The 211,242-nt window shown below is 37.5% G+C and overlaps 7 protein-coding genes, 1 long non-coding RNA gene and 1 pseudogene across 17 annotated transcripts; all 9 read left to right on the forward strand.

Annotated features, from left to right (window-relative positions):
* Nucleotides 1-16,196: 16,196 nt before the first annotated feature.
* LOC128610723 (carcinoembryonic antigen-related cell adhesion molecule 5-like) lies at nucleotides 16,197-28,744 on the forward strand. Its single transcript, XM_053630141.1, has 8 exons — nucleotides 16,197-16,628; nucleotides 16,804-17,138; nucleotides 18,869-18,962; nucleotides 23,668-23,934; nucleotides 24,991-25,254; nucleotides 26,032-26,304; nucleotides 26,938-27,204; nucleotides 28,464-28,744. The coding sequence occupies exons 1-8, from the start codon at nucleotides 16,202-16,204 to the stop codon at nucleotides 28,742-28,744; spliced, it is 2,208 nt and encodes a 735-aa protein (XP_053486116.1). The 5' UTR covers nucleotides 16,197-16,201.
* A 38-nt stretch (nucleotides 28,745-28,782) lies between these two features.
* On the forward strand, nucleotides 28,783-33,699 carry LOC128610353 (uncharacterized). Of its 5 annotated transcripts, none has more exons than XM_053629615.1 (9): nucleotides 28,783-28,920; nucleotides 29,045-29,098; nucleotides 29,190-29,231; nucleotides 29,334-29,402; nucleotides 30,389-30,466; nucleotides 30,720-30,779; nucleotides 32,400-32,477; nucleotides 32,731-32,790; nucleotides 33,484-33,699. In XM_053629615.1, exons 1-9 carry the CDS (start codon nucleotides 28,878-28,880, stop codon nucleotides 33,489-33,491), a joined length of 492 nt encoding a protein of 163 aa, XP_053485590.1. In that variant the 5' UTR covers nucleotides 28,783-28,877; the 3' UTR covers nucleotides 33,492-33,699. The 5 variants fall into 5 exon arrangements, 4 of the variants coding, with proteins under 4 accessions (XP_053485590.1, XP_053485591.1, XP_053485589.1 ...); XM_053629616.1 differs by having other exon boundaries at nucleotides 32,731-32,784; XR_008386340.1 differs by having other exon boundaries at nucleotides 32,400-32,784.
* A 9,604-nt stretch (nucleotides 33,700-43,303) lies between these two features.
* Nucleotides 43,304-57,258, forward strand: LOC128610724 (Fc receptor-like protein 5; the record flags this gene model as incomplete). Its single annotated transcript, XM_053630142.1, has 6 exons — nucleotides 43,304-43,400; nucleotides 49,842-50,114; nucleotides 54,498-54,773; nucleotides 54,879-55,217; nucleotides 55,841-56,107; nucleotides 56,999-57,258. Coding segments are annotated over 6 exons (1,512 nt in total), but the record flags the coding sequence as incomplete, so codon positions are not given.
* A 21,463-nt stretch (nucleotides 57,259-78,721) lies between these two features.
* On the forward strand, nucleotides 78,722-93,247 carry LOC128610725 (uncharacterized). The gene is made up of 6 exons (XM_053630143.1): nucleotides 78,722-79,063; nucleotides 81,219-81,299; nucleotides 83,458-83,532; nucleotides 85,685-85,759; nucleotides 91,565-91,828; nucleotides 93,129-93,247. Exons 1-6 carry the CDS (start codon nucleotides 78,934-78,936, stop codon nucleotides 93,245-93,247), a joined length of 744 nt encoding a protein of 247 aa, XP_053486118.1. The 5' UTR covers nucleotides 78,722-78,933.
* Nucleotides 93,248-96,324: 3,077 nt separating this feature from the next.
* Nucleotides 96,325-126,504, forward strand: LOC128610727 (Fc receptor-like protein 5). Its single transcript, XM_053630144.1, has 15 exons — nucleotides 96,325-96,460; nucleotides 100,683-100,770; nucleotides 100,906-100,955; nucleotides 102,068-102,331; nucleotides 103,753-104,025; nucleotides 115,432-115,701; nucleotides 117,986-118,267; nucleotides 119,813-120,088; nucleotides 120,193-120,531; nucleotides 121,040-121,306; nucleotides 122,364-122,612; nucleotides 123,100-123,372; nucleotides 124,191-124,463; nucleotides 125,831-125,938; nucleotides 126,034-126,504. Exons 1-15 carry the CDS (start codon nucleotides 96,325-96,327, stop codon nucleotides 126,090-126,092), a joined length of 3,207 nt encoding a protein of 1,068 aa, XP_053486119.1. The 3' UTR covers nucleotides 126,093-126,504.
* A 2,093-nt stretch (nucleotides 126,505-128,597) lies between these two features.
* On the forward strand, nucleotides 128,598-153,245 carry LOC128610728 (Fc receptor-like protein 5; annotated as a pseudogene).
* Nucleotides 153,246-153,305: 60 nt separating this feature from the next.
* LOC128610364 (uncharacterized) lies at nucleotides 153,306-156,739 on the forward strand. Of its 3 annotated transcripts, none has more exons than XR_008386341.1 (6): nucleotides 153,306-153,394; nucleotides 153,486-153,527; nucleotides 153,630-153,698; nucleotides 154,699-154,776; nucleotides 155,022-155,081; nucleotides 155,820-156,739. It is a non-coding gene; the product is annotated as an uncharacterized LOC128610364 (long non-coding RNA). The 3 variants fall into 3 exon arrangements; XR_008386343.1 differs by having other exon boundaries at nucleotides 156,051-156,739; XR_008386342.1 differs by lacking the exon at nucleotides 155,820-156,739 and adding an exon at nucleotides 155,204-155,312.
* Nucleotides 156,740-172,814: 16,075 nt separating this feature from the next.
* LOC128610346 (carcinoembryonic antigen-related cell adhesion molecule 5-like) lies at nucleotides 172,815-180,780 on the forward strand. Its single transcript, XM_053629604.1, has 4 exons — nucleotides 172,815-174,870; nucleotides 178,334-178,600; nucleotides 179,241-179,510; nucleotides 180,378-180,780. Exons 1-4 carry the CDS (start codon nucleotides 174,786-174,788, stop codon nucleotides 180,677-180,679), a joined length of 924 nt encoding a protein of 307 aa, XP_053485579.1. The 5' UTR covers nucleotides 172,815-174,785; the 3' UTR covers nucleotides 180,680-180,780.
* A 7,453-nt stretch (nucleotides 180,781-188,233) lies between these two features.
* On the forward strand, nucleotides 188,234-208,890 carry LOC128610339 (basement membrane-specific heparan sulfate proteoglycan core protein-like). Of its 4 annotated transcripts, none has more exons than XM_053629589.1 (19): nucleotides 188,234-188,697; nucleotides 190,184-190,266; nucleotides 192,682-192,794; nucleotides 193,877-193,909; nucleotides 194,133-194,399; nucleotides 197,606-197,875; nucleotides 198,046-198,315; nucleotides 198,752-199,030; nucleotides 202,206-202,481; nucleotides 202,601-202,939; nucleotides 203,486-203,752; nucleotides 204,896-205,144; nucleotides 205,245-205,352; nucleotides 205,487-205,540; nucleotides 205,632-205,673; nucleotides 205,776-205,844; nucleotides 206,845-206,922; nucleotides 207,168-207,227; nucleotides 207,350-208,890. In XM_053629589.1, exons 3-19 carry the CDS (start codon nucleotides 192,764-192,766, stop codon nucleotides 207,355-207,357), a joined length of 2,700 nt encoding a protein of 899 aa, XP_053485564.1. In that variant the 5' UTR covers nucleotides 188,234-188,697; nucleotides 190,184-190,266; nucleotides 192,682-192,763; the 3' UTR covers nucleotides 207,358-208,890. The 4 variants fall into 4 exon arrangements, with proteins under 4 accessions (XP_053485564.1, XP_053485565.1, XP_053485563.1 ...); XM_053629590.1 differs by having other exon boundaries at nucleotides 207,954-208,890; XM_053629588.1 differs by having other exon boundaries at nucleotides 208,187-208,890.
* Nucleotides 208,891-211,242: the final 2,352 nt, after the last annotated feature.

Below are 211,242 nucleotides of genomic sequence, written 5' to 3' on the forward strand. Positions count from 1 at the left end.
TAATGTGGCAGTGCAGTATTCCCATGGTTCCACAGACCCCCTCCAAAACCTTGGGCATCTCTGTGCTTTCCGGTTTTCAAATATGCTTCCGAATATACTCAAATTTCTGATTGGCTAGGAGAAGATAAGGATTCTAGGTATTGTAATATTCATAATTGCAGCATAGAAGATTATTATCATTCTCCACCAAACTTTACTTTTGGACAATACATTCTGGTAGGTTGCATTTTCCTGGCATTCACCAAACCCAAATTCATCCATCAGACTTGAATATAATGAAGCATGATTCATCACTCGGGAGAATATGTCCAGTGGCAGTGCTTTACACCACTCCAGCTGACACCTGGCACTGAGCACAGTGACTTTAAGCTTGTGCGCCACTGCTCAGCCATGAAAGCCCATTTTATGAAGCTCCTGATGCACAGTTCTTGTGCTGATGTTCCAGAGTCATCATAGAACTCTGTAGTGAGGGATGAAACAGAAGATAGGCAATTTTTACACTCTACACACTTCTGTGAATTTGTGTGGTCTACCGCTTCATAGCTGAAATGTTGTTGCTCCTATATGCTACTATTTTATAACAATACCACTTACAATTGACATTTCCACTGAGAAATTTCAGCTGACTTGTGGAAAAGGTGGCATCCTACGACAGTGCCATGTTTAAAGTCACTGAACTCTTCAGTATGAATGACATTGTTTGTCTATGGAGTTTGCATGTCTGTTAGCATCTGTCTGCACCTATTAGCAATGTGTGTGGCTAGAATTCCGAAACGCATTAATTAGAAGGGATATCCAAATACCTTTGGCTATAGTGTACATGCAGTTAATCGTGCAGGATTAATATTTATAAAACATTATGTGTAAAAACATGAATTTCATCATGAAATCACATGTTGCAAACAAACTGTGTAGGAAAAGGCATATAACTGTAGGTTATGCAATATGTGTTGAATGTAAATGCTTACTTAAACCCAAAGTTCACAGAATTTCTGTGTGATAGTTTCTAATAAAGGAGAGACAGAGTACTTCTGTATAGCACCCACAGGAAACCATGACTCAGAGTTCAGTGATCCAGACACAGTTACAGCAGGAGGTGTGTTATGCTTTCTACTTTTGCACTACATCTTTAAAGGTAAGAAATTTTGATGTTTAGACATACTACATATATATTGAGATAATCTGCATAAACATTTTTGTTATCTTTGTTAGTGAGACAAACATCTGCAGTGAATGGCGCACAGTCATCAAAATACTCACAGAATAATGATGCTGTTACACCGACTATAGCAGGTTAGTGTATTTTAATCACATGGTGTCTATTCCATTAACAGTTAAAAGTGTAGACATGTATTTTGACTTTGTGACAGTGGACTAAGCTTAATGGTGAAACACAGCAATGTCACTAGAGATTTATGAATGGGGAATTAAGCCTCTTTTAGTGGGGTCTGGGCATCCACCCCCAAATCTTATTAAGCCACCAAACATCTTTCTAGTGATGTATATTATAGAGTAACAATGGGTTTAAAATCTATAGAAATAAAGTTATCTTTGATCATGGTGTACCTGTCTCATAATTTGTGTTAGAGACTGATCTAATATGGCTTACTTAAATTATATCAAAATAAAGAAATTAAAATCCACTGTGTCCCCATCTATCCAACACCAACAAAAGGCAAGAATGGCTGTACTATGTATCCAAAATACTTTTTGGATTTTATTTATTTATTTGTTTGTTTGTTTGTTTGTTTGTTTGTTTGTTTATTTATTTATTTAGAGAGTGAGTGAGACGGCAATCAACACTATACTACTGCACAATGCTTTTCTTTCATATCAGTTTGTGTAGGGTTGAGATGCATGTTAAAATGAAGGCCCTAACATATATTTTTATTTTCATTGCAAGATTATCCTAGCAGAGGCCGGTAAAATTTGCAAATAAATAGCAATTTACCCTGTGTTTACTTTCTTTACTGATACAGACAAAAATGAAAAGACTGTGAGAGAAAAAAAAAAGAGAAGATGATCAAGATGAGAGAGGTAGAGCAGTTACTGCCCACTGTGCACAGGATATGATTAGCATTATGTTACTCTGCTGTTTAACAAAAATCTGACCTGAACTCATTCAAACAATGTAGGCCTAATAACCACAGAGATATATGTTCATAGGGAATTACAGTGAAGCTTATAGGTTTAATTTACTTTCATAAGTATAGTGTCATAATACAGTATAGTACTATAGATATCACTTTGCATAAAACACATTTTCCTACGTTAATGTACTGCTTGATTGACACATTTTTATAATTAAAATCCAAAATGATGCAAACTCAAACAGAAAGATTAAATACAGTGTTTTAATTTTACTAAATTATTTTTATTACACTTTGGCAGCAGACACAAATGAGGAGTCACAAAGAAAGGGACAGGCAGTGAATACAGAGGGAGAGAGAGAAGGAAGAGTAGCAGAGGATGGTGAGAGAAATGAACAGAAAGGTTGTAATGTTGAAGGCAGAGAGACAAGAAGAGATCAGAAACAGGGAGCAGGTTATGGGGAGCAGAGAGATACAGAAAAAGAGGCTGAGAGAAAGAGCGCAGGAGACACAAAAGGAAACGACTCAGACAGACCACACATGCAGAGCAATCGTGGAGTAGACCAGGCTGAGATGAGAGGTGATAGAGCTGATGTCAGTCGAAGAGACACATTTCTACACTGATATGCCCACTGACATGGTTTTAAAGCTATTATTACCCAACGTCTTAAAATGCACATTTGTCGACCAGGGAATTCAGTATTTTTTGCCCCCAACCCTTCTAGCAAACTTAGTTTTTGGACCTCTATATTTTTAAACCCTGTATACGGCCATGCTAACGACGTCCCTGATGAAACATTTCATTACCCCACATACACTAAACCATACACAATTTGGGAGTCTACGAGCTGACTTTTAACCCTGAGGGATGCTGGAATGTACCAAATTATAATGTGTGAATTTTATGTGAATAGACTTTTAGAAAGAAGTGATTCAATATTGAGTTTTAATAAACAATAATGTTATTACATTGTCATACTATTAATGTTAATTAATGTGGCATTGCTGAGGAAAAAACCTGATCAGGAAGTGTTGTTAAAACAATGTATTTGCACTTTTACTGAGAAACCGTCACTTACAACACAAAAACACACTGTGTGGGTAGAACTGCTAGAGCAGTGAACAATATATGAATATAAATATGAATATTTGCTAGTGATATGAGTCAGGGAGCAGGGCTTTGAGTAGTTAAGGTGTCTTTATGTGGAGTCTAACCTTGACCCCAGGGACGTCAGGTGTGGCTGTTGCAAACTTTTTAAAGGTTTTTGTAAATTATACTGGGAACACCTTTTTGAACACCAGCTCTAATGCTGTCAGTCAGCTCCACTCATAAGCACTGGCTACATGACCTAAACAGTCCAGGATTTTGCAGGTTTGTTTGTGATTGTTGCAGCCAAAAATGCTCATTTTTTTTACTACAGGTTTTTTTTTTTCTTTTCTTCAAAATTTATGATGCAATTTTGAGGTTTTTATGCTTTTATTTACTTGAATTGGTGAAATTGCAATTGCATGAAATTATTTTGTCTTTCACAGTGATGTTTGTTGGTAACAAACAAATCTGGTAAAATAACATATTGTAAGAAAGGAGTAAACCTTTTCTCTTGGTAACCTGATGCGATAGAGCTCTTTTTTAATAACTTTCTGAGACTGTAGATGTAATGCAGGACTCAGGGAGACAGAATAAGGGTCCATATGCACAAGGTTTATTAACACAAAACTTAGAGTCAGAACAGGCAGAATCATAAAAATAAAAAATAAAATACCACTAGAAATGCAGACAAATCCAAAATGATATTAGTTTAGTTTCAAGGCTAGGCAGTAGTGATGTCACCATTGATGCTGAAGTTCAGAAGCATGTGTCAAAAACATACAACCCTTTGTTCTGCCAAAAACATGTGATCAATGACATCCGGAGCCTTGCTTCGGCACCAAACCAAAATAGTGCGTTGGAAAGTGATTCAGAAGAAGCGCAAACCCTGGTACATGTTTCAAAAGTGATTAAAGGAAATCATTCATTCATTCATTCATTCATTCAGATACAGTTATGCAAACTGCAAAGAAACAAGGGCATTCTGAAGTTCAGGGAAAAAAATGAACTCATATCAACAAATATAGGTGTATCTTTGTTAAAAGTTGTATTAATAATGTAAGAGCTTATAAACAAAAAAGACCCCCCCTCATATACCCCATAAGGGATTTGTGTTTTGTTTATTAGGCCTAAATAATACACAGTATTACTTAATTTTACCAGTTGACTTCATTTTGTGAAAAACAAAAATAATAAATAAATAAATAAGTAAACAAATAATTTCAAAGTATTGAAAATCCCAGATCCCAGCGACTCCTCTGAAGTGGTCATGTCTTTGGATGCAGAAAAGGCAGTTGATAGGATAGAATGGGAATATCTTTTTATAGTGCTAAAGAGGTTCAGCTTTGGGGATGGACTGATATCATGGATCTGTTTATTATATGTGGAACCGCAAGCTTCCATATATACCAACGATGCTAAATCTGACTATTTTACTTTGTCACGGGGTACATAGCAGGGATGTCCTCTGTATCCCTTACTTTTTGCCATAGCGATTGAGCCTCTCTCGATAACGCTTAGAACTCTTCCTGTATTTCAGGGTATAATTCGCAAAGGAATTGAACATAAACTAGCCCTGTATGCTGACGATTACTACTTTATGTTACAGATCTGATTGCATCTATTCCAGAAATAATACGGGTATTAAATGACTTTGGGAAGTTTTCAGGGTATAAACTGAACCTACAAAAGAGTGAATGCTTACCCATAAACCAATCTGGCCAAAAGATAAAACAGACTGAAATACCTTCTCATTTGGAGGATTCAAAATTCAAATATCTCGGAGTTAATGTCACCCATTCTTATTCTGCATTAATGGCGGCGAATTTTACACCTTTAATTTCATACAAGAAGTCAGTCTTTCAAAGATGGGCAGCTCTACCATTATCCCCTCTTGATAGAATAAACACGGTAAAAATGAAAATTCTTCCAAAATTCCTCTACCTTTTCCAGTCCATCCTTTTGTTTTTACCCAAATCTTTCTTCAAGAATATAGACCAATTAATCTCCACTTTCATATGGGCAGGAAAAACTCCCAGGGTTTCCAAATTTTCACTTCAAAAGACTCGACTAAGTGGTGGCCTCTCCTTGCCCAATTTCGTGTATTATTATTGGGCGGCTAATATTCAGAAACTGGTGCTCTGGGTGCAGGCCCCCTCTCTTCCATGGTGCCACTTAGAAGCAAAGTCTTGTATTTCAACCTCCCTCCCTGCTATGTTGTTCTCCTCCCTTCCTATAGCCCTTTCACAACACATAGATGATCCAATAGTATGTACCTTTCTAAAAATGTTCTATTAGTTTCACCGTCATTTTAAATTTTAAATCTATCTCGGCCTCAACCATGACACCAATATGTAATAACCACCTCTTTCCCCCCTCCTTTATAGATTCCACATTCTCTTTGTGAGAAAAGAAGGGTCTGAAATGCTTTGAGGATCTTTTCATTAATAATGTGTTTGCAAACTTTTCTGAGTTGTCCTCGTCATTCAGCCTGCCTCTGTCTCACCTATTCCATTTCTTTCAAATTAGGCATTGTGTCTCCTCCCTATTCGCTGGTTTTCTCTCCTTACCTACAAAGTCTGCATGGGAAGAGGTGTTCAAGCTGAATCCTCATAAGGGTGGCATTATCTCACGGATATATGCAACGATCTGGTCACAGGATGATTTTTACAATATTAAAACCATTAGTGCTTGGGAAGAGGAATTGGGCCTGGAGCTTGAGGATGATTACTGGGGCAGAGCGTTAGTGTAATATATACATACCACCACGTCCTGTGCTAGACTTAGTTTCATACAATTTAAAGTGGTCCACAGAGCTCACCTGTCTAGGAGTAAACTGTCTAAAATTTATCCCAATGTTCCTGACATGTGTGAAAAATTAAAACTTTCGCCCTGTAACCTGAGTCATATATTTGCACTCTGTCCCAAACTGCAGAACTTTTGGAACTCTTTCTTCGAAACTATGTCAGACGTTCTTAAAATCAAATTGGATGTCTGTCCTTTAATTGCCATCTTTGGTGTTTCATCTCAGCGTCAGCCTCTGAACCATAAACAAGCTAGTGTTGTGGCCTTTGCATCGTTACTTGCTCGGCACAGAATATTGTTGTCTTGGACCTCTCCACAATCCCCCTCTATATCAGTCTGGCTTAAAGACTTAATGTTCTTTTTAAAACTTGAAAAAAAAAAAATCAAGTATAACATCAGAGGCAAGGGTGACTAATTTTTGGAAAAATGGCAACAATTTATTACCTACTTCAATGATGTACACACCCTGGAGGTGGATTGAGGAGAGATATATGGTAAACACTAATGATCTTACCTTTTTTTTTCTTTTTTTTTTTTCTTTTTTTCGTGTGTGTGTGTGTGTGTGTGTGTGTTTTCTTTGAATGTTTGTTTGTCATTGTCTTTTGTTTCCCCCTTTCTTTTGGTTTTGGCTGTGGTTGTTTTGTTGGGGTTGTTGGGTGTAGTGTTATAATGTGTAAAATTCAAATTTCCAATAAAAATTCTATGATCAAAAAAAGATAAAATCCCAGATTTGTTTTGCCGGAACCCCAAACCCTGCACTTCATGATTTCGGCCACCAGATGCCACTAGCGCACACTATGTTGAAAACTTCAAGCAAAGCACCTTTTTGATATATTTGGGAGGAAAGCTTTATTTTTCTATCATTACAAGGCAGGGTCAAAAATCAGATGTACATCAAAACAAAGGGGCGTGGCAAATGCAAAAAAAGGCTAAAAAACAAAAAAACAAAAGTAAGGCACGGTCATACACAAATAATGTAGCTAAGAAAGCAGAACAGCATTTTACAATTTAAATATATGTTAAATGACAGGAAGAGTTTGCCTTGCTTTTAATGGATTAAAAAAATACATATTCCACTTTCTTTTGTTATTTTGAATGATGTCCATGACTTTTCCATGAGCTGTAAGCCATAATCATCAAGAATATAAAAAATATATATAATAACAGATGTATAGGCCTAGTTATTGTTTAACAGAGGCACAGGTTTAAGGGTCAAAGGTACATACAAAGTAAAATAATAATAATAATAATAATAATAATAATAATAATAATAATAATAATAATAATAATAATTCTGCAACCTTCACCACGTTTTATTCAAGCTGGAGAGAGACCGTGTGTAAGACTTAGCAGGACTGGGGTGAGCTGAGACAAAAGACAAAGAGGCTTGATACTAGCCATGATTAGGTGAAATTAAAGTATGTACACCTCCTTTAACAAGCTGCTCAGAAGCTGTGAAAGGGGCTTGTGCATTTATCAGCAATGTCCCTTCCTGAGATGTTACATCACCTTAATACCCCTTGCTCTGCCATCCTGTACTTACCTCTTTTCCCACCTCACATCCAAGCACAGTTTCAAGAAAACATTTGTGGTCCTTTAAAACTTACCTCGATTACTGCTGTGAAATATTAATGAAAGACTTAAACTAAGAGCTATTTGTGTTATTAGTTTAGACAGAATGAGTGTATTATTATGATTTCAATAAAGATTTGAATAAAGATCTGATCACATTATATGAGAATCAAACTCATATAGAGTGGGATGGATATCAAACCATTTTGAAGTGGATAAAGGCTATTGATTTAGTGAGGATGTAGTACATACACTTTTTCAAACATTTATTTCTTGTATTATTCCCAAAACAATGGCCACAAATATTACTAAGATGAGAAAATGAGTAAAGGTATTATATACATCCGTTTTACTGATATATGATGTGTGCATTTCAGAGCACCCTTGTTCCTGAATGTTTGGCAAATATGAAATGGTGAGCAACCTTACTGTGGTCACAAACTCTTCTTCTTGCTGACCAACCTCACTAATACTCCTGTGATCCAAAATACAGTATAATATTGAATTCAAAGCGATCAAAACATTTTGTAAATGTATGCCCCCATGACTATTTAAGTTAATAGACAGTTGTAGGCTTTCCTGCTCTAGTGGCCAGTGTGCTATTCTTTACAGGCAACAATATGTTTATTTTAATTTATGATATAGAAGTAAACTTTAGTGTCCAGTATGTTCTGCCAGACAAAAGTTTTGAAAAGGTCAGAGGCCACATTTATAAAGAGTGCTTACACTCAAAAATGGGTCTGGAATTTGTGGTTGAGGAATACATAAGCTCCCCTGCAAAAATCCAGATTTATAATGAAATACTTGGCAGGAAATTGGGTGTATATTTATGGAAGCTTTGACTTATATGCAACAATTTAGAGACTGTGAGAACGGATGAGATTCTGTGGATATGTAGGGATATTACACAGCTAAATGTGCAAATCACAGCTCTCAGGCGTAACACTACATATCAAATGATGCAGCTCATTCATAACTGCATACAGGCTACTTGGTCATAAGAAGCATTAAATCCTAACAATATTTGTTTGTTTGTTTGTTTGTTTGTTTGTTTAGACTAGATAATTAGCTTGTGTAGTCTGATGAATCAGCCTGTTTCTATGTATTGACATTTATTGTTCCAAATAACTATTTGCAGCTTACCGTTTGTATAATCCCCTCCCTAAATAAAATAGTAACTCATTATTTACATTTATTTACATTTATTCATTTAGCAGAAGCTTTTATCCAAAGCGACTTACAAATAAGGAAATACAAGCAAAGTGACATATCAAGCAGAGAACAATACAAGTAGTGCTACCATACAAGATTTATTAATTAAGTTATAGAAAAGCAAAGTGCGCAGAGTCGAGGTGTAAGAGCCAGAGTAAGTTTTTTTAAATAAAGAAAGGATAATGTGGGGTTGGCGTTTTAGGTTACGTTTTAGTTACGTGTTCACAGAAGAGGTGGGTCTTTAGCTGTTTTTTGAAGATGGTGACAAATGCTGTGGTCCGGATTGAGATTAGAAGTTCATTCCACCACTGAAGGACAGTTAGTTTGAATGTTCTTGAAAGGGACCTTGAGTCACACTGAGTAGCTACTACTAAGCGTCTGTCGCTAATCGATCACAGACTGCATGAGGGAACGTAAACCTTCAGGAGAGTGCTGAGGTAGGAGGGTGCTGTTCCAGACGAGGTCTTGAATTTGATATGGGTGGCTACAGGAAGCCAGTTGAGGGAGATAAAGAGGGGTGTGGCATGGGTCCTTTTGGGCTGGTTGAAGACGAGACGTGCTGCTACATTCTGAATCATCGGAAGGGGTTTCATGGAGCTGGCTGGGAGGCCCGAGAGTAGTGCATTGCAGTAGTCCAGTTTTGAGATGACAAGAGCCTGGACTATTATTAATCGTGAGTAATTGCAGGCTGCAAACAGCTGTGAAGTAATTTCACACATTCACAGCTCCATAAATAGGCTACACTTAATGATGTGTTTGTTATACCAAAATGGTTTAGTTGCCATTATTGGAAGACCACAACATTCAACGAGATCCAAAAAAAGATGAGAAAAAAGATGAGTTTTTAAAGAACAAAAGAAGCTTTCCTTGCCAACAATGACTGACTAATGAGTTTATATAGATTTCTTAGAGCCATTTTATAAGTAATTTTAATTCCCTCACCCACACAGCACAGAGGAGGGATGCCACAGTGACTCTCTCATTTCAGTTATGGAGCACACCATTGGGCTTCTTAAACAGCAATGGTGTTGTGTGGATGTTTAACGTGGAAGATGTCTTCAGGTGGGAGACAGAAAAGGATTGTTAGGGCAGGTTCTACTGTACAACATGACACAGCTGAATGGACCCCCCTCCACCTATTAACCAATACACATCTCTACCCAACAAACTTCATGCTCTTTTGTTTCTTGTTTTTGTTTTCAGTAGTGGTTTCAATAATACTTTTGTCAATCTCCAACACAACTTCTGCTTCTCATTCTCCAAATTTCCTCTTTTTTGCCTTTCTCTCCACTTTTCTCAACACTACCTCATTCAAAAATGAATGGGACACCCATTCATTTTTAAATATGTATCAAGTAATTTGCATTGACCATTTATGGGCAGTAACCTGGCAAAAATGTTTTATTTATTATTTTTGTGTACACTGTTTCCTGTGTTTTTGTGAACATGCACACTTTCACTCTGGAATCCATGCAAAGTTTTATAAATGAAGCCTCAGGCCATCTTCAGTGAATCATTGGGTCAGCGAAAACTCTGGAAGAAAGCTCATGTGGTTCCTATTTCTAAAAAAAGACCAATGCAAAAGTACTGAATAATCATAGGCCAGTGCATAATTCTACACAGTAAACTACATTTTGAGGCTAACTTACAGTGCATCCGGAAAGTATTCACAGCGCTTCACTTTTTCCACATTTTGTGATGTTACAGCCTTATTCCAAAATGGATTAAATTCATCATTTTCCTCAAAATTCTACCAACAATACCCCATAATGACAACGTGAAAGAAGTTTGTTTGAAATCTTTGCAAATTTATTAAAAATAAAAAACAAAAATGGCACATGCACATAAGTATTCACAGCCTTTGCCATGCCACTCAAAATTGAGCTCCGGTGCATCCTGTTTCCACTGATCATCCGTGAGATGTTTCTACAACTTGACTGGAGTCCACCTGTGGTAAATTCAGTTGATTGGACATGATTTGTAAAGGCACACACCTGTCTATATAAGGTCCCACAGTTAACAATGCATGTCAGAGCACAATCCAAGCCATGAAGTCCAAGGAATTGTCTGGAGACCTCCGAGACCGGATTGTATCGAGGCACAGATCTGGGGAAAGGTACAGAAACATTTCTGCAGCATTGAAGGTCCCAATGAGCACAGTGGCCTCCATCATCCATAAATGGAAGAAGTTTGGAACCACCAGGACTCTTCCTAGAGCTGGCCGCCCGGCCAAACTGAGTGATCGGGGGAGAATGGCCTTAGTCAGGGAGGTGACCAAAAACCCGATGGTCACTCTGACAGAGCTCCAGCATGTCTCTGTAGAGAGAGGGGAACCTTCCAGAAGAACAACCGTCTCTGCAGCACTCCACCAATCAGGCCTGTATGGTAGAGTGGCCAGACAGAAGCCACTCCTCAGTAAAAGGCACATGACAGTCCGCCTGGAGTTTGCCAAAAGGCACCTGAAGGACTCTCAGACCAGAGATTGAACAAAGATTGAACTCTTTAACCTGAGTGGCAAGCGTCATGCTTGGAGGAAACCAGGCACTACTCATCACCTGGCCAATACCATCCCTACAGTGAAGCATGGTGGTGGCAGCATCATGCTGTGGGGATGTTTTTCAGCGGCAGGAACTGGGAGACTAGTCAGGATTGAGGGAAAGATGAATGCAGCAAAGTACAGAGACATCCTTGATGAAAACCTGCTCCAGACCACTTTGGACCTTAGACTTAGGCGAAGGTTCATCTTGCAACAGGACAACGACCCTAAGCACACAGCCAGGATAACAAAGGCATGGCTATAGGACAACTCTGTGAATGTCCTTGAGTGGCCCAGCCAGAGCCCAGACTTGAAGCCGATTGAACATCTCTGGAGAGATCTGAAAATGGCTGTGCACCGACGCTCCCCATCCAACCTGATGGAGCTTGAGAAGTCCTACAAAGAAGAGTGAGAGAAACTGCCCCAAAATAGGTGTGCCAAGCTTGTAGCATCATTCTCAAAAAGACTTGAGGCTGTAATTGGTGCCAAAGGTGCTTCAACAAAGTATCAAGCAAAGGCTGTGAATACTTATGTACGTGTGCTTTTTTGTTTTTTATTTTTAATAAATTTGCAAAGATTTCAAAACAAACTTCTTTCAAGTTGTCATTATGGGGTATTGTTTGTAGAATTTTGAGAAAAATAATGAATTTAATCCATTTTGGAATAAGGCTGTAACATAACAAAATGTAGAAAAAGTGAAGCGCTGTGAATACTTTCCGGATGCACTGTATAAAAAGCAAATAAACAAAAAAGCACAAATTCAACAAAGCATGTATGTTCTTGGAAAATGGGAGGTTAGGGTAATGATGACTTAGTGGTTAAAGGCGGTATAACTGACAGACATACAGTGATGAGTAAAGATGTGTATGTCCGAATTATTGTTTTCTAGCACCATGTTTTCTTCTTTTTATTAAGTATACCTGTTAAAACTGTGATTAAATTATACTCATTCAGTTATTTCTAGCATTATTGTGTATCTTTTACCTTTAGTTTCTTGTTCCCTTGCTGTCACTCAGTGTTCCTAAAGATGAATATTCAGGAAAACAGGACAGCAAACACACTGTAACTCAGACATGAATCAGTAGTGAAAAAGATCTAAATGATCAGAACAGTAACTTGATTAATTTTAGGTTTGAGTCAGTTTTCCTAACTGTGATCTACATTTACTTTTTTTTCAGTGAGCTACACTGTAACTGAGTCTCATTACAACAACTTTACAGCTTCCTTCTGTCTGTTTACTCTTAATTTTCACTTTTCTAGCTTAAAGCCTTGAATTCCCTTCATTACTGCTCAAGAGAGGAATCATCACAACTTATTACTCAGTCTGACTGGTGGAATATAATTTTGTCTTTGACTTTATTTTAAATTGTTAGGAAATAATTTATATCTATAAGAAAGATGTTCTTCACCTAATAGTCAAGCTGATGCTGCTGTCATGATTCTGCATGTTTGAAAAAAAATTGAAGGTTTCACTGTTGTGGCTTCACAGTAAAGATCTGTATGTTTAGTTGAGTGAAGAAGATTTTTAAATAGATACTGACGTGTGCAGTTGGTGATGCAGGATGTGTCTACACACTTTACCCCTTTTTTCTTTAACATGCACACACAAGAACTAGAACATCTCAGTCTAACACAGAGTCTCTGTAACACATCAGCTGTACCAAAGAGCACGACCTTCACTGTCTGGAGTAATTCAGCTATAAACATCAGCTTGTTAAAAATAACTAAAAATGTGCACTCTAGTAAGAAAATCACAAAGTCATATAATGATTTTCAATATTGACGACGTTATCAGATTTGTAAATATAATCGGATAAATGCAGGAATATTGGGACAGTTAAACCTATAATTATTTATTTTCTAGCTGATAAGTGAATGTATGTTACTGAGGCCTTGCAGTGGAAGTGCTTGATAGAAATTACATGACTTCATTCATGTGACATCATATAAGGGGGCGTGGTCTGATCCAAACGAGAGATTTCACTAATTTTTCCACTTAAACTTTATTCAATCAAATAAATCATCATTGAGAATAAAAATCTCTTTTTTTTTCAAGAGAGACATCGGCAAGAAGGCAGCATACAACGTTTCAACATACAAAAACATACAAGCAATTATACAGCAGAGTTAGCATAGCATCATAGCATCCGAAAAACTGTTGTCCTAAAAGTTTTTTGGGGTAGAAAACTGACACACATTGTATAGTTTTTTAAACAAGGTTCTAAAATTGTTATTAATGATGCATATAAACATGATAAACTGTAACAAAATTAGCATAGTGTTAGTGCAAATCATGTACAGATGCATACAATTTGATTATTTTCAAAGTTTTTAAACATGTGTAGGGATCTACAAGTATTTTTAAAGACTTTTATTTTGACACTGCATCTACATGTTCCTTAGCTAATCAGAGCAAACAAGTGTAGTTGGTGTGATATGAGAGGAAGCTAATCTAAATAAAAAGCTGAGTACTATGACCACATAGGGTTGTGATTAACTTATAAAAGTTAAGTCACACCTGAGGTCTACTCAAAAGTTACACTGTGTTACTGTGATTCAAAGTTGATGCTCTCCAGTATAGCCGGGACACTGATGTAATTCAGACATGAATAAATAGTGTAGGACATTATTTTTAAAGCTCACACAGCTGATGTGATTTTTCATAATCTCATACCGCTGCAACCCTACTCTATTCACCCATACAAATAAATTGATGTAGAGTAGAGGGAGATTAGAGACCTGCATCATCACACAGCAGTTATTTTCTGACCCTCACTTCAATCTCAGTGAAGCTTTACATTTAATATCCCTATTTTCATTCTCATCATTTTACTAACTGAAAACTGTAAAATAATTTGAAAGTAGTCGTAAGATGTTTAGTGACATCACAGAGAGAGTAATACTGTTTTACTGTAGAAGTGATTAGTGTAGTAAAGACTTCACATCCTGAACTTGTGTTTCATTTCTAACAGAAAAACCTAAACCTCAACTCACATCAGACCTTAAAGGAGCTGTACGGACAGGAAACTCAGTGACTCTGTACTGTACACTGAAGCCGCAGTCTGCTGGATGGAAGTTTTACTGGATCAAACCCACACAGAGCCCTGAGACTGAGACTGAAACACACCACTACACCATCAGTGCAGTTAGTGTCTCTGATGGAGGTCAGTACAGGTGCAGAGCTGGAAAAGGAAACCCAGTTTACTTCACAAAGTACAGTGATACACTCTGGGTAAAAGTTATTGGTGAGTAAGAGACTTTCTGTTAAGTGATTCTGCAGTGGAACAACACTAGTTTAGCTTTGGTAGAAAATGTCACCAAAACCTGTAAAACTCTTTTAACAAGCTGCTCAGAGGCTGTAAAAGGGGCTTCATAAAGTTCCTGCTTCAGAAACATCAACATGCTCGAGTGGAGACATGCCTGAGTGTGAATGAGTGAAGAGGACGAGGGTCGAACTTTTATACTGAACCACTGAGTGTAAGAGGCTGTAGAATCTGACAGAATGAGAGAGATTAGAGACTGAGTGTGTATGAGGAGTTATGAACTGATTACAGGTGTGTGTGTGTATGTGTGTGTGTGTGTGTGTGTGTGTGTGTGTGGTGATGAGTAAGGATGTCTATGGTAGAGTTATTGTTTTCAAATATAGATATTTTATAGTATATATATATTTTTAAATTTTCATTAAGTATACTTGTAAAAACAGGAGTCAAATCATTGCTAGCATACCAGTGTATCTTTTACCTTTAGTTTCTTGTTCCCTTGCTGACACTCAGCGTTCCTAAAGATCTTGTGAAAAAATAAACAGGATCCCCAACACACTGTAATTCAGACATGAATAAATAGTGTAGATGTTAATTGTCAGTACAGTGACCTGATTATTTTTAGGGCTGAGTCTGTATTTAAAATTGTGATCTACATTTACTTCATCAGTAGTGATTGTTGTCTGTCAGAGCTTAATCATTTACATGTGAGCAGATATACTGTATCTACACTCTAAAAATTTAATACAGAATGTAGGTAACTATTCAGAGTGTTAATACTTGTGTGAATAATAGTGATGGAAATGAATTAATTTATAGAAACAGTAGTGATTTTGTTTTTGTTTCATACAGAGAATCCTAAACCTGTGGTGATTATAAAGCCTAATACACAGGTGTTCAGAGGAGAGACAGTGACTTTCAGGTGTGACATACAGGGAGGAGACACTGGGTGGACATACGACTGGTATAGGGACGATAACACATTCTACACATACCACACAACACTGGAGATCATCATCAGTGATTATTACAGTGGTAAATACACCTGCAGAGGGAGGAGAAGTGACTCTCAGATCTCAAAGACGAGTGATCCTGTTACACTCACTGTATCAGGTGTGTGTGTGTGTGTGTGTGTGTGTGTGTGTGTGTGTGTGTGTGTGTGTGTGTGTGTGAATGTATGCTATTACTTATATATGTAAAAGTTATCACTAGTTTCAGATTTTGTTCCAGATTTTATCATATGAATAACACTGTCTCATTATAATGATTTTAAAGCTCCTTTTTCTGTTTACTTTTGATTTTCACTTTCTATTTTAAAGTAACTGATTCATTTGATTTGTAAAGAATCACTACAACTTATTAGCTATTCTGATTGGTGTGATATTTATCCTCGGTTGTTATTTAAATTGTTAGAAAATAATTGATATTTAAGGGAAACACATTCTTCTTCACCTAATAGTCAAGCTGATTCTACTGCCAAAGTTTCACTGCTGTGCTTTTACAGTAAAGAGTTATATGATTTAATGACATTAAAAAAGACACTAATGTGTGCAGCGTGGTTCATAATTTGAGAAACGATTTCTAAAGCATCATGTAGAAAAGCACAGGGGCAATATAGTGACCTTTAAACTTCAGATCAATGATTAATTTTCATTTTTGTAGAGAATGTACTGGATATAAACTCACTGTAAACTTTACAATAAACACTGTATATAATTGCTTAATTAGACACAAAGATAAAACTACTGCTTATGTTGTAAAGTTAAAAGTGGCTCTTCATCATTTCATATCAACAGAAAAACCCAAACCGACTGTGAGAGTAAATCCTCAGAGCTCCGTCTACACTGGAGACAGAGTTACTCTGACCTGTAATCTGCTGTCTACTGGATGGACTTTTCTCTGGTACAAAGATTATCAGGAATCAAATCCCCTGTCTCCTGGAACCAGAAACACCAACACACTCAGTGTAACAGTCACTAATGAAGGAGTAACACGGTACTACTGTAAAGCACGCAGGGGAAACTACGACTCAGCATACAGTGATCCAATCACAATTACAGTGAGAGGTACGTCATGTTTTCTACTTTTTCACTACAGACTTAAAGGAAGATGGTGAAAATGAAATTATTTTATTGTTTCAGTAATTGTTTAAATAAGTATTATAACTGTGTAATTATGTAACTATGTTATATGTTTAATTGATTCTGTATGTGTTTAAAATGTTGTGCTATGTTTCTATAGCGAGACCAAAGTTTGCAGTGAAAGTACAGCCAGCTGAGCGTGTGTTCATTGGGGAAACCGTCACTCTCACATGTGAGATACAGACTGGAGAATCCTGGCGTTACCTCTGGTATAGAAATAATGAAGAACTCAGTGATGCTGCAGGAAAGAAAACACACACAATCTCTCATATTAAAGCGTCTAATAAAGGTGATTATACATGTAAAGGAACACAGTCATCAGACCCTAAACACACACAGTCCAGTGATGCTGTAACACTGACTGTATCAGGTGAGTGTGTTTTATCTCACATATTGTTTATTCCATTAACAGTGAAAAGTGTAGAGGTGTATTTTGTATAGAACACAGTATGTTAGATGATCTAATGCTGTCAGTGAACTCACTTTAATAAACTCTGACTGCAAATCACAGTAACTTATTATAATAAAATTTATATTAAAAGATGCAGGAATTAAGTGTTTTTGGTTACTAAAAAAAGGACGTACAGAAAACGTTCTTAGAACGTTATTTGGTTCCCAAAATAAAACGGGAACCATATGCTAACGTGAGGGGAACGTTCTGTTTTGCTGAGTATAAGTTGGCAGCATGCGCTGAATATCCAGTTACATGATTTGTTGAGGAATTTATTCAGTAAATGTGTTCCATCGTAGTTTAAGTGCACGTTTTCTTATCAAATAAAAATATCATCCACCTCAATTGAGCACATAATTTTTTAAGGCACATTTTGGAGATTTTATTCGTATAAACATGGCTACTGACCCTGATCTGTGTGTGTGTGTGTGTGTGTGTGTGCGAGCGAGTGTGAGAGTGTGTGTGTGTATGTGTGTGTGTGTGTGTGTGTGAGTGTGTGTGTGTGTGTGTGTGTGTGTGTGTGTGTGTGTGTGTGTGTGTGTGTGTGTGTGTGTGAGCAGTCTGGCTGTGCTGTTACACACCTACAGTATATAAAAATAATCGTAGGACATTATTTTTAAAGCTCACACAGCTGATGATACATTTAATATCCCTATTTTCATTCTCATCATTTTACTAACTGAAAATTGTAAAATAATTTGAAAGTAGCCATAAGATGTTTAGTGTCATCACAGAGAGAGTAATACTGTTTCACTGTAGAAGTGATTAGGGTAGTAAAAACTTCACATCCTGAACTTGTTTCATTTTGGTAAAAGGATCATCCATTTTTAAACCAGTCTGACTGTCCATAAAAAAGTTTGTTGGTGTGTGTTGGGGCAGTGTGAACGTGACCGTCATGTTTCCCAACAATCTAAATCCAATGGCCGGCTTTTAAAAGATGGTGATTGTCGGTGTCTGTCTGTGCAGTGTGACCCACGCTTAAGAGGCTGTCGAATCTGAAAGAATGAGAGAGATTAATAACAGGTGTGTGTGTGTGTGTGTGTGTGCAGACATGCAGTGATGAGTAAGGATGTGTACATCAGAATTATTGTTTTCTAGCACTATTTGTTCTTCTTTTTATTAAATAGACCTGTTAAAACTGTGATTAAATTATACTCAGTCAGCTATTTCTAGCATTATTGTGTATCTTTTACCTTTAGTTTCTTGTTCCCTTGCTGTCACTCAGTGTTCCTAAAGATGAATATTCAGGAAAACAGGATAGAAAACACACTGTAACTCAGATATGAATCAGTAGTGAAAAAGATCTAAATCAGGGGTCTCAAACTAAATTGCCCTGGGGCCACTTTTGGTACTGTCATCTCATAGGTGGGCCACAAGAGCATTAAAGTACTCCAAGAAAGTGCAACATTCTCAAAATGTGCTTTTTTAAATTACCATTACCAACATATTTTATTAAACAAATTTAGTAGTCATAAACATAACCATAACAATACCATAACAATAACTTGGTACCAAATTAACATAAATGTAATAGTTCTCACACACACACACACAGATTTTTGTTTTGTTTTAATTCTTGCCAGATGCCTGACAGTGCTTCTTCTCACACAATTGAGATACATTCGCCCAGATTGTAGAGGTTGTAGTCGAAACCCTAAGTACAGCTTCAAGATGGGCATCAGTAATCCTGGACCTGTACTTGCATTTATTAAAGTTCATTGTTGAGAAACGTTTTTCACACAGATATGTGCTTCCAAAAAGGCACATTAACCGACTGAACATTTTTAACAGTTCTGGGAAGGATGGAGGTAAGTCTCTCAGAAATTGTCCAATGAGATCTGCTTTTCCCTGTGCCTCCCTGAATTTAGTTTTTAGTCCACTGTTACACTGCAAGTCAATAACTTCCATTCGCAAGACACTTGGGACACTCTCCACATCAACTGAGAACGGGTCTGCAAACATCTGGAATGTGTCACGGTGTGCCTTGAAATCAGCAAAGTGCTCATCGAATTCCTGCAGTAGGTTGTCAATAGCAGATGTATATTTATCACCAGGGAATGATGTGCCCTCCTCCACAAGAGATCTGCATGATGGGAAATGGCTAAGGTTTTTTGCAGAAACCTGACATTTCCACAATCTCAGTTTTATGGAGAAGGCTTTCACATTTTCATAAGCTGCTGTGATGAGCTGATCAGGGCCCTGGAGCTTCAGGTTAAGGATGTTTAGCTCATGTGTTATGTCCACTAGGAAGCCAAGATCCATCACCCATCTTGGATCATGAAATTCATGAACATCCATTCAGCCATCTTCCATGAATCTCTTCACCTCTGTTCTTAACTCAAAGAATCTCTTCAGGACATTTCCCCTGCTGAGCCAGCGCACCTCAGTAAAGTAAAGTACATCACCATATGCTGACTCAATTTCTTGCAAAAAGGCCCTGAACTGGCGGTGCTGCAGACCCCTGGATCTGATATAATTAATACATTTCAGGACAACAGACATGACATGTTCATATTTCAGGCACTTGCTGCACAGTGCCTGTTGGTGTATAATGCAGTGCAGAACAACTGCTGGACCTGCTTTTTCCTCTTCTAATTATCTTTGTACCAGCGCAACCAGTCTGTTTTTTTCTGCCTGTCATAGATGGGACTCCGTCAGTTGTAATGCCGACCAGTCGACTTCATGGTAAACGAGCACGCTCAAACACGTCGCACGGCTCCTGAAAAATATCTTCGGATGTGGTGCCTTGCATTAGACACAAACTTAGCAACTCTTCTGTCACTTCGAACTTCTCATTAATACCCCTTATGAAAATTACGAGCTGAGGATTGTCAGTTTCATCTGTGCTTTCATCAAGAGCCACAGAGTATGCAGAGAAAGCTTTAACTTTATCACATAAGTGATCATAAATGTCACTTGATAACTCGCTGATCTGCTCCGCCACCGTGTTAGCCGATAGCGCTATATTGTTGAACAAGCTCTTTATTTCTGGACATAAAATAACCGCAACTTTCATCATGCAGAACTTCAGAAACGGGCCTTCAGTGAAAGCTTTCCGGCTTTGGCGATTAATTCACTCACCACATAACTTGCCTCTACTGCAGTATCAGCTAGCTTTTTGGCTTTATGAAAAATACTTTGCTGAGATATAAATCCTCTCTGTAGCTGTGGCTCATGTTTCCTTCTCATCTCCCCCATACTTCTCGTACTGCTCTCCATGTTTAGTCCAACAATGACGCTTGATATTATATTCCTTTAAAACTGCAACTTTTTCGTTGCATATCAGGCAGGCAGCATTTCTATTACACTAAACAAAAAAAAATACTGGGTAGTCCATCTTTCTTGAAACAGTCTGTGTTCATCATCCACCTTATGTTTTGATTTTGACAGGAACATCTTTGTTCTTCAGCACCTTGCGTGCATTTTGGCCAATTTTGACCTTTACCATAACAAACGAAATGCATTTAAAAAGAAAAACAGAATTGTGTTTTTATTTTAATTATTTCAAAAGGGTAGCTTGAATTGGCATGGAAGCGCTATAAAATATCATTAGATTTGGCGGGCCAGATTATATTGAGGGGGAAGCGGGACTGAAGTGGCCCCCGGGCCAGGAGTCTGAGACCCCTGAAAATGATCAGAACAGTAACTCGATTAATTTTAGGTTTGAGTCAGTTTTCCTAACTGTGATCTACAGTTACTTCATTAGTAGTGATTGTTAAAATGACTTAGTCCACCTCTGACAGAACTTAATCATTTACATGTGAGCAGATATACTGTATTCCATTTTGAAATCTTACTCCTCATTGAAATAATGCTGTTGGGAATTAATTCATACATAAAGAAGTACTGATTTTCTTTCTCTTTTTTTTTTAACACAATGAGACCTAAACCTGTGGTGATTATTTCAAGGTCAGATATGTAAATAAAGTAAAGAGAAAAGCAATATGATCTAAAATACTTTTATTCATAACTTATTGTAGAGTTTAAAATCATGTCCAATGTTTGGATCTGTTTAAATTAAATTAAATTAAATAAATAAATAAATAAATAAATAAATAAAAGATCACTGTCCCTGATGCAGGTAACATTACATCACAAAAGTTAGGGTGACCATATTCTGGTTTTCTAAAAAGAGGACACCTTTTGTTTTAATTTTTTTACTACATTCTTTTGAATATCCATGGAATAAAATAAAATATTAGATGCCACGAGTGTACCTTCTGCCATTATTTACAAATTTTACTGGCCATGTATACGATATTGTAATGTTATGTAATATTTATGCAGAAATAGAAAATTCTAAATGGTTTACAAAAGTTCAAGCAGCACTGTAGGTACAAACATACCAGCTGACTAGGGCGTACAGAGGCTGAAAGCACTGTGTGGGGACTCGGGACTTCTACACTTGAAAATACAGGTTTGTTTCTTCCACCAGCGTCATCTGCAAATTTAACAAATATATATATTTATATTTTCTTAAAAAGGCAACTTAAGTAAGATTTAGATCAGAATTAGATGAACAATTAAATAAATAAATAAACTTTACTATACAGGCCTTTAATATCATGAAGTCTGTGCACGGCTGTGTCTAGTGATCTGATGTTACACACAACACCAAAAAAAATCTAAATCTTCTTAAAAATATAAATTAACATGAAAAGAAGACATGTATTGGATTTTAAAACTTATTTTGTGTATTTTGTCATAAATCTTCTTAATGAAAAATAAAATACACTTAATTGTCTGCAGTTTGGTTCTCAGATTAATTTATTCATTTTTAAAAATGTTTATATATTTATACTGAGCAACGAGACAAATTCACTGATTATAGCTCAAGTGCAGCGTCGTGATATGAAGTGATTTTGATAAAGTGACTCATCAAAAGATCGTCACTGATTAACGTTAGCACTTTGCTGTGTTCCGTTCATGTCAGTCTTGAAGTCTCTGTGCACTTCCTAGCTGCCACTTATACGGGACGCAGCATTAATTTTATTTACAACAGTTAATGACTGTGGCTGTGTGGCATGACCAAACATTACAGTTTTATTTGTCAGCCTCTATACTTTACTTCTCTGAACTGTGAACTAATCTGTGAAGCCTAACTAATTAGCCAGCTAGCTAGCTACCATCCAACATTGCTTAGCCTAGGTAACTATCTAATAAACTATCTAGTGTGTTGTTGTAGCTAACTAGCTTCCTAATGTTAGACAAAGAGAAGTTAAGTGACAGTGACACTAATGTCTTTGAGATGTTAGTTAAAGTGTTGAATAGGTATTTACCATCGAAGCTTAAGTGGACGAGGACGATAAACCGCACTGTCTATACACCTGCCATTAGGAGATGTAGCAGAAAGAAACGGTTACGCGAGTTGAATTTAAAACAAACCGACTCAGCTGATGGAGCGCTCTGACGTAGATCAGAGATGATTGACAGGATGGGGAACTTCAAGGGGCCAATCAGATTTCATCTGGGGCTGGCCAGTGCTCATCTGGCCCCACCCCTGGATCTGCCAGTGCTTGTAGGAAATGTCAATTATCTAAATTGATCTAAAAATAACAATTGGAGGATCTTCTGTGTAGGTTCTCTTTAGGTTGTTACAAAAAAACCTGCAACGTTCTGGGAAGGCTAGTTTTTGTTTACATAAAAAATAACCTACAGAAAATGTTCCTAGAACATTATTTGGTTTCCAAAAAATGGGAACCATATGCTAACGTGAGGGGAACGTTCTGTGTTTGCTGGGTATAAGCTGGAATATCCAATCACATCCAATCACATCAGCCAATTATTCAATCCCATGATATATTGAGAAAAAGTTACATGAATTTTTGATGCGCATCGAGGAATTTATTCGGTAAATGTATTTCCATCGTAGTTTATGCGCACGTTTTATCAAATAAAAATGTTATCTGCCTCAATTGAACACAATTTTTTTACTGCTCATTTTGGTGATTTTATTTCTATCTGGTGTTTCCATCCAGCATTTTTTATGAGATATCCCAAAATTTGTATAAAAATACGTTGATTGACATATGGTTACTGACTTTGATCTGTGTGTGTGTGTGTGTGTGTGTGTGTGTGTGAGAGAGAGAGAGAGAGAGAGAGAGAGAGAGAGAGCTGTCTGGCTGCACTGTAACACACCTACAGTATATGTTAATAATCATAGGACATAATTTTTAAAGCTCACACAGCTGATGTGATTTTTCATAATCTCATACCGCTGCAACCCTACTCTATTCACCCATAAAAATAAATTGATGTAGAGTAGAGAGAGATTTGACACCTGCATCATCACACAGCAGTTATTTTCTGACCCTCACTTCAATCCCAGTGAAGCTTTACATTTAATATCCCTATTTTCATTCTCAACATTTTACTAACTGAAAATTGTAAAATAATTTGAAAGTAGTCATAAGATGTTTAGTGACATCACAGAGAGAGTAATACTGTTTTACTGTAGAAGTGATTAGTGTAGTAAAGACTTCACATCCTGAACTTGTGTTTCATTTCTGACAGAAAAACCTAAACCTCAACTCACATCAGACCTTAAAGGAGCTGCACTGACAGGAAACTCAGTGACTCTGTCCTGTACACTGAAGCCACAGTCTGATGGATGGAAGTTTTACTGGAACAAACCCACACAGAGCACTGAGACTGAAACACACTCCTACACCATCAGATCAGTTAGTGTCTCTGATGGAGGTCAGTACTGGTGCAGAGCTGGAAGAGGAAACCCAGTCTACTACACAGACAACAGTAATGAACTCCAACTAAAAGTTACTGGTGAGTAAGAGACTTTCTGTTAAGTGATTCTGCACAACACTGAACATATAAACAACATGTGAGCAGAGTCACAATATAGCAACATTTACACAGCTACATACAGAGAACTCTTTCAGCTAAATCATGTTATTAAAGCTAGAGAGAGACAGTGTGAGCACGGCTGAGCAGGGCTGGTGTGAGGTGAGCTGGAAAGCAAGTGGAACAACACTAGTTTAGCTTTGGTAGAAAATGTCACCAAAACCTGTAAAACTCTTTTAAGAAGCTGCTCAGAGGCTGTAAAAGGGGCTTCATAAAGTTCCTGCTTCAGAAACAACAACATGCTCGAGTGGAGACCTGCCTGAGTGTGAATGAGTGAAGAGGACGAGGGTCGAACTTTTATACTGAACCACTGAGTGTAAGAGGCTGTAGAATCTGACAGAATGAGAGAGATTAGAGACTGAGTGTGTATGAGGAGTTATAAACTGATTACAGGTGTGTGTGTGTGTGTGTGTGTGTGTGTGTGTGTGTGTGTGTGTGTGTGTGTGTGTGTGTGTTTGTGGTGATGAGTAAGGATGTGTATGGCAGAGTTATTGTTATCTATCACTATGTGTGTGTGTGTGTATATTTATTTATTTATTTATTTATTTATTCATTACTTGTAAAATCAGGAATCAAATCATTGATATCATACCAGTGTATCTTTTACCTTTAGTTTCTTGTTCCCTTGCTGACACTCAGCGTTCCTAAAGATCTTATGAAAAGATAAACAGGATGGCCAACACACTTTAATTCAGACATGAATAAATAGTGTAGATGTTAATTGTCAGTACAGTGACCTGATTATTTTTAGGGCTGAGTCTGTATTTAAAATTGTGATCTACATTTACTTCATCAGTAGTGATTGTTGTCTGTCAGAGCTTAATCATTTACATGTGAGCAGATATACTGCATCTACACTCTAAAAATTTAATACAGAATGTAGGTAACTATTCAGAGTGTTAATACTTGTGTAAATAATAGTGATGGAAATTAATTCATTTCTAGAAAGAGTAGTGATTTTGTTTTTGTTTCTTACAGAGAGTCCTAAACCTGTGATGATTATAAAGCCTGATACACAGGTGTTCAGAGGAGAGAGAGTGACTTTCAGGTGTGACATACAGGGAGGAGACACTGAGTGGACATACGACTGGTATAGGGACGATAACACATTCTACACATACCACACAACACTGGAGATCATCATCAGTGATTATTACAGTGGTAAATACACCTGCAGAGGAAAGAGGAGAAGTGACTCTCAGATCTCAAAGACGAGTGATCCTGTTATACTCAGTGTATCAGGTGTGTGTGTGTGTGTGTGTGTGTGTGTGTGTGTGTGTCTGTGTGTGTGAATGTATGTTATTACGTATGTATATAAACGTTATCAATAGTTTCAGATTTTGTTCCAGATTTTATCATATGAATAACACAGTCTCATTATAATGATTTTAAAGCTCCTTTTTCTGTTTACTTTTGATTTTCACTTTCCTATTTTAAAGTAACTGATTCATTTGATTAGTAAAGAATCACTACAGTTTATTAGCTATTCTGATTGGTGTGAATTTTTCCTCAGCTATTATTTAAAATAATAGAACTGCTTTAAACATGTGTTTTATACACACATAATGTGGGTTTATAAATTTGTCTGATGAGCACACAGTATGTTAGAAACTCTAATAAACACTGGATACATGCGCTACAGACTCCGTTATTAACTCACTGTAATGAAACTTAACTTTGAACTTGGATCTTTGGAAGATGCAGGAATGAAGTGTTTATATAATTGATGAGTAAAAATGATCTGCAGGTAAACTGAAGTGATCTAAGATTGTAGAATAGAATTTTGCTAATATAAAGCATGAAATAAGAGTGAGAGATTATAATTATGACCTGAAATACTAAAATAATTGAACATGCTACACTAATAAAGTAATATGATAGTAGAAAAAGATACAGGCCTAGTTATTGTTTAGCTGAGACCAGTATCACAGAGACAGTAAAAGAGTTTTTCTCTCTGTAGAGGTGATTATTACAGAAAAGATTACATTACTCCTGAACTGTGTGTTTCTTCTCTAACAGAAAAACCTAAACCTGAACTCATATCAGACCTTAAAGGAGCTGCACTGACAGGAAACTCAGTGATTCTGTCCTGTACACTGAAGCTGCAGTCTGATGGATTGAAGTTTTACTGGATCAAACCCACACAAAGCACTGAGACTGAGACTAAAACACAGTACTACTTCATCAGATCAGTTAGTGTCTCTGATGGAGGTCAGTACAGGTGCAGAGCTGGAAGAGGAAACCCAGTCTATTACACAGACTACAGTGATGCACTCTGGGTAAATGTTACTGGTGAGTATGTGACTGCACTGGACAGAACATGTTAACAGTAGAGCTGGTAGTAAAACTCAGTAAGTTATATTTACACAGCTACGTACAGAGAACAGATCGCTTTTCCCAGTATCATGCTCGAGTGTGAACGAGTGAAAAGGAGGAGGTTTAGACTTTTATACTGAACCACTGAGTGTAAAAAAAAAACAAAAACCCTGCAGAGTGAGATTAGAAAGTGAGTGTGTGTGAGGTGTTATGAATTGATAATGGCTGTGTGTGTGTGTGTGTGTGTGTGTACATGTGTGTCTTTACCTATAAGAAAGAAAAGTAGTTTTTGTGATTTCACTTTTCAAACAGAAAGCTCCTTCTTTTGGAAAGAAATGCATGTCTGATTGTTTGTGATTTAAGGTGCAGCGCAGCACGTCATACAGAAAGCTTCTTTCTGCTAATTATTACTAACTCAGCTAATTATTGTCATTGCTAGCATCCTTTATGCTCTAAGCATAGTTTAATCCATTATCTTCCCTATTTCACACTGCAAACCTTTTTTTCATATCTTTTAATTTTCTTTTATTATTTTTCAACAAAAAAATATGAATATAATATTAAACATATAAATACACATAAATATATTAATATTAATATAATTAACAGGTGAATCTCCTCCAGTGTCTCTGATCATCAATCCCAGCAGAACTCAACACTTTACTGCTGACTCTCTCTCACTGAGCTGTGAGGACCAGAGTGACTCTACTGGATGGACAGTGAGAGGATACACACACAGTGAGACAGTGTCTGATTGTTCATCAGTTTCAGGATCTACGTGTAACATCAGCTCCCTCTCTACATCACACACTGGAGTTTACTGGTGTCAGTCTGAATCTGGAAGACGCAGTAATCCTGTCAACATCACAGTGCACAGTGAGTCTTCAATGTTCTCATCAGTAATACTTTAATATACATACCTGGACCTAACATTTACAAAAAAATCAATTCTAAAGTGTTGTAAAGAAATGAACTGATATTCTCTCTGCATCACTCTGCCTTGGTTAACATAACTGCATAGTTGTACATTTACATAATCTTAATACATGATGAAAACTTTAATGTATAAACTACGCTCATAGTTAGTTCTTAAGTTACTTCCATGTTCTTTAAGATTGATGATGTTACTTGTGTTGCAGGCAGGAGAGCACTATTAGCTGCAAAATTTAAACATGTTCTATATATCTAACTGGTTTAATGTGAATGTTACTATTCATAATATTCAATCTATAACTTAACTCCAGTTAATTTATGAATTCAGCATGAGCTTTGAGTGACTTATAATTGTAATAAATAAATAAATAAATAAAATAAGCACTGAACCACAAGTCAAGTAAACAAAAAGTTACATGGATTTGCCAACCATATAACAGGTGATTCCCTACAATGCAGGTTTTTTTTGTAGATTTCTAGGCTCTATTGATCTGTTTGTCACGTAAGCTCTTTCTTGTAGCTGCCATAATTATGACCAAAATTTATGATCCATACCAAGTCCCAGGGAAAATATATACAGATCTGGAGTCAGAACAGACGTTTCCACATCTACCATTCACAGACATTTACATATATATTTAACACACGGTCCATCTCTGTACACGGGCAAAAGTCTGAGGGATTTAGTGTACAGAAACCTAGCAGTATGAAGTAAACCGCAGTATCACTTTATCTAGCTTTATAAATAGAAATAAATGTTTGTGGTGACATTATTTGTGAGCTAAAGCTAGCCAGTGAACTGTGTATCCTAGGTAGATATGTAGATATGACCAGCAGATATTTATTTTTCATAAAACCAAAGAGTAAAGCAACAAACAACAACACTGAACATAAAACCTCTGCACAGCTGTCTCAGACAACTGCTCAGATATTTTATTTAGCTTAGCACATATTGCTACAGCCAACAACTTACCTGATATAAAGTGTTCATTACAGACAATGGAGTGTTTTGGAATGGAGTAAAATAAAATATTAATTTTTCATGCTATTGTCACATCTTCTACAATCTTTTGGTCATAAATATGGCAGTGTGGTCATACAGCAATGCCACATGAAACAGCTAGATAGAGGTCTGAATGTTAGAATTATACCTGTATTTTAGACACTGTGTGTTTTCAGTGTTGTCTTTCTCTTTCCTACAGATGGTGATGTGATCCTGGAGAGTCCTGTCCATCCTGTAACTGAGGGACGTCCTCTGACTTTACGCTGTTTACATCGCAACTCAAAGATCTCAGACTCTGGTGTTGATTTCTATAAAAATGATTCAGTTCTCCAGTCCCAGACTACAGGAGAGATGACCATCAGTACTGTCTCAATGTCAGATGAAGGTTTCTACCACTGTAAACACCCAGAGAGAGGAGAGTCACCGAAAAGCTGGATTTCAGTCAGAAGTGAGGAAACCATGTCTTCTTACTTGAATTAGAGTTGTAATAAGATAAAATTTCAGTATTCAGTGTTTAAATGAATATTTGGGTTCCCTTCTTTCTCTAGCTTCAGCTTCTGGATCTTCTGGTGTAATTATAGGACTGAGTTTGGCCTTCGTGTTTGTCATCTTAATGATCGTACTGATCCTGCTGCTGCACTTCAAGAAGAAAAAAGGTTTGATGATCAGCTCTTTATGTCCATAGAACAAGGAGGAAAAATTAATTTCATGTTTCACCAAATATACTTATGTGTAAGAGCAATGTTTTAACCTGTATCACTGCTTTACTCTGTTGAGAAGGTGTGGAATATCAGACTCCTTCTACAGTAAATCAGGACACCAATCAGCCTGCAGGTCCGTCTGCAGTAACAATAAACACACCAGATTTTGTTTTTGACATTAGTTAACCTTTTCCTCTAAAGTCTTTATTGTTTCTGTTTAAAAGATGGTGATAACATCTACGAAAATGCTGATATCAGGACCACAGGTAAAGTATATCTAAATTTTTGCTCCTAAATGTGAGATAGATTTGGCAACACAACATTGCAAGAGCTTCTGTTTCTGTAACGACTATTTTATTCTCTTCTAGATGATTCTGCAGCTGGAACCAGCAATATGATCCACTCACAGGATGTCCACAGAAACAAGACACAAAATGGTAAGATACTGCATGAAACTAATGTCAAATCTTTGCCTTTGGTGTTTGATGATAATGTAAAATAACTTCTGAATCATTTTCCTCAATAAATAAATGACCAAGTAGAATATTTATGTCTACATTTGTTTAATGGGGTTCTCTTTATCTATCTCTTATTTAGGACTTTTGTGAAAATCTGATGATATTTATGCAGAAACATAAAATGTTCTAAAGGTTTCACAAACTTTCAATCAACACAGTATATAAACCCTATTACTTTCAAAATAACAATGTCTTTCCCAAATCAGGGAAACGTTGTTTATAGTTGTAAATATTGTTATGTAGTTGAGGGTTAAGGGCCTTGCTCAAGGGCCCAACAGTGGCAGCTTGGCAGTGCTTGGGTTTGAACTCATAATCTTCTGATCAGTAGCCGAGTGAACCACTGAGCTGCCACTGCACTAATTGGTTATACATAGTTTATTAATGAGCAGTGCATTTGAAGATGAAAAGTAGAATAAACAATTAATGTATTGCCTCACAATCAGAATAAATCAACTGGAAGCAGATTTAGTTCATGTGTGTGCGTGTGTGTATGTTTGTGTGTGTTTGTGTGTGTGTGTGTGTGTGTGTGTGTGTGTTTTAAAAAAAGAAAATACAGTAACTAGTTTAACAATATTAGATAATCCAGTACCACCAGCATTAGGATTTCTGCAAGATACAATCTACTGGAATAGAAACCAGAGGTTATGCTTTGGTTATGTTTATTAACAAGCCTGCAAAGTTCTGGGAAAAATCTTATAAATAGATAGATTAAAGATTAACACAGAGTGCATCATAGTGAATCATAGAGGTAGTGCCATGGAGAACGCCTGTGTGGTAGCTAGTGGAATTGTATTTTTATTTTATTTTATTTGTTATACAGCATCATATATTTTAGAGTTTGCTTAGTGATTCTGATACAAACATAAAGAATGGGAAAATAAATCTGTGTTTATAATCTTTTATAGATGCTGCTGCTGGACTGAGTGATGTGACTTATGCTGATATTGAACTGAAAAACCAAAAGAAACCAAAGAGAAAACAAGGTGGGACTAAATTCTTTCAATGTATGTATGACCACTGTTTTAGATTTTATTTTACCCTTACACCCTTTAATTATTTGCCAGTTATTCATCTTAAAGCATCGTATTCAATAACTGCTACGAATCATTCAGTAACTAAAATGAAAATAAAAGAAGGTAATAGAGGTAAATGTAATGTAGTTATGGAAGTTTAAGGGGTTAATAGAATGTGTGTTTTATCTTAGCGGATGCTAAATCAGTGACTGTTTCCCATTAGGAAAGAGCAGTGAGGGAGCTGACACTGTTTATTCAGAACTGAAGCAGAACACAGATAAAGGTAAGATGAGCTTAAAGCGTATACACAATCTCTCCACATAACAGTACTGCTTCAGCAAACGAGATATTTCTACTACAGTTACACTCTTAAAATAAATCTAATAACTCTTAATGCTCTTGTAGAGATTTAGAAATGTGCAAACAGATGAAGGCACAGCAATACAAATCACCCAGAGAATAGGCAAGGATTAATAGCCTGGAGGTCAGAACTGGGACATAATTAAGACATTATTTGACAGTATTTCAATAATCTTTTCACTATTATCACCATTTTTGTATCACTCAAATCAAAGACTGTAGATATGCGTGGACATTGTAACAGGGGTTAAGCAACAGGTTGCAGCTAAATATTTAACCGTGGTGATTTTCCATTCACTGTACATTTTAGTTGCATCTCCATAAATTCATTTAGGGAATAGTGTTCTGTTCATTTTACAACTTCACTTGGCCTCGATATCGCCCCTGTATTTTTCCTTCACAATAAATGCGTTTTAATAAAATTTTATAAAGGGCATTGTTGATGAGGCCATGGACAGTTTCGGGATGAGCTGATCATCAGCTAGACTATAGCACAGAAAACTTCATCTGACATCTTTCAAAATTTGTACCAAAGATTCACTTTGTTGATAAATTTGACAGTTCTGTAGTAAAGCAATGTCTTCTTCTGTAACCTGTTCTAACAGTCCCTCTGGGTGATCTTTGTAGTTTTTCTGGTATGTGGCTCATTTTGATGCCTAAACTAGCTCATTAACTAGCTAGCTAGCTGCTTCATAACATTAGCAAACTGAAACACCTTGAAGGGGGGGATGATGAACAGTCTAGCTAAATTAGCTCACTAGTGAGATGTCGTAATAATCCAGTTCAGATATTAAAATTGCCAAGTCATGTCAGATTTAAATTATTAATTATTAATAGTATTATTATATTATTACATTTAGGTGGCTAGGTTAACCAGTCACTCCTCATATAGTGTGTGTGTGTGTATATATATATCTATATCTATATATATATATATATATATATATATATATATATATATATATATATATACAGGCAGTGCCATGGTGTGGGCCTGTGTGGTTGCTAGAAATGGATTTTTAATTTATTATACTTTGAAGAAATGGTAACAGCAGCATGATATACCAATATACTGCTAAGGCAACTATGGGGAGCTACAGGGCCAAGACGTGAAATGTCCTTAAATGACCAAACTAATTACCTAAAGTGAATCCCACACAGCTGCAATTCACTCCACGCAAAAATAAGCACTGACTTAAAATAGCAGCATTATGGGGATAATATATCTGTGTGACACAAGATTAAAGATTAGACTTGACTGATCTGCTAACTAAGTGTACTTGTTTGTATGCAAAGTTTTGTTTTTTTTTGTTTTTTTTTTCTGCATCATCCAGTGGATAATTTTGACCATTTAATCTTATGAATATAACATTTGTGGGAAACATTTGATTGTGTTATATTCAGAATCTGGGACAGTTGGACAGGTAACTGTAATTGGTTCAGGACTGTGTTGTAGCGTGTGATTTGTAGAAGTTTTCTACAGGACTGTGACACAAACATGAAAAGTGGGAAAACAAAGCTGTGTCTGTTGTCTGTTTTATAGATGCTGCTGCTGGACCAAGTGATGTGACTTATGCTAAAATTGAACTGAAAAACCAAAAGAAGCCAAAGAGAAAACAAGGTGGGACTAAATTCTTTCAATTTATGTATGGCCACTGTTTTAGATTTTATTTTACCTTTACACCCTTTAATTATTTGTCAGTTATTCAACCTAAAGCATCGTATTCAGTAACTGCTACGAATCATTCAGTAACTAAAATGAAAATAATGGAAGGTAATAGAGGTAAGTGTAATGTAGTTATGGAAGTTTAAGGGGTTAATAGAATGTGTGTTTTATCTTAGCGGATGCTAAATCAGTGACTGTTTCCCATTAGGAAAGAGCAGTGAGGGAGCTGACACTGTTTACTCAGAACTGAAGCAGAACACAGGTAAAGGTAAGATGAGCTTAAAGCATATACACAATCTCTCCAGATAACAGTATTGCTTCAGCAAACAGATATTTTTACACTGCTTTTACTACATTTACACTACATTAAGTAATATGGCAGATGTTCTTATAGAGATTTAGAAATGTGCAAACAGATGAAGGCACAGCAATACGAATCACCCAGAGAATAGGCAAGGATTAATAGCCTGAAAGTCAGAACTGGGACATAAGTACCATAACGACACGGATTTAAGAAATTACTTGGTAGTATTTCAATAATTCGATGACTGTATTTGGCTGGGCATCATAACAGGGGTTTCAAAATGAAGCGAAAAAGTCCTGTGAGGCCCTTTAGTGGCTGGTTGCAGTGCAATTTAGACCAGTTCTATATTTCTTTAACTTTCAGTTTAATTCTGGTCTAAAAAACTATTTTAGTTTTAAACACATAATCAAAATTGATTTACTGGGCTGGATTACAACCTTGCACTTGAATGTAGTTGGTAATTAATGGGGCAATTATCAACGTATGCACATGAGTACAAAGAAAATCAGTATTAATGAGAAAAATTGGCAGGAATTTTTAGTTCAGTTTGGCCTTCAGAAATATTTACACATAACTATAGTAAATGTCTGATAAATGGCACCCAATAATAGTTATATCATTAATAACTAAATGATATAAAATGTCCTTTGTGCGTAGGTCCATGAAGAAAGTCTAGAGTCTCCAATCAAGAATTGTTGAAACAGCTGAAGAACATATTTACATATTTATACACATATTTTAGGGGGCACATTGTAGTGTCTGGAAAGCTTGTTTTTTGCTTAATACAAAACTAAGCATTGTACCAACTCCTGATATGAATGTTAAAGGAGGAACAGGGAGCAATTTTAAAATTATATTTCCTTTTGTTCACAGTGGGTCAGAATTGGCTTTATCCAGGTTAAATTAAGCTTCCAGTTTTCAGTCACTGGATCAGAATAATTTATAAGCTGGCAGTGTGGATTACTAAGTGTTCACTCGTATATTGTAATACTGATCTTAATGACAAATAAAACATGAATAAAAAGTATATATTGTTTCACAGTAAAAACGAGATTTTTCTTACATATTTGTCAACATTTAATTTCTTAGATTGTATGTACATTATTTTATTGAAGTCAAGATTCATTCATGTATTTTTTGTTTATTTACTTATTTATGCTATTTACCTATTAGTGGATTGTAAACAAATTGCATTTGTCAGTTTAGGAATAATCAGATATTTTGTCTTCACTGCTTTAAACAGTCAATGATGCAGTATTGTCTTTGAGTGAGCGGTCCGTGGTCTTTTGGCACATGGACTGATATTGTGTCTAATTTTATACCTTTAATCTTTTTTAGTTTAGTGCCTCTATAATATGTAAATTAATATTTTTTTAAAATAATTATATAATACTATGTATATTTTATCCTAAAAAAAGTAAAGTAATAGATGTCATCATTTTGAGTAAGATAATGTACTTTCTTTTGTTTTTCTCTGGTTTATTGATTTCATCCAGCAGGATGTGTTAAGTGTTACAGGAACAAAAGAAATATAAGTCTGTATACATGCTGTGTGAAGAGCTTTGAATAAAAATTACTTTTAGCAAAATCATATTATGGAATTTTTATGATTGTGTTTTGCATCTTTCATTATTCTGTCCTCATGTATTATTATTATTATTATTATTATTATTATTAAGTATTATATTCCAAACTATATATTTAGTATATATTAGTGGTGAATATTATAATATTTTGTCTGGCCTCCATGATTTTTAAGAACAACACCAACTCTTCTGGACATGGAGTGAACAAGTTGGTGACATACTGCCACGTCTATCTTTCTCCATTCTTGGAGAATGAGCTCTTTCAGAGCCTGGATGCTGGACGGAGAATGATGCTCGACCTGTCTTTTCAGAACTCCTCATAGGTGTTCTATTGGGTTGAGGTCGGGGGACAAACTTGGCCACTGAATCACTTTCACCCTGTTCTTCCTCAGAAATGCAGCACTGGCCTTGGCTGTATGTTTTGGGTCATTATCATGTTGAAAGAGTGCATGGCGACCCAGAGTGCAGAGAGATGGTAGCATCTTCTTTTTCATTATTTTGCAGTACATCTGTGAATTCATGATGCCATCAATGAAGTGTAATTCCCGGACATCTGCAGCACTCATACAACCCCACAGAAGAACACTGCCACCGCCATGCTTTACATGCTTTTCCGCCATGCTTTAGGCAAATGCTAAATGGGCTTTTGTATGCATAGGCTTTAGCAGTGGTTTCCTTTGTGGACAACACCCTTGCATGCCACTCCTGTTCAGCATAAGTCGTATCGTTTCACATGAAACAGTCACCTCAGTTTGGCTTTCTACAGCTTTAGCTAACTGTGATGAACTTGCATGGTGATTTGCCTCAACTCTTCTTAGGACAAAACGCTCATCTCGAGGTGTTAATTTCCATGGATGGCCTGGAAGTCTCAGAATGCTTGCCACAAGTCCATATTTTTTAAATTTTTGAATAACTTTCACTACTGTATTCCAACTAATGAACAATGTTTTACTAATTTTATTGTAGCCCTGACCTTTTTTGTGTAAAGAAATTACTCCAGACTCATGACATTTCTCTTTCATGTGGTGCCATAATTGTCAGGTTTGAATGGGAGGAGATTTTATAGGTTAAATACCACCCTCAATTGTCAATTATCGTGCAGCCACCTGTGTAATGATTGATTTGACTCATCTGTTATTTCATTGGGGTGTACTTATTCTCGCACCATCTTCTTAAATCACTTTGTTAAAAAAATTCAGTTTTGTTTGTTTGTACTGACAAATCTCATTTACAACTAATAAACCAGAGTTGCTGGAATATTTTATTGTATAGAGTCCCATAGAAAGTATTAATTATAAAGAGAGACAGATGATTTTCTGAGACATCTGTTGGGGTGTACTTATTTATACAGAGCACTGTATGTGTGTATGAGGATAAAGCAGTAGCGCAGTCTCAAGTGTACACCTGAGGAAAAGGCTACCACCGGGTGTGTGTGTGTGTGTGTGTGTGCGCGCGCGCGTGGTATTATGTAGCTTTGCTGTCCCGGCCGGTGGCAGAGTGCTCTGTCACACTGAGGTTTAATCAGTGCTGGTTGGCTGTATGTAAAATGTCTGTTCACTTTAAATGATGGTCTGGAAGTCAAAAGGTCTGTTTTGTATCAAGTGGACATTTTACAAAATGTATACCCAATATCCCTGTCTTCAATAGCCAGGCAGAAATTCGGGTAAGCTTTGAAATGTTTGAAATGCAGAAAGCACAGAGATGGCCAATTATCGCCAAAGATTTTGGGACGGTCTCTGGAGCCAATGGAATACTGTGCTCTCACATAAATACAATACCCATGAGTCTTATCAAACAATCAGAAAAGCAGGAGTTTGTGCTAAACAAATCGAGTAATATATAAGTAGCTACCTAGTACACAAGTATAAGTATACTCCTAGGCTAAAGATATTCAGTCTCAGATTTTCACAACTCCACACTTTTCAAGGTAACACATTTTGTATAGTAACTTGAAACCTACAATGATTTTGCCCAGTCAATTATTGTATCTAATTCTGTTTACATGAGAGATAATTTTAAAACAACTGATTGAGGACAGATTTACTCCAGCTTTAATTCAACAATGAATTTGAGAAGCTTCTGTTTGGCCAGTTATTATAATTAGGGGTTAATGGAAATGTGCTTGTACCTTTAGAGCCAATGCTTTTTTGCCCTTGAAACCATGGAAAATACTGTATAACTCCAAAACCCCAGAAAAGAAACAGTGGACAAGTCTGGTTACAGACGTGTTACATCGTCATGACCTGAAAGGGTGTTGCACAAGGAAGAAACCCATACTCTAACACCGTCAGAAAAAGCCAGAGTGTATTTTTTTTATATAGCTGTTTAAGAAGTGTTCTCTGGTAAGATTAAACCAAAAAAATTTAAATGTTTGGCCATAATGATCAAATGTTATGCATGTAAAGCTTTTAATTCAAAGAACATCATCCCAAGTGTCAAGCATGGGGGTGGCAGCATCATGTTGTAGGAGTGTTTAGCTGGAAATGGGACTGGTGCACTTAGAAAATAGATGGCATCATGAGGAAGGAGAATTATCTAGATAAACTAAAGCAACACCCCTAGACATCATCAAAAATGTTAATGCTTGGTCATTTTCTAGCAGGACAATGATCCTAAGCAAACCTCCAAAGATTTAACAAAATGGCTTACAGACAACAAAGTGAAAGTAATGGAGTGACCATCACAAAGCCCTGACCTGAATTCCACAGAAAACGTGTGGACTGAACTGAAAAAGTGCATCCAAATGAGAAGACCCACAAACCTTTGTCTCTTATTTTGAAATGACCTCTTATAGAAATAGATGATGACCCTGGTTAACTTAATACAGGAAATGTATGGTAAAAAAACAAAAAAAAAATCTGTGAAGTTATTTTTGTAAAATGGAGGAAGAAAAGCTTGATGACAAAATAAGTGAACTCACACTGTAAGCCACACAGTAAGCCATCCTGACAACATTACTGTCACCTGTTTAGACTTACTGCTAACTTTGAAACTCTTCCTTTCATTACTTAGAAGATCCCTACGTTACTGGTAATGACTCAGATACGGACACACATCAGGAAATTAGACCTGTTTAGTTCAATCTGCTTCTGGAACAATGTTGATATTTTGCTTAGTTGTCTCACATCAGTCAATTTGGATCTCATTTACATAAAATAAAATACCCAGGAGTTCATATCTAGTAATGAATGTTGTGATTAATTACCATTATTGCACAAAGTGTTTACTCTTATTTGTTTTTCAGCAAATATGTGACTTTCACTTTAAATTAATAGCTGTTAAGACATGAAACATTATTGTGGTTTGGTTTCTATTCTAGTTGTGCTGTGTGGCCTTAACCAGTGAGAAATGAGGAAATGCTGCCATTCACATTCTCAGAAAAGCCAAAATTAAAATAGTCCCACATGCATGTTCTCACTACTGCTATTTTGTTGAAAATTGTTAACAGTAATCAAGACGCAAAAAGGAGGAAAATCCTGAGACTCAGTGAAGATTCAGTGCCACTGCAACCTTCAGCAGCACCAGGAATCTGTGGAACTGTCACAAATTCCCCCTCAGTGCACAGCGTGTGTCCTGCAGTGAGTGCTGCTGTGCTTTTGTTTATGATTTACTTTTGTTTTGTATTGTGCCTGCTTTTTTATTTGGATTATTATTATTATTATTATTATTATTATTATTATTATTATTATTATTATGGATCTGCTTACTGTGATGTTGCCTTCCTATATGTTGATCTCTGCTTGGAATTATAAAAATTTTATCCTTTAACAAAGGACACCCTGAGTTTAGTCTCTTGTGTCCTGTTTCATCAGAAACAGACAGATAACGCACACAGACAGCAACATTCCATCAGACTGTGACTGAAACAATATATTTGCTTCCTTAGAGAAGTGTAAAAATTCATATGTCAGCTCTAACAGTAAAACTGATGATCTACTCAAACCTTCGGCTAAAAATAAAAAACATAACAGCACACCAAGACTTTCCTGACTGCTTACAGTATGTTGATCAGTTGCTGTTATTCGTGTCAGCAAAATGAAGACATAAAGACTTTTTAGCCTCATTTACAGAAACAACATCATCTCTCTCTGTCTCTCTCTCTCTCTCTCTCTCTCACTCTCTCTCTCTGAAGTCTGATTGGTGTTTAAGAACACAGGGAGTGTCGAGGCTTTAACACAGACACTTCTCATTCAGTCAGTCATCAGTGTGACAGGATGGAGCTCCGTCCACTCTGTGTGTTTCTCTGTGAGTATTAGTCTGTAGTTAAGGTTTGATACTGAATTTAGCATGAACTGTGCATTCTGCTTTGTTGTGGTGTGTTTACATTCGACCCAATTTATTTTATGAGTAAAATATTAAATAGTCATTAAACAAACACTGTTTTTAGCAATTGCATGCTGGTGTCTCTCACGTGTGCAGAACATAAAAGCTGCTGTTATGCATTGGCAGTCGGTATTTGTTTAATATGTTACCTTTTAAATTTGTTTGGAGATAGTTTTTGCACTCTGTCATCTGCAAAAGTGAAGAATTTGCTCGTGTAGATATACCATAAAATGCTGCAGGGCGTAGCATTTAGCAGGAGACTGTGGCAAGCAGACAGGAAATTACTTGACAGTTTCTAAATGAGAGACATTTATATTAATAGAGACATGGCACTGTGTTCAACAACAGAACAGATGCTGCTTTGAATAAATCTATTTGTGGATTTAATATCATTATAACATATAGAGTGTGAAATTAATATAGGACAGGCACAGACTGATTTGAACTTTTTATAGCAATTCAGCTTTGCATGACACATTAATATGGCCTGTGTTTAACAGATAATAATTCATATTTACCACAGTGCGGTTAAATTCTTTATTCTGATTGGTTGGAAAAGTGGTTCTCAAACTTTTTCAGTGTGACGCCCCCCTTGTGTAGGGTGCATCCCTTTGTGGCAATTTAATTTTTTTCAAGTTAGGCTCTTCTGCGTTAACTTTCTCAGGTAATAGACTATGTCCTATATCTAAATACTTATCTATTTTAAATAGCCATAGGATTTATCAGTGTGTGGCTAACAGGACATTAGTATATCAACGGATGTCTCTGTTTGGTGTATGTCTTCATTTGCTGTGTATAATTTATTTAATTCATTAATATTTCTCATTTTTATGTACATCATAGTTCAAAGGTTGACAATCCGGACTTACATACAGGTAAAGTCAATTTAATAAATAATAATGTTCTAGAATTTCTATGCGGCTCCCCAAGGGATCACGGCCCCCAGTTTGAGAACCACAGTGTTAGAAGGTGTGGATACATTTTCTATAACAGAAGCTTGTATAACAGTGCAGGCTGCAAGGCAAAGCACACGTTTGTTATATATATTAATGTTCTCACACTTTATCTTTTCTGTAGTAACAGCTAGATTGTATGGTGGATTGTATGGTGGAGGAAATGGTGTTATTTCACAAAGAAGAATGCATAATGGTTGATATGTTGTTGTTTTCTGTGAAGAGACTTTATTTAACATGTATGAAAAGAGTCTCGAGTATCTGTGCTTTGTAATCATCAGTAGTTTTTCCTCCATTGCAAAGTTTTTATTCCACTAGATTTGGAAATGAGTGTATAAGTTTTTTGGCAACATGACAAAATTTTTTGCCTCTACATTTCTTGTAACTTTAAGTGTGAAAAAAAAAAAAACAGAAACTTGTAACGTTGAACAACTGTTTATAACAGCTATAACACAAGTACTAACAAGAACTAACTTGTGTTTTGCATCCTGTGTTTATCACACAGCACTGAACATGACTATAAATGGTTGATGAGTACAGAATATACAGTCTCCTCCCAAACTATTGGAACATAAAGGCCAATTCATTTGTTTGCGCTATAAAAAAAAAGACATTTGGGTTTGAGATCAAAAAAATGGATATGAGATGAGAGTTTAGGATTTCAGCTTTTATTTCAGGTATTTACAACTAGATGTCTTAAACACATAAAACAGAACCTTTTCTATCAGACCACTCAATATTTAGGTGAGCAAGAGTATGTACTCTTGCTCACCTATGAGTAAACACTAAATATTTGGTTGCATATCCCTTGCTTTCAATAACTGCATCAAGCCTGTGAGTCAGTGACATCAAATAGTTGGTTTCTTCTTTTGTGATTCTTTTGCAGGCTTTTACTACAGCTTCTTTCAATTGTTGTTTGTTTCGGAGGGTTTTCCCTTCAGTCTCCTCGTCAGGAGGTGAAATGTCTGGTGATTGACTTGGCCAGTATAAAACCTTCCACTTTCCCCCCGATAAAGTCCTTTGTTGAGTTGGCAGTGTGTTTTAGATCATTGTCTTGCTCATGATAAAGTTCTTCCTGAATAATTTGGATGTATTTCTCTGTAGATTGGAAGACAAAATGTTCCTGTAAACTTCCTGTAATTCATTTTGCTTCTACCATCATGAGTTCCATCATCAATAAAGATTAGTGAGCCTGCTCCAGAAGGAGCCATGAAAGCCCAAGCCATGACACTACCGCCACCATGTTCCACAGATGAGCATGTTTTGGATCATGAGCAGGTCCTTTCTTTCTCCACACTTCAGCCTTTCCATCAGTTTGGTAGAGGTTAATCTTGGTTCAAGAAATTTTGTGGCCCATCTCTGTATTTCTTTGCGAATTCCAATGTGGCTTTCTGATTCTTAATGTTCACGAGTGGTTTGCATCTTGTGGTATGGCCGCTATATTTCTGTCTTTGAAGTCTTCATCGAACAGTGGTTGTGATACTTTCACCCCTGCCCTGCGGAGGTTGTTGGTGATGTCCCTGACTCTTATATGAAGTCAGCATTCGAGTCAGCATTTTTATTTATATGATAGAATATTTTCTGTGAACACTGGAAACTATCCTTCCTCTTTTAGGTTATCCTAAAACATGGTCTCCCTCTGGGTTCTATTCTGGGTCCTATTCTGTTTTTGCTATACATGCATGCTTTTGCTCTATCTGCCATCATCATGGCATTTCTTATCACAGGCATGCAGATAATACACAGTTATATCTTTCTTTTTGGGAACAATCAGTCTCTAAAGTCCCTTATGCACTGTTTAGAAGATGTTAAAAATTGGCTGACTGACAGAGACATGCTGGAGCTCTGTCAGAGTGACCATCGGGTTTTTGGTCACCTCCCAGACTAAGGCCCTTCTCCCCTTATCGCTCAGTTTGGCCGGGCGGCCAGCTCTAGGAAGAGTCCTGCTTTCTTAAACTAAATGAAAGAAAGTCGGAGATTATTATATTTGGTCCACCAAAACACACAGAGAAGATAACCAGTATTCTTGCTCTTTTAGCAATAGCTGAGAAAGTGAGAAATATTGGTGTCATAATTGACTCAACCCTTAGCTTTGATAAACAGATCAGTTCTGTTGTTAAGGGCAGCTTTCTTCAGCTTAGGATGATTTCAAAGCTAAAACCTTTTCTTAGTTTTTAAAAATGTAGAGATAATTATGCATGATTTTATTACATCTAGATTGGACTACTGCAACTCACTCTATGCATGTCTCTGTCAGTGGAAACTGTCCTGCCTACAACTTCTGCAGAAATCTGCAGATAAATCTGGCAACAACAAAAAAAGGGAGCATATTTCTCCTGTGTTATCATCTCTTCACTGGCTGCCTTTTCAGTTCAGGATTGATTTTAAGATTTTATTATTTGTTTTGAAAGCAGTACATAACTTGGCTCTACATTATATTACATATCTCCAAATGCCCCTCAGTCTAAGCAAAAGTCAAAGGGCATTCTCTGTACTTGCTCCTAAATTATGGAATAATTACCCACTTTATATTCGCTTGGCCCGATCAGTGGAGATTTTTAAGTCTAAGCTGAAAACACATCTTTATTCTTTGGCATTTGAATTGGGGGAACTCTGAGTACTTGAGATATTTGTTCTGATATTGATCACACTTTGTATATGCAGTTCTTGTTGGAGTTTGTATTGCTGTTGTGTGTGTGTGTGTGTGTGTGTGTGTGTGTGTGTGTATGTGTGTGTGTTTGTGTTTGTCATTTTACTGTTTTTCAATTTCCTGGTTGTGAAGCACTTCGGTCAACTCTGTTGTTTTCAAATGTGCTATATAAATCAGTTGACTTGAGATGTTTTTTGGGTTTCTCACAATATTTCTATCAGCTGTTGTTTTTTTTGTTTTTTTTCCTTCTCTGACCCATTTGGTGTCTGTTGTTCAGTACACCAGGGGTTCTTTGTTTTCTATTCAATTTCATTTGTTCTATTGGCTATGCCCAATGTTTGTGCAATGCCTCTGATTGATTTTCCCTCTTTTCTCAGCGTCAAAATGGCTTGCATTTCTCCCATAGACAGCTCTCTGATCTTCATGATGGCCTATCCTTTTTAACAACAAATGCAGTCTTCACCGGTGAAATTGAAGGCTAAAACCATAGTAGATGTTCAGAGCTACAGGATTTATTGTTTAAACAATCACCCAAACAAGACACAACTGGGAAACAAGAAACACCTGTCAGTCACGTGTTCCAATATTTTTTTGCTTGCCTACAAATTAGGTGGCCTGATACAAAATGTGCTGTGTTCTATGTTGTTTTATAAATACCAGGAAATAAAAGCTGAAATTTTGAACACTCTTCTTATATTCCTCTTTTGATCTCAAACCCAAATGTCTTCAGTCTACAGCAAAAACAATTGAATTGGCCTTGCTGTTCCAATAGTTTCAGAGGGGAATGTAGTTCATTTATAAACTGAAACTTTGTAATTGGTGGTAAATTACTGTGGTATAAAAGGATTCAAACACTCCAGAACAGGAAGTAATTGGAAAATAATCTACTTTGGTATGGTAAGAGTAAACCTGCTTCTCACTGGGCCACATCACACCACCCTGTTGTTCATTAATTTCCTATAACAGCACACCCCCAAGTGTTTTATCTTTTAATTAACCTGTCATTTCTGTTTCCCTCTGAACCTTTAGTGCTGGCTGGACTCATCCACTGTACACAAACAGGTGATTTATGTACATTTCATTTATTGGAGTTTTTATTTGATTTTTTATTTGCTTTAATATGCATGTAAAAGGCACTCTGCTTATTTTATAGATGACTGAGTCAAGTGGTTGAAATTTGTAAATAAACCCTCCACCAAGAATGTCTTTCATACTTTCTCTTCATGCTTTCTACCTATGTCAAACTCTGTAATTAAAACAAAAATGCTCAGAAACATCAACATGCTCGAGTGGAGACCTGCCTGAGTGTGAATGAGTGAAGAGGACGAGGGTCGAACTTTTATACTGAACCACTGAGTGTAAAGCCCGGTTCACACTGCACAGACAGACGCCTGTGTGTTAACTCTGTCAGCAGTGGTGGCTCAACGATTAAGTCTCTGGGTTATTGATCAGAAGGTTTGGGGTTCAAGTCCCAGCATTGCAAAGCTGCTACTGTTGGGCCCTTGAACAAGCCCTTTAACCCTTTCTGCTCCAGGGGTGCCGTATCATGGTTGACCCTGCTAGCTGACCCCAACCTCCTAACAAGCTGGTGAAAAAATAATTTCACTGTGTTGTAATGTATATGTGACAAATAATGAGTTTGTCAGTTGTTTAAAGTCTGAGCATTCTGGAATGATTTTCCAACAAGCTCTGACGTAATCTGGCCTGGGCACGAACCATTGCCATGACGATACGGGAAGTGTCCCTGCAAACACCATAGAAACAAAAGCCTGCGTGATAGGTGCACATACTTCTAAATGAACTGTTTCCTTGCATTTGTTCTTGCATGTGAGAGTTAGTTGCTTAATTTTTTTTTAAAATTGGACAAAAAAGTTGGATTTATCATAAAATTTGCCTTGGATGTTATCACTGTTTGCAGGACTACCAGACTGATAAAGTATAAAACTGGCTATCTAACAGGAGACTAGGCTAGTTTGGTGTCATTAGCCAAGCTAAGCTAACTAAGCTATCAGTGTATGGGTTTAGCTGCTACAGTGCCGTGCAAAATATGTTATCTGTCCTTATGCTCTGCTCATATCATGTTCATGTAACTTGGAACTCATATAGACATTTACACACCTTGTTTTCCTGCTCAGCATCAGAGGATGTATTGGTGTATATCAATTTTTCCTCCTCACACTGACTGTGAGCTAATGTTTGGCAGAATTGAGAGCTGTCAGCCAATAAGACATGAGTATTTCCACATATTCTGGTTTTGTCCTCGTTCACTGAAGATAAAATCCAACACTCCCTTCACTGAAGATATAAAATTACAACACTGACGTCTTTTTTTTTTACTGACGTTCAGTTACGTAGTGACAAACTGCTCCAAGTGGAGAATTATTTGGGGCTAAAGAAAAAGTCTCTGGGTTTACAGCACTCCTGCACAAACTAAGCAAAATTTTGAAAGCTTTGCACATTCTCTGTCTGCTGTTCTCTGTATGAATGTGAATAAGCACCCTGTCTCTCACGTCACAACCACGTCTTCACCCACAATCTCTTTTATTTCACTCTTCATCTTTTCAGGTGAAAGAACAACACGTAAAGACATGAGAAATTGTAACATTTAGATTTTGGTAAAAGGATCATAGATTTTAAACCAGTCTGACTGTCCATAAAAAAGTTTGTTGGTGTGTGTTGGGGCAGTGTGAACATGACCGTCGTGTTTCCCAGCATTCTAAATCCAACAGCCGGCTTTTAAAAGATGGTGATTGTCGGCGTTTGTCTGTGCAGTGTGACCTGCGCTTAAGAGGCTGTAGAATCTGAAAGAATGAGAGAGATTAATAACAGGTGTGTGTGTGTGTGTGTGTGTGTGTGTGTGTAGACATGCAGTGATGAGTAAGAATGTGTAAGTCAGAAGTTTTCTAGCATTATTTTTTTCTTTTTTTTATTAAATAGACCTGTTAAAACTGTGATTAAATTATACTCAGTCAGTTATTTCTAACATTATTGTGTATCTTTTACCTTTAGTTTCTTGTTCACTTGCTGTCACTCAGTGTTCCTAAAGATGAATATTCAGGAAAACAGGACAGCAAACACACTGTAACTCAGACATGAATCAGTAGTGGAAAAGATCTAAATGATCAGAACAGTAACTTGATTAATTTTAGGTTTGAGTCAGTTTTCCTAACTGTGATCTACATTCATTAGTAGTGATTATTAAAATGACTCAGTCCACCTCTGACAGAACTTAATCATTTACATGTGGCAGATATACTGTATTCCTTTTTAAAATCTTACTACTCATTTAAATAATGCTGTTGGGAATTAATTCATACATTTAAAAAATCTTGTTGTTTTTTTTTTTCACAGTGAGGCCTAAACCTGTGGTGATTATAGAGCCTGATACACAGGTGTATATATATATATATATATATATATATATATATATATATATGTATGTATATATGTGAAGTATATCAATAATTTCTGCTTGTAGATTTGTTCCAGATTATTTTCAATGAACTACACTGTAACTGAGTCTCATTACAACAACTTTACAGCTTCCTTCTGTCTGTTTACTCTTCATTTTCAATTTTATATCTTAAAGACTACTGCACTTGATTACTGGTGAAGACAGAAATCATCACTTATTAGTCAGCCTGACTGGTTACTGTGTGCCGTATGAGGGTATGGGCTTCTACAGTATAGGGTTATATGTATAGGATTATACGTTACTGTGTGCCGTATGAGGGTACGGGCTTCTACAGTATAGGATTATATGTTACTGTGTGCCGTATGAGGGTATGGGCTTCTACAGTATAGGATTATACGTTATCGTATGCCGTATGAGGGTACGGGCTTCTACAGTGTAGGATTATACGTTGCTGTGTGCCGTATGAGGGTACGGGCTTCTACAGTATAGGATTATATGTTACTGTGTGCCGTATGAGGGTATGGGCTTCTACAGTATAGGATTATATGTTATCGTATGCCGTATGAGGATACGGGCTTCTACAGTGTAGGATTATACGTTACTGTGTGCCGTATGAGGTTACGGGCTTCTACGGCATAGGATTATACGTTATCGCATGCCGTATGAGGGTACGGGCTTCTACAGTATAGGATTATAAGATCATTAGTGATTTTACCCTTACTGAAGGTTGTTGCCTTGGTGATATTAGTGACAGCACTTTTTCAATCTGTACAACACACTGCAAAACAGAGCGTGCAATAACATATTTTATTATGAGTGTCCGATATAAAGAATTTTTGTCTTGAATATACAGCATGAAGCACAGATAGTTTTATACAGTATAGTTGTATAGTTTTATAAAATGTAACTTCTCAAGATTTCAGTAATGTGGTATACAATTACTGACTGCTACCAATATGTATCTCTGCACAATTTGCCCCCTTCTACTCCATCCATTAATGGACACATCATGTTCATCAGGAAACACGCATCAGTGTCACTGTCCTCTAACTGAGATCTGCTCAGTGGTGTTCCTGAAAAGAGATGTGATCCCTGAAGGTTTCACTCGCCTTCTAATCAGGATGTAAAGCCAGTTTTAGAAATCAGGTGATACACAGGGAGTTGATCATTTACATACAGCTCACTGTGAGGAGGAAAACACTCAAATATATACATATGAGCACAATGAGAGACGGATGCAAATGCGGAATTTTAAAGTTTTAATAAAGAAACAAACAAAATACAAAAGACACTATGACATAGAGGCAAAACACTGTGGCAAAGACTAACCCAAACCAAAGAACAAAACACGGCAGCAGAGACAAAGGTAAATAAAGACAAACATAAGACAAGGAATGCATTGCAAACAGTGGCTATATATATATATATATATATATATATATATATATATATATATATATATATATACATATATATATATATATATATATATATATATATATATATATATATATATATATATATATATATATATGAGTGCTCGTTAACAGAAACGTCATTTAGGTGCAGGTGGTCATGTGACTATGATGCAGTGGCTGATGGGACTTGTAGTTCAGAGTTCCTTCTCTGATACATGACAATGAGCACATTTATAATGACCTTGTAATGCAATATAAATATAGATATAATAATATAGTTATAATCAAAATGAATGTACTATTAAAAAGTGTGTAAGCATATAGTTAACTATTCTGAATGTAGACAACTAGTTATGATAATACCACTGGCATTGTATTAACATTAATAAGCCACAATAAATTAAATACAACTAAATAAATTATTTTATTCTGCTACATGTGGCTTTAGGTATAGGTATCAGTAACACGATCACGTTTAGCTAAGGGCTTATTCTCACTATCAGAGTGTCTAATGGAGTAAATGTGATCGCTATCGCTTTTAATGACTTCCGTTTACACTCTCCACCAAGACCCCCCACCCCCCACACTCACATGCACATGCACACACAGGCAGGCTGGGCTTCGTTTTGGTCAGAAACCACAGAATGTCTTTCATCCTTTCTCTTCATGTTTTCTACCTCTGTCAAACTCTATAGTTAAAACAAAAATGCTCATCTTAAAAATGAGCTTCACTGATTAACATTAGCGTTTTGCTGTGTTCCATTCAGGTCAGAGCTCTGCTTTGAAGTCTCTGTGCAGTTTCCAGCTGCCACTTATACGGGACACAGCATTAATTTAATTTACAACAGTTAATGACTGGGGCTGTGTGGCATGACCAAACATTATAGTTTTATTTGTCAGCCACTATACTTTACTTAGCTACCATCCAACATTGCTTAGCCTAGGTAACTATCTAATAAACTAACTAGTGTGCTGTTGTAGCTAACTAGCTTCCTAGCGTTAGACAAAAAGAAGTTAAGTGACAGTGACACTAATGTCTTTGAGATGTTAGTTAAAGTGTTGAATAGGTATTTACCATTGACGCTTAAGTGAACGAGGACGATAAACTGCACTGTCTATACACCTGCCATTAGGAGATGTAGCAGAAAGAAATGGTTACGTGAGTTGAATTTGAAACAAACCGACTCAGCTGATGGGGCGCTCTGACGTAGATCAGAGATGATTGACAGGATGGGGCCAATCATTGCCCATCTGGCCCCACCCCTGGATCTGCCAGTGCTTGAAGGATATGTCAATTATCTAAACTGATCTAAAAATAACAATTAGAGGATGTTCTGTATATGTTCTCTTTAGGTTGTTACAAAAAAACCCTGCAATGTTCTGGGAAGGCTAGTTTTAATTTACAAAAAAAAAGATCCTACAGAAAATGTTCCTAGAACGTTATTTGGTTTAAAAAAAAAAAAGTGGGAACCATATGCTAACGTGAGGGGACCGTTCTGTGTTTGCTGGGTGTAAACTGGCCACATGCGCTGAATATCCAGTCACATCCAATCACATCAACAAATTATACAATCATGATTTGAGGAATTTATTCAGTAAATGTGTTCCATCATAGTTTATGTGCATGTTTTCTTATCAAATAAAAATATTATCTGCCTCAATTGAGTGCATAAGTTTTTTAATGTGCATTTTGGAGATTTTATTCGTATCTGGTGTTTCTATCCAGCATTTTTTATGCGATATCCCAAAATTCACATAAAAATATGTTGATTGAAACAAGGTTACTGACACCAGTGAGTGTGTGTGTGTGTGTGTGTGTGTGTGTGTGGCTGCATTCGCTGCACTGTTACACACCTACAGTATATGTTAATAATAATATAATAGTATAATAATATAATATTAATAATCATAGAACATTATTTTAAAAGCTCACACAGCTGATGTTATTTTTCATTTAGTAGTTAATTTAACATGCTATGCTAACGTAAACAATAAGCTAATATTAAGTGACTTACATTTTAGACTCGATATTGTCTGTTTTTGCTCTACTTCACCAACGAAAATAGTTCCAAGTAAAGCCACAGCAGGTCCTGCTCCTTTTTTCCTCATAATTTCTCATTTATTTTATTTATTTTCGCAAGGAATTTGTTTTATTTATTTATTTATTTATTTTTTACCAAAAAAAAAAAAAAAAATCAAGTTTCAATTATAATAGTGTTTGTTCAAAAAAAAAATCTTCAGTTTTCATTCCTTTAAGGGTCACTGTAAATAATAATAATAATAATAATAATAATAATAATAATAATAATAGTGTAATACCGTGAAACAGTGATATTTTCTGAGATTTTTATTGTACCGTTCACATGTCATACCGCTGCAACCCTAATCTATTCACCCATAAAAATAAATTGATGTAGAGTAGAGAGAGATTAGAGACCTGCATCATCACACAGCAGTTATTTTCTGACCCTCACTTCAATCTCAGTAAAGCTTTACTTTTAATATCCCTATTTTCATTCTCATCATTTTACTAACTGAAAACTGTAAAATAATTTGAAAGTAGTCATAAGATGTTTAGTGACATCACAGAGAGAGTGATACTGTTTTACTGTAGAAGTGATTAGTGTAGTCAAGACTTCACATCCTGAACTTGTGTTTCATTTCTAACAGAAAAACCTAAACCTCAACTCACATCAAGCCTTAAAGGAGCTGCACTGACAGGAAACTCATTGACTCTGTACTGTACACTGACGCCGCAGTCTGATGGATGGAAGTTTTACTGGATCAAACCCACACAGAGCACTGAGACTGAGACTGAAACACAGTCCTACACCATCAGATCAGTTAGAGTCTCTGATGGAGGTCAGTACAAGTGCAGAGCTGGAAGAGGAAACCCAGTCTACTACACACACTACAGTGATGCACTCCGGGTAAATGTTATTGGTGAGTAAGATACTTTCTGTTAAGTGATTCTGCACAACACTGAACATATAAACAACATGTGAGCAGAGTCACAATATAGCAACATTTACACAGCTACATACAGAGAACTCTTTCAGCTAAATCATGTTATTAAAGTTAGAGAGAGACAGTGTGAGCACGGCTGAGCAGGGCTGGTGTGAGGTGAGCTGGAAAGCAAGTGGAACAACACTAGTTTAGCTTTGGTAGAAAATGTTCTGGGTGCTTGCTAGGGTGTTGCTAGGCGGTTGCTATGGTGTTCTGGGTGGTTGCTTGGGTGTTACTAGGCGGTTGCTAGGGTATTCTGGGTGGTTGCTAGGCGGTTACTAGTGTGTTCTTGGCGGTTGCTAGACGGTTGCTAGGGTGATGTTAGGCAGTTGCTAGGGTCTTCTAGGCGGTTGCAAGGGGGTCTGGGTTGTTGCTAGGTGGTTGCTAGGGTATTCTGGCTGGTTGCTAGGATGGTTACTAAGCGGTTGCTAGTGTGTTCTAGGCGGTTGCTAGGGTGTTCTGGGTGGTTGATAGGTGGGATGTTAGGGTGTTCTGGGTGGTTGCTAGATTGTTGCTCGGTGGTTGCTAAGGTGTTCAGGATGGTTGTTAGGCAGTTGTTAGGAGGTTGCTATGGAGCTCTGGGTGGTTGCTAGGGTGGTTGCTAGACGGTTGCTAGGGTGTTCTGGGTGGTTGCTATGGTCACTTAGCATGTTTAACACATGTTGATAGCATGTTTTAGCACATTTCTAACATGAATTAACATGTTCTAGTATGTTTTAGCACATCGCTAACATTAATTAGCATATTACTAGCAATAACTAGTATGATTTAGCATGTTGCTAGCATGTTTTAGCACACTGCTAGCATGAATTAGCACTTTGCTAGAATGGATTAGCATGTATCTAGCATTGATTTAGTATGTTGCTAGCATGTTTTAGCACACTGCAAGCATGAATTAGCATGTTGCTGATAGCATGAGTTAGCATGGTGCTAGCATGAATGAGCATATTTTAACACACTGTTAAAATGATTTAGCAGGTTGCTATCATGTTTTAGCAGGTTGCTATCATGTTTTAGCCCATTGCTAGCATAAATTAGCATGTTGCTAGCATGAATTAGCATGTTGTTAGCATGTTTCTAGCATGTTTCTAGCATGAATTAGCATGTTTCTAGTGTTAATTAGCTTGTTGCTAGCATGATTTATATACTGTTAGCAATTCAATTCAATTCAATTTTATTTGTTTAGCACTTTTTACAATAGACATTGTCTCAAAGCAGCTTTACAGAAATATCAACACGGTATATAGATATTAAAGGTGCGAATTTATCCCAACTGATCAAGCCACTGAGTGGAGACGGTGTCAAGGAAAAACTCCTTAAGATGTTAAGAGGAAGAAACCTTGAGAGGAACCAGACTCAGAAGGGAACTCATCCTCATCTGGGTAACAACAGATAGTGTGAAAAAGTTCATTATGGATTTATATGAAGTCTGTTTGGCCTTAGAAGCAGCCGTAGTCCCAGCAATCTGGAATTGGAGTAGATGAGAGCTCCATCCAGAGGTAGGACATCCGAAACAGATCAGGCAGGTCCGGAGAACAGAGAGGATCAGGATCTTTAGTATCTCCATAAAACCGTGTGCGGCTTGACAGAAGGAGAGAGGGAGAGAAAAGATTATCAGGACTGTGCTTAGCGTAACAGAAAGTCTAGTCATGGTAAGCTTGAGTAAACAAATACGTTTTAAGCCTAGACTTAAACACTGAGACTGTGTCTGAGTCCCGAACACTAATTGGAAGACTGTTCCATAACAGTGGGGCTCTATAAGAGAAAGCTCTTCCCCCTGCTGTAGCCTTCACTATTCGAGGTACCGTCAAATAGCCTGCGTCTTTAGATCTAAGTAGGCGTGGCGGATCATAGAAAACCAAAAAGTCGCTTAGATACTGTGGCGCGAGACCATTTAGTGCTTTATAAGTTAATAATAGTATTTTATAGTCAATGCGAGATTTCACTGGGAGGCAATGCAGTGTAGATAAGATCGGGGTGATGTGGTCATATCTTCTGGTTCTAGTTAGGACTCTAGCAGCTGCATTCTGGTCTAACTGGAGTTTGTTTATGCTCCTACTGGAACATCCAGACAGTAAGGCATTACAGTAATCTAGTCTAGAGGTGACGAATGCATGAACTAAAATTTCTGCATCATGTAGTGACAATATATTTCTCATCTTAGAAATATTTCTGAGATGAATGATGGCTATGCTAGTAATATTATCTACATGAGCATCAAATGATAGGCTGGAGTCAATAATCACACCAAGGTCTTTTACTGCTGTACATGATGAAACAGAAAGACCATCCAGAGTAACCATGTGATCAGAAAGCTTACTTGTAGCTACACGTGGTCCTAATACAAGTACTTCTGTCTTATCGGAATGAAGTAAAAGGAAGTTAGTTAGCATCCAACTTCTAATGTTCTTTACACAATCCTCAACTTTATTAAGCTGCTGTCTGTCCTCTGGCTTCGCTGAAACATACAACTGTATATCATCAGCATAACAGTGGAAGCTAATTCCATGTTTACGAATAATTTGACCTAGAGGTAGCATATACAGTATGAAGTAAAAAGCAGTGGGCCTAAAACAGAACCTTGTGGAACACCAAATTTAATCTCGGTATGCGTGGAGAAGTCTCCATTTACACCTACTAACTGATAACGATCGTCAATTAAGACCTGAGCCAGGAGAGGGCTGTTCCCTTAATGCCAACAACATTTTCTAATCTATCAAGGAGAATAGTATGATCTATAGTGTCAAAAGCTGCACTAAGGTCAAGTAACACAAGCAATGAGACACAACCACAACCCAGGCCAGTAGTAGGTCATTTACTACTTTAACTAACGGTGTCTCTGTGCTATGATGAGGTCTAAATCCTGACTGATACATTTCATGAATGTTGTTCCTATACAAGTATGAGCATAGTTGCTGTGCTACAACCTTTTCTAAGATCTTGGAGATGAAGGGGAGATTTGATATAGGTCTATAGCTGGACCTTTGAGAGGGGTCAAGGTCAGGTTTTTTAATCAGGGGTTTAATAACTGCTAATTTAAGTGATTTAGGTACATAGCCAGTGCTAAGGGAAGAATTGATTATATTTAAAAGTGATTCACATGAATCACATGAAAATGTATCACATGAAAATGAATCTCATGAAAATGAATCACATGTAAATGAATCATACGCAAATGAATCACATGAAAATGAATCACATGTAAATGAATCACATGTAAATGAACCATATGAAAATGAATAAATAAATTAAAGACAAAAAAAAAAAGTGGTTCAATTACTCCAGGACAAATCTGTTTAAAGAAACATGTAGGTACAGGATCTAGTATGCAAGTTGATGAATTTGCTGAAGAGATTAATGAAGCTAGTTCGGTCTCTCTAAGAAGAGTAGAACATTCTAAACATTGATCTGATATTGCTATATTATCGTCTATAGGGTTAGTTATAATACTGTCTGGTTTTAATTTAATAGCCTGAATTTCACATCTAATATTTTCAATCTTACCAATGAAAAATTTCATGAAATCTTCACTGCTATGTAATGATTGAGTGCTTCTTTCTGTAGTAGTTTTATTCCTAGTTAATTTTGCTACTGTGTTGAATAGAAATCTCAAATTGTTTTTGTTATCTCCTATTAAGGTGGAGAGATGTTTTATCATTCTGCTAGCATGAATTAGCATGTTGCTAGCATAGATGAGTAGAATGAACTAGCATTTTGCTAGCATGAATGAGCCTGTTGCTAGCATGTTAGCGTTCCAATACTTTTAGGCTTCAGGCCATGTGCACTCTTCGTTCTGACAGTTGGAGCCAGGCTCTGAACTTTCCCTCACTGTAAGTGAATGGGAGTTTTGGGGAATTAGGAAGATCATTTTTACTCTGTAAATTACTGTCACTGATAGCATATGACATTATCATTAATGTGCTACTTTTTGTTTAATCTATTTTGCTGACTTCACAATGAAAACTGTCACTTTAAAAAAAAAATAATTTTCATACTTATCAAAAATAAATATTATATTATTATTAACTTTTAGTTAATTTTAGTACTTTTAGTTCTGAATTTTGCAATTAATTTATTTCATTTTAAAAAAATAAATTTGAGTATTTTTGAAGGAATTGAATCAGTTTACTTGTGCATCATCATTTCAGATGTTCAGTTGTTATTAAATGATGATTCGATATAGCTTGATAATGTACGAATGATTTATGTGCACTGAATGTGGTTATCTTAAATCAGAATTCCATCTACAAATGTTGCTTCTGATTTAATAATAGTGCTGATATCTAATCTGTGTATTATATCAGTGTAATTTTCTTACAGAGAGTCCTAAAGCTGTGGTGACCATAAAGCCTGATAAACATGTGTTCAGTGGAGAGACTGTGACTCTCAGATGTGAAATACAGGGAGGAGGAGACACTGAGTGGAAATACAGCTGGTATAAGAAAGATTACACACTCTACCCATACCGCATAACACAGGAGTTCAGCTTCAGCTCAGTTTTAAATTATAACAGTGGTGAATACACCTGCAGAGGGTGGAGAAGCAGTGACTCTCAGAGCTCAGAGATCAGTGATGCTGTTCAACTCACTGTATCAGGTGAGTGTGTGAGTTTGTTTTATCTTATCATTAATTATATATAATAGGATTACCACTCTGTATGACTTTATTTGATTTTATTTCTTTACATTTGTTGTCCATCAGATGCAGCAGAGGCAGTAGTGAGTGTGTCTCCACTGCGCTGGCTGACTGAAGGAGACTCAGTGACTCTAAGCTGTGAGGTTAAACACTCCTCTACAGGCTGGACATTCAGCTGGTACACTGCTGTTCCCTACAGAAATGGCTTAATTGAAGTAACAGGCCATCGTGGCAATGTCTTGTATGGTTTAGAGCTTCTCTCAGACAGCAGCAGAGGATCTGGAGGCTCCTACACTCTCACTAATGTTACTGTGAATCACACAAGAGTTTATATGTGCAGAGCAGAGAGAAGAGAACCAGTTTTTCACACACGGGACAGCAACCTACAGCCACTGTGGATCACTGGTGAGGAAATAAATCAGCAACAATGGTGTGTGTGTGTGTGTGTGTGTGTGTGTGTGTGTGTGTAGGGGGGATGGAGGGACAGCAGATAAATAAATTGGTAGCACAAAAAGCAGAAACTTTTACAGTTGTGTAATCATTATTATTTGATAATGTTTCATGAGCATTTTATAAACTCCAGTAATGACCAGTGAATTACTAAAATCTAATTACTTGATGATTTATAAACACGTCTCAACATAATGTATATTGTTAATAAATAGTGAGCATTAACTCTTAAACTGACAGTTTATTATTCAGTTACTCATCCTACGCCGTATTCAGTAACTACCAGGAAAGGTGTGTAGTTACTAAATCTGAACTCACTGCTGTTTTCTCAGACTTTAAAGGATTAACACTCTATGACACTCGTGTATTTTTTTTTTTTAGACATTTTTTATTTGAAAATTTCAAAAGATAAGACAAGTACATACTATCTAAGTATTTTTTTTTATCATATTGCTTTATTTTACATGCTCAGTGATGACATTTTAATTGTTCATGATGTTTATCTATCTATCTATCATTAATTTTCCATGTGTAATCTGTTCTGTTCACAACCATAATATATAACGTGTGTGTTTCAGGTGAATCTCCTCCAGTGTCTCTGATCATCAATCCCAGCAGAACTCAACACTTTACTGCTGACTCTCTCTCACTGAGCTGTGAGGACCAGAGTGACTCTACTGGATGGACAGTGAGAGGATACACACACAGTGAGACAGTGTCTGATTGTTCATCAGTTTCAGGATCTACATGTAACATCAGCTTCCTCTCTACATCACACACTGGAGTTTACTGGTGTCAGTCTGAATCTGGAGGACGCAGTAATCCTGTCAACATCACAGTGCACAGTGAGTCTTCAATGTTCTCATCAGTAATATATTAATATACATACCTGGACCTAACATTTACAAAAAAATCAATTCTAAAGTGTTGTAAAGAAATGAAGTGATATTCTCTCTGCATCACTCTGCCTTGGTTAACATAACTGCATAGTTGTACATTTACATAATCTTAATACATGATGAAAACTTTAATGTATAAACTACGCTCATAGTTAGTTCTTAAGTTACTTCCATGTTCTTTAAGATTTATGATGTTACTTGTGTTGCAGGCAGGATAGCACTATTAGCTACAAAACCTAGACATGTTCTATATCCAAATTCCAAATCTACCATTCACATTTACATATATATCTAACACATGGTCCATCTCTGTACACGGGCAAGAGTCTGAGGGCTTTAGTTACAGAAACCTAGCAGTATGAAGTAAATGCAGTATCACTTTATGTAACTTTATAAATAGAAATAAAAGTTTGTGGTGACATTTTTTGTGAGCTAAAGCTAGCCAGTGAACTGTGTAGCCTAGGTAGATATGTAGATATGGCCAGCAGATACGTACAAGAAGATATTTATTATTCATAAAACCCATGAGTAAAACAACAAACAACAACATTAAACATACAACCCTCTGCTCATCAGATAATTAATTTAGCTCATACATAGCTATAGCCAACAACTTACCTGATATAAAGTGCTCCTTATAGAGAATGGAGTGTGTTAGAAATCGAATGCCATTATTTTTGCCTGCTATTGTCACATCTTCCACAATCATTTGGTCATAAATATGGCAGTGTGGTCATACAGTAATGCTACATGAAACAGATAGAGGTCTGAATGTTAGAATTATACTTGTATTTTAGACACTATGTGTTTTCAGTGTCTTCTTTCTCTTTTCCACAGATGGTGATGTGATCCTGGAGAGTCCTGTCCATCCTGTAACTGAGGGACATCCTCTGACTTTACGCTGTTTATATCGCAACACAAAAATATCAGACTCTGGTGTTGATTTTTATAAAGATGATTCAGTTCTCCAGTCCCAGACTACAGGAGAGATGACCATGAGTACTGTGTCAATGTCAGATGAAGGTTTCTACCACTGTAAACACCCAGAGAGAGGAGAGTCACCGAAAAGCTGGGTTTCAGTCAGAGGTGAGAAATAATTCATATATTACTTTAAATAAAATTTTTGCTGTGTTGGAGTCAGTTTTCCATTCTTAAAGCATTTTCACAATATTTATTATGTCCTATTGCTTCTTTACACTTTCTAAGCAACTCTATATTTATTACTGTTTCGAATTTATAGTGTAGAAATCTCATTAAACCTCCTTGAAATAACACCACTTTTACAGCATTTTCGAGTAAAATAAGAACAAGTTATGTTGTATTTGAAGTACTGTAGACCAGAGAAACCTTTGTTATTATCAAAGGCCGGCAGGTTAGACTCTGTGTTAATGTTTAGACAAGATACTTGCATTTCAAGCATTAACACTTTATTTATTAAAGCCCACTTTAGACACTTTACAGTCAACAAACCATCTATAGGCTGTGACTAACCTGCCAGGTGACTGTCATCAACCAGCCTCTCAGCTCATGCTCAACAATACAGCACTGTCCAAAATCCAGCCTGATTTTTATTTACATTTTGTCTTAGATGTTTATTTTATGTCTTTTACTTTATCAGTAGGAAAGAGCAAATATAACTGTCCTAATGTTCAATTAAATGTTCCAGAGAAATGCCTGTATGTTGTTAAATAAAGTAACATATTAAGACATCTGTTCAGATTTAATAGAGGAATATTAGACTCATATTTTAGCATGAAGCGTAAATGTATGACCAGTATATTAATGCTTTATATATGATTAATTATAGTTTATTATTTTGTAAATTATATTGTTATTATTTTATTATCCATGGTATTTTGCCCTCCTGTTCTATCAGATGGAAAAGCTCCACTGTCGGTACTGAAGCTCCTCAGCAGTGCAGTAGCGGCCTCTCCGTATGTGCTGGTGACCATCATTCTGGCAGTGAAATGTTACAGAGCTCGAAGTAAGAACTCACAGTGTTCTTCATTAGACATAAAATTAAACCCTAACATTTAATAAGAGGCTAATTTGAAGTGTTCATGATTGTGTATTTTACAGCTGACCCTGATGAGGACAACAGACCGTACAGAGTGATAGAAGCTGAAGCGTCTGTCTGAGTCTCAGGTTTTTACATTATTTTTATCATCTAGCTTTTAAATAACAGCAGCTCCCCGTGCAACAGAGAACACATTCGTGTATGTGCTCTGTCAGTAAGTACAGTTTTAGTGATGAGTGGCTGTGATGCTGTTTCGGTGATTTTGGTTGAAAGCTTTAATTCTCAACATGCAATTTATTATTATTTTTTTTAATGGAGTGATTTATTTTCCTGATGTATTTGTAATACTCATATGCATTTATATTTACTATTTAAGCTTTACTTTGTATTATTGTTGTTGTTGTTGTTTTAGCTATATGACTTATATATTACTTTGTTTAAACTGAATATTAATTTAAAAGATTTTTTAAATTAATTTCCCATTTACTTAATTTAGCATTTACTCAGGGATAAAAGTACATTATGGTTTGATACAGTGTAATATTTGTAATTAAATGGAGTAATTCTTATTTTGTAATATTTTATGAAGTAAATACCTGTGCAGATAAGTTTTGGAGTGAAGTCTGCTTTTGTTCTGATACGTTTTAATATTTTAATAAAAACAATAAGTCTGTGAAAAAAAAGATTTCAGTCTTTACTAAATATCCAGTGGGAATTATCTAGCAAAAGATCAGCAAACACTTACACATACTAACTCCCAGTTAGGCATTAAGGAAAACCCCTTTTTTACTTTGACTTTTTATTAAGGTTTTATCACTGTGACAATAGCTGAGAAAATCTCAAGATGTGTAGCTCATTTAATGCCTAGTCATCTTTCATAAGGCCTAATGACTTAAATTTTTTACCAACAATATTACATCAAAATATTACATCTCATGAGTCTTCAGATATAGTTTCAGAAGTCCTAAAGGCCTTACAGAAACATTTAATACTATTCTCGCATTCAGCTGTATTTACACACAGTCAACCACGTCACATTAATATACAGATTTTGTAACATTTTATAAATGAGTAAAACATGCTCAATCATCATGACATCATTGGCAGGATGTCAGATCAGCTTAGTTCAGAACTATTGGTACAGAACTACGTTTCCCATGAGCCTTAGTGAACATTTCCCACTCTGTTCATCACTGTGCTTTAAAATGGCTGTTGTGTTTTTGCTTTTCTCAGCAGTGTGAGTTAAACATTTAGAAAGAGAGAGGATGTGATAAACTGTTTTTGCACTGCTGATCACATTTCACATTCTCAGGCTGAAGGCTCAAAGATGCACATGCATGTATTGATGCTACTTAACACTTCTATGGGAGGTCCACATGACTTGTGTCACGTCTCGTGACGTAATTTTGATAGGACGGATGCAAGTGCAGTAGGAACAGTTTTATTTATGAGAGACACAGGCAGGTAAATCCAAAACGTGATCCAAAAACGTAATCCAAAACATGCAAGAGGTCAGGCAATCGGCAAACAGGCATACACGGGGCAAGGCAGGAATCATGGTCGCGGTCACGGAAAACAGGGTCGAGAATCAAAACAAGAAACATTCAATGACTAGGAACTGGGAGCGGAGAAACCAGCGTGAACTAAACAAATGAATCAAAACATGAAACATGGACTATGACATGACTAATCTAATATTCCGCCCCGTGTGCTGGGAGGCGCACGGTATATATACAAACATAATCAGTGTTGTAATGGCTGACGGCTGAGGGCATTTCAGACACACGTGAAGCAACAACCAATGACAGAACAGGGAGGAGACACAACAAACATAACAAATGCATGTGTCCAAATGTCACGATTGTCAACAACGAAAAAGCAGGTGCTCGCGCACCATGCTCGGCAGCGCGCTCACATGGTCCGCAGCACACTGCTTAAAGGGGAAATCGTGACAACCTGTACTGAATAATGAAATAAAAACAGAGAATATAATATTATTGTGAATGAAGCAGCTCCACACAGATATAAACCAGTCAAGTTCATTTCACCAAATACTGTAATAAATAAAAGGGTTAGATTTTGTGGCTTTAACCTTTGAGAAACAAGAAAATGTTGTCCTTCACATTCACAGTAAAGCCAAAATTAAAACAGGCACACATGCATGTTCCCACTACTGCTAGTTTCTGTGGCATGTGCCAGGGTTTTCAGCACAAACACTACCAGAACTCAATGAGATTTCGTCTAATAACGAAAGCTTTACTGAGTCATTTTAGTCTCTACAGCATCTTATCTTATGTCACATTACTTTGCACCACAGAAATGGATCTAATCACAGACAGCACAGAATAGAAATAACTTGAAATGTGTTCATATCATCCACAGGAAGTAAGTCGAATTAATCAGAAACTGAAGCCCAGTAAAATAAAAGCTTTGTATACAGTACTATGTTCACCTAAACTGGATATTTTATCTGCTAGTCTATTGAAAATTGTTAACAGTAATCAAGACGCAAAAAGGAGGAAAATCCTGAGACTCAGTGGAGTTTCAGTGCCACTGCGGCCTTCAGCAGCACCAGGAATCTGTGGAACTGTCACAAATTCCCCCTCAGTGCACAGCGTGTGTCCTGCAGTGAGTGCTGCTGTGCTTTTGTTTATGATTTACTTTTGTTTCAGTTTTTAGTTCAGTCTTTACACTTTTCTCATTGTTGGTCTTTTCCCTAATGTGCACATCTGTTCTAAGTTTATCCCATGATTTGTTTGTCTTTTTATACCCTGATGATTCTCACCTTCCTTGAAATCTTGTAGAGTTTACTAGTGCAGTAGTGAGCCTTAGTTTCCTGTTCCTGTATAAATCTGTTTGTCTTGTGCGTGCTTTTTTATTTGGATTATGGATCTGCTTCCTTTGACGTTGCCTTCCTGTACTTTGACCTCTGCTTGGAATTATGTTGAAGATTATTGGTTCTGCCTTAACAAAGAACACAGAGTTTACTCACTTGTATCCTGTCTCATCAGAAACAGACAGATAACACACACAAACAGCAACATTCACACCATCAGACTGTAATGGGAACAATATATTTGCTCCCTTAGAGAAAGTTTAAAATTCATGTGTCTCATTCCAGGCCTTTTATTAACAGCTCTAACAGTAAAACTGACTATCTGTCATGATGGAGTCCATGGATGGATACGAATGCAAATGGAGAACAGGAACAAAGACTCAGAGAAACAGACGTGAGGACAGAAAAAAACAGAATACAAGGACAACCAGAAACTAGGCAAATTATATAAACAAGGCTAGAAATACTTAAACTAGCAAAAAGACTATGCATAGTACAACCACCTTCAAATGAAAGTAAAGCAATAAACACAACGCTCCAGCAACAAAGGACCGAAAACAGGGAACTAAATAGGATAACTAATCAAGAAAAACAACAAACAGGTGAGCATGGTAAAACAGGAAATAAGGGAGACAACAGAAGAAGAAGTTCTGCACAGACAGTCAGGGTGCTCTCTAGTGGCCCTGGATGGAACTGCCCCTGCAGACCATGATATGATCTGCTTAAACCTTAAAAGACTTGTTACTGAAAAAAAAACAAAGCATGTGGAATATATTCACTCTCCATTGCATTCAAAACAGTCTCTTAGGCCAGCTGCTTGTGCATATGCACAAAACTGATGCCATTTTAAATATTTGTTAGATAGAATACAGTGATGAATTTAAAATGCACAACACATCTCCTTGTGTTTATGGCTCCCTATGATTAATAATGAAAATTTTCATTTCATTTCCCAGAAAAAGTGGCTTGTAGACTCTTGAGAATGTCAAAAAAAAAAAAAAAAAGATCTCATACAGGTGATTCCAACTTTCTCTGAAAGGAGCACATGTACACTGCTGCTTAGGTGATACTTTGAACTTTGATACTTTGAACTTTAATCCATTAGTCCCTTGTGTAAATATGGCAGTTCTACTGTGGAGTTGGAACTGCAGCCCAACATTGACTGATGAATCATTTATATGTGTTCATGAAGATTTTGTTGAGTGCATTTAAAATGTGCTTATTGACCAACATCACTTAAGCATTTTTTGGATGACATTTAATTTTACATTATCTTAAGATAACACCTTTTTCTCTCTCTTTTATGAGGTGATAGAGACGTCTAAAGCAAGATATATCCCTATAGTGATTGACACAGTAAGTCTCAAGTTCCAGCTGTTGAACAGATGGGATTTTCTTATTTCTTTTTCATTATTATTTTATTTATTTAATACGAGCAGGTAATACAACACAACCACACACACCTCTCTAGACTGGTCAGTTATTATAAGCAGATATTCTTCTGTTTATGGAGGAGATTAAATTTACCAGGGCTCATTAATACTCTCTCTTTTTTTCTTTCTCTCCCTGTACTGTAGGAGGTTGAATGCGTTTCTATGAAGACTACCCATTCAATAGTAATATAAAAAATCTTATCACTATTGACCAAACTTCATTCTTGGGTTAGACTGAGCAGTTGCTTGCATTCATTGATATTCACTTGTTATGAATGCTTCTGTGAATGTCTTAACTCTTAGAGTTCATCCTTATGGACATTTTTGGTTTTTTTTTTGTTTTTTTCATCATTCTGTCTGTGTTAATGCAAACAGCATAAATTTTGCAAAAGGTGTGTATTGTTATTAGAATTTTAATATTTCACCCTCATTTGCTTTTATAAATTTATTTTAAACTAGGTACACAAAATAGTTACACTCAGGACCTTAAGGATAAAAACGTCCCCATTGAAACCCATTCAAACTGCAATATTTAATCCTGTGAGGTTTAAGCATAAAATAATGCATTCTGTGTTAATAGGCTTTTGTTTTGGTTTCAAACATTGGATTTTTGTTTTGTTTTATTTTCTGAAATGTGTACTATTTTCTCAGCTTGCCTCTGGGGAAAATACATGCTTTTCCTTTTTTCTGATTCTACCGTATTATAGAGTACTGCAGACCAATTGAATAAATGATGCAGCCATAATTGTGTGTGTGTGTGTGTGTGTGTGTGTGTGTGTGTGTATGGATGTCAGAGTTATGGTTTGTATGTGTATACTGAAAATTTTATGTGTGAACCGTTTGAAAGAAAGAAATTATATTGTACTGGAAATCACAAATCCCACCCCGTGTATACAAGTCAAAGAAGGTTACTGAGCTTTGAATATTTTTGAATTATGTAAAGAAAACAGAGTTTAAAGGGTTACAATTCTAAAAATGAATGTATGTTTGGTAATTATGATCAGAACTCAAGCTGGTAAAAATGAAAGTCAGTGAAAGTGGGAAAAAAAAATTATATATAATATTTCTATGACAGTTTCATAATTAATGTTGTTGTTAATCATTGACATGGGTTAACATAAGATAACGTTAGCTTGTGAGTAATTATGTATTATAAATAGAAGCATGAAAAAAAATATTAATACATATGTACTGTAAATGTATTCTACGTTATGGGAGCATATCCCCCTTCTCTACAAAATTAAACACAGAAAAACTGATTAATGCTGTCGCTCCATCACTTCCCAGAAAATAAAGTGCTACTGTAAAAATACTCAATGTAGAAATCACTGCACATTTATGCTTTAATATTTACTGAAAATTGATACAAATATAGTCCCTGCTGCTGTCTGTCCCACTTAAACCCATTCAATTCAATTTTTTTATGGGATTTTGGTTAAAAGCCTGAAATAAGGCCCGTGGTGAACAAAATATTTTCATGTTTTATTCTATGACATAAATACACCAGTAGTACCACACTCAGGACTTTTTAAAAAAGATTTAACGTGTATTTAAAAAGGCGATTGCTAACAATTTGCTAAATGTGACTAAAGACATTGTCAGGGACATTAAACGTCATCACGCCGAACAGGAAAAAACTTTGCAGATAAACTAGTTCAGGTGTGCAGCGCACAATTCCCAAAAAATGTGGATGAAGATTCATCCACTGAATAAATCTGTATTATGGAAAATGTTTTTAAATCAAGTTTAGAAAAGTCGACGCAAGCTTGGTGGTGGTGACGTTGAAGTCAAGCGACCGTAGTGTAGTTAGTTTACAGCATATTGTTAGGTTTTTATTTCTGGCGATTGTATTAGGCTTCAAGCTTCATAAAACGTTGTTGTGTTGGTTTGTGAAAAGTATCTTGATGGACAAAACGTGTTAGTATTGTAAAGTTTTGTTGATCACAGAGCTTATTTTCTGTGATAATCCAAAAGCCTATGGGAAAATCCTATTGGGTTTTTGTCGAGGGAACAAGAGTGATGCTAACTTCCGGGTTCGAGTACGACATGACGTCATCCCAGCGCCACTCTATTGAACGCTACATGAACCACGTGACTGCGTGGCGGCGAGATCAAAGAGTGTCGCCACTCTCTTTTTCAACACACACACACAGAGAGAGAGAAAGAGAAAGCTCGGATTTTTTCTTCACGACTGGTAAATAAAGTGTCGTTGTCCATCTGCAATTATGAGTAATTCCTATTTTTTGCCGTTTCATGTGTTGTTTTTTTAGTGGAATCACATTGTTGCTGTATTTTGTTTAGTATATTTTCAGTGGTTTTGTTTGGATGTATGTTGCACTCGTGTGTTTTTCTCCCTGTAATAATTTGGATCGGACGAACCCGTACATTTCCGGTATGAAGGCAGATTTATGTGTGTTTTAGATGTTAGTGTAGTTCTGTTTAAATTGTAATTGTGTTTGTTTTTGGCGGACTGGGCCTCTATTATGTAGCGGTGCTCCTCGTCGTCATGGTTACGGCAGAATTCCTGCTTCCAGTTTCGTTTTGAGTTGTTCTGCGGTTTCCAGTTCTCTCTCCATCTTGTATTTCTCACAGACTGGGAGGTTTGGGTTGTTGGTGTTATTGTGTTGGTTTGTTAATAGTGTTTTTTATTATCATTATTTTATTATTATTAGTTTGACTGTCTTGTTTTATGAGTATTTCTGTTTATTTGTTTTTTTTCCTTCTGTTTAGTAACCATCATATGAACTGAAGTGACCTCGATGCAGTCTGTATTGGTTCTGGTTCTGTTGGCATTGTGTCCCATCTCTGAACCCCTGCATGACTTACATTTATTTTCTGTCTTTTGTAGGAGCTGAAGGTTGGGGATGGATCTATTGGTGCTGTTTTTGCCTTTCACTTGTGCTGTGTTGTGCTCTCAATATTGTATATTTTGTGTGTGTGTGTGTGTGTGTGTGTGTGTGTGTGTGTGTGTGTGTGTGTGAGGTGTAACTCCTTGCTTGGTGGGCAGATCGTGTCCATCCTTAACCTACTCCCTGTGGGTAAATCTCGGTTCCTCCATTAGGAAGTTTAATGATTATTTCTGATATTCAGATGACTTGGACCATACTGTATATTATAATTACACTTAATGTGTGACTATCAGTGACGCGTCTTCATGGTTTGTTTCACTGATCCATTTTTAAAAATGTATTTATCTTGTGGGTTGAAATAAATAAATCTTTATATTTTTGTATATCTAGGTCTCCTGCCTATCACTACCTGTGTTGCTCTTTTTGTGATCCTATTTAGATTTAGTAAATATTCCCAGGGTGGCGTATTTGTCGCTTTCTATTTAGCACTTGATCTATTCTCTTTGCCCCCGATGCCACACAATGAAAAACCCCCATCTCTTTTCATCTGTTACTGTCACTTATCTCATGACCATATTTGACATGGGTTTGTACAGTTTCACAAAATTAGGAAACGTCCAGGACAACCTTCTCAAATTGCAAAGAGTTTATTGACTGCTGAAGAGTCAACATGGGGAAACTCCTATTCCTTCCTGAAGTCCTTTTAAATGTAACAAGATCCATGTTCTTGTCTCTCTATCTTCAGATAAAGCCCATGAACACCCATGTTCATATCACTTGTTTCTCCTCTTATTCTTAAAAAGATATGGTAAAAATTAATGATTGTGTGTCGTTGTACTGGTGGTGCATCAACTGGCCTAAATCCTCAGTTAGAAAGAGCAGCAGCTGAACTCCAGATGACATTGAATCGCTTTATTTCTTATTCCAGTGTCAAATTAATTATTTAGTGTTGCACACTGAATAGTAATATTTGTGGTTTCCACAACAATGAAAATGACTTCCGGGGCGCCTCCAGACTGCAGACCCAGTGCTTCTCTGCTTGTGTTTGTCCAAGTTGTTTTCATTACGTCTAAGTTGCATATGTGCTTGATCACTTGATGGGACAGTGAAAATGAGAATGGAGTTCACTGGAAAATCTGTATTCACGTGCATTTTGATTTTCTCCTTAATTTTGGAAAACCTTTTGACACCTGGAGAGAAAGGTGTGGGCACACCTGTGAGGATTTACTCTCGGGAATTTTTACTGTCACTCAGTTCAGTGGTTAAGACGTTGGACTTCTGATCAGAAGGTCGTGAGTTCAAATCCCAGCACTGCCAAGCTGCCACTGTTGGGCCCTTGAGTAAGGCCTTTAACCCTCAACGGCTCAGTTGTATAAATGAGATAATTGTAAGGGCATCTGCCAAATAGATGCATGTTTAGCTCGTATTAATGTTAATACAGGCCCTGATGGCTTGAGAGGGAAGATTTTAAAAGCTTGTGGAAATCAACTCAAATGGTCCCTTACACAGTTATTTCAGATATTATTTAATGATCACAGAGTACCACATATGTGGAAAATATCTATGATCATACCTATCTCTAAAACATCAGGGGAAACACTACCTGAAAATTTTAGACCACTTGCATTGACTTCTGTCTTGGAAAAATGTATGGAAAGAATTTGTAAGTAAACATGTTATTTCTTCAGTGTGTAAGATTTTAGATCCATTGAAGTTTGCATATAGACCATACCGGGGGACAGAAGATGCCACAATTACTTTAATTGATTTTATTGTAAAGCATGTCCAGGACTCTAAACCTTATGCACCAGCATTTTTTACTGACTTCACCTCAGCCTTTAATACAATGCAGGTTCATTTGCTTCTATCATGTCTGTATAATGTGAATATAAATTCCGCTTTGGTACATTGGATCAAAGATTTCCTCACAGATAAACCACAGGGAGTTATTATGAATGGCATATTTTCAAATGAATTGGTTTTAAATACAGGGGCACCACAGGGTTGTGTGTTGTCACCACTCTTATTCTCCATATATACCAATGAGCTACAAACTAAGAGTAATACAGCTGGTCTGTTTAAGTATGCTGATGATATGGTTATGGTGCAACTTTGTTCTAAAAATCAATTAATGAGCGAGCAAACATATCTTAAAAATGTGATTGTTCTTGAAGACTGGTGTAAACTGAGTGCCTTGCACATAAATGTATGGAAAACAAAAGAGATGATTTTCAATTTTAATTCTGGTGAACAACATGTGTTAGGGAAACTAAAGTTAAAGGATCAGGTTGTTAAGATTGTGGAACGTTTTAATTATATGGGAACTTATTTGGATACAAGGTTTAGTTTTTGTGAGAATCTAGACAATATTTTAAGGAAAGCAAGTCAAAGGTTATTTCTTATCTGTAAACTTAAGAGTTTTGATGCTATTTTTTAAAAGAGTATTTTAATGTTTAATATTATAGGCTGGTGTGGTAACTTAGGAGTGAGGAATAAAAATAAGTTTCAGAGGATAGTGAGAATAGCAGGAAAAATAATAGGACGCCAGCAAACACAGCTTGATAAACTGTATTTGCTGCCAATACACAGAAGAGCAAAAAGGATTGTATTTGAGTCCACTCACCCACTTAACTCAGAATTTGTAATGCTTTCATCTGGGAGAAGGTATAAGGTCACAAAATATCTTAGAAATGTGTATAAACATTCCTTTATACCAGTGGCAATTAGAATATTAAATGAAGAGTAAGCACTTACTCTTACAAAAGAGTAAGCCACACAGACGCACCAGTGTTGCAGAAGCACATGAAAGCAGAGCCATGACTTTAGGCAAAAGTTTTTAAGATTCTAGTGATTTGTACATGTACTTTTGATCATGAACAGTGTGGGAATTCTCTAACTGTAGGAGGAAAGGTCTATTGCTGTGACTTGTGGTGTTAAAAATATATATATATATATTTAATATTAAACCCATTTTGTCTGTATAATAGCACATTGAACATCTAGAATGGCAGTAGACAGCTGTTTAGACAGGTCTCAAGATGATGTGTGTCAGATTTGGTGACTATTGGACAAAATTTGAAGTAGTAGCAAATATGGCACTTAGATGGAAGCATTTTTGGCATGTTATTGTAACGTTTGACCAGTAAGTGGTGCTGTCATGAAATTTGATGCATAGCATCAGGGCATGGGCCTGGAGATTTCTACCAAAATTGTGTCAGTGTGCAAGGCAGTTGCTGAGATACAGCCTCACTTTCTGCTTGGCAGCTTCAGTGTCAGATTTGCTGACACATTACTGGCAAACCATTTGGACTATCCACATTTGGACTATCTATAATGGCTGTTGTGTTTTTGCTTTCCTCAGCAGTGTGAGTTAAACAGAAAGAGAGAGGAGGTGCTAAACTGTTTTCACACTATTCTCAGGCTAAAAGGCTGAAAGATGCACATACATGTATTGCATGATGCTACTTAAAACATCCATGGAAGGTCCAGATGACTTGTAATGAATAATGAAATAAGAAAAAGAGAATATATTGTTATTGTGAATGAAGCTGATTCACACAGATATAAATCAGTCAAGTCTATGTCACCATATACTGTAATAAATAAAAAAAAGAGCTTATATCATTAGATAATATACATTTACCCTGACTTCATGAGTATACAGTGTATTAAATATAAAACATGACGATAACTATTCATATGTGAACCTCAGTACCTCAGTAAAGCAACATTCCTTGCTGCTATATAATGTTTTTTACTTGCAGTACCTTGTACAGCCAGTAGGTTCACACAACACAGCCGAGCTCCCTGTAAACAAAAACAGTTTATGTCCACAGCTCAGCTTCCTGCTACATTGTGTAGTCTTATCTGAAAACTGTAAACAACTGCAAATTAGCTCATGTCAGTCATTTCAGATCTGATTTACATTTTAAAATAACCATTCATATCTAGCAATGAATGTTCTGATTAATTGACATTATTACACAAAGAGTTTACTCTTCTTTGTTCTTCAGCAAATAAGTGAATTTCACTTTAAATGATGTAGCAGTTAAGACATGGAACATTATTGTGGTTTGGTTTCTAATCTAGTTCAGCTGTGTGGCTTTAGCCAGTGAGAAACGAGGAAATGCTGTCATTCACATTCTCAGTGAAGCCAAAATTAAAACATCCACACCTGCATGTTCTCACTGCTGCTGGTTTCTGTGGCATGTGCCATGGTTTTCAGCACAAACACTACCAACACTCAATGAGATGACCTAATAACGAAAGAAGAACATACAGTAGTGAGCTTTAGTTCCGTCTTCATGTGTAACTCGTTTTTTTTTTTTTTTGTCTTGTGCCTGCTTTTCAATTTGGATTATGGAACAGCTTACTGTGATGTTGCCTTCCTGTATTTTGACCTCTGCTTTGAATTATGACAAATATTATTGGTTGTCTCTTAACAAGGAACACTGAGTTTACTCACTTGTGTCCTGTCTCATCAGAAACAGACAGATAACACACACAGACAGCAACATTCAGACCATCAGATTGTGAATGAAACAATATATTTGCTTCCTTAGAGAAAGTGTAATTCATGTCAGTTTAATTTAAGTCAATTCATGTCTCATTTCAGGCCTTTTATTAACAGCTCTAATAGTAAAACTGACTCCTTAAATACTGATCAGTTGCTGTTATTAGTGTCCGCATCAGCAAGTTTCATGTACAGAAACCACAACAGCGCTTGCCCTCTCTGTACTTCCTCTTTCAACACATATTGTTTTTAGACTCCCACTATATTTGGCTATGTGGAGAGATATGTCTTAGACCATTGCTATTATATAGATAATGCACATTATGTGTGGTGAAAATATGTTGCATGTAATGAATACTAATAATCATCTAAAGCATGAATTTCCACCTGAATTCTCTCTCTCTCTCTCTCTCTCTCTCTCTCTCTCTCTCTCTCTCTATCTATCTGAAGTCTGATTGGTGTTTAAGAACACAGGAAGTGTCGAGGCTTTAACACAGACACTTCTCATTCAGTCAGTAATCAGTGTGATAGGATGGAGCTCCGTCCACTCTGTGTGTTTCTCTGTGAGTAAATGTTCTCTGTGTGTCTTCATTACAGTGATTGGTAGTGAATTAAGTTTTGAATTAACGGCTGAGAGTCCTGTAATCAGGTTCTGTGTGATTATTTGATTAGTCTGTAGTTAAGGTTTGATACTGAATTTAGCGTGAACTGTGCATTCTGCTTTGTTGTGGTGTGTTCACATTCAACCCAATTTATTTTATGAGTAAAATATTAAATAGTCATTAAACAAACACTGTTTTCAGCAATTGCATCCTGGTGTCTCTCACGTGTGCAGAACATTAAAGCTGATCATTTTAACTGCTGTTACACATTGGTAGTCCGTATTTGTTTAAGATATTACATTTTATTCTTTATTCTAAATTTGTTTGGAGATAGTTTCTGTACTCTATCATCTGTAAAGAAAGTGGAGAAAGTTGCTCGTGTAGATATATTATAAAATGCTGCAGGGCTTAACATTTAGCAGGAGACTGTGCCAAGCAGACAGGAAATCAAGTGACAGTTTCTAAATGAGAGACATTTATATTAATAGAGACATGGCACTGTGTTCAACAACAGAACAGATGCTGCTTTGAATAAATCTATTTGTGATTTTAAGATCATTATAGCATATAGAGTGTGAAATCATATACTAACAGGTACAGACTGATTAGAATTTTTATACAAATTCAGCTCTGAATGACACATTAGTGCAGGCTGTGAAACAAAGCAGAGGTTTATATTAAAGTTTCACACCCTTCAGTTTTTGTAACTTCAAGTGTGAAAAAAGCAGACACTGATAAAGGGGAGCAACTGGTTATATCTGCTATAAGTGATACGAATTAACTTGAAAAGTTTAAAAGTACAGCATGTAGTTCATTAATAAAATTATTTATTGCTTTTGTTGGTAAATTGTTGAGATATATTGTAAGAGTAATCAAACACGCCAGAACAGGAACTAATGGGAAAATAAACTATTTTGGTATGGTAAGAGTAAACCTGCTTCTCACTGGGCCACATCATACCACCCTGTTCTTCATTATTTTCCTCTAACAGCACACCCCCAAGTGTTTATCCCTGTTTTAAATTGTCCTTTCTGTTTCCCTCTGAACATTTAGTGATGACTGGACTCATCCACTGTACACAAACAGGTGATTAATGTACATTTCATTTATTCATTATTCATTTACCTTAGACTCTCAAGCATGTTAACAAGGTTTATTTAAATAGTTGTAATATAACTGGGTGTTTTTCAGTGAACACAGAATTACATTTTACTCGTGTAATACCATTAGTTGTGAAATATCTTACTGAGTAGGAACAGAAAATTACTTCAAAAGTCATAAATGCAGTGTTCATTAATGTCATTAAAAATGGTGTTGGGTTTGCCAAAAAGCTCTATTTTGCTTTCATCTGACCATAGAACCCGATCCCATTAGAAGTTCTAGTAGTGTCTGGCAAACTGAAGACGCTTGAGTATGTTTTTGGATGAGAGTAGAGGTTTTTTTTTTTTTTTCTTGAAACCCTTCCAAACAACTTGTGGTGATATAGGTGACTTCAGATTGTAGTTTTGGAGACTTTCTGACCCCAAGATGCAACTAACTTCTGCAATTCTCCAGCTGTGATCCTTGGAGATTTTTTGGCCACTTGAACCATCCTCTTCACAGTGCAATGAGACAATATAGACACACGTCCAATTCCAGTTTGATTCATAACATTTCCAGTTGACTGGAACTTCTTAATCATTGCCCTGATGGTGGAAATGGACATTTTCAATGCTTGTGCTATTTTGTTATAGCCATGTCCCATTTTGTGAAGCCCAACAACCTTTTGATACACATCTCAGCTATATTCCTTGGTCTTACCTATTGTTATGAATGACTAACGGTATTTGGCCTATGTGTTACCTCATATTTATACCCCTGTGAAACAAGAAGTCAGGGTTGAACTATTTCCTGTTCCTATACATATATTTCTTCCGTAAATGGAAGTGAGACCAATCAGACAGGGTTTAGAGGAAAATACGTGGAAACACTCATGTCATCCATTGACGTGCTCTAAAAATTCCTGAAAGAACTATGAGTTTCACTTTGTAGTATATTTTTGGTAGATTTGATAGGTTTTGAAAGTAGTGTGAAAGTAAAGTAATTAGTAATCTGATTACTTTTTGCATGCATTAATCAGTAATGTAATCAGATTACAATTTTAAAGTAGTAATTAGCAATCTGTAGTGGATTATTTTTTTGAGTAACTTACCCAACACTGTCCATGAGAGCAGAGTATTTTTGTGTTGTTTTTTTTTTTTTAAACAAAAGATTAAACAATAAATACAAATTTTCACAGCTTTCTTTGCTCATTTTTACCAAGGGTGCCAATATTAGTGGAGGGCTCTGCATGTATATGAACTGTAATGGGTCCAGGGTGTCAGGTAATGAAGAGGTGATGAAGCCTCTGACCAGCTTTCCAAAGCACTTAATCACAACTGAGGTCAGGGCTACTGGATGATAGTCGTCGAGGCAGGCAGGCTGGGGTTTCTTTGGGCAGGGACAATAATGGACTGTTTGAAGCATGTGGAGATTACCGACTGTGCCAGGGAGATGTTGAATATCTCCATGAACACTGGTGCTAGCTGGTCAGCACAGGCTCTAAGGACCTGACCTGAGATGCCGTCTGGTCCTGCTGCCTTCCTGGTGTTCACTCTACTGAATGAGTTCCTCATGTTGTGCTCTAAAACGATGGAAGTGTTTCCCTCTCTGACCCTCTCTGTATGCATGCTTCCATTCGTTCTCTTAGGCCTGTTTCACACTGGATGTGTAAGCAGAGCAGAATCAGCATGCATTTAATAGGTTAGAGCATTCACGCCGCAGGCCGAGGCGGTGCAGCAGCACATAGCAGGAACAAAGCAGAAGTGCTGCGTCTATTTTGCTGCACTGCTCACGCTGAATTAAAGTGACAGTGCATGCTTCCTCGTCAAAATAAATATGGGTTGACATGAAAAATTAGCAATTTCACCTTATAAAAAACATATAAGTCATGTCTACTATGTTTCACAGTCACCATGTGACTTTCAGCAACTGAAAACACTATTGCCAGGAGTTTTTTTTTTGCCCCAATCACAAAAGCATGTTTAAATGTTTTAAACTAAACTCATCAAAAAAAGAAACGTCCCTTTTTCAGGAGACTGTATTTTAAAGATAATTTTGTAAAATCCATATAAGCGTTACAGATCTTTATTGGAAAAACAATCTTTTTCATGCTTGTTCAATGAACCATAAACAATTATTGCACATGCACCTGTGGAACAGTCCTTAAGACACTAACACTTTACAGGTGGTAGGCAATTAAGGTCACAGTTACAGTAATACTAAAGAGACCTTTCTACTGACTCTGAAAAACACAAGAAGAAAGATGTCTAGGGTTCCTGCTCACCTTCGTGAACATGCCATAGGCCTGCTGCAGGGAGGCATGAGGACTGCAGAGGTGTCCAGAGCAATAAACTGCAATGTCTGTAATGAAAGATGCCTAAGACGGTGCTACAGGGATACAGGAAGGACAGCTGATCGTCTTTGCAGTGGAAAATTACATGTAACCATGTGTCCCCCCAGACGTGATCGAGAACTTGCAGATACCTGGATGGAAGAGTGGAGGAACATCTCACAGCAAAAACTAACAAATCTGGTGCAGTCCATGAGGATGAGATGCACTGTAGTACTTAAAGAAGCTGTAGGTCACCAGATACTGACTGTTACTTTTAATATTGACCCCCTTTTGTTCAGGGACTCGTTATTCCATTTCTGTTCATCAAATGTCTGTGAAACAGAGCAGGTGAATGTGAGAGGACGTTTCTTTTTTTTTTTTTTTTTGCTGAGCCTTCAAGTCTAGCTTTAGTTGAAGATTACTTTTATCATGTAAACTACATATATGCAGAATTTTACATGCTTACATGGTATTTGTGGGACGGGGAACACTATCACATCACAGCAGAATATTGTTCATAAACAAAAGCACGTGATAGGCGTAACAGGGGAAGAATTTTTTTATTTGAAATGTTTCTGTGGACCTTTTGTTGGCACACATTCTTGTATTTGCTGTACACAAGCTGTGGTTCAACTACACGATACAATAGATGCCAATGTGAAAGCACAATAGAAAGCGTGCTGCTTCAGCTCTGCTCTTGCATCTAGTGTGAAACAGGCCTTAGTGATGTTAGCTCTGTTAGCACTACTACCATTGTTAGCATCGCTAGCTAGTTGCAGCCTCCAAGCGAGCCGAAAAAGTGTTCAGCTCATCTGCCAGATTCAGTGTTCTGGAGGATGGTGTTTTATAGTTGGATGGTTTTATGTTGGTATGTTTACGTGACAGAAAGTAAGTGCACAAGACAGGTCTTAAAAATGCCAAAGCTCAATGCCCTAAACGCACATTCAATCCACACTATATATAACACCACAATTACCAGAGCGGTAATTGAGGCTAAGCGTAGCCCATCATTCATCACGCACAGGAACTCGTATGTCCCGAAATCAAGGAAAACTTTCCAGTGTAAGTTAAGTTAATTCGATATTACTAGAGATGCACCGATACTAAATTTCTCAGCCGATACCGATAATTGATTATTCAGAGTGATATCGGCTGATACCGATAACCAATACCGATAGTTCTGCCTTTTATACTTTCTTTTAAATTAATAATAATTAATTCCACAATACTGAAGGAAATGCAAATAAAAACTTTATTCTCTCCATTTCAACAAGTTGTTTCACAGTAACTGGTCTCATAAACAGAAAACACATGACTCAAATTAACATTAACACATGAACTAAATTCTGAAGATTAAAGTAAGATTTCTTAACTTATTGAATGTTATTAATTCATATTAACATTGACTGAATTATAAAAAACCTCCTGATAGACTCACATTCACTCATCACAAACAAAAACATTTCTACTTCATCACTGAACATCAAACTGGTAATATATAATATCAACTTTTTTATATATTAAAATTAACTGGATATGAAATATACTACTCTATAAATATATTTTTTTCTGTGCAATATATACTTTTTTGTCAACTCATTTTCATTTAAATCTTTCAACGCTGTACTGGCCCTTTAATTCAGCGCAAGCAGCTCGGCAATAAACAAATTAGACGAAATAAATTTAAACGTGGAAACTTCACTGCTGCAGCGTCCGGTGTAAAATTTTAGCAGTGCAGAGCTTACAAACTGCTGTTTTGTCATAATTCCACACAAGAGACATCATCTTTACACACAGCACGAGTTCTAGGTGTTTTTTCTCCCTCTTGATGTGTGTGTGTGTGTGTGTGTGTGTGTGTGTGTGTATATATATATATATATATATATATATATATTTCTTTTATGTTTTTGTACTTTTTTTAATTACTTTTCATAACTTTTATTATTTTTTTTTAAATAGCTTTTATAAAACTACATAATGGACAGGTATGGAACATGAATGATCAAAAATGCTTCTGAACACTATATCTACTTTGAACAAGAGAACTAGGCTGTAATAACATGGACTATTTCTAATAGACTATTTAAGACTGAAAACATTCACATAAGAATAATTTTAAGAATGAAGAATAAATTGGGATGCGTCTCGTTATCCATGACATTGTTAAATCTCCGGCTATCAGCCCCTCACTGAACAGAGCAGACGCAGAGAGAGGTGTGAGTGCAGAAGGAAAGCAACACTTTGCGCTTGCAGGACAGTACTGCCGACATTTGGAAAGTCGTAAGGTTTGTCCAAAAAGTCGCTAGATTTGACACTAGGCTTTTTTTTTTTTTTGCAAAAATGTTGCAAAAAGGGGTCTGAAAAGTGGCTACGTTGGCTACACTGGTCTGCACTGACTGCTAGATAAAAGGCAGGCTAAGCTCCACCTCTCACCACCAAAAAGAAAATACAGAGGGAGAGGGAACGTGCGGTTTTTCATTTATGCACATTCTTTTTGAAAAGTAATACACAATACACTGAGAACCCAAATGATGCCCTGTCTGTGTTTTTTCTTGAAAACAATTTGCGCCCCCCTTCCGATCTCTCTGCGCCCCCCTGGTTGAGAACCACTGCAATATTTGACACAATGGGGGGAGTAGTATTTCCTCTGCAAATAGTTCTAATATGTTTATTGTTACACTTTCTAATATCTAACTTTCTAAAGGAGTAAAAGCTATAGAATCTTCTTTTTTGTGGATTGGGGTGTGTGAGAAATTTCTAAATAGTGATCTTACTCCTCCAGGGATGAATCTCATTACTTTTTCAAACTCGCAACTTGTAACTGATGTAATCACAACTGTTCAAAAACTCTGTATATGTTAAAGATCCATCCTTCTTAATTGTATAACCCATCGCATGTCTTTTTCAAACCAAACTTTTAGGAAAATATTTTTTTGTTGTATTATGTTTTATGTGTCTATTGTTCCAAATGGTATATATGTGAGGTGATTCGTTTGTAGGTTCAGATACAAATAAGTTTCATTTGTAGTTTCCCCACATCAAAGTTGCATTTCAGGAAAAATTCTAGTCGACCAACTTGCTGAAAAATAAAATGTGGGAAAATATTCCATCCACATAGTCTTGTGAAATGTTTTTTTTTTTTTTTTTTGGTTTTTAATAATTTTGTATCCATTTTAACCTTATTCATTTTCATTGGAGGTTTAGTAGTCTAAAGCATTAGGCGTTTTTTCTTGGATATTTACATATTATATATTTTTTTCAAATAATGAGGTAAATAATGAGAGACTCTGACTCTTTAAGATACTCCTTTTAAACCCAATCATGTTACTGATCTGTTGCCAATTAACCTAATTAGTTGCAAAATGTTCCTCTTTTTCGTTAGTAATACTTACTTTTCCAGCCTTAAGTTGCCCTGTCCCAACTTTTTTGAGACTTGTTGCAGCCATCAAATTCAACATTACCTTTTCTCCCCTTAAAATGGCACATTTCCTCAGTTTAAACATTAGATATGTTTTCTATGTTCTGTTGTGAATAACATATGGGTTTATGAGATTTGCAAATCATTGCATTCTGTTTTTATTTACATTTCACACAGCGTCCCAACTTTTTTGGAATTGGGGTTGTATAAAACGGTCTTCTAGAATAAAATCACTATAATCAATTAGATCTAACACCAGCTGAATATTTTCACAGATATGCCTACCCTTCATAAAGCCATAAGACTGACATTCATCTTTGATTTGATTAAATCCTTTTTTAAGTCTAATACTAAAGCTAATATTTTTGCATCATTATTATTTAAGGTTATTTGTCTCCAGTTATCTAATGATCAGTTTCGGAATTATAGTTATTAGACCCCGTGTCATTGTGGTAGGAAATGAGGTACTTTCAACTGCATCCTTGAAAACTAAAAGTAAAAATGTATAAATATCATCTTGAAAAGCTTGGTAGTATTCACTTGTCCATCCATCATTACCAGGGGATTTGTTCTCGTTTAATTTTGCAATACCTAATTTTATCTCATTTAATGTTATTTCTGCATCACATAAATTCCAGAATTCATGTTCTTTATAGCATGTTCTTTAAGGGCATGTGTCCACACATGTTTGTTTCCCTGTGGCTAGAGTATTTTCAATTATTTGCAGTGGGAGTGCTGTGTATTTTAAAAAGCATCGTGACGATGTGCTGAGCGTCTATTCCACACTGATCTCTGTGTGCTTGGTGTTTTTTCTGGTCGTCGAGAATTGAATAAATTTCAACTTTCGGTAAAACGCAGTGCTTGTCACTGTCACGTTTTTTAATCATACTCTATTAAGAAACTTCAAGTATTCATTACATCAAAATATCAATGGTTACAATATTAATATAGACCTATACATTGTTAAAATTTCAAAGAACATAATGTATATTTACATGAATATTTACACTTTGCCAGCTATCACGTTTAAAATGCCCCATGGGTGTTTATTTTTTCTCCTTTTCAATTGTCCTTTGTTGTTTTTATTCTCTTATGATCTGTTTAAACACAACCTCAGCAGAAATATGGGATTGTTGCGTAATTATTTTGCATCTTGTTTTCCAGATTTTATTATTCACTGTGCAGATTACTAGCCAAAGAAAAATGTTCACTTTCTTAGGCAAACATTCAGCAAAAAATGTCATGCCTTATAGATTTTTCGTTTAATTTTATATTTAGCTATTCCAATATTGACCATATTTCCCCATATCTCTGCTGATCTTGGACAACAGGGGCGGTTCTAGACCATGTTTATGACCCTGTCTGTCATCTCAGCCCCCATAAAACTACCAACTATCAAACTATCAAAACCTCTTTTATTTTCAAAAAATAAAATAACCCCAAAATTCAGGACACGTCGATAAGAAGAAGAAGAAGAAGAAGAAGAAGAAGAAGAAGAAGAAGAAGAAAAGACTAACAGGCAATTTGATCCGAGGTTTTCTTTACGGTTTTTATTCTCTTTTATATTCAGCGCATGCGCGGTAGCCCTTCGTAAGTGCGTTGCCAGCTATCTACAGTACTTGAATAGAGAAGCGTCCAGTGGCTGTGCTGCAGAAAAACAGATCAGTCCAATAAGATACAACATTCAGAGACATGCTTGCTTTTTTATACATGGATATACAACGTTTTTTTGTTTTGTTTTTTACAGGAGAGGAAGTGCAAGGGGGGGCAAACAGAGAGACTGAAGGGGTCACAGGAGACGGAGAGATGAAGCCAGAGACAGGTAAGAAATGATGAAGAACAGAGTGAACATTTTCTAATGTTCTCACAGCTAAGAACACTTTTATTGCTCAGTGTTCACAATTCAGTAGTAGTATTCCAGAAAATATTTTCTAGTTTTCTGTTTCCCTAAAATATTTAATGTACAAATATGCCATTTTCATAGTCATGATAATCTAGCAGGATAATTAACCCTAAAATAAAAGTCCTGACATTATTTACTCACCCTTACAGTATGTCATTCCAAAACATCATAACCATTTCCATTTTAAGATCAGTAATTAAAGAGGTCATGATTGATTTCTGTCCGTCATGTTTGGAGAACCAATGCAGGTTGTAAAATGTTTTGCTATTTGTGTTTTACTGTGTATAATTATAAAGGCATGGTTGTGTTTTGTGTCTGTTTCTCACACAAAAGCATGCCTTTCACATAAAAAAAAAAAATTTCATTCAGCCCATCACAGTGGTTCTCATTTAAAGAGAGACATTTCATTAAAAACGATGCATACAGACAGTCGTCTGTCAGTCAAACAGTATACGTGTAACGATTTGAGCCGTACTGCAGAGTGCAAGACTGGTAGCATTGCATCAGTTATAAAATTTTAGTATCGACTTGGTACCAATTTAAATATCGGTACTTTACACTTACTATATAGTAATATAGTGGTCCCGTTTTACAAAGAGGCACTAATTAGGAAATTGTCTCTAGCTTAACATCCTCACTGAGGCCTAAGCCCCCTAAGGATGAAATTCTAGAACCGCCCCTGATGGACAGTATATTAAAAGATGTTCATTTGTTTCATTTTCATTACAATCATTAACAGGACACTTTTTATAATAGGACATGTTTATAATCATAAAGGCAAGGTTCTGTTTTGTGTCTATTTCTCCCACAAAATCATGCCTTTCAAATAAAAAATAATAATAATTTAGCCCATAACAGTGGTTCTCCTCATTTAAAGAGATACATTTCATTAAAAAAAGATGCATACAGTGTCGTGGAAATTAGACAACACTCGCAGACTCGTCCTCTCAGGTGAAGTAGTTTATCACAGAATGATGAATACAGGATAGAAGATGAGAGTGCTCTGAGCGCTTGTGCTGAACATGTACTGTATATATGAAGCACAGGGCACGATACACTTCTATGTACCGATAAGGAGCAGTTTGATGCAGTTCAAACAGGCTTTGTTTCAGGGTCTTAGCAAATGTGCAGACGAACAGAAAAACATCTTTGTGTCTCTGTAAGCAGATAAACATTCTGTACTAATCTAAATGACATGGCATGACCTTGTTACGACCCGGTCTAGATCAGGCCGCAACATACAATAAAATAAAAAAAGAAAAGGGTTGGCGAGACCAACATTGCGTTTGTTTTGTTTATTCTCCAAACGGAGCACCTTTTATACACACAGTGGTTTCACTCTTCAGAAGCCGGTCAGGCCAAAATAATAAACAAAAATACCCTCTAACTTTACCACAAGAAAACTAACTAACCTACAAGAAAAGAAAACAAAAATACACCGTCTTCTCTCACTCCCTAGCTAACCCAAAGCCAGGAGAAAAGAAGAATCAACACAAATGGCGCGACTTCCTACAAACCACTCTTAACCGTGCACTATTTACAGACATGACTATTAGTGTGTTACTTAACAATATAATATATACATATATACACAAGTGTATCACATGAATCGTAACGGGGCAGAGCATAAACAAAGTCAAATCAGTCATAAGGTCATACACAGGCGAAAAGCACTTCTCTCTACACACAATGGCAATGATCTGCCCTGGGATGGAGACTGACGAGGCTTAAGTACACTTCCGGAAACATGCAGGCAAGCAATCCTGTCGTACAAGGCCGGAGCAGGTGTTGACAAGACGTGATCATCCATTAGCAAGCCGGAAGTAACGCACACAGTAGGCGGGGCCTAGAGAAGGGGGAGGAGACAAAAGAATCCCATCCCACCACTGACAGACACACAAATGGCACATAGAGCAAACAGAAATTCACTGGATAACGTAACATCCTTCTTAGGTGTGCATCCTTGCGCAGGCATAGAACACAACTTAATTCATGAAATAAAAGACAATTTCTCTCATTCAGAGACATGCTCGCTTTTTTATAGATGGATATACAACATTTTTTTTTTTTACAGGAGAGGAAGTGCAAGGGGGGACAAGCAGAGAGACTGAAGGGGTCACAGTGACAGGAGACAAAAAGTTAGAGACAACTCCAGGTAAGAAATGATGAAGAACAGAGTGAACATTTTCTAATGTTCTCACAGCTAAGAACACTTTTATTGCTCAGTGTTCACAATTCAGTAGTAGTATTCCAGAAGATATTTTCTTGTTTTCTGTTTCCCTAAAATATTTAATGTACAAATATGCCATTTTCATAGTCATGATAATCCTTTAGCAGGATAATTAACCCTAAAATAAAAGTCCTGACATTATTTACTCACCCTTACATTATGTCATTCCAAAACATCATAACCATTTCCATTTTAAGATCAGTAATTAAAGAGGTCATGACTGATTTATGTCCGTCATGTTTGGAGAACCAATGCAGGTTGTAAAATGTTTTGCTATTTGTGTTTTACTGTGTATAATTATAAAGGCATGGTTGTGTTTTGTGTCTGTTTCTCACACAAAAGCATGCCTTTCATATAAAAAAAATATTTAATTTAGCCCATCACAGTGGTTCTCATTTAAAGAGAGACATTTCATTAAAAACGATGCATACAGACAGTCGTCTGTCAGTCAAACAGTATACGTGTAACGATTTGAGCCGTACTGCAGAGTGCAAGACTGGTAGCATTGCATCAGTTATAAAATTTTAGTATCGACTTGGTACCAATTTAAATATCGGTACTTTACACTTACTATATAGTAATATAATGGTCCCGTTTTACAAAGAGGCACTAATTAGGAAATTGTCTCTAGCTTAACATCCTCACTGAGGCCTAAGCCCCCTAAGGATGAAATTCTAGAACCGCCCCTGATGGACAGTATATTAAAAGATGTTCATTTGTTTCATTTTCATTACAATCATTAACAGGACATTTTTTATAATAGGACATGTTTATAATCATAAAGTCAAGGTTCTGTTTTGTGTCTATTTCTCCCACAAAATCATGCCTTTCAAATAAAAAAAATAATAATTTAGCCCATAACAGTGGTTCTCCTCATTTAAAGAGATACATTTCATTAAAATAAGATGCATACAGTGTCGTGGAAATTAGACAACACTCGCAGACTCGTCCTCTCAGGTGAAGTAGTTTATCACAGAATGATGAATACAGGATAGAAGATGAGAGTGCTCTGAGCGCTTGTGCTGAACATGTACTGTATATATGAAGCACAGGGCACGATACACTTCTATGTACCGATAAGGAGCAGTTTGATGCAGTTCAAACAGGCTTTGTTTCAGGGTCTTAGCAAATGTGCAGACGAACAGAAAAACATCTTTGTGTCTCTGTAAGTAGATAAACATTCTGTACTAATCTAAATGACATGGCATGACCTTGTTACGACCCGGTCTAGATCAGGCCGCAACATACAATAAAATAAAAAAAGAAAAGGGTTGGCGAGACCAACATTGCATTTGTTTTGTTTATTCTCCAAACGGAGCACCTTTTATACACACAGTGGTTTCACTCTTCAGAAGCCGGTCAGGCCAAAATAATAAACAAAAATACCCTCTAACTTTACCACAAGAAAACTAACTAACCTACAAGAAAAGAAAACAAAAATACACCGTCTTGTCTCACTCCCTAGCTAACCCAAAACCAGGAGAAAAGAAGAATCAACACAAATGGCGCGACTTCCTACAAACCACTCTTAACCGTGCACTATTTACAGATATGACTATTAGTGTGTTACTTAACAAAATAATATATACATATATACACAAGTGTATCACATGAATCGTAATGGGGCAGGGCATAAACAAAGTCAAATCAGGCATAAGGTCATACAGAGGCGAAAAGCACTTCTCTCTACACACAATGGCAATGATCTGCCCTGGGATGGAGACTGACGAGGCTTAAGTACACTTCCGGAAACATGCAGGCAACCAATCCGGTTGTACAAGGCCGGAGCAGGTGTGGACAAAACGTGATCATCCATTAGCAAGCCGGAATGTGACGCATGCAGTAGGCGGGGCCTAGAGAAGGGGGAGGAGACAAAAGAATCCCATCCCACCACTGACAGACACACAAATGGCACATAGAGCAAACAGAAATACATTGGATAACGTAACATCCTTCTTAGGCGTGCATCCTTGCGCAGGCATAGAACACAACTTAATTCATGAAATAAAAGACAATTTCTCTCACTCAGAGACATGCTCGCTTTTTTATAGATGGATATACAACATTTTTTTTTTTTTTACAGGAGAGGAAGTGCAAGGGGGGACAAACAGAGAGACTGAAGGGGTCACAGGAGACGGAGAGATAAAGCCAGAGACAAGTAAGAAATGATGAAGAACAGAGTGAACATTTTCTAATGTTCTCACAGCTAAGAACACTTTTATTGCTCAGTGTTCACAATTCAGTAGTAGTATTCCAGAAAATATTTTCTAGTTTTCTGTTTCCCTAAAATATTTAATGTTCAAATATGCCATTTTCATAGTCATGATAATCCTTTAGCAGGATAATTAACCCTAAAATAAAAGTCCTGACATTATTTATTCACCCTTACAGTATGTCATTCCAAAACATCATAACCATTTCCATTTTAAGATCAGTAATTAAAGGGGTCATGATTGATTTCTGTCCGTCATGTTTGGAGAACCAATGCAGGTTGTAAAATGTTTTGCTATTTGTGTTTTACTGTGTATAATTATAAAGGCATGGTTGTGTTTTGTGTCTGTTTCTCACACAAAAGCATGCCTTTCACATAAAAAAAAAAATTTCATTCAGCCCATCACAGTGGTTCTCATTTAAAGAGAGACATTTCATTAAAAAAAGATGCATACAGACAGTCGTTTCTCAGTCAAACGGTATACGTGTAACAATTTGAGCCATACTGCAGAGTGCAAGACTGGTAGCATTGCATCATTTATAAAATTTTAGTATCGACTTGGTACCAATTTAAATATCGGTACTTTACACTTACTATATAGTAATATAGTGGTCCCGTTTTACAAAGAGGCACTAATTAGGAAATTGTCTCTAGCTTAACATCCTCACTGAGGCCTAAGCTCCCTAAGGATGAAATTCTAGAACCGCCCCTGATGGACAGTATATTAAAAGATGTTCATTTGTTTCATTTTCATTAAATCATTAACAGGACACTTTTTATAATAGGACATGTTTATAATCATAAAGGTAAGGTTCTGTTTTGTGTCTATTTCTCCCACAAAATCATGCCTTTCAAATAAAAAATAATAATAATTTAGCCCATAACAGTGGTTCTCCTCATTTAAAGAGATACATTTCATTAAAAAAAGATGCATACAGTGTCGTGGAAATTAGACAACACTCGCAGACTCGTCCTCTCAGGTGAAGTAGTTTATCACAGAATGATGAATACAGGATAGAAGATGAGAGTGCTCTGAGCGCTTGTGCTGAACATGTACTGTATATATGAAGCACAGGGCACGATACACTTCTATGTACCGATAAGGAGCAGTTTGATGCAGTTCAAACAGGCTTTGTTTCAGGGTCTTAGCAAATGTGCAGACGAACAGAAAAACATCTTTGTGTCTCTGTAAGTAGATAAACATTCTGTACTAATCTAAATGACATGGCATGACCTTGTTACAACCCGGTCTAGATCAGGCCGCAACATACAATAAAATAAAAAAAGAAAAGGGTTGGCGAGACCAACATTGCGTTTGTTTTGTTTATTCTCCAAACTGAGCACCTTTTATACACACAGTGGTTTCACTCTTCAGAAGCCGGTCAGGCCAAAATAATAAACAAAAATACCCTCTAACTTTACCACAAGAAAACTAACTAACCTACAAGAAAAGAAAACAAAAATACACCGTCTTGTCTCACTCCCTAGCTAACCCAAAACCAGGAGAAAAGAAGAATGGCGCTGACTTCCTACAAACCACTCTTAACCGTGCACTATTTACAGATATGACTATTAGTGTGTTACTTAACAAAATAATATATACATATATACACAAATGTATCACATGAATCGTAATGGGGCAGGGCATAAACAAAGTCAAATCAGGCATAAGGTCATACAGAGGCGAAAAGCACTTCTCTCTACACACAACACAATGGCAATGATCTGCCCTGTGATGAAGACTGACGAGGCTTAAGTACACTTCCGGAAACATGCAGGCAACCAATCCTGTCGTACAAGGCTGGAGCAGGTGTGGACAAAACGTGATCATCCATTAGCAAGCCGGAACGTGACGCATGCAGTAGGCAGGGCCTAGAGAAGGGGGAGGAGACAAAAGAATCCCATCCCACCACTGACAGACACACAAATGGCACATAGAGCAAACAGAAATACATTGGATAACGTAACATCCTTCTTAGGCGTGCATCCTTGCGCAGGCATAGAACACAACTTAATTCATGAAATAAAAGACAATTTCTCTCATTCAGAGACATGCTCGCTTTTTTATAGATGGGTATACAACTTTTTTTTTTTACAGGAGAGGAAGTGCAAGGGGGGGCAAGCAGAGAGACTGAAGGGGTCACAGGAGACGGAGCGATAAAGCCAGAGACAGGTAAGAAATGATGAAGAACAGAGTGAACATTTTCTAATGTTCTCACAGCTAAGAACACTTTTATTGCTCAGTGCCCACAATTCAGTAGTAGTATTCCAGAAAATATTTTCTAGTTTTCTGTTTCCCTAAAATATTTAATGTACAAATATGCCATTTTCATAGTCATGATAATCCTTTAGCAGGATAATTAACCCTAAAATAAAAGTCCTGACATTATTTACTCACCCTTACAGTATGTCATTCCAAAACATCATAACCATTTCCATTTTAAGATCAGTAATTAAAGGGGTCATGATTGATTTATGTCCATCATGATTGGAGAACCAATGCAGGTTGTAAAATGTTTTGCTATTTGTGTTTTACTGTGTATAATTATAAAGTCAAGGTTGTGTTTTGTGTCTACTTCTCCCACAAACGTATGCCTTTCAAATGAAAATATATTTCATTTAGCCCATCACAGTGGTTCTCATTTAAAGAGAGACATTTCATTAAAAACGATGCATACAGACAGTCGTCTGTCAGTCAAACAGTATACGTGTAACGATTTGAGCCGTACTGCAGAGTGCAAGACTGGTAGCATTGCATCAGTTATAAAATTTTAGTATCGACTTGGTACCAATTTAAATATCGGTACTTTACACTTACTATATAGTAATATAATGGCTCCGTTTTACAAAGAGGCACTAATTAGGAAATTGTGTCTAGCTTAACATCCTCACTGAGGCCTAAGCCCCCTAAGGATGAAATCCTAGAACCGCCCCTGATGGACAGTATATTAAAAGATGTTCATTTGTTTCATTTTCATTACAATCATTAGCAGGACATTTTTAGTAGAACATAGCAACTCCATTTTACAACACACCATACTACTAATCTGCCTACACGTATTATCCACATTATATCTCTCATGTTTTCTGATATGTCTTTTATTCGTATGTTTTTAATACACTCTAAGCTCTCAGTTAATGTTAGATGTTTATGTTGGAACATCTCACCATATTCTTTCTCATTTATTTTCCAATATACGGCTTTATTCTGCATATTTAACTGGAGCAGCGCTATAGCCCATCCACACTGCCTCTGTTTTAGTCGGGTTTCATTTAGCTCCTGAGATTTTTTTCATAATTTTGAAAATGCTCCATTATTCTGTCGAGTTCCCTTTGGTCTTTTACAGACACAGATATATCGTCCGCATATGTCTTTATTTATTTGTCACTTTTTTACCCAGCCGTCTAATCACAGTGGAGGATTGGCGGGACAAATACCACACCGACCAAACGTCACATCCTACATGTACCATGACTGAACAACAATGGAGGAGCAGTTAATATTGCTGGTCTCCAAGTATTCATGTCTGTAAAAGACGACATCCCCAGACTACCAAAATATTAAAATAGAAAATAATGCTTGGAGGAACATTTTGAGATGTTTCCTCACCCACAAAATCTCATGACCCCACATGGACTGGTGGGTCCGTCTTCTCTTTCCATGTGCTTGAGCCATTCTTTCATCCAAAGCAAGGGCTAGAGCAAATACTTTACCTTGTGTTGACCTTTTTATATTCAGTAATTAGAATCTAGTAACATTCTAGTAAGTTACTTCTGTGGATATTCCGTATCATAGCAACCAATGAGTCTTGGCTGAAAAAAACGCTCCAGAAATTATATTTCTGGATTTCTTGAGTTAATACTGATGTCTGGTGAAAATGTCATGTGAATAGCCTCATTGGAAATATATTTACTGAAAAAAATGTTGACCCATCCAATACATATTTCCCCACTGTGTCTTTATAATTTTCATAAATTTCCCCATCTATTTTACATTTACAACAAAACTAGATTCATAATTCCCTTTTTTGTAATTTATAAAATTATTTTATATTTTTTCCTCTTTTCTAACCATCTCCTTTTTGACCTCAGAAAGGCTCCCTTTGATTTCTCTTCATACCATTTTTCCAGGTCTGATTATAATATATGTAACTTGTTATCAGATTGTAGGTCAGTATCTGCAGAAGATAGTTGGACTATTTCATATGTTTTTTTACTTTGAGCAATTTCCTTACCCCTTTTCATAGCTATTAATTTCACTTCATTTCATTAACTCCCAATATCTCCCATATACTTTTTCTAATTGGGCTTTACTCCAGAATCACTTAATAATGTTTTGTTTTGTTTTTTGCCTCTTTCTGAAAAAGATCATCTTAAAGTAGGTTACATTTAATTTCCAATAACCCCTGTTCAAGCCACAGACACCCAAATGATCTAGATCAGTTGTTAAGTTCATTTAATTTGTGGTCAGTGAAGACCAATGGATTGATTGAGATTGAGATTTTTAAAAAAATTCTTTCCATTAAAGTGTCTGAGATAAAACAACAACAAAAAAAATAATAAATCAATTCTTGATTGTTTAGATCTACCCCTGTTACACCATCTCAGTTGCTTCTTGTCTGGATTTTTAAATCTCCGAGCATCTATGACATTATGATGACTAATCTAATCTACTAATAATTGGACATATGGAATTTGGTCCTTTAGGAAGTGGATATCGATCTATTGGTACATTAGGGACTAAATTAAAAAGGATTTTATTTTAATATTTTGGAAAATATCTTTTAGGTTTTGTATCTCTACTGTAAATATATTGTGTATATATATATAAATATATATTGCCAGTAAATATGTATCATGATAAATGGACACAAATAAATTAGCCATCTTCCAAATGTATGAGTTTTACTGAATATAATTTTTCCTTTGAATGCCTGTTTAGGAATCACCACACTGGCAGATTTACTCCTCTGACAAGAAAGCCATATTTCATTTCCCCATTGCTTTTTCCAAAGATCAAGGTCAAATGATAGCGTGTGTGTTTCTTGCATGAAATAAAAGTCTGCATTAAAGTTTTTGCAATATAAAAAAAAACAGAATTACATTTACAACAATCTCTAATACCCCTGACTAGAGCTGTAACAGTATGAAAATTTCATAACACGATTATCGTGACCAAAAATATCACGGTTATCAGGATTATCACAGTATTGTTAAAATGTGCTGAAAATGTACAAAAAGTACTGATACACACACTGAAATTATTTAAACAGGTTTAATATTTGTGTTCGACCGCACACCAACTGCCCACCGTGGCATCACCCCCACTGTCGTTTTGCTTTTTATAGTAATAAAATTCATTTAGTTCAGTTAGAGACATGGTGGAAGGCAGTGATGGCACTCGGGAGAATTTCCAACCATCCAAGAAGACCAAATCCGAAATGTGGTCATATTTTGGATTTAATAAAAATTCTGAGGGGAACTTAATAGAAGATGGGAACCCTGTCTGCAGAGCTTGGCAGAAGAAAGTTGCTGTGAAAGGGGGCTTTGGTACTTCATTGGAGCTTTTCCCTCTTTTCCCCCTCGCTTTAAATCGCTTATGAATGCCCATGTGGCTGCGTGCATTTCGCTTTCGAATTAGCGGCAATTACTTGAATGGTGGGTTCATAATTATTCTTAATGAAAAACACAACAACAACAAAACAGTACAATGACAAACTCGCTTATATTAAACCAAATCTTTCACAATCGTCTTGTCTCCCAGCTCGCCTCACTCTTCCTATCATTCAGCTAACCTCACTCTTCCTGTCAGTCAGCTCACCTCACTCTTCCTGTCAGTCAGCTCGCCTCACCCTTCCTGTCAGTCAGCTCGCCTCACCCTTCCTGTCAGTCAGCTAACCTCACTCTTCCTGTTAGTCAGCTCACCTCACTCTTCCTGTCAGTCAGCTTGCCTCACTCTTCCTGTCAGTCAGCTCGCCTCACCCTTTCTGTCAGTCAGCTCGCCACACTTTCGTCACGTGATAAATGAAATCTGACTGCTGATCTGTGCTGTGACTCTGACTCATTCGGCTCATGCTGAATTGAGCAGACGCGTTCAGTTTTTAATTGTAGCGTCTGTTTTCATGCTCAAAAAACAATGTTGCATGCTGCGCCTGTGCCAGAATCATGCTGGGTGTGTGTGGACAGCCTTTACAGCGGGTTTTACAGATCATGATAATTAAATGTGATAATTAAAAATTATAACAGTTTTAATGATAATTAAATGTGACACGGTAATACTAACCATCGGGGAATTTTAATGTGAAACGGGTAACTGTTTCATCCCTACCCCTGACATTAATGGAACAGACAGACAAAGACAGATGAACAGATAAAAGTAATAAGAAAAAAACAACCACTCCTAAGCCTAAGTGTAAGATTGGTCGTAAGCTTTGTTTAGCTAATTAAGGGTTTGTGCCCACAACATTAACTGTACTAGTCTTTGGTCATTAATATTTAACAGTGCAGTGAACAAGAAACATTTAGAACCAAACATTATAGTTTTATTTGTCAGTCTCTGTACTTTACTTCCCTGAACTGTGCAACTGTGAACTAATGTGTGAAACCTAACTAATTAGCCAGCTAGCTAGCTACCATCCAACATTGCTTAGCTTAGCTAACTATCTAATAAACTAACTAGTGTGCTGTTGTAGCTAACTAGCTTCCTAGCGTTAGACAAAGAGAAATTACGTGACAGTGACACTAATGTCCTTTGAGATGTTAGTTAAAGTGTTGCACTGTCTTTACACCTGCCATTAGGAGTTGTAGCGGATAGAAACAGTTACACGAGTTGAATTTGAAAAAAAACAGGTGTGTTCGACTTTGGCTGGTTGTAACTGATCGGCGAGAGTTGCCACATGTAGTCAGGGGAGGAGCTGAAAACGGAGCCATGTAGTCAGACACTTTCTGCTTCCCGTAGTGATGCTCGTGCGGTGTTTGCTTTCATTATCACAGACGAAGTGGATTAGATGCAATATTTCTCAGATAAACAGATGTCTGAATTTTACATGTATTTTGAATTTTACATGTTCTGTATAGGTTCTCTTTAGATTGTTACAAAAAAAAACTCCCTGCAACATTCTGAGAAGGTTAGTTTTTGTTAACGTGAGGGGAACATTCTGGGTAAGTTAGGATAAGTTGGCCACAAGCGCTGAATATCCAGTCATATCCAATCACATCAGCCAATTATCCAATCACATGATTTGTTGAGGAAAAGTCACATGACTTTTTGATGCACATCGAGGAATTTATTCAGTAAATGTGTTTCCATCGTAGATTATGTGTATGTTTTCTTATCAAATAAAAATTTTATTTGCCTCAATTGAGTGCATAATTTTTTTAATGCGCATTTTGGAGATTTTATTCGTATTTGGTGTTTGGTAGAAAAGGTCACCAAAACCTGGAAAACTCTTTTAACAAGCTGCTCAGAGGCTGTAAAAGGGGCTTCATTAAGTTAGGATGTGTTTAACAGGGTTGTTTTCAATCACCAATCACTAAGTGTGTGTGTGTGTGTGTGTGTGTGTGTGTGTGTATATATATATATATATATATATTATATATAATAATTGAGTACACTTGTAAAAAAAAAAAAAAAAACTTCAAATTGTACTCAGTAAGGCAGTACTAGCATACCAGTGTATCTTTTACCTTTAGTTTCTTGTTCCCTTGCTGACACTCAGCGTTCCTAAAGATCTTATGAAAAGATAAACAGGATCGCCAACACACTGTAATTCAGACATGAATAAATAGTGTAGATGTTAATTGTCAGTACAGTGACCTGATTATTTTTAGGGCTGAGTCTGTATTTAAAATTGTGATCTACATTTACTTCATCAGTAGTGATTGTTATCTGCCAGAGCTTAATCATTTAATAAAATAATAGTGCTGGAAATGAATTCATTTATAGAAACAGTTCTGATTTTGTTTTTGTTTCTTACAGAGAGTCCTAAACCTGTGGTGATTATAAAGCCTGATACACAGGTGTTCAGAGAAGAGACTGTGACTTTCAGGTGTGAAATACAGGAAGGAGGAGAAACTGAGTGGACGTACGACTGGTATAGGGACAATAACACATTCAACCCATCCCACACAACACAGGAGTTCATCATCAGTGATTATGACAGTGGTGAATACACCTGCAGAGGGAGGAGAAGTAACTCTCAGATCTCAAAGACGAGTGATCCTGTTACACTCACTGTATCAGGTGAGTGTGTGAATGTTATTACTTATATATGTAAAAGTTATGATTAGTTCCAGATTTTATCCTATGAGGAAAAAATTTGATTTGTAAAGAATCAATACAGCTTATTAGCTCTTCTGATTGGTGTGACATTTTTCCTCAGCTATTATTTAAATTGGTAGGAAATAACTGATGAGTATAAGGAACATGTTCTTCCCCTAATAGTCAAGCTGATGCTCCTGCTACTTTAGTTGAGTGAAGAAGATTTTTAAATAGATACTGATGTGTGCAGTTGGAGGTGCAGGTTGTGTCAACCCAAACTTCCAACAGCAAAACACACTTTACCGCATTTTTCTTTAACATGCGCACACAAGAACTAGAACACATCTCAGACCAACACAGAGTCTCTGTAACACATCAGCTGTACCAAAGAGCACGACCTTCACTGTCTGGAGTAATTCAGTTATACAGTTATAAATACACAAATGTTTATAATTTAATAATTTTCAAGATTTTCAAATGTGTAGGGATCTATGAGTATATTTAAAGACTTTTATTTTGACACAAATACTTGCGTTTTCTTTAGCTAACTAGTGCACATGCAGGTACAGTCGGCGTGTGATATGACTGGAAACTAAGATAAATAAAAAAAAACTGAGTACTACGACCACATTGGGTTGTGAGTAATGTATAAAAGTTTAATTTCGAGTTGGGGTCTACTCAAGAGTTACATTGTGTTACTGTTATTCAAACTTTATGTTCCCCAGTACAGCAGGTACTGTGAATAGTGAATATAGAGATAGAATAGTCTCAAAATTAATACATTTATAAAATCAGATTCAGGAATGCATAAGCTAATTCACATTCACAAAAAATGTGAATATATTCGCAAACACTAACCCACACATTCATATCCTAGTTCATATTCACAAATGCAACACACAATTCATAAACACACAAGTGTGGCTGTAAATTTCTGAATGTTTTTACATTTATGAATTAATTGTTGAATCTGCATTTGCAAATCGTCACGTGTGTGTATCACTTTGGATTTGTGTGTACTGATAAAGTCTTTGCTGCCAGGCTCCAGTAGAGTGGAGCAGGAATGAGTCCTAAAACCCGGAAATGAGTTAGCGTTTTAGCACTTCCGGTTCCATCCTCCTGAAGTCAATTGGTATTTTTAATGGGATTTTGATTAAATGCCTGAAATAAGGTTTGTGGTTAACACAAGCTCAAGATATTTTCACGTTTTATTCTACAACATAAAATACATCATAATACCCCACTCATGATTTTTTTAAGCTTTTATGTGTCTTGAAAAAAGCGATTACCAACAAGTGGCTAAATGGGACTACAGACGCTGTCTGGGATATTAAACACCATCACACTGAACAGGAAAACTCCTCTACTACAGCCTCGTGGATGGGCCAAGATGGCAGCTGATGCAGAGTTTTTGCTTTTGTTTCTCCACGCCTAATGAACAACTTTAAAGACTTCTGCTAGATAAAAAGTATAATAAGGGCTTTTTCTGTCTATGCTCCTTCACTTTGGAACTCTCTTCCTCCTGAACTCAGGGAAGCCCAGACTTTTGGCATTTTTAAAGCTCTTCTCAGGACACACTTTTTTAAACTTGCATTCGATTGCTGATGTGTTTTTAGATTGTTTTATAATTATTTTTATTATTAATGTTGTTGTTTTTGTTCTTATTAACTTTTATTTGTTTTATTTTTCTGTGGACTGTGATTTTATGTACAACGCTTTGAGAAGCTGCTTTAAAGGCGCTTTATAAAATAAATTTTATTATTATTATTATACTAAGAAGCATACCAGAAGAACATAGTGTGTAATTTAGTATTTCTAGGCCTTAAGGAATAACTGCAATATTGATAAAGAATCTACACACAGCCTATTTCAAAGCCAATTGGTGAGCTAGTTAGTTTATCTTATAGTTGGGAAATGACTCTCCAGATATAACTGTGAGATGTAATGGGGGGGGGGGGGGGTGGGCTTAACCTATGCTTACTGAAGTGCAAAATAACGTAGTGCATGTACAAATGACGCTGAAGTTACCAAAGAACATGAAATCTGAGGCTTTACAGTATGGCAGAGCAAGAAGGAGAGAATTTAAATCGCTTATGAATGCCCATGTGGCTGCGTGCATTTCGCTTTCGAATTAGCGGCAATTACTTGAATGGTGGGTTCATAATTATTCTTAATGAAAAACACAACAACAACAAAACAGTACAATGACAAACTCCCTTATATTAAACCAAATCTTTCACAATCGTCTTGTCTCCCAGCTCGCCTCACTCTTCCTATCATTCAGCTAACCTCACTCTTCCTGTCAGTCAGCTCGCCTCACTCTTCCTGTCAGTCATCTCGCCTCACTCTTCCTGTCAGTCAGCTCGCCTCACTCTTCCTATCATTCAGCTAACCTCACTCTTCCTGTCAGTCAGCTCGCCTCAATCTTCCTATCATTCAGCTCGCCTCACTCTTCCTATCATTCAGCTCGCCTCACTCTTCCTGTCAGTCAGCTCGCCTCACTCTTCCTGTCTCCCAGCTCGCCTCACTCTTCCTATCATTCAGCTCGCCTCACTCTTCCTGTCAGTCAGCTCGCCTCACTCTTCCTATCATTCAGCTCACCTCACTCTTCCTGTCATTCAGCTCGCCTCACTCTTCCTATCATTCAGCTCACCTCACTCTTCCTGTCATTCAGCTCGCCTCACTCTTCCTGTCAGTCAGCTCGCTTCACTCTTCCTATCATTCAGCTAACCTCACTCTTCCTGTCAGTCAGCTCGCCTCACTCTTCCTGTCAGTCAGCTCGTCTCACTTTCATCACGTGATAAATAAAATCTGACTGCTGTTCTGTGCTGTGACTCTGACTCATTCGGCTCATGCTGAATTGAGCAGACGCGTTCAGTTTTTAATTGTAGTGTCCGTTTTCATGCTCAAAAAACAATGTTGCATGCTGCGCCTGTGCCAGAATCTTGCTGGGTGTGTGTGGACAGCCTTTACAGCGGGTTTTACATCTGCTTTTACATCATGATAATCGTGCAGTTTTAATGATAATTAAATGTGACACGGTAATACTAACCATCGGGGAATTTTAATGTAACCGTTTCATCCCTACCCCTGACATTAATGGAACAGACAGACAAAGACAGATGAACAGATAAAAGTAATCAGAAAAAAACAACCACTCCTAAGCCTAAGTGTAAGATTGGTTGTAAGCTTTGTTTAGCTAATTAAGGGTTTGTGCCCACAACATTAACTGTACTAGTCCTTGGTCATTAATATTTAACAGTGCAGTGAACAAGAAACATTTAGAACAGTTCAACAGATCAACTGTGCATAAAACAACAATATAAAGACTGTTTGTTACTAAAAGTGTCTTAAGAGCTACAGCTTATCAAAAAACAGTTACGATTTGGAGGATTGATACCAGCACCATTGATGATCACCTTAACTCCAGCAAAAAACGCCACCTAGCCCTCTTTTTATGCCGGCTCCACCACTGGCCATAGTTCCTTACAACAATTCATGTCAGCTTTGGTCAGAGCTTCCTTAAATCTTAGGTTATGGGTCTTCAGGTATTCACAGCTCTTTGCCTGTTTCCACTGGAGCGCGTAGCTCTGCTTGAGAACTGGATGATTGTCGCTCTGGGGTCTCTGTTCGGCTCCTTTGGTACTAAACGATGAACAATGTCTACATCCATTGTCTGTCTGACCTTTTCTTCTGGAATGACAGTTTTGCATATTTCTATCACACATTGCTTAATATTCTCATCTGCCCTTTCTGGAATTCCAGAAATATGAATATTCCAACTATGATGATATCATTCAGCCTTGTTCAGTCTGTCTTCTATTTCCTTTATCTCTCGTTTGTTTCTTGTACATGTCTCTTTCACAGATTTCATATCACTTTTTAATTCATTGACTTATTTAAAGGCAAAGTCAAGTGAGCGTTTGAACATCAATAGTCACAGTATTCTTCTTGATAATTTCATCCAGACTATCGGCTCTCTTGTTGATCTTATCTCTTGTTGAGTGAGTTGATGACTCACTATGTTGTTTTGAATCTCAAATAGTGTAGGTTCCTTTTTACTCTTTTTCAATTCCATGCTCTTCAATGGTGTGTCAGGTAGAGCACTCAACTGTTCGTTTACCTGCACTGCAGTAGATTTGTCAATGATAGTAACAGCCATTTCACTAGATTAGAAACCGAGGTGACACTGCTTGCTTTGTGATGCAGTAATGTAAAACATTGACCAATAGCTTCCAAACATGCTGCAGAACTATAGGTATATTATTTAAAGTATTGTATGACCAAAGTCAATAAACATTCATGGATATTTAGCATCTAAACCTTAAAAAGCACTCAGATTAAATAACATTCAACTGCCATCTTGGGCCGCCCCCATTTTGTTTGCATCTAGGCATGAGGAAGATGGCGACATGGTTCCATTTCCCAAATGATGGATGTGACTATGCGCTGGAGCTGACTTTGAATGGAGTGTAGCAATGGTCCAGTGTCCTCTTGCCCCTGGTAGGGCAGGTGATGTGTTGGTGGAAGTTTATCACTGCACGTTTGAGGTTGGCACTGTTAAAGTCCCCCGCCACAATAAGGGCAGCATCCAGATGATGAGTCTGGTGTTGAGTGAGAGCCTCTTGCAGTTCACATAAGGCAGTGTCCATGACCGCCTGAGGTGGAACATAAAGGGCACTGACTATGATGGAGGTACAGTAGATTCCCGAGGATGGTAGAAAGGGTAGCATTTGATGGTCAGGAGCTCCAGGTTGGGTGAGCAGGAGCAAGTAAGGGGAGCAATGCTCACGCTGTCACACCCGCTGCTGTTTACCATCAGACACACACTCCACCTCCCCTTGACATCCCCGACTCCATTGTACTGTCCATATGGTAAACACATGTTTGCATACAGTTCCATGTGAATCGTATGTACAGGGTGGATAGCATAATACAAAAAAATAAATAAATAAATTCTAGGTTGGACACAGACATGAATGAAAGGCCATGATGTACAGTTGCAATCAAAATTATTCAACCCCCATTGCAAATGAGGTTTACTGTAAAAATATACAGACTTTTAGCTGTTTGTAATCAAACGAAAGCAATTGAAGTAATTCAACACAACGAATGCTTCCAGTGGTTTCCCCAAATTCAACTCAAAATGTAACTTATAATGACTTCTCTATTTTCAAAATTATTCAACACCCTTAATAGAATCCCTCATAACAGCACAAATATGCAAAATATGTGTTGTCTCAAGCAACACACACACACACACACACACACACACAAAATTGCAAACACTTTCTAAAATGTAACTTCTCAAGATTTCAGTAATGTGGTATACAATTACTGACTATTACCAATATGTATCTCTGCACAATTTGCCCCCTTCTACTCCATCCATTAATGGACACATCATGTTCATCAAGAAACACGCGTCAGTGTCACTGTCCTCTAACTAAGATCTGCTCAGTGGTGTTCCTGAAAAGAGATGTGATCCCTGAAGGTTTCACTCGCCTTCTAATCAGGATGTAAATCCAGTCTTAGAAATCAGGTGATACACAGGGAGTTGATCATTTACATACAGCTCACTGTGAGGAGGAAAACACTCAAATATATACATCTGAGCACATTTATAATGACCTTGTAATGCAATATAAATATAGATATAATAATATAGACATAATCCAAATGAATGTACTATTAAAAAGTGTGTAAGTATATAGTTAAATATTCTGAATGTAGACAACTAGCTATGATAATACCACTGACAATGTATTAACATTAATAAGCCACAATAAATTAAATACAACTAAATAAACTAATTTATTCTGCTACATGTGTCTTTAGGTATAGGTACCAATAACACGATCACGATTAACTAAGGGCTAATTCTCACTAGCCAACATTCAATGAAGTCAGCTAGCTTAGCTGGTGTAGCTAGCTAGCGCTTAGCATATTATCCGTACTAGTTTGTTATAAATACATATTTGGTCACAAATTACAAAGACACCATGGAGCTAAGTGTTAATACCAGAGTGTCTAATGGAGTAAATGAGATCGCTATTGCTTTTAATGACTGCCGTTTACACTCTGAATGAATGTTATTAATTCATGTTAACATTGACTGAAGTCTAAAAAAAACACTCCTGTTAGGCTTCACATTCACTCACCCCAAACAAAAATATTTCCACTTCATCATTGAACAACAAACTGGTAATATATAATATAAACTTTTCTTTATATATTAACATTAACTGGATATGAAATATACAATTCGACAAATATATTTCTCTGTGCATTATCTACTTTTTTTGTCCACTCATCTTCATTTAAATCTTTCAACAGTGTACTAGTGCTTTAATTCAACGCTAGCAGCATGGGGTGAAAAAAAAAAAATTGCCTCGACGCCGAAACTCCTGCTGCACCGCTACAGTGTCCGGTGTAAAAGCACTCATTCATTAACATGCACGCAGAACAAAATAAGCACTGCTTCTGTAAAATCTTAGCAGTGCAGAGATTACAAACTGCAGTTTTGTCGTCATTATCACCCAATTCAAAGTAATTCCACACAAGAGACATCTTCTGTACACACAGCACGAATGCCATGTGTTTTCCTGCTCTCTTTTGATTGACAGGATATAAATGGCCCTGATCATCGGATGTTTTTAAATTATCTGCCGATGGCCGAGAGCATGAAAAATTGCCTTTATCGGCTGAATTTGATTTTTGGCCGATACATCGGTGCATCTCTAGCTTCATCCTTTTCATGTTTTCTACCTCTGTCAAATTCTGTAGTTAAAACAAAAATGCTCATTTTAAAAATGATCGTCACTGATTAATGTTAGCACTTTGCTGTGTTCCATTCATGTCAGCGTTGAAGTCTCTGTGCACTTCCCTGATGCCACTTATACGGGACGCAGCATTAATTTTATTTACAACAGTTAATGACTATGGCTGTGTGGCATGACCAAACATTATAGTTTTATTTGTCAGTCTCTATACTTTACTTCCCTGAACTGTGCAACTGTGAACTAATGTGTGAAACCTAACTAATTAGCCAGCTAGCTAGCTACCATCCAACATTGCTTAGCCTAGCTAACTGTCTAATAAACTATCTAGTGTGCTGTTGTAGGTAACTAGCTTCCTAACGTTAGACAAAGAGAAATTACGTGACAGTGACACTAATATCCTTTGAGATGTTAGTTAAAGTGTTGCACTGTCTTTACACCTGCCATTAGGAGTTGTAGCAGATAGAAACAGTTACACGAGTTGAATTTGAAAAAAAAACAGGTATGTTCGACTTTGGCCAGTTGTAACCGATCGGCGAGAGTTGCCACATGTAGTCGGGGGAGGAGCTGAAAACGGAGCCATGTAGTCAGACACTTTCTGCTTCCCGTAGTGATGCTCGTGCGGTGTTTGCTTTCATTATCACAGACGAAGTGGATTAGATGTAATATTTCTCAGATAAACAGATGTCTGAATTTTACATGTATTTTGAATTTTACATGTTCTGTATAGGTTCTCTTTAGATTGTTACAAAAAAAAACTCCCTGCAACATTCTGGGAAGGTTAGTTTTTGTTAACGTGAGGGGAATATTCTGGGTAAGTTAGGATAAGTTGGCCACAAGCGCTGAATATCCAGTCATATCCAATCACATCAGCCAATTATCCAATCACATGATTTGTTGAGGAAAAGTCACATGACTTTGATGCGCATCGAGGAATTTATTCAGTAAATGTGTTCCATCGTAGTTTATGCTCATGTTTTCTTATCAAAAAAAAATATTATCTGCTTCAATTGAGTGCATAATTTTTTTAATGCGCATTTTGGAGATTTTATTCGTATCTGGTGTTTCCATCCAGCATTTTTTACGAGATGTCCCAAAATTCATATAAAAATATGTCGATGGAAACATGGTTACTGACTTCGATGTGTGTTTGTGTGTGTGTGTGTTTGTGTGTGTGTGTGTGTTCGTAGTCTGGCTGTGCTGTTACACACCTTCAGTATTTGTTAATAATCATAGGACATTATTTTAAAAGCTCACACAGCTGATGTGATTTTTCATTTAGTAGTTAATTTAACATGCTATGCTAATGTAAACAATAAGCTAATATTAAGTGACTTAGATTTTAGACTCAATATTGTCTGTTTTTGTTCTTTTTCATCAGCGAAAATAATTCCAGACAAAGCCACAGCAGGTCCTGCTCCTTTTTTTTATCCTAATATCTTTTGTTCAACCTTTTTTTTTAAATAAGAGATTTTTTATTTATTTTCACAAGGGAATTGTTTTATTTGTTTATTTATTTATTTATTTATTTACACATAATGATTTCAAGTTTCAATTATAATAAAGTGTTTGTTCAAACAAAAAACTCTTCTGTTTTCATTTCTTTAGTCACTGTAAATAATAATAATAGTAATAATAATAATAACAACAACAAAACAACAACAATAATATTAATAATAATAATGAAAATGATAATAATAATAATAGCGCGAAACCATGATATTTTCTGAGACGGTTATCGTACCGTTCAAATCTCATACCGCTGCAACCCTACTCTATTCACCCATAAAAATAAATTGATGTAGAGTAGAGAGAGATTAGAGACCTGCATCATCACACAGCAGTTATTTTCTGACCCTCACTTCAATCTCAGTGAAGCTTTACATTTAATATCCCTATTTTCATTCTCATCATTTTACTAACTGAAAATTGTAAAATAATTGAAAGTAGTCCTAAGATGTTTAGTGACATCACAGAGAGAGTAATACTGTTTTACTGTAGAAGTGATTAGTATAGTAAAGACTTCACATCCTGAACTTGTGTTTCATTTCTAACAGAAAAACCGAAACCTCAACTCACATCAAGCCTTAAAGGAGCTGCACTGACAGGAAACTCAGTGACTCTGTCCTGTACACTGAAGCCACAGTCTGATGGATGGAAGTTTTACTGGATCAAACCCACACAGAGCACTGAGACTGAGACTGAAACAGACTTCTACAACATCAGCTCAGTTAGTGTCTCTGATGGAGGTCAGTACAGGTGCAGAGCAGGAAGAGGAAACCCAGTCTACTACACACACTACAGTGATGAACTCCCACTAAAAGTTATTGGTGAGTAAGAGACTTTCTGTTAAGTGATTCTGCACAACACTGAACATATAAACAACATGTGAGCAGAGTCACAATATAGCAACATGTACACAGCTACATACAGAGAACTCTTTCAGCTAAATCATGTTATTAAAGTTAGAGAGAGACAGTGTGAGCATGGCTGAGCAGGGCTGGTGTGAGGTGAGCTGGAAAGCAAGTGGAACAACACTAGTTTAGCTTTGGTAGAAAACGTCACCAAAACCTGTAAAACTCTTTTAACAAGCTGCTCAGAGGCTGTAAAAGGGGCTTCATAAAGTTACTGCTTCAGAAACATCAACATGCTCGAGTGGAGACCTGCCTGAGTTAAAGGTAGTGCTGGAGAATAATGGTGGCCACACAAAATATTGACACTTTGGGCCCAATTTGGACATTTTCACTTAGGGGTGTACTCACTTTTGTTGCCAGCGGTTTAGACATTAATGGCTGTGTGTTGAGTTATTTTGAGGGGACAGCAAATTTACACTGTAAAATTTTACAAAATTACATTTATACAAGCTGTACACTCACTACTTTACATTGTAGCAAAGTGTCATTTCTTTAGTGTTGTGACATTAACATATATAATCAAATATTTACACAAATGTGAGGGGTGTACTCACTTTTGTGACATACTGTATATACTGTGTGAGATACTGTGTGTATATATATATATATATATATATATATATATATATATATATATATATATATATATATATATATATAAGTTATTTATAAAAAAAAAATCAAATATCAAATTGTACTCAGTAAATCATTGATATCATACCAGTGTATCTTTTACCTTTAGTTTCTTGTTCCCTTGCTGACACTCAGCGTTCCTAAAGATTTTATGAAAAGATAAACAGGATCGCCAACATACTGTAATTCAGACATGAATAAATAGTGTAGATGTTAATTGTCAGTACAGTGACCTGATTATTTTTAGGGCTGAGTCTGTATTTAAAATTGTGATCTACATTTACTTCATCAGTAGTGATTGTTGTCTGTCAGAGATTAATTATTTGGTAAAATAATAGTGCTGGAAATGAATTCATTTATAGAAACAGTTCTGATTTTGTTTTTGTTTCTTACAGAGAGTCCTAAACCTGTGGTGATTATAAAGCCTTATACACAGGTGTTCAGAGAAGAGACTGTGACTTTCAGCTGTGACATACAGGGAGGAGGAGACACTGAGTGGACGTACGACTGGTATAGGGACGATAAAACATTCAACCCATCCATCACAGCACAGGGGATCATCATCAGTGATTATGACAGTGGTAAATACACCTGCAGAGGGAGGAGAAGTGACTCTCAGATCTCAAAGACGAGTGAGCCTGTTACACTCACTGTATCAGGTGAGTGTGTGAATGTTATTACTTATATATGTGAAAGTTATGCTTAGTTCCAGATTTTATCCTATGAGGAAAAAATCTGATTTGTTAAGAATCAATACAACTTATTAGATCTTCTGATTGGTGTGACATTTTTCCTCAGCTATTATTTAAATTGTTAGGAAATAACTGATGTGTATAAGGAACATGTTCTTCCCCTAATAGTCAAGCTGATGCTCCTGCTACTTTAGTTGAGTGAAGAAGATTTTTAAATAGATACTGATGTGTGCAGTTGGAGGTGCAGGTTGTGTCAACCCAAACTTCCAACAGCAAAACACACTGTACTCCATTTTTCTTTAACATGCGCACACAAGAACTAGAACACATCTCAGTCCAACACAGAGTTTCTGTAACACATCAGCTGTACCAAAGAGTATGACTTTCACTGACTGGAGTAATTCAGCTATAAACATCTGCTTGTTAAAAATGACAAAAACAAGTTTGTTTGTTTTTTTGTTGTTTTTTTGTTGTTTTTTTAAAAAGTGAAATCATACACAAATGTTTATAATTTAATAATTTTCAAGATTTTCAAATGTGTAGGGATCTACGAGTATTTTTAAAGACTTATTTTGACATATTTGCATTTTCCTTAGCTAACTAGTGCACATGCAGGTGCAGTTGTCATTTGATATGAGAGGAAACTAAGATAAATTTTAAAAAAAAACTGAGTACTACGACCACATTGGGTTGTGCAAAATGTATAAAAGTTTAGTTTCGAGTCGAGGTCTACTCAAGAGTTACATTGTGTTTCTGTGATTCAAACTTTATGTTCTCCAGTACAGGCGGGACTGTGAATAGTGAGTATGGAGATAGTATAATCTCAAAATTAATACATTTATAAAAATCAGATTCAGGAATGCATAAGCTAATTCACAGTCACAAAAAATGTGAATATATTCGCAAAGACTATCCCACACATTCATATCCTAATTCATATTCACAAATGCAACACACAATTCATAAACACACAAGTGTGACTGTAAATTTCTGAATGAAATCTGAGGCTTTACAGTATGGCAAAGCAAGAAGGAGAGAACGTCAAACATCCAGTGATTGATATCTGCTGTGCTGTGGCACCGGAGTCTCCAGACATCTTTCCCCATCATATAGACATTGTACACTGAGTCAGAAGGAAAAGCGCTGAGAAAGTTCAACCAGTTATCTTAAAGTTCACAACGAGGTCAACCAAAGAGCTTCTATAGAAAAACTCTAAGGGATCAGAGTACCTTCTGTCCAGAAAGTTAAGGTTTGGAGAGGACTTAATGACGAAGGACAAAGACATAAGTGACATAGTGTCATCACAGAGAGAGTAATACTGTTTTACTGTAGAAGTGATTATTGTAGTAAAGACTTCACATCCTGAACTTGTGTTTCATTTCTAACAGAAAAACCTAAACCTCAACTCACATCAAGCCTTAAAGGAGCTGCACTGACAGGAAACTCAGTGACTCTGTACTGTACACTGAAGCCGCAGTCTGATGGATGGAAGTTTTACTGGAGCAAACGAAGACAGAGAACTGAGACTGAGACTAAAACACACTCCTACACCATCAACCCAGGTAGTGTCTATGATCGAGGTTATTACAAGTGCAGAGCTGGAAGAGGAAACCCAGTCTACTACACAGACTACAGTGATGAACTCAGGGTAGACGTTATTGGTGAGTAAGAGACTTTCTGTTAATTGATTCTGCACAACACTGAATATACAAACAACATGTGAGCAGAGTCACAATATAGCAACATGAGACAGCTACATACAGAGAACTCTTTCAGCTAAATCATGTTATTAAAGTTAGAGAGAGACAGTATGAGCACGGCTGAGCAGGGCTGGTGTGAGGTGAGCTGGAAAGCAAGTGGAACAACACTAGTTTAGCTTTGGTAGAAAATGTCACCAAAACCTGTAAAACTCTTTTAACAAGCTGCTCAGAGGCTGTAAAAGGGGCTTCATAAAGTTACTGCTTCAGAAACATCAACATGCTCGAGTGGAGACCTGCCTGAGTGTGAATGAGTGAAGAGGACGAGGGTCGAACTTTTATACTGAACCACTGAGTGTAAAGCCCGGTTCACACCGCACAGACAGACACCTGTGTGTTAGCTCTGTCAGCAGTTGTGGCTCAACGGGTAAGGCGCTGGGTTACTGATCAGAAGGTTCAAGCCCCATCACTGCCAAGCTGCCACTGTTGGGCCCTTGAACAAGGCCCTTAACCATCTCTGCTCCAGATGTGCCGTGTCATGGTTGACCCTGCTTGCTGACTCCAACTTCCTAACAATCTAGGATATGCAAAAAAAGAATTCCATTGTGTTGTAATGTACATGTAGGGCTGCAACTAATGATTATTTTCATAATCGGTTAGTTGGCCGATTATTTTTTCGTTTATTTAAAATAAAATCCACAAACAGAGTGTTACAAATATAAACTTCAGACTACACAATTGTTTGTCCAATTAAACAAGACTGAAAAGAACCCAATACTCAGACACACCAGAATATATATTATTCATTTAGGACTGTAAATTAATTCAGTGCTTTTTGTGCATCCATAAAAAGTAATACATATATATATATATATATATATATATATATATATATATATATATGTATTACTTTTTATGGATGCACAAAAATTAATTATTTTTGTTAATTAATGAATTAATTTACAGTCTCAAATTAATAATAAAAACTCCCTTTCACTGCACCTTATGGTTTCTGTTGCTCACTGCCTTTAGGCATATTGTTTTACTTTTGATAGTGTTTTAAGTGTTTTAAGTGTTTTAATTGGACATTACAGATCTAACTTCCCATCTAGCACTCTCACTGCGAGTGAGGAGCAATACGGCCTCGTTACTAACAGATCACTTCCGTTATAGTAAACAACAGAAGTTACACTGCAAGCGTGCAAATACTGCATATAATGAGAATAAACTTCAATTAAACTAAATCTTTTAAGCAACTTGCATCAGTTTCCCCAAGCCCTTGCACACAGTGGAGCATTTTGAACACTGAACACTGTCGTGCTTCAGTGCTACACAAACTCCACTTTATAAAGTTTGATCTTCTTCAGGGTGTTTAATGTGAAATGTCCCCTGCCTTAGAGGACTTGCAGGTCGCACACTTTCTTCCTCAGTCAGTTGACAATTACGCCTCCATCTGATGGTGACTGAGGTCATGTTGGGAATAAACGGTAACACTGACATAAACAGTAAACTGAAAAAAGTCACTGTCGGTGACTCTGGGTGTCTGCTAAAGCTAGCGGCATCACATTACATACGTACGACATCATACGCCGTCGACTAAGAAGCCGCTTATACTTCCGGTTAGTAAAAAACTAATGTGTTCCATTTGAGATGATATTACCTTTCTGAAATTCATACACTAGACCAGTGGTTCTCAACCTTTTGTGAGCTCTGGACCCCTAGAATATTTCGAACAATACACAAGGACCCCCTCACTCCAAAACAATTATAGGCTATATATTTAACATTTCTATATATGTTACTTTATTTTATTAATATTTAACATGGACATTCAAAATTTAATCAAAACATTTCAAGATTTTATTTTTTAAATGTTATTGTTGGTGTGACATTTAATTTGACTCTGAATTATCTTTAGTTTATTTCATCCATCAGTGTGACACATGAACTTGTCTCCACTCATAGGTTTTTGCAAATTATCATTTCATTTGTAAATAAATTTAAATGAAATCCATCAATGCTCCATCGTCAGCTCAATTGTATAGTACATCATTTGGGACACAACTTTAGTATTTACTCTCCGAAGCGTGTTTTCGGAACAGAAGTAACATAATGAGTAAATGTACCACGGGCAGACCAACTAATCGATAATGAGATTCGTTGAGAACAATTTTCATAATCGATTATTATAGATTTTATCGATTAGTTGTCACACCTCTATGTATATGTGAGAGATTTTGTGTTTGTCAGCATTAGTTTTCACCGACTGAACATGTTCTGTCGCGTCTGTTGGTTGTTTAAAATGCGCTAGAGGATGTAGAATCTGAAACAATGAGAGAGATCAATAACAAGGGTGTGTGTATGTGTGTGTGCAGATATGCAGTGATGAGTAAGGATGTGTACATCAGAATTATTGTTTTCTAGCATTATTTTTTCTTTTTTATTAAATATACCTGTTAAAACTGTGATTAAATTATACTCAGTCAGTTATTTCTAGCATTATTGTGTATCTTTTACCTTTAGTTTCTTGTTCCCTTGCTGTCACTCAGTGTTCCTAAAGATGAATATTCAGGAAAACAGGACAGCAAACACACTGTAACTCAGACATGAATCAGTAGTGAAAAAGATCTAAATGATCAGAACAGTAACTTGATTAATTTTAGGTTTGAGTCAGTTTTCCTAACTGTGATCTACATTTACTTCATTAGTAGTGATTGTTAAAATGACTCAGTCCACCTCTGACAGAACTTAATCATTTACATGTGGCAGATATACTGTATTCCATTTTAAAATCTTACTACTCATTGAAATAATGCTGTTGGGAATTAATTCATACATTTAAAAATGTTGTTGTTTTTTTCACAGTGAGGCCTAAACCTGTGGTGAATATAGAGCCTGATACACAGGTGTACAAAGGAGAGAGAGTGACTCTCAGATGTAACAGACAGGGAGGAGGAGACACTCAGTGGACATACAGCTGGTATAAGAATGATAAAGAGAACCGTCACCACACAAAACAGGAGTTCAGCATCAGCTCAGTTACAGACTCTGACAGTGGTAAATACACCTGCAGAGGGAGAAGCAGTTACTATCAGATCTCAGAGATCAGTGATGCTGTTACACTCACTGTATCAGGTGAGTGTGTGAGTTTATGTTATTACTTTTTGTTATAATATGCTATTACTTTTGTTTTTATTATATGTAAAGTATATCAATAATTCCAGCTTTCAGATTTGTTCCAGATTATTTTTCAGTGAACTACACTGTAACTGAGTCTCATTACAACAACTTTACAGCTTCCTTCTGTCTGTTTACTCTTAAATTTCACTTTTCTACCTTAAAGACTAATTCACTTGATTACTGGTCAAGACAGGAATCATCACTTATTACTCAGTCTGACTGGTGGAACATAGGGTTGCACGATTATGGCCAAAATGATAATCACGATTATTTTTGATCAATATTGAGATCACAGTTATTTATCACGATTATTCGTTGATTTTAGGGACAACATATTTTTTAATGCACTTTCACATTTAAATAAACAGACTGCTGCTTTCACCTCCATGTTGTGCTACATTCCTGCTAATGTACAAATCTTTGCATCAAATTAGACTGGTGTTTAAAGTGCATCATCTCATAGAAGCAAAATATAAATAAAATTGTACCCAAAATATAGGAAAAGTAAAAATAAAAATGCCATCAAACAATATGCAACCAAATGAAAACATTTCAGGCGCATGCAGAAAAGGCGATAACAGTGTTTTACAGGAGGAGAGATGCAGACAAATCATCCAATAGAGTGGTGCAGGGACGACGTCATTTCATACTCGAACCCGGAAGTCATCATCACACTGGTTCCCTCGACAAAAAACCCAATCGCATTTTCCCATAGGCTTTTGGATTATCACAGAAAATAAGCTCTGTAATCAATAAATGTTTACAACACTAACACGTTTTGTCCATCAAGATAATTTTCACAAATTGACACAACCTTTATGAAGTTTGAAGCCTAAATACAATCTCCAGAAATTAAAAGCTAACCGTACGCTGTAAACTAACTACACCACGGTCACTCGACTTCAACATCACCATCACCAAGCTTCCGACAACTTTTCTAAACTAGATTTAAAACATTTTCCATAATACACATTTATTCTGTGGATGAATCTTCATCCACATTTTTTAGGGAATTGTGCACAGCAGACCTGAACCAGTTTATCTGCAAAGTATTTTCCTGTTCGGTGTGATGACGTTTAATGTCCACGACAACCTCTGTAGTCCCATTTAGCAACATGATAGTGTAATAATTTTCCCTCGCGTGAACACTGGAGCTCGAAGCGAAGCTGGCAGCTCGATCATTAAAACGCTAACTCGTTTCCGGGTTTTGGCGTTACAAAATGACGTCATCTCTGCTCCACTCTATGGTGACTGGCTGTAAGTTTAGGAAGCTCTTGATTTGATCTGCAGTGGAGTTTTCTATGAGCTGAGGACGAACTTTAAACATCAATATTGCAGTTGATCATGTTCATGTAATCGTGGGCAGTCAAAATCGTAATTGATATTTGATTAATTGTGCAGCCCTACACCACGGAAGAAAAATTCTTGCAAAAAGCTCTTGTTGGGGATGGTAGTATCCCACCATCCCCAACAATCAGTGTAATTCCCTTTTGGTTCTGGGAGTAGGAAAATTCACAATTGTGTCTAATTTGGCATTGACAGGGCTCACCTGGCCTTGGCCCACTTGTTTACCGAGGTATGTGACCACTGCTTTACCAAATTCACACTTGGCCAAATTCACAGTTAAATTGGATCTTGCTAGCCGGACAAACACTTCATGCAGGGTATTAATGTGACTTCGCAATTCGCTACCCTGGACAAAACCCTCTGCAATAGCTGCTGGAAAGTAGTTGGGGCATTTCGCATCCCAAAGACCATAATCGTATACTGAAGGAAATTATCTGGCATAACAAAACCCTACTCTGTCTATACAATCCTCCATCCTAGGTAAGGGGAAAGAATTGGGTTTTAGTGACATTATTCATGTTCCTGTAGTCTGTACAAAATATGAGGGAGCCATCTGACTTTGGCACAAGAATACAAGGCGAGCTCCACAGACTTGAGCTGGGCACAGCAAGACCATTTTTTAATAGGTAATTTACCTCTTTCCTCATTTCTTCTCTCTTAGCAGTGTTAACCTGATATGGATGCTGTTTGATGGGGTGTGACTCCGAAAACCTCAATGTCATGAAACAGAACATTAGTCTGAGTGAGATTATCTGAGAAGAGAGAAGGGAAATGTTTTATCAACCACACAATATCTCTTCGATGAGAATGACAGAGATAATTAAACCGTTTGTTAATATTGTTTAATATTTTATATAGAGTTAGGGAGCTTGGGCAGTCCAGTCTCCCTATGACTGCCAACCCATCCGTTATCCTCACTGTCCACAGCAGCGGGCTGTTGTGCTACAAAGGCAACAGGCAGAGACTCTGCTTTGGCACCATCTGCTCTCTTTACATACTTCTTAAGCATATTGATATAACACACACAGGTTTTTTTTCTACAGTCTGGGGTACCAAGAACATAGTCTGTACTACTCAAATTCTGTTCTATAATGTAGGGTCCAGAAAGCCTTGCCTGCAATGTTGAACCAGGAATGGGATGCAGTACCAAAACTGAATCGTTGCTTCATTTGTTTTTGTTTTTCAGCCAAATTTGTTTTTGCCATTCCACACACTCTATGCAGGTGATCCCGGATGAGCCCCAATTTATGTTATGACCCCGGTTTAGGGTCGAGGTGTAACATAAAAAGTATTAACATAACTCATAATCAAAATAATGAGGTGGACACACGTTTCATTCAACTCTTTGATTACCTTGCCAATTTAATGATTGCAAGAAGGAAATAATCCCAAAACAAACAGAATCACTCAGAAAGCAAATCTCTTCAGGGCTGGGCAAGCCCAAAATAATAAACAAAACCTGCGCTATCTTGCCCCGTATCAATTTAAATAACCTAACAACAGAAAAGGTACTTTGAAATAAAATACAGAGTCTAACCTAACTCCCTTGCTGATTCAAAACAGAGAACAAAAGACCGACTCAAAATAAACGGCACCAAACCCCTACAGCTTTCGTGATACCAAAAAAAATTATATTTACAATAGGTTGCAATATATAAAAAAATAAGGCTTATACTCAGCCACAACATATAAGGCAAGACAGGGGAATGGGACAACACAATAGCCTACCAAACACCACAGTAGGCACACTTCAATCACTCGCTTCTTTCACTCGTACACAGTATAAACAATAAGCGAGTTCACTCAAGCACCAAGAAAACATTCGCTACTCAGTCGTCCCCACACGATCACAGACAACACACATCCCCATTCCTCCCAACATAACATCCTTATTTCTTTTAAAAGTCACACAGTCTTCTCGTCTCCAATCCCTGTGCACAACGTCAGCACGTCCAGTTAAGGTGGAGCGATCTGTGAGAGCGAAACGAAAGCTAGAGAGAGAGAGAGAGAACACATGAGCACAATACATCTCCTGACGTAACACTATACTGTAGAAGCCTGTACCGTCATACAGCATCAAATAACGTATAATCCTATACTGTAGAACTCCGTACCCTCATACAGCATCAAATAACGTATAATCCTGTACTGTAGAAGCCTGTACCCTCATACAGCATTCAGTAACGTATAATCCTATACTGTAGAAGCCTGTATATGTTTCATTCAAGTCAGAGCTCTGTGTTGAAGTCTTTGTGCACTTCCCAGCTGCCACTTATACGGGACACAGCATAAATTTTATTTACAACAGTTAATGACTGTGGCTGTGTGGCATGACCAAACATTACAGTTTTATATGTCAGTCTCTATACTTTACTTCCCTGAACTGTGCAACTGTGAACTAATGTGTGAAACCTAACTAATTAGCCAGCTAGCTAGCTACCATCCAACACTGCTTACCCTAGCTAACTATCTAATAAACTATCTAGCGTGCTGTTGTAGCTAACTAGCTTCCTAACGTTAGACAAAGAGAAGTTACGTGACAGTGACAGTAATGTCCTTTGAGATGTTAGTTAAAGTGTTGCACTGTCTTTACACCTGCCATTAGGAGTTGTAGCGGATAGAAACAGTTACACGAGTTGAATTTGAAAAAAACAGGTGTGTTCGACTTTGGCTGGTTGTAACTGATCGGCGAGAGTTGCCACATGTAGTCGGGGAAGAGTTGAAAACGGAGCCATGTAGTCAGACACTTTCTGCTTCCCGTAGTGACGCTCGTGCGGTGTTTGCTTTCATTATCACAGACGAAGTGGATTAGATGTAATATTTCTCAGATAAACAGATGTCTGAATTTTACATGTATTTTGAATTTTACATGTTCTGTATAGGTTCTCTTTAGATTGTTACAAAAAAAACTCCCTGCAGCATTCTGGGAAGGTTAGTTTTTGTTAACGTGAGGGGAACATTCTGGGTAAGTTAGGATAAGTTGGCCACAAGCGCTGAATATCCAATCACATCCAATCACATCAGCCAATTATCCAATCACATGATTTGTTGAGGAAAAGTCACATGACTTTGATGCGCATCGAGGAATTTATTCAGTAAATGTGTTCTATCGTAGTTTATGTGCATGTTTTCTTATCAAATAAAAATATTATCTGCTTCAATTGAGTGCATAATTTTTTTAATGCGCATTTTGGAGATTTTATTCGTATCTGGTGTTTCCATCCAGCATTTTTTACGAGATGTCCCAAAATTCATATAAAAATATGTCGATGGAAACATGGTTACTGACTTCGATGTGTGTGTGTGTGTGTGTGTGTGTGTGCGCAGTCTGGCTGTGCTATTACACACCTTCAGTATTTGTTAATAATCATAGGACATTATTTTAAAAGCTCACACAGCTGATGTGATTTTTCATTTAGTAGTTAATTTAACATGCTATGCTAACGTAAACAATAAGCTAATATTAAGTGACTTACATTTTAGAGTCAATATTGTCTGTTTTTGCTCTACTTCACCAACGAAAATAGTTCCAAACAAAGCCACAGCAGGTCCTGCTCCTTTTTTTATCCTAATATCTTTTGTTCAACCTTTTTTTTTTAAATAAGAGATTTTTTATTTATTTTATTTATTTTCACAAGGGAATTGTTTTATTTGTTTATTTATTTATTTATTTACACATAATGATTTCAAGTTTCAATTATAATAAAGTGTTTGTTCAAACAAAAAACTCTTCTGTTTTCATTTCTTTAGTCACTGTAAATAATAATAATAATAACAACAACAACAACAACAATAATAATGATAATAATAATAATAGTGTGAAACGGTGATATTTTCTGAGACGGTTATCGTACCGTTCAAATCTCATACCGCTGCAACCCTACTCTATTCACCCATAAAAATAAATTGATGTAGAGTAGAGAGAGATTAGAGACCTGCATCATCACACAGCAGTTATTTTCTGAACCTCACTTCAATCTCAGTGAAGCTTTACATTTAATATCCCTATTTTCATTCTCATCATTTTACTAACTGAAAATTGTAAAATAATTTGAAAGTAGCCATAAGATGTTTAGTGTCATCACAGAGAGAGTAATACTGTTTTACTGTAGAAGTGATTAGTGTAGTAAAGACTTCACATCCTGAACTTGTGTTTCATTTCTAACAGAAAAACCTAAACCTGAACTCACATCAAGCCTTAAAGGAGCTGTACTGACAGGAAACTCAGTGACTCTGTACTGTACACTGACGCCGCAGTCTGCTGGATGGAAGTTTTACTGGATCAAACCCAGACAGAGCACCAAGACTGAGACTGAAACACACTCCTCCACCATCAGCCCAGTTAGTGTCTATGATCGAGGTTATTACGAGTGCAGAGGTGGAAGAGGAAACCCGGTCTACTACACAGACTACAGTGATGCACTCTGGGTAAATGTTATTGGTGAGTAAGAGACTTTCTGTTAAGTGATTCTGCACAACACTGAACATATAAACAACATGTGAGCAGAGTCACAATATAGCAACATGTACACAGCTACATACAGAGAACTCTTTCAGCTAAATCATGTTATTAAAGTTAGCGAGAGACAGTGTGAGCACGGCTGAGCAGGGCTGGTGTGAGCTGCCCTGATATATATATTATCACTATATGATATATATATATTATCACTGTGTGTGTATATATATATATATATATATATATATATATATATATATATATATATATATATATATATATATATATATACACATACAGTGAGGGAAAAAAGTATTTGATCCCCTGCTGATTTTGTATGTTTGCCCACTGACAAAGAAATGATCAGTCTATAATTTTAATGGTAGATTTATTTGAACAATGAGAGACAGAATAACAACAAGAAAATCCAGAAAGACGCATGTCAAAAATGTTATAAATTGATTTGCATTTTAATGAGGGAAATAAGTATTTGACCCCCTCTCAATCAGAAAGATTTCTGGCTCCCAGGTGTCTTTTATACAGGTAACGAGCTGAGATTAGGAGCACACTCTTAAAGGGAGTGCTCCTAATCTCAGCTTGTTACCTGTATAAAAGACACCTGTCCACAGAAGCAATCAATCAATCAGATTCCAAACTCTCCACCATGGCCAAGACCAAAGAGCTCTCCAAGGATGTCAGGGACAAGATTGTAGACCTACACAAGTCTGGAATGGGCTACAAGACCATTGCTAAGCAGCTTGGTGAGAAGGTGACAACAGTTGGTGCGATTATTCGCAAATGGAAGAAACACAAAAGAACTGTCAATCTCCCTCGGCCTGGGGCTCCATGCAAGATCTCACCTCGTGGAGTTGCATTGATCATGAGAACAGTGAGGAATCAGCCCAGAACTACACGGGAGGATCTTGTCAATGATCTCAAGGCAGCTGGGACCATAGTCACCAAGAAAACAATTGGTGACACACTACGCCGTGAAGGACTGAAATCCTGCAGCGCCCGCAAGGTCCCCCTGCTCAAGAAAGCACATATGCATGCCCGTCTGAAGTTTGCCAATGAACATCTGAATGATTTAGAGGACAACTGGGTGAAAGTGTTGTGGTCAGATGAGACCAAAATGGAGCTCTTTGGCATCAACTCAACTCGCCATGTTTGGAGGAGGAGGAATGCTGCCTATGACCCCAAGAACACCATCCCCACCGTCAAACATGGAGGTGGAAACATTATGCTTTGGGGGTGTTTTTCTGCTAAGGGGACAGGACAACTTCACCGCATCAAAGGGACGATGGACGGGGCCATGTACCGTCAAATCTTGGGTGAGAACCTCCTTCCCTCAGCCAGGGCATTGAAAATGGGTCGTGGATGGGTATTCCAGCATGACAATGACCCAAAACACACAGCCAAGGCAACAAAGGAGTGGCTCAAGAAGAAGCACATTAAGGTCCTGGAGTGGCCTAGCCAGTCTCCAGACCTTAATCCCATAGAAAATCTGTGGAGGGAGCTGAAGGTTCGAGTTGCCAAACGTCAGCCTCGAAACCTTAATGACTTGGAGAAGATCTGCAAAGAGGAGTGGGACAAAATCCCTCCGGAGATGTGTGCAAACCTGGTGGCCAACTACAAGAAACGTCTGACCTCTGTGATTGCCAACAAGGGTTTTGCCACCAAGTACTAAGTCATGTTTTGCAGAGGGGTCAAATACATATTTCCCTCATTAACATGCAAATCAATTTATAACATTTTTGACATGCGTTTTTCTGGATTTTTTTTTGTTGTTATTCTGTCTCTCACTGTTCAAATAAATCTACCATTAAAATTATAGACTGATCATTTCTTTGTCAGCGGGCAAACGTACAAAATCAGCAGGGGATCAAATACTTTTTTCCCTCACTGTGTGTGTGTATATATATATATATATATATATATATATATATATATATATATATATATATATATATATATTTTATTTTTTTTTCATGAAGTTCACTTGTAAAAATAGCAATCAAATTGTACTCAGTAAGTCATTGCTAGCATACCAGTGTATCTTTTATCTTTAATTGTTTGTTCCCTTGCTGACACTCAGCGTTCCTAAAGATCTTATGAAAAGATAAACAGGATCGCCAACACACTGTAATTCAGACATGAATAAATAGTGTAGATGTTAATTGTCAGTACAGTGACCTGATTATTTTTAGGGCTGAGTCTGTATTTAAAATTGTGATCTACATTTACTTCATCAGTAGCGATTGTTGTCTGTCAGAGCTTAATCATTTAATTCAATTCAATTTTTAAAGTGTTAATACTTGTTTAAATAATAGTGATGGAAATGAATTCATTTATAGAAACAGTAGTGATTTTGTTTTTGTTTCTTACAGAGAGTCCTAAACCTGTGGTGATTATAAAGCCTGATACACAGGTGTTCAGAGGAGAGAGAGTGACTTTCAGCTGTGACATACAGGGAGGAGACACTGAGTGGACGTACGACTGGTATAGGTATAGGAACCATAACACATTCTACACATCCCACACAACACAGGAGATCATCATCAGTGATTATTACAGTGGTAAATACACCTGCAGAGGGAGGAGGAGAAGTGACTCTCAGATCTCAAAGACGAGTGATCCTGTTACACTCACTGTATCAGGTGTGTGTGTGTGTGTGTGTGTGCATGTGTGTGTAAATGTATGTTATCACTTATATATATAAATGTTATCACTAGTTTCCGATTTTGTTCCAGATTTTATCATATGAAAAATCATTATAATGATTTTACAGCTCATTTTGTCTGTTTACTTTTGATCACTTTCCTATGTTAAAGTAACTGATTAATTTGATTTGTAAAGAATCACTACAACTTATTAGTTATTGTGATTGGTGTGACATTTTTCCTCAGCTATTATTTAAATTGTTAGGAAATAATTGACATTTTAGAGAAACACATTCTTCTTCACCTAATAGTCAAGCTGATTCTACTGCCAAAGTTTCATTGCGGTGCTTTTACAGTAAAGAGTTAAATGATTTAATGATATATTTAAAAAAAAAAAACACACTAATGCGTGCAGCGTGTTTCAGAATTTGAGAATTGATTCATAAAACAGGGGCAATTCACGGGGCAAATCGGTGACCTTTACACTTCGGTTCAATATTTTTTTATTATTATTATTTATTTTTTTTTGCAAATAATGTACTGGATATAAACTGTTTTAAAAAAAAAAAAAATAAATAAATTACCTCACTGTAACCTTTACAAATGAAACTATATCTAATTTCTTAATTAGACACAAAGATAAAACTACTGCTTATGTTGTAAATGTAAAAGTGGCTCTTCATCATTTCATATCAACAGAAAAACCCAAACCGACTGTGAGTGTAAATCCTCAGAGCTCCATCTACACTGGAGACAGAGTTACTCTGACCTGTAATCTGCTGTCTACTGGATGGACTTTTCTCTGGTACAGTGGCTATCGGGAATCAAATCCCCCGTCTCCTGGAACCACAGACACCAACACACTCAGTGTAACAGTCTCTAATGAAGGAGAAACACAGTACTACTGTAAATCAAGCAGGGGAAACTACGACTCAGAGATCAGTGATCCAGCCACAATTACAGTGAGAGGTACGTCATGTTTTCTACTTTTTCACTACGGATTTAAAGGAAGACGGTGAAAACGTAATTATTTTATTATTTTAGTAACTGTTTAAAGAAGTATTATATTTGTGTAATTATGTAATTATATTATGTTTCATTGATTCTATATGTGTTTAAAATATTTTTGCTATGTTTCTATAGTGAGACCAAAGCCTGTAGTGAAAGTACAGCCAGCTGAGCGTGTGTTCATTGGGGAAAACGTCACTCTCACATGTGAGATACAGACTGGAGAATCCTGGCGTTACCTCTGGTATAGAAATAATGAAGAACTCAGTGATGCTGCAGGAAAGAAAACATACACAATCACTGATATTAAAGACTCTGATAAAGGTGATTATACATGTAAAGGAACACAGTCATCAGACCCTAAATACACACAGACCAGTAATGCTGTTACACTGACTGTATCAGGTGAGTGTGTTTTATCTCACATATTGTTTATTCCATTAACAGTGAAAATTGTAGAGGTGTATTTTGTATAGAACACAGTATGTTAGATGCTCTAATGCTGTCAGTGAACTCACTTTAATAAACTCTGACTGCAAATCACAGTAACTTATTATAATAAAACTTGTAATAAAATGAATTGTGTTTAAATGTTTGAAGAATAAAGGTTTTCTGCAGGTAAACCTGTGATAGAGCTCCTTTTGTATTTTAAATAAACATCTAAGATTGTAGAACAGCATTTTACAAATACAGTATAAAGCATGTCAAATAACAGCGAGAAATTGCCTTCTTATAATAAATAATAAAAGAATTGAACAAGTTCGTTTTGCTATTTTCAGTTTTGTTCACTTCCTTTTTTATTGCTAATTTCCACTATAAGAGAAATATATATGTATCAAAAGAATGCATCATATTTGTACAGCAAGACTGAAGGCTGAGTCGTGCTGTACAAAGCTACATCCGAGTAGGTGCTAATCAAAGAGAAAATATTCATTTGTGTAAATAGTCTTATTTATTTATTAAATTATTTACGTTGAATAAACCACACAATGCTTTTGAACTGAAGAATCAGATCATGTAAGGATGTGCATTTGGTCTAATCTTCTCTTTTTAGTAAATAATTCCCTTTTTAGTGAATATGATTATTTAAATGATTTTTATGCTATGACTTTCTATGCTGCACTGAAACAAGTAATAAAATAAGATACATAGGGCTAATTATTGTTTAGTTGAAACCACAATCATCAGAGACATTAATAACATGTTTAACTCTGTAGAAGTGATTTGTGTAGTAAAGGCTTCACATCCTGAACTTGTGTTTCTTCTTTAACAGAAAAACCTAAACCTGAACTCACGTCAGATCTTAAAGGAGCTCTACTGAGAGGAAACTCAGTGACTCTGTCCTGTACACTGAAGCTGCAGTCTGCTGGATGGAAGTTTTACTGGAGCAATCACACACAGAGCACTGAGACTGAAGCTAAAACCGACTTCTACACTACTACTGTAAACAGCTCAGTTAGTGTCTCTGATGGAGGTCAGTACAGGTGCAGAGCTGGAAGAGGAAACCCAGTCTACTACACACACTACAGTGATGCACTCTGGGTAAATGTTACTGGTGAGTAAGAGCCTGTACAGCACAAAGCATGTTAACAGCACAGCTTGGTAGTAACACAGCATAAGTTATATCTACACAACTACATACAAAGAAAAAGCACACTGATGCTGAGTTTCTCGAGTCGAGACCTGTCTGAGTGTGAATGAATGCAGAAGAGAGTCAAAGTTTTGTTAATGATGGTGCAGAATCTGAAAGGCTGAAAAAGATTAGAGCGTGATTGTTCGTGATCTGAAAACACGTGTTTCCCCGTCTGTTCTGTGTTCAAGCGTTCCTTCCCTCACTTTCTCACAAATCAGACTCCATAGTTTGAAGGCTGATGGGTAGCTTTTATTCTCAGCGTGTGGAATGATCACATATTGCATCAATGTCAGCCTGCAATGAGTTCAGCAACCACACAAATGTGCATAATTGAACAAAGGACCAGTCTAGCCAGCCCACAGCAGGGAACAGCACAATCTGCTGTGTCCTTATCAAAACACGGACTGCAAACTTCCAACTATTAAAGAAAAACTTACAAGAGTATAAGTCCTATATCAACATCATACATCATAGCAGAGAGCCAGTGATCGTATAGTATAGTTATTTAAGACTACGCATCATTTACATATCCCTGAATCTGTAATAAACACATTGATTAACATGCTCCAATGTACAAATACACTTTTCAGTGTACTCAATATACAATATACTTAATTATTCTATATTTCAAAACAATAAGTCACCTTTTCATCTGTTCATTAATGATCCACAAACTATATGAAAGTCATTATTATTATTAACCTAAATTTACACCACATCATCCATTTGTATATTTTTGTACATATATATGAAAGAAATACATCGCCTTGTAGCAGACACACTACTTTAACAGCACTAACTGTATGCTAATTCTGGATAAAACTGTCTATTGCTTGAACTTCACTGAACTCTATAAAGTATAATGCTTCATTTAACCCCTTTACATATGCATTGAGTGATGATGAGAAACCACAGTAAGTGTATGTCCTAGTTATTGTCACTTAGATCCAGTGAAATGCAGCATTTCAAATAGAAAGATCATTTTTACTCAGTAAATTAGTCATTTTTAGCATATGACCTTATCTTTAATGTGCTACACTTAGTTTAATCTCTTATTTTGCTGACTTCACACTGAAGACTCACTTTTTTTTCGCTCTTTTAATTTCTGTACTTAACAAAAAGAAATATTATTATATTATTATTAACAAAAATTTAAATATGATCATATTTAATATAATTAACATACATTCAAATATCAACATACTTTATTAGTTCTGAAGTTTGTAATGAGTTTATTTAATTTAAAAAAGAAACAAGTATTTTTGTAGGAAAATGTACATCATCATTTCAGTTGTTCAGTTGTTATTAAATGATGGTTCAGTAGAAATAGCCTGAAAATGTACAGATGATTTATGTGCACTGAATGTGGTTATCTTAAATCAGAATCCCATCTACAAATGTTGCTTCTGATTTAATAATAGTGCTGAGATCTAATCTGTGTATTATATCAGTGTAATTTTCTTACAGAGAGTCCTAAAGCTGTGGTGATTATAAAGCCTGATAAACATGTGTTCAGTGGAGAGACTGTGACTCTCAGATGTGAAATACAGGGAGGAGGAGACACTGAGTGGACATACAGCTGGTATAAGAAAGATAACACACTCTACCCATACCGCACAACACAGGAGTTCAGCTTCAGCTCAGTTATAACTGATAACAGTGGTAAATACACCTGCAGAGGGAGGAGAAGCAGTGACTCTCGGAGCTCAGAGATCAGTGATGCTGTTACACTCACTGTATCAGGTGAGTGTGTGAGTTTGTTTTATCTTATCATTAATTATATGTAACAAGATTATCACTCTGTATGATTTTATTTATTTTATTTCTTTACGTTTGTTGCCCATCAGATGCAGCAGAGGCAGTAGTGAGTGTGTCTCCACTGCGCTGGCTGACTGAAGGAGACTCAGTGACTCTAAGCTGTGAGGTTAAACATTCCTCTACAGGCTGGACATTCAGCTGGTACACTGCTGTTCCCTACAGAAACGGCTTAATTGAAGTAACAGGCCATCGTGGCAATGTCTTGTATGGTTTAGAGCTCCTCTCAGACAGCAGCAGAGGATCTGGAGGCTCCTACACTCTCACTAATGTTACTGTGAATCACACAGGAGTTTATATGTGCAGAGCAGAGAGAGGAGAATCAGTCTTTCACACACAGGACAGTAACCTACAGCCACTGTGCATCACTGGTAAGGAAATAAATCAACAACATTTTTAGATTTTTTGTAGCACAAAAAATCTGAAACTTTTACAGTTGTGTAATCATTATTATTTTATACTGTTTCATGAGCATTTTATAAACTCCAGTAATGACCAGTGAATTACTAAAATCTAATTACTTGATGATTTGTAAACATGTCTCAACATAATGTATATTGTTAATAAATAGTGAGAATTAACTCTTTAAACTGACAGTTTATTATTCAGTTACTCATCCTACACCGTGTTCAGTAACTACTAGGAAAGGTGTGTAGTTACTAAATCTGAACTCACTGCTGTTTTCTCAGACTTTAAAGGATTAACACTGTATGACACTTGTGTATTTTTTTTTTTTTTTTTGATATTTTTTTATTTGAAATTTCTTTGAAAATAAGACAAGTACATACTATCTAAGCATTCTTATATATTGCTTTATTTGACACGCTCATGTTTAATCTGTTCTGTTCAACATCATAATATATAATGTGTGTGTTTCAGGTGAATCTCCTCCAGTGTCTCTGATCATCAATCCCAGCAGAACTCAACACTTTACTGCTGACTCTCTCTCACTGAGCTGTGAGGACCAGAGTGACTCTACTGGATGGACAGTGAGAGGATACACACACAGTGAGAGAGTGTCTGATTGTTCATCAGTTTCAGGATCTACATGTAACATCAGCCCCCTCTCTACATCACACACTGGAGTTTACTGGTGTCAGTCTGAATCTGGAGGACGCAGTAATCCTGTCAACATCACAGTGCACAGTGAGTCTTCAATGTTCTCATCAGTAATAGTTTAATACATAAACCAGACCTACTGTAACATTAAAAAATCTATTTTAATGAATTGTAAAGAAGATAAGTGATACCTTAGTTGTAATAATAACACATGAAAACTAATTTAGTATCTTGTGATTGACAGCACTGTAATGAAACCTATTTTAATGTCTGAAAGTGATTGAGGAATATCTGGAAATTTTACTGAACACAGTGCCATTAGTTACTTTAAATTAACATTATGTTAAACTCTTTAGCTCATGTAGCTCTCTGTTTCCTTCTCTCTGTCTCAGTTTTCCATCACTCTGTCATGTTTAACATAACTGCATAGTTTTTTTTTTTATTTCCATAACCTAAGAAAATGATGAAAGCTTTAACATGATGCATAAGTGATGTTCATAGTTATTACGTTACTGCTGTGTTCTTTAAGATTTATGATGTTAATTGTACAGGCAGGAGAGCATGTAGCTCTGAATGACTGCACTATTAGCTCCAAAACCATGATATGGTCCATAACTGGATTTAAGATTAATTATAATATTATAGATACAATATAATGAGAATTGAGTAACTTGCAATTCTAAATAACTAAAATCCAAAAAAAAAAAAAAAAAAAAACTAAACCCAAAAACATTGTAGAATATTATTAAATGTATTTTAAATGTTCTTTCCTAGGGAGAGAGAAAAAAATAAACAAATTAGTTTCTTTGGAACACATTAGTGCATATACTGGAACTTTAATTAGACTGATTTTTTTTCAAAATATCATGTCTCACATCTGTTTTTATATTGTTTTTATTTTTATATTATATCTGTACACTCTCAGAAACTAAAATGATACTAAACTGTACCTTTCCTTGTCATTGGGGTGATCCCCTCAAGGGTACACCTTTTGTACCGTTATTGTATCTTTTACATGGTAATGTGAATATAGTTTACCTCTTTTAGAGTAATTCTTTAAAGGTAAACTACTGTACATACACCCTCCCAGATAAAACACAGCCCATACTTTCTGATTTCAGTGTTGTCTTTCTCTTTCCTACAGATGGTGATGTGATCCTGGAGAGTCCTGTCCATCCTGTGACTGAGGGAAATCCTCTGACTTTACGCTGTTTATATCGCAACTCAAGTATCTCAGCCTCTGGTGTTGATTTCTATAAAGATGGTTCAGTCCTGCAGAACAAGACTACAGGAGAGATGACCATCAGTAATGTCTCAAAGTCAGGTGAAGGTTTCTACCACTGTAAACACCCAGAGAGAGGAGAGTCACCGAAATGCTGGGTTTCAGTCAGAGGTGAGAAATATTTTATATATTACTTTAAATAAAGCAACTTTTGCTGTGTTTTCCATTCTTAAAGCATTTAAAAAAATATATATCGTTAATAATTTTAGTGTACGAGAAACACGTTTCTATTTATCTATTAGTCAAGCTGATTCTACTGTAATGGTTCTACATATTTATAAAAGGTTTTTAAGTTTCACTGCTGGAGATTCACGGTAAAGAGTTGTAAATTTAATAACTGACTAACATTTCTAAATAGCTACCGATAGGTGCAGGTTGTGGTGCATGACTTGATACACTATTTACAAAACATCAAACTAATAATAACAATACAGTAAACTACGAGTCAGAGTTCAGTGATCCAGCCATGATTACAGTGAGAGATACGTCATGTTTTCTACAGTACAATTTCACTACAGATTAGGAAGTTAGGAAGTCTGTGAAGCATTTTTGATGTTGAGAGACTGTAACTGTTTAAGTGTTTGTTATCTTTCTATAGCGAGACCAAAGCCTGTAGTGAAAATACAGCCAGCTGGGCGCGTGTTCCTTGGGGAGACCGTCACTCTCACATGTGAGATTCAGACTAGCGGCAGTACCTGGCAGTATCACTGGTATAGGGATAACACAGAACTCAGTGATGCTGCAGGAAAGAAAACATACACAATCTCTGATATTAAAGACTCTGATAAAGGTGATTATACATGTTATGGAACAAAGTCATCAGATCCTAAATACACACAGACCAGTGATGGTGTTACACTGACTGTATCAGGTGAGCGTGTTTATATCTGTTATGTTAATATTGTCTGTTGCGTGAACAGTGAAAAGTGTAAAGGTGTATTCTGTATAGAACTGCTTTAAACATATCTTTTATATACACATAATGTGGGTTTGTCAATTTGTCTGATAAACACACAGCGTTAGAAACCCTATTACAGCCAGCAAACTCGCCTCATAAACACTGGCTACATGAACTAAAGGCACAGTAACTTATTGTAATAAAACATCACTTTTTGCTAAACCACAGTCAGGATGTAGAAGATGCAGGAATGAAGTGTTTAGATATTTGAAGTGTAAAATGTTCAGCAGGTAAACTGAAGTGATAGAGCTCATTTTGAAATATAATAACTTTTTAGATTTGAGAACAGAATTTTACAAATATAAAACGTGAAATATCAGTGAGAGATTAAACTTCTGTTTGTTCATTTGAATAATATTCACTAAAACAGTAACGTGTAGCAAAAGAATGCATCATCTTTGTACAGCAAGACCAAAGGCATCTGAGTGTGTGTTCATCAAGAAGAAAGTCGTTCACTTGTGTAAATAGTTTTATTTACTTCTTAGATTATTTACTTCACATCATGCAGGGACCTGCTAGTGGTCTAATGTTTGGTCAGTTTCTCTTTCGGCAAATAAATGTGAACTTGATTATTTTCACTATGCTACACTAATAAAGTAATACAATAGTAGGAAAAGATGTAGGCCTAGTTATTATTTAGGTGAGACTAATAGAAACATTTTTACTCTGTAGAGGGGTAGTGCAGTAAAGATTACACCTGTAATGAAATCTTTTTGTTTCTTCTTTAACAGAAAATCCTAAACCTGAACTCACATCAGACCTTAAAGGAGCTGTAATGATGGGAAACTCAGTGAATCTGTCCTGTACACTGAAGCTGCAGTCTGATGGATGGAAGTTTTACTGGATCAAACACACACAGAGCACTGAGACTGAGACTGAAACACACTCCTACACCATCAGATCAGTTAGTGTCTCTGATGGAGGTCAGTACAAGTGCAGAGCTGGAAGAGGAAACCCAGTCTACTACACACACTACAGTGATGCACTCTGGGTAAATGTTATTGGTGAGTATGTGCACTGTCCAGAACATTGTCTGTGTGTGTGTGTGTGTGTGTGTGTGTGTGTGTGTCTTTTATGTGCATATTGCATGCCCTATGTATAGTTTAATCTTTTATCTTCCTTACTTCACACTGCAATTTTAATTTTCTTACTTTTTTCAACCAAAATAAATGTTAATATACTATTGACCTACATTGAAATATAGTAATATTAATATAATTATTAACAGGTGAATCTCCTCCAGTGTCTCATTTAAATAAAAGTTTTGGTATGTTGGAGTCAGTTTTCTATTCTTAAAGCATTTCAAAAATAATTATGATGACTTATTGCTCCTTTACACCTTTTAAGCAACTCGCTTACTAATCACAAGATATTCACTAGTCTTTGGAATTTATAGTGTAGAAATCTCATTAAATCTCCTTGATTTAACACCACTTTTACACCATTTCTGAGTAAAATAAGCACAAGTTATGCTGTATTTAAAGTACTGTAGACCAGAGACACATGCTGAGTGATGGCAGGATAGACTCTGTGTTGATGTTTAGTCAAGATATTTGCATTATTTGCAATATTAAGCACATTTGCAAAACAAGCACATTTTTGCTTATAACTTCTTAACAGATTGTCATAAAACCATCAAATTGGTCTCATTAGATTCAGGGGGCATACCAAATCCAACAATATGAAAAATTCCAATGTCTGCCATTTTGGATGTCGGCCATTTTCCATTAAGTCATAAAATGCTGTATTTTATGAACGACTTGGCATATCGTTATGAAACTTGGTGTGTCTTTGGGACGATGCTCTGAAGGGACTCAAAACGTTTCAGAACAAAAATTTTAATGCTATTTTTAAAAATGCTAATAGCTATCGACTCCTTTTGTCTACTGTCATGAGACTGGTCTTGATAGATTCCGTGGTTCATGCCGAATGATACCAATTATGTCATGGTTGAAACTTCCTGTCCGCTATTTTTAAAAGTTTTGAAAACCTACTTTTTTTAAACTCCTCCTAGACTGTTTGTCTAGATTTCATCTAGATGCATTCATGACAAAAAGTTATTCACAGAATTGTGATAAACCATACCGTTTTCGAATGATAACCATCATGCCCAGATGCTACCTGAGCAGTTTCAGAACAGCAACACATACTGGACAAAATTTCTAAGTAGTAGCTATTTTAATTATTTTTAAAAGTAATGTTTTGTTTTTTTTATGTTTGAAAGTTTACTTTTCTAACTCCCCTACACTGTTCATCGGACTCTAACAAAAAACATGTCACAAAGCTTCTTTTGCTTCTCATGGCTCCGATAATTGGCTTGACCTTGGTATTGCTTGTTGCAGCTATATTTATAATTTTTATTTACTATCAGATGGAAAAGCTCCACTGTCGGTACTGAAGCTCCTCAGCAGTGCAGTAGCGGCCTCTCCGTATGTGCTGGTGACCATCATTCTGGCAGTGAAATGTTACAGAGCTCGAAGTAAGACCTCACAGTGTTCTTCATTAGCCATAAAATTAAACCCTAACATTTAATAAGAGGCCAATTTGAAGTGTTCATGATTGTGTATTTTACAGCTGACCCTGATGAGGACAACAGACCGTACAGAGTGATAGAAGCTGAAGCATCTGTCTGAGTCTCAGGTTTTTACATTATTTTTTATCATCTAGCTTTTAAATAACAGCAGCTCCCCATGCAACAGAGAACACATTCGTGTATGTGCTCTGTCAGTAAGTACAGTTTTAGTGATGAGTGGCTGTGATGTTTCTGTGATTTTGGATGAAAGCTTTAAATTCTAATCATGTGTTATGTTTTTTTGCATTTATTTTCACTTTTTAACAGTCCCTCCAGGATCACAGAAATTAACACAAAAATCAAAGAAACTCCATAATATTCAGATTCAATATTCAGCTTGCAATCTTTCAAAATTAGCTCAGATTCTCCGCAGATTTGGGCCAAGACGCATCATGTGACATGCACAATGTGCATTCAGCCAAAGCCCTCTTCCATTCATGTTGAACATGAGTACAGCAAAAAGGTCTCATTTACCAACAAACATCACTGTGAAAGACAGACAAATACATCACTGCAAAACAATTTCATGCAATTGCAATTTTCCAATTCAAGTAGTTTTCCACAAAAATCACCGAAAACTCTGCAAGTTGCATAACATTTTTTTGCAGCAAAATCAACCATTTAAAAAGAAAAAAATGCCACAAAATCCTGTATGGACTGATTTAAGCTTTACTTTGTATTTTTGTTTTAGGTTATAGTTTTTTTAGGTATAAGACTTTATTTTTTAACTTAGGTGATTCCTAGTCTTAATGTATGTATTTGTATTACTTGTATGCATTTATTTTCATTATTTAAACTTTATTTTGCATTATTGATGTTTTTTAAGCTAAATTACTTTTACTTTGTTTAAATTGAATATTATTTTTGATACTGTAGCCAGCATTTACTGAATGTAGCATTTGCTCAGGGATAAATATGCAGTATGGGTTGATGCAGTGTAATATTTGTAATTAAATAGAGTAAGACTAGTAATATTTTATGAAGTAAATACTTGGGCAGATAAGTTTTGTTTAGAATTCTTTTTCTAAAGGGACCGAAGTGTGCTTTTGTCTGATACATTTTTAATAAAACAATAAAGTCTGTTATAAAAAAGGTTTCAGTTTTTACTAAATAACCAATTGGGAAAATGATTACATCTACATTATTACATATAGATTCAGAAATCCTAAAGGCATTTAATACTATTCTCACATTCAGCACACAGTCAACCACATCACATTAATATACAGATTTTTTTCTTTTTACTTGTTTTAAAAAATGGATCTATCTGCACTTGTATCGGACTCCAACTCAATAACTGGACACATGATATTAATTTCTCATTGCCACAATCTAGTAATAATGAAATAGTAATATAATGAAAAATTCACTGAACAGCACTCATAACACTCCCTTACCTTTAAGATGGAAAGCCCACAATGGAAATGATGCAAAAATTCTGTAAGTAAAAAAATAAAATTATACACATTTATATATACATACACACACATTATTTTCAATAAATATATTTCCAATGAGCCTATTCACATGAAATTCACCAGACATCAATATTATACAGTGGGGAAAATAAGTATTGGATGCATCAACATTTTTTTCAGTAAATATATTTCCAATGAGGTTGTCCACATGAAATTGACTTTGGTATTAACTCAAGAAATCTGGAAATATAAAGAATTCTCAACATTAAAGTCCATAAATAAATTTATGTGTAATAAAGTGGAATGACACGGGGAAAAAAGTATTGGTATTGAACACACTAAGAAAAAGCAGTTCTCAAAGGCAAGGAACCAGCTGAAATCCATAAGTAATTATACCTCCTATCTGTGCAAATTAATATCAGCTGGGTTAGTAAATTGATGGTCTATAAAAAGGCTTTTCGTTACCAAGGTGTCACACAAGAAACATCTCATGATGGGTAAAAGCAAAAAGCTCTCCCAAGACCTCCGTAACCTTATTGTTGAGAAACATATTGATGGAATCAGATACAGACATATTTCAAAACTTCTGAATCCTCCAGTAAACACCATTGGGGCCATTATCCACAAGTGGAAGCAGCATCACTCCATCATCAAGGCACAGGAGCTCCTCGCTAGATTTCTGACCAGGGAGTCAGAAGAATAGTCATAAGAGTAGCCAAAGAGCCAAGGACCACTCAGAAAGAGCTCCAGAAACACTTAGAGGCACCAGGTGCCATCGTCACAGTGAAAACAATAGGCAATGCACTCCACTGCTCTTGCAATTAATTAGCTAGCAAGCTAAAATATTTGTGGTCTGTCGCAAGCTATATTATATTATATTATATTATATTATGCTACCTCCTTCTGAGTACATGTTTGATATTTTTTACTCTCCCTCTCTGACCAGCAATGCAAAATAGTCTGCTGGGCAGCAGTCACTCAAGCCCCTGCCCCTTTTGTCTCAAAATGTAAATGTGCCCCTCTGGTCCAGTAAAAAAAAAAAGGTATTATAAATATGATTATAATTATAATAAATAATAATACATTTCTGCCACGAAAAATAAAATAAATACAATGTAACAAACTTGTAATGAATAGTTGAAAGGTGAATGATAGTGGTGTTTTTGGCGGAAACATTAGGTGGAGGTGGAGCAGTGGGTGGAGCTTCCTTTACAGCACTACACAGCAGTATCGCCACCACAAGTCTTCAAATTCCTTCACGATTCGCAGGTAAGATGGGAAATTTATACCTATACTACCATGTTATTGTTAACATAGTGAATGTGGCACCATGCGAGTTATACTCCATCAATTATAAGAAAAGTATTACCTGATTGCTGTCGCATTTCTGACAATGACATTCAATTGGTTTTTATCCAAAACCATTCAATGACAGTAGCACAGTTTAGCAGGTCCTCATGTACTTATTAGTTACCAGTGAGTATTAGTTATTTATTTAATGACACTTTTTAATGCTTTTACGTTTTATGGAATGTGTTGGGGAAATGCATCTAAGTGAAGTGAAATGAAATCTAAGTCCAACTCTCTAAAGTGTAAGGCATTCATATGCCCGCCAACCCCCAACAGGGAAACTACACCCCTTCTTTGCACTCCTTACTGGTTTGGGTTTGAATTCTTACCCTCGCAGTATGCGTTTTTCTCTCTGTAATAATTTGGATCAGACAAACCTGTACATTTCCGGTATGTAGGCGGCTTTATGCATTTTTAGACGCTTGGGAAGTTCTTTTTAAATTGTAATTGTGGTTTTTAAAATTGTTTCAGTGTGAATGGGTATGCATTATTAATTAAATAAATACAAATATATACATACATTTAAAATGCAGCTTTGTTATATCTGCAGTGTCATTACATAATTATCTCCTGCTTATTTCTATTTATGCATCTATCTATCTATCTATCTATCTATCTATTATCTATCGTCATGGGCATAAATTTGGTTCAAACTTTGGGGGGTTGAAGTGTGAATGGGTATGCTTCAGAGGCATCGCTAGACCCTTTTTACTGGGGCACGAGGCCCTGTAAAATTTTGCTGTGCACCAATAAAATTTGCCTGACAAATCATTGTCTTCTGAGTTACATTACAGTAGATAATTGTCTGTACATCTGAAAATATGTTTTCCTATTCATAGAACTTTATCATTTATATCATTTGAAATAGTTAAAACATGAAGGCTGATTATAACACCAGCTGAAGTAAAAATATCCTGCCCATCCTCTTCAATCACCTTTCCCACTGGAACACACCCCTCAGTCAGACTGAGTAGCAAAACATCCTGCAACATGACTACCTTTAGGGAAACTGAGTAAACGGGAGTAAAACAAATGACTATCTGCTTAAATTAAAGTTAACTGGACTCGACAATAATCCTTACAATTTACAAAAGGATGATACATTCCTACTACTGGTTACCATAGTACCATGGATGGCAACTAACATTCCACTTTTGTCAACAAATCATTTCTCTTGCCGCTAAAATGAAATATTCTGGAGGGAGAATGATCTTGTATAAAATTCACCAGTGTATATATGCATCATATCCTACATAAAGGAGAAGCAGTGTGTGCTCTTTGCCATTGAAAAATGCGCAAGCGGAAATAGCACACGTGCCACTTAGTTTAGCTTATGGCCTTGGCACTTTTAAAGCAAAATAATAATAATGAAACACACAACTTTTTTGTTCCAATCGAGCAAAATCCCTGTGTAGCTCCTATCTCAGGAAGTGAGTGTCACTATCAGGGTGGTATAATAAAAAATGGTATAAATGTAAAATGTAAACTTAGTATTCTGCAGACTAGCTTATACCAAATATGGACATAGTAGGTAAAGTGTCTGTCAAAAAGCATTGATAGCAATAACGCTATGCAGAATTCTCCACTGTAAGTCTTCAGCTCGTTTAGTCAGCGGTGGCTTGTAAAGTGCTCTCCACTCTGGTCTGACATTTTTACCCATCTCAAAAACAGCACACCATGGTGGATCAGCTCTTTCATGTAATCCCTTTTTGTTAAAAGATTTGTTAAAGACTTTATACAACTTTTTTAACCACTACATCCATGCAAATCCATATCTGTCAACTTTTCAGACTCCAAAAAATTTCCTCTGTATTCATAAAAAATTGGCGAAAGAAACAGATTTGGAAATACGTCAAGTTTTCACTTGAAAAAGATTGATGCTCTCTGAGAGGGACCCTGTGTTAGACATTAAACCAATACAGGAAAAGTTCATGCTCTCATGACCAGATTCATTTAACTTGGGCTCATCTCTGATGATAAGTGGGATGGTCGGATCATTCTCAGTATTTTCAGCTATAGCTGTATCTGTCTCTTCTGTCTGTAAACAAGGCATACTATCAGTTAAATCAGTAGTGGATGGTGTTGTTTCAGACTGGCAGCACTGGTTTAAATAATATATAAATGCACCATATCCACGTTACATTTTTCCCCTCAGTTATCTACTACTGGAGGCGCGGGTGCACATTAATGGACATTAATCCTCATTATACATTTCCTGTCAGTCAGTAGTTACCTACACAAAACCAGTTAGTTTTGTTTGTATTTTGTTACTGCTACTTTTCTGTACAGATTGTGTTGTGCTCTGAGTGAATGTGGGGAGAGTCGGGCTTCCGGGTTGCTGCACTGCGTCGAGAAAACAGAGCGCAAGCTCAGAACATTGTTTATGAAGACTCCTGTCCGCTGGCGCATGCGCAGTGCAACCGGGAAGCCGATTGAACCATTTATGTGATTTAAAGGGGGTGCGGAGGTTCGGTAATTTTAAATACCGGGGTGAAAGAAACAGTAAATGAATATGGCTTATTGTTGTAGGTATTTAGATTTTTATTATTATTTGTTATTTAATTAACGAGCCATAATGAACAGGTGAAGTTGATCGAGAAAGTTTTTAGAGGTAAGTAATAGAGGTACTTTGACATTAATACTTACCAGTGGATGGTTTGATCCAAAAGGGACGGAGTCATGGACTTTAAAAGGAGTCCAAAGTGCTTGTTGAAGAGAGTGTAGTAATATACCAGGATAGTGAACTGAGAAGCCCAATATGGAACGTAGATAAAGCTGATTGAAATTAAGTGTGTGGAATTAGTGAATAATGATATAACAGATGCTGAAGAAATGTATGGAAAAGTGACTATGGCTGTTATACAAGCAGCTGAAGAAACAATTCCAAAAAAGACAGGAACTAAAACGAGCAATTAAAAAGAGAAAGCTTTTAGGCAGCTCAAAGCTCACCATACACTGGAAACTTTGATTAACTATAAAAGGGCGCATGCATTAGTTAAGATAACAATTAAACCAGCCAAACGCGTATATTGGAGACAATTCTGCAATAAAATTGGAAGAGAAACCCAGCTGTCAGACATATGGAGAACAATTAGGAGTATGTACGGAATAAGAAACAGTGTGGACATGTTACAGGCCTCAAGCATGAGTAATCTGTGAACAGATATTGTGTCCTGTTTTGTACAGGAAAATCAGACACAGGAGATGCTACTTGTGATCGCTCAGCAAGCTGTTCTCTGTCTTTATTGAACAGAATATATATATATTTTTTCGTCTTCATTTAAACCATTTCGACAATAATTTTCCTTGTAACAAATCACACATTTAGCATCACATTACAGCATGGAGGTTAATATATCAAACCGCTGGAATAACATATTTTACAAATTATATAAATGTACAAATTTGTTGTTAAGTTCAACAGAAATACTTCACCTATCCCAGTCTTAACTGGTACTATGACTCACAGTTACTGCTATTACCAGCTCCAAAATCATATACATCCAGTAACTTTAATACTGTTAAGCCTACTTGTTTCACACTTTTACTACATTTTCAAATACAAAATATAAAAACAATACAGAGGCCTACATTATACAAAATACCTCTGTCTCTTTAACCTTGCCAACACATTACAACTACATATACACAACAATTGAAATAACCGTACTTTATAAACTTTAGCTTTAACAAATACAGAGAAAGGTGCACATGTCCAGGAGCAATGACCATAAACAAGATAAATGTCAACGTCAGAAGGCCGCCATGTCGCTTGCACTTTTTACACGGGAGCTAGCTACACTTCAATTCAAGGTCTCTCAACTGAATAAACCACTGTTTTACACATAAAACGTTGTCAGAACAACATAATTACGGCTTTAAAAGTCCTTAGAAATGTATTGCAGCAAAATATCACACACTACTGACCTGTTTTGTACAGGAAAATCAGACACAGGAGATGTTGCTTGTGATCGCTCAGCAGGCTGTTCTCTGTCTGAGGAGCGGAAGCATCGCACAGCCCTACTAGCGCTCACATAAGTGAACACTTCCCCTTGTGACATAATCAAGCAATTGCACCCTCAAAAATACATTCAAATTGTTCCTTTTATACAGGCCAATACACAAAACAACTTAACAATTGTGACAATACATTTGTAGGCGTCACATTTTCATTGCAAGATTATCCTAGGAGAGGCCGGGAACATTTGCAAATAAATATCAATTTACCCCATGTTTACTTTCTTCAGTGACACAGACAAAAAGGAAAAGACTGTGAGAGAAAAACAAAAAGAGAAGATGATGAAGATGAGAGAGGTAGAGCAGTTACTACCCACTGTGCACAGGATATGATTAGCATTATGTTACTGTGCTGTTTAACAAAAATCTGACCTGGACTCATTCAAACATTGTAGGCCTAATAACCACAGAGATATATGTTCTTTGGTTGACACCCTGTCCAGGGTATACCCCGTCTTGTGCCCGATGCTCCCTGGGATAGGCTCCAGGTTTCCCCGTGACCCTGAAAAAGATTAAGTGGTATAGAAGATGGATGGATGGTTGGATATATGTTCTTTGGGAATTACAGTGAAGCTTATAGGTTCAATTTACTTTCATAAGTATAGTGTCATAATACAGTATAGTACTATAGATATCACTTTGTATAAAACACATTTTTCCTACATTAATTTACTGCTGAGACACATTTTTATAATTAAAATCTAAAATGATACAAACTCAAACACAAAGATTAAATGCAGTGTTTTTAATTTTACTAAATTATTTTTATTACACTTTGACAGGAGACACAAATGAGGAGTCATAAAGAAAGGGACAGGCAGTGAATTCAGAGGGAGAGAGAGAAGGAAGAGTAGCAGAGGATGGTAAGAGAAATTAACAGAAAGGTTGTAATGTTGAAGGCAGAGAGACAAGAAGAGATGAGAAACATGGAGCAGGTTATGGGGAGCAGAGAGATACAGAAAAAGAGGCTGAGAGAAAGAGCGCAGGAGACACAAAAGGAGACTCAGACAGACCACACATGCAGAGCAATCGTGGAGTAGACCAGGCTGAGATGAGAGGTGATAGAGCTGATGTCAGTCGAAGAGACACATTTCTACACTGATATGCCCACTGACATGGTTTTAAAGCTATTATTACCCAACGTCTTAAAATGCACATTTGTCGACCAGGGAATTCAGTATTTTTTGCCCCCAACCCTTCTAGCAAACTTAGTTTTTGGACCTCTATATTTTTAAACCCTGTATACGGCCATGCTAACAACGTCCCTGATGAAACATTTCATTACCCCACATACACTAAACCATACACAATTTGGGAGTCTACGAGCTGACTTTTAACCCTGAGGGATGCTGGAATGTACCAAATTATAATGTGTGAATTTTATGTGAATAGACTTTTAGAAAGAAGTGATTCAATATTGAGTTTTAATAAACAATAATGTTATTACATTGTCATACTATTAATGTTAATTAATGTGGCATTGCTGAGGAAAAAACCTGATCAGGAAGTGTTGTTAAAACAATGTATTTGCACTTTTACTGAGAAACCGTCACTTACAACACAAAAACACACTGTGTGGGTAGAACTGCTAGAGCAGTGAACAATATATGAATATAAATATGAATATTTGCTAGTGATATGAGTCAGGGAGCAGGGCTTTGAGTAGTTAAGGTGTCTTTATGTGGAGTCTAACCTTGACCCCAGGGACGTCAGGTGTGGCTGTTGCAAACTTTTTAAAGGTCTTTGTAAATTATACTGGGAACACCTTTTTGAACACCAGCTCTAATGCTGTCAGTCAGCTCCACTCATAAGCACTGGCTACATGACCTAAACAGTCCAGGATTTTGCAGGTTTGTTTGTGATTGTTGCAGCCAAAAATGCTCATTTTTTTTACTACAGGTTTTTTTTTTCTTTTCTTCAAAATTTATGATGCAATTTTGAGGTTTTTATGCTTTTATTTACTTGAATTGGTGAAATTGCAATTGCATGAAATTATTTTGTCTTTCACAGTGATGTTTGTTGGTAACAAACAAATCTGGTAAAATAACATATTGTAAGAAAGGAGTAAACCTTTTCTCTTGGTAACCTGATGCGATAGAGCTCTTTTTTAATAACTTTCTGAGACTGTAGATGTAATGCAGGACTCAGGGAGACAGAATAAGGGTCCATATGCACAAGGTTTATTAACACAAAACTTAGAGTCAGAACAGGCAGAATCATAAAAATAAAAAATAAAATACCACTAGAAATGCAGACAAATCCAAAATGATATTAGTTTAGTTTCAAGGCTAGGCAGTAGTGATGTCACCATTGATGCTGAAGTTCAGAAGCATGTGTCAAAAACATACAACCCTTTGTTCTGCCAAAAACATGTGATCAATGACATCCGGAGCCTTGCTTCGGCACCAAACCAAAATAGTGCGTTGGAAAGTGATTCAGAAGAAGCGCAAACCCTGGTACATGTTTCAAAAGTGATTAAAGGAAATCATTCATTCATTCATTCATTCATTCAGATACAGTTATGCAAACTGCAAAGAAACAAGGGCATTCTGAAGTTCAGGGAAAAAAAATGAACTCATATCAACAAATATAGGTGTATCTTTGTTAAAAGTTGTATTAATAATGTAAGAGCTTATAAACAAAAAAGACCCCCCCTCATATACCCCATAAGGGATTTGTGTTTTGTTTATTAGGCCTAAATAATACACAGTATTACTTAATTTTACCAGTTGACTTCATTTTGTGAAAAACAAAAATAATAAATAAATAAATAAGTAAACAAATAATTTCAAAGTATTGAAAATCCCAGATCCCAGCGACTCCTCTGAAGTGGTCATGTCTTTGGATGCAGAAAAGGCAGTTGATAGGATAGAATGGGAATATCTTTTTATAGTGCTAAAGAGGTTCAGCTTTGGGGATGGACTGATATCATGGATCTGTTTATTATATGTGGAACTGCAAGCTTCCATATATACCAACGATGCTAAATCTGACTATTTTACTTTGTCACGGGGTACATAGCAGGGATGTCCTCTGTATCCCTTACTTTTTGCCATAGCGATTGAGCCTCTCTCGATAACGCTTAGAACTCTTCCTGTATTTCAGGGTATAATTCGCAAAGGAATTGAACATAAACTAGCCCTGTATGCTGACGATTACTACTTTATGTTACAGATCTGATTGCATCTATTCCAGAAATAATACGGGTATTAAATGACTTTGGGAAGTTTTCAGGGTATAAACTGAACCTACAAAAGAGTGAATGCTTACCCATAAACCAATCTGGCCAAAAGATAAAACAGACTGAAATACCTTCTCATTTGGAGGATTCAAAATTCAAATATCTCGGAGTTAATGTCACCCATTCTTATTCTGCATTAATGGCGGCGAATTTTACACCTTTAATTTCATACATGAAGTCAGTCTTTCAAAGATGGGCAGCTCTACCATTATCCCCTCTTGATAGAATAAACACGGTAAAAATGAAAATTCTTCCAAAATTCCTCTACCTTTTCCAGTCCATCCTTTTGTTTTTACCCAAATCTTTCTTCAAGAATATAGACCAATTAATCTCCACTTTCATATGGGCAGGAAAAACTCCCAGGGTTTCCAAATTTTCACTTCAAAAGACTCGACTAAGTGGTGGCCTCTCCTTGCCCAATTTCGTGTATTATTATTGGGCGGCTAATATTCAGAAACTGGTGCTCTGGGTGCAGGCCCCCTCTCTTCCATGGTGCCACTTAGAAGCAAAGTCTTGTATTTCAACCTCCCTCCCTGCTATGTTGTTCTCCTCCCTTCCTATAGCCCTTTCACAACACATAGATGATCCAATAGTATGTACCTTTCTAAAAATGTTCTATTAGTTTCACCGTCATTTTAAATTTTAAATCTATCTCGGCCTCAACCATGACACCAATATGTAATAACCACCTCTTTCCCCCCTCCTTTATAGATTCCACATTCTCTTTGTGGGAAAAGAAGGGTCTGAAATGCTTTGAGGATCTTTTCATTAATAATGTGTTTGCAAACTTTTCTGAGTTGTCCTCGTCATTCAGCCTGCCTCTGTCTCACCTATTCCATTTCTTTCAAATTAGGCATTGTGTCTCCTCCCTATTCGCTGGTTTTCTCTCCTTACCTACAAAGTCTGCATGGGAAGAGGTGTTCAAGCTGAATCCTCATAAGGGTGGCATTATCTCACGGATATATGCAACGATCTGGTCACAGGATGATTTTTACAATATTAAAACCATTAGTGCTTGGGAAGAGGAATTGGGCCTGGAGCTTGAGGATGATTACTGGGGCAGAGCGTTAGTGTAATATATACATACCACCACGTCCTGTGCTAGACTTAGTTTCATACAATTTAAAGTGGTCCACAGAGCTCACCTGTCTAGGAGTAAACTGTCTAAAATTTATCCCAATGTTCCTGACATGTGTGAAAAATTAAAACTTTCGCCCTGTAACCTGAGTCATATATTTGCACTCTGTCCCAAACTGCAGAACTTTTGGAACTCTTTCTTCGAAACTATGTCAGACGTTCTTAAAATCAAATTGGATGTCTGTCCTTTAATTGCCATCTTTGGTGTTTCATCTCAGCGTCAGCCTCTGAACCATAAACAAGCTAGTGTTGTGGCCTTTGCATCGTTACTTGCTCGGCACAGAATATTGTTGTCTTGGACCTCTCCACAATCCCCCTCTATATCAGTCTGGCTTAAAGACTTAATGTTCTTTTTAAAACTTGAAAAAAAAAAAAATCAAGTATAACATCAGAGGCAAGGGTGACTAATTTTTGGAAAAATGGCAACAATTTATTACCTACTTCAATGATGTACACACCCTGGAGGTGGATTGAGGAGAGATATATGGTAAACACTAATGATCTTACCTTTTTTTTTTCTTTTTTTTTTTTCTTTTTTTCGTGTGTGTGTGTGTGTGTGTGTGTGTGTGTGTGTTTTCTTTGAATGTTTGTTTGTCATTGTCTTTTGTTTCCCCCTTTCTTTTGGTTTTGGCTGTGGTTGTTTTGTTGGGGTTGTTGGGTGTAGTGTTATAATGTGTAAAATTCAAATTTCCAATAAAAATTCTATGATCAAAAAAAGATAAAATCCCAGATTTGTTTTGCCGGAACCCCAAACCCTGCACTTCATGATTTCGGCCACCAGATGCCACTAGCGCACACTATGTTGAAAACTTCAAGCAAAGCACCTTTTTGATATATTTGGGAGGAAAGCTTTATTTTTCTATCATTACAAGGCAGGGTCAAAAATCAGATGTACATCAAAACAAAGGGGCGTGGCAAATGCAAAAAAAGGCTAAAAAACAAAAAAACAAAAGTAAGGCACGGTCATACACAAATAATGTAGCTAAGAAAGCAGAACAGCATTTTACAATTTAAATATATGTTAAATGACAGGAAGAGTTTGCCTTGCTTTTAATGGATTAAAAAAAATACATATTCCACTTTCTTTTGTTATTTTGAATGATGTCCATGACTTTTCCATGAGCTGTAAGCCATAATCATCAAGAATATAAAAAATATATATAATAACAGATGTATAGGCCTAGTTATTGTTTAACAGAGGCACAGGTTTAAGGGTCAAAGGTACATACAAAGTAAAATAATAATAATAATAATAATAATAATAATAATAATAATAATAATAAGAAGAATAATAATAATTCTGCAACCTTCACCACGTTTTATTCAAGCTGGAGAGAGACCGTGTGTAAGACTTAGCAGGACTGGGGTGAGCTGAGACAAAAGACAAAGAGGCTTGATACTAGCCATGATTAGGTGAAATTAAAGTATGTACACCTCCTTTAACAAGCTGCTCAGAAGCTGTGAAAGGGGCTTGTGCATTTATCAGCAATGTCCCTTCCTGAGATGTTACATCACCTTAATACCCCTTGCTCTGCCATCCTGTACTTACCTCTTTTCCCACCTCACATCCAAGCACAGTTTCAAGAAAACATTTGTGGTCCTTTAAAACTTACCTCGATTACTGCTGTGAAATATTAATGAAAGACTTAAACTAAGAGCTATTTGTGTTATTAGTTTAGACAGAATGAGTGTATTATTATGATTTCAATAAAGATTTGAATAAAGATCTGATCACATTATATGAGAATCAAACTCATATAGAGTGGGATGGATATCAAACCATTTTGAAGTGGATAAAGGCTATTGATTTAGTGAGGATGTAGTACATACACTTTTTCAAACATTTATTTCTTGTATTATTCCCAAAACAATGGCCACAAATATTACTAAGATGAGAAAATGAGTAAAGGTATTATATACATCCGTTTTACTGATATATGATGTGTGCATTTCAGAGCACCCTTGTTCCTGAATGTTTGGCAAATATGAAATGGTGAGCAACCTTACTGTGGTCACAAACTCTTCTTCTTGCTGACCAACCTCACTAATACTCCTGTGATCCAAAATACAGTATAATATTGAATTCAAAGCGATCAAAACATTTTGTAAATGTATGCCCCCATGACTATTTAAGTTAATAGACAGTTGTAGGCTTTCCTGCTCTAGTGGCCAGTGTGCTATTCTTTACAGGCAACAATATGTTTATTTTAATTTATGATATAGAAGTAAACTTTAGTGTCCAGTATGTTCTGCCAGACAAAAGTTTTGAAAAGGTCAGAGGCCACATTTATAAAGAGTGCTTACACTCAAAAATGGGTCTGGAATTTGTGGTTGAGGAATACATAAGCTCCCCTGCAAAAATCCAGATTTATAATGAAATACTTGGCAGGAAATTGGGTGTATATTTATGGAAGCTTTGACTTATATGCAACAATTTAGAGACTGTGAGAACGGATGAGATTCTGTGGATATGTAGGGATATTACACAGCTAAATGTGCAAATCACAGCTCTCAGGCGTAACACTACATATCAAATGATGCAGCTCATTCATAACTGCATACAGGCTACTTGGTCATAAGAAGCATTAAATCCTAACAATATTTGTTTGTTTGTTTGTTTGTTTGTTTGTTTAGACTAGATAATTAGCTTGTGTAGTCTGATGAATCAGCCTGTTTCTATGTATTGACATTTATTGTTCCAAATAACTATTTGCAGCTTACCGTTTGTATAATCCCCTCCCTAAATAAAATAGTAACTCATTATTTACATTTATTTACATTTATTCATTTAGCAGAAGCTTTTATCCAAAGCGACTTACAAATGAGGAAATACAAGCAAAGTGACATATCAAGCAGAGAACAATACAAGTAGTGCTACCATACAAGATTTATTAATTAAGTTATAGAAAAGCAAAGTGCGCAGAGTCGAGGTGTAAGAGCCAGAGTAAGTTTTTTTAAATAAAGAAAGGATAATGTGGGGTTGGCGTTTTAGGTTACGTTTTAGTTACGTGTTCACAGAAGAGGTGGGTCTTTAGCTGTTTTTTGAAGATGGTGACAAATGCTGTGGTCCGGATTGAGATTAGAAGTTCATTCCACCACTGAAGGACAGTTAGTTTGAATGTTCTTGAAAGGGACCTTGAGTCACACTGAGTAGCTACTACTAAGCGTCTGTCGCTAATCGATCACAGACTGCATGAGGGAACGTAAACCTTCAGGAGAGTGCTGAGGTAGGAGGGTGCTGTTCCAGACGAGGTCTTGAATTTGATATGGGTGGCTACAGGAAGCCAGTTGAGGGAGATAAAGAGGGGTGTGACATGGGTCCTTTTGGGCTGGTTGAAGACGAGACGTGCTGCTACATTCTGAATCATCGGAAGGGGTTCCATGGAGCTGGCTGGGAGGCCCGAGAGTAGTGCATTGCAGTAGTCCAGTTTTGAGATGACAAGAGCCTGGACTATTATTAATCGTGAGTAATTGCAGGCTGCAAACAGCTGTGAAGTAATTTCACACATTCACAGCTCCATAAATAGGCTACACTTAATGATGTGTTTGTTATACCAAAATGGTTTAGTTGCCATTATTGGAAGACCACAACATTCAACGAGATCCAAAAAAAGATGAGAAAAAAGATGAGTTTTTAAAGAACAAAAGAAGCTTTCCTTGCCAACAATGACTGACTAATGAGTTTATATAGATTTCTTAGAGCCATTTTATAAGTAATTTTAATTCCCTCACCCACACAGCACAGAGGAGGGATGCCACAGTGACTCTCTCATTTCAGTTATGGAGCACACCATTGGGCTTCTTAAACAGCAATGGTGTTGTGTGGATGTTTAACGTGGAAGATGTCTTCAGGTGGGAGACAGAAAAGGATTGTTAGGGCAGGTTCTACTGTACAACATGACACAGCTGAATGGACCCCCCTCCACCTATTAACCAATACACATCTCTACCCAACAAACTTCATGCTCTTTTGTTTCTTGTTTTTGTTTTCAGTAGTGGTTTCTCTCCCTTTCTCTCCACTTTTCTCAACACTACCTCATTCAAAAATGAATGGGACACCCATTCATTTTTAAATATGTATCAAGTAATTTGCATTGACCATTTATGGGCAGTAACCTGGCAAAAATGTTTTATTTATTATTTTTGTGTACACTGTTTCCTGTGTTTTTGTGAACATGCACACTTTCACTCTGGAATCCATGCAAAGTTTTATAAATGAAGCCTCAGGCCATCTTCAGTGAATCATTGGGTCAGCGAAAACTCTGGAAGAAAGCTCATGTGGTTCCTATTTCTAAAAAAAGACCAATGCAAAAGTACTGAATAATCATAGGCCAGTGCATAATTCTACACAGTAAACTACATTTTGAGGCTAACTTACAGTGCATCCGGAAAGTATTCACAGCGCTTCACTTTTTCCACATTTTGTGATGTTACAGCCTTATTCCAAAATGGATTAAATTCATCATTTTCCTCAAAATTCTACCAACAATACCCCATAATGACAACGTGAAAGAAGTTTGTTTGAAATCTTTGCAAATTTATTAAAAATAAAAAACAAAAATGGCACATGCACATAAGTATTCACAGCCTTTGCCATGCCACTCAAAATTGAGCTCCGGTGCATCCTGTTTCCACTGATCATCCGTGAGATGTTTCTACAACTTGACTGGAGTCCACCTGTGGTAAATTCAGTTGATTGGACATGATTTGTAAAGGCACACACCTGTCTATATAAGGTCCCACAGTTAACAATGCATGTCAGAGCACAATCCAAGCCATGAAGTCCAAGGAATTGTCTGGAGACCTCCGAGACCGGATTGTATCGAGGCACAGATCTGGGGAAAGGTACAGAAACATTTCTGCAGCATTGAAGGTCCCAATGAGCACAGTGGCCTCCATCATCCATAAATGGAAGAAGTTTGGAACCACCAGGACTCTTCCTAGAGCTGGCCGCCCGGCCAAACTGAGTGATCGGGGGAGAATGGCCTTAGTCAGGGAGGTGACCAAAAACCCGATGGTCACTCTGACAGAGCTCCAGCATGTCTCTGTAGAGAGAGGGGAACCTTCCAGAAGAACAACCGTCTCTGCAGCACTCCACCAATCAGGCCTGTATGGTAGAGTGGCCAGACAGAAGCCACTCCTCAGTAAAAGGCACATGACAGTCCGCCTGGAGTTTGCCAAAAGGCACCTGAAGGACTCTCAGACCAGAGATTGAACAAAGATTGAACTCTTTAACCTGAGTGGCAAGCGTCATGCTTGGAGGAAACCAGGCACTACTCATCACCTGGCCAATACCATCCCTACAGTGAAGCATGGTGGTGGCAGCATCATGCTGTGGGGATGTTTTTCAGCGGCAGGAACTGGGAGACTAGTCAGGATTGAGGGAAAGATGAATGCAGCAAAGTACAGAGACATCCTTGATGAAAACCTGCTCCAGACCACTTTGGACCTTAGACTTAGGCGAAGGTTCATCTTGCAACAGGACAACGACCCTAAGCACACAGCCAGGATAACAAAGGCATGGCTATAGGACAACTCTGTGAATGTCCTTGAGTGGCCCAGCCAGAGCCCAGACTTGAAGCCGATTGAACATCTCTGGAGAGATCTGAAAATGGCTGTGCACCGACGCTCCCCATCCAACCTGATGGAGCTTGAGAAGTCCTACAAAGAAGAGTGAGAGAAACTGCCCCAAAATAGGTGTGCCAAGCTTGTAGCATCATTCTCAAAAAGACTTGAGGCTGTAATTGGTGCCAAAGGTGCTTCAACAAAGTATCAAGCAAAGGCTGTGAATACTTATGTACGTGTGCTTTTTTGTTTTTTATTTTTAATAAATTTGCAAAGATTTCAAAACAAACTTCTTTCAAGTTGTCATTATGGGGTATTGTTTGTAGAATTTTGAGAAAAATAATGAATTTAATCCATTTTGGAATAAGGCTGTAACATAACAAAATGTAGAAAAAGTGAAGCGCTGTGAATACTTTCCGGATGCACTGTATAAAAAGCAAATAAACAAAAAAGCACAAATTCAACAAAGCATGTATGTTCTTGGAAAATGGGAGGTTAGGGTAATGATGACTTAGTGGTTAAAGGCGGTATAACTGACAGACATACAGTGATGAGTAAAGATGTGTATGTCCGAATTATTGTTTTCTAGCACCATGTTTTCTTCTTTTTATTAAGTATACCTGTTAAAACTGTGATTAAATTATACTCATTCAGTTATTTCTAGCATTATTGTGTATCAAACTCAAACTCAGGGGTCTCAAACTCAAATTGCCCTGGGGCCACTTTTGGTACTGTCATCTCATAGGTGGGCCACAAGAGCATTAAAGTACTCCAAGAAAGTGCAACATTCTCAAAATGTGCTTTTTTAAATTACCATTACCAACATATTTTATTAAACAAATTTAGTAGTCATAAACATAACCATAACAATACCATAACAATAACTTGGTACCAAATTAACATAAATGTAATAGTACACACACACACACACACACAGATTTTTGTTTTGTTTTAATTCTTGCCAGATGCCTGACAGTGCTTCTTCTCACACAATTGAGATACATTCGCCCAGATTGTAGAGGTTGTAGTCGAAACCCTAAGTACAGCTTCAAGATGGGCATCAGTAATCCTGGACCTGTACTTGCATTTATTAAAGTTCATTGTTGAGAAACGTTTTTCACACAGATATGTGCTTCCAAAAAGGCACATTAACCGACTGAACATTTTTAACAGTTCTGGGAAGGATGGAGGTAAGTCTCTCAGAAATTGTCCAATGAGATCTGCTTTTCCCTGTGCCTCCCTGAATTTAGTTTTTAGTCCACTGTTACACTGCAAGTCAATAACTTCCATTCGCAAGACACTTGGGACACTCTCCACATCAACTGAGAACGGGTCTGCAAACATCTGGAATGTGTCACGGTGTGCCTTGAAATCAGCAAAGTGCTCATCGAATTCCTGCAGTAGGTTGTCAATAGCAGATGTATATTTATCACCAGGGAATGATGTGCCCTCCTCCACAAGAGATCTGCATGATGGGAAATGGCTAAGGTTTTTTGCAGAAACCTGACATTTCCACAATCTCAGTTTTATGGAGAAGGCTTTCACATTTTCATAAGCTGCTGTGATGAGCTGATCAGGGCCCTGGAGCTTCAGGTTAAGGATGTTTAGCTCATGTGTTATGTCCACTAGGAAGCCAAGATCCATCACCCATCTTGGATCATGAAATTCATGAACATCCATTCAGCCATCTTCCATGAATCTCTTCACCTCTGTTCTTAACTCAAAGAATCTCTTCAGGACATTTCCCCTGCTGAGCCAGCACACCTCAGTAAAGTAAAGTACATCACCATATGCTGACTCAATTTCTTGCAAAAAGGCCCTGAACTGGCGGTGCTGCAGACCCCTGGATCTGGTATAATTAATACATTTCAGGACAACAGACATGACATGTTCATATTTCAGGCACTTGCTGCACAGTGCCTGTTGGTGTATAATGCAGTGTAGAACAACTGCTGGACCTGCTTTTAACTCTTCTAATTATCTTTGTACCAGCGCAACCAGTCTGTTTTTTTCTGCCTGTCATAGATGGGACTCCGTCAGTTGTAATGCCTACCAGTCAGCTCCATGGTAAACGAGCACGCTCAAACGTGTCGCACAGCTCCTGAAAAATATCTTCGGATGTGGTGCGGCCTTGCATTAGACACAAACTTAGCAACTCTCCTGTCACTTCGAACTTCTCATTAATACCCCTTATGAAAATTACGAGCTGAGGATTGTCAGTTTCATCTGTGCTTTCATCAAGAGCCACAGAGTATGCAGAGAAAGCTTTAACTTTATCACATAAGTGATCATAAATGTCACTTGATAACTCGCTGATCCACTCCGCCACCGTGTTAGCCGATAGCGCTATATTGTTGAACAAGCTCTTTATTTCTGGACATAAAATAACCGCAACTTTCATCATGCAGAACTTCAGAAACGGGCCTTCAGTGAAAGCTTTCTGGCTTTGGCGATTAATTCACTCACCACATAACTTGCCTCTACTGCAGTATCAGCTAGCTTTTTGGCTGTATGAAAAATACTTTGCTGAGATATAAATCCTCTCTGTAGCTGTGGCTCATGTTTCCTTCTCATCTCCCCCATACTTCTCGTACTGCTCTCCATGTTTAGTCCAATAATGACGCTTGATATTACATTCCTTTAAAACTGCAACTTTTTCGTTGCATATCAGGCAGGCAGCATTTCTATTACACTAAACAAAAAAAATACTGGGTAGTCCATCTTTCTTGAAACAGTCTGTGTTCATCATCCACCTTATGTTTTGATTTTGACAGGAACATCTTTGTTCTTCAGCACCTTGCGTGCATTTTGGCCAATTTTGACCTTTACCATAACAAACGAAATGCATTTAAAAAGAAAAACAGAATTGTGATTTTATTTTAATTATTTCAAAAGGGTAGCTTGAATTGGCATGGAAGCGCTATAAAATATCATTAGATTTGGCGGGCCAGATTATATTGTTTTTTTTATATCCCGTCAACGGGCCGGACTGAGGGGGAAGGCGGGCCTGAAGTGGCCCCCGGGCCGGGAGTTTGAGACCCCTGAAAATGATCAGAACAGTAACTTGATTAATTTTAGGTTTGAGTCAGTTTTCCTAACTGTGATCTACAGTTACTTCATTAGTAGTGATTGTTAAAATGACTCAGTCCACCTCTGACAGAACTTAATCATTTACATGTGAGCAGATATACTGTATTCCATTTTAAAATCTTACTACTCATCTAAATAATGCTCTCGGGAATTAATTCATACATAAAGAAGTACTGATTTTCTTTCTTTTTTTTTTTTTTAACACACTGAGACCTAAACCTGTGGTGATTATTTCAAGGTCAAATATGTAAATAAAGTAAAGAGAAAAGCAATATGATCTAAAATACTTTTATTCATAACTTATTTTAGAGTTTAAAATCATGTCCAATGTTTGGATCTGTTTAAATAAAATAAATAAATAAATAAATAAAAGATCACTGTCCCTGATGCAGGTAACATTACATCACAAAAGTTAGGGTGACCATATTCTGGTTTTCTAAAAAGAGGACACCTTTTGTTTTAATTTTTTTACTACATTCTTTTGAATATCCATGGAATAAAATAAAATATTAGATGCCACGAGTGTACCTTCTGCCATTATTTACAAATTTTTCTGGCCATGTATAAGAGAATGTAATGTTATGTAATATTTATGCAGAAATAGAAAATTCTAAATGGTTTACAAAAGTTCAAGCAGCACTGTAGGTACAAACATACCAGCTGACTAGGGCGTACAGAGGCTGAAAGCACTGTGTGGGGACTCGGGACTTCTACACTTGAAAATACAGGTTCATTTCTTCCACCAGCGTCATCTGCAAATTTAACAAATATATATATTTATATATATATATTTTTTAAAGGAAACTTAAGTAAGATTTAGATCATAATTAGATGAACAATTAAATAAATAAATAAACTTTATTATACAGGCCTTTAATATCATGAAGTCTGTGCACGGCTGTGTCTAGTGATCTGATGTTACACACAACACTAAAAAAAACCCTAAATCTTCTTAAAAATATAAATTAACATGAAAAGAAGACATGAATTGGATTTTAAAACTTATTTTGTGTATTTTGTCATAAATCTTCTTAATGAAAAATAAAATAGACTTAATTGTCTGCAGTTTGGTTCTCAGATTAATTTATTCATTTTTAAAAATGTTTATATATTTATACTGAGCAACGAGACAAATTCACTGATTATAGCTCAAGTGCAGCGTCATGATATGAAGTGATTTTGATAAAGTGACTCATCAAAAGATCGTCACTGATTAAAGTTAGCACTTTGCTGTGTTCCATTCATGTCAGCGTTGAAGTCTCTGTGCACTTCCCTGCTGCCACTTATACGGGACGCAGCATTAATTTTATTTACAACAGTTAATGACTGTGGCTGTGTGGCATGACCAAACATTACAGTTTTATTTGTCAGCCTCTATACTTTACTTCCCTGAACTGTGAACTAATTTTTGAAACCTAACTAATTAGCCAGCTAGCTAGCTACCATCCAACATTGCTTAGCCTAGGTAACTATCTAATAAACTATCTAGTGTGCTGTTGTAGCTAACTAGCTTCCTAATGTTAGACAAAGAGAAGTTAAGTGACAGTGATACTAATGTCTTTGAGATGTTAGTTAAAGTGTTGAATAGGTATTTACCATCGAAGCTTAAGTGGACGAGGACGATAAACCACACTGTCTATACACCTGCCATTAGGAGATGTAGCAGAAAGAAACGGTTACGCGAGTTGAATTTAAAACAAACCGACTCAGCTGATGGAGCGCTCTGACGTAGATCAGAGATGATTGACAGGATGGGGAACTTCAAGGGGCCAATCAGATTTCATCTGGGGCCGGCCAGTGCTCATCTGGCCCCACCCCTGGATCTGCCAGTGCTTGAAGGAAATGTCAATTATCTAAACTGATCTAAAAATAACAATTAGAGGATCTTCTGTGTAGGTTCTCTTTATGTTGTTACAAAAAAACCTGCAACGTTCTGGGAAGGCTAGTTTTTGTTTACATAAAAAATAAACTACAGAAAATGTTCCTAGAACATTATTTGGTTTCCAAAAAACGGGAACCATATGCTAACGTGAGGGGAACGTTCTGTGTTTGCTGGGTTTGTAAGCTGGAATATCCAATCACATCCAATCACATCAGCCAATTATTCAATCCCATGATATGTTGAGAAAAAGTTACATGTATTTTTGATGCGCATCGAGGAATTTATTCGGTAAATGTGTTTCCATCGTAGTTTATGCGCACGTTTTATCAAATAAAAATATTATCTGCCTCAGTTGAACACAATTTTTTTATTGCGCATTTTGGTGATTTTATTTCTATCTGGTGTTTCCATCCAGCATTTTTTATGAGATATCCCAAAATTTGTATAAAAATACATTGATTGACATATGGTTACTGACTTCGATCTGTGTGTGTGTGTGTGTGTGTGTGTGTGTGAGTGAGAGAGAGAGAGTGTGAGAGAGCTGTCTGGCTGCACTGTAACACACCTACAGTATATGTTAATAATCATAGCTCACACAGCTGATGTTATTTTTCATTTACGTGAACAATAAGCTAATATTATGTGACTTACATTTTAGACTCAATATTGTCTGTTTTTGTTCTATTTCACCAGCAAAAATAGTTCCAAACAAATCCACAGCAGGTCGTGCTCCTTTTTTCCTCTTAATTTATTTTTAATTCAAATGGGAGATGTCTTATTATTTAATTTATTTTCACAAGGGATTTTATTTATTTATTTATTTACACATAATGGTTTCAAGTTTCAATTATAATAGTGTTTGTTCAAGCAAAACTCTTCTGTTTTTATTCCTTCAAGGGTCACTGTAAATAATAATAATAATAATATTAACAATAATACCAGTAGTAGTAATTATTATTATTATTATTATTATTATTATTATTATTATTATTATTACTACTACTGGTATTATTGTTAATATTATTATTATTATTATTATTATTATTATTATTATTATTATTATTGTGTAATACCGTGAAACGGTGATATTTTCTGAGATGGTTATCGTTCCGTGCAAATTTCATACCGCTGCAACCCTACTCTACTCACCTATAAAATAAATTGATGTAGAGTAGAGAGAGATTAGAGACCTGCATCATCACACAGCAGTTATTTTCTGACCCTCACTTCAATCTCAGTGAAGCTTTACATTTAATATCCTATTTTCATTCTCATCATTTTACTAACTGAAAATTGTAAAATAATTTGAAAGTAGTCATAAGATGTTTAGTGACATCACAGAGAGAGTAATACTGTTTTACTGTAGAAGTGATTAGTGTAGTAAAGACTTCACATCCTGAACTTGTGTTTCATTTCTAACAGAAAAACCTAAACCTCAACTCACATCAGACCTTAAAGGAGCTGCACTGACAGGAAACTCAGTGACTCTGTCCTGTACACTGAAGCCACAGTCTGATGGATGGAAGTTTTACTGGAACAAACCCACACAGAGCATTGAGACTGAAACACACTCCTACACCATCAGATCAGTTAGTGTCTCTGATGGAGGTCAGTACTGGTGCAGAGCTGGAAGAGGAAACCCAGTCTACTACACAGACAACAGTAATGAACTCCAACTAAAAGAATTCCGATCGCTTTGAAAAGTCACAGCACACCTCTCCTTAATAAGCCGATCGATTTGTGTGGAAGAATAAATAAATATATAAATAAACTTTTAGTTTAATCTCTTATTTTGCTGACTTCACACTGAAAACTGTCACTTAAAAAAAATTATACTTAAAAATAAATATTATATTATTATTAACAAAAATGCTAATATGATAATTATTGAAATACATTGAAATATCATAATTATACTAAAATACTTTATTAGTTCTGAATTTTGCAATGAGTTTATTTAGTTTAAATAAGAAATTTGAGTATTTTGGAGGAAGTGAAAAAGGTTATTTGCGCATCATTATTTCAGTTGTTCAGTTGTAATTAAATGATGGTTTGATAATGTACAGATGATTTATGTGCACTGAATGTGGTTATCTTCAGAATTCCATCTACAAATGTTGCTTCTGATTTAATAATACTGCTGAGATCTAATCTGTGTATTATATCGGTGTAATTTTCTTACAGAGAGTCCTAAAGCTGTGGTGACCATAAAGCCTGATAAACATGTGTTCAGTGGAGAGACTGTGACTCTCAGATGTGAAATACAGGGAGGAGGAGACACTGAGGGGAAATACAGCTGGTATAATAAAGATTACACACTCTACCCATACCGCACAACACAGGAGTTCAGCTTCACCTCAGTTATGAATTATAACAGAGGTAAATACACCTGCACAGGGAGGAGAAGCAGTGACTCTCAGAGATCAGAGATCAGTGATGCTGTTACACTCACTGTATCAGGTGAGTGTGTGAGATTGTTTTATCTTATCATTAATTATATATAACAAGATTACCACGCTGTATGGTTTTATTTTATTTTATTTATTTTTACATTTGTTGTCCATCAGAGGCAGTAGTGAGTGTGTCTCCACTGCGCTGGCTGACTGAAGGAGACTCAGTGACTCTAAGCTGTGAGGTTAAACACTCCTCCACAGGCTGGACATTCAGCTGGTACACAGAGGTTCCCTCCAGAGACAGTCAGGGTTCCCTCAGATACAGTACAGCGCTCCTCTCAGACAGCAGCAGAGGATCTGGAGGCTCCTACACTCTCAGTCCTGTTACTGTGAATCACACAGGAGTTTATATGTGCAGAGCAGAGAGAGGAGAACCAGTCTTTCACACACGGTTCAGCAACCCACAGCCACTGTGCATCACAGGTGAGGAAATAAATCAACAACAATGGTGTGTGTGTGTGTAGGGGGGATGGAACGACAGCAGATCGTTCCATTGGGAAACTGAAACTGTTACGGAAACAAACTGAAGCAAAAATCTGAAACTTTTACAGTTGTGTAATCATTATTATTTGATAATGTTTCATGAGCATTTTATAAACTCCAGTAATGACCAGTGAATTACTAAAATCTAATTACTTGATGATTTATAAACATGTCTCAACATAATGTATATTGTTCATAAATATTGAGCATTAACTCTTTAAACTGACAGCTTATTATTCAGTTACTCATCCTACACCGTGTTCAGTAACTACTAGGAAAGGTGTGTAGTTACTAAATCTGAACTCACTGCTGTTTTCTCAGACTTTAAAGGATTAACACTGTATGACACTCGTGTATTTTTTTGTTTTAAATTTTTTTTTACATTAAATTTCTTTGAAGATAAGACAAGTACACACTTCCTAAGCATTCTTATATATTGCTTTATTTGCCACGCTCATGTTTAATCTGTTCTGTTCACAACCATAATATATAACGTGTGTGTTTCAGGTGCATCTCCTCCAGTGTCTCTGATCATCAATCCCAGCAGAACTCAACACTTTACTGCTGACTCTCTCTCACTGAGCTGTGAGGACCAGAGTGACTCTACTGGATGGACAGTGAGAGGATACACAAACAGTGAGGCAGTGTCTGATTGTTCATCAGTTTCAGGATCTACGTGTAACATCAGCTTCCTCTCTACATCACACACTGGAGTTTACTGGTGTCAGTCTGAATCTGGAAGACGCAGTAATCCTGTCAACATCACAGTGCACTGTGAGTCTTCAATGTTCTCATCAGTAATAGATTAATATACATACCTGGACCTAACATTTACAAAAAATCAAGTACTATAACGAAATGAAGTGATATTCTCTCTGCATCACTCTGCATTGGTTAACATAACTGCATAGTTGTACATTTACATAACCTTAATACATGACGAAAACTTTAATGTATAAACTACACTCATAGTTAGTTCTTAAGTTACTTCCATGTTCTTTAAGTTTGATGAGCACTATTAACTACACAACCTAGACATGTTCTATATATCTAACTGATTTAATGTGAATTTTACTTTTCATAATATTCAAACTATTAACTAACTTAACTCCAGTTCAGTTATGAATTCAACATGAGCTTTGAGTGACTTATAATTTAAAAAATTAATTAATAAATAAATAAAAATCAAATAATAAAAAAATAAGCACTGAACCAAAGCAAAATAGAATAATAGAAAAATATAGGTAAGTGAATTTGGAGCCTGGGGGTCACATTAATGCTGCGTTGCATATTAAATAAGAAGTTACATGGATTTGCCAACCATATAACAGGTGATTCCCTACAATGCAGTTTGTCATAGATTTCTAGGCCTATTGATCTGTTTCAGTCACGTTAGCTCTTTCTTGTAGCTGCCATAATTATGACCATAATTTATGATCCATACTAAGTCCCAGGGAAAATATATACAGATCTGGAGTCAGAACAGACATTTCCACATCTACCATTCACAGACATTTACATATATATCTAACACATGGCCCATCTCTGTACACGGGCAAGAGTCTGAGGGCTTTAGTGTACAGAAACCTAGCAGTATGAAGTAAACTGCAGTATCACTTTATCTAGCTTTATAAATTGAAACAAAAGTTTGTAGTGACATTATTTGTGAGCTAAAGCTAGCCAGTGAACTGTGTATCCTAGGTAGATATGTAGATATCACCTGCAGATATGTACAAGAAGATATTTATTATTCATAAAACCCCGCGAGTAAAGCAACAAACAACAACACTGAACATAAAACCTCTGCACAGCTGTCTCAGACAAATGCTCAGATGTTTTATTTAGCTTAGCACATGTAGCTACAGCCAACAACTTACCTGATATAAAGTGTTCATTGCAGACAATGGAGGGTTTTAAAAATGTAATAATATTTTTCATGCTATTATCACATCTTCCACAATCTTTTTGTCATAAATATGGCAGTGTGGTCATACAGTAATGCTACATGAAACAGATAGATAGAGGTCTGAATGTTAGAATTATACTTGTACACTCAATGTTTTCAATGACTTCTTTCTCTTTCCTACAGATGGTGATGTGATCCTGGAGAGTCCTGTCCATCCTGTAACTGAGGGACGTCCTCTGACTTTACGCTGTTTACATCCCAACTGAAGTATCTCAGACTTTGGTGTTGATTTCTATAAAGATGATTCAGTTCTCCAGTCCCAGACTACAGGAGAAATGACCATCAGTACTGTCTCAAAGTCAGATGAAGGTATCTACCACTGTAAACACCCAGAGAGAGGAGAGTCACCGAAAAGCTGGATTTCAGTCAGAGGTGAGGAAACCATGTCTTCTTACTTGAATTAGAGTTGTAATTAGATAAAATTTTAGTATTCAGTGTTTAAATGAATATTTGGGTTCCCTTCTTTCTCTAGCTTCAGATTCTGGATATTCTGGTGTAATTATAGGACTGAGTTTGGCCTTCATGTTTTTCATCTTAATGATCGTACTGATCCTGTTGCTGCTGCACTTCAAGAAGAAAAAAGGTTTGATGATCAGCTTTTTATGTCCATAGAACAAGGAGGAAAAATTAATTTCATGTTTCACCAAATATACTTATGTGTAAGAGCAATGTTTTAACCTGTATCACTGCTTTACTCTGTTGAGAAGGTGTAGAATATCAGACTCCTTCTACAGTACATCAGGACACCAATCAGCCTGCAGGTCCGTCTGCAGTAACAATAAACACACCAGATTTTGTTTTTGACATTAGTTAACCTTTTCCTCTAAAGTCTTTATTGTTTCTGTTTAAAAGATGGTGATAACATCTACGAAAATGCTGATATCAGGACCACAGGTAAAGTATATCTAAATTTTTGCTCCTAAATGTGAGATAGATTTGGCAACATAACATTGCAAGAGCTTCTGTTTCTGTAACGACAATTTTATTCTCTTCTAGATGATTCTGCAGCTGGAACCAGCAATATGATCCACTCACAGGATGTCCACAGAAACAAGACACAAAATGGTAAGATACTGCATGAAACTAATGTCAAATCTTTGCCTTTGGTGTTTGATGATAATGTAAAATAATTTCTGGACCATTTTCCTCAATAAATAAATGACCAAGTAGAATATTTATGTCTACATTTGTTTAATGGGGTTCTCTTTATCTATCTCTTATTTAGGACTTTTGTGAAAATCTGATGATATTTATGCAGAAACATAAAATGTTCTAAAGGTTTCACAAACTTTCAATCAACACAGTATATATACCCTATTACTTTCAAAATAACAATGTCTTTCCCAAATCAGGGAAACGTTGTTTATAGTTGTAAATATTGTTATGTAGTAGAGGGTTAAGGGCCTTGCTCAAGGGCCCAACAGTGGCAGCTTGGCAGTGCTTGGGTTTGAACTCATAATCTTCTGATCAGTAGCCGAGTGAACCACTGAGCTACCACTGCACTAATTGGTTATACATAGTTTATTAATGAGCAGAGCATTTGAAGATGAAAAATAGAATAAACAATTATTAGTATTAATGTATTGCCTCACAATCACACTAAATCAACTGGAAACAGATTTTGTTAAAACCATTCATTTAGTTCATGTTGTTGTTGTTGTTGTTGTTGTTGTTTTGTGTGTGTGTGTGTGTGTGTGTGTGTTTTAAAGGAAAATTCAGTAACTAGTTTAGCAATATTAGATAATCCAGTACCACCAGCATTAGGATTACTGCAAGATACAATCTACTGGAATAGAAACCAGAGGTTATGCTTTGCTCAAATGTTTATTAACACACCTGCAAAGTTCTGGGAAAAATCTTATAGACAGATAGATTAAAGATTAACACAGAGTGCTTCATAATGAATCATGGAGGTAGTGCCATGGAGAAGGCCTGTAGGGTAGCTAGTGGAATTGTATTTTTATTTTATTTGTTATACAGCATCATATATTTTAGAGTTTGCTTAGTGATTCTGATACAAACATAAAGAATGGTAAAATAAATCTGTGTTTATAATCTTTTATAGATGCTGCTGCTGGACCAAGTGATGTGACTTATGCTGATATTGAACTGAAAAACCAAAAGAAGCCAAAGAGAAAACAAGGTGGGACTAAATTCTTTCAATTTATAGACCACTGTTTTACATTTCATTTAACCCTTAAACCCTTTAATTATTTGCCAATTATTCAACCTAAAGCATCGTATTCAATAACTGCTACGAATCATTCAGTAACTAAAATGAAAATAACAGAAGGTAATAGAGTGTAATGTAGTTATGGAAGTTTAAGAGGTTAATAGAATGTGTGTTTTATCTTAGCGAATGCTAAATCAGTGATTGTTTCCCATTAGGAAAGAGCAGTGAGGGAGCTGACACTGTTTACTCAGAACTGAAGCAGAACACAGATAAAGGTAAGATGAGCTTAAAGCGTATACACAATCTCTCCACATAACAGTATTGCTTCAGCAAACGAGATATTTCTACTACATTTACACTCTTAAAATAACTCTAATAACTCTTAATGCTCTTGTAGAGATTTAGAAATGTGCAAACAGATGAAGGCACAGCAATACAAATCACCCAGAGAATAGGCAAGGATTAATAGCCTGGAAGTCAGAACTGGGACATAAGTACCATAAAGACGCTGGATTTAAGAAATTTCTTGGTAGTATTTCAACAATCCTTTCAGTATTATCACCATTTGCAATTGTTCAAACAAATAACTGTGTATTTGGCTGGGCATCACAACAGGGGTTTCAAAGGGAAGAGAAAAAGTCCTGTGAGGCCCTCTAGTGGCTGGTTGCTGTGCAATTTAGACCAGTTCAGTTTAGCTTTCAGTTTAAATCTGCTCTTAAAAAAAAAAAAAAAAAAAAAAAAACTATTTTAGTTTTAAACACAGAATCAAAATTGATTTACTGGCTGGATTCCAACATTGCACTTGAATATACTTGGTAATCAATGGGGCAATTATCAACGTATGCACATGAGTACAAAGAAAATCAGTGTTAATGAAAAAATTGGCTAAATTTTTAGTTCAGTTTGGCCTTCAGAAATATTTACACATAACCATAGTAAATGTTTGATAAATGGCACCCAATAATAGTTATATCATTAATAACTAAATGATATAAGATGTCATTTTTGTGTAGGTCCATGAAGAAAGTCTAAAGTCTCCAATCAGGACTTGTTGAAACAGCTAAAGAACATATTTACATATTTATACACATATTAGGGGGCACATTGTAGTGTCTGGAAAGCTTGGGGGGGTTTTTTCTTGTTTTTTTGCTTAATACAAAACTATGCATTGTACCAACTCCTGATATGAATGTTAAAGGAGGAACAGGGAGCAATTTTAAAATTATATTTCCTATTGTTCACAGTGGGTCAGAATTGGCTTTATCCAGGTTAAATTAAGTTTCCAGTTTTCATTCACTGGATCAGTATAATTTATAAGCTGGCAGTGTGGATTACTAAGTGTTCACTCGTATATTGTAATACTGATCTTAATGACAAATAAAACATGAATAAAAAGTATATATTGTTTCACAGTAAAAACGAGATTTTTCTTACACATTTCTGTCAACATTTAATTTCTTAGATTGTATGTACATTATTTTATTGAAGTCAAGATTCATTCATGTATTTTTGTTTATTTACTCATTTATGCTATTTACCTATTAGTGGATTGTAAACAAATTGCATTTGTCAGTTTAGGAATAATCAGATATTTTGTCTTCACTGCTTTAAACAGTCAATGATGCAGTATTGTCTTTGAGTGAGCGGTCCGTGGTCTTTTGGCACATGGACTGATATTGTGTCTAATTTTATACCTTTAATCTTTTTTAGTTTAGTGCCTCTATAATATGTAAATTAATATTTTTTAAAAATAATTATATAATACTATGTATATTTTATCCTAAAAAAAGTAAAGTAATAGATGTCATCATTTTGAGTAAGATAATGTACTTTCTTTTGTTTTTCTCTGGTTTATTGATTTCATCCAGCAGGATGTGTTAAGTGTTACAGGAACAAAAGAAATATAAGTCTGTATACATGCTGTGTTAAGAGCTTTGAATAAAAATTACTTTTAGCAAAATCATATTATGGAATTTTTATGATTGTGTTTTGCATCTTTCATTATTCTGTTCTCATGTATTATTATTATTATTATTATTATTATTATTATTATTATTATTAAGTATTATATTCCAAACTATATATTTAGTATATATTAGTGGTGAATATTATAATATTTTGTCTGGCCTCCATGATTTTTAAGAACAACACCAACTCTTCTGGACATGGAGTGAACAAGTTGGTGACATACTGCCACGTCTATCTTTCTCCATTCTTGGAGAATGAGCTCTTTCAGAGCCTGGATGCTGGACGGAGAATGATGCTCGACCTGTCTTTTCAGAACTCCTCATAGGTGTTCTATTGGGTTGAGGTCGGGGGACAAACTTGGCCACTGAATCACTTTCACCCTGTTCTTCCTCAGAAATGCAGCACTGGCCTTGGCTGTATGTTTTGGGTCATTATCATGTTGAAAGAGTGCATGGCGACCCAGAGTGCAGAGAGATGGTAGCATCTTCTTTTTCATTATTTTGCAGTACATCTGTGAATTCATGATGCCATCAATGAAGTGTAATTCCCGGACATCTGCAGCACTCATACAACCCCACAGAAGAACACTGCCACCGCCATGCTTTACATGCTTTTCCGCCATGCTTTAGGCAAATGCTAAATGGGCTTTTGTATGCATAGGCTTTAGCAGTGGTTTCCTTTGTGGACAACACCCTTGCATGCCACTCCTGTTCAGCATAAGTCGTATCGTTTCACATGAAACAGTCACCTCAGTTTGGCTTTCTACAGCTTTAGCCAACTGTGATGAACTTGCATGGTGATTTGCCTCAACTCTTCTTAGGACAAAACGCTCATCTCGAGGTGTTAATTTCCATGGATGGCCTGGAAGTCTCAGAATGCTTGCCACAAGTCCATATTTTTTAAATTTTTGAATAACTTTCACTACTGTATTCCAACTAATGAACAATGTTTTACTAATTTTATTGTAGCCCTGACCTTTTTTGTGTAAAGAAATTACTCCAGACTCATGACATTTCTCTTTCATGTGGTGCCATAATTGTCAGGTTTGAATGGGAGGAGATTTTATAGGTTAAATACCACCCTCAATTGTCAATTATCGTGCAGCCACCTGTGTAATGATTGATTTGACTCATCTGTTATTTCATTGGGGTGTACTTATTCTCGCACCATCTTCTTAAATCACTTTGTTAAAAAAATTCAGTTTTGTTTGTTTGTACTGACAAATCTCATTTACAACTAATAAACCAGAGTTGCTGGAATATTTTATTGTATAGAGTCCCATAGAAAGTATTAATTATAAAGAGAGACAGATGATTTTCTGAGACATCTGTTGGGGTGTACTTATTTATACAGAGCACTGTATGTGTGTATGAGGATAAAGCAGTAGCGCAGTCTCAAGTGTACACCTGAGGAAAAGGCTACCACCGGGTGTGTGTGTGTGTGTGTGTGTGTGTGTGTGTGCGCGCGCGCGTGGTATTATGTAGCTTTGCTGTCCCGGCCGGTGGCAGAGTGCTCTGTCACACTGAGGTTTAATCAGTGCTGGTTGGCTGTATGTAAAATGTCTGTTCACTTTAAATGAAGGTCTGGAAGTCAAAAGGTCTGTTTTGTATCAAGTGGACATTTTACAAAATGTATACCCAATATCCCTGTCTTCAATAGCCAGGCAGAAATTCAGGTAAGCTTTGAAATGTTTGAAATGCAGAAAGCACAGAGATGGCCAATTATCGCCAAAGATTTTGGGACGGTCTCTGGAGCCAATGGAATACTGTGCTCTCACATAAATACAATACCCATGAGTCTTATCAAACAATCAGAAAAGCAGGAGTTTGTGCTAAACAAATCGAGTAATATATAAGTAGCTACCTAGTACACAAGTATAAGTATACTCCTAGGCTAAAGATATTCAGTCTCAGATTTTCACAACTCCACACTTTTCAAGGTAACACATTTTGTATAGTAACTTGAAACCTACAATGATTTTGCCCAGTCAATTATTGTATCTAATTCTGTTTACATGAGAGATAATTTTAAAACAACTGATTGAGGACAAATTTACTCCAGCTTTAATTCAACAATGAATTTGAGAAGCTTCTGTTTGGCCAGTTATTATAATTAGGGGTTAATGGAAATGTGCTTGTACCTTTAGAGCCAATGCTTTTTTGCCCTTGAAACCATGGAAAATACTGTATAACTCCAAAACCCCAGAAAAGAAACAGTGGGCAAGTCTGGTTACAGACGTCCTACATCGTCATGACCTGAAAGGGTGTTGCACAAGGAAGAAGCCCATACTCTAACACCGTCAGAAAAAGCCAGAGTGTATTTTTTTATATAGCTGTTTAAGAAGTGTTCTCTGGTAAGATTAAACCAAAAAAATTTAAATGTTTGGCCATAATGATCAAATGTTATGCATGTAAAGCTTTTAATTCAAAGAACATCATCCCAAGTGTCAAGCATGGGGGTGGCAGCATCATGTTGTAGGAGTGTTTAGCTGGAAATGGGACTGGTGCACTTAGAAAATAGATGCCATCATGAGGAAGGAGAATTATCTAGATAAACTAAAGCAACACCCCTAGACATCATCAAAAATGTTAACGCTTGGTCATTTTCTAGCAGGACAATGATCCTAAGCAAACCTCCAAAGATTTAACAAAATGGCTTACAGACAACAAAGTGAAAGTAATGGAGTGACCATCACAAAGCCCTGACCTGAATTCCACAGAAAACGTGTGGACTAAACTGAAAAAGTTTGTCCAAATGAGAAGGCCCACAAACCTTTGTCTCTTATTTTGAAATGACCTCTTATAGAAATAGATGATGACCCTGGTTAACTTAATACAGGAAATGTATGGTAAAAAAAAAAAAAAAAATCTGTGAAGTTATTTTTGTAAAATGGAGGAAGAAAAGCTTGATGACAAAATAAGTGAACTCACACTGTAAGCCACACAGTAAGCCATCCTGACAACATTACTGTCACCTGTTTAGACTTACTGCTAACTTTGAAAGTCTTCCTTTCATTACATAGAAGATCCCTACGTTATTGGTAATGACTCAGATACGGACACACATCAGGAAATTAGACCTGTTTAGTTCAATCTGCTTCTGGAACAATGTTGATATTTTGCTTAGTTGTCTCACATCAGTCAATTTGGATCTCATTTACATAAAATAAAATACCCAGGAGTTCATATCTAGTAATGAATGTTGTGATTAATTACCATTATTGCACAAAGTGTTTACTCTTATTTGTTTTTCAGCAAATATGTGACTTTCACTTTAAATTAATAGCAGTTAACACATGAAACATTATTGTGGTTTGGTTTCTATTCTAGTTCAGATGTGTGACTTTAACCAGTGAGAAATTGTTACGCTCCCACCGGCAGATGGCCCTGCGGTGTCGATGAGCACGTGTGCACGAGACCTTTGTATATTGACACTCGCCTTTGTTTGTTTTTATTCTCTCCCTGTTTAAGCATTGGTTGAGGTTCGAGGGTGTGTCTTAATTTACTCCAGGTGTCTGTATTTTAGTTTGATTATGTTGGGTATTTAAACCCCTTGTGGTGCTGTGCACTTCGCGCAGTATTATTTGTATATGGTAACGTAGTAGTGAATACGTTTAGCATGCTAGCGGTCTTATTTCCATGTTTGTTCTCGTTCCATTCCTAGACATTAAGTTCCATTTTTAACCCAGTTAACCTTGTCCAGTTTAGACCGTGTTTCCTGTGTTTTGTCTGCTGTGTTTCAAATAAAGACATTGTTCCTGCACTTACTTCCTGTATATAGTCCTGTTTCGTTACAGAATACTGCGCCAAAAGACCATGGAAGTAGCAGGAGAGCACCTTGTCGGGAAATATTGGGATTACTGGGGCTTTCCGCAGTCGGAGGAGTATCAAGCTGCGCTAAGGAAGCAGCAGGAGGAGTACCAAGCTATGTTAAGGAGGCAGCAGGAGGAGTTGCAGTGGAAGCAGTGGGAGGATGAAATAAATCAGATACTCCGCACCGTGGAGGAAGCGCTTCGCCCCGTGCCGTAGCGCCGAACTGCACCCCACCTTCCGGCCCGGAGGGGAACAGTGCTCCACCCTCCTGCCCTGCTGAGAACCCAGTCACGCTGCCCAGTCTGGAACCGAAGGCTGGCCTAGAACATTTTTTTGGGGGGGTAACCGCAACCTCGGAGCTCCAGCTTGAGACCTATGGGGAGGCCTCAGCTGTGGAGCTCCTGCCTGAGGTCAACATGGTGATGTCAGAGCTCCAGATTGAGACCTACAGGGAGGTCTCAGCTTCGGAGCTCCAGCCCGCCGAGGAAGCTGTCCCGCTGCTCTGTCCTGCTGAGGAAGCTGTCCCGCTGCTTTGTCCTGCTGAGGAAGCTGTCCTGCTGCCCTGGTCTGTGGAGGAAGCTGTCCCGCTTCCCTGTCCTGCTGAGGAAGCTGTCCCGCTGCTTTGTCCTGCTGAGGAAGCTGTCCTGCTGCCCTGTTCTGTGGAGGAAGCTGTCCCGCTTCCCTGTCCTGCTGAGGAGGCTGTCCCGCTGTCCTGCCCAGCCGAGGAGGCTGCCCAGCCTTCCAGCCCCGCTGGGGGCGTCGGCCAGTATTCCAGCCCCGCTGGGGGCGTCGCCCAGCATTCCAACCCCACCGGGGATGGCACCCCGAGTTTCGATCCTGCTGGGGGTGGTGCTCCGCCTGTCTGCTGCCTGGCGGAGGCCGCCCTGTTTTCCAATGCAGCGAGAGACAGATCACACGGGGGCCCCGGACCGCCGTTGGAGGGGGGTGCTCGTTGGCACTCCGGGAGGAGTGAATTTGGAGGGCGGTTCTGTTACGCTCCTGCCGACATATGGCACTGCGGCGTCAACATGCACGTGCGGCTTTAGAGAGCGTGCGTGCACGAGACTTTTGTATATGTACACACGCCTTTGTTTGTTTTGATTCTCTCCCTGTTTAAGCATTAGTTGAGGTTCGAGGGTGTGTCTTAATGTACTCCAGGTGTCTGTATTTTAGTTTGATTATGTTGGGTATTTAAACCCCTTGTGGTGCTGTGCACCTCGCGCAGTATTATTCGTATATGGTAACGTAGTAGCGAATACGTTTAGCATGCTAGCGGACATGTTTGTTCCATTTGTTCCATGTTTGTTCTCGTTCCATGCCTAGACATTAAGTTCCATGTTGAACCCAGTTAACCTTGTCCAGTTTAGACCGCGTTTTCTGTGTTTTGCCCGCTGTATTTCAAATAAAGACATTGTTCCTGCACTTACTTCCTGTATATAGTCCTGTTTCGTTACAGAAATGAGGAAATGCTGTCCTTCACATTCTCAGAAAAGCCAAAATTACAACAGCCACACATGCATGTTCTCACCACTGCTAGTTCCTGTGACTTGTGCCATCAACACTCAATGAGATGAACAAATAATGAAAGGTGAACATAATGTTAGATGTCATTTTAGCCTCTACAGCATCTTATTTTAACTTATGTCACATTACTTTCTGCCTCAGAAATGCATTTAAACACAGAGCTCAGAATAGAAATAACTTAAAATGTGTTCATATCATCTACCGGCAGTAAGTAGAATTAATCAGAAACCGAAACCCAGTAACATAAAAGCATCAACTTTAGTTTCCTGTTCCTGTGTAAATCTGTTTTTTTGGCTTGTGTGTGCTTTTTTACTTGGATTATGATTATTAATATTATTATGGATCTGCTTACTGTGATGTTGCCTTCCTGTAAGTTGACCTCTGCTTGGAATTATGACAAATATTTTTGGTTGTCCTTTAACAAAGGACACACTGAGTTTATTCACTTGTGTCCTGTCTCATCAGAAACAGACAGATAACACACACAGACAGCAACATTCAGACCATCAGACTGTGACTGAAACATTATATTTGCTCCCTTGAAGAAATTTAAAACAATCAGCTCTAACAGTTAAACTGATAAACTGCTTAAACCTTGCAAAAAAATAAACATAACAGCACACCAAGAGCTTCCTGACTGTTTACATGCTGATCAGTTGCTGTTATTAATGTAAGCAACATGAAGACATGACATTTTAGCCTCATTTATAGAAACAACTCTCTCTCTCTCTCTCTCTCTCTCTCTCTCTCTTTCTCTGAAGTCTGATTGGTGTTTAAGAACACAGGAAGTGTCGAGGCTTTAACACAGACACTTCTCATTCAGTCAGTCATCAGTGTGACAGGATGGAGCTCCGTCCACTCTGTGTGTTTCTATGTGAGTAAATGTTCTCTGTGTGTCTTCATTACAGTGATTGGTAGTGAATTAAGTTTTGAATTAACGGCTGAGAGTCCTGTAATCAGGTTCTGTGTGATTATTTGATTAGTCTGTAGTTAAGGTTTGATACTGAATTTAGCGTGAACTGTGCATTCTGCTTTGTTGTGGTGTGTTTACATTCGACCCAATTTATTTTATGAGTAAAATATTAAATAGTCATTAAACAAACACTGTTTTCAGCAATTGCATGCTGGTGTCTCACGTGTGCAGAACATTAAAGCTGATAATTTTAACTGCTGTTACACATTGGTAGTCCATATTTGTTTAGGATTTTATATTTTATATTTGTTTGGAGATTTGTTTGGAGTTTTTGCACTCTTATCATCTGTAAAGTGGAGACAGTTGCTTGTGTAGATATACTATAAAATTCTGCAGGGTTTAGCATTTAGCAGGAGACTGTGCCAAGCAGACAGAAAATTACGTGACAGTTTCTAAATGAGAGACATGTATTGTGAGGAATTAGCCCGGGGAAGGGCGGCGTACAGACCCACAGGAGGCAGAAGAACGTTCACAAACGGTGGTTTATTGGTGCAAGGGTGAAGTGAGTGGGTTGTGAGGGGATGAGTGCGGGGCTTGTGGAGGCGTGACTGCCGGTGTAGCCTACTCGTGGTGGAGGCGGGATTCCCGAGACGGGGGCGAGGGTTTTCCCGGGCCGGCGTCCTCCGTAGGTGGGACTCTCACCACCCGGTGATCTCGTTCGCGCTTGCACCTTTTGTGGGGAGAGAGAGAGAGAGAGAGAGAGAGAGAGAGAGATTAGCGTGGGGCGTGAGGTTACCGTCGTGCTCGGTGATTGCGAGTCGCTATGTTGCTGGAAAACACGCACGGAGTCCGTCTTGTCGGTACGGTCTTCTCTTCTCCCGTACGGCCGGAAGCGCGCCCTTTTATCCTCCTCCGCCGTCGCCTGAGTGGTGGAATTTCTCCGTTGGGTCCGCCAATCGCTGGCCGGCGTTGCGTCAGTCCCTCCCCGCCGCGGCGGTCCTTCCGGCTGGCGGAATGTTCGGCACGAAGCTGCCCACGTCGTGCCGGTGCGGCAGTTGGAGAAGGAGCGATTTCCTTCTTGTGTGCGCCGGCTCTCTGCCCGTCGCGACAGTACCCCCCCCCAGCTCCGAGCCTACTGCCGCTCGGTGGTGGGCCCAGAGGGTGTCTCGTCGTGAGAGCCCATCCGCGTTACCATGCTGGGCCCCCGCCCGGTGCTTAACCTGAAAGGAGAAGTCTTGTAAGGCGAGGAACCAGCGGGTTACCCGGGCGTTGGTGTCCTTCGCCTTGGCCATCCACTGCAGGGAGCTGTGGTCCGTTATGAGGACGAAGTGCCTGCCTGCCAGGTAGTATCTCAGCTCCTCGATGGCCCATTTTATCGCCAGTGCCTCCCGCTCGACCGCCGCATACTTCCTCTCGGCCGGGGACAGCTTCCGGCTGATGTAGAGGACCGGGTGTTCTTCCCCGTCGAAGGTCTGGGAGAGGACGGCGCCCAGCCCGGTCTCGGATGCATCAGTATGCACGGTGAACGGGAGGTCAAAGTCCGGGTTGCGGAGTACCGGCGCGCTGGTGAGGGCCCCTTTTAGGGCCTGGAAGGCCCTTTCTGCGTCGGCTGTCCACCTGACCTGGTCTGGCTGGCCCTTCTTTGTAAGGTCTGAGAGGGGAGAGGCTACAGCAGAAAAATTAGGCACGAACCTGCGGTAGTGGCCCGCCAATCCCAAGAAGGCACATACCTGCTTTTTCGATGTCGGACGCGGGTAGCCCTTCACAGCCTCGATCTTCTTTAGTTGGGGCTTCAGCATTCCCCGTCCGATGCGGTATCCCAGGTACTGGGCTTCCGTCAGCCCTAGGTGGCACTTCTTTGGGTTGGCGGTCAGGCCGGCCGCCCGGAGTGCTTTCAGGACCTCCCTGAGGTGGAACAGGTGGTCGGCCCAGGTGGAGGAGTGGATGACCACGTCGTCCAGGTATGCCGCTGCAAACTGCCGGTGGGGCCGCAGGAGGATGTCCATTAGCCGCTGGAACGTGGCGGGCGCCCCGTGCAGCCCAAAGGGGAGAACCCGATACTGCCAGTGGCCGGTGGCCGTGCTAAAGGCCGTCTTGGGCCTTGCCTCCGGTGCGAGCGCCACTTGCCAGTAGCCTTTGGTGAGGTCCAGGGTCGATATGAATCGGGCTCTCCCCAGCCTCTCGACCAGGTCGTCCACTCTGGGGAGGGGGTAGTTGTCGAACTCTGACACCTGTTTCAGCCTCCGGAAGTCGTTGCATAGCCTCATGCTCCCATCCGGCTTCGGCACGACGACGATGGGGCTGGACCAGGGGCTGCTGGACTCCTCGATTACGTGGTCCCGCAGCATGCAACTGACTTCCTCCTCGATGGCCTGGCGCCGAGCCTCGGGGACACGGTAGGGCCTTTGTCTCACCACTACACAGGGAGGAGTCTTGATTTCATGCTGGACCAGCTGGGTCATCCCCGGGGTAGCCGAAAACACATCTGCGAACTGGTCGATCAGCTCGGTAAGCTCCTGTCTTTGGGCGGGGGTGAGGTCCTCCCCTAAGCCGACCAAGGTACCCTTGCCCCGGTCCGAGTCCTGAGCTGCGAACGCCGACACCACCGGGGCTGGTTCCACCCACTTTTTCAGCAGGTTTACATGGTATAGCTTCTCGTCCGTCCGCTTACCGGGCTGCTGCAGGCGGTAGTTGACCGGGCCCCGGTGCTCGAGGACGGTATATGGACCTTGCCACCGGGCGAGGAACTTGCAGGCGCTGCTGGGCACTAACAGGAGGACCCGGTCCCCCGGCTGGAATTCCCGGGGCTGTGCGGGGCGGTTGTATACCTTCTTCTGCTCCTCCTGCACCGCGTGCATGTGCTCCCGGACGATGGCGCCCACCCTGTCAATCCTTGCTTGCATGTCCTGCACGTACTCGACGACGGAGCGGAAGGGGGATGGTTGCTCCTCCCAGGCTTCGCGGGCCACGTCCAACAATCCCCACGGGCGCCGCCTGAACAGGAGCTCGAAGGGCGTGAAGCCCGTGGACGCCTGGGGGCACTCCCGAACGGCAGAAAGTACGTAGGGGAGGAGGAGGTCCCAGTTCCTTCCCTCCTCATCCACCACCCGGCGCAGCATCCGCTTGAGGGTCTGATTGAACCTCTCGACCAGCCCGTCGGTTTGGAGGTGGTAGACCGATGTCCGGAGGTGCTTCACCTGCAACAGACGACACAAATCCGCCATTAGCTTCGAGACAAAAGGCGTACCTTGGTCGGTCAGAACGTCCTTGGGGATCCCCACTCGACTGAAGAGGAGTACCAGCTCCCTGGCGATGTTTTGCGAGGTGGCCTTGCGGAGCGGCACCGCCTCGGGGTACCGCGTGGCGTAGTCGACACGGACCAGGATGTATTCATGGCCCCGGGCAGACTTGGGTAGGGGCCCCACGAGATCCATGCCCACTCGCTCAAACGGGACGCCGATAATGGGCAGGGGGATCAGGGGCGCCGGCGGGGGCCTCCGCGGGGCCATGCGCTGGCACTGCGGGCACTGTTGGCAAAAGGCCCGGACCTCCGCATCCATCCCGGGCCACACGAAGCGGTCCCGCAGCTTCTCCAGGGTATTTCGGGCCCCCAGGTGGCCGCCGAGTGGATGGGTATGGGCTAGGTGCAATAAGACGGCCGTCTTGGGTCGGGGCACCACCAGTAGGTCCACCTGCTCCCCGCGGCGGCAGGCCCGTTGGTAGAGGAGCCCCCCTCGGACAAGGAAGTACGATGTGGGGAGCCTCAGGTCTGGACTCTGGTCGACCCCGTCTATCACCCATACCTGAGCCCAGCAGTGCTTCAGCCGGTCGTCCTCCTTCTGCTCCCAGCCGAACTTCCCCTCTCGGTTCACCTGGGGAAAGACAGACGACAGAGGGTTAGTAGCTTGGGGGGTCTTACCTTCCGTGGTGGCCTCTCCATCATCCTGGGCCAGGTAGGCCGGCCGGGCTGGGGTCCCCTTCGTACGTCACCGCAATCTCCGGGGCTTGGCTCTCGGTACCACCAGGAGTCCTGGCCAGTCTCGTCCCAGGAGGAGGGGCACGGGGAGTTCGGGGACGATTCCGACCTGGAGGGGCCAGGTGCCGGCTTCGCCCCGGATCTGGACCTCGGCTGAGGGGACTTCCCGGGTGTCCCCATGGACGCAGGTCACGGTGAGCGTCCCCCTTGGGCGGCGCTCCTCAGGCAGGATGGAGGGCCGTGCGAGGGTCACCGTGCTCCCGGTCTCCAGCAGGGCGGTTACCGGTCTCCCTTCGACCCACACCGTCAAGGAGGGCGCCTCCGGCGGTTGCTGCTGATGGAGGGCGCAGCCTGCCAGCCATGGTTTTGTAAGCAGCCGGGCGGCTTCCCTCTCCGGCTCTGTAGGCATGGGCTCGTCTCGGGGGTGTTCACAAGTGGGCGCCCTCTGGGGGTTCCTCCAGGTGCGGGGCCGGGTCTGGCGGTCGGACCGGGGGCCCGGGGCACCGGGGGCCGATCGAGGTGCTGCTGCTCCCCGGGGTCGAGCTCCAGGGTGGCCAAGGTTCGCTCCAGGACAGTTAGGAGTTCCTGGGGCGTAGTTGGGGCGTGTGCCCCTACGGCCTGTCTCTCTGCCCGGGGTAGCGCCCTCAGGAAACGGTCGACCGCCACTTTCTCCGCCACCTCCGAGGCGGTATGCCGATCCGGCCGGAGCCATCGTTTGGTGGTCCGGATGAGGGCGTTCATCTGGCAACGTGGTCGGGCCCCTGGTCGATAAACCCAGCGATGGAATTCAGTAGCAGCCTGGCCAGGGGTTCGGCCACACCATGCCAGGACTCCCTCCTTCATCGCCAGGTAGTCCGCGGCCTCCTCTGGCTCGAGGGCATAGTAGGCTGTTCGGGCCTCTCCCGTGAGCAGTGGACCAAGGGCGCGTGGCCAGTCGTCACGGTCCCACCCCTCCCGGCGGGCGATACTCTCGAAGGCTTCAAAGTACGCCTCGAGGTCCTCTTCGGGGCCGAGGGGGGGTAGTAGACGGCGGGTCTCGCTACTTGCGTCGGGGAGAGGCACGGAGGCGGCGGGGGTCTCAGTCCTCATGGCGATCAGTGTCTGTGTGGCGACCTGAAGGCTCTCGGCGAGCTGCTGCGTCACAGCGTGCTGCTGGAGGCTTGTCTTCAGCAGGTGTCGCAGGGCGTGGTCCATTTTTGGGGGGGGGGGGGGTTTTGGTATTTATTTATTTATTTATTTTTTCTCTCTCTCGTTTTTTTTTTTTTTTTAATTTATTTATTTTTTCTCTCTCTCATTTTTTTTTTTTTTTTTTTTTACGTTTGTGGTAGGCGAGTCTGTACTATGCCCGCATCCTCCACCAGTGTGAGGAATTAGCCCGGGGAAGGGCGGAGTACAGACCCACAGGAGGCAGAAGAACGTTCACAAACGGTGGTTTATTGGTGCAAGGGTGAAGTGAGTGGGTTGTGAGGGGATGAGTGCGGGGCTTGTGGAAGCGTGACTGCCGGTGTAGCCTACTCGTGGCGGAGGCGGGATTCCCGAGACGGGGGCGAGGGTTTTCCCGGGCCGGCGTCCTCCGTAGGTGGGACTCTCACCACCCGGCGATCTCGTCCGCGCTTGCACCTTTTGTGGGGAGAGAGAGAGAGAGAGAGATTAGCGTGGGGCGTGAGGTTACCGTCGTGCTCGGTGATTGCGAGTCGCTATGTCGCTGGAAAACATGCACGGAGTCCGTCTTGTCGCTACGGTCTTCTCTTCTCCCGTACGGCCGGAAGCGCGCCCTTTTATCCTCCTCCGCCGTCGCCTGAGTGGTGGAATTTCTCCGTTGGGTCCGCCAATCGCTGGCCGGCGTCGCGTCAGTCCCGCCCCGCCGCAGCGGTCCTTCCGGCTGGCGGAATGTTCGGCACGAAGCTGCCCACGTCGTGCCGGTGCGGCAGTTGGAGAAGGAGCGATTTCCTTCTTGTGTGCGCCGGCTCTCTGCCCGTCGCGCCAGTATATTAATAGAGACATGGCACTGTGTTCAAGACGCTGCTTTGAATAAATCTATTTGTGGATTTAAGATCATTAGCATATAGAGTGTGAAATTAATATAGGACAGGTACAGACTGATTTGAACTTTTTATACAACTTCAACTTTGCATGACATTTTAATATGGCCTGTGTTTAACAGATAATAATTCATATTTACCACATTGAGGTTAAATTCTTGATTCTGATTGGTTGGAACAGTGGTTCTCAATTGTTTTCAGCGTGAGCCCCCCCCCCCCCCCCCCCCCTTCTCAGCTAAGAGACTATGTCCTCTATCAAAATACTTATCCATTTCAAATAGCCGTAGGTTTTATCAGTGTGTGGCTAACAGGATATTAGCATATCAACGGATGTCTCTGTTTGGTGTGTGTCTTAAGTTGCTGTGTATAATTGATTTAATTTATTAATATTTCTCATTTTTATATACATCATAGTTCAAAGGTTGACAATCCAGACTTACATACAGGTAAAATATATTTTTTTTAAATAATGTTCTAGAATTTCTATGTGACCCCCAGCGCCATCTGACGGCCCCACAGTTTGAGAATCACTGTGTTAGTGTTAGTGTTGCTTTATACATTTTCTGTAACAGACACTTGTATAATAGTGCAGGCTGCAAGACAAAGCACAGGTTTATATTAATGTTCTCACACTTTATCTTTTCTGTAGTAACAGCTAGATCACATGGATTGTATGGTGGAGGAAATGGTGTTATTTAACAAAGAAGAGTGCATAATGGTTGATATGTTATTTTCTGTAAAGAGACTTTATTTAACATTTATGGAAAGAGTCTCCAGTATCCAAGAAACTTGTAAAGTGGAACAACTGTTTGTAGCAGCTATAGCACAAGTGATAACAAGAACTAACTTCTGGTTTGCGTCCTGTGTTTGTCACACAGCACTAAACATAAATGGTTGAAAAGTGCAGCATATACAGTCTCTTCCAAAACTATTGGAACAGCAAGGCCAATTCATTTGTTTGCACTGTCAATGACATTTGGGTTTGAGATCAAAAAAATGGACATCAGACGAGATTTTAGGATTTCAGCTTTTCTTTCCAGGTATTTACATTTAGTTGTGTAAAACACATAAAACAGAACCTTTTGTATCAGACCACACAATTTTTAGGTGAGAAAGAGAATAGGAACAGATAAAGTATTAAATAATACTTAATACTTACAATAACTGCATCAAGCCTGCGACTCAGTGACATGAAATAGTTGGTTTCTTCTCTTGTGATGCTTTTCCAGGCTTTTACCACAGCTTCTTTCAGTTGCTGTTTGTTTTGGAGGGGTTTTTCCCGTCAGTCTCCTTGTCATGAGGTGAAATGTCTGGTGATTGACTTGGCCAGTCTAAAACCTTCCACTTTTTCCCCTGATAAAGTCCTTTGTTGAGTTGGCAGTGTGTTTTAGATCATTGTCCTGCTCATGATAAAGTTCTTCCTGAATAATTCGGATGCATTTCTCTGTAAATTGGAAGACAAAATGTTCCTGTAAACTTCCTGTAATTCATTTTGCTTCTACCATCATGAGTTCCATCATCAATAAAGATTAGTGAGCCTGTTCCAGAAGGAGCCATGAAAGCCCAAGCCATGACACTACCGCCACCATGTTTTACAGATGAGCATGTTTTGGATCATGAGCAGGTCCTTTCTTTCTCCACACTTTGGCCTTTCCATTACTTTGGTAGAGGTTAATCTTGGTTCAAGAAATTTTGTGACCCATCTCTGTATTTCTTTGCGAATTCCAATCTGGCTTTCTGATTCTTAATGTTCAAGAGTGGTTTGCATCTTGTGGTATGGCTGCTATATTTCTGCTTTCGAAGTCTTCTTCGAACGGTGGATTGTGATACTTTCACCCCTGTCCTGTAGAGGTTGTTGGTGATGTCCCTGACTGTTGTATGAAGTCAGCATTCGAGGGGTCGTACTAAAATGCTTTGATTCTTATTTATATGATAGAACATTTTCTGTGAACACTGGAAACTCTTCTTCCTCTATGGTTATCCTAAAACATGGTCTCACTCAGGGGTCTATTCTGGGTCCTATTCTGTTTTTGCTATACATGCATCCTTTGGGCTCTATCTGCCATCATCATGGTATTTCTTATCACAGGTATGCAGAAGACACACAGTTATATCTTTCTTTTAAAATTGGGAACAGTCAGTCTCTAAAGTCCCTTATGCACCATTTTGTTATGCCATGGCCAGCAGATGGCACAGTGGCTCGGCGCTGGACGAGTCATGTGACTTTGTTTTGGTTTGCTCGCTTCCTGCTTGAGCATTTAGTTTAAGTGTCTTTAATTTGCCCCAGGTGTCCATGTTTTGTTGTGATTATGTTTACTATTTAAACTCCTCAGTTAGTGAGTACTTCGCTCAGTATTATCGTTTGTATAGTTGAGGTCGTTTGTTTCCATGCCTTGATTCATGATCTTGTTTTATGCCATGATTCCAGTTTCTCGTTTTCCGGTGAAGACCACGTTTTCTTTGGTTTAGAGTTATGTGGTTAATAAAGACTTTGATCTGCACCTGCATCCGCCTCCAGTCCCGATCCGTTACAGAATACCGAGCCCACCAAACGGAAGCAGCAGATCAACAAAATGAGCGTGGAGTTGAACCGAGTGTTCTGGGAGAGGAACGGACTAATGGACGAAGCACTGGCGTGGATTACTCACCAGATCGCGCAACAAAAGCTGCTGCAGCGAGCCGGTCCATGCGCCACGCCACCATCCGTGTTGTTCCAGGAGCTCAACCAACAGCTCAGCAAGGAACTTGCTCGGCTCAAGCGCATGGTAGCAGAACAGAGACAGCTGCAAGCTGAGCTACGCGCCACGTCGCCCCCCGCGCCCTTGACCCCGTCCCCACCACGGGAGAACCACGCCATGCAACGCAGCCAGCAAAGCGGCCGGAACATCTGGGGCTTCCCACTGCAGGGGAACTGTACAGCGCCACGCAGCCAGCAGAGTGACCTGAGCATCTGGAGCTTCCCACTGCAGGGGAATTGCACCACGCCGCGCTGTCCAGAGGTGAAGGCTGGCCCAGAAATTTTTTCGGGGGGGGGGGGGGGGCAACGAAGACAGCAGAGCTCCAGCCTGAGGCCTACGGGGAGGTCTCTGCGGTGGAGCTCCCGACAGCCGAGGAAGCTGTCCTGCTGTCCAGCCCAGCCGAGGAGGTCGTCTCACTGCCCAGCACAGCCGAGGAAGCTGTCCTGCTGTCCAGCCCAGCCAAGGAGGCCATCCCGCTGCCCTGCACAGCCGAGGAAGCTATCCTGCTGTCCAGCCCAGCCGAGGAGGTCGTCCCGCTGCCCTGCACAGCCGAGGAAGCCGTCCTACTGTCCAGCCCAGCCGAGGAGGCCGTCCCGCTGCCCTGCACAGCCAAGGAAGCCGTCCTGCTGTCCAGCCAAGCCGAGGAGGCCGTCCCGCTGCCCTGCCCGGCTGAGAAGGCCGTCCCGCTGTCCTGTCTGGCCGAGAAGGCCGTCCCGCCGCCCAGCCCTTCTGTCCCGCTGGGGACGCCGCCCAGCCCTCCTGTCCCACTGGGGGTGGCGCCCTGTGTTCCAGTGCCATTGGGGGTGGTGTCCAGCGGTCCAGCGCCGCCAGGGGCGGCGCCCCGACTTTCAACCCTGGTGGGGGTGTGGCTCCGCCCATCTGCTGCCCGACGGAGGCTGACTTGCTTTCCGTCGCAGCGAGAGACAGCTTGGACAGGGACCCGGGACCCCCGTTGGAGGGGGGTTCTCTTACACCACGGCCAGCAGATGGCACAGTGGCTCAGCTCGGGATGAGTCATGTGACTTTGTTTTGGTTCGCTTGCTTCCTGCTTGAGCATTTAGATTAAGTGTCTTTAATTTGCCCCAGGTGTCCATGTTTTGGTTGTGATTATGTTTACTATTTAAACCCCTTGGTTAGTGAGTACTTTGGTCAGTATTATTGTTTGTATAGTTGATGTCGTTTGTTTACATGCCTTGATTCATGATCTCGGTTTATGCCATGATTCCAGTTTCCCATTTTCCAGTGAAGACCTTGTTTTCTTTGGTTTAGAGTTACGTGGTTAATAAAGACTTTGATCTGCATCTGCATCCGCCTCCAGTCCCGATCCGTTACACATTTAGAAGATGTTAAAAATTGGCTGACTGACAACTTTCTTAAACTAAATGAAAGAAAGTCAGAGATTATTATATTTGGTCCACCAAAACACACAGAGAAGATAACCAGTATTCTTGCTCTTTTAGCAATAGCTGAGAAAGTGAGAAATATTGGTGTCATAACTGATTCAACCCTTAGCTTTGATAAACAGATCAGTTCTGTTGTTAAAGGCAGCTTTCTTCAGCTTAGGATGATTTCAAAGCTAAAACCTTTTCTTAGTTTTAAAAAATGTAGATGTATTACATCTAGATTGGACTACTGCAACTCACTCTATGCATGACTCTTTCAGGGGAAACTGTCCTGCCTACAACTTGTGCAGAAATCTGTAGCCAAATCTAGCAAAAAGGGGGAGCATATTACTCCTGTGTTATCATCTCTTCGCTGGCTGCCTTTTCAGTTCAGGATTGATTTTAAGATTTTATTATTTGTTTTGAAAGCAGTACATAACTTGGCTCTACATTATATTACATATCTCCAAATGCCCCTCAGTCTAAGCAAAAGTCAAAGGGCATTCTCTGTACTTGCTCCTAAATTATGGAATAATTTCCTGCTTTATATTCACTTGGAGATTCACAGTGCAGATTTTTAAGTCTCAGCTGAAAACACATCTTTATCCTTTGGCATTTGAATTGGGGGAACCCTGAGTACTTGAAATATTTGCTCTGATATTGATCGCACTCTGTATATGCAGTTCTTGTTGGAGTTTGTATTGCTGTTGATGTCCGTGTGTTTGTGTGTGTGTTGTTTGTGTTTTTCATTTTACTGTTTTTCAATTTGTGAAGCACTTTGGTCAACTCTGTTGTTTTAAAATGTGCTATATAAATCAGATGAGTTGAGGTGAGTTGAGTTGATTTTTGGGTTTCTCACAATATTTCTATCATCAGTTGTTGTTTTTTTTTTCCCTTGGCTGACCAATTCGGTGTCTGTTTCTCAGTACACCAGTGATTTCTTTCTTTTTTAGGATTCCAAATTGTTCTATTGGCTATGCCCAGTGTTTGTGCAATGCCTCTGATTGATTCTCTGCTTCAAAATGGCTTGCATTTCTCCCATAGACAGCTCTCTGGTCTTCATGATGGCCTATCCTTTTTAACAACAAATGCAGTCTTCATAGGTGAAACTGAAGGCAAAAACCAATAGTAGATGTTCAGCACTACAGTATTGATTGTTTAAACAATCAGTCAAACGAGACAGAACTGTGAAACAAGAAGCACCTGTCAGTCACGTGTTCCAATATTTTGCTTGCCTACAAATTTGGTGGTCTGATACAAAATGTGCTGTGTTCTATGTTGTTTAACACATCTACATATAAATACCAGGAAATATAAGCTGAAATTTTGAACACTCTTCTTATATTCCTCTTTTGATCTCAAACCCAAATGTCTTCAGTCTACAGTAAAAACAAATGAATTTGCCTTGCTGTTTCAATAGTTTCAGAGGGGAATGTAGTTCATTAATAAACTTAATATTTGTAATTGGTGGTAAATTACTGTGGTATAACAGGAATGAAACACTCCAGAACAGGAAATAATTGGAAAATAATCTACTTTGGGATGGTAAGAGTAAACCTGCTTCTACTGGGCCACATCACACCACCCTGTTGTTCATTAATTTCCTATAACAGCACACCCCCGAATGTTTTATCTCTTAATTAACCTGTCGTTTGTTTTTCCCTCTGAACCTTTAGTGCTGGCTGGACTCATCCACTGTACACAAACAGGTGATTTATGTACATTTCATTTATTGGAGGTTTTTTAAAATTATTATTATTTGCTTTAATATGCATGTAAAACTCAGTCCGCTCATTTTATAGATGATTAAGACAAGTGCTTAAAATAAAAAAAAAAAAAAAATATATATATATATATATATATATATATATATATATATATATATATATATATATAATAATAACAATAATAATAAAGTTATAACACAAGCATTATAAATTTGAGACCAGTGGCACAGAACACTGAAAATAGTAATCCTGTTTCACTGTCTGTGTCAAGTCAGTTTCTTCGTCTTTATGTCTTTAGAGAACTTTAAACTTTACTCAATTAAATATTTCTACAATTTCAGTGAGTTGTGTTGCTTCATTTCCAGCATGTTAACATGGTTTATTTAAATAGTTATAATATACATGAGTGTTTTGGGGTACAGAATCCCATTTTATTGTTGTAATACCATTAGTTGTGTGTGCAGTGAAGTGTGTGTGTGTGTGTGTGTGTGTGTGTGTGTGTGTGTGTGTGTGTGTGTGTGTGTGTATGTGTGTGTGTGTGTGTGTGCCTGTAGACATGCAGTAATGAGTAAGGACATGTACATCAGAATTATTGTTTTCCAGCATTATTTTTTTCCTGTTGAAACTGTAAACAAACTATACTCAGTCAGTCATTTCTAGTATTATTGTGTATCTTCTACCTTTAGTTTTTTGTTTGCTTGCTGATACTATTATTGTTTCTAAAGTTGAATAGTCAAGATGTCATGTCCAGAGACGTAGGGAGATTAGGACGGATGCAAATGCAGTTTAACAGTTTTATTAAAGAGAGACACAGGCAGGTAAATCCAAATCGTGATCCAGAAACGTAATCCAAAAATATGCAAAGGTCAGGCGATTGGCAAACAGGCATAAAGGGGCAAAGAAGGAATCAAGGTCGTGGTCACGGAAAACAGGGTCAAGATACAAAACAAGAAACATAGACTAAGACTAGGAACTGGGAGCGGAAAAACCAGCGTGAACTAAATGCACTAATCTAACATGAAACATAACAAAAGCACATGTCCATAGTAAACAATGTCACAGTTGTCAACATATGAAGAGCGGGCGCTCGCGCACCTTGCTTGTGCACGCGCGCCCACATGCTCTCCAGCGCGCTGCTTATAGGGGAAACCGTGACACAAGAAAACAGGAAAGCAAACACACTGTAACACAGACATGAATCAATAGTGGGAAAAATCAAAATTAACAGAATATAATTATAGAATTATCAAACAGCATTCAATAGCGTATAATCCTATACTGTAGAAGCCTGTACCCTCATACGGCATACAATAACGTATAATCCTTTACTGTTCCACATGGACATTCTCACTGTGGTTGCTGGGACTACGGTTGCAGTGATGGCCTTGGGACTGCAATTACCACATACAATTTTGCACTCAGATCTCCTATGGTGAACAGTGATCTATTTCAACAATGATTTCATGTTAAAACCATAACAAACTTTCTTTTACTTTCACACTATCAGTTGTTACTCAGATGAGGACGGGTTCCCTTCTGAGTCTGGTTCCTCTCAAGGTTTCTTCCTCATATCATCTTAGGGAATTTTTCCTTGCCACCTTCGACACCGGCTCGCTCAATAGGGATTAATTCACACACTTAAAATCTCTATCCTGTGTTTTATATGTTTCTGTAAAGCTGCTTTTGAGACAATGTCCATTGTTAACAGCGCTATACAAATAAAATTGAATTTAATGGAATAACGTATAATCCTATAGTGTAGAAGCCTGTACCTTCATACAGCATGTAATAACGTATAATCCTAACCTAAATAATAAGCTAATATTAAGTGACTTACATTTTAGACTCGATATTGTCTGTTTTTGTTCTATTTCACCAGTGAAAAGAGATTTTTTATTTATTTTATTTTCACAAGGGATTTTTTATTTTTTTACACATAATGATTTCAAGTTTCAATTATGATAATGTGTTTGTTCAAACAAAAACTCTTCTGTTTTCATTCCTTTAAGGGTCACTGTAAATAATAATAATAATACTATTAACAACAGCAACAACAAAACAACAACAACAAAAATAATAATAATAATAATAATAATAATAATAATAATAATAATAATAGTGTGAAACGGTGATATTTTCTGACATGGTTATCGTACCGTTCAAATCTATACCGCTGCAACCCTACTCTATTCACCCATAAAAATAAACTGATGTAGAGTAGAGAGAGATTAGAGACCTGCATCATCACACAGCAGTTATTTTCTGACCCTCACTTCAATCCCAGTGAAGCTTTACATTTAATATCCCTATTTTCATTCTCATCATTTTACTAACTGAAAATTGTAAAATAATTTGAAAGTAGTCATAAGATGTTTAGTGACATCACAGAGAGAGTAATACTGTTTTACTGTAGAAGTGATTAGTGTAGTAAAGACTTCACTTAGGGGTGTACTCACTTTTGTTGCCAGCGGTTTAGACATTAATGGCTGTGTGTTGAGTTATTTTGAGGGGACAGCAAATTTACACTGTTACACAAGCTGTACACTCACTACTTTACATTGTAGCAAAGTGTCATTTCTTCAGTGTTGTCACATGGAAAGATATAATCAAACATTTACAAAAATGTGAGGGGTGTACTCACTTTTATGAGATACTGTATGTACAAAGAAATCCAACGTGTTTTAGGGATGATATCTGCGCATGCGCGTGCTTAGCTTCGTATGTTTGGTTTCGTATGTGCAATTTCGTATGCAAGAGATTTCGCATTCCAGTAAATTGGAGAATACACTATCAAAAAATGAAATAAAAAAAAATGTTAGTGTCAGTTCACAGCAGTACCTTCATTAAACATTTTTTTTCGCAAAATTTCAAAGTAATATAGCGTTTCAAGAATGTTAACATTGTTCAAGCTTCTTTTCTACGTATATTCGATGTCGATGATTTTTTTCCTCATGATCAAGCCTCTTTTCGACTAACTGTACCTTTCATTTCAACGGTGGGGGTTCGCTTGACTTCGTCGAAAGCGTGTTTGTGTTTGCTACGAAATCATTGCTAGCATACCAGTGTATCTTTTACCTTTAGTTTCTTGTTCCCTTGCTGACACTCAGCGTTCCTAAAGATCTTATGAAAAGATAAACAGGATCGCCAACACACTGTAATTCAGACATGAATAAATAGTGTAGATGTTAATTGTCAGTACAGTGACCTGATTATTTTTAGGGCTGAGTCTGTATTTAAAATTGTGATCTACATTTACTTCATCAGTAGTGATTGTTGTCTGTCAGAGCTTAATCATTTACATGTGAGCAGATATACTGTATCTACACTCTGAATAGTTACCTACATTCTGTATTCAATTTTAAAATGTTCATACTTGTGTAAATAATAGTGATGGAAATGAATTAATTTATAGAGACAGTAGTGATTTTGTTTTTATTTATTACAGAGAGTCCTAAACCTGTGGTGATTATAAAGCCTGATACACAGGTGTTCAGAGGAGAGACTGTGACTTTCAGGTGTGACACAAACGAAGGAGGAGACACGGAGTGGACATACGACTGGTATAGGGATGATAACACATTATACACATCCCTCACAACACAGGAGTTCAGCATCAGTAATTATTACAGTGGTAAATACACCTGCAGAGGGAGGAGGAGAAGTGACTCTCAGATCTCAAAGACGAGTGATCCTGTTACACTCACTGTATCAGGTGTGTGTGTGTGTGTGTTATTACTTATAATATATATATATAAGTTATCAGTAGTTTCAGATTTTGTTCCAGATTTTATCAAATGAATAACACAGTCTCATTATAATGATTTTAAAGCTCCTTTTTCTATTTACTTTTGATTTTCACTTTCCTAATTTAAAGTAACTGATTCATTTGATTTGTAAAGAATCACTACAACTTATTAGCTATTCTGATTGGTGTGAATTTTTCCTCAGCTATTATTTAAATTGATAGAAAATAACTGACATTTATGAGAAACACATTCTTCTTCACCTAATAGTCAAGCTGATTCTACTGCCAAAGTTTCACTGCTGTGCTTTTACCGTAAAGAGTTAAATGATTTAATGACATTAAAAAAAAGACACTAATGTGTGCAGCATGGTTCAGAATTTGAGAAACGATTTATAAAACATCATGTGAAAAAGCACAGGGGCAATACAGTGACCTTTACACTTCAGTTCAATCATTAATTTTCATTTTTGTAGAGAATGTACTGCATATAAACTCACTGTAAACTTTACAATAAACACTGCATATAATTGCTTAATTAGACACAAAGATAAAACTACTTCTTATGTTGTAAATGTAAACGCGGCTCTTCATCATTTCATATCAACAGAAAAACCCAAACCGACTGTGAGAGTGAGTCCTCAGAGCTCCGTCTACACTGGAGACAGAGTTACTCTGACCTGTAATCTGCTGTCTACTGGATGGACTTTTCTCTGGTACAAAGATTATCAGGAATCAAATCCCCTGTCTCCTGGAATCACAGACACCAACACACTCAGTGTAACAGTCTCTAATGAAGGAGAAACACAGTACTACTGTAAAGCACGCAGGGGAAACTACAAGTCAGAGATCAGTGATCCAGCCACAATTACAGTGAGAGGTACACCATGTTTTCTACTTTTTCACTATGGATTTAAAGGAAGAATGTGAAAAAATAATTATTTTATTATTTTAGTAATTGTTTAAAGAAGTATTATATTTGTATAATTATGTAACTATAGTATATGTTTAAATTATTCTTTATTTGTTTAAAATGTTTTTGCTATATTCAGTTTTATGGATTCTAAACATTTATTAATTTTTTATTTTATTAAAATTATTCTACTTCTGTTTATTAATTTGGATAATATCCACTAAAAGAGTAATGTTTATCAAAAGAATGCATCATCTTTGTACAGCAAGAGCAAAGGCATCTTAGTGTGTGTTCATCAAGAAGAAACTCATTCACTTGTGTAAATAGTTTTATTTACTTCTTAAATCATTTACTCATAATAAACCACACAACGCTGATGAACTGAAGTATCACATCATGTAGGGACCTGCTATTGGTCTAATGTTTGGGCAGTTTCCTGTTTCTTAAATAAATGTAAATGAATAAATGATTATTTTAACTTAATACACTACAATAATAAAGGAATATGATAGTAGAAAAAGATGTAGGCCTAGTTATTGTTTAGCTGAGACCAGTATCACAGAGACAGTAAAAGTGTTTTTTCTCTCTGTAGAGGTGATTATTACAGAAAAGATTACATTACTCCTGAACTGTGTGTTTCTTCTCTAACAGAAGTAAACCTGAACCTAAATTGTCATTGCTACCAGCTTTTATACTCTGTTTACAGTTTAAGATGTTATCTTCCTTACTTCACACCACAAATCTCTTTTAATTTTCTTACTTTATTAACTAAAATTAAATGTTAATATAATATTGGCATAAATTTAAATGTGATAATATTAATATAATTAACAGGTGAATCTCGTCCAGTGTCTCTGATCATCAATCCCAGCAGAACTCAACACTTTACTGCTGACTCTCTCTCACTGAGCTGTGAGGACCAGAGTGACTCTACTGGATGGACAGTGAGAGGATACACACACAGTGAGACAGTGTCTGATTGTTCATCAGTTTCAGTATCTACATGTAACATCAGCCCCCTCTCTACATCACACACTGGAGTTTACTGGTGTCAGTCTGAATCAGGAGGACGCAGTAATCCTGTCAACATCACAGTGCACAGTGAGTCTTCAATGTTCTCATCAGTAATAGTTTAATACATAAACCAGACCTACTGTAACATTAAAAAATCTATTTTAATGAATTGTAAAGAAGATAAGTGATACCTTAGTTGTAATAATAACACATGAAAACTAATTTAGTATTTTATGATTGACAGCATTGTAATGAAACCTATTTCAATGTCTGAAAGTAATTGAGGAATTTCTGGAAATTTTACTGAACACAGTGCCATTAGTTACTTTAAATTAACATTATGTTAAACTCTTTAGCTCATGTAGCTCTCTGTTTCCTTCTCTCTGAGTCACTCTGTTATGTTTAACATAACTGCATAGTTTTTTAATTCCATAACCTGAGAAAATGATGAAAGCTTTAACATGTTGTATAAGTGATGTTCTTAGTTATTACGTTACTGCTGTGTTCTTTAAGATTTGTGATGTTAATTGTACAGGCAGGAGAGCATGTAGCTCTGAATGGCTGCACTATTAGCTCCAAAACCATGATATGGTCCATAACTGGATTTAAGATTAACTATATTATTAAGAATAATAAATCTGCTATTTACATCCAGTTCATTTGTGAATTCCACATGAGCACTGAGTACCTTGTAATTCTAAATAAGTAAATTAAAATAAAAAAGGCTAAACCCACAAACATCATAGAATACTTTAAAAAATGTATTGTAAATGTATTTTCCTAGAGAGATTAAAAAAACCCCAAACAAACAAACTAGTGTCTTTGGACCACATTAGTGCATTTACTGGAACTTTAATTAGACTGATTTTCTCAAAATATCATGTCTCACAGTTATAGTGATAGCGATTTAACAGTGAGACCAGTCTCACTTTCTTTTGTCTATTATTTTGGCCTTGGCCCACCCTGAAGTTACGCCTGATTTGGTTCCTTGTACAGTTGTCTGTATATAATTTTGTGTGTTACAGTACACCACTACTTTTTAACACAAACCTGGTTGTGTTGTTATTCCTGGCTCCCTCATTTTTAAAGGTCAATTCCATTGAATCCCGAGCTGGTTACTCTGTGCGGCCTAACCTAGACTGGGCCGTAACAAATCTGTTACATATCTGTTACATCCTTTTGTCTCTGTTTTTTGGATTAGGTAGTTAGGGAACTATTTGTATTTTCTTTGTTACTTTCCTTTTAGGTAAGCTAGCGACCTAAACAATATAATTCTTTTGTCTATTATTTTGGCCTTGGCCCACCCTGAAGTTATGCCTGGTTTGGTTCCTTGTACAGTTATATGTATATAATTCTGTGTGTTACAATATACCACAACCTTTTGAACAACCTTGTTTGGGTTGTTATTCCTGGCTCCCTCATTTTTAAAGGTCAATCCAATTGAATCCCGACCTGGTTACTCTGTGCGGCCTAATCTAGACTGGGCTGTAACAGATTTACATATTCCGTTGACGCAGAGCACTCCAGCCCGCAGCCTACCCCAGTGCCGTCCTCATCGGTGAGTCCACCTAACTTTGACGTTAGCCGACACATCGGGCTAGTGCCTGTATTTAGAGAAGATGAAGTAGATGCTTATTTTGCTGTGTTCGAGAGAATAGCCACAACATTAAGTTGGCCAAAAAATTTGTGGACGTTGTTACTGCAGTGTAAGCTTTTGGGTAAAGCACAAGAAGCATGTTCCGCCCTCACCTTAGAACAGAGATTGGAGTACTATACTGTTAAGGCTACGGTTCTCTGAGCATATGAGCACGTGCCAGAAGCTTACCGGCAAAATTTTAGGAACACGGCTAAGTCCGTGCACCAAAACCTATGTGGAATTTGCCCGTGAGAAAGCCATGCTACGTGATAAATGGTGTTCAGATAGTGGTGTAAGGAATTTTGATCAGTTTAGGGAACTGATATTGTTGGAGGAATTTAAGTCATGTTTGTCAGAATCACTGGTGGTGCATTTGAACGAGCAGAGAATTACTACACTGTCCAAAACTGCTATTTTTGCAGATGAGTTTGTCTTGACCCATAAAGTTGTGTACAACTGTACAAGGAACCAAAACAGGCGTAACTTCAGGGTGGGCCAAGGCCAAAATAATAGACAATATTTTCTTTATTGTATTTTCTTTATCTTCCTTTTAGGTAAGCTAGCAACCTAATAATAGAATTCTTTTGTCTATTATTTTGGTCTTGGCCCACCCTGAAGTTATGCCTGGTTTGGTTCCTTGTACAGTTATATGTATATAAGTTTGTGTGTTACAATATACCACTACTTTTTAACACAAATCTGGTTGTGTTGTTAATCCTGACTGCCTCATTTTTAAAGGTCAAACTCCACTGAATCCCGAGCTGGTTACTCTGTGCGGCCTAACCTAGACTGGGCCGTAACAATCTGTACTCTCTCAGAAACGAAAATGATACTAACCTGTACCATTCCTTGTCATTGGAGTGATCCCCTCAAGGGTACACCTTTTGAGTCTTTATTGTATCTTTTACATGGTAAGGTGAATATAGTTTATCTCTTTTAGAGTAATTCTTTAAAGGTAAACTACTGTACATACACCCTCCCAGATAAAACACAGCCCATACTTTTTGATTTCAGTGTCTTCTTTCTCTTTTCCACAGATGGTGATGTGATCCTGGAGAGTCCTGTCCATCCTGTAACTGAGGGACATCCTCTGACTTTACGCTGTTTATATCGCAACTCAAAGATCTCAGACTCTGGTGTTGATTTCTACAAAAATGATTCCATCCTCCTGTCTCAGACTACAGCAGAGATGACCATCAGTACTGTCTCAAAGTCAGATGAAGGTTTCTACCACTGTAAACACCCAGAGAGAGGAGAGTCATTGAAAAGCTGGGTTTCAGTCAGAGGTGAGAAATAATTCGTATATTAATTTAAATAAAACTTTTGCTGTGTTGGAGTCAGTTTTCCATTCTTAAAGCATTTTCACAATATTTATTATGACTTATTGCTCCTTTACACTTTCTAAGCAACTCTATATTTAGTACTGTTTCGAATTTATAGTGTAGAAATCCCATTAAACCTCCTTGAAATAACACCACTTTTACAGCATTTTTGAGTAAAATAAGAACAAGTTATGTTGTATTTGAAGTACTGTAGACCAGGGAAACCTTTGTTATTATCAAAGACTGGCAGGCTAGACTCTGTGTTAATGTTTAGACAAGATACTTGCATTTCAAGCATTAACACTTTATTTATTAAAGCCCACTTTAGACACTTTACAGTCAGCAAACCATCTATAGGCTGTGACTATTTTACGTCTTCTACATGATCAGTAGGAAAGAGCAAATATAACCGTCCTAATGTTCAAATAAATATTCCAGAGAAACCCCTGTATGTTGTTAAATAAAGCAACATATTAAGACATCTGTTCAGACTTAATAGAGGAATATTAGACTCATATTTTGGCATGAAACGTAAATGTATGACCAGTAAATTAATGCTTTATATATGATTAATTATACTTTATTATTTTGTAAATTATATTATTATTATTTTATTATCCATGGTATTTTTCCCTGCAGTTCTATCAGATGGAAAAGCTCCACTGTCGGTACTGAAGCTCCTCAGCAGTGCAGTAGCGGCCTCTCCGTATGTGCTGGTGACCATCATTCTGGCAGTGAAATGTTACAGAGCTCGAAGTAAGACCTCACAGTGTTCTTCATTAGCCATAAAATTAAACCCTAACATTTAATAAGAGGCTAATTTGAAGTGTTCATGATTGTGTATTTTACAGCTGACCCTGTTGAGGACAACAGACCGTACAGAGTGATAGAAGCTGAAGCGTCTGTCTGAGTCTCGGGTTTTTACATTATTTTATCATCTAGCTTTTAAATAACAGCAGCTCCCCGTGCAACAGAGAACACATTTGTGTATGTGCTCTGTCAGTAAGTACAGTTTTAGTGATGAGTGGCTGTGATGCTGTTTAAATTTATTAATTTAACAGATGCTTTTATCCAAAGCGACTTACAAATGAGGAAATACAAGCAAAGTGACATATCAAGCAGAGAACAATACAAGTACTGCTACTATACAAGATTTACAACTGAGTTCTAGAGAAGCAAAGTGCACAGAGTAGAGGAGTAAGAGCCAGAGTAAGTTTTATTATTTTTTATTTATTTTATTTTTATTTTTTATTATTTTTTAAATAATGTGGGGTTGGCATTTTAGGGGTTAGTTAAATGCTCACAGGAGAGGTGGGTCTTTAGCTGTTTTTTTGAAAAATTCTGTGATTTCTGTATTTCTGAGATTTTGGATGAAAGCTTTAATTCTCATCTTGCCTTTTTTAATGGCGTGATTTCTATTCCTGATGTATTTGTAATACTCATATGCATTTATTTGTTTACTATTTAAGCTTTACTTTGTATTATTTATGTTGTTGTTGTTTTAGCTATATGACTTTTACTTTGTTTAAATTGAATATTAATTTTAAAATGATTATTTTTAATTAAATACCCATTTATTTAATTTAGCATTTACTCAGGGATAAATATGCAATGTGTTTTGATACAGTGTAATATTTGTAATTAAATGGAATAATTCGTATCTTGTAATATTTTATGAAGTAAATACATGGGCAGATAAGTTTTGGAGTGAAGTGTGGTTTAGTTCTGATACATTTTAATATTTTAATAAAAACCATAAGTCTGTAAGTTTTATTTTGTATTTATTTATTTATTTTAATAATGTGGAGGTTGGCATTTTAGGGGTTAGTTAAGTGCTCACAGGAGAGCTGGGTCTTTAGCTGTTTTTTGAAAAATTCTGTGATTTCGGATGAAAGCTTTAATTCTCATCATGCATTATGTTTTTTTTTGTTTTTTTTTTTTTAATGGAGTGATTTCTATCCGTGATGTATTTGTAATACTCATATGCATTTATTTTTTAATATTTAAGCTTTACTTTGTATTATTTGAATTTAATATAATTGAGCTGTGTGACTTTAACCAGTGAGAAACGAGGAAATGTTGTCCTTTACATTCTCAGAAAAGCCAAAATTAAAACAGTCACAAATGCATGTTTCTGTGGCATGTGCCAGGGTTTTCAGCACAAACACTAACAGAACTCAATGAAATGACCTAATAACGAAAGATTAACCGAGTCATTTCAGCCTCTACAGCATCTTATATTAACTTATGTCACATTACTTTCTGCCTCAGAAATGCATCTGATCACAGAGAGCGCAGAATGGAAATAACTTGAAATATGTTCATATCATCCACAGGCAGTAAGTAGAATTAATCAGAAACTGAAGCCCAGTAATATAAAAGCTTCAAGTACAGTGCTGTGTTCACCTAAACTGGATATTTTATCTGCTAGTCTGTTGAAAATTGTTAACAGTAATCAAGACACAAAAAGGAGGAAAATTCTGAGACTCAGTGGAGGTTCAGTGCCACTGCGGCCTCCAGCAGCACCAGGAATCTGTGGAACTGTCACAAATTCCCCCTCAGTGCACAGCGTGTGTCCTGCAGTGAGTGCTGCTGTGCTTTTGTTTATGATTTACTTTTGTTTCAGTTTTTAGTTCAGTCTTTACACTTTTCTCATTGTTGGTCTTTTCCCTAATGTGCACATCTGTTCTAAGTTTATCCCATGATTTGTTTGTATTTTTATACCCTGATGATTCTCACCTTCCTTGAAATCTTGTAGGGTTTACTAGTGCAGTAGTGAACCTTAGTTTCCTGTTCCTGTGTAAATCTGTTTTTTGTCTGTCTTGTGTATGCTTTTTTATTTGGATTATGGATCTGCTTACTTTGACATTGCCTTCCTGTACTTTGACCTCTGTTTGGAATTATGTTGAAGATTATTGGTTGTCCCTTAACAAAGAACACAGAGTTTACTCACTTGTGTCCTGTCTCATCAGAAAAAGACAGATAACACACACAGACAGCAACATTCACACCATCAGACTGTGAATGAAACAATATATTTGCTCCCTTAGAGAAAGTTTAAAATTCATGTGTCTCATTTTAGGCCTTTTATTAACAGCTCTAACAGTAAAACTGACTATCTGTCATGATGGAGTCCATGGATGGATACGAATGCAAATGGAGAACAGGAACAAAGACTCAGAGAAACAGACATGAGGACAGGAAAAAAAAAAGAATACCAACCAGAAACTAGGCAAATTATATAAACAAGGCTAGAAATACTTAAACTATCAAAAAGACTATGCATAGTACAAACACCTTCAAATGAAAGTAAAGAGATAAATATAATGCTCCAGCAACAAAGGAGTGAAAACCGGGAACTAACAGGATAACTAATCAAGAAAAACAACAAACAGGTGAGCAAGGTAAAACAGGAAATGTGGGAGACAACAGAAGAAGAAGTTCTGCACAGACAGTCAGGGTGCTCTCTAATGGCCCTGGATGGAACTTCCCCTGCAGACCATGATATAATCTGCTTAAACCTTAAAAGACTTGTTACTGAAAAAAACAAAGCATGTGGAATTTTAAATATTTGTTAGATAGAATACAGTGATGAATTTAAGATGCACAACACATCTCCTCATGTTTATGGCTCCCTATGATTAATAATGAACATTTTCATTTCATTTCCCAGAAAAAGTGGCTTGTAGACTCTTGAGAATGTCAAAAAAAGATCTCATACAGGTGATTCCAACTTTCTCTGAAAGGAGCACATGTACACTGCTGCTTAGGTGATACTTTGAACTTTAATCCATTAGTTCAAGAACTGTGTACACCTGAAACTAGAATATATTTAGGTAAATATGGCAGTTCTACTGTGGAGTTGGAATTGCAGCCCAACTTAGACTCATGAATCATTTATATGTGTACATGAAGATTTTGAGTACATTTAAAATGTGCTTATTGACCAACATCACTTAAGCATTTTTTGGATAACATTTAATTTTACATTATCTTAAGATAATACCTTTTTCTCTCTCTTTTATGAGGTGATAGAGACGTCTAAAGCAAGATATATCCCTATAGTGATTGACACAGTAAGTCTCAAGTTCCAGCTGTTGAACAGATGGGATTTTCTTATTTCTTTTTCATTATTATTTTATTTATTTAATACAAGCAGGTAATACAACACAAACACACACACCTCTACACACATCAGACTGGTCAGTTATCATGACAGTTTAATAATTAATGTTGTTGTTAATCATTGACATGGGTTAACATAAGATAACGTTAGCTTGTGAGTAATTCGGAACATAGAAGCTCAACGAAGAAATCACTGCACATTTATGCTTTAATAGTTACTGAAAATTGATACAAATATAGTCCCTGCTGCTGTCTGTCCCACTTAAACCAATTCAATTAAATTTTTTATGGGATTTTGGTTAAAAGCCTGAAATAAGGCCCGTGGTGAACAAAATATTTTCACGTTTTATTCTATGACATAAATACACCAGTAGTACCACACTCAGGATTTTTAAAAAGATTTAACATGTATTTAAAAAGGCGGTTGCTAACAATTTGCTAACAATGACTAAAGACATTGTCAGGGACATTAAACATCATCACGCCGAACAGGAAAAAAACTTTGCAGATAAACTGGTTCAGGTGTGCAGCACACAATTCCCAAAAAATGTGGATGAAGATTCATCCACAGAATAAATCTATATTATGGAAAATGTTTTTAAATCAAGTTTAGAAAAGTCCACTCAAGCTTGGTGGTGGTGACGTTGAAGTCAAGCGGCCGTAGTGTAGTTAGTTTAGAGCATATTGTTAGGTTTTTGTTTTCTGGCGATTGTATTAGGCTTCAAGCTTCATAAAACGTTGTGTTGATTTGTGAAAAGTATCTTGATGGACAAAACGCGTTAGTATTGTAAAGTTTTGTTGATCACAGAGATTATTTTCTGCGATAATCCAAAAACCTATGGGAAAATCCTATTGGGTTTTTTGTGGAGGGAACAAGAGTGATGCTAACTTCCGGGTTCGAGTACGACATGACGTCATCCCAGCGCCACTCTATTGAGCGCTACATGGACCACGTGACTGCGTGGCGGCGAGATCAAAGAGTGTCGCCACTCTTTTCAACACACAGAGAGAGAGAGAGAGAGAGAAAGAGAAAGCTCGGATTTTTTCTTCACGACTGGTAAATAAGGTGTCGTTGTCCATCTGCAGTTATGAGTAATTCCTATTTTTTTGCCGTTTCATGTGTTGTTTTTTAGTGGAATCACATTGTTGCTGTATTTTGTTTAGTATATTTTCAGTGGTTTTGTTTGGATGTATGTTGCACTCGTGTTTTTTTCTCCCTGTAATAATTTGAATCGGACGAACCCGTACATTTCCGGTATGAAGGCAGATTTATGTGTGTTTAGATGTTAGTGTAGTTCTGTTTAAATTGTAATTGTGTTTGTTTTTGGCGGACTGGGCCTCTATTATGTAGCGGAGCTCCTCGTCGTCATGGTTACGGCAGAATTCCTGCTTCCAGTTTCGTTTTGAGTTGTTCTGCGGTTTCCAGTTCTCTCTGCATCTTGTATTTCTCATAGACTGGGAGGTTTGGGTTGTTGGTGTTATTGTGGTTTGTTAACGGTGTTTTTATTTATTTATTTATTTATTTATTATTAGTTCGACTGTCTTGTTTTATGAGTATTTCTGTTTATTTGTTTTTTTTCCCCTTCTGTTTAGTAACCATCATATGAACTGAAGTGACCTCGATGCAGTCTGTATTGGTTCTGTTTCTGTTGGCATTGTGTCCCATCTCTGAACCCCTGCATGACTTACATTTATTTTCTGTCTGTTGTAGGAGCTGAAGGTTGGAGTTGGATCTATTGGTGCTGTTTTTTCCTTTCACTTGTGCTGTGTTGTTCTCTCAATAATGTGTGTGTGTGTGTGTGTGTGTGTGTGTGTGTGTTTGTTTGTGTGGTGTAACTCCTTGCTTGGTGGGCTGATCGTGTCCATCCTTAACCTACTCCCTGTGGGTAAATCTCAGCTCCTCCATTAGGAAGTTTAATGATTATTTCTGATGTTCAGAAGGCTTGGACCATATATTATAATTACACTTAATGTGTGACTATCAGTGACTCGTCTTCATGGTTTGTTTCACTGATCCATTTTTAAAAATGTATTTATCTTGTGGGTTGAAATAAATAAAGCTTTATATTTTTGTATATCTAGGTCTCCTGCCTTTCACTACCTGTGTTGCTCTTTTTGTGATCCTATTTAGAGTTAGAAAATTTTCCCAGGGTGGCGTAGTTGTTGCTTTCTATTTAGCACTTAATCTATTCCATTTGCCCCCGATGCCACACGATGAAAAACCCCATCTCTTTACACCTGTTACTGTCACTTATCTCATGACCATATTTGACATGGGTTTGTAGAGTTTCACAAAATTAGGAAACATCCAGGACAACCTTCTCAAATTGCAAGTGTTTATTGACTGCTGAAGAATCAACATGGGGAAACTCGTATTCCTTCCTGAAGTCCTTGTAAATGTAACAAGATCCATGTTCTTGTCTCTCTATCTTCAGATAAAGCCCACGAACCACCCATGTTCATATCACTTGTTTCTCCTCTTATCCTTAATAAGATATCCATCCATCCATCCATCCATCTTCTTCCGCTCACTTCTTTTTCAGGGTCACGGGGAACCTGAAGCCTATCCCAGGAAGCATCGGGCACAAGGCCGGGTACACCCTGGACAGGGTCTTAATAAGATATGGTAAGAATTAATGAGTGTGTGTCGTTCTACTGGTGGTGCATCAACCGGCCTAACTCCTCAGTTAGAAAGAGCAGCAGCTGAACTCCAGATGACATTGAATTGCTTTATTTCTTATTCCACTGCCAAATTAACTATTTAGTGTTGTACACTTGATGGAGATATTTGTGGTTTCTACAACAATGAAAATGACTTCCGGGGCGCCTCCAGATTGCAGACCCAGTGCTTCTCTGCTTCTCTGTTTGTTTGTTTGTGTTTGTCTAAATTGTTTTCGTTACGTCTAAGTTGCATATGTGCTTGATCACTTGCTCAAATGAGAATGGAGTTTGCTGGAAAATCTGTATTCACGTGCATTTTGATATTCTCCTTAATTTTGGAAAACCTTTCGTCACCTGGAGAGAAAGGTGTGGGCACACCTGTGAGGATTTAATCTCGGGAATTTTTACTGTCACTAAGAGAACACCGGCACTCGGAAACACCTGCAATGCTAGACGGACATTTTCTATCCACATTAGAAGTAGTAGTTCAGTGGTTAAGACGTTGGACTTCTGATCAGATGGTCGTGAGTTCAAATCCCAGCACTGCCAAGCTGCCACTGTTGGGCCCTTGAGCAAGGCCCTTAATCCCCAACTGCTCAGTTGTATAAATGAGATAATTGTAAGTTGCTCTGGATAAGGGCATCTGCCAAATGGATGCATGTTTAGCTCGTATTAATGTTAATAAAGCCACAGGCCCTGATGGCTTGAGAGGGAAGATTTTAAAAGCTTGTGGAAATCAACTCAAATGGTCCCTTACACAGTTATTTCAGATATTATTTAATGATCACAGAGTACCACATATGTGGAAAATATCTATGATAATACCTATCTCTAAAACATCAGGGGAAACACTACCTGAAAATTTTAGACCAGTTGCATTGACTTCTGTCTTGGAAAAATGTATGGAAAGAATTTGTAAGTAAACATGTTATTTCTTCAGTGAGTAAGAGTTTAGATCCATTGCAGTTTGCATATCGACCATACAGGGGGACAGAACATGCCACAGTTACTTTAACTGATTTTACTGTAAAGCATGTCCAGGACTCTAAACCTTATGCACCGGCATTTTTTATTGACTTCACCTCAGCCTTTAATACAATGCAGGTTCATTTGCTTCTATCATGTCTGTATAATGTGAATATAAATTCCGCTTTGGTACATTGGATCAAAGATTTCCTCACAGATAGACCACAGGGAGTTATAATGAATGGCATATTTTCAAATGAATTGGTTTTAAATACAGGGGCACCACAGGGTTGTGTGTTGTCACCACTCTTATTCTCCATATATACCAATGAGCTACAAATTAAGAGTAATACAGCTGGTCTGTTTAAGTATGCTGATGATATGGTTATGGTGCAACTTTGTTCTAAAAATCAAGTAATGAGCGAGCAAACATCTTAAAAATGTGGTTGTTCTTGAAGACTGGTGAAAACTGAGTGACCTGCACATAAATGTAGGGAAAACAAAAGAGATGATTTTCAATGTTAATTCTGGTGAACAACATGTGTTAGGGAAACTAAAGATAAAGGATCAGGTTGTTGAGATTGTGGAAAGTTTTAATTATTTGGGAACTTATTTGGATACAAGGTTTAATTTTTGTGAGAATCTAGACAATATTTTAAGGAAAGCAAGTCAAAGGTTATTTCTTATGTGTAAACTTAAGATTTTTGAGCCAGTGGAGGGAGATGAAGAGGGGTGTGACATGGGTTCTCTTGGGCTGGTTGAAGACGAGGCGTGCTGCTGCATTCTGAATCATCTGAAGGGGTTTGATGGAGCTGGCCAGGAGGCCCGAGAGTAGTGAGTTGCATTAGTCCAGTTTTGAGATAACAAGAGCCTGGACTAAATTATCCAATATTACATATCTGTAAGTGCCAAAAGTATGTGAACCTTTGCTTTCAGTATCTGGTGTGACCCCCTTCTGCAGCAATAACTGCAACTAAACATTTCTGGTAACCATTGATCAGTCCTGCACATCGGCTTGGAGGAATTTTAGCCCGTTCCTCAGTATAGAACAGCTTCAACTCTGGGATGTTGGTGGGTTTCCTAACATGAACTGTTTGCTTCAGGTCCTTTCACAACACAACATTTCTATTGGATTAAGGTCAGGATTTTGACTTGGCCATTCCAAAACATTAACTTTATTCTTTAATCATTAACCATGGTTAAACCATCTTTAACCATTCTTTGGTAGAACGACTTGTGTGTTTAGGGCTATGTGGAGAGATGTCTTAGACCATTGCTATAATGTACATAATGCACATTATGTGTGGTGAAAATATGTTGCATGTCATGAATCCTAATAATTGTCTAAAGCATGATTTTCCGCCTGAATTCTCTCTCTCTCTCTCTCTCTCTCTCTCTCTCTCTCTCTCTGAAGTCTGATTGGTGTTTAAGAACACAGGGAGTGTTGAGGCTTTAACACAGACACTTCTCATTCAGTCAGTCATCAGTGTGACAGGATGGAGCTCCGTCCACTCTGTGTGTTTCTCTGTGAGTAAATGTTCTCTGTGTGTCTTCATTACAGTGATTGGTAGTGAATTAAGTTTTGAATTAACAAGCTGAGAGTCCTGTAATCAGGTTCTGTGGGATTATTTGATTAGTCTGTAGTTAAGGTTTGATACTGAATTTAGCATGAACTGTGAACTATGAACTGTGAACTGCATTCTGCTTTGTTGTGGTGTGTTTACATTCGACCCAATTTATTTTATGAGTAAAATATTAAATATTCATTAAACAAACACTGTTTTCAGCAATTGCATCCTGGTGTCTCTCACGTGTGCAGAACATTAAAGCTGATCATTTTAACTGCTGTTACACATTGGTAGTCCATATTTGTTTAAGATATTACATTTTATACTTTATTCTAAATTTGTTTGGAGATAGTTTCTGTACTCTATCATCTGTAAAGAAAGTGGAGAAAGTTGCTCTTCTAGATATATTATAAAATGCTGCAGGGCTTAACATTTAGCAGGAGACATAAATGAAGAGACATTTATATTACTAGAGACATTGCACTGTGTTCAACAAAAGAACAGAACAGATACTGCTTTGAATAAATCTATTTGTCGATTTAAGATCATTATAGCATATCGAGTGTGAACTCATACTAACAGGTACAGATAGATTAGAATTTTTATACAAATTCAGCTCTGAAGGACACATTGGTGCAGGCTGTGATACTAAGCAGAGGTTTATATTAAAGTTTCACACCCTTCAGTTTTTCTAACTTCAAGTGTGAAAAAGCAGACACTGATAAAGGGGAGCAACTGGTTATATCTGCTATAAGTGATAAGAACTAACTTGAAAAGTTAGAAAAGTACAGCATGTAGTTCATTAATAAAATTATTTATTGCAATTGCTGGTAAATTGCTGAGATATACTGTAAGAATAATCGAACACTCCAGAACAGGAAGTAATAGGAAAATAAACTATTTTGGTATGGTAAGAGTAAACCTGCTTCTCACTGGGCCACATCATACCACCCTGTTCTTCATTATTTTCCTCTAACTGCACACCCCCAAGTGTTTACCCCTTTTTTAAATCGTCCTTTCTGTTTCCCTCTGAACATTTAGTGCTGACTGGACTCATTCACTGTACACAAACAGGTGATTTATGTACATTTCATTTATTGAATTATTTAAATTTGCCTTCAATATGCATGCACAAATCAGTCTGTTCAGTTAATGGATGATTAAGACAAGTGGTTAAAATTAGTAAAATAGTAAGTGACACATGCATTCTTAATTTGAGTCGAGGGGAATGTAATGTAATGTTTCTAATGTGTCAAAGACTGTGTAAATCAGAGATTTAATTATTGGGGTCTTATAGGAGTGCTAAAGGCCACACTCAGAGTGCAGTCTGGTGGGACACAAGTATTCAGAGGAGAGACTGTCACCCTTAAGTGTGATATAGAGGGAGGAGAAGACAAGTGGACTTATAGCTGGTACAAGAATGGAGCTGAAAATCCTACTATAAAGCAAAGTGAAAACACCTTTGAGGTGAGCGATGAGGCTACATTTACCTGCATGGGAAACCGTATTGGAGGTGACCCACAGAGCACAGAAATGAGCGATCCTGTTACACTGTCTGTGTCAGGTGAGTGTCTTCATCTTTATGTCTTGAGAACATTAAACTTTACTCAGTTTCATATTCATACAGTTTCGGTGAGACCTGAGACTGTTTTGTTCTTTATCTATAGCATGTTAACATGGTTTATTTAAACAGTTGTAATATAACTGGGTGTTTTTCAGTGAACACAGAATTACATTTTACTGGTGTAATACCATTAGTTATACCATTAAAATATGTATAAAATATTATACCATTGAAATATCTTACTGAATAGGAACAGAAAATTATGTCACCAATCATAAATGCAGTGTTCATTAACATCATTAAAAATGGTGTTGGGTTTGTTGTGTAGCTCGCTGCTGTTCAGTTGTCATGAATTCCCGCTATCAGTGAGAGCACTGCTTTCTCTGGTTTAGTCTTATGTGTGTTTTTGTTTTGGTTCCAGTCCTGTCTCTGCTCCTGTCTTGTCATTGTTTGGTTCCCTTAATGTGTTCACCTGTTCCGTGTTGCACATTTTATAAGTTCACATTTATAATCCCCTGTTTCTTTGTCTCATCCCAAAGTCTCATTAGTTGTTATAATGTTGTTGTTCAATGACGGTTGATCATGATATTAGATGGGAGGCTAAAATATAAAATTTGTCAATAGCTTGACAATGAAAGTATTTGGACTGCGCAGTTACAGTGGGGGAAATATGTATTGAACGCATTAACATTTTTTTTAGTAAATATATTTCCAATGAGGTTATTCACATGAAATTTTCACCAGACATCAGTATTAACTCAAAAAATCTGCAAATATAAAGAATTCGCAACATTAAAGTCCATAAATAAAGTTATGTGAAATAAAGTGGAATGACACAGGAAAAATTATTGAACACACTAAGAAAAGCAGTTCTTCCGAGGCAAGGCAAAGAACCAGTTGAAGTCCGTATGTAGTTAGAAAGTAATTATACCTCCTATCTGTGCAAATTAATCTCAGCTGGGTTAGTAAATTGATGGTCTATAAAAAGGCTTTTCGTTACCAAGGTGTCACACAAGAAACATCTCATGATGGGTAAAAGCAAAGAGCGCTCCCAAGACCTTCACAACCTTATTGTTGTGAAACTTATTGATGGAATCGGATACAGACGTATTTCAAAACTTCTGAATCTTCCAATAAGCACCATTGGGGCCATTATGCACAAGTGGAAGCAGCATCACTCCGTCATCAAACGGCCACACACAGGAGCTCCTTGCAAGATTTCTGACCAGGGAGTCAGAAGAATAGTCAGAAGAGTAGCCCAAGAGCCAAGGACCACTCGGAAAGAGCTCCAGAAACACTTGGAGGCAGCAAGTACCACCGTCACAGAGAAAACAATAGGCAATGCACTCCACTGCTCACACTCACCCTGAAAGACTCCATTACTAAAGAAAAGTCATGTCGAAACTAGTTTAAAGTTGGCTACAACTCATTTGGACAAGCCTATGAAATTCTGGGAGAGTGTAGACGAGACGAGAGCAAAATTGAACATTTTGGCTGTCATACTACACACCATGTTTGGGGAAGAAATGGCACTGCACATCACCCTAAAAACACTATACCAACAGTGAAGTTTGGAGGTGGAAGCATCATGGTGTGGGGCTGTTTTTCATTGCATGGTACTGGCAGACTTCATATAATTGAAGGAACGATGAATGGAGCCCTTTACCGGGAGATTCTTGAGAAGAATCTGCTGCCATCCACCAGGATGATGAAGATGAGACGTGGGTGGACCTTCCAGCAGGACAACGATCCAAAGCATACAGCAAAGGAAACTCAATTGGTTTCAGAGAAAATAATCAAGGTGTTAGAATGGCCCAGTCAATCACCTGACTTGAATCCAAATGAACAAGATTTAAAAACAACATGTTTAGAAGAACGGCCAAAATCACACCTGAATACTGCGACCCATTAATTTCTTCATACAGGAAGCGTCTTGAAGCCGTCATTACAAACAAAGGCTTCTCCACTAAGTATTAAATAAATTTCAGTTAGCGTATATTTCCGGATTTCTTGAGTTAATACTGATGTCTGGTGAAAATTTCATGTGACTAACCTCATTGGAAATATATTTACTTAAAAAAATATTGACGCGTCCAATACTTATTTTACCCACTGTATACCACCAGGCCTCATTAATGGCATAATAAGAATGATGAGGTGTAAATGTATGTTGAGGGGCAGACATGCAGTGATGAGTACAAGCATGTGTACATCAGAATTATTGTTTTCTAACACTATATTTTCTTTTTTTTATTAAATAGACCTGTTAAAACTGTGATTAAATTATACTCAGTCTGTTATTTCTAGTATTATTGTGTATCTTTTACATTTAGTTTCTTGTTCCCTTGCTGTCACTCAGTGTTCCTAAAGATGAATATTCAGGAAAACAGGACAGCAAACACACTGTAACTCAGACATGAATCAGTAGTGAAAAAGATCTAAATGACCAGAACAGTAACTTGATTAATTTTAGGTTTGAGTCAGTTTTCCTAACTGTGATCTACATCACTCACTGTATCAGGTGTGTGTGTGTGTGTGTGTGTGTGTGTGTGTGTGTGTGTGTGTGTGTGTGTGTGTCAATGTATGTTATTACTTACATATATAAAAGTTATAACTAGTTTCAGATTTTGTTCCAGATTTTATCATATGTATAACGCAGTCTCATTATAATGATTTTACAGCTCTTTTTTTTCTATTTTCTTTTAATTTTAACTTTCCTATTTTAAAGTAACTGATTCATTTGATTTGTAAAGAATCACTACAACTTATTAGTTATTCTGATTGGTGTGACAATTTTCCTCAGCTATTATTTAAATTGTTAGAAAATAATTGACATTTAAGAGGAAACACATTCTTCTTCACCTAATAGTCAAGCTGATTCTACTGCCAAAGTTTCACTGCTGTGCTTTTACAGTAAAGAGTTATATGATTTAATGACATTAAAAAAGACACTAATGTGTGCAGCGTGGTTCAGAATTTGAGAAACGATTTATAAAACATCATGTGGAAAAGCACAGTGTCAATACAGTGACCTTTAAACTTCAGGTCAATGATTAATTTTCATTTTTGTAGAGAATGTACTGGATATAAACTCACTGTAAACTTTACAATAAACACTGTATATAATTGCTTAATTAGACACAAAGATAAAACTACTGCTTATGTTGTAAAGGTAAAATTGGCTCTTCATCATTTCATATCAACAGAAAAACCCAAACCGACTGTGAGTGTAAATCCTCAGAGCTCCGTCTACACTGGAGACAGAGTTACTCTGACCTGTAATCTGCTGTCTACTGGATGGACTTTTCTCTGGTGCAAAGATTATCAGAAATCAAATCCCCTGTCTCCTGGAACCAGAAACACCAACACACTCAGTGTAACAGTCACTAATGAAGGAGAAACACAGTACTACTGTAAAGCACAGAGGGGAAACTACGACTCAGAGATCAGTGATCCAGCCACAATTACAGTGAGAGGTACGTCATGTTTTCTACTTTTTCACTACTGATTTAAAATTAGGAAAACTGTGAAAACCATATTATTTATTCATTGTTTAAAGAAGTATTATATTTGTGTAATTATGTAACTATATTACATGTTTAATTGATTCTGTATGTGTTTAAAATGTTGTGCTATGTTTCTATAGCGAGACCAAAGCCTGCAGTGAAAGTACAGCCAGCTAAGCGTGTGTTCATTGGGGAAACCGTCACTCTCACATGTGAGATACAGACTGGAGAATCCTGGCGTTACCTCTGGTATAGAAATAATGAAGAACTCAGTGATGCTGCAGGAAAGAAAACATACACAATCTCTAAGGTTAAAACCTCTGATAAAGGTGATTATACATGTAATGGAACACAGTCATCAGACCCTAAATACACACTGACCAGTGATGCTGTTACACTGACTGTGTCAGGTGAGTGTGTTTTATCTCACATATTGTTTATTCCATTAACAGTGAAAAGTGTAGAGGTGTATTTTGTATAGAACACAGTATGCTAGATGATCTAACGCTGTCAGTGAACTCACTTTAATAAACTCTGACTGCAAATCACAGTAACTTATTATAATAAAATTTGTAATAAAAGATGCAGGAATGAAGTGTTTAAATGTTTGAAGAAAAAAAGTTGTTTGGTCTAATCTTCTCATTTTAGTAATTAATTCCATTTTTAGTCAATATGATTATTTTAACTTTCTATGCTACACGGAAACAAGTAATAAAATAAAAAGATACATAGGGCTAATTATTGTTTAGTTGAAACTACAATCATCACAGAGACATTAATAACATGTTTTACTCTGTAGAAGTGATTAGTGTAATAAAGACTTTCTGTACGTTTCATTTCTAACAGAAAATCCTAAACCTGAACTCACATCAGATCTTAAAGGAGATGTACTGACAGGAAACTCAGTGACTCTGTCCTGTACATTGAAGCCACAGTCTGCTGGATGGAAGTTTTGCTGGATCAAAACCACACAGAGCACTGAGACTGAGACTGAGACTAAAACACAGTACTACACCATCAGATCAGTTAGTGTCTCTGATGGAGGTCAGTACAGGTGCAGAGCTGGAAGAGGAAATCCAGTCTACTACACAGACTACAGTGATGCACTCTGGGTAAATGTTACTGGTGAGTATGTGACGGCACTGGACAGAACATGTTAACAGCACAGCTTAGTAGTAACACAGCATAAGTTATATCTACACAACTACATACAAAGAAAACAAAATAGAGTTTCTCAGCATCAGTATGGTTGAGTCGAGACCTCTCTGAGTGTGAAGGAATGCAGAAGAGAGTCAAAGTTTTGTTAATGATGGTGCAGAATCTGAAAGGCTGAAAAAGATTTCTGTGTTCTGCATTCTGCATACTCCAATGTACAAGTACACTTTTCAGTATACTCAATATACAATATACTTAATTATTCTATATTGCACAACAATTAGTCACCATTTCATTTTCCTATTAGATGTCATATCACAGCAAACCAGTGACTACATTTCACATACTGCACTGTGGCCTACAAACATGGCCGCCATGGATTGCAGTTCCCAGAACACACACACACACACACACACACACACACACACACACACACACAGGACACTCACACTCATTCTAATCACGCACACCTGCATCCAATTCACAGCACTCAGAACCACGCTATAAAAGAGACTTTTTGAACTCTATGACCGACAGCTCCAGCATGAGACCCACGAGGCGGTCTCAATCCCAGAGTTCCAGCATAAAGTCAAGTTCTTGCTAGAGGTCGAAGAGGTGACCTCCCAAGCCAAGTTCCTGTCCGAGGTTGAAGAGACGACCTCTCAAACCAAGTTCCTGTCTGAGGTCAAAGAGATGACCTCTCAAACCAAGTTTCTGTCTGAAGTCGAAGAGATAACCTCTCAAACCAAGTTCCTGTCCAAGTTCGAAAAGCGGACCTCTCAAGTCCAGTTTCTGTCCAAGGTCGACGAGACGGCCTCTCACACCAGGTTCCTGTTCGAGGTCGACGAGGCAACCCCCACATCAAGTTCCAGCTAAAGGTCGATGAGGTAACCTCTCACGCCAAATTCCAGTCTGAGATCGACGATATGACCTTCCACACCGCGTTCCAGTCTGAGACCGACATTACGACCAACCAAGTTATGCTCATGCCAGAGTCTGTTAACATGACCAACGAAGTTCTCTCTATAGCTGAAACCTATGTCACGACCAACCAGGTTCTGCTCACGCCTGAAGCCGACGTCATGACCAACCAAGTTCTGCTCACACCCAAGTCTGCTCACACGGACAACCAAGTTCTCCTCATGCCTGAGACTGACGACACGATCAACTTAGTTCTCCTCATGCCTGACTGACGACAGTGCCAACCAAGCTCTGCGTACACCAGAGTCTGCTGACACACCCAACCAAGTTCAGCCTGCAAAGTCAATGGAGAATCTCGCTCAGACTCTCTGCATGACTGAGGATGCCACTCAGCATCCCTATACAGTTGAGGATGCCACTCAGCCACCCTGTTCTACTGAGGAATTTTCTCCACCTTCCGTTGCAGCCAAGAGCTCCGCTTTGGTTCCCTACTCTGCCGTGTATGCCACTACGACAAGATTCTATATGGACGTCGCTCTATTTTCCCATGCCACTGAGGACGTCGCTCCGCCTTCCTGCTCCGCCGAGGACGTCGCACCACATTCCTGCTCCGCCAAGGATGTCGCACCGCCTTCTTGCTCCACTGAGGACGTCGCACCGCCTTCCTGCTCCGCCGAGGACATCGCTCCACCTTCCTGCTCCGCCGAGGACGTCGCACCGCCTTCCTGCTCCACTGAGGAAGTCACTCCACACTCAAGAAAGGCCAACGAGACGGCCCACCAATTCAAGCCGCCATCTTAAACTACTCAGGACAAACAAGGGACTCATGAACAACTATCACAACACATAAACACAGTCGTGGATCATCCAGGTAACGACACACAGTATTAAGAATCAAGCGTATGTAAACTTTTGAACGGAGTCATTTTTGATAAATTTAGCTATTGTCTTGTGGACATCTGTTCTGTGAAATAGCTTATTCAGGACCAAATAAAAAGCAACATGGGATTTTTATGATCAATCTTATTTTGTTAAAAGTATTTTGCAGATTCTGCATGGGGTATGTAAACTTCCAACCACAAGTGTATGTTCTCTATATGTCTTTTCTTTACAAAATGTAAATATATTTGTTTGACTTATTTTGTTATTTGTTAATAAATATTCATATTATATTCATATTGTATGAATTAATATTGTTAATTTTGTATTTCTTAATTGTTTATAAAGTCCTTGATGTTTTTAAGTGGTTGAATTTATTGGTTTGTGTGAGTTTTGTTTTTTGTCTTTAAATATACTGTAAATATATTTACTGTTATTTTGTTGTTTTTAAAAGTGTGTTAATAAATGTTCATATTGTAGTGTATTTGTTAATGTTCAATAAAAGCCCTTAATCTTATTAAATGGTTGAATTTGTGTTTCCCTGCTAAAATGAAGTACGTTTAGCAGTTTCTGGGCCACATCTGTCCCGGGGACCAATCCGACTCTCAGCCAGATCTGTCTTACAGTGTCTGGGCCGGACCCGGGCCACATAAACAATATGTCAATTTACAGTGTCTGGGCTGGATCTGGGCCGGAGGAAATTGTATTTGTCGGTTTTCAGTGTGTGGGCCAGCTTTGTGCTAGGGACATGAATTTCACTGACCTGTATAGAGTATAATGCTTCATTTAACCTCCTGACATATGCATTGAGTAATGAGGAGTAAATACAGTAAGTGTATTTCCTAGTTATTGTCGCTTAGCTTTAGTGAAATGCAGCAAAATGCATATGACCTTATCTTTAATGCACTACACTTAGTTTAATCTCTTATTTTGCTGACTTCACACTGAAAACTCACTTTTTTAGCTCTTTTAATTTCTGTACTTAACAAAAAGAAATAAATTATTACTAACAAAAATTGTAATATGATAATATTTAATATAATTAACATACATTCAAATATTAACACACTTTATTAGTTCTGAAATTTGCAAAGACTTTATTTAGTTTAAATAAGAAATTTGAGTATTTTGGAGGAAGTGAGGAAGTTTACTTGTGCATCATCATTTCAGTTGTTCAGTTGTTATTAAATGATGGTTCAGTAGACATATCCTGAAAAGGTACAGATGATTATGTGCACTGAATGTGGTTATCTTAAATCAGAATTCCATCTACAAATGTTGCTTCTGATTTAATAATAGTGCTGAGATCTAATCTATGTATTATATCAGTGTAATTTTCTTACAGAGAGTCCTAAACCTGTGGTGACCATAAAGCCTCATAAACATGTGTTCAGAGGAGAGACTGTGACTCTCAGATGTGAAATACAGGGAGGAGGAGACACTGAGTGGACATACGACTGGTATAAGAATTATTACACACTCTACATATTCCACACAACACAGGAGTTCGGCTTCAGATCAGTTAGAAATGATGACAGTGGTAAATACACCTGCAGAGGGAGGAGAAACAGTGACTCTCAGAGATCAGAGATCAGTGATGCTGTTACACTCACTGTATCAGGTGAGTGTGTGAGTTTGTTTTATCTTATCATTAATTATATGTAACAAGATTACCACTCTGTATGATTTTATTTTATTATTTATTTATTAATTTATTTATTCACATTTGTTGTCCATCAGATGCAGCAGAGGCAGTAGTGAGTGTGTCTCCACTGTGCTGGCTGACTGAAGGAGACTCAGTGACTCTAAGCTGTGAGGTTAAACACTCCTCTACAGGCTGGACATTCAGCTGGTACACAGAGGTTCCCTCCAGAAACGGCTTAATTAAAATGACAGGCAGTCGTGGCAATGTCTTGTATGGTTCAAAGCTTCTCTCAGACAGCAGCAGAGGATCTGGAGGCTCCTACACTCTCAGTCCTGTTACTGTGAAACACACAGGAGTTTATATGTGCAGAGCAGAGAGAGGAGAATCAGTCTTTCACACACGGTTCAGCAACCTACAGCCACTGTGGATCACTGGTGAGGAAATAAATCAACAACAATGATGTGTGTGTGTTTGTGTGTGTAGGGGGAATGGAGGGACAGCAGATAAATAAATTGGTAGCACAAAAATTAGAAACTTTTACAGTTGTGTAATCATTATTATCTGATAATGTTTCATGAGCATTTTATAAACTCCATTAATGACCAGTGAATTACTAAAATCTAATTACTTGATGATTTATAAACACGTCTCAACATAATGTATATTGTTAATAAATAGTGAGCATTAACTCTTAAACTGACAGTTTATTATTCAGTTACTCATCCTACACCGTGTTCAGTAACTACTAGGAAAGGTGTGTAGTTACTAAATCTGAACTCACTGCTGTTTTCTCAGACTTTAAAGGATTAACACTGTATGACACTCGTGTATTTTTTTTGTTTTTAATTTTTTTTTACATTAAATTTCTTTGAAGATAAGACAAGTACACACTTCCTAAGCATTCTTATATATTGCTTTATTTGCCACACTCATGTTTAATCTGTTCTGTTCACAACCATAATATATAATGTGTGTTTCAGGTGCATCTCCTCGAGTGTCTCTGATCATCAATCCCAGCAGAACTCAACACTTTACTGCTGACTCTCTCTCACTGAGCTGTGAGGACCAGAGTGACTCTACTGGATGGACAGTGAGAAGATACACACACAGTGAGGCAGTGTCTGATTGTTCATCAGTTTCAGGATCTACATGTAACATCAGCTCCCTCTCTACATCACACACTGGAGTTTACTGGTGTCAGTCTGAATCTGGAAGACGCAGTAATCCTGTCAACATCACAGTGCACAGTGAGTCTTCAATGTTCTCATCAGTAATACTTTAATATACATACCTGGACCTAACATTTACAAAAAAAAACAATTCTAAAGTGTTGTAAAGAAATGAACTGATATTCTCTCTGCATCACTCTGCATTGGTTAACATAACTGCATAATTGTACATTTACATAATCTTAATGCATGATGAAAACTTTAATGTATAAACTACGCTCATAGTTAGTTCTTAAGTTACTTCCATGTTCTTTAAGATTGATGATGTTACTTGTGTTGCAGGCAGGATAGCACTATTAGCTACAAAACCTAAACATGTTCTATATATCTAACTGGTTTAATGTGAATGTTACTATTCATAATATTCAATCTAGAACTTAACTCCAGTTCATTTATGAATGCAACATGAGCTTTGAGTGACTTAGAATTGAAAAAATAAAAAAATAAAAATCAAATAAATGAAAAAAAAAAAAATCAGCACTGAACCACAAGCAAAATAGAGTACTAGAAAAATATAGGTAAGGGAAGTTGGAGCCTGGGGGTCAAATTAATGCTGCATTGCATATTAAATAAGAAGTTATATGGAGTTGCCAACCATATAACAGGTGATTCCCTACAATGCAGTTTGTCATAGATTTCTAGGCCTATTGATCTGTTTCAGTCACATAACCTCTTTCTCGTAGCTCTCATAATTATGACCAAAATTTATGATTCATTATAAAGAGAAATAAATGTTTGTGGTGACATTATTTATTAGCTAAAGCTAGCCAGTGAACTGTGTATCCTAGGTAGATATGTAGATGTGGCAAGAAGATATTTATTAATCATAAAACCCACGAGTAAAGCAACAAACAACAATATTAAACATAAAACCATCTGCACATCAAATAATTAATTTAGCTCACACATAGCTATAGCCACCAACTTACCTGATAGAAAGTGCTCCTTATAGAGAATGGAATGTTTTAGAATGGAGAAAAATCGAATGTCATTATTTTTGCCTGCTATTGTCACATCTTCTACAATCTTTTGGTCATAAATATAGCAGTGTGGTCATACAGTAATGCCACATGAAACAGCTAGATAGAGGTCTGAATGTTAGAATTATACCTGTATTTTAGACACTGTGTGTTTTCAGTGTTGTCTTTCTCTTCTCTACAGATGGTGATGTGATCCTGGAGGGTCCTGTCCATCCTGTAACTGAGGGACATCCTCTGACTTTACGCTGTTTACATCGCAACTCAAGTATCTCAGACTTTGGTGTTAATTTCTATAAAAATGATTCAGTTCTCCAGTCCCAGACTACAGGAGAGATGACCGTCAGTACTGTCTCAAAGTCAGATGAAGGTTTCTACCACTGTAAACACCCAGAGAGAGGAGAGTCACCGAAAAGCTGGGTTTCAGTCAGAGGTGAGGAAACAATGTCTTCTTATTTGAATTAGAGTTGTAATAAGATAAAATTTCAGTATTCAGTGTTTAAATGAATATATGGGTTCCCTTCTTTCTCTAGCTTCAGATTCTGGATCTACTGGTGTAATTATTGGACTGAGGTTTGCCTTCGTGTGTGTCATCTTAATGATCGTACTGATCCTGCTGCTGCACTTCAAGAAGAAAAAAGGTTTGATGATCAGGTCTTTGTCCATGGCACATAGGAAAAATTTTGAAAAAAAAAAAAGTTTCATGTTTCACCATATATACTTATGTGTAAGAGCAATGTTTTAACCTGTATCACTGCTATACTCTGTTGAGAAGGTGTGGAATATCAGACTCCTTCTACAGTAAATCAGGACACCAATCAGCCTGCAGGTCCGTCTGCAGTAACAATAAACACACCAGATTTTGTTTTTGACATTAGTTAACCTTTTCCTCTAAAGTCTTTATTGTTTCTGTTTAAAAGATGGTGATAACATCTACGAAAATGCTGATATCAGGACCACAGGTAAAGTATATCTAAATTTTTGCTCCTAAATGTGAGATAGATTTGGCAACACAACATTGCAAGAGCTTCTGTTTCTGTAACGACAATTTTATTCTCTTCTAGATGATTCTGCAGCTGGAACCAGCAATATGATCCACTCACAGGATGTCCACAGAAACAAGACACAAAATGGTAAGATACTGCATGAAACTAATGTCAAATCTTTGCCTTTGGTGTTTGATGATAATGTAAAATAATTTCTGGACCATTTTCCTCAAAAATAAATGACCAAGTAGAATATTTATGTCTACATTTGTTTAATGGGGTTCTCTTTATCTATCTCTTATTTAGGACTTTTGTGAAAATCTGATGATATTTATGCAGAAACATAAAATGTTCTAAAGGTTTCACAAACTTTCAATCAACACAGTATATAAACCCTATTACTTTCAAAATAACAATGTCTTTCCCAAATCAGGGAAACGTTGTTTATAGTTGTAAATATTGTTATGTAGTTGAGGGCCTTGCTCAAGGGCCCAACAGTGGCAGCTTGGCAGTGCTTGGGTTTGAACTCATAATCTTCTGATCAGTAGCCAAGTGAACCACTGAGCTACCACTGCACTAATTGGTTATGCATAGTTTATTAATGAGCAGAGCATTTGAAGATGAAAAGTAGAATAAACAATTATTATTATTAATGTATTGCCTCACAATCACACTAAATCAACTGGAAACAGATTTTGTTAAAACCATTCATTTAGTTCATGTTGTTGTTGTTATTGTTGTTGTTGTTTTGTGTGTGTGTGTGTGTGTGTGTGTGTGTGTGTGTTTTAAAGGAAAATTCAGTAACTAGTTTAGCAATATTAGATAATCCAGTACCACCAGCATTAGGATTACTGCAAGATACAATCTACTGGAATAGAAACCAGAGGTTATGCTTTGCTCAAATGTTTATTAACACACCTGCAAAGTTCTGGGAAAAATCTTATAGACAGATAGATTAAAGATTAACACAGAGTGCTTCATAATGAATCATGGAGGTAGTGCCATGGAGAAGGCCTGTAGGGTAGCTAGTGGAATTGTATTTTTATTTTATTTGTTATACAGCATCATATATTTTAGAGTTTGCTTAGTGATTCTGATACAAACATAAAGAATGGGAAAATAAATTTGTGTTTATAATCTTTTATAGATGCTGCTGCTGGACTGAGTGATGTGACTTATGCTGATATTGAACTGAAAAACCAAAAGAAGCCAAAGAGAAAACAAGGTGGGACTAAATTCTTTCAATTTATAGACCACTGTTTTACATTTCATTTAACCCTTAAACCCTTTAATTATTTGCCAGTTATTCAACCTAAAGCATCGTATTCAATAACTGCTACGAATCATTCAGTAACTAAAATGAAAATAACAGAAGGTAATAGAGTGTAATGTAGTTATGGAAGTTTAAGGGGTTAATAGAATGTGTGTTTTATCTTAGCGGATGCTAAATCAGTGACTGTTTCCCATTAGGAAAGAGCAGTGAGGGAGCTGACACTGTTTACTCAGAACTGAAGCAGAACACAGATAAAGGTAAGATGAGCTTAAAGCGTATACACAATCTCTCCACATAACAGTATTGCTTCAGCAAATGAGATATTTCTACTACATTTACACTCTTAAAATAACTCTAATAACTCTTAATGCTCTTGTAGAGATTTAGAAATGTGCAAACAGATGAAGGCACAGCAATACAAATCACCCAGAGAATAGGCAAGGATTAATAGCCTGGAAGTCAGAACTGGGACATAAGTACCATAAAGACGCTGGATTTAAGAAATTACTTGGTAGTATTTCAACAATCCTTTCAGTATTATCACCATTTGCAATTGTTCAAACAAATAACTGTGTATTTGGCTGGGCATCACAACAGGGGTTTCAAAGGGAAGAGAAAAAGTCCTGTGAGGCCCTCTAGTGGCTGGTTGCAGTGCAATTTAGACCAGTTCAGTTTAGCTTTCAGTTTAATTCTGCTCTTAAAAAAAAAAAAACTATTTTAGTTTTAAACACAGAATCAAAATTGATTTACTGGCTGGATTCCAACATTGCACTTGAATATACTTGGTAATCAATGGGGCAATTATCAACGTATGCACATGAGTACAAAGAAAATCAGTGTTAATGAAAAAATTGGCTAAATTTTTAGTTCAGTTTGGCCTTCAGAAATATTTACACATAACCATAGTAAATGTTTGATAAATGGCACCCAATAATAGTTATATCATTAATAACTAAATGATATAAGATGTCATTTTTGTGTAGGTCCATGAAGAAAGTCTAAAGTCTCCAATCAGGACTTGTTGAAACAGCTAAAGAACATATTTACATATTTATACACATATTAGGGGGCACATTGTAGTGTCTGGAAAGCTTGGGGGGGGGTTTTTCTTGTTTTTTTTGCTTAATACAAAACTATGCATTGTACCAACTCCTGATATGAATGTTAAAGGAGGAACAGGGAGCCATTTTAAAATTATATTTCCTATTGTTCACAGTGGGTCAGAATTGGCTTTATCCAGGTTAAATTAAGTTTCCAGTTTTCATTCACTGGATCAGTATAATTTATAAGCTGGCAGTGTGGATTACTAAGTGTTCACTCGTATATTGTAATACTGATCTTAATGACAAATAAAACATGAATAAAAAGTATATATTGTTTCACAGTAAAAACTAGATTTTTCTTACATATTTCTGTCAACGTTTAATTTCTTATTGTATGTGAATTATTTTATTGAAGTTAAGATTCATTCATGTTTTTTTGTTTATTTACTCATTTATGCTATTTACCTATTAGTGGATTGTAAACAAATTGCATTTGTCAGTTTAGGAATAATCAGATATTTTGTCTTCACTGCTTTAAACAGTCAATGATGCAGTATTGTCTTTGAGTGAGCGGTCCGTGGTCTTTTGGCACATGGACTGATATTGTGTCTAATTTTATACCTTTAATCTTTTTTAGTTTAGTGCCTCTATAATATGTAAATTAATATTTTTTAAAATAATTATATAATACTATGTATATTTTATCCTAAAAAAAGTAAAGTAATAGATGTCATCATTTTGAGTAAGATAATGTACTTTCTTTTGTTTTTCTCTGGTTTATTGATTTCATCCAGCAGGATGTGTTAAGTGTTACAGGAACAAAAGAAATATAAGTCTGTATACATGCTGTGTGAAGAGCTTTGAATAAAAATTACTTTTAGCAAAATCATATTATGGAATTTTTATGATTGTGTTTTGCATCTTTCATTATTCTGTTCTCATGTATTATTATTATTATTATTATTATTATTATTATTATTATTATTATTATTATTATTATTAAGTATTATATTCCAAACTATATATTTAGTATATATTAGTGGTGAATATTATAATATTTTGTCTGGCCTCCATGATTTTTAAGAACAACACCAACTCTTCTGGACATGGAGTGAACAAGTTGGTGACATACTGCCACGTCTATCTTTCTCCATTCTTGGAGAATGAGCTCTTTCAGAGCCTGGATGCTGGACGGAGAATGATGCTCGACCTGTCTTTTCAGAACTCCTCATAGGTGTTCTATTGGGTTGAGGTCGGGGGACAAACTTGGCCACTGAATCACTTTCACCCTGTTCTTCCTCAGAAATGCAGCACTGGCCTTGGCTGTATGTTTTGGGTCATTATCATGTTGAAAGAGTGCATGGCGACCCAGAGTGCAGAGAGATGGTAGCATCTTCTTTTTCATTATTTTGCAGTACATCTGTGAATTCATGATGCCATCAATGAAGTGTAATTCCCGGACATCTGCAGCACTCATACAACCCCACAGAAGAACACTGCCACCGCCATGCTTTACATGCTTTTCCGCCATGCTTTAGGCAAATGCTAAATGGGCTTTTGTATGCATAGGCTTTAGCAGTGGTTTCCTTTGTGGACAACACCCTTGCATGCCACTCCTGTTCAGCATAAGTCGTATCGTTTCACATGAAACAGTCACCTCAGTTTGGCTTTCTACAGCTTTAGCCAACTGTGATGAACTTGCATGGTGATTTGCCTCAACTCTTCTTAGGACAAAACGCTCATCTCGAGGTGTTAATTTCCATGGATGGCCTGGAAGTCTCAGAATGCTTGCCACAAGTCCATATTTTTTAAATTTTTGAATAACTTTCACTACTGTATTCCAACTAATGAACAATGTTTTACTAATTTTATTGTAGCCCTGACCTTTTTTGTGTAAAGAAATTACTCCAGACTCATGACATTTCTCTTTCATGTGGTGCCATAATTGTCAGGTTTGAATGGGAGGAGATTTTATAGGTTAAATACCACCCTCAATTGTCAATTATCGTGCAGCCACCTGTGTAATGATTGATTTGACTCATCTGTTATTTCATTGGGGTGTACTTATTCTCGCACCATCTTCTTAAATCACTTTGTTAAAAAAATTCAGTTTTGTTTGTTTGTACTGACAAATCTCATTTACAACTAATAAACCAGAGTTGCTGGAATATTTTATTGTATAGAGTCCCATAGAAAGTATTAATTATAAAGAGAGACAGATGATTTTCTGAGACATCTGTTGGGGTGTACTTATTTATACAGAGCACTGTATGTGTGTATGAGGATAAAGCAGTAGCGCAGTCTCAAGTGTACACCTGAGGAAAAGGCTACCACCGGGTGTGTGTGTGTGTGTGTGTGTGTGTGTGCGCGCGCGCGTGGTATTATGTAGCTTTGCTGTCCCGGCCGGTGGCAGAGTGCTCTGTCACACTGAGGTTTAATCAGTGCTGGTTGGCTGTATGTAAAATGTCTGTTCACTTTAAATGATGGTCTGGAAGTCAAAAGGTCTGTTTTGTATCAAGTGGACATTTTACAAAATGTATACCCAATATCCCTGTCTTCAATAGCCAGGCAGAAATTCGGGTAAGCTTTGAAATGTTTGAAATGCAGAAAGCACAGAGATGGCCAATTATCGCCAAAGATTTTGGGACGGTCTCTGGAGCCAATGGAATACTGTGCTCTCACATAAATACAATACCCATGAGTCTTATCAAACAATCAGAAAAGCAGGAGTTTGTGCTAAACAAATCGAGTAATATATAAGTAGCTACCTAGTACACAAGTATAAGTATACTCCTAGGCTAAAGATATTCAGTCTCAGATTTTCACAACTCCACACTTTTCAAGGTAACACATTTTGTATAGTAACTTGAAACCTACAATGATTTTGCCCAGTCAATTATTGTATCTAATTCTGTTTACATGAGAGATAATTTTAAAACAACTGATTGAGGACAGATTTACTCCAGCTTTAATTCAACAATGAATTTGAGAAGCTTCTGTTTGGCCAGTTATTATAATTAGGGGTTAATGGAAATGTGCTTGTACCTTTAGAGCCAATGCTTTTTTGCCCTTGAAACCATGGAAAATACTGTATAACTCCAAAACCCCAGAAAAGAAACAGTGGGCAAGTCTGGTTACAGACGTGTTACATCGTCATGACCTGAAAGGGTGTTGCACAAGGAAGAAGCCCATACTCTAACACCGTCAGAAAAAGCCAGAGTGTATTTTT

This window comes from Ictalurus furcatus, chromosome 7, assembly GCF_023375685.1.
Source record: "Ictalurus furcatus strain D&B chromosome 7, Billie_1.0, whole genome shotgun sequence".
NCBI classification, from domain to species: domain Eukaryota; kingdom Metazoa; phylum Chordata; class Actinopteri; order Siluriformes; family Ictaluridae; genus Ictalurus; species Ictalurus furcatus.

Bases quoted from the DNA above. Each gene is read 5' to 3' on its own strand.
- LOC128610723 (XM_053630141.1), top strand. From the start codon at position 16,202: ATGATTAATTTTCATTTTTGTAGAGAATGTACTGGATATAAACTCACT. The intron at 23,935-24,990 runs GTGAGTAAGAGA...TGTTTCTTACAG, and splicing joins ACTCCAACTAAAAGTTACTG to AGAGTCCTAAACCTGTGATG. The intron at 26,305-26,937 runs GTGAGTATGTGA...TATAATTAACAG, and splicing joins ACTCTGGGTAAATGTTACTG to GTGAATCTCCTCCAGTGTCT.
- LOC128610353 (XM_053629613.1), top strand. From the start codon at position 28,878: ATGATCGTACTGATCCTGCTGCTGCACTTCAAGAAGAAAAAAG. The intron at 29,099-29,189 runs GTCCGTCTGCAG...TCTGTTTAAAAG, and splicing joins GGACACCAATCAGCCTGCAG to ATGGTGATAACATCTACGAA. The intron at 30,467-30,719 runs GTGGGACTAAAT...GTTTCCCATTAG, and splicing joins GAAACCAAAGAGAAAACAAG to GAAAGAGCAGTGAGGGAGCT.
- LOC128610725 (XM_053630143.1), top strand. From the start codon at position 78,934: ATGCTTGCTTTTTTATACATGGATATACAACGTTTTTTTGTTTTGTTT. The intron at 81,300-83,457 runs GTAAGAAATGAT...TTTTTTTTACAG, and splicing joins AAAGTTAGAGACAACTCCAG to GAGAGGAAGTGCAAGGGGGG. The intron at 83,533-85,684 runs GTAAGAAATGAT...TTTTTTTTACAG, and splicing joins AGAGATAAAGCCAGAGACAA to GAGAGGAAGTGCAAGGGGGG.
- LOC128610727 (XM_053630144.1), top strand. From the start codon at position 96,325: ATGGTCCAGTGTCCTCTTGCCCCTGGTAGGGCAGGTGATGTGTTGGTG. The intron at 96,461-100,682 runs GTGAGAGCCTCT...CATTTCTAACAG, and splicing joins GATGATGAGTCTGGTGTTGA to AAAAACCGAAACCTCAACTC. The intron at 100,956-102,067 runs GTGAGTAAGAGA...TGTTTCTTACAG, and splicing joins ACTCCCACTAAAAGTTATTG to AGAGTCCTAAACCTGTGGTG.
- LOC128610346 (XM_053629604.1), top strand. From the start codon at position 174,786: ATGTTTTATCTCTTAATTAACCTGTCGTTTGTTTTTCCCTCTGAACCT. The intron at 174,871-178,333 runs GTGATTTATGTA...TATTTATTACAG, and splicing joins CATCCACTGTACACAAACAG to AGAGTCCTAAACCTGTGGTG. The intron at 179,511-180,377 runs GTACACCATGTT...TATAATTAACAG, and splicing joins AGCCACAATTACAGTGAGAG to GTGAATCTCGTCCAGTGTCT.
- LOC128610339 (XM_053629586.1), top strand. From the start codon at position 192,764: ATGGAGCTCCGTCCACTCTGTGTGTTTCTCT. The intron at 199,031-202,205 runs GTGAGTATGTGA...ATTTTCTTACAG, and splicing joins ACTCTGGGTAAATGTTACTG to AGAGTCCTAAACCTGTGGTG. The intron at 205,674-205,775 runs GTAAAGTATATC...ATTCTCTTCTAG, and splicing joins TGCTGATATCAGGACCACAG to ATGATTCTGCAGCTGGAACC.